Source organism: Rhodnius prolixus, unplaced genomic scaffold (assembly GCF_049639745.1).
Source record: "Rhodnius prolixus isolate KJV_2025 unplaced genomic scaffold, Rpr scaffold_9, whole genome shotgun sequence".
In the NCBI taxonomy this organism is placed as follows: domain Eukaryota; kingdom Metazoa; phylum Arthropoda; class Insecta; order Hemiptera; family Reduviidae; genus Rhodnius; species Rhodnius prolixus.
This window is the reverse complement of record NW_027411604.1, coordinates 8,910,589-9,198,946: the sequence shown is the minus strand read 5'-3', so window position 1 is coordinate 9,198,946 and position 288,358 is coordinate 8,910,589. Positions and strand designations below refer to the sequence as shown.

The following is a 288,358-nucleotide window of genomic DNA, read 5'->3' as shown; positions in this document are numbered from 1 at the left end:
ATAGATCGATCCAACATGTACAATGTAGCATTAGCTTTATTATTAACTGCCACTTACAGCATTCCACTGAAATTAGAAGAAACGTTTTTTCTAATTTGTAGTTTTTTAAAATGGATACACCAAACATGTACTCCTAATTTCTGTAAAAGGTTGATGTTTCTGTATTTGACGGTTAATAACATCGTACATGGCAGGTTGATCTATTTTGGAAAACAAGAAGCAAAAACTAAGCATTTTCCAATGATTTCTGTTTCTTATTCTTCAAAATAAATCGACCCGACTTGTACAATCTAGCTCTGGCTTTATTATTGAGTATCAAATACAGAAATAGCTGCATTCTTGACAAATTAAGAGACTATTTCCATATTTTCCAAAGGCTTTTACCTCTTGTTTTCCAAAATAGATTGACCCACATGTACAATCTAGTGACTTGTTTCTGTTATTTTTTTTGTTTTTTCCATATTTCTTTATTTCTCTATTTTGAATTTCCTTATCATTTTTTTAAGCTACCATACGTTTAACAAGCTCCATACTTCAGAATTTAGGAGACTATTTCCTCTTTTTCCAATTGTTTGTACTTCTTGTTTTTCAAAATAGATCAACCCCACATTTACAATCTAGGATTGGCCTTTATATTGCCTAGCAAATATAGAAGCAGCATCATTCCAGAAAAAATTTAAAAAAGTTCCACATTTTTGAAAGGTTTTTACTTTTTGTTTTTCAAAATAGATCCACCCATCGTGTACAATTTACCATTGGCCTTATTATTAACTGTGAAGTACAGAAACCGCAGTCTTCCTGAGAAATTAGGAGTAAATTTCTACTTTTATCAATAGTTTTTACTAATGGTTTATCAAAACAGCGGACCTAAGAGGCGCAATTAAGCATTCGCTTTAATATTAACTATCAAATAAAGAAATGGAAGTATTCCTGTGTATTTTAAGGAAAAGTACCCTTTCTTCCAATAGTTTGTATTTTTAACAATGGAGCCTCCCAACAAGTACAATATAGCACTACTCTTTTAATTAATTAATAAAGGCTAAAATTGAAGTATTGAAGGAAAATTTGGAGACTATTTCCTCATTTCCCAACGGCTTTTATTTCTTGTTTTTCAAAATAGATCGACCACTCGAGTACAATGTAGCATTACCCTCATTATTAACCAACAAATACAAAATCACCAGCATTCCTGACAAATTAAGAGACAATTTCCAAACGCTTTTACTTCTTGACTTCAAATTAGATCGACCCACATTCTCCAATGTAGCATTGGCCTTAATATTAACTATCAAATACGAAATCAGCAGTATTCCAGTGAAACTACGAGTAATGTTCTACTTCATCCAATAGTTTTTACTTCTTTTTTTTTTAAATATATCGACGCAAGATGCACAATTACGCATTAGTCATAATATTAAATATCTCATATGTTACAGAAATAACTGCTCTCTATGTAAGTTAGGAAACTATTTCCGCTTTTTCTAATAGTTTTTACTTCTTGTTTTTCAAAATAGATAGACCCAACAAGTACAATCTTGCATTAACCTAAATATTAATACAGAAAGAGCAGCATTCCTGACAAATTAAGAGACTATTTCCACATTTTTCAAAGGTTTTTATGGTTTACCAATTAGATGGACCCAAGAGGCGCAATTAGGCATTGGCCTTAATGTAAACTATCAACTGAAGAAATAGAAGCATTTCTGTTAATTTTAGAGAAAAATTCCATTTTTTCCAATAGTTTTTACTTCTTGTTTTTCAAAATGGATCGACCCAAGATGTACAATTTAGCTTTAGCCTTAATATTAACTAACTAATGCAGAAACAGCAGCAATAGAGTGAAATTAAGAGGAGATTTCCACTTTTTCCACTAGTTTTTACTTCTTGTTCTTCAAAATAGATCGACCCAAGATGTACAATCTAGCTTTGGCCTTAATATTAACTAACTAATGCATAAACAGCAGCAATAGAGTGAAATTAGGAGGAGATTTCCACTTTTTCCACTAGTTTTTACTACTTGATTTTCAAAATAGATCGACCCAAGATGTACAATCTAGCTTTGGCCTAAATATTAACTAACTAATGCAGAAACAGCAGCAATAGAGTGAAATTAGGAGGAGATTTCCACTTTTTCCACTAGTTTTTACTTCTTGTTTTTTAAAATTGATCGACCCAAGATGTACAATCTAGCTTTGGCCTAAATATTAACTAACTAATGCATAAACAGCAGCAATAGAGTGAAATTAGGAGGAGATTTCCACTTTTTCCACTAGTTTTTACTTCTTGTTCTTCAAAATAGATCGACCCAAGATGTACAATCTAGCTTTGGCATTAATATTAACTAACTAATGCATAAACAGCAGCAATAGAGTGAAATTAGGAGGAGATTTCCACTTTCTCCACTAGTTTTTACTTCTTGTTCTTCAAAATAGATCGACCCAAGATGTACAATCTAGCTTTGGCATTAATATTAACTAACTAATGCATAAACAGCAGCAATAGAGTGAAATTAGGAGGAGATTTCCACTTTTTCCACTAGTTTTTACTTCTTGTTCTTCAAAATAGATCGACCCAAGATGTACAATCTAGCTTTGGCATTAATATTAACTAACTAATGCAGAAACAGCAGCAATTGAGTGAAATTAGGAGGAGATTTCCACTTTTTCCACTAGTTTTTACTTCTTGTTCTTCAAAATAGATCGACCCAAGATGTACAATCTAGCTCTGGCCTTAATATTAACTAACTAATGCATAAACAGCAGCAATTGAGTGAAATTAGGAGGAGATTTCCACTTTTTCCACTAGTTTTTACTTCTTGTTCTTCAAAATAGATCGACCCAAGATGTACAATCTAGCTCTGGCCTTAATATTAACTAACTAATGCATAAACAGCAGCAATAGAGTGAAATTAGGAGGAGATTTCCACTTTTTCCACTAGTTTTTACTTCTTGTTCTTCAAAATAGATCGACCCAAGATGTACAATCTAGCTCTGGCCTTAATATTAACTAACTAATGCATAAACAGCAGCAATTGAGTGAAATTAGGAGGAGATTTCCACTTTTTCCACTAGTTTTTACTTCTTGTTCTTCAAAATAGATCGACCCAAGATGTACAATCTAGCTTTGGCATTAATATTAACTAACTAATGCATAAACAGCAGCAATAGAGTGAAATTAGGAGGAGATTTCCACTTTCTCCACTAGTTTTTACTTCTTGTTCTTCAAAATAGATCGACCCAAGATGTACAATCTAGCTCTGGCCTTAATATTAACTAACTAATGCATAAACAGCAGCAATAGAGTAAAATTAGGAGGAGATTTCCACTTTTTCCACTAGTTTTTACTTCTTGTTCTTCAAAATAGATCGACCCAAGATGTACAATCTAGCTCTGGCCTTAATATTAACTAACTAATGCATAAACAGCAGCAATTGAGTGAAATTAGGAGGAGATTTCCACTTTTTCCACTAGTTTTTACTTCTTGTTCTTCAAAATAGATCGACCCAAGATGTACAATCTAGCTTTGGCATTAATATTAACTAACTAATGCATAAACAGCAGCAATAGAGTGAAATTAGGAGGAGATTTCCACTTTCTCCACTAGTTTTTACTTCTTGTTCTTCAAAATAGATCGACCCAAGATGTACAATCTAGCTCTGGCCTTAATATTAACTAACTAATGCATAAACAGCAGCAATTGAGTGAAATTAGGAGGAGATTTCCACTTTTTCCACTAGTTTTTACTTCTTGTTCTTCAAAATAGATCGACCCAAGATGTACAATCTAGCTCTGGCCTTAATATTAACTAACTAATGCATAAACAGCAGCAATTGAGTGAAATTAGGAGGAGATTTCCACTTTTTCCACTAGTTTTTACTTCTTGTTCTTCAAAATAGATCGACCCAAGATGTACAATCTAGCTCTGGCCTTAATATTAACTAACTAATGCATAAACAGCAGCAATTGAGTGAAATTAGGAGGAGATTTCCACTTTTTCCACTAGTTTTTACTTCTTGTTCTTCAAAATAGATCGACCCAAGATGTACAATCTAGCTTTGGCATTAATATTAACTAACTAATGCATAAACAGCAGCAATAGAGTGAAATTAGGAGGAGATTTCCACTTTTTCCACTAGTTTTTACTTCTTGTTCTTCAAAATAGATCGACCCAAGATGTACAATCTAGCTTTGGCCTTAATATTAACTAACTAATGCAGAAACAGCAGCAATAGAGTGAAATTAGGAGGAGATTTCCACATTCTCCACTAGTTTTTACTTCTTGTTTTTCAAAATAGATAGACCCAACAAGTACAATCTTGCATTAACCTAAATATTAATACAGAAAGGGCAGCATTCCTGACAAATTAAGAGACTATTTCCACATTTTTCAAAGGTTTTTATGGTTTACCAATTAGATGGACCCAAGAGGCGCAATTAGGCATTGGCCTTAATGTAAACTATCAACTAAAGAAATTTAAGCATTTTTGTTAATTTTAGAGAAAAATTCCGTTTTTTCCAATGGTTTTAACTTCTTGTTCTTCATAATAGATCGACCCAAGATGTACAATCTAGCTTTGGCCTTAATATTAACTAACTAATGCAGAAACAGCAGCAATTGAGTGAAATTAGGGGGAGATTTCCACATTCTCCACTAGTTATTACTTCTTGTTTTTCAAAATAGATCGACCCAAAATGTACAATCTAGCTTTGGCCTTAATATTAACTTACTAATGCAGAAACAGCAGCAATAGAGTGAAATTAGGAGGAGATTTCAACTTTTTCTACTAGTTTTTACTACTTGGTCTTCGAAATAGATAGACCCAACAAGTACAATCTTGCATTAACCTTAATATTAAATATCAAATACAGAAAGAGCAGCATTCCTGACAAATTAAGAGACTATTTCCACATTTTTCAAAGGTTTTTATGGTTTTCCTAATTAGACGGGCCCAAGAGGCGTAATTAGGCATTGGCCTTAATGTAAACTATCAACTAAAGAAATTTAAGCATTTTTGTTAATTTTAGAGAAAAATTCCGTTTTTTCCAATGGTTTTAATTGCTTGTTCTTCATAATAGATCGACTCAAGATGTACAATCTAGCTCTGGCCTTAATATTAACTAACAAAGGCAGACACAGCAGCAATAGAGTGAAATTAGGAGGAGATTTCCACTTTTTCCACTAGTTTTTATTTCTTGATTTTCAAAATAGATCCACCCAAGATGTACAATGTAGCTTTGGCCTTAATATTAACTTACTAATGCAGAAACAGCAGCAATAGAGTGAAATTAGGAGGAGATTTCAACTTTTTCTACTAGTTTTTACTACTTGGTCTTCGAAATAGATAGACCTAACAAGTACAATCTTGCATTAACCTTAATATTAAATATCAAATACAGAATGAGCAGCATTCCTGACAAATTAAGAGACTATTTCCACATTTTTCAAAGGTTTTTATGGTTTTCCTATTTAGACGGTCCCAAGAGGCGTAATTAGGCATTGACCTTAATGTAAACTATCAACTAAAGAAATTTAAGCATTTTTGTTAATTTTAGAGAAAAATTCCGTTTTTTCCAATGGTTTTAACTTCTTGTTCTTCATAATAGATCGACCCAAGATGTACAATCTAGCTCTGGCCTTAATATTAACTAACTAATGCAGAAACAGTTGCAACAGAGTGAAATTAGGAGGAGATTTCCGTTTTTTCCAATGGTTTTAATTGCTTGTTCTTCATAATAGATCGACTCAAGATGTACAATCTAGCTTTGGCCTTAATTTTAACAAACTAATGCAGAAACAGGAGCAATAAAGTGAAATTAGGAGGTGATTTCCACTTTTTCCACTAGTTTTTACTTATTGATTTTCAAAATAGATTGACCCAAGATGTACAATCTAGCTTTGGCCTTAATATTAACTAACTAATGCAGATACAGCAGCAATTGAGTGAAATTAGGAGAAGATTTCCACTTTCTCCACTAGTTTTTACTTCTTGTTTTTCAAAATAGATCGACCCAAGATGTACAATGTAGCTTTGGCCTTAAAAATTAACTAACTAATGCAGAAACAGCAGCAAGAGAGTGAAATTAGGAGGAGATTTCCACTTTCTCCACTAGTTTTTACTTCTTCTTCATCAAAATAGATCGACGCAAGATGCACAATTACGCATTAGTCATAATATTAAATATCTCATATGTTACAGAAATAACTGCTCTCTATGTAAGTTAGGAAACTATTTCCGCTTTTTCTAATAGTTTTTACTTCTTGTTTTTCAAAATAGATAGACCCAACAAGTACAATCTTGCATTAACCTAAATATTAATACAGAAAGAGCAGCATTCCTGACAAATTAAGAGACTATTTCCACATTTTTCAAAGGTTTTTATGGTTTACCAATTAGATGGACCCAAGAGGCGCAATTAGGCATTGGCCTTAATGTAAACTATCAACTGAAGAAATAGAAGCATTTCTGTTAATTTTAGAGAAAAATTCCATTTTTTCCAATAGTTTTTACTTTTTGTTTTTCAAAATGGATCGACCCAAGATGTACAATTTAGCTTTAGCCTTAATATTAACTAACTAATGCAGAAACAGCAGCAATAGAGTGAAATTAGGAGGAGATTTCCACTTTTTCCACTAGTTTTTACTTCTTGTTCTTCAAAATAGATCGACCCAAGATGTACAATCTAGCTTTGGCCTTAATATTAACTAACTAATGCATAAACAGCAGCAATAGAGTGAAATTAGGAGGAGATTTCCACTTTTTCCACTAGTTTTTACTACTTGATTTTCAAAATAGATCGACCCAAGATGTACAATCTAGCTTTGGCCTAAATATTAACTAACTAATGCAGAAACAGCAGCAATAGAGTGAAATTAGGAGGAGATTTCCACTTTTTCCACTAGTTTTTACTTCTTGTTTTTTAAAATTGATCGACCCAAGATGTACAATCTAGCTTTGGCCTAAATATTAACTAACTAATGCATAAACAGCAGCAATAGAGTGAAATTAGGAGGAGATTTCCACTTTTTCCACTAGTTTTTACTTCTTGTTCTTCAAAATAGATCGACCCAAGATGTACAATCTAGCTTTGGCATTAATATTAACTAACTAATGCATAAACAGCAGCAATAGAGTGAAATTAGGAGGAGATTTCCACTTTCTCCACTAGTTTTTACTTCTTGTTCTTCAAAATAGATCGACCCAAGATGTACAATCTAGCTTTGGCATTAATATTAACTAACTAATGCATAAACAGCAGCAATAGAGTGAAATTAGGAGGAGATTTCCACTTTTTCCACTAGTTTTTACTTCTTGTTCTTCAAAATAGATCGACCCAAGATGTACAATCTAGCTTTGGCATTAATATTAACTAACTAATGCAGAAACAGCAGCAATTGAGTGAAATTAGGAGGAGATTTCCACTTTTTCCACTAGTTTTTACTTCTTGTTCTTCAAAATAGATCGACCCAAGATGTACAATCTAGCTCTGGCCTTAATATTAACTAACTAATGCATAAACAGCAGCAATTGAGTGAAATTAGGAGGAGATTTCCACTTTTTCCACTAGTTTTTACTTCTTGTTCTTCAAAATAGATCGACCCAAGATGTACAATCTAGCTCTGGCCTTAATATTAACTAACTAATGCATAAACAGCAGCAATAGAGTGAAATTAGGAGGAGATTTCCACTTTTTCCACTAGTTTTTACTTCTTGTTCTTCAAAATAGATCGACCCAAGATGTACAATCTAGCTCTGGCCTTAATATTAACTAACTAATGCATAAACAGCAGCAATTGAGTGAAATTAGGAGGAGATTTCCACTTTTTCCACTAGTTTTTACTTCTTGTTCTTCAAAATAGATCGACCCAAGATGTACAATCTAGCTTTGGCATTAATATTAACTAACTAATGCATAAACAGCAGCAATAGAGTGAAATTAGGAGGAGATTTCCACTTTCTCCACTAGTTTTTACTTCTTGTTCTTCAAAATAGATCGACCCAAGATGTACAATCTAGCTCTGGCCTTAATATTAACTAACTAATGCATAAACAGCAGCAATAGAGTAAAATTAGGAGGAGATTTCCACTTTTTCCACTAGTTTTTACTTCTTGTTCTTCAAAATAGATCGACCCAAGATGTACAATCTAGCTCTGGCCTTAATATTAACTAACTAATGCATAAACAGCAGCAATAGAGTGAAATTAGGAGGAGATTTCAACTTTTTCTACTAGTTTTTACTACTTGGTCTTCGAAATAGATAGACCCAACAAGTACAATCTTGCATTAACCTTAATATTAAATATCAAATACAGAAAGAGCAGCATTCCTGACAAATTAAGAGACTATTTCCACATTTTTCAAAGGTTTTTATGGTTTTCCTAATTAGACGGGCCCAAGAGGCGTAATTAGGCATTGGCCTTAATGTAAACTATCAACTAAAGAAATTTAAGCATTTTTGTTAATTTTAGAGAAAAATTCCGTTTTTTCCAATGGTTTTAATTGCTTGTTCTTCATAATAGATCGACTCAAGATGTACAATCTAGCTCTGGCCTTAATATTAACTAACAAAGGCAGACACAGCAGCAATAGAGTGAAATTAGGAGGAGATTTCCACTTTTTCCACTAGTTTTTATTTCTTGATTTTCAAAATAGATCCACCCAAGATGTACAATGTAGCTTTGGCCTTAATATTAACTTACTAATGCAGAAACAGCAGCAATAGAGTGAAATTAGGAGGAGATTTCAACTTTTTCTACTAGTTTTTACTACTTGGTCTTCGAAATAGATAGACCTAACAAGTACAATCTTGCATTAACCTTAATATTAAATATCAAATACAGAATGAGCAGCATTCCTGACAAATTAAGAGACTATTTCCACATTTTTCAAAGGTTTTTATGGTTTTCCTATTTAGACGGTCCCAAGAGGCGTAATTAGGCATTGGCCTTAATGTAAACTATCAACTAAAGAAATTTAAGCATTTTTGTTAATTTTAGAGAAAAATTCCGTTTTTTCCAATGGTTTTAACTTCTTGTTCTTCATAATAGATCGACCCAAGATGTACAATCTAGCTCTGGCCTTAATATTAACTAACTAATGCAGAAACAGTTGCAACAGAGTGAAATTAGGAGGAGATTTCCGTTTTTTCCAATGGTTTTAATTGCTTGTTCTTCATAATAGATCGACTCAAGATGTACAATCTAGCTTTGGCCTTAATTTTAACAAACTAATGCAGAAACAGGAGCAATAAAGTGAAATTAGGAGGTGATTTCCACTTTTTCCACTAGTTTTTACTTATTGATTTTCAAAATAGATTGACCCAAGATGTACAATCTAGCTTTGGCCTTAATATTAACTAACTAATGCAGATACAGCAGCAATTGAGTGAAATTAGGAGAAGATTTCCACTTTCTCCACTAGTTTTTACTTCTTGTTTTTCAAAATAGATCGACCCAAGATGTACAATGTAGCTTTGGCCTTAAAAATTAACTAACTAATGCAGAAACAGCAGCAAGAGAGTGAAATTAGGAGGAGATTTCCACTTTCTCCACTAGTTTTTACTTCTTCTTCATCAAAATAGATCGACGCAAGATGCACAATTACGCATTAGTCATAATATTAAATATCTCATATGTTACAGAAATAACTGCTCTCTATGTAAGTTAGGAAACTATTTCCGCTTTTTCTAATAGTTTTTACTTCTTGTTTTTCAAAATAGATAGACCCAACAAGTACAATCTTGCATTAACCTAAATATTAATACAGAAAGAGCAGCATTCCTGACAAATTAAGAGACTATTTCCACATTTTTCAAAGGTTTTTATGGTTTACCAATTAGATGGACCCAAGAGGCGCAATTAGGCATTGGCCTTAATGTAAACTATCAACTGAAGAAATAGAAGCATTTCTGTTAATTTTAGAGAAAAATTCCATTTTTTCAATAGTTTTTACTTTTTGTTTTTCAAAATGGATCGACCCAAGATGTACAATTTAGCTTTAGCCTTAATATTAACTAACTAATGCAGAAACAGCAGCAATAGAGTGAAATTAAGAGGAGATTTCCACTTTTTCCACTAGTTTTTACTTCTTGTTCTTCAAAATAGATCGACCCAAGATGTACAATCTAGCTTTGGCCTTAATATTAACTAACTAATGCATAAACAGCAGCAATAGAGTGAAATTAGGAGGAGATTTCCACTTTTTCCACTAGTTTTTACTACTTGATTTTCAAAATAGATCGACCCAAGATGTACAATCTAGCTTTGGCCTAAATATTAACTAACTAATGCAGAAACAGCAGCAATAGAGTGAAATTAGGAGGAGATTTCCACTTTTTCCACTAGTTTTTACTTCTTGTTTTTTAAAATTGATCGACCCAAGATGTACAATCTAGCTTTGGCCTAAATATTAACTAACTAATGCATAAACAGCAGCAATAGAGTGAAATTAGGAGGAGATTTCCACTTTTTCCACTAGTTTTTACTTCTTGTTCTTCAAAATAGATCGACCCAAGATGTACAATCTAGCTTTGGCATTAATATTAACTAACTAATGCATAAACAGCAGCAATAGAGTGAAATTAGGAGGAGATTTCCACTTTCTCCACTAGTTTTTACTTCTTGTTCTTCAAAATAGATCGACCCAAGATGTACAATCTAGCTTTGGCATTAATATTAACTAACTAATGCATAAACAGCAGCAATAGAGTGAAATTAGGAGGAGATTTCCACTTTTTCCACTAGTTTTTACTTCTTGTTCTTCAAAATAGATCGACCCAAGATGTACAATCTAGCTTTGGCATTAATATTAACTAACTAATGCAGAAACAGCAGCAATTGAGTGAAATTAGGAGGAGATTTCCACTTTTTCCACTAGTTTTTACTTCTTGTTCTTCAAAATAGATCGACCCAAGATGTACAATCTAGCTCTGGCCTTAATATTAACTAACTAATGCATAAACAGCAGCAATTGAGTGAAATTAGGAGGAGATTTCCACTTTTTCCACTAGTTTTTACTTCTTGTTCTTCAAAATAGATCGACCCAAGATGTACAATCTAGCTCTGGCCTTAATATTAACTAACTAATGCATAAACAGCAGCAATAGAGTGAAATTAGGAGGAGATTTCCACTTTTTCCACTAGTTTTTACTTCTTGTTCTTCAAAATAGATCGACCCAAGATGTACAATCTAGCTCTGGCCTTAATATTAACTAACTAATGCATAAACAGCAGCAATTGAGTGAAATTAGGAGGAGATTTCCACTTTTTCCACTAGTTTTTACTTCTTGTTCTTCAAAATAGATCGACCCAAGATGTACAATCTAGCTTTGGCATTAATATTAACTAACTAATGCATAAACAGCAGCAATAGAGTGAAATTAGGAGGAGATTTCCACTTTCTCCACTAGTTTTTACTTCTTGTTCTTCAAAATAGATCGACCCAAGATGTACAATCTAGCTCTGGCCTTAATATTAACTAACTAATGCATAAACAGCAGCAATAGAGTAAAATTAGGAGGAGATTTCCACTTTTTCCACTAGTTTTTACTTCTTGTTCTTCAAAATAGATCGACCCAAGATGTACAATCTAGCTCTGGCCTTAATATTAACTAACTAATGCATAAACAGCAGCAATTGAGTGAAATTAGGAGGAGATTTCCACTTTTTCCACTAGTTTTTACTTCTTGTTCTTCAAAATAGATCGACCCAAGATGTACAATCTAGCTTTGGCATTAATATTAACTAACTAATGCATAAACAGCAGCAATAGAGTGAAATTAGGAGGAGATTTCCACTTTCTCCACTAGTTTTTACTTCTTGTTCTTCAAAATAGATCGACCCAAGATGTACAATCTAGCTCTGGCCTTAATATTAACTAACTAATGCATAAACAGCAGCAATAGAGTGAAATTAGGAGGAGATTTCCACTTTTTCCACTAGTTTTTACTTCTTGTTCTTCAAAATAGATCGACCCAAGATGTACAATCTAGCTTTGGCCTAAATATTAACTAACTAATGCAGAAACAGCAGCAATAGAGTGAAATTAGGAGGAGATTTCCACTTTTTCCACTAGTTTTTACTTCTTGTTTTTTAAAATTGATCGACCCAAGATGTACAATCTAGCTTTGGCCTAAATATTAACTAACTAATGCATAAACAGCAGCAATAGAGTGAAATTAGGAGGAGATTTCCACTTTTTCCACTAGTTTTTACTTCTTGTTCTTCAAAATAGATCGACCCAAGATGTACAATCTAGCTTTGGCATTAATATTAACTAACTAATGCATAAACAGCAGCAATAGAGTGAAATTAGGAGGAGATTTCCACTTTCTCCACTAGTTTTTACTTCTTGTTCTTCAAAATAGATCGACCCAAGATGTACAATCTAGCTCTGGCCTTAATATTAACTAACTAATGCATAAACAGCAGCAATTGAGTGAAATTAGGAGGAGATTTCCACTTTTTCCACTAGTTTTTACTTCTTGTTCTTCAAAATAGATCGACCCAAGATGTACAATCTAGCTCTGGCCTTAATATTAACTAACTAATGCATAAACAGCAGCAATTGAGTGAAATTAGGAGGAGATTTCCACTTTTTCCACTAGTTTTTACTTCTTGTTCTTCAAAATAGATCGACCCAAGATGTACAATCTAGCTCTGGCCTTAATATTAACTAACTAATGCATAAACAGCAGCAATTGAGTGAAATTAGGAGGAGATTTCCACTTTTTCCACTAGTTTTTACTTCTTGTTCTTCAAAATAGATCGACCCAAGATGTACAATCTAGCTTTGGCATTAATATTAACTAACTAATGCATAAACAGCAGCAATAGAGTGAAATTAGGAGGAGATTTCCACTTTTTCCACTAGTTTTTACTTCTTGTTCTTCAAAATAGATCGACCCAAGATGTACAATCTAGCTTTGGCCTTAATATTAACTAACCAATGCAGAAACAGCAGCAATAGAGTGAAATTAGGAGGAGATTTCCACTTTCTCCACTAGTTTTTACTTCTTGTTTTTCAAAATAGATCGACCCAAGATGTACAATCTAGCTTTGGCCTTAATATTAACTAACTAATGCAGAAACAGCAGCAATAGAGTGAAATTAGGAGGAGATTTCCACATTCTCCACTAGTTTTTACTTCTTGTTTTTCAAAATAGATAGACCCAACAAGTACAATCTTGCATTAACCTAAATATTAATACAGAAAGGGCAGCATTCCTGACAAATTAAGAGACTATTTCCACATTTTTCAAAGGTTTTTATGGTTTACCAATTAGATGGACCCAAGAGGCGCAATTAGGCATTGGCCTTAATGTAAACTATCAACTAAAGAAATTTAAGCATTTTTGTTAATTTTAGAGAAAAATTCCGTTTTTTCCAATGGTTTTAACTTCTTGTTCTTCATAATAGATCGACCCAAGATGTACAATCTATTTTTGGCCTTAATATTAACTAACTAATGCAGAAACAGCAGCAATTGAGTGAAATTAGGGGGAGATTTCCACATTCTCCACTAGTTTTTACTTCTTGTTTTTCAAAATAGATCGACCCAAAATGTACAATCTAGCTTTGGCCTTAATATTAACTTACTAATGCAGAAACAGCAGCAATAGAGTGAAATTAGGAGGAGATTTCAACTTTTTCTACTAGTTTTTACTACTTGGTCTTCGAAATAGATAGACCCAACAAGTACAATCTTGCATTAACCTTAATATTAAATATCAAATACAGAAAGAGCAGCATTCCTGACAAATTAAGAGACTATTTCCACATTTTTCAAAGGTTTTTATGGTTTTCCTAATTAGACGGGCCCAAGAGGCGTAATTAGGCATTGGCCTTAATGTAAACTATCAACTAAAGAAATTTAAGCATTTTTGTTAATTTTAGAGAAAAATTCCGTTTTTTCCAATGGTTTTAATTGCTTGTTCTTCATAATAGATCGACTCAAGATGTACAATCTAGCTCTGGCCTTAATATTAACAAACTAATGCAGATACAGCAGCAATTGAGTGAAATTAGGAGAAGATTTCCACTTTCTCCACTAGTTTTTACTTCTTGTTTTTCAAAATAGATCGACCCAAGATGTACAATGTAGCTTTGGCCTTAAAAATTAACTAACTAATGCAGAAACAGCAGCAAGAGAGTGAAATTAGGAGGAGATTTCCACTTTCTCCACTAGTTTTTACTTCTTCTTCATCAAAATAGATCGACCCATGATGTACAATCTAGCTCAGACCTTAATATTAACTAACTAATGCAGAAACAGCATTAATAGAGTGAAATTAGGAGGAGATTTCCACTTTTTCCACTAGTTTTTACTACTTGGTCTTCGAAATAGATAGACCCAACAAGTACAATCTTGCATTAACCTTAATATTAAATATCAAATACAGAATGAGCAGCATTCCTGACAAATTAAGAGACTATTTCCATATTTTTCAAAGGTTTGTATGGTTTTCCTATTTAGACGGTCCCAAGAGGCGTAATTAGGCATTGGCCTTAATGTAAACTATCAACTAAAGAAATTTAAGCATTTTTGTTAATTTTAGAGAAAAATTCCGTTTTTTCCAATGGTTTTAACTTCTTGTTCTTCATAATAGATCGACCCAAGATGTACAATCTAGCTCTGGCCTTAATATTAACTAACTAATGCAGAAACAGTTGCAACAGAGTGAAATTAGGAGGAGATTTCCACTTTTTCCACTAGTTTTTACTTCTTGATTTTCAAAATAGATCGACCCAAGATGTACAATCTAGCTTTGGCCTTAATTTTAACAAACTAATGCAGAAACAGCAGCAATAAAGTGAAATTAGGAGGTGATTTCCACTTTTTCCACTAGTTTTTACTTCTTGTTCTTCATAATAGATCGACCCAAGATGTACAATCTAGCTTTGGCCTTAATATTAACTAACTAATGCAGAAACAGCAGCAATTGAGTGAAATTAGGGGGAGATTTCCACATTCTCCACTAGTTTTTACTTCTTGTTTTTCAAAATAGATCGACCCAAAATGTACAATCTAGCTTTGGCCTTAATATTAACTTACTAATGCAGAAACAGCAGCAATAGAGTGAAATTAGGAGGAGATTTCAACTTTTTCTACTAGTTTTTACTACTTGGTCTTCGAAATAGATAGACCCAACAAGTACAATCTTGCATTAACCTTAATATTAAATATCAAATACAGAAAGAGCAGCATTCCTGACAAATTAAGAGACTATTTCCACATTTTTCAAAGGTTTTTATGGTTTTCCTAATTAGACGGGCCCAAGAGGCGTAATTAGGCATTGGCCTTAATGTAAACTATCAACTAAAGAAATTTAAGCATTTTTGTTAATTTTAGAGAAAAATTCCGTTTTTTCCAATGGTTTTAATTGCTTGTTCTTCATAATAGATCGACTCAAGATGTACAATCTAGCTCTGGCCTTAATATTAACTAACAAAGGCAGACACAGCAGCAATAGAGTGAAATTAGGAGGAGATTTCCACTTTTTCCACTAGTTTTTATTTCTTGATTTTCAAAATAGATCCACCCAAGATGTACAATGTAGCTTTGGCCTTAATATTAACTAACTAATGCAGAAACAGCAGCAATTGAGTGAAATTAGGGGGAGATTTCCACATTCTCCACTAGTTTTTACTTCTTGTTCTTCAAAATAGATCGACCCAAGATGTACAATCTAGCTCTGGCCTTAATATTAACTAACTAATGCATAAACAGCAGCAATAGAGTAAAATTAGGAGGAGATTTCCACTTTTTCCACTAGTTTTTACTTCTTGTTCTTCAAAATAGATCGACCCAAGATGTACAATCTAGCTCTGGCCTTAATATTAACTAACTAATGCATAAACAGCAGCAATTGAGTGAAATTAGGAGGAGATTTCCACTTTTTCCACTAGTTTTTACTTCTTGTTCTTCAAAATAGATCGACCCAAGATGTACAATCTAGCTTTGGCATTAATATTAACTAACTAATGCATAAACAGCAGCAATAGAGTGAAATTAGGAGGAGATTTCCACTTTCTCCACTAGTTTTTACTTCTTGTTCTTCAAAATAGATCGACCCAAGATGTACAATCTAGCTCTGGCCTTAATATTAACTAACTAATGCATAAACAGCAGCAATTGAGTGAAATTAGGAGGAGATTTCCACTTTTTCCACTAGTTTTTACTTCTTGTTCTTCAAAATAGATCGACCCAAGATGTACAATCTAGCTCTGGCCTTAATATTAACTAACTAATGCATAAACAGCAGCAATTGAGTGAAATTAGGAGGAGATTTCCACTTTTTCCACTAGTTTTTACTTCTTGTTCTTCAAAATAGATCGACCCAAGATGTACAATCTAGCTCTGGCCTTAATATTAACTAACTAATGCATAAACAGCAGCAATTGAGTGAAATTAGGAGGAGATTTCCACTTTTTCCACTAGTTTTTACTTCTTGTTCTTCAAAATAGATCGACCCAAGATGTACAATCTAGCTTTGGCATTAATATTAACTAACTAATGCATAAACAGCAGCAATAGAGTGAAATTAGGAGGAGATTTCCACTTTTTCCACTAGTTTTTACTTCTTGTTCTTCAAAATAGATCGACCCAAGATGTACAATCTAGCTTTGGCCTTAATATTAACTAACTAATGCAGAAACAGCAGCAATAGAGTGAAATTAGGAGGAGATTTCCACTTTCTCCACTAGTTTTTACTTCTTGTTTTTCAAAATAGATCGACCCAAGATGTACAATCTAGCTTTGGCCTTAATATTAACTAACTAATGCAGAAACAGCAGCAATAGAGTGAAATTAGGAGGAGATTTCCACATTCTCCACTAGTTTTTACTTCTTGTTTTTCAAAATAGATAGACCCAACAAGTACAATCTTGCATTAACCTAAATATTAATACAGAAAGGGCAGCATTCCTGACAAATTAAGAGACTATTTCCACATTTTTCAAAGGTTTTTATGGTTTACCAATTAGATGGACCCAAGAGGCGCAATTAGGCATTGGCCTTAATGTAAACTATCAACTAAAGAAATTTAAGCATTTTTGTTAATTTTAGAGAAAAATTCCGTTTTTTCCAATGGTTTTAACTTCTTGTTCTTCATAATAGATCGACCCAAGATGTACAATCTAGCTTTGGCCTTAATATTAACTAACTAATGCAGAAACAGCAGCAATTGAGTGAAATTAGGGGGAGATTTCCACATTCTCCACTAGTTTTTACTTCTTGTTTTTCAAAATAGATCGACCCAAAATGTACAATCTAGCTTTGGCCTTAATATTAACTTACTAATGCAGAAACAGCAGCAATAGAGTGAAATTAGGAGGAGATTTCAACTTTTTCTACTAGTTTTTACTACTTGGTCTTCGAAATAGATAGACCCAACAAGTACAATCTTGCATTAACCTTAATATTAAATATCAAATACAGAAAGAGCAGCATTCCTGACAAATTAAGAGACTATTTCCACATTTTTCAAAGGTTTTTATGGTTTTCCTAATTAGACGGGCCCAAGAGGCGTAATTAGGCATTGGCCTTAATGTAAACTATCAACTAAAGAAATTTAAGCATTTTTGTTAATTTTAGAGAAAAATTCCGTTTTTTCCAATGGTTTTAACTTCTTGTTCTTCATAATACATCGACCCAAGATGTACAATCTAGCTCTGGCCTTAATATTAACTAACTAATGCAGAAACAGTTGCAACAGAGTGAAATTAGGAGGAGATTTCCGTTTTTTCCAATGGTTTTAATTGCTTGTTCTTCATAATAGATCGACTCAAGATGTACAATCTAGCTTTGGCCTTAATTTTAACAAACTAATGCAGAAACAGGAGCAATAAAGTGAAATTAGGAGGTGATTTCCACTTTTTCCACTAGTTTTTACTTATTGATTTTCAAAATAGATTGACCCAAGATGTACAATCTAGCTTTGGCCTTAATATTAACAAACTAATGCAGATACAGCAGCAATTGAGTGAAATTAGGAGAAGATTTCCACTTTCTCCACTAGTTTTTACTTCTTGTTTTTCAAAATAGATCGACCCAAGATGTACAATGTAGCTTTGGCCTTAAAAATTAACTAACTAATGCAGAAACAGCAGCAAGAGAGTGAAATTAGGAGGAGATTTCCACTTTCTCCACTAGTTTTTACTTCTTCTTCATCAAAATAGATCGACCCATGATGTACAATCTAGCTCAGGCCTTAATATTAACTAACTAATGCAGAAACAGCAGCAATAGAGTGAAATTAGGAGGAGATTTCCACTTTTTCCACTAGTTTTTACTACTTGGTCTTCGAAATAGATAGACCCAACAAGTACAATCTTGCATTAACCTTAATATTAAATATCAAATACAGAATGAGCAGCATTCCTGACAAATTAAGAGACTATTTCCACATTTTTCAAAGGTTTTTATGGTTTTCCTATTTAGACGGTCCCAAGAGGCGTAATTAGGCATTGGCCTTAATGTAAACTATCAACTAAAGAAATTTAAGCATTTTTGTTAATTTTAGAGAAAAATTCCGTTTTTTCCAATGGTTTTAACTTCTTGTTCTTCATAATAGATCGACCCAAGATGTACAATCTAGCTCTGGCCTTAATATTAACTAACTAATGCAGAAACAGTTGCAACAGAGTGAAATTAGGAGGAGATTTCCACTTTTTCCACTAGTTTTTACTTTTTGATTTTCAAAATAGATCGACCCAAGATGTACAATCTAGCTTTGGCCTTAATTTTAACAAACTAATGCAGAAACAGGAGCAATAAAGTGAAATTAGGAGGTGATTTCCACTTTTTCCACTAGTTTTTACTTCTTGTTCTTCATAATAGATCGACCCAAGATGTACAATCTAGCTTTGGCCTTAATATTAACTAACTAATGCAGAAACAGCAGCAATTGAGTGAAATTAGGGGGAGATTTCCACATTCTCCACTAGTTTTTACTTCTTGTTTTTCAAAATAGATCGACCCAAAATGTACAATCTAGCTTTGGCCTTAATATTAACTTACTAATGCAGAAACAGCAGCAATAGAGTGAAATTAGGAGGAGATTTCAACTTTTTCTACTAGTTTTTACTACTTGGTCTTCGAAATAGATAGACCCAACAAGTACAATCTTGCATTAACCTTAATATTAAATATCAAATACAGAAAGAGCAGCATTCCTGACAAATTAAGAGACTATTTCCACATTTTTCAAAGGTTTTTATGGTTTTCCTTATTAGACGGGCCCAATAGGCGTAATTAGGCATTGGCCTTAATGTAAACTATCAACTAAAGAAATTTAAGCATTTTTGTTAATTTTAGAGAAAAATTCCGTTTTTTCCAATGGTTTTAATTGCTTGTTCTTCATAATAGATCGACTCAAGATGTACAATCTAGCTCTGGCCTTAATATTAACTAACAAAGGCAGACACAGCAGCAATAGAGTGAAATTAGGAGGAGATTTCCACTTTTTCCACTAGTTTTTATTTCTTGATTTTCAAAATAGATCCACCCAAGATGTACAATGTAGCTTTGGCCTTAATATTAACTAACTAATGCAGAAACAGCAGCAATTGAGTGAAATTAGGGGGAGATTTCCACATTCTCCACTAGTTTTTACTTCTTGTTTTTCAAAATAGATCGACCCAAGATGTACAATCTAGCTCTGGCCTTAATATTACCTATCAAATGCAGAAACAGCAGCAAGAGAGTGAAATTAGGAGGAGATTTCCACTTTCTCCACTAGTTTTTACTTCTTCTTCATCAAAATAGATTGACCCAAGATGTACAATCTAGCTCTTGCCTTAATATTAACTAACTAATGCAGAAACAGCAGCAATTGAGTGAAATTAGGGGGAGATTTCCACATTCTCCACTAGTTTTTACTTCTTGTTTTTCAAAATAGATCGACCCAAGATGTACAATCTAGCTCTGGCCTTAATATTACCTATCAAATGCAGAAACAGCAGCAATAGAGTGAAATTAGGAGGAGATTTCAACTTTTTCTACTAGTTTTTACTACTTGGTCTTCGAAATAGATAGACCCAACAAGTACAATCTTGCATTAACCTTAATATTAAATATCAAATACAGAATGAGCAGCATTCCTGACAAATTAAGAGACTATTTCCACATTTTTCAAAGGTTTTTATGGTTTTCCTATTTAGACGGTCCCAAGAGGCGTAATTAGGCATTGGCCTTAATGTAAACTATCAACTAAAGAAATTTAAGCATTTTTGTTAATTTTAGAGAAAAATTCCGTTTTTTCCAATGGTTTTAACTTCTTGTTCTTCATAATAGATCGACCCAAGATGTACAATCTAGCTCTGGCCTTAATATTAACTAACTAATGCAGAAACAGTTGCAACAGAGTGAAATTAGGAGGAGATTTCCACTTTTTCCACTAGTTATTACTTCTTGATTTTCATAATAGATCGACCCAAGATGTACAATCTAGCTTTGGCCTTAATTTTAACAAACTAATGCAGAAACAGGAGCAATAAAGTGAAATTAGGAGGTGATTTCCACTTTTTCCACTAGTTTTTACTTATTGATTTTCAAAATAGATTGACCCAAGATGTACAATCTAGCTTTGGCCTTAATATTAACAAACTAATGCAGATACAGCAGCAATTGAGTGAAATTAGGAGAAGATTTCCACTTTCTCCACTAGTTTTTACTTCTTGTTCTTCAAAATAGATCGACCCAAGATGTACAATGTAGCTTTGGCCTTAAAAATTAACTAACTAATGCAGAAACAGCAGCAATAGAGTTAAATTAGGAGGAGATTTCCACTTTTTCCACTAGTTTTTACTTATTGATTTTCAAAATAGATCGACCCAAGATGTACAATCTAGCTCTGGCCCTAATATTAACAAACCAATGCAAAAATAGCAGCAATAGAGTGAAATTAGGAGGAGATTTCCACTTTTTCCACTAGTTTTTACTTCTTGTTCATCAAAATAGATTGACCCAAGATGTACAATCTCGCTCTGGCCTTAATATTAAGGAAATAATGCAGAAACATTAGCAATAGAGTGAAATTAGGAGGAGATTTCCACTTTTACCACTAGTTTATACTACTTGGTTTTCGAAATAGATAGACCCAACAAGTACAATCTTGCATTAACCTTAATATTAAATATCATATACAGAATGAGCAGCATTCCTGACAAATTAAGAGACTATTTCCACATTTTTCAAAGGTTTTTATGGTTTACCAATTAGATGGACCGAAGAGGCGCAATTAGGCATTGGCCTTAATGTAAACTATCAACTAAAGAAATTTAAGCATTTTTGTTAATTTTAGAGAAAAATTCCGTTTTTTCCAATGGTTTTAACTTCTTGTTCTTCATAATAGATCGACCCAAGATGTACAATCTAGCTCTGGCCTTAATATTAACTAACTAATGCAGAAACAGTTGCAACAGAGTGAAATTAGGAGGAGATTTCCACTTTTTCCACTAGTTTTTACTTCTTGATTTTCAAAATAGATCGACCCAAGATGTACAATCTAGCTTTGGCCTTAATTTTAACAAACTAATGCAGAAACAGCAGCAATAAAGTGAAATTAGGAGGTGATTTCCACTTTTTCCACTAGTTTTTACTTATTGATTTTCAAAATAGATTGACCCAAGATGTACAATCTAGCTTTGGCATTAATATTAACTAACTAATGCATAAACAGCAGCAATAGAGTGAAATTAGGAGGAGATTTCCACTTTCTCCACTAGTTTTTACTTCTTGTTCTTCAAAATAGATCGACCCAAGATGTACAATCTAGCTCTGGCCTTAATATTAACTAACTAATGCATAAACAGCAGCAATTGAGTGAAATTAGGAGGAGATTTCCACTTTTTCCACTAGTTTTTACTTCTTGTTCTTCAAAATAGATCGACCCAAGATGTACAATCTAGCTCTGGCCTTAATATTAACTAACTAATGCATAAACAGCAGCAATTGAGTGAAATTAGGAGGAGATTTCCACTTTTTCCACTAGTTTTTACTTCTTGTTCTTCAAAATAGATCGACCCAAGATGTACAATCTAGCTCTGGCCTTAATATTAACTAACTAATGCATAAACAGCAGCAATAGAGTTAAATTAGGAGGAGATTTCCACTTTTTCCACTAGTTTTTACTTATTGATTTTCAAAATAGATCGACCCAAGATGTACAATCTAGCTCTGGCCCTAATATTAACAAACCAATGCAAAAATAGCAGCAATAGAGTGAAATTAGGAGGAGATTTCCACTTTTTCCACTAGTTTTTACTTCTTGTTCATCAAAATAGATTGACCCAAGATGTACAATCTCGCTCTGGCCTTAATATTAAGGAAATAATGCAGAAACATTAGCAATAGAGTGAAATTAGGAGGAGATTTCCACTTTTACCACTAGTTTATACTACTTGGTTTTCGAAATAGATAGACCCAACAAGTACAATCTTGCATTAACCTTAATATTAAATATCATATACAGAATGAGCAGCATTCCTGACAAATTAAGAGACTATTTCCACATTTTTCAAAGGTTTTTATGGTTTACCAATTAGATGGACCGAAGAGGCGCAATTAGGCATTGGCCTTAATGTAAACTATCAACTAAAGAAATTTAAGCATTTTTGTTAATTTTAGAGAAAAATTCCGTTTTTTCCAATGGTTTTAACTTCTTGTTCTTCATAATAGATCGACCCAAGATGTACAATCTAGCTCTGGCCTTAATATTAACTAACTAATGCAGAAACAGTTGCAACAGAGTGAAATTAGGAGGAGATTTCCACTTTTTCCACTAGTTTTTACTTCTTGATTTTCAAAATAGATCGACCCAAGATGTACAATCTAGCTTTGGCCTTAATTTTAACAAACTAATGCAGAAACAGCAGCAATAAAGTGAAATTAGGAGGTGATTTCCACTTTTTCCACTAGTTTTTACTTATTGATTTTCAAAATAGATTGACCCAAGATGTACAATCTAGCTTTGGCATTAATATTAACTAACTAATGCATAAACAGCAGCAATAGAGTGAAATTAGGAGGAGATTTCCACTTTCTCCACTAGTTTTTACTTCTTGTTCTTCAAAATAGATCGACCCAAGATGTACAATCTAGCTCTGGCCTTAATATTAACTAACTAATGCATAAACAGCAGCAATTGAGTGAAATTAGGAGGAGATTTCCACTTTTTCCACTAGTTTTTACTTCTTGTTCTTCAAAATAGATCGACCCAAGATGTACAATCTAGCTCTGGCCTTAATATTAACTAACTAATGCATAAACAGCAGCAATTGAGTGAAATTAGGAGGAGATTTCCACTTTTTCCACTAGTTTTTACTTCTTGTTCTTCAAAATAGATCGACCCAAGATGTACAATCTAGCTCTGGCCTTAATATTAACTAACTAATGCATAAACAGCAGCAATTGAGTGAAATTAGGAGGAGATTTCCACTTTTTCCACTAGTTTTTACTTCTTGTTCTTCAAAATAGATCGACCCAAGATGTACAATCTAGCTTTGGCATTAATATTAACTAACTAATGCATAAACAGCAGCAATAGAGTGAAATTAGGAGGAGATTTCCACTTTTTCCACTAGTTTTTACTTCTTGTTCTTCAAAATAGATCGACCCAAGATGTACAATCTAGCTTTGGCCTTAATATTAACTAACTAATGCAGAAACAGCAGCAATAGAGTGAAATTAGGAGGAGATTTCCACTTTCTCCACTAGTTTTTACTTCTTGTTTTTCAAAATAGATCGACCCAAGATGTACAATCTAGCTTTGGCCTTAATATTAACTAACTAATGCAGAAACAGCAGCAATAGAGTGAAATTAGGAGGAGATTTCCACATTCTCCACTAGTTTTTACTTCTTGTTTTTCAAAATAGATAGACCCAACAAGTACAATCTTGCATTAACCTAAATATTAATACAGAAAGGGCAGCATTCCTGACAAATTAAGAGACTATTTCCACATTTTTCAAAGGTTTTTATGGTTTACCAATTAGATGGACCCAAGAGGCGCAATTAGGCATTGGCCTTAATGTAAACTATCAACTAAAGAAATTTAAGCATTTTTGTTAATTTTAGAGAAAAATTCCGTTTTTTCCAATGGTTTTAACTTCTTGTTCTTCATAATAGATCGACCCAAGATGTACAATCTAGCTTTGGCCTTAATTTTAACTAACTAATGCAGAAACAGCAGCAATTGAGTGAAATTAGGGGGAGATTTCCACATTCTCCACTAGTTTTTACTTCTTGTTTTTCAAAATAGATCGACCCAAAATGTACAATCTAGCTTTGGCCTTAATATTAACTTACTAATGCAGAAACAGCAGCAATAGAGTGAAATTAGGAGGAGATTTCAACTTTTTCTACTAGTTTTTACTACTTGGTCTTCGAAATAGATAGACCCAACAAGTACAATCTTGCATTAACCTTAATATTAAATATCAAATACAGAAAGAGCAGCATTCCTGACAAATTAAGAGACTATTTCCACATTTTTCAAAGGTTTTTATGGTTTTCCTAATTAGACGGGCCCAAGAGGCGTAATTAGGCATTGGCCTTAATGTAAACTATCAACTAAAGAAATTTAAGCATTTTTGTTAATTTTAGAGAAAAATTCCGTTTTTTCCAATGGTTTTAACTTCTTGTTCTTCATAATAGATCGACCCAAGATGTACAATCTAGCTCTGGCCTTAATATTAACTAACTAATGCAGAAACAGTTGCAACAGAGTGAAATTAGGAGGAGATTTCCGTTTTTTCCAATGGTTTTAATTGCTTGTTCTTCATAATAGATCGACTCAAGATGTACAATCTAGCTTTGGCCTTAATTTTAACAAACTAATGCAGAAACAGGAGCAATAAAGTGAAATTAGGAGGTGATTTCCACTTTTTCCACTAGTTTTTACTTATTGATTTTCAAAATAGATTGACCCAAGATGTACAATCTAGCTTTGGCCTTAATATTAACAAACTAATGCAGATACAGCAGCAATTGAGTGAAATTAGGAGAAGATTTCCACTTTCTCCACTAGTTTTTACTTCTTGTTTTTCAAAATAGATCGACCCAAGATGTACAATGTAGCTTTGGCCTTAAAAATTAACTAACTAATGCAGAAACAGCAGCAAGAGAGTGAAATTAGGAGGAGATTTCCACTTTCTCCACTAGTTTTTACTTCTTCTTCATCAAAATAGATCGACCCATGATGTACAATCTAGCTCAGGCCTTAATATTAACTAACTAATGCAGAAACAGCAGCAATAGAGTGAAATTAGGAGGAGATTTCCACTTTTTCCACTAGTTTTTACTACTTGGTCTTCGAAATAGATAGACCCAACAAGTACAATCTTGCATTAACCTTAATATTAAATATCAAATACAGAATGAGCAGCATTCCTGACAAATTAAGAGACTATTTCCACATTTTTCAAAGGTTTTTATGGTTTTCCTATTTAGACGGTCCCAAGAGGCGTAATTAGGCATTGGCCTTAATGTAAACTATCAACTAAAGAAATTTAAGCATTTTTGTTAATTTTAGAGAAAAATTCCGTTTTTTCCAATGGTTTTAACTTCTTGTTCTTCATAATAGATCGACCCAAGATGTACAATCTAGCTCTGGCCTTAATATTAACTAACTAATGCAGAAACAGTTGCAACAGAGTGAAATTAGGAGGAGATTTCCACTTTTTCCACTAGTTTTTACTTTTTGATTTTCAAAATAGATCGACCCAAGATGTACAATCTAGCTTTGGCCTTAATTTTAACAAACTAATGCAGAAACAGGAGCAATAAAGTGAAATTAGGAGGTGATTTCCACTTTTTCCACTAGTTTTTACTTCTTGTTCTTCATAATAGATCGACCCAAGATGTACAATCTAGCTTTGGCCTTAATATTAACTAACTAATGCAGAAACAGCAGCAATTGAGTGAAATTAGGGGGAGATTTCCACATTCTCCACTAGTTTTTACTTCTTGTTTTTCAAAATAGATCGACCCAAAATGTACAATCTAGCTTTGGCCTTAATATTAACTTACTAATGCAGAAACAGCAGCAATAGAGTGAAATTAGGAGGAGATTTCAACTTTTTCTACTAGTTTTTACTACTTGGTCTTCGAAATAGATAGACCCAACAAGTACAATCTTGCATTAACCTTAATATTAAATATCAAATACAGAAAGAGCAGCATTCCTGACAAATTAAGAGACTATTTCCACATTTTTCAAAGGTTTTTATGGTTTTCCTTATTAGACGGGCCCAAGAGGCGTAATTAGGCATTGGCCTTAATGTAAACTATCAACTAAAGAAATTTAAGCATTTTTGTTAATTTTAGAGAAAAATTCCGTTTTTTCCAATGGTTTTAATTGCTTGTTCTTCATAATAGATCGACTCAAGATGTACAATCTAGCTCTGGCCTTAATATTAACTAACAAAGGCAGACACAGCAGCAATAGAGTGAAATTAGGAGGAGATTTCCACTTTTTCCACTAGTTTTTATTTCTTGATTTTCAAAATAGATCCACCCAAGATGTACAATGTAGCTTTGGCCTTAATATTAACTAACTAATGCAGAAACAGCAGCAATTGAGTGAAATTAGGGGGAGATTTCCACATTCTCCACTAGTTTTTACTTCTTGTTTTTCAAAATAGATCGACCCAAGATGTACAATCTAGCTCTGGCCTTAATATTACCTATCAAATGCAGAAACAGCAGCAAGAGAGTGAAATTAGGAGGAGATTTCCACTTTCTCCACTAGTTTTTACTTCTTCTTCATCAAAATAGATTGACCCAAGATGTACAATCTAGCTCTTGCCTTAATATTAACTAACTAATGCAGAAACAGCAGCAATTGAGTGAAATTAGGGGGAGATTTCCACATTCTCCACTAGTTTTTACTTCTTGTTTTTCAAAATAGATCGACCCAAGATGTACAATCTAGCTCTGGCCTTAATATTACCTATCAAATGCAGAAACAGCAGCAATAGAGTGAAATTAGGAGGAGATTTCAACTTTTTCTACTAGTTTTTACTACTTGGTCTTCGAAATAGATAGACCCAACAAGTACAATCTTGCATTAACCTTAATATTAAATATCAAATACAGAATGAGCAGCATTCCTGACAAATTAAGAGACTATTTCCACATTTTTCAAAGGTTTTTATGGTTTTCCTATTTAGACGGTCCCAAGAGGCGTAATTAGGCATTGGCCTTAATGTAAACTATCAACTAAAGAAATTTAAGCATTTTTGTTAATTTTAGAGAAAAATTCCGTTTTTTCCAATGGTTTTAACTTCTTGTTCTTCATAATAGATCGACCCAAGATGTACAATCTAGCTCTGGCCTTAATATTAACTAACTAATGCAGAAACAGTTGCAACAGAGTGAAATTAGGAGGAGATTTCCACTTTTTCCACTAGTTATTACTTCTTGATTTTCATAATAGATCGACCCAAGATGTACAATCTAGCTTTGGCCTTAATTTTAACAAACTAATGCAGAAACAGGAGCAATAAAGTGAAATTAGGAGGTGATTTCCACTTTTTCCACTAGTTTTTACTTATTGATTTTCAAAATAGATTGACCCAAGATGTACAATCTAGCTTTGGCCTTAATATTAACAAACTAATGCAGATACAGCAGCAATTGAGTGAAATTAGGAGAAGATTTCCACTTTCTCCACTAGTTTTTACTTCTTGTTCTTCAAAATAGATCGACCCAAGATGTACAATGTAGCTTTGGCCTTAAAAATTAACTAACTAATGCAGAAACAGCAGCAATAGAGTTAAATTAGGAGGAGATTTCCACTTTTTCCACTAGTTTTTACTTATTGATTTTCAAAATAGATCGACCCAAGATGTACAATCTAGCTCTGGCCCTAATATTAACAAACCAATGCAAAAATAGCAGCAATAGAGTGAAATTAGGAGGAGATTTCCACTTTTTCCACTAGTTTTTACTTCTTGTTCATCAAAATAGATTGACCCAATATGTACAATCTCGCTCTGGCCTTAATATTAAGGAAATAATGCAGAAACATTAGCAATAGAGTGAAATTAGGAGGAGATTTCCACTTTTACCACTAGTTTATACTACTTGGTTTTCGAAATAGATAGACCCAACAAGTACAATCTTGCATTAACCTTAATATTAAATATCATATACAGAATGAGCAGCATTCCTGACAAATTAAGAGACTATTTCCACATTTTTCAAAGGTTTTTATGGTTTACCAATTAGATGGACCGAAGAGGCGCAATTAGGCATTGGCCTTAATGTAAACTATCAACTAAAGAAATTTAAGCATTTTTGTTAATTTTAGAGAAAAATTCCGTTTTTTCCAATGGTTTTAACTTCTTGTTCTTCATAATAGATCGACCCAAGATGTACAATCTAGCTCTGGCCTTAATATTAACTAACTAATGCAGAAACAGTTGCAACAGAGTGAAATTAGGAGGAGATTTCCACTTTTTCCACTAGTTTTTACTTCTTGATTTTCAAAATAGATCGACCCAAGATGTACAATCTAGCTTTGGCCTTAATTTTAACAAACTAATGCAGAAACAGCAGCAATAAAGTGAAATTAGGAGGTGATTTCCACTTTTTCCACTAGTTTTTACTTATTGATTTTCAAAATAGATTGACCCAAGATGTACAATCTAGCTTTGGCCTTAATATTAACAAACTAATGCAGATACAGCAGCAATTGAGTGAAATTAGGAGAAGATTTCCACTTTCTCCACTAGTTTTTACTTCTTGTTCTTCAAAATAGATCGATCCAAGATGTACAATCTAGCTTTGGCCTTAATATTAACTAACTAATGCAGAAACAGCAGCAATAGAGTTAAATTAGGAGGAGATTTCCACTTTTTCCACTAGTTTTTACTTCTTGTTCATCAAAATAGATTGACCCAAGATGTACAATCTAGCTCTTGCCTTAATATTAACTAACTAATGCAGAAACAGCAGCAATAGAGTGAAATTAGGAGGAGATTTCAACTTTTTCTACTAGTTTTTACTACTTGGTCTTCGAAATAGATAGACCCAACAAGTACAATCTTGCATTAACCTTAATATTAAATATCAAATACAGAATGAGCAGCATTTCTGACAAATTAAGAGACTATTTCCACATTTTTCAAAGGTTTTTTTGGTTTTCCAAATTAGACGGGCCCAAGAGGCGCAATTAGGCATTGGCCTTAATGTAAACTATCAACTAAAGAAATAGAAGCATTTCTGTTAATTTTAGAGAAAAATTCCATTTTTTCCAATGGTTTCAACTTCTTGTTCTTCATAATAGATCGGCCTAAGATGTACAATCTAGCTCTGGTCTTAATATTAAGTAAATAATGCAGAAACAGCAGCAATACAGTGAAATTAGGAGGAGATTTCCACTTTTTCCACAGGTTTTTACTTCTTGTTTTTCAAAATAGATCGACCCTGGATGTATAATCCAGCTTTTGCCTTTGGCATCATCTAGTATTGGCCTTAATATTCTCCATGTCATTAGTTGTTTTTTATAGATTTCCAGCAGTTAATTTTTAATTTTATTTTAAGGGGGGTTCATCGACCCTTTTCTAATTATTAGAAAAATTGTAAAACTCTGTAATAATTACGAGACGTTATAGCTGCTGCTTGCGGAGCAATCTGTACTTATGACAGAAATCATGGGGTACCACTGCTCTAATTGTCAGTGAATAGTCACCCTAATAAAAAAAATCTCTGCGCTTCGCATTGATCTTACCATTCATAATGACATCTATATCCCTTTTATCCATTATCTAGCGAAATCCCTTTTTCCCGATTTTATGGTTTCATATCATTTTATAACACTTGACATGTATAATATCGAAGAATTACTTCAGATTATATTTTAGTAAAAAGAGTTTCTTTTGTATAAGAAAATAAGAGAAATTTTTTGAATGTTCCCACTAGAATTCGACGGTGTATACGTATTAGAAGGAATTCTTCTTTGCTTACTTTAATTACAGCTGGTTTTGATTGAATATTGGACACATTTAAAAAATAAATGTAAAACGCTACATTGAATAATCTAAAAGATAGGTTGAGACGCTTTGTTCTAGAAGGGATTGCGAATTCTTCCTGCTGTAATGGTAAGACAAAATTAATAGTAAAAGTTAAATTTTCTGTATCGAGCTGAGTGAAGTTTTTAGTAAGTAGTATGTGATATTGTCATCCGATAAAAGTTTGACAGCAGTGCATTTATTACGAAGTCACCTTTGAGCCAATCTATTATCACCTTCAATGTATTTTCATATTAGCATAAAGTGATTGTAGAACATTGAAGTCTCACTGTTGATTGTTGGATACAATAGATTGGCATGGCTGAGGAACAACGTTTGATTTGTTGACAAGGTTGTGAAGGAAAAGGTTGTGGAGTAAAAACTCCACATCTTGAATTTCTTATAAACATCGTTAGTTTTTATTGATTTACTTATGGAAATTTAATCGACAAGTACAATCTTGCATTAACCTTAATATTAAATATCAAATACAGAAAGAGCAGCATTCCTGACAAATTAAGAGACTATTTCCACATTTTTCAAAGGTTTTTATGGTTTTCCTAATTAGACGGGCCCAAGAGGCGTAATTAGGCATTGGCCTTAATGTAAACTATCAACTAAAGAAATTTAAGCATTTTTGTTAATTTTAGAGAAAAATTCCGTTTTTTCCAATGGTTTTAATTGCTTGTTCTTCATAATAGATCGACTCAAGATGTACAATCTAGCTCTGGCCTTAATATTAACTAACAAAGGCAGACACAGCAGCAATAGAGTGAAATTAGGAGGAGATTTCCACTTTTTCCACTAGTTTTTATTTCTTGATTTTCAAAATAGATCCACCCAAGATGTACAATGTAGCTTTGGCCTTAATATTAACTTACTAATGCAGAAACAGCAGCAATAGAGTGAAATTAGGAGGAGATTTCAACTTTTTCTACTAGTTTTTACTACTTGGTCTTCGAAATAGATAGACCTAACAAGTACAATCTTGCATTAACCTTAATATTAAATATCAAATACAGAATGAGCAGCATTCCTGACAAATTAAGAGACTATTTCCACATTTTTCAAAGGTTTTTATGGTTTTCCTATTTAGACGGTCCCAAGAGGCGTAATTAGGCATTGGCCTTAATGTAAACTATCAACTAAAGAAATTTAAGCATTTTTGTTAATTTTAGAGAAAAATTCCGTTTTTTCCAATGGTTTTAACTTCTTGTTCTTCATAATAGATCGACCCAAGATGTACAATCTAGCTCTGGCCTTAATATTAACTAACTAATGCAGAAACAGTTGCAACAGAGTGAAATTAGGAGGAGATTTCCGTTTTTTCCAATGGTTTTAATTGCTTGTTCTTCATAATAGATCGACTCAAGATGTACAATCTAGCTTTGGCCTTAATTTTAACAAACTAATGCAGAAACAGGAGCAATAAAGTGAAATTAGGAGGTGATTTCCACTTTTTCCACTAGTTTTTACTTATTGATTTTCAAAATAGATTGACCCAAGATGTACAATCTAGCTTTGGCCTTAATATTAACAAACTAATGCAGATACAGCAGCAATTGAGTGAAATTAGGAGAAGATTTCCACTTTCTCCACTAGTTTTTACTTCTTGTTTTTCAAAATAGATCGACCCAAGATGTACAATGTAGCTTTGGCCTTAAAAATTAACTAACTAATGCAGAAACAGCAGCAAGAGAGTGAAATTAGGAAGAGATTTCCACTTTCTCCACTAGTTTTTACTTCTTCTTCATCAAAATAGATCGACCCATGATGTACAATCTAGCTCAGGCCTTAATATTAACTAACTAATGCAGAAACAGCAGCAATAGAGTGAAATTAGGAGGAGATTTCCACTTTTTCCACTAGTTTTTACTACTTGGTCTTCGAAATAGATAGACCCAACAAGTACAATCTTGCATTAACCTTAATATTAAATATCAAATACAGAATGAGCAGCATTCCTGACAAATTAAGAGACTATTTCCACATTTTTCAAAGGTTTTTATGGTTTTCCTATTTAGACGGTCCCAAGAGGCGTAATTAGGCATTGGCCTTAATGTGAACTATCAACTAAAGAAATTTAAGCATTTTTGTTAATTTTAGAGAAAAATTCCGTTTTTTCCAATGGTTTTAACTTCTTGTTCTTCATAATAGATCGACCCAAGATGTACAATCTAGCTCTGGCCTTAATATTAACTAACTAATGCAGAAACAGTTGCAACAGAGTGAAATTAGGAGGAGATTTCCGTTTTTTCCAATGGTTTTAATTGCTTGTTCTTCATAATAGATCGACCCAAGATGTACAATCTAGCTCTGGCCTTAATATTAACTAACTAATGCAGAAACAGTTGCAACAGAGTGAAATTAGGAGGAGATTTCCACTTTTTCCACTAGTTTTTACTTTTTGATTTTCAAAATAGATCGACCCAAGATGTACAATCTAGCTTTGGCCTTAATTTTAACAAACTAATGCAGAAACAGCAGCAATAAAGTGAAATTAGGAGGTGATTTCCACTTTTTCCACTAGTTTTTACTTCTTGTTCTTCATAATAGATCGACCCAAGATGTACAATCTAGCTTTGGCCTTAATATTAACTAACTAATGCAGAAACAGCAGCAATTGAGTGAAATTAGGGGGAGATTTCCACATTCTCCACTAGTTTTTACTTCTTGTTTTTCAAAATAGATCGACCCAAAATGTACAATCTAGCTTTGGCCTTAATATTAACTTACTAATGCAGAAACAGCAGCAATAGAGTGAAATTAGGAGGAGATTTCAACTTTTTCTACTAGTTTTTACTACTTGGTCTTCGAAATAGATAGACCCAACAAGTACAATCTTGCATTAACCTTAATATTAAATATCAAATACAGAAAGAGCAGCATTCCTGACAAATTAAGAGACTATTTCCACATTTTTCAAAGGTTTTTATGGTTTTCCTAATTAGACGGGCCCAAGAGGCGTAATTAGGCATTGGCCTTAATGTAAACTATCAACTAAAGAAATTTAAGCATTTTTGTTAATTTTAGAGAAAAATTCCGTTTTTTCCAATGGTTTTAATTGCTTGTTCTTCATAATAGATCGACTCAAGATGTACAATCTAGCTCTGGCCTTAATATTAACTAACAAAGGCTGACACAGCAGCAATAGAGTGAAATTAGGAGGAGATTTCCACTTTTTCCACTAGTTTTTATTTCTTGATTTTCAAAATAGATCCACCCAAGATGTACAATGTAGCTTTGGCCTTAATATTAACTAACTAATGCAGAAACAGCAGCAATTGAGTGAAATTAGGGGGAGATTTCCACATTCTCCACTAGTTTTTACTTCTTGTTTTTCAAAATAGATCGACCCAAGATGTACAATCTAGCTCTGGCCTTAATATTACCTATCAAATGCAGAAACAGCAGCAAGAGAGTGAAATTAGGAGGAGATTTCCACTTTCTCCACTAGTTTTTACTTCTTCTTCATCAAAATAGATTGACCCAAGATGTACAATCTAGCTCTTGCCTTAATATTAACTAACTAATGCAAAAACAGCAGCAATTGAGTGAAATTAGGGGGAGATTTCCACATTCTCCACTAGTTTTTACTTCTTGTTTTTCAAAATAGATCGACCCAAGATGTACAATCTAGCTCTGGCCTTAATATTACCTATCAAATGCAGAAACAGCAGCAAGAGAGTGAAATTAGGAGGAGATTTCCACTTTCTCCACTAGTTTTTACTTCTTCTTCATCAAAATAGATTGACCCAAGATGTACAATCTAGCTCTTGCCTTAATATTAACTAACTAATGCAGAAACAGCAGCAATAGAGTGAAATTAGGAGGAGATTTCAACTTTTTCTACTAGTTTTTACTACTTGGTCTTCGAAATAGATAGACCCAACAAGTACAATCTTGCATTAACCTTAATATTAAATATCAAATACAGAATGAGCAGCATTCCTGACAAATTAAGAGACTATTTCCACATTTTTCAAAGGTTTTTATGGTTTTCCTATTTAGACGGTCCCAAGAGGCGTAATTAGGCATTGGCCTTAATGTAAACTATCAACTAAAGAAATTTAAGCATTTTTGTTAATTTTAGAGAAAAATTCCGTTTTTTCCAATGGTTTTAACTTCTTGTTCTTCATAATAGATCGACCCAAGATGTACAATCTAGCTCTGGCCTTAATATTAACTAACTAATGCAGAAACAGTTGCAACAGAGTGAAATTAGGAGGAGATTTCCACTTTTTCCACTAGTTATTACTTCTTGATTTTCATAATAGATCGACCCAAGATGTACAATCTAGCTTTGGCCTTAATTTTAACAAACTAATGCAGAAACAGGAGCAATAAAGTGAAATTAGGAGGTGATTTCCACTTTTTCCACTAGTTTTTACTTATTGATTTTCAAAATAGATTGACCCAAGATGTACAATCTAGCTTTGGCCTTAATATTAACAAACTAATGCAGATACAGCAGCAATTGAGTGAAATTAGGAGAAGATTTCCACTTTCTCCACTAGTTTTTACTTCTTGTTCTTCAAAATAGATCGACCCAAGATGTACAATGTAGCTTTGGCCTTAAAAATTAACTAACTAATGCAGAAACAGCAGCAATAGAGTTAAATTAGGAGGAGATTTCCACTTTTTCCACTAGTTTTTACTTATTGATTTTCAAAATAGATCGACCCAAGATGTACAATCTAGCTCTGGCCCTAATATTAACAAACCAATGCAAAAATAGCAGCAATAGAGTGAAATTAGGAGGAGATTTCCACTTTTTCCACTAGTTTTTACTTCTTGTTCATCAAAATAGATTGACCCAAGATGTAGAATCTCGCTCTGGCCTTAATATTAAGGAAATAATGCAGAAACATTAGCAATAGAGTGAAATTAGGAGGAGATTTCCACTTTTACCACTAGTTTATACTACTTGGTTTTCGAAATAGATAGACCCAACAAGTACAATCTTGCATTAACCTTAATATTAAATATCATATACAGAATGAGCAGCATTCCTGACAAATTAAGAGACTATTTCCACATTTTTCAAAGGTTTTTATGGTTTTCCTATTTAGACGGTCCCAAGAGGCGTAATTAGGCATTGGCCTTAATGTAAACTATCAACTAAAGAAATTTAAGCATTTTTGTTAATTTTAGAGAAAAATTCCGTTTTTTCCAATGGTTTTAACTTCTTGTTCTTCATAATAGATCGACCCAAGATGTACAATCTAGCTCTGGCCTTAATATTAACTAACTAATGCAGAAACAGTTGCAACAGAGTGAAATTAGGAGGAGATTTCCACTTTTTCCACTAGTTTTTACTTCTTGATTTTCAAAATAGATCGACCCAAGATGTACAATCTAGCTTTGGCCTTAATTTTAACAAACTAATGCAGAAACAGCAGCAATAAAGTGAAATTAGGAGGTGATTTCCACTTTTTCCACTAGTTTTTACTTATTGATTTTCAAAATAGATTGACCCAAGATGTACAATCTAGCTTTGGCCTTAATATTAACAAACTAATGCAGATACAGCAGCAATTGAGTGAAATTAGGAGAAGATTTCCACTTTCTCCACTAGTTTTTACTTCTTGTTCTTCAAAATAGATCGATCCAAGATGTACAATCTAGCTTTGGCCTTAATATTAACTAACTAATGCAGAAACAGCAGCAATAGAGTTAAATTAGGAGGAGATTTCCACTTTTTCCACTAGTTTTTACTTCTTGTTCATCAAAATAGATTGACCCAAGATGTACAATCTAGCTCTTGCCTTAATATTAACTAACTAATGCAGAAACAGCAGCAATAGAGTGAAATTAGGAGGAGATTTCAACTTTTTCTACTAGTTTTTACTACTTGGTCTTCGAAATAGATAGACCCAACAAGTACAATCTTGCATTAACCTTAATATTAAATATCAAATACAGAATGAGCAGCATTTCTGACAAATTAAGAGACTATTTCCACATTTTTCAAAGGTTTTTTTGGTTTTCCAAATTAGACGGGCCCAAGAGGCGCAATTAGGCATTGGCCTTAATGTAAACTATCAACTAAAGAAATAGAAGCATTTCTGTTAATTTTAGAGAAAAATTCCATTTTTTCCAATGGTTTTAACTTCTTGTTCTTCATAATAGATCGACCCAAGATGTACAATCTAGCTCTGGCCTTAATATTAACTAACTAATGCAGAAACAGTTGCAACAGAGTGAAATTAGGAGGAGATTTCCACTTTTTCCACAGGTTTTTACTTCTTGATTTTCAAAATAGATCGACCCAAGATGTACAATCTAGCTTTGGCCTTAATTTTAACAAACTAATGCAGAAACAGCAGCAATAAAGTGAAATTAGGAGGTGATTTCCACTTTTTCCACTAGTTTTTACTTATTGATTTTCAAAATAGATTGACCCAAGATGTACAATCTAGCTTTGGCCTTAATATTAACAAACTAATGCAGATACAGCAGCAATTGAGTGAAATTAGGAGAAGATTTCCACTTTCTCCACTAGTTTTTACTTCTTGTTCTTCAAAATAGATCGATCCAAGATGTACAATCTAGCTTTGGCCTTAATATTAACTAACTAATGCAGAAACAGCAGCAATAGAGTTAAATTAGGAGGAGATTTCCACTTTTTCCACTAGTTTTTACTTCTTGTTCATCAAAATAGATTGACCCAAGATGTACAATCTAGCTCTTGCCTTAATATTAACTAACTAATGCAGAAACAGCAGCAATAGAGTGAAATTAGGAGGAGATTTCAACTTTTTCTACTAGTTTTTACTACTTGGTCTTCGAAATAGATAGACCCAACAAGTACAATCTTGCATTAACCTTAATATTAAATATCAAATACAGAATGAGCAGCATTTCTGACAAATTAAGAGACTATTTCCACATTTTTCAAAGGTTTTTTTGGTTTTCCAAATTAGACGGGCCCAAGAGGCGCAATTAGGCATTGGCCTTAATGTAAACTATCAACTAAAGAAATAGAAGCATTTCTGTTAATTTTAGAGAAAAATTCCATTTTTTCCAATGGTTTCAACTTCTTGTTCTTCATAATAGATCGGCCTAAGATGTACAATCTAGCTCTGGTCTTAATATTAAGTAAATAATGCAGAAATAGCAGCAATACAGTGAAATTAGGAGGAGATTTCCACTTTTTCCACAGGTTTTTACTTCTTGTTTTTCAAAATAGATCGACCCTGGATGTATAATCCAGCTTTTGCCTTTGGCATCATCTAGTATTGGCCTTAATATTCTCCATGTCATTAGTTGTTTTTTATAGATTTCCAGCAGTTAATTTTTAATTTTATTTTAAGGGGGGTTCATCGACCCTTTTCTAATTATTAGAAAAATTGTAAAACTCTGTAATAATTACGAGACGTTATAGCTGCTGCTTGCGGAGCAATCTGTACTTATGACAGAATTCATGGGGTACCACTGCTCTAATTGTCAGTGAATAGTCACCCTAATAAAAAAAATCTCTGCGCTTCGCATTGATCTTACCATTCATAATGACATCTATATCCCTTTTATCCATTATCTAGCGAAATCCCTTTTTCCCGATTTTATGGTTTCATATCATTTTATAACACTTGACATGTATAATATCGAAGAATTACTTCAGATTATATTTTAGTAAAAAGAGTTTCTTTTGTATAAGAAAATAAGAGAAATTTTTTGAATGTTCCCACTAGAATTCGACGGTGTATACGTATTAGAAGGAATTCTTCTTTGCTTACTTTAATTACAGCTGGTTTTGATTGAATATTGGACACATTTAAAAAATAAATGTAAAACGCTACATTGAATAATCTAAAAGATAGGTTGAGACGCTTTGTTCTAGAAGGGATTGCGAATTCTTCCTGCTGTAATGGTAAGACAAAATTAATAGTAAAAGTTAAATTTTCTGTATCGAGCTGAGTGAAGTTTTTAGTAAGTAGTATGTGATATTGTCATCCGATAAAAGTTTGACAGCAGTGCATTTATTACGAAGTCACCTTTGAGCCAATCTATTATCACCTTCAATGTATTTTCATATTAGCATAAAGTGATTGTAGAACATTGAAGTCTCACTGTTGATTGTTGGATACAATAGATTGGCATGGCTGAGGAACAACGTTTGATTTGTTGACAAGGTTGTGAAGGAAAAGGTTGTGGAGTAAAAACTCCACATCTTGAATTTCTTATAAACATCGTTAGTTTTTATTGATTTACTTATGGAAATTTTAGTTGCGTTACTTATAAATCGTGAAATATCAATACATCTTATGGAGATTTATTAAGAATTTTCCTCGCTTGTTGTACCAATATTATTGTCCCATAATTATTAAAATAGATTCATAAAATTGGTTGGTTCTAATAGACATAGCTTGTGAAGTGCGTGGAATTTATAAATATATTATTTTTGTGTCTGCTCAATATAAATCAAAGAATAAATCAGAAATTCAAGTCCTTATTTTTAACTTAAAGAAATTCTATAAATTCTGTTCTTACTTTAAAATTAGGAATGGAAAAAAAGTTATTAAAAGAATGCCAGTTCTATCTAGCGGCGATTGCTTAAACTAGAAAGATATAATTTTATAGGCAGTAGTTCCAGTGATTACCGCTAGGTAGCACGAACATGTACTTTGACACTATTAAAATAAACACTAAGTAACCTCCTAACAAAACAACTGTTCCTTAGGTAAAAAGATTATTCGGTTTTTCCAAATGTTGTGTTTATCTTGTAGCAAAGTAATAATTTGCTTTATTTATTAAATGTTCTTTACCCACGTTGATAAACATTTTATATCGTCAGTATTTTAAAAAGAAGTTTTCCTCTAAAAAATTTTCCATGCTTAAAATCACTTAACTAAAAATTTATTTCCATGTTTACCTCATAATTTGTTGTTTTTTATTTATGATTGATAGTTTTAAGTTGATGCAGCTGTAACTAACTCAGTGAGAACTTTACATACCTTAGAAAACTTTTGGTATTATCTATTTGCGTTAAGCGATAACTTCCTAGGAAATAAAAAAACTTGTTTTTGCAACATTACTGCGTTAAGGACTTTTTGCAGGTAAGCAACATTTTTTGTGTATACTTTTATTTTTAATTACGAGTTTATGTGATTAGAGGTGTTTATGAAATTGACATGTTTCCAAGACAGTTGATACAAGATGCATTTTAAGTGTACGCATGTAAGTTTAAAAACTTTTTAAACATAAGTCTGAAATGTATACATAACGTCAATTACGTCTAAAAAATGGAGGGATAAATAAGAAATTCTCCTCTAGTTCTTTGAACAATAGAATAAGATAGGTAACAAAATAATGAAGAAAAACATTTTTCCATAATTTCTGCAATCGTAATTTCCTTAGTTATCAATAGTATAAACCAGAAATCTCAATCGTACCAGTCAAACAAGATGAATACTCCTTATTTTTCCTTTTATTTTGCAATCGTAACTTCAAATTCTGGGCTACCCAGTATTTACATTCCACCTCTGTCGTAGTTATTAATACACTAAAGCAAAACTTTTATTCTTTTGCACAAAACTAGAGGAGATATCCTCTATTTTCTATTAATTTTGCAATGGTAATTTGGAATGTACGCTACTAGGTGTGAATGAACAATATTCCTCCGTCTTAGTTATTAAAAGTATGAAGAAGAACATCGCAGACATATTTCAGATTACTTATCAAAACAATTTCTATATCAACCGAATAAATAAAATGTAGTATAAGACCAAGAAAGCCCCTTTCAACCGACCACCAACCTTCAACCATCCAACCTGGCCCACTTATATGTCCTATAATGCATTGATTATTTTAACGTACAAATCGCTGATTTCAATAAACCAATTCCATAAAGTTTCTGTTTTATAAAAACTGGAGTGTTACTGCTACGAATAGAAATGTGCTAACAGAAAGCCATTCACAAAGTTCTAATAGACATATTACATGTTCTATGCTGATTAAAAGTTTTCCTTTAAAGATTTTACTAACTTACGCATTTTTTAAATGATTAGAATCGCATATTCATTCATATTTTATTTAACAATAATTATTTGCAGTGAAAATGCAACAATGTCTGAGTGTTAAACTTAAATTCTCGCGCCTTCGTCGTATAAAATACATTTCCTATTCTCAGTTCTAAAATATTACTAGCACAGAATTTTTTTAAAAAAAATTCCTTTTAACATGTACTAAATTTCAATTATTTTAATTCATAATTTTTACAATATTTGATAATTCGTTAATATTTTGGATAACACCACACGTAACCTCCCTTACTCAGTCTGCTCAGTCAATAAGTGTACTGCGGTCTTGGGAATTCGGTGAAGTCGAAGACATTTCCCTAAATTGGTTATACTACCTCAGAGATTGTTGAAAGACCGAAACCGATAAGGGTATATTAAAAATACGTCCTACTACTGACAAAATTACAAATATTATTACGCACTGCAGATGTAACCTCATTTTCATAAGACTAATAAACTCTTAAGCCTTTACGAAGACCTATAAAAAGTAAGTTTCGAGGAGAGTTAGTTCTATATCGAAGTGAAGTAAGGAAAACCACAAGTCAAGATTCTAAGACGAGGAAGATGAGTACGATAAGCTTAATTCGCTTGTAGAACGATTAGACCTGTACATGAAATTGACTACTTATATTACATTAACAGTATAACTGATGAGTCTTTAAATCAACAGATATAGATTTAATAAAAAGGAACCTTGTTTAATGACATGATATGGAACCTACGTATTACGTACAATTGTTTGTTATTTGGGAGAATCATTTCATGTTTTTGTTATTGTACTTCGTATGATATAGCCAGTGTTAGAAAAAATAACAAGATGACAATATGTATACATCATAAATTTTAGGACTTGAAAAAAAAAGTAGTTAAATAACATCGAAACTTTGGTATGGTTGGTGATTTCGGCAATTCAGATGAAATATTAAATGGCTTCGTAGATAGGACTGATATGAAGTTACTAGCTCGGTATTTCGCTGGTAATGGTTTTTGACTATTTCATAACGAGAATGATGAGGGTAGTAGTGCCGCCTACAAGCAGGAGTAGAATGAGAGATACATGCTGGAGCAAGTGGTGTGAACAAGACCTTTCCTTTTGTATCGGCTTCATAAGGTATGTTGCTTATCTTTGTCACTTAGCCCCTTAATTTTTCACTTTTACTTTAATGTCTACCAAGCACTCGTTACAATTCATTTACTTTTTCTTACCCATAATAATTACAAGGTGTTACGATCAAGTAGAATGTTATTCAGTTTTAAACGGAAATATTTGTTTACGATAAATGTTTTTACGAATCGTCAAGTTTCGTGTGTGATGAAAATCAAGAATGGAAAATTCAAATTTTGATATTTAGTTTAATGGCTCCTTTTGGCGAAATTCTGTCAATCTGACTGCAAATTTACTGAATCTGATTTTTCGTATTTTCTCTTGTACAGCATTTACAATTTCCTGTAAATAACGTACTTTCATTATACTATTATGATCTAGAGCATGTATTGAAACATTGATAAAAACTAAAAACTCTCTGTAATAAATAAAAGACTGCTATTGCAGCTGATATGGAGCAATCTGTACTTTGACAGAAATCGTGGGGTACTACCTTTCCAATTGTCAACGAATTCAGTCTCCCCAATCAAAAATATTTAGTAATATAGTATATGCTCTTCGGTTCATAATAACCTCAAAATCGTTTGTCCTCCATCTAGCGAAATCCTTTTTCCCTTATTGTTTCGAGGAAGCTTTTACAGTTGTCTTACATTCTATAATACTTAGCACGTATAATTTTGAAGAATTTCTTTATTATTATGTTTGAGGAAGAGTTTTAGAGTTAAACAAAATTTCAATAGGTATGTAGTGGCGAGAGAAATTCGCGAATGTTCTCAATAGAAATAGTTAGTGTACAACTTATTCCTTGCAGCGTACCCTTAGTGCCAAATTTCTACCTATTTTTACCATTTCATTTCTATACTCATTGAACGTATACATTTTGGGACAACAATGTTTTTTAATATTTTTAGCTGGTGTGTTTAAGTTTGATTTCTATAAGAACTTTCTGTCGGTAATGTAAAGTTCAGAATTTGGTAAAACGTAATCGCGATTCACGACTAAATTAGTCACAAGTAGATGAACGTCTAATAAAAAGATTTAGGTTTTTAAAAAAAGATAAATTCTTTAGTTTAATCATAGTCTTATATTTAATTTTTATTATATACATAAATGGTTATATAAGTATATGTTTTTCTCGGGCTTCTTACAATGCTAGGTAAAACTCCTTAAAATAATTATTTGAATTACAATAAATAATGCTGATTTTCAGAATTAATACTGTTGATACCAGAGTACTGGCTGCAAAATTGTTCATCAATGGAAGCCCAAGTGAAAAAGACGTAAAACATCAATCCAATGTGAATACATCAACAAACATTGGTTTGGGATAAAAGAAAGGTATGTAATAATTATTATAATTAAAACTGTCCGGTAGGACAGTTGTATAAGGGTTGATCATCAAAAACTGCACGAAAAAGTGTAACGTTGAAAAACACCCAACTTTGACAATTTTTTTCTCTTTTTCTACTAAAGATAAATTCCCAAATTTTCTTTAAAATATAGGGCAAACCCTCCTTTATAACTGTAATTTTTTTGCAACAATCCAGATCTAATAGGTTTCGAGAAAAAAGTTGCCGAAAATGAGCAAAAACGGCTTTTTCAAAAAATGTTCTTGTTCTTCTTCTTGTTGTTGTTGTTACCTTTTTTGTAAACAACGTAGCGCCTAAACGCGTGAACCGATTTTCATGAATGAGGTGTCATTCGATTCGGAATTTTATGTAGATGTGCCTTTTGGGGGTCTCAACGCTGTACATCGAATGGGAGAGGAGTTAGCCCCCTTTATGTAAAGACCCCTCCAAAATTATTATTACTAATTACTCTGTAAATCTTGGCACGATTTTGATAAAATTTGGTAGGATGATAGGGTTAGGGCTCCCCTACGTAACATTAAAGCGGCGATCTGCTCTTACACTTATTAAGGGAAAGTATAGCAATCGTTTCAAATTATCGACACGTAAACCAGTTTTCATGAACGAAGTGTCATTCGAATCGAAATTTTGTACAGATTTGCATTTTAAAAGTCTCGACGCTGTGCCTCGTAAGGAGGGGAGTTCGCCCCACCCAAGTAAGGCCCTTTCTAAAACTATTATTACCAATATTTCCATAACGCTTAGTCCGATTTTGATAAAATTCAGCTCGAATAAGTGGTTAAAGCTCCTCTACATGGCTGTGAAGTGATATCATGCTCTTGCACCTACCAAGAGGAAGTACTGCAATCGTTAAAATTATCAATGAGTGAACCTACTTAAATCAATGAATTGTCGTTCGATTAAAAAATCTTTGCCTCTTTGCCTTTTAGGGAGAAGTACTTCAATCGCAGTTTATTTTTCTTACTCCTCTTAAAAGGAAGTACTGAAATCGCAGTTTAATTTTTCTATTTACGTGCAAATACCTTCCAATGTTATTCAAAACGCTTTTTCAAAAAATTGTTATTGAGGATGGATTGGGGACCGCAACTATAATCATTCTTTAAAAAGATCTCTCCAGTGGTAGTTACGGTTCCGACTTAACACCTTATCAAGTTATAATGATAGAATTGCATATTCCAAATTTGAAAAAAATCAAATCTGTAAAGCAGATATGTAACTTTGCAAAATAGACAAAAAGGAAAATCTATCCAAAAGGTACAAAAATCTCCTTAACAAAAACTTACAGTTTAAAAAGTTAAGTATAAGGGTTGATTAAACGCCAAAAGGTACACAAATCAGCAAGTACCCAACATTTCATTAATACTTCATTAATATTTAATTAATTTTACTGCATTAATTTTCATTAATATTTTTTAGAATTTATTAGATGTCACAGACCCTTATGCTGGCCAGTTCATTCATAATATTTTTTTATGAGTTATGAATTATTCTGAGTAGTCACTTACACATGCATGTTAAAGTAGAAAAAAACAAAGTTAGAGTCGGCCACTTTTTAAATTTGAATCACGGAGGATTTAAAACAATATTTCAGACTTGAATTCGTCTTACCGAAATATTCGTGAGCACAAATAACACAGTTAATAACAAGTAGATTATTCAACAATAATTATTCATTTCTCAATTGTAATTTCATTTAGTCTCCCTAATTTTACTTATAGTAAAATGCTGGTATAATTAGCTGTCCTAAAAATATGCTTATCTTATTTATTTTATATTGTATATATACAACATTGTGGGAAGAACACCTAGATGGAGAATGTAATTGAACAAAACTATATTATTTACGATAAAGCCAGATTGACTACTACATAAAGTAACAATTGCTTTAATCGAAGAATGAACTTAAACCGACGATTTTTATTTAAAAATAAATAAATAAAATAAAATAATTAATGTATGTTGGTGTGAACATTTTTTTTTGTAAAGTTTTTGAATTTTTTAGCCTCATATTTTTTTTCTTTTTAACCAGTAATTAATAGTTTGATTATTATAAATAACTAGATATTACAGTCAATCTACAGTGCTACTTGAACATATATTTTGTAGATGAAACTGGCCAGCATAAGGGTCTGTGACATCTAATAAATTCTAAAAAATATTAATGAAAATTAATGCAGTAAAATTAATTAAATATTAATGAAGTATTAATGAAATGTTGGGTACTTGCTGATTTGTGTACCTTTTGGCGTTTAATCAACCCTTATACTTAACTTTTTAAACTGTAAGTTTTTGTTAAGGAGTACGTAATATGTATGTTTTTATCAAAATTAAAAATTGCATGTTAAAAAAAGTAATAATTTTGTTGCTGAATAAAAAAGCCTTTACAAAAATGATTTAATTTATTTTTGCATTTAATGTGTGAATCGAAATAATTAATGTTTCCACTTTATTGGAAGAAAGGATGTCATTTAATTTAAATAAATAAAGTTAATAATCAAAGTGAATGCTGTAAAATATTTAATCAAATGAAACTCTTATTCAGCCAGTTTAAAGTTCTTTATAATAATTATAATTCTTTCTTTATTGATTTCTAACTAGCATCTTCTGATACGAGTAATAGATAAACATTTTGATTGTTATTAAATTTTATTTTAAGAAGATAAAGAGCAAAATTTCAAAAGTTTTTTAAAAAAAGGTTTAGTTAAACTGATAAATTCTTCGTTTTGAATGAAGTATTATTGTAGTGTGAATCAAATTCGTATTACTCCTACCTATGTTTAATGTAATATGTTTTTCAGTTCATGCAGTGCTAACATCAATGGGCTTTTTGTCAACTTGCAGCCCTGTTAAGCTCAGCTTTTATCCGAAATGAATTTTTGAAGGTCCTTCTATACTTACAGCAGCACGACCATAAATATGAAGCGATTCGCATCTAGGTATAGGTCTATTATTATTCTTTATGTTCAGAGTGATACAACTTTTTTTCATATAAATTAATTTTTTTTTTTACAAATGAAAAAAGTTGTAATTTTTGTTGATTGTGGGTAAAGTTTTAATTGAAAACTTGAACGTCAAACATGCATGTGAATTCTCCATTATTATCCAATCACATAGAACTATTTTTAGTCGAGCTTATAATTTTTTTATTCATTTTCTTAAAAATAATTCAGTAATAATGCTAGTAGATAATGTGTGTTATATTGTTGCATTAAAATGAATTTTATTCCTCAGGAATAAGTGTGTTATTTTGGAAATATCTTTCATCATCATTGAATGAAAAGATTTAAGGTTTTTTAAAAAATCAATTCTTTTGTTTACTTACTGTCTTTTTTATTTAATTTTTATAATACACATAAATTGTAATACATGTTTTTCTCTAGCTTCTTAATGCTAGAGTTGAAACCAGAGTACTGGCTGCAAAACTACCCATCAATGGAAGCCCAAGTAAAAAGGACGTAAAACATCAATCCAATGTGAATACATCAACAAACATTGGCTAGGAATAAAAAAAAGGTAAATTTCTTATCTTTGTCACTTTTCCCTTTAATTTTTCACTTTTACTTTAATATCCACCAAGCTCTCGTTACAATTCAATTACTTTTTCTTACCCATAATAATTACAAGGTGTTACGATCAAGTGGAATGTTATTCAGAGAGCATGTATTGAAACATTTCTCTAGAAAAGTAGACAAAAACTAAACTCTCTGTAATAAATAAAAGACTGCTATAGCAGCTGGTATGGAGCAATCTGTAGTTTGACAGAAATCGTGGGGTACTACCTTTCCAATTGTCAACGAATCCAGTCTCCCTCATTATTTAGTGCTGTCTTTACTCATTATTTTTGGTTATTATTTTATTATTTACTTTTAAACAATATTTTGTTTTTTAAATCGTGCTTACATTTATTTTCATGTGTATTTATTTGTTGTTTTTTTTTCAATCAAATCATTACTTACCTAAGAGTAATCACTAGTTTTTCTTCTATGGTTATAGGATTTCCATGACAATTTTTCCAAAGTTTTCTTAATTTTGACCTTATTTTTTCTAAAATATAGTCGAATGTGGGTGGACCCATCCTCACATATTAAAAAAAACGATCCGGATAATTTCTAAGTTCCTTATATAAATGGTGAAATTCGCCCAAAGTACTTCGTTTTTTATTTATGGGATGTACATGATATTTTCTAAAGCGTTTTTTCTTTAAAATGTACCATTTTGTTGCTGCTGAACATAAAAACTCTTCTTCACTTCTCGGACATGTTGCATGTATCACAGCTCTGTTGTGCACACTAATCAGCGATTATATTTTACTCTATCAGCTATCATCTATACTCACAGCTCCGTTGTAAACGTACCCTTACATTTTATAATACTTAACATGTATATTATTATTATTATTATGAGGAAAACTCTTATATTTAAAGAAAATTTCAATACGTAAGTTATAAAATGCTTAGGTTATGCCGTGAGAAATTCGTGGTTAATAATTTGCTGCTATTTCTTTTTAATATTTTTGAGATTTAAAATAAAGTTTCTATTCAGTTTAGTGTATCAAGAACTTCCTAATGTTTATTTGCTGAATTCTATTCTGAATAAGTAGTTGGTATCTCAATAATTTCCAGGAAATTTAACACATATTTCTTTTCCTAGTGGAAATCTGCCATAAAACCTAATCCAACGACCCAATATTCTGTGGCTGCACAATATTCATGTGCAATTAGTGACCAGTCGCAAATAAGCATCAGGAGTGTTTAGAGGTAAGTCAATGCGTAGTGTTTTTATAGCTTATAACAGGAATATTTGTTTTATTCCTGACCGGTTACAGAACCAGTCAGTAAGATTTTATCGTTTGATAGAACCACTAAAACTTAAAAATTCTTGACATATAATTGATGAATTAAGTTTTTATTATTTTTAGCTGTAAAAACGTAATCGCGATTCGCAACTAAATTAGTCACAAGCTGATTAACGTCTAATGAAAATATTAAGGTTTTTTGTAAAGAAAAAATCATTTCTTTAGTTTAAACATAGTCTTCTTTATTTAATCTTTATAATATACATAAATTGTCACAGATGTTTTTCTTAATGCTAGGTAAAAATTCTTACATTTTAATTATTACAATAATTAATGTTGATTTTCAGAATTAATACTGGTGATACCAAGAGTACTGCCTGCAAATTATCCATCAATGGAGGGCCAAGCGAAAAAGTCGTAAAGCATCAATCCAATGTGAAAGTGTCAACAAACATTGGTTAGGAATCTATAAAAAAAGGTAAGTATTATTATACGTAATATGCATGATTTTAACACAATTAAAAATTGCATGTTTAAAAAAAATATGTTTGTTTCTGGATAAAAAAGTCTTAAAAATTTATTTTATTTATTTTTGTATTTATTCTTGTAAATAATATAAAAAAAAGTAAAAAAAAAAACGAAAAATTAATAATCTTTTATTAATACAGTTCAAAATGATGAAAAAATAGGTAAAAATAGAAAAGATAACCTAAAAGGAAGGTTACAGAGTCTAGGGAGTGGTAGAAGTAAAAGAGGGAACCTAGAGGGAAGGTTAAACAATGGCCGGCAGTGTCGTGAGAGTGTGGAAGAGCAACAGACCAGCTGAAGCTATCTAGGAGGCTACCGATCAGGTGAGTTGACTGCCGCCATCTTGCTCTGGGAGGCTATATAACTAAGTTCGTTGGAAGGGGGGGGCAGGGTGGGGAGAACCGTCGAAGCGACAACATCTCCCCACCATGATTCTTTGAGAGAGAGGTGATGGATGTTAGACTAGACTAGACAAGAGATATGTTTGGATCGACGAGCGATCTACCCCCCTGCATCACTCAAGTCGTACTGACGAGAATTTGTGCTGTTGCCGTATATATAGGGAAGGTTACACCACTGCTACCTGGTCACTTCTAGAACTATTTTCTCACCTGTCTGATAAGTGGCGCCCTCTGACGGATTTTTTTGGAACTAATTTTTTTTTTTTTTACCTAAATTCATTATTTTACATTTTTACGTTAGGTTTAAACGTTTTTAGGCAATTCTTGTGTATTTTATTGATTTATATGTATATTTTTTTTGTATAATATATTGTAAAATAAAAAATCTATGTATAAACAAAATAGATATGCAAATAAATCACTTTTTTTTTTCAAATTAAAGATTTTTATTTATTCTCCTACTAAATAATACTTTTTATTTTCACTTAAACTCAAAATGGGTGAATTCTACCCACATGCTATTCATGTATTTACCTATTATCATCTTGTATTATTGCAGAAAGATACTGCAGTTGTGAAAATAAATAAAGTAAAAACAAGAAAAAATCATTTAATAAGATTGCGATACAAACATGCAAATTACATATCCTTAATAATACATTTTTTAGTAATTGATTAATACAAAAGTTTGTACATACTCATTGATCGATGTTTCCTCAACCTCTTTTCCATTTACACTTCAGTTGTTGGACAGTTTTGCAGTTATTGGCTCACAGTATTGCCTGTTTCCAATCTGAAAATCATTATTCGATGAAATTATTGATGAATTATTATTTATAAAATTAAATAAATGTGATTGTAATTAAACTAAAACAATGCTGTGCACATAACAATAATTTTGCAATAACAAGAATTCCGCTAGATGGAGGATAAAAGATTTTAAGGTCATTATGAATGGTAAGATCAATGCAAATCGAAGAGCATGCACTATATTCCTAAAGATTTTTGATTGGGGAGACTGAATTCGTTAACAATTGGAATGGTACTACTCCACGATTTCTGACAAAGTACAGATTGCTCCATACCAGCTGCTACAGCAGTCTTTTATTTATTACAGAGAGTTTTTAATTTTTATCAGTTTTTCAAAAGAAACATGTTCTAGATCATAGTAATATGACATAAGCTGTTAAAGAGAAAATACGAAAAATCAGACTCAGTAAATTTGCAGTTAGATTGGCAGATATTCGCCAAAAAGAGCCATTAAACTAAATATCAAAATTTGAATTTCCCATTATTGATTTTCATCACACACGAAACTTGACGATTCGTAAAAACATTTATCGTAAACAAATATTTCCGTTGAAAACTGAATAACATTCTACTTGATCGTAACACCTAGTAATTATTATGGGTAAGAAAAATTAATTGAATTGTAACGAGTAATTGAATAATAATTATGTTAGCAAAATCATTTCAAAAATGCGAAATGAGTAGTTTCTTTAATTTTTGTCCTAATTACACTGGAATGTTCCGGTTTCTGTATTTGATAGTAACTATTAAGTCCAGGGTTAGATTGTGTAAGCTAGGTCGATCTATTTTAAAAACTTATAGTAATTGTAATTGAATTGCTTGGTGGATATATTAAGGTAAAGGTGAAAAATTAAAGAGACAAGTGACAAAGATACAAAAGCAACATACCTTATGAAGCCGATACAAAAGGAAAGGCCTTGTTCACACAATACTTGCTCCAGCGAGTACTTCTCAATCTACTCCTGCTTGTAGGCACTACTACCCTCTTCAGTCTTGTTACGAAATAGTCAAAAAACCATTACCAGCGAAATACAGAGATAGTAACTTCTTATCAGTACTCTCCATGAAGCCTTTTCGTATTGCCGAAATCACCATCATGTATAAATTCCAAAGTTTCGATATATTTCACACCTTTCCCAAGCCCTAAAATTTATGATATATACACATTTTGTTATTTTTTCTTACTCTGGCAATATTATACGAAGTACAACAACAACAAAAACCTGAGGCGATTCTCCCAAAATACTTAAACAATTGTATGGAATACGTACATAGGTTACTTAATATCATTAAACAAGGTTCCTTTTTAATAAATCTATATCTGTTGATTTAATGACTCTTCAGTTACACTGTTAATGTAATATAAGTAGTCCATTTCATGCACAGGTCTAACTCGTTCTACATGCGAACCTAAGCTAATCGTACTCATCTTCCTCGTCTTAGAATCTTGACTTGTGGTTTTCGTAACTTCACCTCTATTTTTTTTTATTTTTTAGGGGCGGTCCCCGAGCATGTACCTCATGGATAGTTTGAATTTAGGCAATTCATTGCACTTTCTAGCTATCTAATCTATTACTGTATACTTTATAATTAATCTTTAGATAATACGACATAATATCTTAACTGAGAAACAACATGCTGTGAGCTGAAAACATGTACTTACTGATGCTGTAGGAGTTAAAATGTGTTACACTGGATAAAATGTCTTCAATGTCATCAACATTGAACTATTTGTATTCAACAATTTGTATTCATCAACTATTTGTTTGAATTGAACTAGTTCAGAATTACTATCAGAATTTCGAAAGAACGCTGTGAACAATAAGAATTACCTTTTTACCCCACTGTCTTACCGGACAGTCGTTAGTTTATTTAATGTTTATTTTAATAGTGTATAAAGTACATGTTCATGCTACCTAGCGGTAATCACTAGAACTAGTTCTTATGTAATTCTAATTACTCTTGTTAGTTAATTTTGTTGCCGCTAGATAGCATTGGCATGATCTTAATACGTCTACTTTTTTCTATTCCTAATTTTAAAGTTAAGAACAGAATGTATAGAATTTCTAATAAGGTTGCCCAATTTCTTTAGTTTATATATAAGGACTTCAATTTCTGTTTTTGTCTTTGATTTAAATAGAGCAAATACCAAAATAATATATTTTTAAATTCCACTCTCTTCACAAACTATGTGTAATAGAACCAACTAATCTTATGAAATCATTTTAATAATTATGGGAGAATAATATTGGTAAAACAAGCGAGGAAAATTCTTAATAAATCTCCATAAGATGTATTGATATTTCACTAATAACAAGTAACTTAACTAAAATTTCCATAAGTAAATCAATAAAAACTAACGATTTTTATAAGAAGTTGAAGATGTGGAATAAAAGGTTGTCACAAATCTCACATTGTTCCTCAGCCATGGTAATCCATTGTATCCATCAATCAACAGTAAGACTTCAATCTTCTGCAATTACTCTAAGCTAATATGAAAATACATTGATGTGGATAATAATTACAAAAATATCATTTTAAATATCTTGTTTTGTTTTAGCATTACATTTTATCATTTAGCCAAAATACCACTTTAAATTTGATGAAGAATTTAACATTTTGTATCACATCGTATATTGTAATTAATCTAGTTAGATGTGTACTTACTGAATAAATTAAGTTTCAGTTTGAAGCTAGAGTTTAGTGACTTTAAATACATAAATATCAATTTTAGGGACCTAACACTAGATGCCTCCATACTTTAATTCTTGTCCTTTTTATAATGAAATGAAAGCAATACGAAAGTAATGAAAGTAAACAAAGTTCAAAGATTCATCAAATGATGAACTATTTAACGTATTGAGTTATAACAAAAATTTTGGATGAGATATGTTTGCATAAAAATTGCCTCTAAAGGGATGGTTTCATGAGAGAAGTATCAGTAGTTCTTCTTATCTTTATTGCTCGTGATCGTGAGGGATTCAAATTCAATTATTTACTCACAACTTTGAAGTTTGAATATTAGCCACTCGTCGCTTCAGCTATTGATATTTTCTTTGAAAGAAAAACATTCAAAACATTAAAAGTACAACAGATGCCTTACTAGTTGCAACTTTTTCATTTGTTTAAAATGTAACAGTAACTGCTTAAAATTAATACAATAAAACATTACATTAGAAATTGTATAAGCAATTTCTACGTCGAAATGTAAATCAAGAATAGGTAGGTTATAGATGCCACATTTGATTCTATAGGTTATTGCAAAAGTGTATTTATAGTTTCATTACTTGTTATATTTCAAGAAATAAGTCGGATAATGACTTCTAAAGAAAAGCCTGAAATGCAGCAAATAGAATTAAACAAGCTTAATCTTCAAAATTTGACTCAGATAAAGAAACAACTAGATCAGGTATTTATTTTTAACTTGCTATTATTGTTTAGGACATTTTTTTCAGATGATTACATAAATTTCACTTCCTTTTTATTGTAGGAATTAGGTGTATTTCAAGATTCTTTACAAGCTTTAAAAATAGCGCAGACGAAATATAAAGATACAGTAGAATGTTTAGATAAAATAAAGCCAGATGCTAAAGGTTCAGACATCATGGTTCCTCTAACTGGATCTGTATCCTTTAACTTTATAACATGATAATTACTATAATGCTGCGTTAAAACTTTTTTGAATGTTGTTTTAATGACTATTTTTGTGTGAACTATATCATAATTTGTTGCTACAGGTAAGGAACTAACTGATTGACCTTATTATTTATAATTCATTACTATTTTCTTAGCATTAGTGTAGTTCGTTTGCAATTGCATTTACTTAACAATATATAATTTAGATGTTTGTTCCTGGTAAGGTAGATAGTGCGGATAAAGTTTTAGTTGATGTTGGCACAGGATACTACCTCAATATGGTCAGTAAAATGATTAGAAAATATTACCTTTATGTTTTTTAAGTGGTTTCCAATATTTAAGAATTCGTAGAAAGATAAAAAAAAATTCTATAGAGATAATCTTATATTTCTAACAATAGACTGCATTCTGTGTCCTGTTCAATCAATAATCAACAACATTCTGTGTATTAACGGCACTTCTAGTAGCGTATTGGGAGTGTCAAGAAGCCAAAGCAATCGGAAAGCATTGTTGCCCATGTTAATGAGAAGGCTTTCGTTTTGCTTTTAAAAATTTTCTATATTACAATAAACATACTTAGTCTGTTAATATTCTTTGGTTGCAATATATTTATTTAAATGCGCAACAAAGAATATTGTGAGAATGTTTATTTAGCAGTCATTGTAACTACCTACAAATGAATTGATTCCACTATTAAGTAAAAATGAAAATTAAAAATGAAACCTAAATCTAAATGTTTGTTTTAGAACATTGATAGTGCCAGAGACTATTTTAAACGAAAAGTTACTTTCGTAACTGAACAGATGGGAAAGATTCAAGCGATAGGTTTAGAAAAAAGTAAAATTAGAGAAGGTAAAAAAAGCTTTCTTGTCATTTAAAATCTTTTATAAGTTGCATGTTAAGCTTCCCTCTAATAAATTCTTCATTTTCAGCAATAATGGATGTAATGCAATCCAAAATTCAAGCTCAAATGACAAATCAAAGAGCAGTGAAAACAATGGCCGGTGCATCAAATTAAACATCACGCTGTTTTTGTTTTGTTTTTAATCGCGTCAAATTAACTATTTACTTTGCAAAAACTTTAAATTAATTTATGTTCATGTATGCAGTTTTTCTTTTGTTATACGAAACTGTACAATATACTTATTTTCGTTAAAGAAGTGATTATTACTTACCTTATTTCCTTTTCAGTAAATTGTTTTGATATAGTAATGATACTGATTTTCGTTAGAAAGGGTTCTATTCCTATCAGTTTTTATTCCGTACTTTTAAAGTAAAGTAATTACCTAAAAAAGGTGTAATGGCCATCAGTTCCCATTAGGAAAAATCAGATTTAACAGAAAAGTTAACATTCCTTGAGTTTGAGTGTCTCCCACTGACATCAGTCTCATGCCCGACTTCTAATAAATAATACTAGGGTAACAATTTGAACATCTGGTCTATTGAGCGAATTAAACACTAGTAGGTCTCAATAAATTGCTCTAAACATTCTTCTATAACCTAACAAAAAAATCCTCTATATTCTATCGATTGCTCATTGATTTCTTATAGATGTTTTACTTACCTTTACAACAAAATAGTGAAACGTGCCTGTGCGCTTATACTTCGAAAGGTAATGTCATTGATCAATCGGCCAAGATACGTTCGCGTTTTTCTTGATGCTAATTACTAAATGCTAGTAACTTTTATTTAAATTAATTTTACTGAAAACGTTGACTGATTTAGAAGAATCTGAAAACAAACCTCGTAATAACTGATTTTTTAAATCTTCATTTTAAACACTTGTTGATTCAGCAATAAAAGCAAGTGTTAAAATATGAAAATAGTTCAAATGCTAAGTCTCTTATTTCAAATCAGAACTTACTCCTAAGATCACTGATTCCCATCGACATCCAATATTAATTCTCTAGTTGCCGTTTCAGTATATTTATAAGTACGAAATGCCGAATTAGAAGAAAATCAATCAGAAGAAACGATTTTAATTTTCCTGGCATTTTCTAGAAAGTGTGTTTTCAAGACTGTTAGGCCTATCACGTTAGTTTGTATCTTTTTCTCAGAAAATATTGATTTTATTGGCTATTGGAAAAGCTTCCTTCAACATTATCGGTTTATTATAGTGAATTATTTTGAAGTAGAGTCAATTGCCTTTTTTTTGAGTAAATTTTGAATTTATATAAAATTTAATTCGTAAATTGAATTGGGAGTCGAGTCAGAGATAATACAGTTTTTATTGTAATGAAGTCATCTTTGCTACTTTATTTTGAATAATAAATCTCCCTTTTTAATACGAAATTTCTTACCCGTATAGTGGAATTTCGAATGTCCTAAAAGCTTATATTACAAAGGTACTAATTTAAAACCCTGCTGTACTAATATGAATCCTAAAAAACAAAAATCAAGATTAAAATTTGAAGATATGGACCATGAACAAGGAAAGCCCTTAATGGAACTGTTTCTGTAAGACCTAGACCTAGACATGAGGAATTTTCTATAATGAAAGCACGAATTTGAAATAAGATTATTCATTCTAAAATGTCTTTAAATATTCTTATATAGTTGGACAACTTTGTTAAACAACATTAAAATTATTTTGAACTAGAATTTAATGCTACCTTTATATTTTCAAAATGGTGATAAAAAGTAAACTCTAGAAGAAATGTTTGCTATAATCAGCAGGCAGAATTTATTTTTAAACATATATAGCATTTATATATATATATATTTATATATTTACATTCTTTGGCTAAATTTTATTCAGTATACATAAAATATGCACAAATTTATTCATTTATCTATTTATAAATATCATTTGATTTTTGAATATGTATGTTATAATCAAATAATGATAAATAACATTTATATAAATAGATAAATTCACCAGACAACCTACACATTATTAAAAAAGCAACTGTCTTTACAAAATGAGGCCTGAATATATAATTCTTTGTTTACCAAAATTAAATACAAAGTTTTGTTTTAGTAATTTCCAAGGTAATTGAAGGAGGATTTTAAAAAGATTTTAAATCTTTTTTTTTTTTTGTAATTAGTCAAGTTATTTTTTTGGAAACAAATAGATAAATCAAAATTAAGATTAGGTAATATCTTGTTGGTAAAAAGTTTAAATAGTGCATTATTTTTTGTAATAATTTAAATTATATGTATTATAATTTTACATATATTATTTATAATATTTACACAGAATAATTAGGCTTATTATATATTATATTAGATATGTAACGTAGTCCATTTACAAATTTACAGTGCCATTTTTGTGTTTTTATTTTTTTGTAAAGGGTGCAACAATTTCATATTTGTTTAAGCTATTATATAATATAAATCTCAATTTACTGTTCTAATTAAATATATATTACAAGAAAATAACATTCCCAAATAATTTTTAATTGTATACTTACCTCTTCATCTATTATAATATTAACAAATATAAAACTCGTTTCACAATAATACTATATAATTTATTAAAAATATATATTACTTAATACCACCAATAAACTATAAGCTTAAGGTAACTTAAAATTGTTTTAAGGATTTTTAAATAATCACGATTGTTCATATTGAAAATTCAGTTGTTTTCTAACTTAATTTATTAATTCATTTTCACTTGTTTTAATGCTAATTTATCATTATCAATTACCTTGGTCTGTAAGCCGTTGAGGGAATCTTTCCACATTGAAACTTGAGTGAAAATTACTATGAAGTATTTTAAATATGGTTAAAAAAAATATTGCTAGAATCATGTTAATTATCTTCTTCAAAATCTGTAAATTAAGTGCTCAATGCGTAAATAACTAGTATCTTGAGAATACTAGTCATGCGGTTATCTACAAGAGCTACCATTATCACCTATTGATTTGTAAATAACATGGTCAAGAGGGTCCTTGAACTCATCACCTGAAAGTTGAAGTCATTTTTAGAAGAGGAGTGAGTGAAGAGTAGAGAAGCGTTGGGGCAATCTAACTGAAGATTTGAATATAAGGGTCGAAAAAAGAATGCCTTGAATAGGAAAAGTTCGCTGAAACGCGTACCCATATAAACGAGGTGTTGAAGTCAAGAGAAAGGACTATCGACATTTCTTTTAAAACCACGCGCGGTAGTTATCTATGAGACTCTGAAATGAAAGAACCTTTACGAAAGCTGAAGGTACAGTCTGTCTGATGAATGCATGATTAATAGATTAGGGAAAGGGGTAATCTTGCGAAACGCAGTACAAAACGATAAAGAATGTTTAGATTAATGATTCTAAAATAATTACCTTTAAATGGATTTCTGAGAGAAGCACCAAGTAAACAATTCTAATGAGGTTCCTCTTATGTTCCACCAAGCCAAGGGTACAACATGTCCGGGCTTTTTACCAAAACCTTTTTTATAATATACATACATGTACATAATTTTTATATGTATATAAAACTCTTATTTCCTCTTTGATGACTAACAGTAAGTTATTGTATTTGAAATATACTGAATTACTAGAATAAAGAAACTTCGGAATTCCAAAATCGATTTTAATCAAAAGATAAATAATTCATCAAGTTGTAAATTAGTAAAACTGGGACAAAAACGTATTTTAATTTATTCATGGGTAATCGAGCATTTAATCTTGTCTCTAGGTAAATGAACTACTGTTTAACTGAATACGAGGGTCGACATAATAATATTTAGTAATAAATGAAATACAAAATATCCGCAGTTATCAAAAGTATCAAGAATAATTATAAATTCTTTGCGATCAGACCAAATAAGAAAACTTTTTTGTTCAAAATTTTTACAAAACAGTGAAATTATCAAAAATCTAAAAAGTGTTCGTTTTTGTTTGGGTTCAATTAATCATGAAAGATTTACAATATATAAAAAATAACTTACTTATTTACAGCAAAATAATTGACACTGAAGTGTGTTTTATACATAATTCCTATATATAAAGTGTTCAGAAACATAGCAGTGTAAGTCAACTAAACTTGATTAAAAGAACAAATTATTCTTTCACTGGAAGGAATAAAGTCATAACAAATAATAAGTTTAATTTTTTTTTACTCATAAGTTGACATAAGTATAAATTTTTATTTGGAAAAATACTACCGTTCAAAATATCAAAATTTAAAATATTCCCAAGTGTTATTGTAAGTCCTTATAATTCAAGATTTTTATTAGCTGCATACAGTTTATCATGAATCAAAACTTAAGCAGAAAGCAGATTTTTAAACTACTTATAAGTATTACTTTATTTCTTCAAAAACGTGCCTAAATTATTACTTGTAACAATAATAATAAGGACCTATTCATCTAAAAAGCAAAATGGCAAAGCTCGACAAATCTGAAAACCCAACTTAAGACAAATTTGACTTACACAACTACGATTCTGAACGCCCAATAACTTTTTTCTACAAAATAATAAAATTTTAAATCTTTTGTTTGTAACCTTAGTTATCACAATTAAATATTATAATTATATAATCACAATAGAATGTAAAAAAAAAGAATTTATGTAAATTAATTAATAAAATAATACATTAAAAGGATGAATGTGGATAATTATCAAACCCTGTATAAATAGTAGTTGCTAATTTTTGAGCAGTACATAAGAAAAATTTCTTTTGAGATTACTACTATTAGACAATTAACCGATTCATATATTTAATTTACTTATATTTATATTTTTAAAACAGTAATTATATTATCTATTTGTAAAGCAGGTATTTTTGTAAACACGCAGAATTTGTTGTTTGATTACATACATACATAAATAGCTCACAAAGAATAACATTTAACACTGATCCAGTCTGAATGCAACTTTAAATAACCTTAAAAAAATATATTATAATTAAATCTAGAAAATAATTAAGAATTTTTGTCCCAAAAATAAAAATTTGGAAAACCACGATTACCTTTATAAAATAACTTTGTTCATAGTTACACCATTGTAAATTATAAAGAACAGTCTTCAAATTAATTGAACTATACTCCACTTTCATTTTTTTGGAACGTTAAATTATGAGTAAAGAAAATTGTAATGCTAGTAGCTCTTATAAATTTAAATATTATGAGGCAGAGGCCACTAATGAGCAATTTTGAGAAAATGATGGATCCCTTGTAAAGTGAACAGAAAATGTATTAATAAAAAGAGGGCTGCAATGCATATTTTATAAGGAGGCAGTGATTATTTGAATATATTATTACTGATTGGCTATATTAATGTTGATGGAAGTCTATCTAACGGGCAGACTCTGGCAACGACACTAGATGGCGTACCCGCTGTATCCTGGCAGCCCATGCTCAAGAGGAGTTCCACCAGGTTGGCGGCCGCATTGTTCTCTGGCTGTATCCTAGCCGCGTGACGTGCCACATACAAACAACTGCGACCGTCGCTGTCCACACACTTTACGTTGGCATTGTGCTGAAATGTTTATAAAACTTAGGTAGATCAAAATTAAAATAATATTCCTCTTCAGAACATTTTTATAAGTATTTCTTAGTATCACAAAGAGTGGCCTGCTGAAAATGCCAAGTAAAAAGGAACAAAAATGAAAAAAATCATTTTTCATTCATTAATTACCCTTATACTATTGTCCTGCTGAACAGTTTTAATTATACGCATGATTTTTTTTTTTTTTTTTTTTTATAGGCGGCTCATAAAAAAGCCGAAACGTTTCAAATAAAATATTAATGAAATAAAAGATGAAACATAATTATGACTAATTAATTCACAAAAATAAGGGGATTACTAACCATCAAAAAATAACCTTAAAAGAAATTAGTCTATACCAATAAGAAAGCATATAAAGTTAAATATAAACCGTACAGGGCATTTTCGTGAATATGTTAAAGAACAAGAACATTCTGGCAGACCAAAATCCTTTTGTCAAGTCCCACTGAGTTTTCTAAACGAACCATAAGATTTGAACTTACGGCGATTTTTCTTACAAACACATACTACTTTTGACCAAAGAGTCAAAACCACTTAGAACTCAAAATCAACAATTAGCACGATCGAATAAGAGCTTAATACTCGAAATTGTGAGCGCTCAAAGCTGGCGGTTTCAGTTTGTATTACACACATCTAATATTTATCTTTAAATTCAACTAATGACTAATTATGAAACATTTATTTTTTAATAGATACTAGGCTTCCTTTAAGTTTTAATGTAGACGTCGAAGATGAAGAACAATTGCTTTTTCCTTCTGTGAGAGAATTATTTGACAAAGAAGAGGCTGTTTATGTAGTGGACATTAAGACTGCCGACTTAGAACTGTCAGTTCATAACATTTATATATTATTGTATTACATAGACCTTTTGTTTTACCCTAGTATAAGCCAAAACAACGAGGTAACACACTTACCCAAAGTAAGAGTTGGGCCACAGCTAGATTTCCCAAAGCGCAAGCAATATGAAGAGGTGTCCTCAGATCTACTGCACTCACCGTACAGTTCACTATGTCCGAATCACCATGCACTAGTGCTTCTACAACTCCTTTCATGTCGCCTCTGAAATAGTATTTCGATTAAATTTAATCTCATAAGGAATAGTACATTTTGAAGGATAAGATGGATATTTTTTCAAGCCACCTGAATTTACATGATGGACTTAAAAATTGATTTTCGAAGATTTTAATGCTGGAATAAACAATTTTTCTTGAATTCGTAATGTCTTAAAGTTTACCAGTTATTTTTGGATTGTTTTCATGGTACACCCACACTATTTTATGAATTGTATTTCTGATTATGAACTTATACAATACGTAACCTGACTATATGGGACAAATTTTTCCCTAAAGTTTTATAAGCTGCTCGAATTTGCTAATAAACTTGCTGGTTAACGTTATTTGAAGTGTTGACTGGATATTAAAACTTTCCATTACATAAATTTTACTTGTATAATTACCAATATAAACTATTAAATATTATATATCTGCAATTAACTTTAATTACTGAGCAGGAAATACTTGATTTGAAAATTTGTCCTTAGTTTACAAGGCTCAGACAATGGCCAGGCCAGACTGATACTTCTCATAATTCTAAACCCAAACAAACTAGATAACCATTATGTAACATCTACGTACCTAGAAACAGATTCAATAAGGTGATGCTGAAAGTTGATGGGAGAATCAAATACTGAAATAAACTCTTTGGTCACATATTTAGATAAAGCCCATCGTTCTTTTTCTTCCCGGCTAGAACCTGGAGTTGGTTTTCTACGTCCGCCTGTATCACTTTCCCAAATACAATTTGCCAAATGATTGCCAACAGATAACATCACGCTAAGATGTCCTGCCCTGTAATTAACATAGATAGTCTTAAAAATCTTAAGAAAAAAAAGCATACAAGTAGCAAGTTAAATTTGAAACACATTATTTAAAAAAAACATAAGACAATATTCTAAATTAACAATAACATAGCGATGTCCCAAAGGATATAAGAAATTGACATAATGGAAACCCCCTAAAGTTATACTTTTTTCATTTGTTTAAGATATTTTTAGATTCTATATGATCTATAATTCACGAAAGAACTGAATATCTGAAAGAAAAGTACCTTGAAAATAAGATATAACATAAAAACCTCTTCTCTATTTAACACGTATTTTTTTAAATGACGAATCCTGAATTCATACATAATGGGGTCATTCGGGCAAGAATTCAAGTAACCCAAGTTTTGTAATTCAGATTTAGACCTTCTGATCGTACTTCAATTAATTTAAAAAAAATGATCTGTTCCCTTGTAATTTAAGTATGGATGAATATAAAATAATACGAACATTTGAGTTCTTGAAATTTAGGTGGAAATTTGTGTGTTTCACTAAATATTTTGTGTACATATATTTTATAATTTAAGACAAAATTAAGGGCGCTATAATTAGGAAACTGATTTTTGAATTAAATGTTGAGTTTTTTTATTAGATGCTAAACCACTAAAATCGTTCAAATTACAACTATACTCACGGCCATTCATCGAGATGTAGGGATCGAACTTTTGAAATGTGTGAGCCTAAATTTCTGTGTATCCCTGAACACTCTATACACAGCAGAACACCAAGGTTGAGACTAGCCCAATCTGGATCTAATAAACAAAAAAATAATCAATAAATAAATATAATCATTACATAAAGGTTCAGTGAGAAATATTACGCCGTCACATAAATAAATAAAAATAAAAACTTACTAGGTGCATCACAATCAGCACAGAATCCATTCCCAGGTACCCTACTTCTAATAGACTGAATTGAAGCAGCCTCTACTGAAGAATTTAACCTTAATTTGCCCTTACTGCTCTCAACACTCTGCACCAAAAAAAATTTATGCGTCACAGGTTTTTTTCCATTATAAAAGAATTAACAAAATAAATTAAAACACAAATCATAAATAACTTTACCTGTAATGTATTTAATATTTGATTTTCAATGGCCGTAACCCATTCATCTCGTTCTTCACTGCTGCTCGCTTCAAAATGCCATTGTTTGTTATCTAATGACACTATTAGGAACTCATAACCGTCAGTATCTAAATATTAACAACAATATACTTATTTTTTTGAATTATACTCGCAATTTCATGTAATTAATAATGTATGATTAATTACCTTCACAATCATGATTCTTAACGCTACTACTTTTAATACGTCGATGTCTTTTCTTTACATTTGGTGTCTCAGCTTTAATGTCAGAACCGTTTGTTGTGAGCACATTTGTTGGTATAATTAATGATTCATCATGGCTAAAAAATAAATAAGTCACAGAATATATATTCGTTCATATTCTTGTACTAGGAGTGAATTTTTCCCTATCATAATTAAGTACATATCTTCGTGGGCGGAAGCTTTGGACGCTTTAGCATAATATGATTGAGATTCACTTTATGTTCTCTCATTTATAATTATAGTACATAAATATTATAATGTTAAGCCAAGTTCTTAAAAATACTAATTTATTACAATATCTCTACGTTTAAAAAATTTAACAGCATTGCTTTCCCAAATTTTACTGGAATGTTGGCTTAATTGCATTAAACACTCTAATTTCTTACACTATATTCTTAAATTTCAACCAATAGTATTTTCGAACAGTATATTCTTTTTTTAAATTTCTGATTCTCATTATTGATTCTCGTATGAATACGTAGGAGCGACTTAGCACTTACTCATTTTAACCATTTATTTAGAGTTTGACGATTATGTCGGAGGTACCACAATACGCACATTTGAAAGAAAAAAGAACACAGAGCACACAATTGTAGGTGGTCCAAGGAAAGCAGATACAAAGAAAGAATAATTCTCGAAAACATTTTCTACTCTCTCTCATCTATGAGTAACTATAAATTAAAACTAGATTTATCTGAACTGAGAAAGGTAAACGATTTTTTTAAAGTCCTTTATATGAGAGTTGGGAGTTAAATTTCGAATTCAGTGAGGTAGCCTTTTGTCCTGAGACTGCTACTGATGGTCAGTTTATAATGGATTAATGAAAACAAAGACATTTATAACAAAGTATTCAGAGATTTGCAAAATATATGACACTGGTAGAAGCAGAAATGTCAGTTGTGAAAACCTGTATTGTAAGCAAAGCTGATAAATAATCACTTTGAATCAATCGAAAAATCCCAATGAAGAAAAGACTTCTTACAAAGTTGCATAAAAATCTTAACGTATAATCGAAGTTCATCTACTTGTAGACAAAGTTTTTTAGCAACAAAGAGGGTGAATTCAAGGACGAGAACATTAATGAGTCAAAAGAGATTCAGTAACTTACTACAGGGACTTGACCTACAGAGTATTGCCTAGTATGGTACTCCAATTCTTTCAGAAATCTGTGAAGTTAAACCAAGGCTTCATTAAGAAAGCTATTCATTAAATTATTCAGGAAAGTTGGTAATATAAGGGTTATTTCTAATGTGGACCTATATAAGTCCCATGATTGTTATAATTTTAATCTATTCTACTTAACGACTAATATCATATTCTGTCTTTATATACCAACTGCAAAAAAATAAATTGTTGGCTGTATCGGCTAATGAATACTTATGAAAGTATTTTACTATGCATGCCATACGAATTAATGAACTAAGTATATAACCATCGAAACAAAAGATCTAGTTATTAAAGGTTACTCAATGCAATTTTAAGCCATTCCAATTCACCCTAGCCATTCTAAATAAGGTTTTTACGACCAGCCCCACTGCTCTAGTTATATTCATAAGTTTAAGTGCCTTACCAATATCAATATAGTTCAAATTGTTATAGTTTCAAAAATGATTTTAACCTTTTGTTTGTTTGATTAATGTTATTATACAAATTAATATATATACACCTTACGATCTCCACACACAATAACGGGATAGAATATAAGTACCTACAAATGAATACGCTAGAGCGAAAGATAACCATAAGTGGATTCATAAATATCTTACTTTGGCACTCGTCCAGGTTCTTTTAATATTTCAAAAGCTGTCAATAACACTTTTTCCTGTATCCTTTTTTCCTTGTGATTAAAATCTGAAAAAGTAAGTTTTCATTTACGATTTCATATTAATTCCCAGAAATGAATTGTTACACTTATTTTAGAAAACACAACTGAAATCTAAGTAAGTTAAGCAAGTATAAATATCGAAAATTTGTGTTAGACATGCATTCTTAAGTACAACTCACTGGTAATGGAAGAGAGTGCATCATTACTGCCGTTCGATTGGGAAACAGTCTTAGAACCTCTGGGTTTCTGACCAGGTACCTTCACTGTTACATATTGCAATGGTATTTCCTTGCCATGCACATCTTCCATGTAATCCTTTTGAATAAAATTAACATTTGTTAATATTACAATCTCTAATTTTTTCCACTGCATTAAATATTAGTTTAATGGAGTAAATAAAAAGATTTTCTTAATCAAATTAACTTTTTCCACTGCTACAGACCAATTTTAGTTTTGATGGTATTGTTATATTTTCTCAAGCAAAAAAAGCGAGCAATGCACTAAAAAAAGTCGTAGAGTGTTTGAGGTAACTCTAGACCAGACCTTATCAACCGCTGGTCCAGCTGATCCGCCCCGGTCCTAGGAGATTTTTAACTGAATGCTTAACAAAATTTTCTTATTCAAAAAATAATTTAAAAAAAATTGTACATTTTTTAAGCTAATGCCATAATTTTAGAATCCATAATTTTGTTTTTGAAGGGTTTGTGATTTTTTTCAAAGGATTATTTACTTATATGTAATAATTAGCATAATTACTCAGTTCATATATTTTTGTAATTAAATGATAATAAAAATTATTAACTATTAAATTGTGTCGTATTCTTTAATACCTATTAAAGGTTTTTGTTGAAAAAGAAAAAACACCAGTCCGCGAATTTTTTGCACAAAATTTTATTGGTGGGATGGCCAAAAAAGGTTGAGAAACGCTGCTCTAAACGATAGCGTGGGCATAAAAGAATCTATCTACTCCTTAAGTTTTTTTTCTTTAGACTAAAGGAATGTGCTCCACCAGATTTGTAAGTTCATGTAAGAAAGTCTAAAGAGATTTAACTTTATGCGCCATTTTACTAATTTTTCCAAAGTAAGTGCTCTTTAAACACTGCCAGTTTTGCAGAAAATATTTAATATAGCTTTCCACGAGGCCTCATGCTTCCGTTTCTTCCGAAGAACTTATCACCCTTATTACATTTTCGAAAACATGATGGCCGAGATCTTCACTATTGATTTCACGTAAAACAACGACCAGAATGCAGATTAAGCGGCTATGTACTGTTATTTCTTTCTGTACAACGGATAATTATAAGAATATCTTAGGATAACCACACTTTCCTAGAATAAAAGCCTGCAAATAGCACAAACTATTAAAAGGGGACATTATATTTCTAAGAGAGATTGTACGGATATAATATAATGTTTGCATAAACATGAGACATATGTAGATTTTATTTTTTCTGTAGTTAAGAGCCTTTTTTTTATTTACATAACAGATTAATGTATGCAATGAAGTGCTATCTTTTCGAGACTACTAACATGTAAGGAAGGATGGTAGGTGAGTCTGCCGTCGTCACATAAAGTCACGTATTTTTTCTTCCATTCCTTGTTCAAAGCTTTACTACTCCTTTTATAAAGAGTTCCTTGTTTTAATGGTATCGCTCTACCACTGCCAACTTCACCGCCATTTTTTATTTTATCCTCACCTTTCTTAGATGGTGTAAATAGATTCGATCTACGCCGATTTTTCCTATAAATTTAATTCCATCTTAGCAATTAAATTTAAATAGATAATTGATATTAATAAAAATCATTATATTTACCTCGTAGCTGTTGGCGTTGAGCTAGGTGTAGGTAGATCTTTGCAAGACATTGCTGGATTTAAGGAGAGGTTGTCTAAGGTGGGCACTTTAGCCACGTTATTGTTCTCAGTAGCCAGCTCTTTGTGTAATGCTTGTGAACTGGCTGACAAACATTGAGTCAACTGACGACCCTCCTGTGCAATTTTATAATGAAATTATTTTTGTGAAAATTGTTTGAGTGTAAAAACAGAACTTAGTGGCTCTTAAGAAAATTTTACTTGTGCCATTTTTTTGAAACAGTTATAATGACTAATTACCTTGTGATGATTACTTGATGAATGAATATGGGTTGGTGATGAAGGCAGCAAAATCTGCGGCGGCGGAGGCGGCATAGGGGTGATGGGTGTGCTGGGTCGACTGTTACTGCTTGCCAGGCACGACGTTGATTGGCTCAAACGCTGTTGTACAATCTTCTGGCAGGCTAAATTGATAAAATAGATTCATTTTTTTAAAAATTGTTATCTTTAACCATACTACTAAGTTTATAGTTCAGAACATTAAAAGTGGTATGATACGAAAGCTACCACCTGAGCTTTGTGATGAATATATTTATAATAAAAATACAGCGAAATCCCCATTGTTTAAACGTTTTTTAATAAACTGCTACTGCTTCAATTAAGTTGAATTAAACAATTACTTCATTCATTTATTATGAGACATAATATACTGAATTCCACTGTCTATAAGTTTTGACATTGTGATTTATTGGATATTTCATATGAGAACTTAAACGGAGAGGGGCGTAAAAAGCATAGAAAAGTAATATCATGTCTTTTAATTTTCATAAAATATTTGATCATTTAGTAATATTTTGGGAGATATTAGGCGATAAATAATAATAATAATCTGATTTTCTATCATCTAAATGTAAGACGTTCTCTACCGCACCCCAGAGAATACTAAGATATCTTGCTATGGATCTAATAAGGCTCATAATATTCATTTTTACTTCTTTTTTTTGTAATATTTTGAGAAAAGACATAAAATGAATTACCAGTTCCATACTTCTATCGCATTATTTTCTTACCCATACATTATAAAGTTCATTTTCCAAACGCCTTATCAATTTCCGACCTTACCTGGAACTCTACATGTAGGGAATTGCTACCAAAAAAGAACTAACCACAATCCTCTGTTCAATTCAACTAATAAATGCCTAGGATTACCATCTCCAAAGTATAGATTTGGATTAAAGAGAGAGAATGGCTTAATAAAAACTAAATCCACAGTGACTAATAAGATCTATCTATCATATGTTCAAGAGTTTTTGCACACAATATGGACGCTAGTGAAGTGAGTTAAATACGTTAAATGTGAATGAATGAGTGATGATGAACTGGAGTTGGCTAAATACAAGTAATTGAGCATAAATTACTGACCATGTGTCGTGGTAGTAACTGAAAAATCCGCTAGGTGGCATAAGCTGTACCATTTGTGTACAATTTGCCTATTTTTAATTAGAAGAATCTCTGAATGTAATTAAAAGAGTACAAATAATAATAAAAAGGTTTTCCTATTTCTATTTTCTTTCCGAGGTCTTTTTTGTTTCTAACGTGTGCTTAATATTTTCCTTTAATTAAAAGTTTTATTTATTTTATAGCTAATTTTTTTTTTTTTTTTTTTAATGATTTAAGGCGCGTCAACATCTAAGGTTATTGGCGCCCGGAGCTTTTTTCAGTGCACTGCCGGCCTCCGGACAGTGTTCTCTCGTTACAGACAACACTGTCCATCACCGGACAGTGAGCTGTAAGAAGCTCCTAGGAAGAGAAAATCTAAGGGTCATCAGCTGGATTCGAACCCGGGACCTCCGCGTGGGAGTCCAGTATGCTAACCTCATAGCTAATCCCTTCCCTTATATATTAATCCCTTTTATAGCTAATATGAGGGCTTTCATTTTAGCTCAATTTATAGCTTAATCAACCTCATACCTGCCCAAGTATTTTAATATACAGGAACCCTCTCTTTTCACCACTGCGTGATCCTCCTTGAGGCACATCCTCAAGGATAATTTGCTACCTTTTCCTCTGATAGCTTGGGGTACTTGGCGCTCAGAACCTGTTTTCTTTTTCCTCGGAGCAAAGCAATAATGGTGTCCTCTTGCTGTACGGGAATTCTACAGTTAATGTTCCAAATTGTTGGGACACAAGTAGAAATTTAAGAACAAAAATCAGTTTAAAATGAAGAAAATAAAATTTTATGCGCCTTATTATAATACCTGTATCTACTACAAACCTTCAACAAAGTGCTCTTCTAGGACAAACTTTCCAACCCAACTTGAATCGAGAAATTTGGATGATGTGAATGTGCAATGTTGCAGAGTTAATAAAACAGTCGTGATTATAATAATAATGAAATCAATCTGTGGAGATGCAAAGCGATGCAAAAAAAAAAAGAAGTAGATTTTTCAATAAATAATAAAGCATAATACTATTAAATAAAATGCTTTTGTTTGAATGCTATCCAGGAAATAGTGCTGAATAACTTAAACCAAAATAAGATTGCGGGCTAATTAAAAACCGAATTATGTAGCAGCCAAGAGAATGTATGCCTAAATATTTAGACCATCAAAATACCTGGTACAGAACTGTAGCCGACTAACAATATTAGCAATTATACGTATTACTCGTCTTAAAAATTAATGACCATGCCCCAAAATTTTACATACGTTCTTAGAATATCACAAAACCTACAAAAGGTATATTTTAAATATCTATATTTTTTCAGCTATTAATAAAAGAATTATACGTTTTTAATTATACTAACCATCTTGGAAAACTCGTTCAACATTTAATCCATAGGTAGCGCATGTTTCGTAGTATGAACACCGCTTCAGATCGTTGGCCAGTTTTCTTGCTCTGGCGTCGTCAATCACACGAGGATTACTCTCGCTTATCGCATCTTAAAACAAAGAGTAAACAGTAATTAACTATCTTAGAATTAGTTTACCTTCTACTGAATTATTTAGGCTGTCGACAAACAAAATTAAGTGGACTTGACTGATGCCTAACAATCTAAAAGGATAAGATTACCAAAAAGAGGAGACAAGAGATTTTTATCGCGTAAAAACAGAGGTATTTAAATATTTTTCGCCCTCATTAGGTAAAACTATTTTTTGCATAAAACTGAATACAAACAAAAATATGGCTTGTTTAATAAAATAAACAGATACAACTAATGATGAAATTAGAATAAGTGTAAAAACAAAAATGTTACTATAAATTTCAAACAATTTGATTGGATGATATAGAGTTGAAGAGACAGATCCATATACACACTAAGAACGACAATAATTAATTATAGAGAAGTGAGAATGTAACCAGGGGTGAGTGAGTGGTTCCTGGAGAAGGATTGGATGGTAGCCATGGTGACCAGCAACAGAGGCTGAGAGCTCAGGGCCTGCTGGCCGGACAAGAAACGGTGATATCTAATCAAGTGAAAAGGGGGAGTTGTCGTCGTCGCCGCCGTCTCTGTTGATGTTGACAGAAGAAAGAAAAATCTACTCTCAACAATCATTTTCCAACGGCTGCAATCAACTTCAACATTGTTATGGGAGGTGAAGGGCATTGTGCTTCAAGTATCCATGCCAAGCTTCATTCCACAATACTTTCTATTTAATCGTCCTATACAAACAAGGGAACATGGGCTTCACCGCGGAATAATATGTTTATTGATACATATAATATCATTTATTCCTTCTTTCTCTTTATTTCTATAAATTTTTATAATCAGAACAAAAGACAGTAAATGAAGAAACAATTACCTTGTGTTCCGACTAGAATTAATGGTATCTCAGCACTGTTTCTGTAATGTGCCATCTGAGTATAGTAAGTATAGATGGCGTTAAAACTGGCCTCGTTTTCAAGTGAAAATACAAATATCACAGCGTCCACCCATGCAGTAAACTGTAAGCAAAAACAGATTTGGAAATTATATTAAATTAATCTAATGGATAACAATTTTGTTTTTAAATAATATATTTTTTAGCATTTTTTGAACAATGTACAGGTATGCCAGGTTACAATGAGTTAGTGAGGTTAAAAATATCTCTTATTCTAAAAAAAAATAAAAAAGCCCAACATTCCGCAACTAATGGATTCATCTTCTTCCCTATTTCTGGTTCAAAACCTTATCCAAACATCTTGAAACAGCAAAGAGTTGCAAGAAGTGATGCAATCTTAAGGTAGAGATTACACTATAAATAAGAACGTTGCGCATACAATATCGTATTAACTATTGGCCTGCAAACATTAAATAGTAATGCAAACTGTTTTGGTACTACCCTGGGTAAAAAGTACTAAAACCCTTATTGGTTATCTAAATCAATGTAAATAGGAAAGAGATTAGAATAAAGTGTTCTAGGTTTAGGCACATAAACTTCGACTGAATTGACGAGAGTTTAAGGTAAGTGTTTGCCTATTGCCAGTCACACCACAAAGCCATCGATCTAAACCACTTCAATCTTGCTGCTGTTCCACTTTGCCATTAAATTAGTCCACTGTATTTTATTGAATTGGTTAAAGCATTCACAATAAATACTTTAATACTATCAAATGCTTGTTAATTTAGAGTAACCACATTCACACCACAAACCCACTTCTAACAGTTCAAATAATTATTTTTTAAAACAAAAATACTGATATAGATAACAAACACCATTTGTTTTATTGCAATTGAGTGGAGTCATGATATAAGCTTTAGCTTAAATACAAATATTTATAAATAAAACTTAAACTGTTGTCACTTTAATGAATAAGTTTTTCAATTTTTGGAGATTTTATCATTAATGTTTCTATGATTCTCATTCAACTTAGTTCATTCATTACAACACATACTGCTCTACAACTTACATTAGCGTCATTTTTCTAGAATAGTTATGTAGGAAAGATTGTAGAAAATTTTCAGCTTTACAAACTGCATAATGCAAAAGAGGAACTATTGCCACTTTCAGTATTAATTATTGATTTACCTTGGCCAAGCTTCTTGATCTAATACTAAGTCATCTTCACTGCTTATACTTAATTAATTGTTACGCATTTTTTTTTTGTTTCAAGGTAGCCAGAATAATATGCATGTCAACTTGTCAACTAAAAATGATTCACAACAAAAGTAACATCAAAGATAACCTTCCAAGTTGTAACCGAAATATCCGCTAGATGGCATAGGCTGTTAGTTGGCTACATAACATTTTATTACAACTTTAAACTGACCGTTGGACAAGGAATACCGCCAAATATAAAACATGATTCTGATAACTGTCTCTCTGTCTGACAAGTACAACATCCGTAGCATTTCTATCGTCTACCATTCTTTTGAGTAACGAAATTTACTTAGCGCACCAGCTTAACAATTATTTCTAATTGGGTTTATATTATATTGTGTACATATGTAGTTTTAATTTAATTTTTAGCAGTAATTTTAGTATAAGATTCTCAATTTTTAAATTCCGATTGTTTTGTTCGTTCAATAAAAGTGTTTCAGTTCATTTTAAGAGTGTTATTTCAACTTCCTTTGGCCTACGTTTGTCTATTACAGGACTCACTCTCTTCACCGCTGAGTTTTAACCCATCTGAGGTCCCCTTTAGGGTTGTTTTCTTTGGTTTTTTGGATAGATTCGTCCCGAAACCGGTTTCCTTCCTCAAAACCTGAGCCAAAAGTTTCCTTTCGCAGCAAGTCGGGACAAAAAGTTTTTTGCAAACCTATCACATAAAAAAAATTGGCCTATTGTTAATTTTGATCGAATCAAGGATTAAATCGACTACAATTTCTCTTCCTTTTGGATGTATCATTCATTAAAAAAGTTGACTATTATTCTACAAAGTAGATGTAAGTTAAAATTTAAATATATTTCTAAAATTCAGAATATGAAGAAAATTTAAGGGCTAGTACTACCTTAGTAGTACAGCAAAAAATACAGTAGCAAAAAATAATCGCGTAATCAGATTTTTTAAGAATAAGGGCAGTTACAAAACGCCAACAAGTTAGGATAATGGTACAGTCACTTAATAAAGACTGTACAATGAAGCAATCTTACAGGGCAAGATTTAGGGAGATCGTGTGTAAACGCGTTGTTGAGATTAAAGAGTAATTCACAGTGAAAAGGCAATGTAGTAATAAAAATATGATTAAAGAATAATTAAATCATAACATAAACGAGAAGGCGTCACCAGTAGGGGAGTTTTGACGTAAAAAGTGTTTATGATTCTTAGAATGGTATTAGAGGGAGGAACAGGCACCAAAATTATACAGACTGTGTATAGCAGTGGTAAAGTTGTACTAGGGGTGGTGCCTGTATTGGTCGATATGTATTACCTCCAAGGATGGAACATACAGAAAATGCATTGCGTGCAACTTGTATTATCGCGACCTAACGCTGTTCAAAACAGACGATCAACTTATCCCGGGGAATCTCCACCGCCCCCAGCCAGTAAAAGTGGCGGCAGTCATCCAGGCGCCGGTCTCCCTTCTTTTTCCCGCCCAGACACACCTTCATCGGGCAAAACACTTTTATTACCCCTCGAGTCTTTCCTTCTTAACAAATTAAGAGTTAAGTGTGGAGCACCCATTCTAAACGCATAAAAATCTGTTGACAAACAAACTAACTCTAAATGAGAGGGGGAAACCAACTCAAAACAAACTTATTACTTTAATTGTAACAGCGAGACACAAATTGACAAACATCTACTTACATGTTCCTTGCCTACTTGTTGAATCTTTTTCTTTTACAAACGAGCAGAATTTTTTAAGTTTGAGTCTTTAAATGAAATAAACGTTATTTTAAGCTACTGAGTACAAAAAAAGGTAGCTTTTACTTAAGAATAGAATAGTTATGTTTGATTCAATAAAAATATAAACAAAAAATAAATAAATGAAGTGTAATGGACAAAACATTGTAACCTTCATTACAGTGCTATTAGAAAGGTTAAGATGAAGTAGGATACAGAATGCAGGGAAAAAGGAAGGAATAACCTGCTGCAGATAGTGTAGAAAGTTAGAGAAGTATCTGTTTTATTCTTTTGTGTCTGTAGGGTGCAGAAGGATCTGTAGGAGGCTATGTCGTGGGCTTTTACACGGATTTAAAATACAAAAACTTTAGGCTGAAAAGATGTGAAAGCAATATCATACCGGGAAACTAGAAAGTAAAGTTCTAGAGAGACACCGTAGATAAGACAAAAATCCAGGGAGTGATATGACCTAGATAAAACTAGGCCAAACTATAACCGTACCATCTTCTTCTTCTTCCCTTATACAATCCCACCTCCTACGATAATAACCAAACTATTACCAATAATTGTTAACGATTATTCGTACTCTGATTAACAAACATATTCCCACTATTGTTATCTCACTGCTTCAATGGAAACAACATTAGCAATATAGTTCTGTTACGGCTGATTCAATCTTCAAGATAGTGTCTGTTATATGTTTTTATCTTATAACTGACAGTTTATAGGTATATCTACTCTTCTATTTGGAAATATCATAATGTTTAATCTATATTTAAATTTATGTACCTTCATATAAGACTAGCAAAGGGCTAAATTTCAAAAAATCTGGTACAAGTAATGGCGAGAAATGAATGAAAGAAAAATGCCCTGTTTTGCGCATTATGTGATTAAGCGAAATTGGAATACCTCTTCACCCCTCTCCATAGAGCCCCACCTGAATGAATGTCAGCAGAAAATTGTCCTAATTTAAAAAAAAAAATAATAATAATACCGTTTTTGATGAAATTACAAAATTGACAATAAAGAGGATTAAAAGATTCATTAAATTTACATCTAGTTTCCTTTTTCTTAACATTGTGTTCAGAGTTATACTATGCCTGCATAACATGTACGTATTGATATCAAGGGTGTCACGGCAACTCCCTGCCTTACTCTAGAATTCTCCAGGTGTTATTAGAACTACAAACTTTACTAGTATTTTTAGTTGGTTTCAATGTAGTTACAGTATCTCTTTAACAAAAACTTACAGTTTAAAATGTTAAGTATAAGGGTTGATTAAACGCCAAAAGGTACACAAATCAGCGAGTACCCAACATTTCATTAATACTTCATTAATAGTCAAGTAATTCTACTGCATTAATTTTCATTAATAAGTTATTTTTTAGAATTTATTAGATGTCACAGACCCTTATGCTGGCCATTTTCGTCTATATGTTCAAGTAGCACTGTAGATTGACTGTAATATCTAGTTATTTATAATAATCAAACTATTAATTACAGGTTAAAAAGAAAAACCTTATAAAAAATAAAAAAGAATTATGAGGCTAAAAAATTTAAAACTTTTTTTTATAAAAAACTTACACCAATGATTTTGTTTATTTTATTTATTTATTTTTATTTTTAAATAAAAATCGTCGGTTTAAGTTCATTCTTCGATTAAAGCAATTGTTATTTTATGAAGTAGTCAAACGTTTATTACAATAGGTAATAATTATCTGGCTTTATCGCAAATAATATAGTTTTCTTCAATTACATTCTCAATCTAGGTATTTATCCCACAATGTTGTATATATGTAATATAAAGTAAATAAGATATGCATATTTTTAGGACAGCTAATTATTCCAGCATTTTACTATAAGTAAAATTAGGGGGACTAAATTAAATTACAATTGAGAAATGAATAATTGTTGTTGAATAATCTACTTGTTATTAACTGTGTGTTATTTGTGCTCACGAATATTTCGGTAAGACGAATTCAAGACAGTAGCCTACTCTAACTTTGTCTTTTTGTGATTTATCATAATTATAACAAAAAATATTATAAATGAAGTGGCCAGCATAAGGGTCTGTGACATCTAATAAATTCTAAAAAATAACTTATTAATGAAAATTAATGCAGTAGAATTACTTGACTATTAATGAAGTATTAATGAAATGTTGGGTACTCGCTGATTTGTGTACCTTTTGGCGTTTAATCAACCCTTATACTTAACATTTTAAACTGTAAGTTTTTGTTAAAGAGATTTTTGTACCTTTTGGATAGATTTTCCTTTTTGTCTATTTTACAAAGTTACATATCTTCTTTACAGATTTTTTTTAAAATTTGGAATAAGCAATTCTATCATTATAATCTGATAAGGTGTTAAGTCGGAACCGTAACTACCACTGGAGAGATCTTTTTAAAGAATGATTATAGTTGCGTTCCCCCAAACCATCCTCAATAACAATTTTTTTGAAAAAGCGTTTTGAATAACATAGGAAGGTATTTGTACGTAAATAGCAAAATTAAACTGCGATTTCAGGACTTCCTTTTAAGAGGAGTAAGAAAAATAAACTGCGATTGCAGTACTTCTCCCTAAAAGGCAAAGAGGCAAAGATTTTTTAATCGAACGACAATTCATTGATTTAAACCGGTTCACTCTTTGATAATTTAAACGATTGCAGTACTTCCTCTTAGTAGGTGCAAGAGCATCAGCAACGTAGAGGAGCTTTAACCACTTATTCGAGCTGAATTTTATCAAAATCGGACTAAGCGTTATAGAAATATTGGTAATAATAGTTTTAGAAAGGGCCTTATTTGGGTGGCGCAAACTCCCCTCCTTATGAGGCACGGCGTCGAGACTTTTAAAGTGCAAATATGTACAAAATTTCGATTCGAATGACACTTCATTCATGAAAATCGGTTCACGTGTCGATAATTTGCAACGATTGCTATACTTCCCCTTAACAAGTGTAAGAGCTGATCGCCGCTTTAATGTTACGTAGGGGAGCCCTAACCCTATCATCCTACCAAATTTTAACAAAATCGGGCCAAGATTTACAGAGTAATTAGTAATAATAATTTTGGAGGGGGCCTTACATAAAGGGGGCTAACTCCTCTCCCATTCGATGTACAGGATCGAGACCCCCAAAAGGCACATCTACATAAAATTCCGAATCGAATGACACCTCATTCATGAAAATCGGTTCGCGCGTTTAGGCGCTACGTTGTTTACAAGAAAGGTAACAAGAAGAAGAACAACAAGAACAAGAACATTTTTTGAAAAAGCCGTTTTTGCTCATTTTCAGCAACTTTTTTCTCGAAATCTATTAGATCTGGGTTGTTGCAAAAAAATTACAGCTATAAAGGAGGGTTTGCCCTATATTTTAAAGAAAATTTGAGAATTTTATCTTTTGTAGAAAAAGAGAAAAAAATTGTCAAAGTTGGGTGTTTTTCAACGTTACGCTTTTTCGTGCAGTTTTTGACGATCAACCCTTATACAACTGTCCTACCGGACAGTTTTAATAATAAAAGCATTTTTATGGGCTAAACGACCTTCCACAAACGCCTCTATAATCATTAAAACAAAATTTCAAATAAAAGTTAGCTCAGAACTTTGAACGGAATACGAATTCTGGTAAAAAAAATATGAAGTCGATGAAAACATACTCACTTCCGGTTAATTATCTTCAAATTTGGAGTTTGAATTCTGTTAAATGTTAAATAACTGTTAGTGCACCTTTGGTTAAACTAAATAGCACGTTAGAGTGAAGCGTAACGCCTTCCGCATTTTTCTAAACTAATTTTTCTTGTAATATTTACATACACGCTATCTCTATCTCTTTCGCGATAAATAGCATAGTTACCGATTATTATGAATAATTTCCAGGCTGCTTAAACTTGATGCAAGATTACTTACAAGATCGTGGTACGGATTTGATCCTTACATACCCAAAAAATGTAAACATCAATTTCAAAACTGGATGGCCGCCTTTGTCATTTAAGATGTACTTTTACTAATAAAACAGCAAAATAAAACATAGACCCAATAGGATGCAAAAATAACTGGCAGTTTCCGACCTAGGGACTAGGTCATCTTCTAGGCTGATTGACAATGTAATATTTTACATCATTAAAGGGTTGATATGTCTTCTACCTTGTCTGCTCATGGACTGAGTGTGATCGGTCTGTTACAGAATACCTAGTCCCTAGGTCGAAAGCTCGGTATAATAAGAATATATCATGACTGAAACTGGCAGTTATTTTTCCATCCTATTGGAACTATAGATCAGTCACCAAAAATAATGAACAGTAAAACCAAGACCATTATATGAGAGAAATAAAAGAACTGGAGGCTATTTAAGTCTTTTATTAACTCGAAAGGATTCGAGTTAGAATAGAATCGAATGTGTGCACATATTTATCAATTATATACTCATCATCAAAGAACCACCTGTCTGAAAGCTGAAGACAAGATGACAGTAAGAATAATATTGGCAGCTGAAGAGGAAGGCACGGGTTACCCTTCAGGGGGAGATTGTGCCAAACACTTCCTCACGGAAAGACAAAGAAATTTTCATTTTCAATTTAAATGGAATTTGCAAATTTAGAGACTTGATTTCCACAGGTTTTCGAATCTTAAATAAAAGAGATCCCAAATATTAAAACCAAAAAAACCCTTCACTCCCAAAGTATACATTTTTATTTAAAGAATTAAGATGATATTTTTTAAAAAAGAAACAATTTAAAAAATCCTCAACTACTTAACAGTGTGCAGAGAAGCGAACTTGGGACGAAGTCTAGAAAGACTGAACTAAGAAATATCGTGTATTAAACCAGTTAGAACTGGCAATGTCGTGAGGCGACACTGGGCTACTCTCATTACGATTATAGACCTTGGTACTTAGGTACCCAAATGATTGTACCAATTGGCCAGGTGAATTTGTAATGGAGAGCACATTCAAAACAAAATTACTTATTAAAACAATTACACATCGATTACCATGGTGAAGACAGTTGGGCGCCACATAGGTTCGATTTTATAACCAACCACCTTATACTACAGTATAGGAAAGGGTCTATCGGCGACTACAATCTGACCCCACTCAGTATATTACTGCGCACAATTATAAATTTACCTTTTTACAGAAAAATTGATTTATAATTAATTATAGGGTGATCCATTTAAAACGCTCCAATCGCTAATAACTTTTTAGGAAAGCGGAAATCCGGAAAAACCCATTAAATAAACTATATGTATAATAAAGGATTAGTTTTATAACTGTTACATTAAATTAAATTTTCTTTAAAACAGAAAGCATATTCTATATTTTACTGTGATTTTATTGCAACAACGTAGATTAAGTAGATTTCGATATTACATATAATAAAATAATTGCAACAACGCAGATTAAGTAGATTTCGATATTACGTACAATAAAATAATTGCAACAACGTAGTTTAAGTAGATTTCGATATTACGTATAATAAAATAATTGCAACAACGTAGATTAAGTAGATTTCGATATTACGTATAATAAAATAATTGCAACAACGTAGATTAAGTAGATTTCGATATTACGTATAATAAAATAATTGCAACAAAATTGCAAGTAAAATTATTGTTCTTTATACGATTAAAAAAAAGTTACTCAAATTATTTTTTTTTTTAGAATAAATTTTTAAAAAATGATGAGCTACGTAAAAGAGAGAGCTGAAAATTACAAGTGAAAGAAGTGGAAATAGAGGAAATATAGGAACAAAAGGGAATTAGAAGTGTCAACGTGTTTCAGAAGGTATAATGATGTCGGGAGTGGCAGGAGGAGAGACAAAAGAGTGCGGCATTGAGTAGAGAGTACTTCAACTGGATGGATGATGAGCTGGTACGTACAGGATAACCGGGCACATAAGGACGAAATGAGCATTCTCGATGGTGGCTGCCATTCACCGCAGTTGTATTCTGCGAACTCGATTGAAGTGTAGTCATCTCTCTTTCTAAACAATACACTCTTCAACACCTCTCTCTCCACACTTCCCAAGACCGTGAAGGGAGTGGATTCCATGCTCTCTGGATTTTTTTATTTTATTTTATTTTAAATTTCCAAAGAGTTTTCTATTTGAAAATCAAATAGGGAGCTTAGTAGGAAGAAGTGCCTTCCATTTTGGAGGTGAGGAGTTCCGAGAGTACAACTGGCCTGGAAATGGCCACTGTTTTCTATAATGCGAGAACATTGTCCGTAACAGAGGGCGCTCAGAATATTCAGAAATTGTCTTTTTATATTGGTCTGAATTCAAGCGATTTACTTACTGCCAAGGATCCTTTACATCTAACTCTTCTCCTTGTGGTCGTAATGGAAGGACATTCCAGGACAAAGAGCTCCTACAAAGGAGACAATTGGATATCACAGGCGGGTGGAGAGAGGACTATAAGTGGGAGATGCCCAAAACCCCAAAAAAATATTCACAGTAAAGTATGGCTACCGATTCCATCCGCGATATCTTATTGGTAGTTGGACTGCCTTTTTATTTTTTGCTTCAACTAAAAGAAAATTATTGCCAAAACCTTGGAAGAAGTTGAACAGCTACCAAGAAGTGGCTGGACATTTATGGAGTTAGGAAATTCTACAGCACCGTTCCACAAGTGGAATTACCGGTAAAAACAGTTTGTAACAGATCTAGGAAGGCTGCTCTGTTGAAGCATGCTTCTAGAGATTCAAACAATCATCATCTTTAATTAAATTTCCCATCTATTCAATGATGAGAGGTTATTGTCAAATAAGACCGTCAAGCGGGCCAATGAATGCTCTTGTTTTATTGAATTCTCTTCTGGCTATAAAACTTGAATGGTGAACGAAATTACCTCAGCAGTCAATGACCTATTCTAAGCATTGGATTGGCGAATTACTGTTTCTTCAAGGCTCCTTCGTAACTAGCGAAATAGTGAAATATTTCAAAGAAAAGATAGTATTTATAAAAAGGTGGCTACAAATTTAGTAACATTTCGTAAGAAAAATATTTTGGAAAAATTGGGAAATCGGAAAAATTTTGCCGTAACTCGTACAGCTCTTCAGTACAATATTAGTAATTATTAATGAGAGGAGAAACTAGACCTATGATAGCACTCCGCTTAAGAGATTTGATAGCTTTAACTAGTTACACTCACTGGAGCAAATCAGGAGGCGTTTAAGACGTCTAGTAGGATCGTCAGGAATTGTTCGCGAAGAGAGCTAACCGACTAAAGGATTCGGATGTAGTAAAAGTGTTGTGGAATAGCGAATTATTTAAGAACACGATTTTTACCTCATTAATTTAACTTAAGCAAAACAAATTTTGCATTTATTTAAACAATTACATTAAATTATTCGAACGTTTGGCCTAGAGTAAAAATAAGGCTCAGGCTAAAAAACTAATTTTTGTTAAACCAGAAAATTCTATTGATTCGACATTTCCGACACTGTTTTCGGTGTCCTTCTTCAAGAACTGGTCCGAAACCAGATAGCTTCTTCAAAAGAAAATTCTTTAGAAATTAAATTGATTGCGAATATAAAGATCAATTTATTGAAGTAGTGTTGAGGGCCCAGAGAACATACTGGATGTGGACTGAAGCTCCCCTCAACACATATAGGGCTTTTATATACTCGTATTATATTGTGCTGCACCCTGTACTCGTATAGTCGATATTGATTAAAGTTGCATACACAGGTGAATTGTTATTAAAAGAAAAATACGAAGAAACTGTATAAATAATCTAATGAAATTTATTGAAAATTATTAATCTAATTTAAGACGGTAAACTTCTTGACGATATCCACTTTGAGCGTCAGTCATTTTTGTAATTATGAGATAGTTTATGTAATTGGTTTTTTCATTAACATTTACGAGAAAGTAAAAAGCGGCTCCGAATACGGAGAGATCCGCAACGAGAGCTGTGGAGCGAACATGTTTAACAACGAATTTTACCATGTCTAGTTACACTTGTGGCGAGAAAGGAGGCAGCCTGGAGAAGAAGTGAACATATCTACTATACGATTGGTTAACGCTTGTCTGGGAATTGTTTATACTTAGAAACTTTCTAATAATAATATGTAAATATATATTACATTAAAATGTAAAGATAGACGCAGTTTTCTGACATAGTATCTGGTTTTCTGTCTAGGGGGTAGGCAAGTATCTGTCCAATCTCGGGGCTGATTGATGACACCAATAGTCAATCATATATTATCACGACGATGCAGGCAACATGTCTGACATCGGATGAAAATATTATGATTACAGAATCACATCAATAATGTTAATAATAATCAATAAATAATATTTAAGTAAATTTCAACAAAACTGATGGAGAATTTCTCCTGTCAATGGATATAACAATGGAAAATTCTTATAAGGGCAATTAGGGCGCCACGGTGGCCGAGCGGTTAGAGGTGAGACCTGTAAAGCTATGATTTATTGTGGTACTGGGTTCGATTCCCGGTCTTGGGCCTTGAATTTTATTTAATGGTATAAGAAAATTTACAGTAAAGTATGTTTGCTAGTCGCCTCCGTCTATTGCACCTAATTTGGTTGTTGGAGGTAAAGCCTGGCTGGAAAAATAGGCGATTACTTTATTTTACTCTACTTACTTTATATGGTCAGTTTTTAGAGAGGAATTAGAGAGGCTTACCACTAACGTGCCACTCTGGTGTAATGTAAGATCATACTACTAATAAAATAAGTGAAAAGTAACATAACAGGAGTTTAAACTGGTCGAATAACAAAACAGTTTGCGACTGTCCTTCGGTATCTTGAAGAAGATGGTCTTCTATGGACATTTAGAGCCATGAGGCTGCCGGCAAACAAAGATAGATTTACAAAAAATCACCAGCTGACAGAATTTCAAAAGGAAAAAAACGTGATGACATTTTAAAAATTCTTGTTTCCAAAAAAAGGATCTTATTAAAAATCTGATCATAACTTATCATGAAAAATGATAAGCGATGCCAGCCACAGATACGATCGGTTAGAACCACAATGATGGCGATACTTCGCAACCTCGCGCAAATTCCCAATCAAAAACCCACACAATTGCTCTCCAAAATTTATTTAATTATTAATTATTACGCGGAGCGGACAATGGCCTACAGTGAAAGTTGCTCAGCAACTTCCTAACCGGAAATCGTCCCGAGTTATCAGTGATTTCTAAAAAACCAAATTTAACACAAATTTTTAGAACTGAATTTCGAAAAAATAACTAAATTCAGTAAACTCTCCTTAAAGTCCCCCCTCTTCCGATATCTAAGTAGTAAAGTAATCGCCTATTTTTTCAGGCGGGGCTTAACGTCCATCTACCAATTAGGTGTCATGGACGGAGGCGACTAGAAAACATACTTTACTGTAAATTTCTTTTATTAACCATTAAATAAAATCCAAGGCCTAAGACCGGGAATCGAACCCAGTACCACAATACATATTAGCTTCGCAGGTCTCGCCTCTAACTGCTCGGCTACCGTGGCGCCCTACCGATATCTATATCTACTGGTATTTCCGGTGAAACTGCTCATGAACACAATACCTACTTCCTCTTTATAAGAGTTAAAAACAAAGAATGATTATATCGAATGTAAAAAAATACAGATACACAAAAGTAAGGTGAATATTTGCGTGACCTCGGATAATTGCAGCAAAAAAAATTTTCATTTCTACGAGCCAATTGCAGCTGTCCTAAAACTATAAAAGCATAATGTAACGAACTAACTGATTTATTATTACGATTATATTCAATTAGAAGTTGATTTACTTCAAAATGTCACACTGCTTACTTTAAAGAAAAGGCTTTAGTCTAAAATTACGTTTTTGTTCTAATTTTTTAAAAAACATTCATAATTTTCTTCTTCAATTTTTTTGAAGAAGCTGAAGGATAATTTTTTTTTGCAATTTGTAATAATTTATTGCCAATTCTTTTCGTTGATTAAGATTTCTTTTGAGCAAGAAGTCAACCAAAATGACGTTACAACCAATGAAATATTAATTTGAAACTCCTGGATTAAATTTAAATTTACAAAGGAATCAGTTTATAAAAATTTGTCTAAAACTAAATTTTATGTTAAACAGAAGAACTGACCGAGTAAACAACTAAAGGACATGCAATTATTTGGAATGAACGGCACACAGATTACATTCATTGAGCACTTGAAAGAGCAGTCCAATGCTAAGTAATAAAATTTTTAAAAAAAATAAAAAAAGTCAGTGATAGAAATGTGCAGAAAAAGTAAGTGCAAATTGCAGGTGTGCAGTAGATAGGTAATGCTTGGCTATTGACTGACCTTGTTGTGAAAGCACCGAGAGAGAATGAGTCAGAGGTCAAATGATTTGCTTATTCTACTCTAAGACTATGGTCTTAAATATTTGAGTATAAAACAAATCTTTTTTTTTCTTTTTTTTGGAAACGTCAAAATTTTACAGGTGCAAACAAAAAGAAATTGTCCGTAGAGTTAGGTAGCAATTTAAAGCTTAAGATAGGTTGGTATAGGCAGCTTGTAGGTGGTGCTAGGTTGCCCGGCTGGCGGTGACTGAAGGTCCAAACCTGCACTCTATCACTGTAGGGCGGCAAAACCCCAAGGTTGGCGGCACAGCACAAGCGCGCCCTCTGGCCGCCTCACACTAACTACGATCATATATATATACCCTAGTCTTACATCCTATTCTCCGTAACACAAACACCAGTACCTCTTATTATGGTAACCAGTCGTCACTAAACCCTTATTTCGAACTAATTATACCATCAAAGAGTACTGTAGAGCAACAACTACACTACAATATGCTAACCACCAACAGAAATTCCCCGTAGACAACCAGAGGTAGAACTGGCGAATTATTGCTAGCAACAAAATTAGATTCATTAAAACCAGATTTACTGAGAAAATATAGATGAAACGCACCTGTAAATTCGACAAGGATGAAGGTATACTTAAGATTGTAATCCTCTAAAGAACGGAAAATAGTATGGGTTAAGACGTTGAACGGAAAGGAGAGTTCCAGGCAGACGAAATAGTAAGGAACATCTATAATACAGGCAGCACCAGAACCCTCAAAGTCGAAGGAAATGTAGTATGATTTAAATATATTTAAAAATAATATGATTCTGTTGAAAATATATAAAGTTGTATTTACAAGAGTTAAATAAATGCAAAGAACGATACACTGCATTTACTTTTGCCTTTACTTCATAAACTTCATCCTAATAAAGTAATGCTGAACTTTATATGCACATATATTTAAAATTGATGCTTAATTTGCGCGGCTTACTGAAGTTCTGAAGCTAAGTGGGGCACTGCCGAATAAAAACGTTTTAAGTAGAATTTAGAAGGTTAATTATTTTTCCCACCGCCATTAATTTAAAAAAATAAAAATCAAACGAGTATATCTCTTCCGTTAGGTGTGATTTTTAGTCACCACTGCTTCAGCAATTTCACGTTGGTTCCAAAAACTGATTAAAAAGCAAACTTCCGAAATAAAGCCTAGGAAGCGGTTTGAGTATCAAAGCCAACTCTCGAGCCAAGAGGCAGTTTTTTTTAATAAAAATTTAAATATTAGCCACTAATTGAAAGTTTTGTATTAAAATATAAAAAATTAATTTTATTGTTCATATGTATTATTTTGTACATATTTACATCCTAAATTTTTAAATTTTTAGTCCCACCTCATGACCTTTTGCCAATCAGAATGACAATCAGCAGTCGCAATGAGTTCTGATTATCTACAGTCTAGAGTTTACCGTAATTGACGTTCGCGTTCGATTAATAACTTTATTTAAAAAAAGAAGATTAGAATCCCTTGATGCGAAATGTGTGAATTGGCAGGCAATCTGCAAGACATTTAAATATGTGTCAATTAACGTGAGGTGACGTTCGATGGGGGGACATTTAAACGAGAAAAGGTCAAATCTTAATATTAATTTGGTAATAAATAATGGAGGAAAGGTCATTTTAAGGCCCTGCCGAAATTTATTGCGCTAGTTAATTAGTAAATTATCTTTAGCAATACTTGGGTAAACAACTCGATATAAATCGATTTTACTCATAATCGAAGATAATTCTTTGAGATAGAGTGGCAATCATAACAGTTTTGATTAAATATTGAGTGACGCTAACAAGTAAACAAGTGGTAAACGGTTTTTCTTATTATTTCTTTTTAATTAACCAATTAATTTGTAACAACGTCGTTACAGTATTCTGTCTGTTCCTCAAGAATAAACAACTGAATATTCGAAAAGGTGGAGCCTTTTTTTTTTTTTTTAAACAAAAATTAGTAGATCAACTATACTCGTAGCTTCACAAGACTCGTTCAGGAAGCATCACAATTATTAGATACGAAAAAGAAATCAAGAAATACGGTGATCAGTGCCAACTAGTCAAACAATGCTAACCAATACTAAACAGTCAAGATCAGCGCTAGTCAAGTAAATCTCGCGGAAACGTTGTTTCCATTCGAAATACTACCAAAGCGGTAGATTCCGTAAAATATACGTTTGTTTGTGATTTCAATAAAAATTAATGAAGAAACAAGACATTGAGTGGAAAAAGCGCGCTATACAGGAAACCTTATTGGTTATTTTGAACTCCTGTTGATCTATTATTTCTAGCGCGTTTGTCGCTACTGAAATTAGATTTGCATTATTAAATGCAAAGGAAGGGCAGATGAAAAAAACAAAATACATCATCAAACAGCAGAAGGTTATAAAATTGAATTCATGGGCACAAACTGAAACAATGCTTTTCATCGTATTGGATGTTTCAACCAATTCGATGAAAACAAGGGGAGGAAAACAGAATAGGCGGAGGGGTTAGTGAAAGAAATTGAAGCAAAATGGGAGTTTCCCATTTTGGTGGGAAGTGGATCTGGCTCTAACCAATTAGGAATTGGCAATTTTCCTTTAAAGAGGAAAACAATCAAAATTTAAAGATACTAATTAAGAGAAATAACTCCAAAATTACTGGTCTGCTAGTACACTTTTCTTAAATAAATAATTAGAGGAAAATCTCAGCCATTTTTGGGAAAAATCCTATAAATAAAAGAACTGGAAAATCCATTCAGTAAAGTGCTGTTCCCAAATGATCGATTTTAATCAATAAAAATTATTGATAATTATCCCATGATGATAGGCGGACTTCGACCAACACCGCACAGACATTAAAAGAAAAGAGATCGAATTCTAGGCTAAAAGACTAATAGAATGATCTAAAGGTGTACAACCTGGTGTCAGCAGGCAGAAGTTAATATATTCAGCAAACAACTTTTTCACTTATAATAATAATTATTAAAAAAGGAAAAATAGAACATAAATATTGAAAGAGCTTAGTTTAATATTGACTATATTCACTGCAGCAGGAGTCGCCAAATAATAATGATGCACTGGCAGGGTAACGTTAGGTGAAGATGACAAGTAGAGGCAGCCAACTGTATTCTTAATGAGAACTAGGTGATTGTTACTGGTTGAGCAGAATGTGTAGGAACAATTTGCAGCCAGCAAGAGTGTGGTGTAATGCAGTCGACAGTCTCCGAGTTTATTAAGAGTTTTGCAAGAGTTCTCGATTGGTGTTGAGTTGATCACTATATTTATATATATATCTACTAAAGTTCTCCAATTCGCGGCTGGCTCTGCAGATGAAAGGTGTTTCACACAAATTACATTACAAACCATACAAAATCCATTCAATACACCCACCTTACAAGGAGAATATCTTTCTGCCATCTTTAATATAACCTGCTATTGAAATTCCTTCTTATTTCATCTATTTTCTGCCATTCTTCAAAGAAATGAATAAATATACAACTTCATTATAATTTTTTTTTTAAATATCAATCTTTCTTTATTTGCCGATGATTCAAATGATTTGAAATCATCATTCCTTTCATTTCTTTGGTTTTATTTATTGAGAATTTAAACAAACATCTTGGGGTTTTTAAAATCTTTTTTAAACTTTTCCACCTTAAAATTCTTTGGTTCCCTATTCTTGATAACTTCATCAATTTTACAGAAGACGAAATTTCGACACCAAACTAATTACTCTACCTCTGATAATGGATGAACCTCTAAAACCGTACAATAAATGTTCGCGCTACAATATTATCCAGAATTGCGGCGGACATAATCACATTTACAACCCTACAAACACGGAAGTGCAATTAAGTTCAATTTACACTATGGAGCGTTTGGCTATTCTTTTTCATTTCAAGCAGAATTTCCTCTCGGACAATCAAGCTGCTGATGTCCACCAAAGTTGGTGAAAGAATGAAGAAGAAGAAGAAAGCAGTTAGCTTCTTTTTGGGGGTTCCAGAACATCGAAGAATCCAGAGTAACGAAAAAGTTGACGTATTGACAAAGATGAATTCTTCTCAAAACTCTTTGTAGGCACATACAGTGTTGACCATCAATGGGTCACAGAATCAAAGAGTAGGGAATAAGAGTGGACAATAGATTGCGCCAAATTGAAGACATTTAACAGAAGGTTAAGCCTAAAGACTCCTTTTTTGGGCGACAAGAAATGATCCACGAAGCTTAGTGGCGTTGATTTTTGAACATACTTGGGGAATACTCGCGCATTGTGCAGAGAACAGATTAACGATTTCTGAAATGAGTGAAATTCGATAGGACAATTTTATAAACTAATCTCTGAGGGACTTGAAAATTTACTTGTAACCAAGTTTAAGAGTAACCATGCGTTAAAGCACCCCTCTTGCATTAAGTTCAATTAGTGAAACTCGTTACTTTTCCCACCTTAAAACTGTCCGAGGATCCGCCAATTAGAATTCGGCAAAATAACACAATACGTTGTAAAGTATAAGGCTCAGGTCTGCTGGAAGAAGGATAATCAGTGTGGAGAAATATGTGGCAGGTTAATTGGAACAAGATTCGTGAAGCAGTGCAAATGGTCGGGGGGCGAACTCCCCTAAATACTCGCCCTGGGGGAAGAAATACTACGTCAACAGCATTCAGAATTACTCCCCTCCATTTAATGTAGATTACAACCTTCGGCCTGCCCAATAACATCATCCTGTCCAATTAGCCAAGATCGTAACATACTAAAACTCATTACCCAACGAGGATTTACCATCCTTCGCAATCATTAAAATAGAAGGAAAAAAGATTGTAAACAAAATAATAATACTAATTTGGCTCATTTTGGTCTCATACTAGAAAGAAAACCACAATATTGCAAATCAATACAATAACAACTCATCTTATTAAATATATTATATAATATAAACCCAAGTATTATAAACAGGCCAGAGACCCAGCACAATGCGACCCACGCATAGCTAGTTAGATATAGGTATCTGTAATCCATAAATACGAGAGAAATAACATTACAGTCCTTGATGCAACCCACGCATGCAAATCACCTCCATTCTGATCGTCCTATCTTTATGAACAACAGGTTATTTCCTTAATAAGTTTACTCTAAGTTTATTGAATTGTTACCCTTTTCTAGTGATCATAATGGAAGAATGTATCTATTGCAGAAGTAAGAATACAGTCCTAAAGAGAATTGATTTGATTAGCAAAGCAAAAATGGAGTGGAAAACTCATAAGGTATTTTCTTGACATACAAGACTTTTTCCTCAAAATGGAATTGCGATTTGCTTATATAAGCTAACCAGTCAATAAAAGAAGGTTACGCTAAAACGGAAAAATAGGCAAGGAGACCGGAAAGGCGCTTCCTAAATACACAGAATAGAGCAGTCAAAGAGACACGTCATACTGACTAGACAAACATTATTATTGGTAACCTTGATTATTGAAAAGCCTTACTCAAATAAACGATCAATTCAATAAAAGAGAGATAGAAAAAAAAAAAGACTATGAAATTAGGCGCAGTCTCTAAAATGGTTCCGCCGAGAGAGAAACGAAGTTAACTCTAACCGACAGGTAGGGGAAAATCAAATTATCAGTAACTGCTAACGCAATATTAAAATAAGAAAAAAACAGAATTATGAAGTGGAAAAACCTGTTCAAAGCTTCAGTATAGAAAAAAACTCTTTGTTTCATATCCTGGATTAGCCCCTTCTTCAGAAATCTTGGACGTTACTTAGAGGTAGACCTAGTATAACTCAAAATTCCTCAAGGTTTAGAGTACCCAAAACACTGGCTCAGTAACGGAACATACAGTCCCACTATAGGTATAGGTTTAACACTTTTGGGTTGTCTACATCTTGTGAACCAAACAGTGACCATTTATGGGGCTACATTAAATGTTTTGGAGCACAATGGATATCGCTAATAAACTGTTATAACAATCTACTACAGAAAGGGAACAAGGGCAAATTTTCTTAATAATAATCCTTTATTTTTATAATAAAATAATAATAATACCAAATTTTAATTAAGAAATTGCATGGCTTATAGCCGTCTGTAGGATTTAGTTTTGAGATAAACCAAGAAAAAAAAAATAAAATTATAAAAAAGAACACGAGCCAGAAGAAGATGATGGTTGAAGTACAATGGAGAGTCTAAGAAGAACAGCAAACCAAATTCTAAAGCTTTTACAAAATAACAAAATAAATCAAACTTCTTGAAAATAAAAAAATATAAAAGATATTTAAATTGTAGGCTTTCTAATTATAATTTTATATCTTACATTCCAGGCACTCCTGGTAAAAGTAAACAATGGAAGATAATCCGAGGTAGACAGCAAATTAACAATATAATGTCCAGAAAGACTAGAACAACCCATTATTCGGAGTCGGAGCTCAGCTAGAATCGGACATACAGATAGGAAGTGAAAGAGATCCTCCTGTACCCTTAGGAGCACAGAGAGTACGTAGCATCATCAACCAAGGGACACTATTGAACCTGAGTAGCTCAGCTCGATGCAAATACTTATGATTGGATTAATTTCGTTTACAAAATCTGGATAATTCAAGTAAATGTGAAAAGAGACTATAGAATAAGAAATAAATGACTTACCTGCAATTCAGGTGGTCCTCCTTCGTCTCGAATCAACAGCAAGTGCGAATGTCCATCCATTAGTACTTCTTTCTTAAAACGACCACCCTCTGGGGATTCTTCTTGCATATAACTGCCGGTAAGGTAACGATGCACTAGGGCAGATTTACCAGAACTCAACGAGCCGACAATGCCTAATCGTAGATCAGGCACTGACCTAGAGACTGTCCATTCTTGACTGTTGACGAAGGAATCTGGAAAAAAACCCAAAAATTATTGACAATGTTGTAGATGATAGTTCACTAATCGCATTTCATTGATCTGAAGGAACTAGATGCATACTTTTTTGTGCAAATATAACAAGCAATAATATTGTGGTAATAATGCACAATGTATAGATGTTATAACTGTGCGAAGTAACCAGTTGCAAGTAATTAAACATCTCGTTTACATTCAGTAAAATAGATTTTATTGTACAAGTGAAGGAAATATACTTTTCACACACGAAGATCGAGAATTAAGTACTGAACTTAGGCGAAAGGTTGCCTCTTACTGAAGATAACTTTTGAATTTATAATACTGGATAAACTTGAGCTTTAGCAGTGTGCAAATAATGAAACAATTTTTTTTTTTTAATTAATGTTAATTGTACTTACAATAAATTGTTTCCATTAATGACAGTCTATTGATGGTTGCAACCACTTTACTAGTACGTTGTCATTAAGTTTTATGCAATTGGTCAAGACAAAGATTCATCACAGTCACGTGAAATTAATCACAACATCGTGATGTTAGACTAGTATGCAGGAGGTTTCTCTTAGGTTACAGACAGTGCTGTCTAAAATATCGTATAATATGAAAAAATTACTTCGTTTTTTTTTCTTATTACTGCCAACTTTTAATTTAAAATTATATTTATTAAAATTGAATTTAACCACATATAAAATGTATGTTACAATATTTTGTTTTGTATGATTAATGTAAAAATAAAAAATTATTACTTTAGCACAACAAGTACGGTGGGTAAATGGTGCACAAAACGGTACTTACTTCAAATTTGTGCTTCCTTTGCTAAATTTAAAATAATTGTAAGGGACTAATGATTAAACGAAAATATAATTGCAGCAAAGGGAAATTAACAATTTCTCTTTCTAGATTTCCAAGTCTTATGGTTGGAGAATTAAGACTTAAAAAATCGTTTGTCTTTTTCTTATGGCAACGGTCAAAAATCTTGGGACAATTGTGTGCGCCTTCTTCGGAGTCGATACGAAGGTATACTATGAGTGAAGGTTACTTTCTGCTGAGGTTAAAATTAGGTTAACTGTAACAATGGTGTCATAAACTCCATTGCTATCTAGATTGTGTTTGCCTGATATATACAGATATTTATTCAAAGTCAAAAAATACCAACAAGAAAAAGATCAATAATTGCAATTAAATAACACCTACTTATAACAAAAATTGTACTTCCGCATTAATTACGTATTATAAACTTTAAAATTGAAAATAAAATTTCTGTCACAAATATCTCCAGAAATAACTCCGTTAATTTGTTATTTTTGGAGATTTCCAAAGGTATGGCTATTTCGAGTTCAATTAATTTTGTCTTTAATCTTCAACTAATATTTAGGAAATTATTTGAAACGCGCACTTCCCCTAGTGTAAAGAGATGGTACAGGTGATGTACGATACACGATAATCGATAGTCGGTTTGTTGAGAGCTAGGGCCAAACAAACACGTAAGGGATCAAAGGAAAAGCGGAAGTGGATATTCTGACATAAGATAGTGTTCAATCGGGCGGAAACATTCTCGCTTCTTGTCTAGAAGATTTAGGTTGTCCCTTTTATCAAAGAGGGCTGGGATTGAATGTGTACTTACCCAGTAGGAGTTGAAACTCATTTTAGCCCTTCAACCACTAAATTAACTGTTCAAAGTAGTTACTTCAACAGCAGAACAACATATCAACATAATTTGTGAACATTTACCTTGTATATTCTTACACAGATTTACGTAACTAAAAATGGAATAATTAGGCCTACAAGCACCAATATCTGCTGCCCTTAAATTTTCGTTTTTACGCTCAGGGCTGCTTCTCTCTAAAACTCAATTTCTGGGCAAGTACTGAGCTTGCTGAATATTCTACAGATATTTATCTTCAATAAAGTTCAACAATTAAATAAAGTATAGAGCCCTTTGATAAAATTATGTCACTGTACAAAAGCGGCGAGAGCATCGAATTAAGTGGAAAACAAGTTAATAGCGATGACTTTCATAATAATAACATACAAGGTTGGCATGTCACTACCTTCTAGATATTAAATTAATGCAAAAGCAATCTTCCTTTCACGAGGATAATTAATATCAAGAGGGCATTGGACCTTTGTCATTATCTTCAAATAACATGTTCACTTTTATCTTAAATGAACTGTTTTTTTATTTTGCTATTAACTTTTTCCATATATTTGGTTAAATTTGGATAAGTCGTTAAAGAATATCATAGTCCAGAATGCTTTTCGTGAAAATGGTAACATGATTAAGTGGCAAATTGAACAGAGTATCATGTAAACACTTTTGGACAGAGCCTAGAAACAAGTAGATTAATTTTAATAAGTAAATGCTCATTAAGAGTAAAAAATTTAATTTCCAGAAAAAAAGGATTTTAAAAGGTATGACAGGGAGTGAGGACAAAGATCAGCCCTAGATGAAACTCTAAAAAAATGATTGGGCATTCTATATGGCCATAAAAAATGATTTTGAGGAATATTGAGGTGCGGTCAATAAATTCACAATTTCTTTCTTCACACCAACGTTTCTTCAGAGTATTGTAAAATTTGTGAAGGGTAACTGTAAGCTACATCATCATAACTGTTGAGGATTCATGGAAAAGCGGGTTTATATAGAGGTAAGGGAGGGGTGAAAACAATAGGGCTGGAAAAACCTAAGGTATGTGGTGAGTACTTAGTTAAGTTACGGCTTTGAAGAATATTGTTGTAGAAATTTGAAAGGTTGTTCGTGTCTGTCCTAAAGTTGATGGATTTTTGTTGTTGTTTAATGTGCCTCAATTTCTAATATGTTGCGTTTATTTCTGTTAGTGTTCGTTGCAAGTATGGGAAATGTTGTCAAAGTCTAATTCGTGTTGCAGATTCTAGATGGTGTTTAGTGATACCAACAATATTCCTCAAAATCATCAATTAACAACGGTCGAAAACCAAAACTATACAAAATATAAGATATTTTGGGTAAAGCTCCAAGGGCAGCTGTCTGAAGAGTTCTAAGTAAATACAGGTTTAAGGCAATCCTTACTCACCAAATTTTGGGTAACACATCCTTGTAACTATGATGAAGAGCGATATGCCAAACCAAAATGATATCATCAATATCATTATCATTAACGCATCACTCAGCTTTATGATGTACCACCTGATAATGTGATAATGAAGGCAAGCATGTTGAACGCCTTCGATTTAAATCTTTTTAGCGAGTTCAAGTAAGCGTCGATAAGACTTCAGGATCATAGATTAATGACCAGATTAGATTTAAGAACCTGGCAGAGTAAAGGCAATCAACCGAGATGGTAATACCATAAATTTGGAAGGATTATTTAAATATTTAGAGAACCATGATTCAATCAGCTGGGTGCTAAAATAGTGAATATACGCGAATATTTTTGCTCCTCGTTAAATACTTATTTAAAGTAATTTTGATTGGATTTTAGTATATATTTTGTGTTCTAAAACATTTGTTAACTATAGTTTTTTACTTCTGTGTATATATATTTAGTTTATTAGTGTTATTGCCAGTTTACTTATTCCATTAACTTTACATGACTTTTCTTTTCTTTCCTCTGACTTCTCTTCTCTTTCCTTCTTTTCAATAAACTTAAAAAGATACTTTATTCTTCGTTATAATTATCTTTCGCCTAGATCTTTGCAAACAATTTGCTCAGTGAAGAGAGAAGTGATTCTTTAGAAAGGTTAGGTAATTATACAGTTTTTTACAAAATAATATAAACAATAAAATAAAGTGTAGAAATCCCATATTCGGCCAGCTTAGACAATGGCTCTAAGTGACACCGATATGGGGGGAGTTTTTACCTCAGGGGACGAATCTACTACCTCCTCAGTGAACAAACCAAAACGGTCTTCAGAGATGGCCAAGCTCTCACCTGGGAAAGGTAAACTAAAGAAGCAAAGTAAGAAGACTGTTCCGGTCCCCTCGCCGCCACTAACTCGTCAGAGAGGCGTATTGTCTCAGTCAACCTCCCTACAACAAATTTCATTTCCTCAACAGCAGCAGCAACAAAATGTACAGTATGTATCCGATTTTGCCACCCACAATAAATTTAGCGTCTTGCCAGAGGTTAGCGATCCATCCACCAGTGATAATAAGCCACCCCCTATACACGTGTACAAAATCAATAATTTTGTGATGTTGAATGACCATCTGAAGAACTTCATAGGAGCCAATAATTATTCGTGCAAGTCTCGTTTGGACAATATACTGGTAACTACCCAAAATATTGAGGCCTACAGGAAAGTTGTCCACTATCTGAATGATCAAAAAATTGAGTATCACACTTATCAGCTCAAGAAAGATAAAGCATTCCGAGTGGTTCTGCGACACCTGCACTACACAGTTCCTCCAGAGATGATTAAAGAAGAACTTCAACAAATAGGGTTCAACGTAAGAAACGTAACAAACATCCGACACCCTGTCCACAAAAATCCGCTGCCTCTATTTTATGTTGACTTAGAGCCAGATACCCACAATAAAAATATATTCAACGTCACTGGGCTACTCAATACAATAATCAAGGTAGAAGAACCCTACAAAACTAAAGAAATAGCGCAGTGCAAGAGATGTCAGCAATACGGACACACGCGGGCTTACTGTCACGTAGCCCCGAGATGCGTTAAATGCGCTGGTCCTCATCTATGGGAAAACTGCAGCAAATCTCCTGATACACCTCCCACATGCGCCCTATGCTCTGGAGCTCACTCATCTGCCTTCCGAGGCTGTGAAGTTCACAAAGAACTTCAAAGAGTTCGTCGGGAAAGAGAGATTGCCCGAGGTCACCTACCTTCTAGAGGCCATCACCCTCAGCCTCCTCAAACGTCTGCTTTCAAGGATTTCCCAGCTCTCCCGAAAACAGCGCGCCAACGACCTCAGCAACCACAGAATCGGCCTCAATTGCAACAGCAGTCACACCTTCAGCAGCAATCACAACCACAGCAGCAGCCCTTCAACCAACCAGCTACCAGAGGACTCTCTTATTCGGAGATCACGAGGTCTTATTCTCCGTACTCACCTCTTCCTCCTCAACCTCCATCTACACAACCCGACATAACGACAGTTCTCAACTCATTTTTCCAAAGGTTCGAATCCCTCCTTACTCCACTCGTTAATCTTCTAAACACTTTAGTTAGTCAACTACTTCCTCGTCTCAACCCTTGACTTCTCCAACTCAACAATCCTTAACCATCCTACTTTGGAACGCCAATGGGTTGAACTCCCACAGAGACGAACTTGACGCATTCTTACACGACAAACGTATTGACATAGCTTTACTTACTGAAACCCACTTTACTAGTAGATCAAACTTTTACATCACTGACTACAAAACATACAGGACTGACCATCCCGATGACACGGCCCACGGTGGTGCGGCAATCCTAATTCGCAATACTCTCTCACATCATAACCTTCCTCCATCATCTACTGACTATCTCCAATCATGCAGTATCTCCTTATCCGCTCATCCTCATAACTTTAATCTCGCAGCTGTCTATTGCCCTCCAAACAAATCCATATCTCAACAACAGTTTGTTTCATTTTTCAAAACACTTGGTCCCAGATTCCTGTCCGGTGGAGACTACAACGCCAAGCACCAACAATGGGGATGCCGCACAACAAATCCACGTGGCCATACTCTACTAAATGTTCTTCACGCCCGAAATTACAGCGTAATATCACCGGATCATCCTACGTACTGGCCTACATCTCTATCTAAGCTCCCTGATATCCTAGATATTTTTGTCACTTATCGGATTTCTCAATACTATGAAATCTCCACTCTAACTGAACCTTCCTCAGATCATAGCCCCGTACTGATTACTCTCAACATAAATCCTTTTCTTAGTACTCCTAAACCATCTCTGATATGTGGCCCGGTCGACTGGAAGAAATTTCAATCTAAATTAGAGGACTCATTAAATCTACAAACTGTACTTAAAACAAGTGAAGACATAGACAACGCTGTACAACACTTCACAACATCAATACAAAATTCCATTTATCAATCTGCATCACATACCAGAAAACAACATAATCACACTACCAATTTACCACTATACATAAGACAACTCATCACAGATAAGAGACGAACACGAGCCGTATGGCAGCGCTCCCGCTATCCCTCAGACAAGCAAATCTTTAACAAACTTACTCATCTACTCAGGACTGAACTACAGCTCTTAAAAAATGAACGTTTTGAAAACTATACACTATCACTGACTACCGAAGACAAATCTCTCTGGACCGCTTCAAAAAGAATCCTCCGCTACAAACCAGTACCCTCCTCACTTCGACGTAGCGATGGATCATGGGCTACTTCCGATGGTGATAAAGCTGCTCTCTTTTCTTCTCATTTTTTAAATGCATTCACTCCACATTCTGACATTATCGACTCACAATTCCAAAAATCTCTCCTACAAGATCTGGACACACCTCTTCCTCTCTCACTCCCACCCAAACCATTTTCACCTTCTGAGGTTCAGTACGTCATAAATCACCTTTCACGTAAGAAAGCGCCTGGATTTGATCTCATTACTCCAACCATTCTCTGCAATCTTCCCAAAAAAGCCATGATATTTCTGACTTCCATATACAACGCAATTCTCCGAACAACCTACTTCCCCGTCTTGTGGAAGTATTCCGTAATCCGTCCTATCCCAAAACCTAAAAAACCTCATCAACATCCTTCGTCTTACCGTCCAATTAGTTTATTACCTGTACTAGGAAAAATTTTCGAAAAACTTCTTCTCAAACAAATCCTTCCTATCCTCGAAAACTCACATGTGATCCCAGATCACCAGTTTGGATTTAGACGTAACCACTCTACTATTCAGCAATGTCATCGAGTAGTGGACATAATAGCATCCTCTCTTGAAAAGAAAGAATGTTGTTCAGGGGCTTTCCTTGATGTGCAGCAGGCCTTCGATAGAGTATGGCACACTGGCCTCTTGTGGAAGCTTAAAAATATTTTACCTGCCACGTTTTATTTAATCATAAAATCTTACTTGTCCGACAGGTACTTCAGAGTGCAAATAGGATCTTCTTTCTCCCCACTTAAGCATATCGACGCTGGAGTTCCACAGGGCAGCATTCTGGGTCCTATTCTCTACTCCATTTACACTTCAGACATACCAACAGATACTAACACTACACTTCTCACATACGCAGATGACACCGCCTTACTGTCCACTAATCATGATCCTGTACTTGCTCACAGAAATCTGCAGTCACATCTCTCCTCCTTAGAACAGTGGTTCAAGAGATGGGCTATTAAACTTAATGAAACCAAGTCTCAAAATATCACCTTTACTCTTCGTCGCATTACTCTTCCTCCAGTCATCTATAACCTAACACCTCTACCAGTAGTAAACGTTGCCCGCTACCTTGGGCTTTACTTAGACCGAAGACTCTCTTGGAACCCCCACACTAGACTTAAAAGAACAGAACTGAACAGACGCTATCGACTACTTAAAAGACTCTTAGACAACAGATCAAAACTCTCTCTGGACAACAAAAGACTAATTTTATACAGCTATTTTAAAACCCATCTGGGCGTATGGAATAGAGCTGTGGGGTTCAACCAAACGCTCCAATCTTCAAAGGATTCAATCTCTACAATCTAAAATTCTTCGAACTATTGTAAACGCTCCTTTTTATGTCTCCAACTTGACTATACACACTGACCTTAACATTCCTTTTGTCACACAAGTCGCTAAAACAAGATACCGAAAACTCCACTTCAGCCTGCAATCTCATATAAATCCTCTAGCTAAAAATCTTTCTTCTAGAACTCTTCCTGACAACCCGACAAGACGCCTTAAGAGACAGTGGCCTCGTGATCTCCTCTCAAGTGAAGAGAGCGACTAATAGCCTGTTTTGGTGTGTTACCACTGGGTAACTTCTCCACTCGTATTCTTCTGTTATTTGTTGTTACCCTGTTATCACTGTTACTTATAGCGCTAACGCGCTGATTGTAGCAAAAATAAACGCAAAAAAAAAAAAAAAAAAAAATATTTAGAAAGGTTGTCATGAAAATTATTATTTAAGGGAGTAACTGCTTGTTCAGTTCATTGCCGGTATCCGGACATTAATCTCTCGTCACAGACAACTCTGACCATCACCGCACTTTCTTAACTATTAAAACATCGAGAAAAAGAAACAATAGTAGAATATTACATGGTACTTGATGTACACGCTGGAGGTAGAGGAAGTTTAAGCGATAGGATATCCGGTCATTGAGACTGAAGAGCTCAGTGTTTCCTGTCTGTGTGACAAACATCAAACCAAAAAGAGGATGTACGCACGTTTACAGAATAGCCTCCTAGATAATTCCTCTCGTATTAACTTCATCTTGGTCAATTTTTTTTCAAAACTCACGTATTATCATAGTCCAATAATAGCGGCAATAAATCTGTTAGCGTTTCTCTAGAGGAGCATTCTAATAAAATAACTTTACCAAGATATTACTTTCATAATTCCATAATTCAGAGTAATGAATAAGGAAAACAATCACCTATCTTTAAAGGAACATTCCCACGAAGGAGTTAGTAATTATGGATCATACACACATGGAAACCTAATAAAACTAACAAGAAGTAATAACCACAAATAGCAACATCACTTCCATAACCTTTCTCTGGGGGTATAGATTTATTTACTTCACTTTCTAAATGAGTTCTTCAACTGGCCAGAGTACTTTCTCCTTGTTGTAAAGGTAACCAATTTTGGAGCTTGAACCTGAGAACCTAAACGTGTTACACATAAAATCACCATCTTGAAACGTACAAGAGCTTTTACTGTAATGTATTTTTTGTGGACAAGATGTTGGGTCTACAATTGGCAAAAATGGTGATAAATTAGCAAGCAGATTCTTTTAGATAAATAGATATTTTTTGGTGAAATGAGAACAGCCTCAGTTAATCTACTCCCTCTCTCCTCTTACACAAACACGCACACAGATTTACGTGCATTTACGTGAGTGGAAGATAAACCATCTTAAATTTACCCTTTACTTCATGATTTTGTTCTTAAATTCATCTTTTTAATACTTTTTATTAGAAATTTATTTCAGTATAATAAAGATCCATAACGAATAGGCTAATTACTGACTGATAACTCTCCGAAATAACAAATATTCACTGACATCTCGAGTTATGGATCTGCTATAGCCCGGGCGCCGCTTAAGGCTCGAATATCGGCTTCAGCGCTGATGAAATAATGGGATAGAATGGCCCTATAGTGCAGGGTGAAATTGTTTTTCAGCTAGATGAAAAGAAGTCCTTGATACACAGAATGTTAAGATCATTATGAATGATATAGTTAAAGACGTAATATGAGGCGCAAATTGAAATGCAATGATTGGAAGCGGTAGATATTGAAATGTTTTGGATGATCTCTATACTTCAAGACCCATTTGGTTTCAGTCGTGAGTTGTAAATTTATAATCTTATTGATTAGTAATTGATTTGATCGTCTGTTAAGTAAACAAGCTATCAAAGTAGAAGCATATCATTTGTTCTGGTAGTCTTTTTGAGGATTCCACGTTAATATAGTTTGGCAATGTATAGTCCTAGGTATTGGACTATGTCGATGAAAGGAAATGTAGTCTTATTTAGATAAACAAAAAGTGTAGTCCAAGAATGAAGTTAAATTCTGACATTTTTTGTTATATTCACTTTGAGTTTACATTTTCCAGCGAGTTGAGGTGTTGCTGCTAGATGCAAGAGGAGAGTATCTCGTCAGTATGCGGAGAGAGAGAATAACTATGTCGTCTTATGGTGTATTTAGATGTGATGAAGATGGAGTGTATGACGAAGAGAATAGGTCTGCAGGACTGGACTTCCTTCAGGACTACTGCTACTCCTGGCGCTACAGCCCTTTACTGGGCCTTCGTCTCCTAAATCCGCTTCCACCAGTTCTCCCTATCCATCGCAGCAACCTTCCAATTCCTCACTCTTAGCAGGTTTCTAGCATCCACGCTCTACCCCATCATTCCATCTTAATTTAGGCTTGCTTCCTTCAGTACTAGGTCACTAAAACCCCACCAATTTCAAGCACTTTCCGTGGTACCAGTATTGCTGCAGAGTTCATACTAAGGACTCCCCTCCTCATAGACTAGTTTGCCTAGCTGTGGTCCCAGTCAGTACAGTTTCGACAGGAAACCATTGCATAATATCCAGTTCAACCAACTTAACTCAACATCAAGCTCTGATCCCAACAAACTGCAGAAAACAAGACAGGGTCAGCCTTAACGCCCGTACCCATGCCCTCTCAAAATACAGCATTCGACTTCTCAGTAAAGACGTCTTTAACTAACCTCACAGTTCATGCCATGAATACTGCCATCGTTTACAAAAATGTTTTTATCTTTTTTCCTTGAAGCTTATTGTTTTCCTGATAACGCCACCCTGCTGTACAGTGACTTTCATATCCTAGCCAGAACATTACATCAAGACTACTGCAATAGACTGCTGGATGTTGGACATACAGCTGTATCTCTAAAGAAATTCTTCCGATTTCAAATTGTTTCACTTTAAACCCTGTCCAATGAGAACAACCTCTAAATGTAGGACAAACACTATTATATTTCCAAACTTATCTTTTCTCTAGAAAATTGATTTAAGAGTCACTAGAGTGTAACGTTTCGCTTTAATATGCAGTTTCAATTTCTTAAGTCGCTGGCAATTAAATTGTGTTGTGAAAATTCTTAGGTTTTTCTCTTCCAGAAACATGACCATCTGGAGCGTACGAATTGAATTAGGAGAAAAGTTGAATTAGATTTCACTTTTGGACAGTTTGTACATCGTTAGTGTTTAATCTGGAGGCAGTTATTGCTGAAGGGTTACATACCTTTCGCTCGTTCACTTCTTATTTGTAGCAGAGGGAAGTTCTAAGAATATGGATCAACAATACAAGGTTATAACTGCATCTGCTCACAACGATATACTGAATTTAATTACGCGAAGTATTAATAACAACATTACTGTTAAATAAATGGAATATTCAAATAAAAGCAAACATTCCCATTTCTATTTTCTCTTACCCCTGCTTAGAGGAAGAAAGGCATTTGTGCTGAAAGTCAATTATTAGACATCACTGGAAATATCCGGTTTGGGTACGTATCTACCGTAACTCTAAAATGAAAAATTGCAAGTTCTGATGGTACATCGTCTGTAGGAAACCAAGGAAATTTATCGTATGTATGAGAAATTCGAAAATAGAAATGATCGAAAACGAAACATTTTTTTTGTAACCTGTAGAGTTCAAAATTCCTATTTCTGATTTGATACCCAAAAATAAAATCATCAGCTCTGACAGGTAAAGAGGTAGTAACAAAGATATCTGTCGGAAGAGAATGACACTATAATGACGACATCGGAAGACATGAAGATATGTTATACATACGAGGTCTGTAAATTAAGTAATGAGACTGATTTTTTATTTTTTTTTTATTCAAAAAGAATCACAATTCTACATTGTCACCTTCAAAATAACTTCCTTCTGAAGCCACACTGCGCTGGAGACATTTCTTCCACTCCTCGTAGCAGTGCTCGAACTCCGATACTGGAATAGCCTTCAGCTGGTCGGTTACAGCCGTTTGAATGTTTTCAACTGTCCCAAAATGAATTCCCTCGAGGTGATTTTTCCAACTTCGGGAAGAGAAAAAAGTCACAAGGACTCAAGTCCGGCGAATAAGGAGGCTGAGGAGCCACAGGAATGTTTTTACTGGCTAAAAACTCAGTTTATTGAAATTGCTGTGTGACAAGGAGCATTATCTTGATGCAACACCCACTTGTTCTTGATGTTTGAGACAGTCGAAAACATTCAAACGTCTGTAACCGACCAGCTGAAAACTATTCCAGTATCGGAGTTCGAGCACTGCTTCGAGGAGTGGAAGAAATGTCTCCAGCGCAGTGTGGCTTCAGAAGGAAGTTATTTGGAAGGTGACAATATAGAATTGTAATTCTTTTTGAATAAAAAAAAATTAAAAAATCAGTCTCATTACTTAATTTACAGACCTCGTTTTAAACTCTAAAATCAGATTAGAGAGCTGGTGGAGGGTGCTAAAAAACATATGTTCCAATCTGCAGCATGCTTACGTACACCCAGTGGTGCACAATAATTCAACGAATCATAGCTCACACACTTGAAAATATATTTCCAAATAGTAGAACTTTAATAAGATTTAATTATGTAGACGAAAACTGAAGTTCAAAGTAAATGTGTATCTTGAAAAGCTCAAGAAATAGCAGCAGGTGAAAGGCGAGGGTTCATATCAGGTTATCTCTAGCTCCCCAGGAAGTACTACCAAGCGCTCAAGTACGAATAGTGCTCGGATACGAAATATATCCCCATCATCCACTACATTTTTAGAGTACAAATAGATTTATGTTTTCTGTTGAGTGAATACATGCCCCCCTCGGTATGGCACAGTACAAACAGAATACATTATACTGCTAGAGCCGTTGGTGGACTGCCCTACAAGATTTATGCCGATATCTAAGGCCGTGTATTTTCAGTATAACGTTCACCCCCCCTTTGTAGCGTTTAGTTTGGCACTGGTCGCCCAGATTAATTATATCTATTTACTCTAAACTATGAAACTAGCCAAAACATTCTGACTCACTACTAGGGGCTCTTCTTTATTTACACTAGTTCAAAATAATGTATATATAGTGTTCATTCAATATAATCTTGAGCTATGTTAAGGTAGAAAAGTGAATCTGAATCGTGATACGTTTATCAAAACACTAGTCAACGAATGAAGAGCTAGTAATAAAAACAATAAAATAAGATAGTAAGAAATTACAGGTTAAAACATCAAGTTATAGTAATACGAGTAATATCGTATATCAACGGATATTAATGGTGAAAGCGAACCGTATTAAAGCTAAATTAAATATTAATAAAAAATGATAAACAACTGATGGGAAAATAGAAATATAACCCCACACAACCTTCCAATCTGCTAGTAATATCTGGCAACAGTAGTCATGTATTTCAGCTGACCTAATTTTATTTTTAAAATTTTTTTTTCTAAATTCTTTTCCATAAAAAACAACAAAAATAATACAGTTTTTGGTAATATTAGGAATTATTGTAATATTTTCCCTTGCGCTATTGTTTTGAAATATATTATTTATATGTAATAATATAACCTTCATCTTATAATAATATTAAGTAAAAAAATTAAATGAACTAATTCTCCACTTTTTACTTATTATTAACATTGTTTATATTAAAAAAGTAAAGAATAACCTAAGTTCAGCTAACTTCGCACGGTGATCGGTAATTAATAGCACAGGTTAAAAATTTAACTTATAGCTAATCAAAAAAAGTTAGTGGCCAGTAAAAAAAATAAATAAAATGATGATGATGATGGTATACTTGGAAAATTCGAAAAATCACCGGACTGTCTCTTACCAACCTTCACATTATGGATGTTTTTTTTAAATATAAGGGTTCCCATTTTGCCAATTTTGGAATTTAACTTAAATTAAAATAAAGTCTATTTTTTCAGGCGAGCTTTATGTGTAACTGCCAAATTAAGTTCCATAGACGGAGGTGAGTAGCAAACGTATTAGATTATAAATTTCTCATATTAAAAATTAAATAAAATCCAAGGCCTAAGGAATCGAATCCAGTATCACAATACATCTAACCGCTCGGCTTCAGTGGCGCCTATTTATCTTAAATATTTCCTCTATTAATTATACAATCTCATCCAAATAATGCTCAGATTTTTTTCCCCTTTGATCTGTGACATTTTCCTTGAATTCATCGCGCAGTAACATCGAAGCTAAGCACTAATCGGCACTTCTGGTACAGTCAGGTCCGCAAGGTGAGGCCAAAATCTGAATATAAAGTTTCATCTTTCTGATATTTTTGTAAACACAAAACACTGAGCTATTATATTATTGAGTTAAAATAACTGCTTACGAGGGTCGTTTGAAAAGTCCGTGCAAAAATAAAAACTACTTAATTTTTTGGGGCAAACCTTTTTTATTTTTCAACATAGTCTCCTTTTAGGCTTATACACTTCGTCCAACGCTGCTCTAGTTTGTTGATCCCTTCCGAATAATAGGATTTGTCCAAGTCTGAAAAATAGCCATTCGTTTCTGCAATCACCTCCTCGTTTGAATAAAATCTTTTTCCCGCCAGCCATTTCTTCATATTGGGGAACAAATAGTAGTCCGAGGGAGCCAAGTCTGGAGAATAGGGAGGATATGAAACGAGTTGGAACCCTATTTCCATTAATTTTGCGACCACAACTGCTGAGGTATGAGCTGGTGCGTTGTCGTGATGGAAAAGGACTTTTTGTGGGCCAATCGTGGGCGTTTTTCTTGCAGCTCGGCTTTCAAACGGTCCAATAACGATGAATAATATGCACCTGTAATAGTTTTATCCTTTTCCAGATAGTCGATGAGGATTATTCCTTGTGAATCCCAAAAGACTGTCGCCATAATCTTTCCGGCCGAAGGAACGGTCTTCGCCTTTTTTGGCGCAGATTCCCCCTTGGTAACCCATTGTTTAGATTGTTCTTTGGACTCAGGAGTGTAGTGATGTATCCTTGTTTCATCCACAGTGACGAAACGACGCTTAAAGTCCTGCGGATTCTTCTGGAACAGCTGCAAACCGTCCTTGCAACACTTCACACGATTTCGTTTTTGGTCAAGCGTGAGCAATCGCGGCACCCATCTTGCGGATAGCTTTGTCTTGTCCAAATGTTGATGCAAAATATTATGTACCCGTTCATTCGAGATGCCCACAGCACTAGCAATCTCACGCACCTTCACTCTTCTGTCATCCATCACCATATCATGGATTTTATCAATGATTTCTGGAGTAGTAACCTCAACAGGGCGTCCAGAACGATCAGCGTCACTTGTGCCCATATGGCCACTCAGAAAATTTTGAAACCACTTATAAACTGTTCTAATCGAAGGTGCAGAGTCACCATAATGTTTATCAAGCTTCTCTTTAGTCTCCTGAGGCGTTTTGCCTTTCATAAAGTAGTGTTTAATCAACAAACGAAATTCTTTTTCGTCCATTTTTTGAAAATCACTCGACTTCCTCGATTCAAACGAATGCCAAACACAAAGAAATAGACCGATCTGGCTGACACTTGGTGTGGGTTCTTCCAAGGGATCCTACTAACTAAACATAACCTCGATACGCGCCAGTAGTGCTATCTCTCTGACTTTGCACGGACTTTTCAAACGACCCTCGTACATCTTTATCTTCTTCTTGCTGTTAAATGCACGAATTACTGTTTCTATGCATTTCCATTAAAATATCTTGAGAATCAGTACGAATGAAACAGGCTCCAATGCCATTTAAACTGTACGACATTTTCTCCAAAGATAAGCCAGTAAATTCTTGAATACAATTAATATAGAATAAGCAGAACGTTCCACCAAAACTTGGGCCCCTCTCTTCTCCATAGAAATAAATAATGGCGTAGCCATAGATCACAAGCTAGACTTTTAATGCCTTATTAATATAAGAGAACATTTATGGGTACTATATAGGAGGCAAGCAAGTAGAGACAAACCGTGCACAGTTGGCAGCGTATCCATTGTTAGTTATGTAAAGGAGTCACTAGCTATTCTATTGTTATCTTGGGAACCTGAACAGGTCACCATCGTGAAATATGTTTGTATAAAAGGGGCCTTCAGAAGGTTGTTTATTCTGCAAAGAGTTCAGGCCCATGACCGCATATATTTATCTTCAAATAATTTGTTCTATGCGGTCAAGTTTTTTTACTTTCATATAAATTCAATTAATAAATAATAATTTTGAATAATAACTGGTTTGAATGTTAATGAATAATAGAAAGAAACGTAGACTGGTTTGAACGAGAGGCGATGAACATGGACGAGAAGAAACCCTCTTGTTTGAGGCCCGGGAAAATTGATTTTCAATAGAAAAACAGTAATACCATAAGACAAGGAAAGTGCCAGCACCTAGGTCTGATAATGGTCACGTAAGGGCCTAATGAGTTTTCTTAAAAATTTCGATTACTTCTATTTTTCCAGCATTCGGAGGAAGATTGAGGCTGTTTGGAGAATAATTTATGCTTCGAAATGGTATCAATTTTTAGAAAATTTAACTGTCTTTCTAACCGTGTCATCAGAATCGAATTCGGACTAAAATTTTCTGAGTAATAACATTTTTATTGCAAAAAAGTAATGTTTTTAGTAAAAAAAAATTAAAGTGACGTCACTCAAGAACAGTGGAAAATATGAAGTTGGCTAAATACGTCATTGAACTCCACTTTAGATGCACTACACACAGTAGGCCTATGGACATACTGATTCACCCTGTATATGTATATAATTTTGTCCCATACAATAATTGTGAATGTTTAGTAAAATGTCTACTCGTAACAGTTGATAATTTACTTAGCTTAAATTTTATTTTATTAATTATAAAAACTATTTCTGATTTTATGTATTAAATTTATCTTAACAAATAATTAACTGGTACTTCTTAAGGATGGGTAGAATAAAGGAACCGTTAGGTGGTTGTCAAATACACTGGACTTCCGTTAGGCAGAACGGGTAGTTCTATTGTCCCTTAGGATAAGGGCTAAGTTTTTCAAAGAGAAAAAAAGACAAAAGTTTTAAATATTACAGAGGTAATTTGCTGTCAATGATAAGTCAAAATTACTTGCGGTAATTCTGCCCAAAAATTAATTAATGTTAGTTACTCCTACAATCGTGAAAATCGTAAAAAAAAATCGAACTTGAAATTTCGATTGGCGGATTTTGACCAATGTCTTACTGGCAATCGAATCAAAATGGAGTTCTAAGTTATAGCACTTAATTTTATTTTTGGGATACTCTTTTATCGAATTGACTTATATCTGCAGAAAACATAATATCATCAAGGCCCCAGTAATTACTCTTACGTATTGATTATCTTGATCCTCTGCTTTAACTTGATTTATAAGTAGCTGAAAGTTAAATGTCTATGGAACAAGAACATTCCAATACATTATTCTGATGGTGCAATGGAATGATCAAGTAGCGTGCAGTAAGCCAATAAAAATGTAAGGAATATACAATCTATTGTGAACAATATTAATTTAAAACACGTAGACAGTAACTTCTACCACCCATACGAAACACCACATCCGTCCCATCAGTAATATCAATGTAAACAAAATTATCAAACAAATACCAGCTGGGGTCAAAGCTGACGAATTTATTGGTAGCAACACACGTTCTCAATGCGACATTGTAGCACCAGTCGTATCAATGAGTTTTTAAATGTTCATCTACAATCTGCAAAGAGGGCGTTTCTGTTTCCGATAATTTGTTAACCATAAAGAGTTTGTTACATTTTTGTAAAATTTAAAGATATTTCTACGGTTTAAACCTTGAAAATACGGGAAATTAATTATATTACATGTAGTATGAAACTAAATATTGCAGTACAGTATATGGTTACTCTTAAATGCTGAAATATCATTTACAACTAGTTCTTTAATGCGCTCAAAAACTAAAAAACAAAATACATAAAATTTTCCCTTCAACTTTAATTTTACTGAAAAAATAAAACTAAATAAATAAATAATTTGGATTACAAATGGATTGTTTAGATGTCCGTAACTAGCAGCAAGGTGAGACTCTATCTGATGCTCTAAAACTTTTACACAATTCCATGTAATCTTAAACAAGCATTGAGTTTGGGATCAAAGACTGTTCTATTAAAATTATATCGCACCGTTTCGTCTAATTTGTATCTTGTCTTTTCTTCATCATAGAATAAGAACATGCGCTTCAATTTCATCCCTCTTTTTTCACGTACTGGATGCAGAAAAACTGATGCAATTAAAAGAAAATTAAACCAAGTTAACATAAAATAATAATAATAAATGCGCTTCAATATCTGAGGCGCCCGGAAGTTTTGAATTGGCTACCTCCGGACAGTGTTCTCTCGTAAACGGCTATCAGTGAGCTGTAAGAAGCTCTAAGAAGAGATAAAGAATCTAAGAGGCTAGCAGAAGAGCAAGAACTCAAATAAAACAGATTGCTATTAGTATAATAAAGCTAACTGTTCAATCTTAGCTTAGAACAAGTCAAGTTCATAAATTATAGTGTAAAACAAGTATTGTGATTAAAATGAACGACACGACGCAAACAGGAAGTGGCTGGTCAGGTAGCCTTAGTTCCAACCACATCCGCTCTCATCTTGGCGACACTACACTGCTCACATACAACTAAACGGAAGTAAACTTTCTTTTTTTTTTTTTTGTAAACCATGCACAAAGAAAACACATCACAAACACTGTTCTAGTTCAATGGATAATATTCATTTAAAAAAAGTTACAAAATGTTACAGGGAAAGAATTAGCCTACTATTAGTCATTCCCCTGAAATTAGAATTCTGAATTAAAGATTAGGCTTACTTAGAAATGTTCGCTTAGGCAATGACTGATTGATGATCAGCAGAAAGGTGCCAGCATACAGGAAATGACTAGAATTTCTAAACAATTAAAACTGGTTGGATATCCATCACTTCGCGAAAACGTTTGCCAGATTTAACCACATCTCTTTGTTGGTACAAATTATTTACACAAGAAATATTTGGAATAAATATTTACCAAAATTACTAATACATATATATTTTTTTACTAGATTTGTTAATACTCCACTCAACTGTAACACTACAGTCCGTGCAGGTTCTTGGCCTCCGCCATTACCCGACCCGAAGCCTCTCTAACTACAACTTTTCTTCTCCGCTGCCTTACGTTCAGTTACGGAAGATCCTCCTCCATATCGGACATCCAACGCTGCCTAGATCTCTCCCAATGATCTATCCTCCAGGGTGATAGCGTTTTTCGTGGTGCTTTTACACTCTCCCATCCAACGCAACCTTCCCTGCTTGACGACAGGCACTACTAAATCCTTTTCCCTCTCTTACGACTCTCTTAACTCCGAGTTTTTTTGGTACCTCTAGATTCTAACTTGGCACACAGGTCCAAAGACCGCCCTCGATACCTTTCTTTCCCAGAGATCTAATTTCGATTTATTAGTACAATCGTCTGAATTCTTCAATTAGGAATTAGTTTTTACCAATAAAAGTTGAGAAATATTAATTCCGAAGTAAATTTAAAACATCTGTTTCCGCAAACGTTAATTAAATTGTCACGAATTTGTTTTCTCAATTTCCCTACTCCTCCATTTCAGTCACATCCGTCGCAGAACTTCAACTCGGCTGACAGATATTAAGCGGCAATACTACGTGTATTTTTTACAACCAATCTTTGGGATAAATAGAAGACTTCTCATTTTAGCATTTTGTTTTTCTATTTTAAACCAGAAGAGAATTAAAATACCTTTCAATTTCTGCTATATATACGTATTTTTAGTTAGGATCATCTATCTAGCATTAAACAGTTGACGTCTACATTAAAATATACTTTAAAAAGAGAACAAATATCTCATTTCTATAAAAAAAAAAGCAGTTGTAGCCACAATTTCTAAAATAGGTCAATTAAATTTAAAAGTTAATTCAAAATTGAAGGACATCAAGACGTGCCACAATCGTGGTCACGCACATCGCCTGATTTTAATCTTTTATTACCAATTTATAACTAAATATAGTAAAGTAGTAAAGTTAAGTAATCGCCTATTTTTTCAGGCGGGGCTTAACGTCCAACTACCAATTAGGTGTCGTGGGCAGAGGCTTACTTTACTGTATATTTCTTTTATTAACTACTAAATAAAATCCAAGGCCTAAGACCGGGAATCGAACCCAGTACCACAATGCATATTAGCTTCACAGGTCTCACCTCTAACCGCTCGGCTACCGTGGCGATAACTAAATATACGTTGAACCAATTTTGATTGTACCAAAATTTGGCACACATTTGTCAAGCACAAAATTAAAATTTAATACAGGGTTTAAGTGAAGAACAAAACAAAAACAATGGGAGACAGTAGGTTACATTTCATGAAGGAGAAGGTTATTGTTTTGAGCATGATTTGGTCAGTTTTCTCAACAGAAAACACTTATTAGAAACTTTAGCGAAGAGTTTCGAAATGATGGTTACTACAAAAAAAAAACATTTTTAATAGAAAAGAATTTGGAAATATTAAGATGAAATTCAAAATCAATTGCTTCTTTATAAAATAGAAACCAACGTAAGTCTTTTGGCTTTTCGCATACGAGGGTCGTTTGAAAAGTCCGTGCAAAAATAAAAACTACTTAATTTTTTGAGGTAAACCTTTTTTATTTTTCAACATAGTCTCCTTTTAGGCTTATACACTTCGTCCAACGCTGCTCTAGTTTGTTGATCCCTTCCGAATAATAGGATTTGTCCAAGTCTGAAAAATAGCCATTCGTTTCTGCAATCACCTCCTCGTTTGAATAAAATCTTTTTCCCGCCAACCATTTCTTCATATTGGGGAACAAATAGTAGTCCGAGGGAGCCAAGTCTGGAGAATAGGGGGGATGTGAAACGAGTTGGAACCCTATTTCCATTAATTTTGCGACCACAACTGCTGAGGTGTGAGCTGGTGCGTTGTCGTGATGGAAAAGGACTTTTTGTGGGCCAATCGTGGGCGTTTTTCTTGCAGCTCGGTTTTCAAACGGTCCAATAACGATGAATAATATGCACCTGTAATAGTTTTACCCTTTTCCAGATAGTCGATGAGGATTATTCCTTGCGAATCCCAAAAGACAGTCGCCATAATCTTTCCGGCCGAAGGAACGGTCTTCGCCTTTTTTGGCGCAGATTCCCCCTTGGTAACCCATTGTTTAGATTGTTCTTTGGTCTCAGGAGTGTAGTGATGTATCCATGTTTCATCTACAGTGACGAAACGACGCTTAAAGTCCTGCGGATTCTTCTGGAACAGCTGCAAACCGTCCTTGCAACACTTCATACGATTTCGTTTTTGGTCAAGCGTGAGCAATCGCGGCACCCATCTTGCGGATAGCTTTGTCATGTCCAAATGTTGATGCAAAATATTATGTACCCGTTCATTCGAGATGCCCACAGCACTAGCAATCTCACGCACCTTCACTCTTCTGTCATCCATCACCATATCATGGATTTTATCAATGATTTCTAGAGTAGTAACCTCAACAGGGCGTCCAGAACGTTCAGCGTCACTTGTGCCCATATGGCCACTCCGAAAATTTTGAAACCACTTATAAACTGTTCTAATCGAAGGTGCAGAGTCACCATAATGTTTATCAAGCTTCTCTTTAGTCTCCTGAGGCGTTTTGCCTTTCATAAAGTAGTGTTTAATCAACACACGAAATTCTTTTTCGTCCATTTTTTGAAAATCACTCGACTTCCTCGATTCAAACGAATGCCAAACAGAAAGAAATAGACCGATCTGGCTGAAACTTGGTGTGTGTTCTTCCAAGAGATGCTACTTACTAAACATAACCTCGATAGGCGCCAGTGGTGCTATCTCTCTGACTTTGCACGGACTTTTCAAACGACCCTCGTAAAAGTTCCTTCCCAAACTGTACTACTAACAGCCAATCAACTGCTGTAGATCAACTAGTAATTGTTGAATGCAAATAACCAGGGTAGCCAACTATTATAAGCATCATTTTCCCCAGGAAGTTGTTAAATAAGGGGTGTTATGTCAGCTGTCAATCTTTTGCTCACACAATGATGTTATAGTCCATACATGTACTTCTATGTAATCTTTTTTTTTTGTCAGCCAATCATAATGAAGATGTCAAGTCATTCTTAATTTTTACCCTTTGTTAATTTTTTTTTTTTTCAGGCCCCTCACCCCAAAGATACAATAATATTCAAAACAAGAACTAGCTGAACCTGTCTTTAACAGCTTAAATCGAAGGATTGAATTTCGTGTAAGCAAAAATTAAAAAAAATAAAGCAAAAATTTTGTAGCTATCAAAAGATCCAAACTAGTCAGACAGGAAACTCACTCAGATGCAAAGAAAGAGAGAAGAATATTTTTTAAAACCAATCACTGGTAGCTTAAAATCTACACCTCCGGTAAAAAGTAAACTCGAAAATCTTGTAATATAATATCTTGGATAAGCGAAAAATTAAAAATTAATTTAACCAGAGGCTCTGGCCTCTCTAGGGTGAACAGGATGCGAACTAATTTTGGAAGGAAACAACTGAATATTGTTAGGCTAGTTTGCTTTATAGGGTTTGGTCTAGTTAGAACCATCTGGGAAGTTAGGGCAAAGTAAATTGATTCACCGTTCTGCGCAGTGTACTCTCCAGAGTAAAATGAGCAGGCAACGACTCTAGCTCACCGCAACGTTTAACTATCTAACAAGGAAGCGAGTGCCACAAAATAGAGCTTACTAGAGCAACTGAGTGAAATGTGGTTTGGTTACCGCTAACCTCTTTTACAAACATACACAACCTCTCTTCACGGATTTCCTGCCGTATAAACACAGCTAGCTTAATTTCGGAGTTAGAGCGATTACTTACGATACTATCAAAATATTTCGCAAAAGTAATACCTATTTTTTTTTTCAGGCAGACTTTACGTTCAAACTACCAAATTAGGTATCATGGACGTAGGCGTCTAGCAAACATACTTTACTCTACAAAAGTTCTCATATTAAAGATTATATAAAATCCAAGCTCTAAGACCGAGGGAATCGAACCTACTAAACCAACAATACATCTTAGCATTGCGGGTCTAGTCTTTTAACCACTCGGCTACCGTGGCGCCTAACATTTCACAATTATTTAATGTTAAAGCGGAAACAAGAGAATGGAGGCGCCCGCATTGTAAGAATAATTGCGATAGCATTTTTTTTAAAAATAGATGACCTATATCTAAAAAAAAATTAGAGAAAATATTAAAAAAGGTTAACTTTTTAAGAACTTCTACGAGTAATTGGCGGCATCAAGCACCAGAAATATGCCTGTCTGTATTTATTTACTCCCACTAGAGTCAAATTAGATTTCTTTTTTGTATCTAAAGATTGTACAACTGTTATTGTTACATCACTTGGTAGGCACGCAATATCCCACGGCGTGCTGCTCACTTATGTAAATAGTACTAATTAAAGTAGATAGATGTAACGAATAGCAGTAATTAAAAATGCAGGGGACAAGTTAATCCGTTGTTTTTTTTCTAAAATGCGATCTAATAATACCAAACTGCATATTACATAATCACTGTTTACACATGACATGCATTTTCTATTCTTCATTTCTATAATAAAACGTGGTAACATTGTTCAACATGTGTTACTATTATGTCAGGCCAAACCAATTTTTACCTAAATGGTGTAATCTTTTATTTAAACTGAACATTAAGTTACCATTTTGGGGGATAATTTGAAAGTTATGTTAATTCCATACCAAGGGAATGGCTAACAATTAAATAATTATTGGAACTGTAATGACGAGGTTTCTCCTTTTCCAGATTCAGATTTACATCCATCTTCAGCGAAAGGAACAAAGATATAAATTACAAATCCTATAAATTAAAGAACTCACCACTAAATGTAGGCCTTAGAGAATGGATTTCACTTACCTGCAAAAAAAAACAAATGTGCATATTTAGTATAATTCAATGATCAAAAATTTATTAATAATTTTGAATAACATTTTGAATAGTGGTAGTTCGATTGAATCTTAGGCCGGAAGTTTCTGGGTTCAAGTCTCAGGTTGGGCAATACTTATTTCTAAACAAATTTTTGCATTAACAATATATAGCAAGACCGGAAATCAAATCCAGTAGCATAATATAACTTCTCTAACAGACCGTTGGATTAGTACGAACGTCTGTACTCTGAGATAATTCACACAAGTCATTGTACGAGTACAATGTTGCACAAGTTATATGTTGTACGAGTACAATGTTGGTTTTTTCCAGCCCTCATATAAAGTAATGGTTAATGTGCAAACAAGACCACTATAACAATAAATAAATAAATAAATAAATAAGGAAGAAAAAGGTTGAATTGGTTAAAACTAAATTATGCAAATCTACAAAAAATGTTTTGTGGATGATTTTAAAAGCTTTACATTGGCTTTTCCCTTTTTCCGCCTGAAACGTTGCTAAATATAACAACAGAGCCAAGTGAATTCGACGACAGACAGACAGACAGACTCTAGTTAATTTCATTCCCGCAATATTGCAGAAAAGACCCGCGGTCATCCTGCATGAGACATGAGATGAGTCTGAGCAAGTCAGGGCACGTCCATTTCCCAAGAGAAATACTCAACACCTGACTTCTTTTCGTTACTTGAGATTTTATTTTTTTTAACACAGAAAATAAATAATTATTGTTTTCTTTATTTTTAATGGTTTCTTACATTATTTAGTCAATTTTATTTTTATTAATAAATTTCTCGAACTAGAAATACGCAATCGACAGACCAACCACTACTCTAAAGCGTCAACATTTTATCTAATTCTAGCTAGATGCATGCTTCTTTCTAATTGTTAGGTCAGTCTTCGAAAGTATAGAAAAGGTGCCCAAATCTGACAGGTATCAAAACTAAAAAGTTTTCAAGAACAAGAACGTTTCAAGATGAAGTTAGAACGGAAGGTATCCGTGCAAGGATCTAAGACTGTCCAGAATAGCTTCCGTAAATGTTAATTTCGTACAATGATCGGTAATAGATGTTCAAAGTTAAAATTTGGGATAACCAATAATAATAATAATAATAATAATAATAATAATAATAAAAAGGGAAGGGATTAGCTATGAGGTTAGCATACTGGACTCCCACGCGGAGGTCCCGGGTTCGAATCCAGCAGCTGACCCTTAGATTTTCTCTTCCTAGGAGCTTCTTACAGCTCACTGTCCGGTGATGGACAGTGTTGTCTGTAACGAGAGAACATTGTCCGGAGGCCGGCAGTGCACTGGAAAAAGCTCCGGGCGCTAATAACCTCGGCTGTTGATGCGCCAAAAAAAAAAAATAGCAATATCAATAATTTTGGCCTTTTGACAATTATGGTATCCTTGGAAAATTAGAAAAATCACGGACTGTCTCTTACCAACCTTCACAGAATGGAAGTTTCTTTAAATTTGGGCGCTTCCATTTTGGCAATTTTGGAATTTAGCTTAAATTAAGTAAAATAAAGCCCATTTTTTTAAGGACTTTAAGCTGAGCTTTACGTCCAACTACTAAATTAGATGTCGTGGACGGAGGCGACTAACAAACAAACTTTTCCTGAAAATTTCTTTTATTAACTATTGAGAATATAGCCTAGTACCGCAACACATCTTAGCTTTGCTGGCCTCGCCTATAACTGCTCGGCTACCGTGGCGCGTATTAATCTTAAATATTTGATCTCGATTATAAAGAAATCAATCCAAAAAATCCAAAAAAAAAAGATTATACTGTACTTTCATTCTGTGACATTTTCCCCAGTTAATACCTTAAATCTCCAGATATCCTCCAAGTACGCTACGTACGATTTGCGGGAGTATAGTTAGTGATAACGTACTGGTTAACCCTATATAGGATTCAATCAGCTAGCTATTATCTGAACCGGATTTTTTTTTTTTTAAGCAAATATTTTTTTTCTAAAAATATTTCTTACTTTATTTTTAAGAAGCCATTGGAGTGAAAGCTCTTCTTTGTGGGAGAGAGAGAGAGGATCCTAACAATAGACCAAAAACTGCACAATTTTATTAAAGGTCACCCTTAAATAGATTACCATTTAAATTAACTCTAAAAATACCACCACATCTTTGAAGAGTTCGTTTTTTCAATAATGAACAATATGGGTTTCTTTCAGTAATAATCTTTTTTACTTTTAACTCAGATACTTATTAGTGGTGCAAACATCAAAGCAGCAATATGGTATAGTAATAAAAACAAGCTGTTATTATATCGTTGCTGTTATTGCTGTTCTATATTACCGGAAGTACAGCGGGAGTTCATGCGGATGGGAGCAGAACACATCTGTTTACCATATGGATTCATATTATATTTTGCTAAATTTGCGCAGCAGTAATTTAAACATGTGTGCCGACATTTCTGATTCTATGTTCACAAAATCTGTGGCTCGATTTTCTTTATTTGTAATTTACTTAGAAGACTATCAAATTTGGAATTTTATCCACATCTATTTATTGATAGAAATGTTATCTTAAATACAGATAATGAGACCGCGAATAACAATTTTTAAAAAACCCTTTGGACGCTATCCTTCAAAATCTGTCTTCAGATGCTTTTATCATATTAATTGAAGTGATATTTGTTGTGAACTAAAGTTGACCAATTTTAAAAGACGGAAATCAAATTTTTGAACTAACATTTTGTGTTAAGCTAACGCAAACGAAGTCAAAGTAGTAAAAAAATACAAAACTTTTAGCACACTACAAGAGAATTAGAACTGTAAAAACTCGCAATCAGATAACTAGCACGATCAAATACTTCCCTTTAAAAGGAGTAAGGAAAAGTAACAATTTGTTTTGATAAGAGAGCTCCCCGCAAAAGGATTCCATTGGCGGATGACCCGTTTTCACTATGCAAATTCAGATATCCTAGAGTAGTTTAGAAATAATGCAAAACAGCTATCATGAATAATGAACAGCATTAGCTTGAATGTAGACCATTTGGCTGTAGAGCGCCTTAGGGAACTGGACCTACCCTCCGGTAATAGTTATAATAGATTCTACAATTCTCTGGATTACTCATGCGCGCTTTAAAATAGAGATGAAGGAAGCTGGGCGTCACTGAATTAATCCATGACAAACATGTCTAAATATCACTGATTCATTTGAACATTCTGACATCATGCTAGAGGTAAGTTTTAGTAACTGACTGAACACACATCATGTCTCTATTTAATAATAGCAGTAGCCAAGGGAAAATATTTAGTCTGAACACTTACACGACGTTCTGAGTCCAAAATTTTTTAAGGATAATGTTCTAAATAAAATTTGAAGGACTCATAAGTGGGCAGGAAGTGAAAGAAGTTTAACCAGTTCAGCGTGGAATTTAGTTTTAAAAAAAAAACCCACAGTGTGCGGAATTAAAATCAGACAATGAGGTGTATACACGTCGTAAACAACTAAAAGTTTACAACGTCGAAATAGTCACTGCAAGCACTGTGGCTTGAGATTACAGAGCATTCTGAGCATTTCAAAATCTTGCACCGCTTCACGTATATGCATTGCGTAGTTAACTAGGGAGGCAAGAGCTTTTACAAGGAAGAAAAGAGCTGTGAATTCTGTGCAAATCATGCTCGAACTAAGGTCTGAAGCTCTATCTAAGGTATAAGACGGCATTGCACAAGGGTTGAGAGCTTCTATTTGTGGGCCTAATTCCCAATCTCTAATGCGGTGACCAAGCTTGTACCAACCACTTATCATTTGGATGACTCCCACCACCCACTCCGTATAAAATACTTGGCAGTTCTATTTGCATTTTATTAAAATTTCGAGTTTTATGTTTAATGGCAATTTTATATTTTCCACGAGTACTTTGTGTGTTAGCATCACATGTGAAACATATGTGTCCAAATAACTATAAAACCGGCAAGGGGTCAGAACAAAAGGGGAAAAAAGTAAATTCTTGTATACACGTCAAACACTCTTAAAAGGTTAAAGGAAACTGACTTCGAGAACAAAGGGAAATATTGAAAAATTGAACTGCAACTGGAAAGCCACTTCCTGTTTTATAATTTGGACCAAAAATATTTTTTCTCTTTCACAAGTCAGCGGCATCTAGATAACAAATTTGCGTTTTTCTCCCCGCGTTATTTTTAGCAAATCAATCATTTTTAAACCATACTTTTTTTGCGCTCAAAACAAATGATTTCTCGTGATTCCCTAAAATAATTGCAATTGCAATACTTCCACTTAACACAGAATAAGGGAAAGAAATAAGAATGGGATAAAAGTTTGCGAGAACATATTGGAACAAAGTTCCAAGTTACAGTTAGCGATATTATAGTTTCTTTGTTGCAAAGCACAAAAGAAATTTACTTTTTTCCCCTTTTGTTCTGACCCCTTGCCGGTTTTATAGTTACTTGGTCACATATGTTTCACATGTGATGCTAACCACTGAGGAAGTGCTTACGTGTGCCGTCTTCCAAGTCAATATAGAGTACAAGAACAAACCCAACCATTAAACAATGTTAATATCAAAAATATATAGTTTTATGAACAATTTCAACATGATCTAGTTCAGTAAAAATGAGATGTGTTTGTCTTTTAGATGCTGTGGAGATGGAAGAAGCCAAATCGATTGCTAATTCACGACAACGATTGGTCTAATTATGGCTATGTGGTATCTTGGTCTTTACTGAACAAATAAATCATTTGAATAAATATAAAATAATTTTTTTTGAACCCAGAATGGAGTCATTGTGGTAACCCAGCCTAAATACACGAACAACCTCTTACAATGTAAATCCAAATCCTAACGTAACACATTTGAAACCAAAATGAGCCAGTACTTAGGCAGAACTTATCGCTATTTACGTTTACTATTTAAGTATAGAGCACGCACGGGTAATCCTTAGCTTATTATCTCTTTTTTTTGGGGAGCCATTTCTTTCTATCTCTTGAACGAATTCTAAAAATTTCAACCTGACAAGCTGCAGTGCAGCTGTCTATCAAAAGCTAAGATGGGCTCGACACATAATGCTGAGATCGTAGCACTGGGAATTAGAAGGAACAGCAGCATTTGAAAGCCAATCTCCAGTCTTAAGAGTGCCGAACTTATGGTATACTCTAGAAGCACCCAATCGTAAGGTCAAACCAATTTTCTCGTTTATGATTTACTTTGTTTTCTCAATCTCACAGAGACAAAGAAAAATCAATGAACCCGTTATTTTATTTTTACGTATTTGGGAAACTTCACTCTTTTCACAATCATTTTATTAACTCCAGCCGAAAAACCAATATTCAGAACTTTGTCACGATCCCTTTCAGCAAGACAGGACTTACTGAATGATCTCTCCATGCTCGAGAGCTTACTATCTCGAGCACAATAATCAACGATACTCAAATAATACAATAAACTTGTAAAAAAAAATACAGAAAATTCTTGAATTAATTCTAAAAATTTCCGTTTTTTGTTTTTGTTTATATTTTTAACGTCAATTTGATAACAAATATGTGGACCTAGAATAAATAAACCCAGCCATCTTGATCTAAAAAAGAAAAGACACAGCACTGAGATAACTAAGATATATTTAACGAAGTCATCATATAATTATTACATAACACGGCCTCATAAATACACAGTATGTAAATTACTAAAAATAAATTACCGGTAGAGACCAGAGTGAAATTACATTGCATCAATGTGATATTTATTTATGGATATCTACATAAAACCAGTATTTTGAAAGTATGGCTATGTGACAGACAGATCAACTGGGACTGGTTAGCATATATTATTACAGGGCGCTATTTCCAAATAACGTAATAACAAAACGGAGCCGTCGTATGAAATTTGTAATTCAAAAACTTACTAAAAAGTTGAATTTGAATATAATGTACCGCTCATTTTAAGAAGGCACAGAATACAATGAAACCTTCAAAGATATAGAAGGTTTGAGGCTCTGAAAAAATTATTGCTCCGAGATGTGTCGAAGGTTTTAGGAAATGAAGAAGAATTAATTAGGTTATACGCTGAATATATTTCAAATACAGGCGCCACGGTAGCCAAGCGGCAAAGAGACAAGTCCTGCAAAGCTAATGTGCATTGTGGTTCTGGGTTCGACTCCCCGGTCTTAGGCCTTGGATTTTATTTATTGGTTAATAAAAGAAATTTACAGTAAAGTACGTTTGCTTGTCGCCTACGTCCACGACACCTAATTTGGTAGTTGGACGTGAAGCCCGCCTGAAAAAATAGGCAATTACTTTACTATTTCAAATACTTTTTGCATTTTTTTAAAAATAACTTTTTGGCCTATTCAATCACCCAGAAGAAAAACTCTGAAAATGTGAATTTAAGAAGAAAGGATTCATCAATCATCAGGATCCGATTGTAAGACTCTAGCGCGATAAGCCTCGCTAAACCCTCCCTCATGTCTCCTCTTACACTGGATAATCTCATCAAGAACTTATAACTTGCAAACAATTGTCCTATTACAGGGCTAAAGATGGGTGTTTGGAGTGACTAAAATGACAGGATACGCCTAAGAAAATGGGGACGAACATTTCATTCGTTTGCATTGCGGAAGTTACGGTCATTCGACAGTCTTTTGCCCAACGCTAAGTTGGCAACCCTACTAATTTTTTTGCTACTATCCTCAAATTTCTCTTTCAAATTCTGCCCTTAATAACTACGAATATAACCTTGTTGTACGTTTATTCCGCTACTTTAATTTCATTTCATGTTAATTTCGGGCAATTCTACTTAACTAAAACCGGATAAATTGTAAAGGATCTGTTAGTCACATCTCTAGAAGTCAAAAGGAGCGTCTACTAGAACTTTATCCAAAAAATTAGTCCTTTTTTCTTTGTAACTATTTCCTTAAATCTTGATTATAATTAAAACAACTCGCTAGATTGTCCTGAATAAGAAATAAACCAGTTCCTACAAAGGAGCTAATAATGTTTGTAAGATAAAAATAAAATTCCTAATTTGATGAAGCGAATATTACAGAGTAGATGTTCCATGATATTCCAACTGCGGGAGTACTGAAAACTAACAACCTCAATGCAGCAGAGAGAACGGTTGGACGGTGTGACCCCGTTACTAGATGAAAGATACTTGAAATTGCTGTAGGGACATAAAGAGGAAGAAGAAGAAGAGATGGTAAATTACGAGAGGAATTTGAAATAAGAGGTCCTTTCTTAGTGAGAATGTAGCAGACAGAGGATGGACTGTGATTCGCTAATTTAGATTACACGAGCAATGACTTCATAAACAAGTTAAATCAACAAATAATTTGTATATAATAAAAGATTCAAGGCCCATCATTACGTTTTAAACGTTAATATAGGGTAGGTGGAGAACTGACGAGTCCCAAACACTGGAGCTGCAAGATGGAACAAAAAAAACTGTAAAAAATAGAAAAATAATGAAAGATCATTAATCTATTGGCGATTCTAAGTAAAACCTTGGAACAGAACTTCTTCAGGGATCAACATGAATTTTCGGAGCCCTTTTCAAAGCACTTGCCGACCTCAAAGACCTTCGCTGCTAACTTCATTTCCCACCTGCTTGAGACTCTTAAGAGGAGAACTATCAATAGACCCAATTGCAGTTTGCTGGGATCTCCAGATATTAACTCGAGTGTACTTTAATTGTTATCATTACTATTTTTGTATTAACTTTTTGTTTTTGTTTCAAAGGGGGAAGCAACTTCAGAGGTCCCTAGCACCTGGAATATTAGCAGTGTATTGCCAACAACTAGATAATGTTCTCTCGTAACTGATATCCATCAGTTAATGTGAACCATCAAGCAATGTGAACTGAAAGATGCTCATAAGAAGAATTTAAGGTCCGGAAAATAATTGCAATAAATAATGATTGCAATTCACGTAGAAAAAAATCAAATTATTGTCAGAAAATGGCGATTAAATAGAGAAAATGAACATACAGCTACAGTCGCCTGGCCAGACCAAACCAAGAGCTGTTTTCCCTGAAATAACCAGGCTGTCTCTGGTATATTTAATAATCTGTGTAGATACAAATAAATGATTCGGGAGATTTGTAAGTACATACACAATAATTTGCATCTAATCCTTACAAAAAAAACCCTACAACAGGGTTCCTCTTACAGGAAACCCTGCTTGTTCACCTGGAAGTGTTCTAACCTCAAATTGACCCAAATAGTTAGAAAATGAATCAATGAATGGATTAAAATTGCATCACTGTTTGAAATTACTCCTTAGATATTTCTATCAAATTAATAACGCCCACATTACATACAAATCAGTACCATATTGTTAGTCTTTAAAATAAATACTGTTTGTCTTTCAGTAACAATTACAAACACTAATTAAGATATTATTTGTCAAAGAAAGTTAGAAAATGTTTACAAACAATTACTGTCGACTAGAGTTGACAGTAATTCTCACTAATTGCTATCATAAATATGAAATAATTGTAATAAATTTACATAATAGAAAACAAGCTGCATATTTCTCTCGGTAACTATTGCAATATTGTAACACCAATTTCATGCGGGGACTATTTGTTGAAAACAATTTCGAATATGCATTAAAATTATTTTTTTTACAATAAATGTACAATATTGTTGAAATTCAGAACGATAAAATCTCGAATGAACGGGTACATAATATTTTGCATCAACATTTGGACATGACAAAGCTATCCGCAAGATGGGTGCCGCGATTGCTCACGCTTGACCAAAAACGAAATCGTGTGAAGTGTTGCAAGGACGGTTTGCAGCTGTACCAGAAGAATCCGCAGGACTTTAAGCGTCGTTTCGTCACTGTGGATGAAACAAGGATACATCACTACACTCCTGAGTCCAAAGAACAATCTAAACAATGGGTTACCAAGGGGGAATCTGCGCCAAAAAAGGCGAAGACCGTTCCTTCGGCCGGAAAGATTATGGCGACTGTCTTTTGGGATTCGTAAGGAATAATCCTCATCGACTATCTGGAAAAGGGTAAAACTATTACAGGTGCATATTATTCATCGTTATTGGACCGTTTGAAAACCGAGCTGCAAGAAAAACGCCCACGATTGGCCCACAAAAAAGTCCTTTTCCATCACGACAACGCACCAGCTCACACCTCACCAGTTGTGGTCGCAAAATTAATGGAAATAGGATTCCAACTCGTTTCACATCCCCCCTATTCTCCAGACTTGGCTCCCTCGGACTACTATTTGTTCCCCAATATGAAGAAATGGCTGGTGAGAAAAAGATTTTATTCAAACGAGGAGGTGATTGCAGAAACGAATGACTATTTTTCAGACTTGGACAAATCCTATTATTCGGAAGGGATCAACAAACTAGAGCAGCGTTGGACGAAGTGTATAAGCCTAAAAGGAGACTATGTTGAAAAATAAAAAAGGTTTACCCCAAAAAATTAAGTAGTTTTTATTTTTGCACGGACTTTTCAAACGACCCTCGTATAGATATACGAGGTGTGTTCAAAAAGTAACGGGAATTTTCGTTTTTTGAAAAAAATATTTATTTATTGTATTTATTTGAAAAAAATATTCTACATTAATATTGTCGCCTTCAAAGTAGTCCCCTTCGCATACAATACACTTGTGCCAGCGCTTTTTCCAATCCTCGAAACACTTCTGAAACTCGATCTTTGTGATAGCTTTCAGCTCTTTCAGCGATTCGCTTTTAATGTCATCTATGCTTGTAAAACGACGGCCTTTTAATGTTCTCTTTATGTTTGGAAATAGAAAAAAGTCACATGGAGCCATGTCTGGCGAATATGGAGGCTGGGGCATCGTTAAAGTTTTGTTTTTGGCCAAAAATTCACGAACAAGCAATGAAGTGTGAGCAGGTGCATTATCGTGGTGCAAAATCCATGAATTGTTTTGCCACAAATCCGGGCGTTTTTTTCGGATTGCTTCACGCAAACGGCGTTGAACTTGTAGGTAGTACTCCTTATTGATTGTTTGACCTTGTGGCAAGAATTCATGATGCACTATGCCATTAAAATCGAAGAACACAGTGAGCATAACCTTCACATTCGACCGCACTTGTCGAGCCTTTTTCGGTCTTGGCGATCCAGAATGCCTCCACTGGGACGATTGAGCCTTAGTTTCGACATCATATCCGTAAACCCATGTTTCGTCACCTGTTATAACACGTTTCAGTAGATCCGCATCGTTGTCGACTTCATTGAGTGACTCTTGAGCAACTTCCATTCTCCGCTGTTTTTGTTCGAAATTCAACAATTTTGGAACAAATTTTGCTGCCACACGTTTCATACCCAAAACATCCGAAAAAATTTCATGGCATGAGCGAATTGATATGGCAACATCATCAGCGACTTCTCTGATTGTGATTCGGCGATCGTTCATAACCATTTCTTTCACTTTTTTCACGTTTTCATCGGTTGTTGATGTGCTTGGACGTCCAGGTCGTTCGTCATCTTCAACGTTTTCGCGGCCATCTTGGAAACGCTTATACCACTCGTAAATCCTTGTTTTACTCATAGCAGACTCACCATATGCCTTTATTAACATTTCACACACTTTATTTCATTTTTTACGCCAAATTTAATACAAATTCTTTGATCCATTTTTTTTAACAAACAAAAATCGCCAAGCTCGAAAAACACGTCTAACCTTAACGGCTGCCACTTAAGAAGTAAACAATGAATATTACTGAAAATTTTATCGTACTTCAGGGGCATGTGTACCAACATAATAAAAAAAAAAATTTACAATCAGACTCTCCAAACCCGCGAAATTTAAAAATTCCCGTTACTTTTTGAACACACCTCGTATGTGTAAATTTGGCGATAAATACACTTCATTATTATTTCATTAATTACTCAAACTTGATTTATTTTTTTAACTTAAAGTACCTATTGTGTTAAAGGTAAACGGTTCACCCTTAATTTCTCCAAAATCTAAAAATAAAAGTGTTTAATGTTTCGATTCGTTTTTGGTAAGAAAACTTTAAAGAAAATCATTGGCGTCATTGGAAACGAAAGCTAACAGAAAATCAGCTACGAGATTTCCACCAATAATATGAGTTTCCTTTAATTTGTTCGCATATATATCCGGTTATTCGCTGAGGGAAAAAAGTAGTAATAGTTTTGCATTCAGGGAAACTAAACAGAGTCATTTTCTAGTAAAAACTTAATTTAAAACTTGGCCAAGATCCATTATCTTCTCAGATAACAAGGAAGTAAATGGCTGTATATGTACCAAAAAAAACAAACATTTCATGTACATAAGTAACGTTAAAGACAGAAAATTAGTTGGTGCATTGCAAGTACTGAGAAATTAAGAAACAAGAAGATATACTCGTAGTGTCGCAAGTAGAGGAACAAATTACTTGGTAAGTTCACTGAATTTGGCAGATATCCCAGTATTTTAGATTGGATGCCAATTCCCACCAGAGAGTGAATTAACAAGTGGAAAAATAACAGGGCATCTCTGGAATTTCAACTACAATCTAATTCTTTGAACTAGGCTATTAAAAAATCTCAATTTATCTGCAGCACTGTAAATTTTATTTCAGTAAATATAATGATAAAAACACCCATTTTAAAGAGAGAACAACAAATCTGGCATCATTTGATTCAGTAAACTTGTTAAAAGAACAAGAAAAATGGAAACCATTGAAGCACAAAGGTTCCTATAAATGTAATTTTGAGGTGAATGACATTTCAGAGGTGGAAATTGTGAATAACGCCCCCAAAAAAATAGATATATCCCGTATTCATCCTGAAAGGCGACAATATTTCTTTTTACTTCCGGGTTCATTCTATTCTAGTTAGAGGTATTGATTGGTATTGATATCTTGGACAACTATCTTATTCATCTATTTTTTACGCACTATATTCTTTCTGTTCTGAAGTTTCATTACTCCTTCGGGAAAATTGTAAAACATAAAATTAGAAAATGAAAATACGAGGTATTCAATAAATTAAATAATCATCTGAAGTACTAATTAAATTTTTTGTATCACTAGTACACATTAAAAAAATGTGCTAAGAGGCCCTCAAAGGGATTTTTTTGTAGTAACAGCCCTCAAAGAGAATTCCTGTAATAAAATTCTATTCCAGACTGAGTTCGTCAAAACATGCTTTAAATAGTACGTTTAAAATATGACAGAAGAAAAATGGAGCAAAAGTAAACAAATCAGACAAAGCAGTAAACTCCTTTGCGGAGATCTCAGGTGTTTCGAATCCTCTCCACCCTTTGATTTTTGATTTCGTAGGAGCCTGTTACAGTCCGGTAGTGAAAACCGTGTGGAACCTGATATTGGACTTAATATAAGCGCCTTGTTAGTCAAAGTGGCGGATTTTTGTATACTTATATTTGCAATTACTGTATTCGAATACATAATTTATCAAATACATTGATATTAGGCATAATATGGAGTAAATAGATCAAATATGGAGTAGATAGAATAGATAGATCAATAGTAGCAAGCAAAAAACTGTACTCTGAAGATGCCTTTAACTCTTAATGGCTGGGAAATGAATGTAGAGCTCTAGAGCTGAGGAGATCTTCCTTAATTACATGAATAGCATGTTCCATTTGGAAAAGATGGCATCTTTTTTGGGGGGGACAGTTTTAAAAAAGAATTCAGTTGATTTTGTGTGCCGTTTAGTTAGTTGAGGATGAGAAAACAGGTTCATCACTACCTATTAGAAGGGAAACAGCAATCAACGCGATAAGGGGAGGAAACGCTGTATAAGATCTATCGTAGACGCAAAGGGACACTGTTTTATTCGTAGTAAAAGTGATTTTTCAATTGATTAACTAGCAAGGAGTAACGCAATAACTGGCTAATCTCTGGATCAGAAAATGCAAGGCACCTGGATTGTGGAAACCAAAAGAAGGTAAGTTTAAATCCACACAAATAAATAAAAGTTTCTTCAAATCAAAAATTAGGGAGAACTTAATTTTACGGCTGAACATGGTAAAATTTTGGTAAGATGGTGAAGATTACAATTTAGTAATGTGTTAAATTGTACACGGCTACAAAAAAAAAAAAAAGCGTTACGAACCGCAGAAATAATAGTAACAGTTACGAACGAAGTCCCCATATAATTACAGAGCCAACATGGGGGTACCTGGTGGTCATACACACCTGGCTAAATCATTTACATACAACTGGAAATGAAAATAAATAAATTAAAACTAAAAAAAAGAGAAAAATTGCCACGTGTTTCCTATATTAGTAATTAATAGAGTATGTGAGTATTGGGCTGCTTGGAGTGCAACATATGTTGATTGCAGCATAATTGACAACGAACAACTGTATTACGGCACGTGCTACGTAAGTGCAGGCGTTATGGCGCTAGTTTTATTAATTTTTTGGCGGTAAGTTTTTAGCGTTCTTATCAGTAAGTGATGATTACTGTATTTGTTTTTTTCAAGGTATACCAACAACAAGTGTCTCAAAATTTAATTTTCAAATAAAGGATTCAACACCAATAAAAAGGCTAACCTCAGAAAGTGATGTTCTTTCTCTAAAAACCTCGAACCAGTCATGCGTCACCCACCAAGCTACAGATACCCTTAAGACTTCTTGCACTATATGGTAATGGGTTCTGCAAAGTTACACTATTGGAGTTCAGTGCACTTATTGACCAACTTTAAACTTATCCACCATCTTATACAGTCCACTGGCTACAGAACAAAGACCACAAACAAAGACATGCACGAAAGAGCAACACCAGAATTTCTACGTCATGATTTTGCTGGCATGATTAATAACTCTACAACCACAGTCAAAATAGTTTGTTCTAATCTATACTTTAATTTTGACTTTTATTTCAAGTTTGGTTAATATCCCATTAACCAATTCACTCAAAAATATCTGGAAAACAAACCTGCTCAACTAAATCAACCTAATTAGACGACCAAAGTGGAAATGTTCTTAATTGTGAGAAGTAATCCGCTTTCTTACCAAAACACTTCTACCAAACATTTTCCTATGAACAGATTTCATTTTTAAATTGCTATTCTGAAACTTACGTCTAAGTAAGTTAGGGTTTCGAATCAGAAGAATAGGGTGGATGTTCCAGCAATTTGTATTTCAAATCCCACATTGTTCTTAATTCCAAAGCAACTAACTAGGGCAGGTGACTCTCCTGATGAAAAAAACGAATTTTGTAATCAGTTAGTCCAAAAACCCTTTGTAGTTTTGAACAGTTATTGGTTTCCCATTTGCCCAATAATCAATCAATAAAACTATTCCCTTTTTAAATCCCAGAAAACGCTACCCATACATAACAATTTCACTTCTCCTTTGATGTAAAATTCATTTTCAAATGTATTTTAGATCAGAATTTAACAAATGTGAATACTATCCTATACTCAGTCCATGAACAGACAAGGCAGAAGACACACCAACCCTGTAATGTAAAATATTACTTTGTAAACTAGCCCTGAAGATGACCTATAGTCCCTAGGTCGAAAACTCGGCAGAATAAATGTATCACGACTGAAATGGTAATTATTTTTTCATCCTATTGAAACTATGAATCAGTCACCAAAAATAATGAACAGCTATCCTATACTTAGCTTTTACCTTAAGTGCATACATATTTGCAACACACATGAAGACCCCAGTGCTACTGAATTTTTGCACCAAAATGAAGTGAATCACATTGGGGAAGCGCAATGGATTCTGAAGAAGAAAGAAGTAGACTAATGGCGTAACAATCTACATCTTCTGGGGCAAATTGCTTAAGAAGGTAACTTACACGGTTACTTCTGAAAGCATCTGTACAGAATTAGTGACGAAGAAAGCAATATATACGCCCTTTAGCTGCAGATATGCCAAAATTTTGAGGTCAATGACCAGGCAGCGTAGGTAAAAAAATATTTATCGACGAAATACACAGTAATGAATACAAATTATTTAAACTAATGTTTTTTTAATTATTTAACTTAATTCTAAAAAAATAAATGAATATATATTATAAATAAAAAAGAACCAACTTAAATGGTAAATTGAATAGAAGCGGAAACTTACAACACGGACTCGCTCACCTAGGATACGACATAATGTAAGCACATACATACATGCATCCTCTTGACATTGAAATGTAAAATTGAAAACAAACATATCATGTGACAAAAACATTTATGAATGAAGTCACGATAGAGTGTCGGCGAGATATAACAAAACTCTTTTGATTTGTGCCAACTGTGCCACGCCACTGGGTACGCCATGTTGACATACAAACAGACTAGCTAGCTGTTAGTGATGCCCATGTATTTTAATTTTACATTATCACCCTATACTATTTTTTGCGTACATACATTTCAACAGACATGGCAATTCGTCTGACATTTATTTTATTTTCATGTCTGAATCTCAATGCGTTGGCATCTTAAAATAAAACTGTGATTTATTTTTTATTAAATGATAAGGCAATAACATGAAATTTAACAAAGAAAACACATTTTTTCCTGTTCAAATTATTCATTAAGCTTTTCTTTTTAATTCTACAAGACACAGATCAAGGAAAAACCGGATTCTGATGAAAATAAATTAGAAAAATAATTAGTTAGCAAATATATTTGTATCGCGCATAACTTTATCAGCAAGCACCTCGATTACAATGTTCAAGTCCTAACTGTACTTGCTCGTAAAATGTAAAAATCGTGGTTCTACTAAACAAGAAAAGTGGAATTGCTACTTCTTCAGCTAAATTGGGTATTTAAAATTAGAACCAGCGTTTCCCAACCTGTGGTACGCGAGCAGCTGGTTGGTGGTACACGAAAAATAATCAATAATGGCGGACATAAACAATTAAAGCATAAAAATATTATAGAAACGTTTTCTCCTATAATGCATACAAATGATTTTAATTAATAATATTATACAGTAAAGTTGTTAACATGTACAGTAATAAGGTTAGTCTGTCTCAAGATATACGAGAAAATATAATAGCACATTTAACAGGATTAAAATTGTCTTTCATGGAGTATTTTCCCAAAACCCGAAAACACAAATGATAATTGGCTTTCAAACCCTTTCTATATAGAAAATTTAGGAAAAGCTACATCATTATCAATAAAAGATAAAGAAAACTTAATAGAATTATCATGTGACAGAACTTAACTTATATCTGTGTAAAAATCTGCTTAAAGAGACTGATTGTAATGAGTAAGCTCTATCCAAGCAACATTAAATTTCATTGGCACTTACAGGTAGTTGAATGCTTACAAGAAATTAATTTAGAAGATTTGGGCACAAATATAATAATCCTAAAGAAGAACTTTGTGAATTAAATAAATAATTTTGAAGAGAAAAATTTTTAATTATTTAAAAAAAGTTTTAAAACTAAGATCTTACACTTTACTAAGTTTATAAAGTGAACATGAACTTGAACTCTTAAAATGTAACAGATACATTTTTATCTCTATACAAATAAAGATGATAATAATAAAATAACACAATCAGAATAACAAATTTCACGAAATACAATCATTTTTACGAAGTGGTACAATTTAGCATGATGTACTACCAACTGGTACGCGAGCCAAAAAAGGTTGGGAAAAGCTATCTTAGACTATCAACAATCTTAAGAAACTTACAGTGGTTCGGAAAGGCCTTTGATGGGTGTACTTATTTGGGTTTCGCGTAACCACAGTCAAACTCTTTCTCATCATCACTAACCCACCATTGCCATGGCTTGGAAGTCCGAGAAAGGCGACAGAGCTTTTCAGTTGTTCCTTCTAAGTAGTCCTTTTCTAGTTTAACACGTCATGTCCAACGTCTGTCCATCGTAATTGATCAGATCCCATCCCTTAAGTGCGATTTTAGGCGGTGTGTAATCGCGGCTATTGTTGCCTCTTCATTTGGCATTTCCAGCCTAAATTCCTCTTGTTTTGATAGATAGAGGGTGGCGGAATCTGTTCAGTAAAGGTATGCTTCAATCGTACTCCGTATCCCATAGTTTCCGCTCTGCTACATCATCTTAGTACATGTTTAACGTTCTATCAAGAAAAAGAATCCCTTTAGCATCGATGTTCCCTTATCTATAGCCACCCATTCCTACAATCCTCCAAGTTGCAGGAAACGACGTTGGCAACGCGATCTTCTACTTCCCTAGATCTCTATCCCTATTCCTATTCCTATCCGAGGGCTCACCACCGCTGACTTCACTAAACACGCCTCTCCAGTACCAATTTGTGAATTGCGTATCACTTCCATAGTACGAACGTGTACAACGCAATTATTTTTTCTTTTAACTAAATAAAATCTACGCTAAAAATATTATGTTCATTTCTTGTCTAGCATCAAAACGAAATTCTTTAGCACAACTTTACTAGACGTAGTACTTCTACGCATAACGGATTCTATATATTCTAATCAAGCACTTTAAAGTTCAACATCGATCGTATAGCTAGATAAAAAAAACGCACAATAATTTTGAACAAACTTAAATTATACGTACTACTTTGCAGACTAAAAAGTAACAAATTTAGCTTACAGCTAAGGAAATCTTTACAACTCAGCGGCAGAGAGAGATTAATGTCCAGCGGAACTGCACAGCTCTCCAAGTATCTCTTAGTTGATCTGACGAGAAGTAACACCCACAAGGGACCCAATACTTTTTATTTTTATGTAAATCATTTTTTTTTTCTTTCTGAAGAATAGTCACTGGTAATTATTTTTAAACCTCTTTTGCTCCTAAGAAGCAACACTACATCTGAGTAACAAATAATTAATCAACATGTGAAACAAAAATGAAATCACAATAAATAGAAGCAACCATGCTAAATTTGAGACTTAGATCTCCCCTTGATCCGCAAATAAAGAAAAAAAAACATTCATAAATAAATCAAAATATCTCCAAGGCCTTCTTAATAATGTACTCCTAATAATCGATTCTTTAATATATCAATATTTATTCAATATTACGTGAGAAAATATTAAAACATGTTTAAGAATTTATCCTAATAAATTAGTACTAATAACAAAATCAAGATATTGGAGACATTAAGATAATGGAAATACAGAGTAGCAAAAAAATTTAAAATGTATTATAAATGCCGATTTTTGAATCTGAAAAAAGTAACTATGTTTTGAAACTTGTAATAACAAATAGAAAAGACAGCACGGTCTACAATATTTGTTTTAATAGAAGGGAGAACGTTGTTTTTAATCTACATCCCAGGGAATATAGGAAATCAAAACACAATATTCAAGGTTTTGTGGGTTTTTGTTGGTTAAACCAAAAATTTTGTATCTTTAAATGGTTTTATACCATTAAAAACAAATATAATATAATCCCAAATTACGAGGGTCGTTTGAAAAGTCCGTGCAAAGTCAGAGAGATAGCACTACTGGCGCGTATCGAGGTTATGTTTAGTTAGTAGCATCTCTTGGAAGAACACACACCAAGTTTCAGCCAGATCGGTCTATTTCTTTGTGTTTGGCATTCGTTTGAATCGAGGAAGTCGAGTGATTTTCAAAAAATGGACGAAAAAGAATTTCGTGTGTTGATTAAACACTACTTTATGAAAGGCAAAACGCCTCAGGAGACTAAAGTGAAGCTTGATAAACATTATGGTGACTCTGCACCTTCGATTAGAACAGTTTATAAGTGGTTTCAAAATTTTCGGAGTGGCCATATGGGCACAAGTGGCGCTGAACGTTCTGGACGCCCTGTTAAGGTTACTACTCCAGAAATCATTGATATGGTGATGGATGACAGAAGAGTGAAGGTGCGTGAGATTGCTAGTGCTGTGGGCATCTCGAATGAACGGGTACATAATATTTTGCATCAACATTTGGACATGACAAAGCTATCCGCAAGATGGGTGCCGCGATTGCTCACGCTTGACCAAAAACGAAATCGTGTGAAGTGTTGCAAGGACGGTTTGCAGCTGTTCCAGAAGAATCCGCAGGACTTTAAGCGTCGTTTCGTCACTGTGGATGAAACATGGATACATCACTACACTCCTGAGACCAAAGAACAATCTAAACAATGGGTTACTAAGGGGGAACCTGCGCCAAAAAAGGCGAAGACCGTTCCTTCGGCCGGAAAGATTATGGCGACTGTCTTTTGGGATTCGCAAGGAATAATCCTCATCGACTATCTGGAAAAGGGTAAAACTATTACAGGTGCATATTATTCATCGTTATTGGACCGTTTGAAAACCGAGCTGCAAGAAAAACGTCCACGATTGGCCCACAAAAAAGTCCTTTTCCATCACGACAACGCACCAGCTCACACCTCAGCAGTTGTGGTCGCAAAATTAATGGAAATAGGGTTCCAACTCGTTTCACATCCCCCCTATTCTCCAGACTTGGCTCCCTCGGACTACTATTTGTTCCCCAATATGAAGAAATGGCTGGCGGGAAAAAGATTTTATTCAAACGAGGAGGTGATTGCAGAAACGAATGGCTATTTTTCAGACTTGGACAAATCCTATTATTCGGAAGGGATCAACAAACTAGAGCAGCGTTGGACGAAGTGTATAAGCCTAAAAGGAGACTATGTTGAAAAATAAAAAAGGTTTACCCCAAAAAATTAAGTAGTTTTTATTTTTGCACGGACTTTTCAAACGACCCTCGTAACATGATCTTCTTTTACTAAAATTTTTGAGGTTCCCAGAGACGATTGTTTAAAGTTTGATTTGGTCTTTATTTAGAAGAAAGGATTGGAATCGATTTGAGTAAATTTTCTGTTGTGTGCCTATCTCCTTAGCAGAAAACTTGTAGAATTAATACCTCGTCTGGGAATCGACTAAGGTTTACTATGTCAGAAAAGCAGAAATAAAATTATTTTTATAGCATCAAAGGAAGTAAAATTGCTCCAGTCTGTTATTAATGAAGCCATCCATTAAAGAGTCCGCATAATGAAACTGCAGTTTCAAGAGATAAACTGTAATTCAACCCATTTTTAGCGGCTAAAGATGAATTGACGCGGGTAGAAATATAATTTGAATAAAATATCACCGCGAAAAGTGGCATACAAAAAATGAATAACACATAATATAATGATGTAAATATAAAAACCATCTCTCAAATTAAAATAGAAGAAATGTGTCTACATCATTAGGTATAAATACTCGTATATTGCAAACAAAATGAAATTATGGTCCATCCAAAGAGAGTGAAGAGTGAGCCTGTTTTTACTATGATCTCTCGACGATCTTAAACAGAGATCAAGGTCACTAGGAGAAAGAAGTTTAAACATTGTCTGTTGGATGCTGTTATTTCTGACATAAATGACGGCATCATTATTATTCTCTGTAAAGTGTAAATAGTTTTTGCGTATACCATGATCTAATAATAAACGCAATCTAAAAAGTTGCAAATATTTAGACATTTCAGGGCCATAAAAACTGCGTCATTAATATAATATATTTAAAACTAACAAGTAACCATGTTAGCTCAATATTTCGAGACCCGAAATTAGAATCTCAGGCGATTTGTTGCAATAAAAAGAAGACAATTTTTAAATTTCTTACGAGAAAATCTGGTGCGATAGACACTAACTTTTCTCTAACCGCCGCGATTTAGGTATTTCTTCATGAAACAATTTGATGACAAAAAAATTAATTCAGAATGTGGGACAAATGAATTGTGAGTCTTATCTAAATACTTTTTTTTTTTGTACAATGAAGCAGTACAATTGCACTCAAATGAAACTTTAGAGGAATGCTGGTCCCATTTCTGCCTCCAGAACTGCGTTAAATAGCATTGTTTTGGGAACCATGCTTGAAATAGAAGTTGTCGTTCTACCTGAGTGCATCAAAAGAAACATACGAAGTTTTTGAAACGAATCTCAGGAGCCATTTCCAAGATAATCTCCAAAATTCAGAAAAAAAATCGACCAAGTACATCATCAATTCCGATTGGGTGCTTCTTATTATATTCAGGGGAACTGGAAAAATCGATATTTCAGGTAAAACTCAAAATTTGGAAATCTGGACAGTCATAATACCATCTCTTAGTCTTAAAACGAGTAATTAAAAATGTAACAGCTAATGGAAATAATGATCAATTTTCTCTACACCATAGATAATCCAAAATAGATTGACCAAAGGAAATTGCACTATAATTTGAAGTCAATCTACTGTCCGGAAGTAATAATCGATTGAAGGAAATTAACCTTTCTCTTTTTTAATTTAAAAAAAGCTACTCTTTTATTTCGATCTTTAATTATTATTATAAATATATTTCTGTTAAATAAAATAAAATGAGTTTTTTTATAGCCAATAATTATATTCTAATTAAACTTGAGTATAATACTATCAAGGTTGTTCATCAACTTAAGTATCAATAAACCAGTAATAACAACTAATTATCTAGATGACATTGATTTTAAATTATGTACATAATAAATTAAATCCTAATTATTTAAATTCAGAAATAAATTATTAATATAAGATAAAACGCATAAAGATAATCAAATTGTATATTTTATTTAAATAGCATTAATTTCGTAATTAGCAATCATATTTTTTTTTAAAAATTGCAATTAAAAGTACTCTTGGAGAAGTGATTTTATCGAGTACAGGCTTACGAAATTATTGATTGGTAAGACGTAATATTGTTTAAATTGTAACGTCCTCTGTAGTCAATAGACGGAAGCGGAGAGGGTAAAACTATGACGTTACATGGAAAAACAAAAATTTTAATGGCAATATAGAATCTCAGATATGGTGAATCATACGTAGTATTAACTGAGCCGTTCTTTGCACAAATAGATTAACTTCAATTTTTGAAATGACTTAAAGTTTAAGCGGTTAAAGCACTTATGGCTCAGTCGTAGCTTTTAACACCATAGATTAGACACCATTAAAGGGCAAAAAAGTGTTGGTCATTGGATAAAAAATAATTTATTTCAGAAGCCATTTTGATTAACTCCGTGCCCTAAATGTAAATCGTTGCAATGATTCAACTCAAATTCATGTAGTAGGGCTGAATGAAAATAACAGTAAATTCATTTGAATTTATATTATAAACAGGAATTTTAAAAAAATAATGCACATTATTACATCGCATTTCTCCCACTTTTTTGGTTTTATGGAGTCAATCAAGTTGTGCACTGAATGACTCAATTAAGATTTAATTGTAATACTGAGGAACAGAATGACTCCTTAGAAGAATCAGACTTGCATCCTTAATAGAACTCCTTGAGGAAACCAAATTGATTTTGCTCATAACAGTTAATAAATACATGATCACAGTCTGAGAAGAAAATTCAATTACAGATTTCGGATAAGCTTCAGAAATATGACAGACAACTTATTTGTTTAGAAAACTGATTTTCAAGTTAGCAATTCTCTAGAACAGTGGTTCCCAAACTTTTTTGACTCATGGACCCCTTTTTATAGTCAAAACTTGCCCAAGGACCCCCAAGTGAAAAAGCTACATAAATGCATAGTATAAAAATTACAAATTTAAAAAAACATTTTGTTGAAAAAGTAGGTATTTATTGAAATTATAACTTTTGTTTAAGATAAAATTAAAAAAATTAATAATTTGGATGAACGTGATGAGATGTTATGAGTGTATTTATATCCGGCTCAATGTGTGTGAGTAGCTACCGCAAATCCCCACGAGTAATCTTTGGTTCAGGTCTGCATGAAGAGCCGTTAAGTGTTCGACAGTGAGCAAGCAAATCTTCATCTCTATTTTGCCATTTCGAAAGATTTGGAAACTAAGAACGTTCTCCTCTACCCAAGTTTGGTTTTTACAGAAAAAGTTTTGCAACAAACGCAGATATTACGCTTTCAGTTTTGATTAAATTTAATTGGTCACCTTGTTAGTTTCTAATTTCCATAATAATAAAAATGGATCACAGTTTTATTATTTTATATTGAACCATGCGCGGACCCCCTGACGTTGTTCAGGGACCCCCAAATCAATTTTAATTTTCCACGAACCCCCTGAATGATACCGGGGGACCCCTGGGGGTCCGTAGGGACCACTTTGGGAACCAATGCTCTAGAAGTATATTTTTTTTTTATTATTTTCTAGCAAATCAACTATCAATAAACTATAGACTATTGATTTAATTAGGGTACTGATAATAATGATACCTCTAGGGTTTTGATCTGTCAATTAATGAACACGCATCATGTAGGTTAAATTAGGGTTGTTCATGTATGGGACATTTTGACATATTTCAAAGGAAGGATTTAGGCCAATGATAAATATTGAACGAGTTTATTATTTAGTGAACATCCATTTAATGCAATTAATTCGGAGATGACATTCCCGACCTATTACCTTTATTTCTGTTTTAATTTAACAATTTTGTAAAATCATTTTATTGGTGCTTTTTATTTTGTAAATACTAAATATAAATTATGAATTATACAGCAGTATTTGTAAAATATTCTTGCGAAAATACTAGATGGCCGACATAAAAAAAAAAGATGTTAGCTCGATACGTTAAATTCATCATGTGCAACAGATAACACATGTTTTGACTATAAATATTTAATTAACCTACAGCAGGATGTGCAGCTTTGATGAATTTATAAATTGAGAAATATAATATTGTTTAATCGATATATACATAAATTTTGGGTGCACGATAATAAGGGGAGTGCGCTCCCGAATCAACAACTGTTTATAAAATAATCGTTATATAAATTTACTAATACATAAAATATTTTTAAACAAAACAAAGGCTCTCATTAATTATATAATTTTATTAAAATTAATTATTCATGAAATTGAGATAATAAAAATGGAAATACAAAACAAATATGCGACTATTTAATACAAACATGGTGACTAGCGAACCGACATCGGCGCAATAGAACGTGTAATGAATTAGCTCAAAACTAGAAGTGTGTGGAACAGTTTGGATAATTGTCAGAAGTGTTGTGGATTAAAAACAAAATAAAATATTGAAATGTACAACATAAATTTAAATAAAACGTGCAGAAATCTTGGCAAAAAAAGACTAAAAAATCCCACCAGTCCGTGGAGTTGTAAAATGTAACGTTACACAAGTACAAACAGACCGTACATACAAAAGTTAACCTCATAACTCAAGTCAGTACAGGTCGAGTTCTTACGATGAAACTGTAGATATAACGAACTAGTTTTTTTATTTTATTCTTTTTCTTTTTTAAAGTTCATTTTGTTAAGTTATGATGAGAATTTGGTGAATAAAACGAACACAGTAAGAAATATGTGCATTCGTAGGAGAACTAAAAACAAATAGAAAATATGGTAGAAAAGAAACAGTGAAAATCGAAAGATGCGATTAATCGACCAAAAAAAGCAATTATGCGCTTTCAATTTATACGCGCAAAAATTCCATTACAAATTCCGAAATTTAGAAACATTTAAGAGTAATCCTTACGTTGTCATTGTTTTAAACACAGAATTACAAATTTTCTCAACTGTAAATGAATTACACAAACTTTCTAAACAATTACTTATATTTTTCTTAAACAAATTCAAGAGACTTTCTAGAAAATGATGACTGTGAAGTTGACTAAAAATGATGACGCTAAACAGCATGATTAGACAACTACTAATGCTAAAAGCAAAGACACAAAATAATCTATAAGCACTCAACACTTGTAACTATTTTAAGAACTTGTCTTCGAATTCCCTGTTACTATTGTTGCATAAAAAAACTTAAGAGACAGGAAGTTGACCAACTAACATTAAAAAGTTCTGTTTCCGCTATTTGGAGGACACATTTTTTGATTTTTCTAAGCAAACCCTTTTTCACGTTTATTATCTTTAAAAAAGACAGCCGAACAAATCTTAGATGACAGATGTTTCCTTTTTTACATTATCATTATGTGTAGAATATATCGTTTTACGTCACACTATAATGAACCTAAATTACCTAAATAGGAAACGTTCCAGGTGTACCAACTCATGACGTTGGCGTTCAACCCAAGTGATTGGTTTAATAACAGATATACTGTGAAAGTACGAGAGAGATAGTTAATTGAAAAATATAGTTATTCATCATTGACCAGACCAGTTGACTTTAATAAAAACCAACATGATAAATGAGGAAGAATCTGACCAAGCAAACATCCCCTAGAAGTCTTCTTTACCAAGGAAGTTGACTTTACTAAGGGGGACATAGATACACTCTGGTTAAATCAAGGCAAGAAATCATCTGCTAGAAATCTCCTACAAGAAACAAACTTTACTTTGACTCCTATTTGACAGGACACTGAAGTAAAACTAGCCATCGATCTTCCAAACAACTACACAACTACACACTGAACTGACGAAATACAAAGCCAGTGCCAATGCCTTTAGCATTTAATTGACAGTAATTAGGAAAAATTACAAAATCATTGATGGATTAATGTTGTTTAACTTATCATTCACTTATGATTGCACTTACTTAAGTACATAATGCACACAAAACAATATGAGAGTACGACTACATAGTCAAATTAAGCTGATTTATTGTGATACTTTAATCTTTGTTAATCAAAACGTAAATGCAGATTACAGTTAATTGTAAACGACATAAATTCACATTAATGAATCTTTGGAGAGAGCATGATTATCGTTCTTAACTGACTCGTAAGTGAAGCTTGAAAAGAATTCTAAAGGAGCCAATTAAAAGACAAGAAATCTTACCACTTACTAGCACGGCTACTTGACTGTAGTTAGAAAATAACACTGACCAACAAAAAGCAAATATATATATAACATACTACAGAAACCAAGATGGAAAGAGTCATTGAAGAGCATCTAAAGTCCTCAAACAAAGTTAATTCATCATGATCTTAACATTCTTTTTGACAAAGACTTAATTACATTTCGCTACAAAACAAAAAACAAAAACAAAAATCATTTCCATCTTAAAACTGTCATCCTAACCACCAAATGCATTAGCTCTTAACATTGACAACTTCCTGGCAACCCATTTCAACTTTTGAGGCGACGTATCTTCACGAATTTCTGGGCGAAGGAAGTCAATAAAGTAATATTACATTAGGAGTGTGGGCCACTAGGTGTTGACTTCTCTCATGTTAGTATTTCCGGACTATTCACTTATTGCAGGAGCTTTACTCTGCTCTGCAGATGCACATTTTAACAATAATATTGATTACATAGGCTACCTTTAAAGCTGTCAAATGTGCGAGATCAACAATCAACAGTTTATTGAACTGAGAAATAAAGAATAAAACACAACGACTTCTTCTAGAAGGAATGTTCTTTTAGATGAAGAGAAAATTAATTAAACAAATAAGCGCAAAAAAAAATCCTTAACTACAGATGTGGCTTACAGAAAGGGGCCAGGGTATAAAACAAAGAGCTATAAAGCTATGAAGCAATGGGCATGTATATATAAAAGAGCTAGGAGCTCTAAGAGAGAGAATAGGTGGAATGTTAAAAGAGGGTAGTGACTTTAATGAACAAACTGTTGACTAAGAAGTGAGTGCTGTATACTACACAGTTAATGAAGGAGGAGCCGGACTAATAAGGGCTCCAGACCAATTAATAAAACACTTAGCAGAGAGTTCGTGTTTAGGTGAAATTATGAGGCCAGTTAAAGGTTTTGGGAAGAAGCTTTAAGCAGAAATATTCAGAGAATTTCGTGATTTTCTTCAATATATTTCGCAGTTCTCCTAATAAATTAAGGAAACCAATTGGTAAGATTTCATTAAAGCTTGTTCAGTTCCCATGAAATTGGTCAATAAATCCGCTTCCTTAAAATAAAAATCGCAACTGTCCAAGATTCTGGTCCAAAGATCGTGAATATAATATCAGATTTAAAACTAAAAGCTCTTATTAAAAACTAATATTTTCCCTAAAAATAATGACGTCAAACAAACCAGAATAAGAAACAATCACCGAAACTTTAAACCGAAAACTAGACTATTTGAGATACTAGCCTGAGATAATAGAGTTTTTCTTAAATTTTCATTAAATCTCATCTGTCAAATCCGTTAAACAAGAATTGAGTCTTACTAGACACGTCTTTATTTAAGGTCAAAATTTGCTGGAACAAAAGCACCTTAAACACAACTAAATAGAATGAGAAAACTACAGCAGAATCACGGAAACGATTTGGTATTTAATCTTAAATTTGTTTATAATTAAAATGGATATCAAATCATACAGCTGAGATAATGTTTGCGTTTACGGCGTTTTTTATTATTAGGATGCAATCCTATTTTTTGAATTTATATTTTTGAGTTAAGCAAAATCCTAAGGATGATCCTTATTTTGAAGCATTACAAAAGTAACAAGGCTGGCAGTTCAACATCCTTACAAAAAAAAAAAAAAAAAAAAAAAAAAAAATGCGTGTGAAGCGAACCTCTAAATTATAAACACGTTCCCTTTTAACACGCTGAATAATCTAAAATAATCTTTACAAAATATAAGTATACAAGAAGACAAAGTACATCTTGCTTCTTTATTTTATTTTTTTGATGATAAAATGAAGATAAACCACGTTCTTCATGTTTTAATGAGAATAAATCATTTTTTTTTCTTTTTTTTTGTAAAAAAAGAAGAACAAAAAACAAAAATTTGGCCTACCAGATTTACGTTTCTCCTGAAGATTTGGTGGCTTAGGTCTTTTCAAACGTAACGAACGTCTCTTAAGCGATCTTAACAAAGATTCCGGAGGCGCTTGGGAGCCAGTCTTATTCTTGTCAGGAGTAAACCACTTCATCGCTTGTGCAACGCTAACCATATCACACTTGTAAATACGATTTAAATTATTATTTTTTGTTTATTCAACACATATTTTTAATAACTTTTTAAAATTAATTTGTTTAAAAACACACAGAAAAACACTAGAAAAATTTTAAACTGATAAAAAAATTTTTTGGTTGATAAAATTCGAGAACGCAACAGGCGAAGTTCTAGAGCACAATAAATAGTGGTAGCACACGCTGGCCAATACCGGCACACTAAAAACACTACTACTACACGAAAAGAAGTAGAGATTGTGTTTGAGGTAAGTGGGTATAGTATAGTGTGGCTGGCGCATGCGTACTAGCCTACAGTTCTTGTTTTACATTCTATTATAAAAATGTGCCTCCAAGAATGTTGTAGCGTACATCCTCCTGGGGTTTTGTGTTGAGTGCGGGTTTTTTAAATTTTTTTTAAATTCTTGGTCATCGCTGTGACCTCTTCACAATATTTACTGAAGTGAATCTTGCTTTGTAACAATCACAAATCACGTCTTCTTTGTCTTAGCTGTTATGCCTTTCAGCGTCTAGCTTTAGATAGCTTTTAGGCCTTCAACCATTAGATTGTACTCTTCTCTATTACTTGCCAATCTACGGATAGATGACCTTGTCTGAGCTCACTATTATGCCAATCGTTTTATGTAGTCCAAATAGCCTAATCTTGGTCTGCGGCCTTCAGATTTTGGCCTCCATCAAGCACTTAATCTTCTTCTCTCCACTTCTCCTGCAGACGTCGCCAGACCATCCTAGCTGCCGATTCTCCAACTTGGTTACGAAGGGTTGAATCTCTAAGTTGTTCCTTATTGATTCATTTCTAATTTTATCAAGCTAAGTTTTTCCTTCAACACAGCGGAGAAATCTCCAATTTCGGCCACCGTAACCCGGATCACAAATCACACTCAGCATGTTGTTTCCAAATCAAACACTTCAGGAATGCGCTACAGCAGTGTACATACTTCTCCCTAACATCTCCCACCTTCACCAACCAAAATATACATCAGTACTTCAATATTAACTAGCAACTGAATTTGAGAACTTGATAGCACTTCTTTTGACGCTCCATTTTGGCAATCTTCTATTTAATAATTACTTTTCATTAACGATGATCTAGTGCGGCTCCCTCAACTGTCAATTTTTAACAGTAGGATAGCCACTTTTTAAAAAAAAATCAAGGGTGCAATGAAAATTTATTACAGGATTTTGGGCGCCAAGATTTAGTAATGAATTTTGAGTTTTAGAGCTACAGATGGAGAAGAGTAATAAGTTTTGGGTGCCATATTTGGATAGAACGTTTCAGAGGAAATGGTGGAGGTCTTTTTTTTCAGGAACTTCCAGTGGTTGATCCAATGGCGAAGTTGGACCGGCCCTTGGAGCTTTGAACTGTAGAGTTTTGTTACTTCAGGGCCAATAAGGGATAAGGCACACCTCAGAGTGGTTCTTTTTTACTAAGCGAGGGTTTTATCCTGGACCAGGTAGAGTATCCTTGCCCCACTTTGGTTCTATACTGAGCTGGGGTTAATTAACTTTAGCCGGATGGTGATTGGAGAAGAGGAAAAGGCCTCTTATAACTCAAGAAGTGCAAGAAGTTGGATCGTGATAAGAAAACCTTGAGCAGTTTGAGTCCAGAAGAGCTGTTAGCGTAAGATCGATTGGTGGGAGAATTCTGGACCTTAAAGGTTTCTCTTATAGACATAAAAGGGTAGGCCCTATACGCCTCTACTGGCTGCAGTGACTACAGAGCAAGAAGCACCCCTAGTTCTTATCTAATCTAATCTTTTACGAATTTATAAAGGCCACCTTGTAAAATTAAAAAAAGAAAAACACGAATATAGGAGCTCATAACTCTGCGCGAAAAAGCCATCTTACTCTTACGAGAAGAAGAAAAACTAAAAGAAAAAAAAACAATTTAAAAGAAAATCCCTAGATGCAGCAATGCAGTGCAGCAGTGTAGTATACAATTTGTGCCAATTGAGAACAAGTAGCTCGAGGTCGGTGTAGAATCCCCCTAAAGTTGGGATTGTGCCATCCCAAGTGTACAAGTGATAAAGCCAGTTCTGAAGAATCAATAACAGTGTATTTGTAACCGGGTTACGTTTAGAGGGAGAGACAGACTGTGAAAGGAGAAGATAAAGAAATTTCTATAAATAACGTTAGTTCTTATCAATTATTTTGCTTCAAAATTACATTTAAAAAAGTTACGTGCTTCTAATAAAAATAAATATTCTCAATAAGCAATTCTCATTTTGCTAATTTTATAAAAAACCTAATTTTTAACCGAAATGTTAGTTGCCTTCATCATTTTGTAATGCACTAAACAAGTAAATCTTTATAAGAGCAGTATTTCCAGTTCACACTCTTAAAATGCCAAAATTTAACGAGTTATCATATGTATTATGGACAAAATTCAAGACTGGTTGAGTTACTTTCAAAATAAAATCATCAAAAATCGAACAATATTAATAATAAATATACGTATTATAAAAGTCAAGCTACCAAACAATATTTAAGACAAATAATATTTAATCAAATTCAAAATTTTGACCAGAAATTTGAATTTTCAAACTTATTATTTGAGTATCAGAACTTCGCAGAATCTAATCTAATTGTAAAATAAACAGTTATGGGAGCATTTATTTTTGACACAGAGTCTGGCCAAAATGTCGTCAATATTTTGGGTAAATCAATAAGAAATTAACAAATTATTTTAGTAAATAAGTTTTTTGTGTATTAATAAATGGGGAGCCGAGCTTCAACTCTCTTTCCCAGCCGTCTACTGGAGTCGATGATCAAAAGGTTGAAGAGAGAAGATGTGCTCCAGTATCCCATGGCTCCATACTACTACCCAGTGGAAGCAGTAAAGGATGTAACCAGGGAGGAGGAGATGCCAACCGAATACGAGGGGATTTGAAGTGACAAGACGGCGCTAATGACCAAGCTGTCGGTGCGCCGAAAAAAAAAATTAAATAAAATATGGGAGCTACTTAAATGCTTCTGTTAATAACTTTTGATATTACGTTCAAAAATCACATAAATTTGGAAAGCAGTTATAATAATGTTTATTTCACATTTCTTTTTAAGAGATATAAACCGAATTTCCATTTATAATTTTATGTTCCTCATTATAATATTAATGTTATTTGCCAGAAAGCTCCGGAAATTAAGTTTAAACCAAAAATTTACGAAAAAAGTACGTAATTCTCATTTTTTCTACAATTTTGCATAAATCAAACGAATTGAATCGTAACAACCCAAGATAGGGTGTTATATAAAAGCAAGATCAGCTGCCACTAACTAGGTTCCGGTCGCGGAGAGGTTACATCGCAAAGATGTGCTGACAGGTGCTAAAAATTTTCCCAAAAACTGCAGCTGGCTGATTCTACATTTACATATGTAATATTACAACAAAAATTATTTACAATAAAATGATATTTTGTCGTCTAAAAATATTTATGCAAAAAGAAAAAGCTTTACGTTCAGAATTCTGCTCAACACAAGAAGTAAAATTAATCATCTCAAGCATACGTAAAACGTCCACTTAAAAAAGGGGGAAAAAAATAAATAAATGGGATTCTGGTTTATCCGTGACCTAATAAATAAGCAAAAGAAAGAATAAAAGCATTTGAAAACAATGAATAAGGGAACTGTATGGAGTTGGGATAAATAAATGAATGAGTGAATCTGTTATCGACAGTGTGCGTAGAGCTGTATCATTGCAGTACGTGGGCTCTCTTCACTGGCTCTGTGCGGAAGGAAGAAACGTCAATGTTGTCCTTACTGGTGTAGGCGTTTACAGTGATAACTTGATAGAAATGGATGGCATGCAAAAAAAAAATCTGGAATACGCCAACGTTCAGAATTAATACTTAATTACTGAAATATTTCTTTGTCTTTTTCTTCTTTTTTTTAAATATATTTTGGATTTGAATGAATTTCAATTAATACGATATCACAAACTGATAAATCGATATAAAACTCACAGTTGATTACAATTTGCATATTGTTATTTATTTACTTTAAATATTTTGATAAATATGTTAATTTCTCACAAGAGAAAAGTGAAAAAAACTGGTGGGTGTTCGAGATCAATTCTCCGAGACCGGAAATAAGAATTTCTTTTGATCGATATTTCCCCCCCCCGTTTCCGTAATTTTCTCAAAAATGTCATTAACAAGTGTTTGTTTGTTTCAGCTTAGTCAATCAAAGAACATGCTCCATTACCCAACTAACTGGTTTTGAAACTTCACCATATAAAAAATAAGGAATAATGGACATTGGACTTTCGACAAAATCGAGGAGTGTTTTTTAAGTTTTGAGCATGTTTGTCTGCAATTGTTAGAAATGGTTTCGATTTCAAGAAAAGTAAAAACTAACTTAAGACTGGATAGTTTGGTACTGTCACAAACTTGACAAGTCAAACGGTAAAGCTGAGATTCTCCAAGGAACAAACCAGTTGAGAATTCTTTTAAACGAATTATTTTCTAAATCTAAATGCTTTCAAATAACGGTAGGGTCATTCCATGTCAAATCAACACGGGGTCTGAACCTCACCATCTCGGATTTTCTTGAAATTTGGCACATGTGTACTATTGGTATAGACTTGGAAAAATATGAAATTTTACTGTGATATGTCAACTGGTTTATGAGTTACAGGGCTGTAAAGTTGCCAAAAATGGGCCGAAAAACAGGGAACCCCGTGTTTTTGAATTACTGTAGAAGCTTTCCTAAATGAGCTACAGACTTGGGATTGGTGTCATTTTATAGCATATATAATGCCCTTTCCTGTGATATGCGACACCATATGGGTTAGGATTAATAAAGTTTGTTAAATTTAAATTTAAAATTTAAATTTTAAATTTTTTAAAAAGTACATATTTTAAAATTTTAAAATTAATTCTATGAATAGCTAATAGTGTTATGAATCACTGGGCAAAATATTAATTTGGGACGACAATGGCTTCATTGTTAAAAAAAAATAAGTCTAAAGCTCCAATCCGATTAATTCAACTCTGAATTCATGTTAATATAATAATGCTAATAATAATTCCACTAATAAGTCCAAAGTAAAACATACTGTTAAGTAATAGGATCTCTTTATTATTTTAAGCTTGAAAAGGCTTCATTTGTTTGACATGCATCACTTTCTAGAAGGACATATGTAAGTTCTTCCAGTCAGAGCCACAGGATCAATTTTTATCAAAACATCCATTACTGAGACCCAAAGAATATCGGCATTTCTTGGATACGAGATGATTTAGAGGGTCCAGCTGGATGAAGAAAAGTTACTTTTACTTCATCAAGTTCTTCATTTTTCTCTAAAACATATCCAAGCCACCAGTTTCTTTATAGACTACACTGATATAACCTGATTTGTCGGCTAATTTTAGTTTATCAGGGAATTTTGAAACTTCGCAAGCTTCTGATTTCATAGAAACGTTTTTAACCAATATTTTGGATTGACTTCTGGGAATGAAAGCATGGTATTGCTGTGTTCCTTTAATAGCCAATGCTTGAGCAAACCGATTTTTTAAAAAACACTCAGATTCAACATAGTCTTCCTGGGTTGAATATGCAAAGTCTATGTTGGTGATGTTTTCTACTGCCCACTCAAAAAGTTGTAGTGAAGTTTGGATTTGATTTCCATTGGGTCGTTGCAAACTGGCACGAGCTGCCAGTCTCTTTACCGAACCCCCTACGCCATCACAAGGCCCTTTGCCGACTTAAACCAACTTAAAGAGGCTGTTATCTCAGCCAAAGAAGACTGTTCTTAAACAAAGATATTGAATTGAATTATTTTTGTATAATTTGATTAACTGCATAATTTCATTAAAATAATATATTATAATTAATATGAATAATTACTGTAATCATAATTATTAATTCTAAAAATGATTTCAAAATCAATATTTTAAATCTTAATAATTATTAATTTTGATTCATTATTACTATTTTCAATTTATTTATTACTTTAATTTTATTAAAATATATTTTCCATGAAAAGGAGCTTTAGTCTTAAATTTTTTTAACAATGAAGCCATTGTCGTCCCAAATTAATATTTTGCCCAGTGATTCATAACACTATTAGCTATTCATAGAATTAATTTTAAAATTTTAAAATATGTACTTTTTAAAAAATTTAAAATTTAAATTTTAAATTTAAATTTAACAAACTTTATTAATCCTAACCCATATGGTGTTGCATATCACAGGAAAGGGCATTATATATGCTATAAAATGACACCAATCCCAAGTCTGTAGCTCACTTAGGAAAGCTTCTACAGCAATTCAAAAACACGGGGTTCCCTGTTTTTCGGCCCATTTTTGGCAACTTTACAGCCCTGTAACTCATAAACCAGTTGACATATCACAGTAAAATTTCATATTTTTCCAAGTCTATACCAATAGTACACATGTGCCAAATTTCAAGAAAATCCGAGATGGTGAGGTCAAAAATGGTCTTTTTTTGTGTTGATTTGACATGGAATGACCCGGTAGTAAGTTTCATGTTAATTTATGGGCTTTTCCTGTAAAATTCTATATTATACCGGTTATTGGAATGTTAGGAAAGCCTCTCTTTCAAAGATACTAACAGTATCTTATATTATTATTATTGTCTTTGTATCTTATATATATAAAAAAAAGATAATAGACAATACAGTTGGCCATGGAAACGGAACAATAAACGGAAACAAATACCTATACCTGGTGAAGGGAAAAGTCCGAGATTATCGCCTCTTTATTATCTGCTCTATATCCGTTGTTATATTGGACATTCACCCGGTTATTTTAGCGTGGATGCAGGTATAAACTGGTACTTAGTGTGTTGCCTTTAGTTCTTTATTTAAAGAAAAACTAGGTAAAACTATTCATTACGCTGAAATCTAACTAACCAGGTAAATGTAATACTCTCTAATGATGGCGCTAAAAGTAAAAATCAACAAGTAATGTTACGTTTTTATATTAGCTTTTAGTGACCATAAACAATTTTATTATTAAGGGTTCAAACTGAAAAGAAAAACAAGTTTTCTGTAACTGAACCAACCCGTATAAGCCTACGTCCTGAAGGAGGCAATAAAATTGGTCGAAATGTTGGCAAAAAGACGGAGTTATTTTTCCGGGACCGATTCCTCGCTAAATTGAATCCTTTAATATAGTATATTTAATGTATACAGGAAGTTTACACAAATCCTAGGAGCCATTTTTGAGAAAATCTCAAAAAACTTGAGCAACCCGGTTGTAGAATATTTTTTTCAACCTTCATTTTAGCAACACTTTTAATCTTACTTAAAAGTGTTTAAAAGAGATAGAAGCGCACCACATTAAACAAATATGGCACTCTAGAGGGAAATCCAAATTGACCTCCCCCACTCAAATTTGCCCTTATTTCCTTCCGGTTGATCGATTTGGTCCTAAATACTATTAAGGCGCTGGATCAAAATATAAAATTTGAACTTACAAGCAGTGTTCCCTCTAAGCTGTCATCACATCATTTTAAACATAGCGCACATGAAAAATATTTGCGCGCACAAAAATTTTTGGATTAAAACGAAACAAAGAAACCGATTGCAGGAACATATGGATATATGGATATAAATGACGGAAACAATGTAAATTTAAGTTAGGTTTATGCAGAATGGTTAAAACCAAAAGAGAGGAGAGAGAAGTTATAAAATAAATGCTATTAATAAAAAATGTTATCCTTAAATCTAAAATTGTTCAATAATAAGTAATTGTGAATTGTTCTTGTCTGTTTGTTTTGACAAATGTGTTAATTTAAAAAATTAGAAGCAGACAACGTTATTACATGGTAAGTATTTAAATTTTCTTATTTTCCATTTGAATGGAAAAGGAAAGCCACAGTAATCAGCTAAATTCTGTCTCCACGAACTAATGATTTGACTTGATTTTAGGGTAGTTTTTTCATTGTGTTCCGTTGAAATGTGTGGTATGCTGTAAGTTCGAGTCAATGCGTATAAGTAGGAACAAAATTTGGCTGAATATTAATACTACTATTGTATTGTCTTTTTTGCACTTTTTTAAATTGTCGCACAAAATTGTTTATTTTAGAAAAAACTGCACACACTTAAAAAAAACTGTGCACACAGGTCACAAAAAATTAGAGGGAACACTGCTTACTAGCGTTTTTTCCGTTTTTTATGGGTGAGGTGGTTGCCCTACATACAGACAGACAAAGTCAGGAGAGAGAGAACTTTGTGAAAACCGCTTTTTCCACTCAGGCGGCCTCAAAAGTCAAAAATAAATTTTGTTTTTTTGTATGGGAAGGAGAGAGACGAAACTTGAGGTGGAATTACACTGGAGATAAAAATATCTCTCCGTAGTATAAATTACAAGGAAATACAATCCCAAATCCACTTTCTAAAACCAGAAAAAAGATAAATTATATAACAATTATATTCTTAATTTATGTTTAATACAAAAAAAAACAATACATAGATTTATGTACACTATCCATAAAAACGATTGGTGAAAGCCATTTTTGGTTTTACGAGAATTTCACGATTCAAACAGAAAGTATGCTTGCAAGCAGTTGCAGCACGTGCAGTATTTTACTTGTTTTTATAAGTTGTGGTGTCTATTTCATTTAGGCTTCACTTTCAACCGTGTAGATGGAGTACACCGAGCTAACAACTACAAATTTAAACTCATTAAACTCTGGGCGTTTAAACAACCAAACATCTATGCCTTAAACAGCTTTAGTTATCATGGTATCATTATAAAATACGTACGGGTATATTACTTAGAAAACACGACCTAGAAGATGTTACTGCACTCCATATCGCCATTTTTATAAATACAATCTTAGTTTGAAATTTACCTCCAAAATTCTTAACTTCAAGGGTAAATCAATAGTAAAAAGTTACAGCAAGATATACTCTTAAACTATAAAATTGCATTTTAATATTTCAACTTTTTTGTAAATTACGTCAACAATTTGAGGCAATGATTCCTGCTTAAATTCTTATACATACATTATAATCCACATACATTTACAATTTTTATCAAATCATTTACAATCATTTTTCAAAGAAAATTCGATTTAGGCAGCTATACAGGAAAATTAGTCAGGTTTTTCCGTAGAAGGCTATAGAATTGGTTATGATTAAGGAAATCATTTATAATATACGGCATATCCTCCTTTATATCTCTAATTTTTTTGCAACAACCCAGATCTGATAAATTTCGAGAAAAAAGTTACTAAAAATGAGCAAAAACGGCATTTTCAAAAGTTGTTCTTGTTGTTGTTACCTTTTTTTTTTTGTAAACAACGTAGCGCCTAAACGCGCGAACCGATTTTCATGAATGAGGTGTCATTCTATTCGGAATTTTTATGTAGATGTGTCTTTTGGGGGTCTCGACGCTGTACATCGAACGGGAGAGGAGTTAGCCTCCTTTATGTAAGGCCCCCTCCAAAATTATTATTACTAAGGAAATCGAATTTAGTAGAAGATGGCAAGAGTCAGATCTTTGAAAATTAGAGTGAATGATCTTAGCAGAGTTTTATTCACGATTGATTGGTCAATCAATAGTTAAACCGGCTAATGGGTGTTCATCAAGAATGGTAAATTCAATCAATGCAATTTTTGGTTTATTTTTCTCCTCAGTGATCCGCAACAACTGCTATTCACTTGTCCCATCTCCTTATCTCCTCAGCAAAGAATTGTTTACCTTGATCTCAAAGCCAGTACTGTACCTTTTCCTTTTACCACTTATATTTTCCACCCTCGAGTGAAAACTTGCCCTGGTTTATTCAATTACTGCCGTATTGTTTGTTCATCCGAGAGAATATTTCTGACAGTTCTACAGTTTTCAAAAGTATTAATCGGATCATAGAACGTTGTTCTTCAAAAGTACCCTCTTCGAGCGGACATGCCATCAGTAACTAAGCCCTTAAAGGTTATGTTTTTCGCAAGATTGCCAACTAACACTTACAAAAAGTTTTGAATTCCCTGCAATAAGCATCGCCTTCACCTAAATACGAGAGTATATTTGTCTTTTTATTAAATGAGCCATCATTTTTTCAGTTGTAATCCCCAAAACAGAGAATACCACTGGGTTGGCAGTAGAACAAATCAATAAGCTATTAATAAAAAGCAATCAGCAAATAACTGATAATGAGAAAACTGTATCGTTCAATTATCTAAAGCACCTTATTGTTTGTAGATAACTTTTTGAAAGTAATCTATACTTAAAATGACCTGAATCAAAAGTTCATGTTCAATGACTCGGGTTATATTGTTAGAAATTTTTGGTCGTAGGATATAATAAAGAGAGTGGTGGTTTTTAGATAAGCTTTAAACAAAAATAAGAATTGAGATTGTTAACCGTTCAGGCTGGATAATACTTACTAAAAGTGACGTTCTTAATGAATATTTCTGACGTCATGAAAAGATAATGATGATATCAGTTTACAAGGCAGAGATTAAGATATTCCTTTGTAATTTGACTAGTTTACAATAAGTGGTATGTCAATTTAAAGGATCTGTTGGTGACAGCTGATAATAGTTAATTATTAGATGGACTAAATCCGAGAGAGCAATATCCTATCTATAATAACAAAGAAGAATTATTAGAACATTTTTCTAAACGTTATTCATTACACAGGATCAAATCCAAAGGAAGTTGCTCAAAATGTAGAAAAAGAATTCTCTGTCCATTCTGTCTTTTGTTGAGCATAAAAATGGTGAAATATTGGATGTTTAAGCTCAGTCTAGGTGCTATTCTGTGGGCAGTGGGAACAGGAATAAATGTCAAATTTCAGGACAATGATTATTTATTTCTGACCAAGAGACTAGGTCATCTTCAGGGTTGTAGAGAACATATTTACTGAGACATAATATCTAAACTGTCCGGTAGGACAGTTGTATAAGGGTTGATCGTCAAAAACTGCATGAAAAAGCGTAACGCTGAAAAGCACCCAACTTTGATAATTTTTTTTTTTTTCCTATAAAAGATAAAACTCCCAAATTTTCTTTAAAATATAGGGCAAACCCACCTTTATAACTGTAATTTTTTTGCAACTACCCAGATCTGATAGACTTTAAGAAAAAAGTTGCTGAAAATGAGCAAAAACGGCATTTTCAAAAATTGTTCTTGTTACCTCTTTTGTAAACAAAGTAGCGCCTAAACGCGCGAACCGGTTTTCATGAATGAAATGTCGTTTGATTCGGAATTTATTGTAGATGTGTCTTTTGGGGGTCTCGAGGGTACACATCGAGTGGGAGAGGAGTTAGCCCCATGTATGTGAGGCCCTCTCCAAAATTATTATTACTAATAACTCTGTAAATCTTGGCTCGATTGTAATTTTTTGTATATAACGCTAAATTAATGTAAATTATCATCTGTTTCTGTAAATATGCTTCATAGCACTGAGAGCTAGTCTCTCCTAGATCGAGAATTTGGCATTAATACAAACGGCAATAATCTTTCTTCTCATTGGTTTAATGAATTAGTCCCCAATAAAAGATGAACAGTCCTTATTGAGTTTGTAATTACTAGACAAGGGCTGAGCAAGTATGATTCTCCTCATACTGTGCGATCAGAATACATCTCTATTTGAACAACAGATGCTGTTACGGCTGTAGGAAGTTAGCAGATAATTGCGACAATATATCAGGAAGTGAATCATTAAATCAGAATAGCAAAAAGAAAAAAAGATAAAGGAAATGACGATTGTCTGTAGCCTGGGATGTTGGGAGGAGGAGGGGATTCGAATAATTAGATTTAGAATGTGTTTGAGTATTTATTAGAGTGGGTGCATATTTTAGAGTTTGTGCGTATGTTTTATATGTATGATAGTGAGTCATTCTGTCCAGAGATTAGAAGGAGACTCACTGCTGCACAACATGTTGCAGTTACACTTGAAATTTTTGGTACCACTGACTCATCTCAAAACAATACGTGTGCAGCTTACATACAAGACGACCTCATCTCCGCCTACGCTCTAACGGGGTCATCTAGTTATAGCCAACAAACACTTTCCAAACCCAGAACAACACAATGCCTTTATCACCACAAAAAGAAAATACACAGTCCGCCTACCTGTTTGCTCATTACTTAGAATCTGTTTCTAGATCTAGATAACAAAAGTGTTTGATTAATTAAGAATTTATTTAAGAGAAATATATAGTAATGATAATGAAGGAAGATTCTATAAAAACAGTTACCTAGACAACCATGGTTTAAGGGAACTGTCACTAATCAATGGGTTGTTACGACAATAAGCAGGCTGTGAGCGAACCACGCGGTTTGTGGATCGTATCTTCACAGGATCAACAAAAGGTCCTCTCCTCTTTGCGTAGATTACAAGAGGAGGAAGATTTCAAACATATAATAACGATATGTCCACGTTATGTACAGTAGGAAGGAAACGAATGTTTGACGACATATACAGGTATTTAGGTGCACCATTTCGCTACGAAGATACCATTTCTCCACCAACATCTGTTTGCTTAAATCTGTAGCAGAGCTAGCAAAGAAATATGAACGTATTTATAAGTTATAGCCGATTAGAATGAATGCAAGAAAATGATTAGAGAAGATTACGGTGATTTTAATTTCGGTTAAGTTATAAGGATGGCAGGAATTTAGAGTACTGATCCATCCATTAGTTGTAAGTTTGTATGTAAATAGTTGTATATAGTAGAGTGATGAATGTGTGAAGCGAATGTGTTTATAAGTAAGAATGGAGAGTGAGTGATATTCTAGTGATAAGCACCTAGACGATGATGCTGGCTGTATGGCGAAAGCCAATGCCAAAAAAAAAGGCAAAAAAAAATATATTTAGCGCAGAATTAGTTTCCTTATCTGGTAAACTAAAATAAATGTGGCGAGTACATTGAGAAACTAAACTAGCGATTATTTATTGCAAAATCTAAAAAAAAAATTAGTTACAACACTATCATAACCACTATTTCTCATTGCAAATGTGGTTATAATTGCATTATATCAAATGTTCCACTCACTACTGTTAACAAGGGAGCTTTCGTGATATGGTCAATTTTTCCATGAAGACGAAAACTTTTTTCTAAATAACGTCCGTCTCCCTAACTATCTCTAAGTGTGACCCAATATATCTAAAACTAAATTACTGAATTACATACTCGTATCTAGTCACAAGAGATTTATAAATATGTCCAAAACTAGTCTGAGCAACTTCACATGATGAGAATATATTAAAGTCGAAACAGATTTGTATCATTTATTAGAGTAAATTATAGATTTTCGATTTACTTGATGAGTATCTGAAGTATGAGTTCAACTAGTGAAGGGGAAATTTTGTAATTTTTTTTACGTGAAATAAATTTTGTATGGTGCGTACTGTCACGTAATATAAATGTTTTTTTTTCTCTATTTTATTTAGACGCAAAATGTTAAGCACAGAGAGGCAATAGGATCAACTAATAATCCGTTACAGCAGCAACAGAAGCACAAATTGGAAAAATTGGTGGCAGTGGAATGAAAAACCTCACGTTTCCAACATAACATTTTGCGCAAATAAATGGAAAAACCTGTATAAATGAAACAAAAATAAAAAAATTTAATATAAAATTGTTCCAAACAAGAAAAAATCCTAGTAGATAGTATTAATTCAGCACGTACAATCGACTGAATCATTCTTTCAGCCAATAACAATCAACGATATTCGCAGAAACATAGTACCAAAAAAAAATTAGCTATATTATGCCTTAAATCACTTCTAAGAAGCTTATCAAAAACAATAATATGGTGAAAGTAGTTTTTAGAGCCTTAAAATGAATTAGAGCAATTGGCCCGGACCAATTTTTTAGAGGTCACACATTATACATTGACAGCGTTGGTTACTGTATACGCAGTACTTTGTCATGTAACTATTCTAAATTAGATTTATTGATAAAATGTAGCGCGGGCGATACCGTTAATGAATTCTTGGAGAAAGAATATTTCAGTGAGTTTTCTGTGTGAAAGAATCGTTCATTAAGAGAGTCTTTTGGAACGACTCAAAGAGAAGAAGGGTAATCAAATCACTATGCAAGAATATTCACAACGGGACTAACGTGGGATTTATCTGTTCTCATTACAAAAACGTTTCCTGTATCTCTTTCTTTTTAAAAGGTTCTAAATTAAGAGATAATTACCAAAAATTAAGTACAGGAAAAGTTTTATCAATTAGCAACAGCGAGATTCTCAAAATGGTGGTACTATGTGAGGACTTACGGCAAGACTCAAGAAATAGAGTTTATGAGATTAAGAAAGGATGCTAAAATATTGAGGTAACAGACTAAATAAATTGGCTGCTAATGTAAATCAGGAAACCTCCTTGGAAAGACCATAACAACAATTTGGTTGGAAGAAGCAAGTGTCTGCTCTCAACATGAACAGATGTACCTCAAAGTTTGGGGATAAAAACCTCAACAGCTATAATAAGTAATAATCCTTGTCTTGGGATAGACCTCGGACACTGAGATATATCCCGGAAGCAACTTATTCTTCTATGTCAAATTTGAAGATTAGAACCCAATGAATTTTCCTCTGTGGAACAGGCACCAGAGGTCGCAAGATTCAAGACCTGCAGGATAGGTTTGTTCTGGCATTACTGATCGTAATCGTCCTTGAACTCGGTAAAGAGTTCACTCATACTCTGCAAGAGACGACCAGTCGTTTTAGAATGTTTCCTGCTAACACTCAATGCGTATGTTTTAGCAGCCTTGAAGTATATTTACTTGTTTTCTCCAGATTCGGGGATCACGTTGTCATGGATCCTCCCTGCATCAAAAAGAATGATTTCATATAGTCAATCTTGCTAGAAAAATTAATTCTCAAGAAAAAAAAAAAATCCTGGTCCAAAAGAGAAAATTAGAACGTGACAAACAAAACGTCTTTACACCAATTGGAAACAAGCAATAAACATGCATCGACATGTTATAAAATATTTTCTGACCAATCTAAAACATGGCTATAAACTTAATGGAAGAAGTAAAAGCAAAGAAATCAGACTTGTGTTAAGTGTGCAGCGGCGAACAATTACGTGACAAAGTGAAGGGGACAAAATTGAAGTGATGGTTAAAGCTAATCAGCCGAAGTGACCCAAGCACAGGAAAGTCTACCAAGTTCCGTTTCCTCTCTGTGATAGTAGGGTCAATGACGTCTTGGCTCTTGGTGACGGAGAAAGAGAGAGAGATAAGGGTATGAGGGAACCTTTCTACTTCACAGACGTCAGAACTAAGATAAAGAAAAAGCATAACACTGTGGACACCCATCTACTTCCTATAAATAGAAAATTGGATTCTAAGTAGCAATGAAGAAAAATCAATGAAGCTATGTCTTTAGAAATCCATTTCAAAGAAAATTCTAACGAAGCACAACCCTGTAAAATCGTGAAAAAATCAAAAATCTATTCAGAAATATCGCATTTCCGGTTCGCAAGTTTTATTTAAATGTTCGATTAATACACACACATTCAGAAGTAGGCGCTAGGTTCATGATGAATCTGTATATTTCCGGCGTGAACTCAATTTAGAAAATTTTAAAGCGATTAACAGAGAATAAAAAGAGTGCTTAAAAGGTAACCATGACAGTAAACCTTAACGAACTTTTGGAGTGTACCCAACAAAATTTTTACGCAATTTGAGCATCATAATAGTTACAATGTTTCAATTAAAAATGTAAAAATTTAGCACTCAAAAGAAATGTTTCGATGTGAATTGTGATCCAAGGGGAATCCAGGGATTCTTTCCAAATTTTCGAAATTTGACTAAATTAGTCAGGTAGTTTCAATGTGGCCCCAAAACCACACGGAAATGACCTAACCTGGTTAAAATGTTTTAAATAAAAATATTGTAAGCCGGAATAAAAGTGGTCATTTCCTGTAATCAAAAAAAACTTCTTACTGTCCAATAAAATGGCACCTTCCATCAACAGAAATTTGCTCTACAAGCTGGCAATATTTACCACAAATTTTTCAAATTATTTTTCTCAAAAGAAAAATGAAAAATAAATAAATGCGCTTATACGAAGTTTAATGGAAAATTGTTGGGGGAAAAAAAAAAATGGCGGCAATAAATAAGCGCTCTATAATAGCGGCAATAATAGTAGCGCCGAATAATATAATATAAAACAAAAACTATCTGTAATTTTGAGTTATGTTTAAACCATTAAAGTAGTTAGGTTACCAACAGATAGACAAATACATCTATCATTTTGTAAAACCTCTTTTTCGTGTTAAGGGAGCAAAATTAAAACATCCAAGTTGTACGTCCAGATCCACTAAACCCACCATAAAAAGTACACGATTAGTTAACTTTAATCGTAACCATAAACCACTTATTAGTTATATTCAAAAAAAATGTCACGTTGACATTAGTACAAGTCTGAACATGCCAAATTGCTTACATTTGTAAAAAAAAAAAAAAAAAAAAAAAAAGACTCGTGCAGTAAATTTACGGCTGGTCAGGTCAACCACTGAAGTAAGCTGTCAATATCTACACTACAGTGAACAGTTCTCCAACAGCAAGCAGCTGGTTACAGCACCTTGTGTGTGAAAGAGGACGGCGTCAGCTGATCTCAAGACAATGTGCTACAGCTGAAGAAAGGTGCTCAAGAAAAAAGCGCTCTTGTTTGGAGATTGCTGTACTTTTATGTTTTTGAAAGAGAAAGCTATTCTATTATATTTCTGGATTAGCGTTACTAGTGGATTACGTCTCGCAATTCCCATAGCTGTTAAGTTATTGGTTAAGTCTTACTGTTCTAATTGAATTAAATAACAGGAGGAAAGTCGGTTTTTTTTTTTTTTTTTAAGGTTCTGCCAGGATGAAGAGGAAACGGCGCTGCCAATGTCCGTGAATGCGAGGAACCTAGGCTCAATGTTTAGCTCTTCACAGAAGGAAAATTACTCAGAAGCCTTTTGCCTGAATCTTATGTCTAATTAAACTGGACCAAAAAAGGGTGCTCCAACTAGTGAGTACCACCACAGGATCTCTGGGGGTCGAAGTGGTGTCAACTTTCTGGGTCCAAAAAATCAAGTTTATCAAGTCCCATAATTGGGGTTCCCTTTTAAAGGGTTGGTGGTAATTCCGTTAGATTTCCTTAAATTGGGTACGGTACATATGTTTTTACAAATAGTAGGGTGAAGGGACCAGTAATTGACTGCTTAAGAAAAAATTCGAGTTTAAGATAGAATAACTTCCGTTATTTTGGCTCCAGGTGTAGGTTATAAAATTGTACCGCTCCAGTAGGATGTATTCTATTTTATTAATATTTTAAAAGCAGTAAATTCGATCTTTATGTCAACCAAAAATGATTTTATTTGTAAGTATGCCAATGACCCAGTAATTGACATACCGAATTTTCGGTGGAACCAGTGTTTGACATGGGGTGGGACCAGTAATTGACATACAAATATATTCATGAAACGACATAAGGTATGCATTCAAAATCACTTTTAAATCTAAATAAATCACTTGAATCACCTAAATCATTTTTTCAATTGGATTTATAACAAAAATCGGTCTTATTCATAATTAATTACAATCAGTTTTTAAATAGGCAAACCTAAATAATCTAATATTTTTTCAACCTTACCCTTTTTTATGCAGCTTTTGACGATCAACCCTTACACAACTGTACTACCGGTAACATCACAAACATCACAAAGTCACCAACTCTCCACGTATGTTTGATTTCGCACCTGGTACTTCTCTTGAGGGAGCTTCATTTTTCCTCTGGCCGTTTTCTTTGATGGAATTCTATGGTTCAGCCATTTCCTCCCTTTCTTCTTTGTCATGTGGCTAGGACCCAAAACTGAGGGAGAATGAGAGATTTTCCAACTCCGTTACGTGGGCGTCGTTTTTATTAGTCACGTAGGCCTCGGAAGCTGTTCGGCGATCACGACTATTCCAGTTTGTTGTTCATACATTGTTGTTCTCTACAGAATAATCATTCTGCATGCCCTCTTGAAATAAGGCGTACATTTGCTAATTCATTAATTTAAACATATTTTGTTGGAAGTTTTACTATTTATTTTATGTTGCCGATATTTTTTATCAATGATTTTATTTTACAATGTATTGAATTTTTAATTATAATAAAATTTACCAACCTATCTTATCATTTTCCCAGGAAGTCAATTACTAGTCTCAAACAAAAAAGCTGTAGGACTAGTAATTGCCATACATGTCAATTACTGGGCAGATTGCCGTTTCAAGGACCAGTGATTGACAGCCCCATTTTAATCCTCAATGCTTCTTATAATTAAAAAAAAAACTACATAAATGAAATCTACAAGTAATACTAATTATAACAGAACATTGATAACCACACGAATATATGAACAAATAAACGAAAAATAAGAAAAAAGAAAAATTATTTTCTTATCAATCCTCCTTAGCAACGGCTTGTTTTTCCCTTGATTTTGAACTTTTAACACAAATAACCTTCCACTGATACCAAGGAACCTTCCAATAATTAATATTTTTCTGGAACTGCTGCCCAAAGGCTTCTCAATAACGAAATTGAAAGAATCACCACTAAAAACGGCTCATATCCCTTATAATACCAGTTTATTTCTGGTATGTCAATTACTGGTGCCCAGTCAATTACTGGTCCCTTCACCCTAAGTTATTAAAAGCAAAATAAAACCTGTTTTTTTATTTGAGAAAAATGTAAATCAACCAAAAAATGTTAATTATTTTCTTCTAATTATAGAATAATTTTAGATAATTAGTTTAAACTCTTCCTTTTAAAAGAACTAGACTCAATTGACAATCCAAAATAAAGGATAATACACCAGCCATAAAATTTATAAAATAATTGCATCAACACTAACATGGATGTTTATGGAAACTAGAATAACCTTTTGGGGGGGGGTATTTTGAGGCGGAAACAGTATATGAAGGTTTCAGACTTTTATTTAAACCAGGGGTGAGCAACCTTTTTAATCAATGGGCCAATTTAAATTTTTATTTTTATTGGCGAGCCGCACATAGATTAACTCTTATTAATAATTTACGAAACTTCGTACGAAACGCATCGCGTCCGTATTGCATGTTTGAACAAGTCACTGACAAGTGTGTATCTCGTCACAAAAAAATCGCGCAGACGCGGCGCGTTCGTATTGAATGTTTAAATACGTCGTCGACAAGTAACTCGCCATAAAAAAATATTTCGGTCTAGTATTTACTACCATTTTATTATAATTAATTTTATAACAATATATTGATGGGAGAAAGTCGATAAAATAAATTCAATTTTAGAAATGCTTGGCGGGCCGCGTGTTGCTCATCCTTGATTTAAACCATTTTCCCCAGGAAAATTCAATTAGGGCCACCTCAGTGAGAAGGTGGTTAGGATTTCCTCTCTAAAGTGCTATTAGTGTACATTGCATAGTCTTGCACATAGTTTAATATTAATGCAATATGAAACTAAATTTTCATACACGAAGGAGATTGGCTGTCCAGAATAGCTTCTTTAGGATAATGATTTTTCAGGTTTTATATCGCTAAAAGCTTTGCAATAAAGTAGACGCCCAAAGAAGATTGTTTTGAAACAGTTACGTTTTAGTGAACGTGGTAGTTAAAATTATCGAATAAGCACAGAGTGCGCGTAAATTGAGATATTCGGGAAGATAAATTTGCTTGTTACAAACAGTACTATTTTTAATGATACTGGTTGAAAAATTACAAACTTGGGGCTTGTTAGAAGGGGAAGAAAAATACAAAAAAGGAATATATATATAGATGAAGCAGTATAGGATAAAAACTAGATCATGAATGGGATGTTAGAAATCAGAATAGGGTGTGCAAAGATAAGCAAGAGGATGGAGGGGAAAAAGAATTTTTTGAAGGGTGTAGGAAACAGAAGAAAGGGTGTTCTTGTTAGGGGTGACGCAATAAGGAAATGAACAGAGAAGATGGAGTAAAAGGACGGCTCTTGTATTTCGTGAGGGGAGACACAGGAAGGGGGATTCTGGGGCACAAACATGTTGCCCCTTTTTTTTTTTGTTGTTGTTGTACCTGCGGCCTACAGTTAAAAACTTTCAAAAAGCCATTGCAAGTACAACCCCTGGGCAGATAGACCACCGTCTTAATAGTCTATCTTCCACTTCTACTTACAGGCGACCTGTAATCTAAAATATTATAAAGACTAAATTATATAATACGGACACTTTACTGAGAATAAATGCCTAACCTACCTTATAGAGGAAGGAGGGGGATACCTGTCATAGAAGTCACACCATACCACCATAATTATGACTGTCATAAGATTAATTTTACAGGTGGATTAGGTGATTACAGGGTATCAGGTTCAATGGTTTTGTAGTTCCCACTTTCAGAACTGGAATAGCCAGAAATTTGCACACTGTAGCTACTCCAACTGCTGACTCTTAATAAGTCAAAATTTTGCACGTCTTGACTAACTTTTAAATAAATCGAAATTTTTAGGAGCAAAATTGTTTTCAAAATTGTCTGAACATTTCTGACATTTCTAGACATTGTTCTCTCCATAGCTGAAACTGTCTTTCATCGGACAATGAGGTTCCTAGAAATAGGAAATCAATGGATGGGTTCAGCACTGTTCAGTGCACTAATTAATGAGATAGTGCTTTTCCGGACCGTTTTTCGTATTCAATTAAAATGGTAACAGTTTTTTAATTTTGATTTAGAACAGAAATTCTCAAGAACTTCAAGAAGTGGGCAAACGTAGCCCTCTGGGGATATCAGGAAGTGATATGATGTGAAAATATCACATTTTTAAAGTTTTTGGTTCTCTAGTGAGAGCAAGTAAGAAGATTATTATTTTTAAAGTATGTTTGTCGTTCTAGAATCATTCTTTAAAATCAAATTTAACAGAAAGCACTTCCAACTAAAGCAGTCATTATCTGAATAGGCGATTTAACTATTAATTTTACTAAGATTCGAATAACTACTAAATATTGTTCTATCAACGTTAATCAAGATAATAATTAAGTATAAACTTACTTTCTGAACGTGATAATGGAATCATCTCTTACCTGAAACAAATTATATTAATAATTAATAAATAATTAAGAAAATTAATATTAATTTTGGTTTATGTTAGAAGTTTTTTCAAGCACCAGTTAATTATCGTATAGAATCAGCATCAAGTGAAAGAAGTCTGAAACACACTTGCAAGAGTTCATTTTGGGAAGTAACGAGCGTAGCAGCGAGCGAGCACCCATACTGGAAGGAATAAACAGTTCTTTAAATCATTCAATTACAGTAGTCTCTCAGAAATCCGGATCGGCTTAGTCCGGACTCTCGGTAGTCCGGATCGATGATCTTGAATTTAAAGAAATAAAATTTCTTGGAAATAAAAATGACAAAACGTTGATTTGATATAAGGTAACTTATATGCATGGCACGCAAATAACCCACATTATATAAATGTTATGTACAGTAGTTTGCATCGTCGGGCACTCTGTGTTTCAGTAAAATTGACGAGGCAGTTCAATGAAATCGATGGAGGGGAGTTTAAAAACGAAGAATAAAGTGGAAAAATAAAATGTTCTTTCACTGTTAATTACAGTACAACTGTACAATATAATACAGAACAGCAGCTTACTGTTAATAAACGTTGACACATACAGTATTGTCATAATTGTTCGCCATAAAGACGGAACTCATCAGTCATACTAACCTCGGGAAATCCGGATTTCGAAAAATCCGCCACAAAAGTCCGAATTTCTGAGAGTCTACTGTATCGTGAATACTTGATTAGTAAAGCAAAGTAATGTAATTGCCTATTTTTTCAGGCAGGCTTTACGTCCAACTACCAAATTAGGTGGTCATGGACGGAGGCGACTTAGCAAACATACTATACTGTAAATTTCTCATATTAACCATTAAATAAAATCCAAGGCCTAAGACCGGGGAATCGAACCCAGTACCACACAATACATATTAGTTTTGCAGGTCTCGCCTCTAACCGCTCGGTCTTAAATATATGCCCCGGATATCGATACTTTGTCCGCGTACGGATCCCCTCTTTTGAGACTTCCTTCACAAATGGGTGTATTATTTAAAGAATGCCGGAAAAATTATTATACATCGATATATCATAACATGAATGTAAATATTAGAGTCAATCATTTTCTGTGCTCTCAGATAAAAGAAAAAATTATATCCCTATTTATCATAATCAAAACATAAACAAGCGGGAAAGATGATGGATTGGTTTGGGCGGGAAGTTTCACTTTCTGCCCCCTAGGACAAAGGTAAGTATAATAGAATTATGATTGACAGGCGGCCACTGCTTCTAAAAATACATAATTTGATATTAAGGGTGAACATGGTACTATATATATGGTTGGGGCCATGTAGCATGGTTCGGTGAACAGTAAAGTCCAAACTGATCTTGATTAACATGAAATGTCGCTTTCTGCGTTAGGGACCTTTTTTGCTCTCTTCTTTTATTCTTTTTGCTCGCATTATTCTCGTGAGAATGTTTGTTAATTATATATAGGTTAGGACCTGTAAAGCTAACTAGTTGTGTTTCAATAGAATTCTAAGATGCAATGTTTATAAAAATAAAAAAAAATACTAGGTCTTGAAAGAGAGTTGTACGGAGGATTTTTGCAAGCAAGGGTAGCTGTTTAATGTGAACTATATTAACTAAACCAGCGTTTCCCAACCTGTAGTACGCGTACCACCAGTGGAGTTGCTGGTTGGTGTAAAATAAATAATCAGTAATGGTGGACATAAAAAATTAAATCATAAAAATATCCTAGAAACGTTTATTCCTGTCCCAAGATATACGAGAAAATATAATAGCACATTTAAAAGGATTTAAATTGTCTTTCATGGAGTATTTTCCAAAACCCGAAAACACAAATGATAATTGGCTTTCGAACCCCTTCTAGTATTAGAATTGTTCATTAGAATGCTTATATAACAAACCTAATATTTCTATAATAAAATAGGGAACATTTGTACTTAACTGATTTAAATAAAGTAAATAACATTATGTTTAATATATTTTGGAATTCTCAAAATTTATTACAAAATGTTGGTCAATATTTTAGATAAATTCATTTTTCTTTTTCAAGTTATAAGAATTTTTTCTGAAATAAAATTGGGGTGGCCCTTATGTTATTAAAATAAAATTAAAATCAGTATAGTATAGTAAAGTAATCGCCTATTTTTTCAGGCGGGTCTTAACGTCCAACTACCAAATAGGTGTCGTAGAAGGAGGCGACTAGCAAACATACGAGGGTCGTTTGAAAAGTCCGTGCAAAGTATGAGAGATAGCACTACTGGCGCGTATCGAGGTTATGTTTAGTTAGTAGCATCTCTTGGAAGAACACATACCAAGTTTCAGCCAGATCGGTCTATTTCTTTGTGTTTGGCATTCGTTTGAATCGAGGAAGTCGAGTGATTTTCAAAAAATGGACGAAAAAGAATTTGTGTGTTGATTAAACACTACTTTATGAAAAGCAAAACGCCTCAGGAGACTAAAGAGAAGCTTGATAAACATTATGGTGACTCTGCACCTTCGATTAGAACAGTTTATAAGTGGTTTCAAAATTTTCGGAGTGGCCATATGGGCACAAGTGACGCTGAACGTTCTGGACGCCTAGTTGAGGTTACTACTCCAGAAATCATTGATAAAATCCATGATATGGTGATGGATGACAGAAGAGTGAAGGTGCGTGAGATTGCTAGTGCTGTGGGCATCTCGAATGAACGGGTACATAATATTTTGCATCAACATTTGGACATGACAAAGCTATCCGCAAGATGGGTGCCGCGATTGCTCACGCTTGACCAAAAACGAAATCGTGTGAAGTGTTGCAAGGACGGTTTGCAGCTGTTCCAGAAGAATCCGCAGGACTTTAAGCGTCGTTTCGTCACTGTGTATGAAACATGGATACATCACTACACTCCTGAGACCAAAGAACAATCTAAACAATGGGTTACCAAGGGGGAATCTGCGCCAAAAAAGGCGAAGACCGTTCCTTCGGCCGGAAAGATTATGGCGACTGTCTTTTGGGATTCGCAAGGAATAATCCTCATCGACTATCTGGAAAAGGGTAAAACTATTACAGGTGCATATTATTCATCGTTATTGGACCGTTTGAAAACCGAGCTGCAAGAAAAACGCCCACGATTGGCCCACAAAAAAGTCCTTTTCCATCACGACAACGCACCAGCTCACACCTCAGCAGTTGTGGTCGCAAAATTAATGGAAATAGGGTCCCAACTCGTTTCACATCCCCCCTATTCTCCAGACTTGGCTCCCTCGGACTACTATTTGTTCCCCAATATGAAGAAATGGCTGGCGGGAAAAAGATTTTATTCAAACGAGGAGGTGATTGCAGAAACGAATGGCTATTTTTCAGACTTGGACAAATCCTATTATTCGGAAGGGATCAACAAACTAGAGCAGTGTTGGACGAAGTTTATAAGCCTAAAAGGAGACTATGTTGAAAAATAAAAAAGGTTTACCCCAAAAAATTAAGTAGTTTTTATTTTTGCACGGACTTTTCAAACGACCCTCGTACTTTACTGTAAATTTCTTTTATTAACCATTAAATAAAATCCAAGGCCTATGACCGGGGAATTGAACCCAGTACCACAATACATATTAGCTTCGCAGTTCTCACTTAAAATCAGTAATGTAATTTTGTACAATCAAACCCAAAGATCATTGTTTAATCTGAAATATGAACGAGCCGGAAACATGAATTGTTTATCAGCTGCCCAGTCTATAAAAATTTTAGAATCCCACTCCATATAAACAAATATAATAATCCTAGAGAAGAACTTTGTAAATTAATTAATAATTTTGAAGAGAAAAATATGTACGCAATTTTTAATTGTTTAAAAATAGGTTTAAAACTAAGATCTTACACTTTACTTTAAAAAAAGGTTTAAAACTAAGATCTTACACTTTACAAAGTTTATAAAGTGTACATGAACTCCTTTGTAACAGGTAATAATAACACAATACCCTCGGAATAACAAAGTTCACGAAATACAATCATTTTTACGAAGTGGCACAATTTAGCATGATTGTACTACCAAGTGGTACACAAGCCAAAAAAGGTTGGGAAACGCTGCTATAAACTATATTTTGGAAAAAAAAAAACCACTTATGTTTTAATTACATAATTTAAAATTAGTACTTCATTTGAAAAGACAAGTTTTGGGGTCCTTAAAGACCAAAAAACATGTGAAAATTCATCCTTTTGTTTTAATCCACGGTAAAAAATATTATTAACAATCATTTTATTATTATCTTAAGTATGTACTTCTTAACAGAATAAATGTTGGTGGTATCATAAATTAGTTCAGGGATGTGATTGGTGAAGCTGCCACAGCGGAGCCAATAGCATTCTCCGGGAAATATGGTTTAATTCTAAGAGTGTAGTAATTCTAGAATTCATGCTTTCCCACAGAATAATAAAATAATTGAACCAATTATTCCCCCCAAAAAATGATTTAAATAAATGACATAACGTAGGAGCCATTTTATGCAAAAATAAAACTCAGATTTCTGTACTGTTAAAGTTTTTAATTCTTGCTGATTGTTTTTTCTCAATTATTTGAAATACATCCAATGATATTTTAGAGACTTTTTAAATATATTAGCAATTTCTGGATACTGGAATTGGTTGGACTTGCCACTAGAGTGTAATTTTCAGTGTAATTTATGGACTTAACACGTACTACAATTACAAATAGACAAACTGGCATTCCGGAAGTACACGTTTGCTGAATAAACTGATCTAGTTTAAAGCTTCCTTCTCCCATCCTTTTGAAAATCACTAAACTATTCGTGCGAATTCGGACCATATTTTCAATTTTAATTCACGTCCAAGATTACTGATACCAATTTTTTTTATTTTATTTATCCTTTTAATGAAATTTACACCTGTACCTACAGGGTACAATAAGTAAATGTGAGAAGTGTATAAATAAATAGCGTGGCAGACGTGAATGACGGTCATCCAGTGATGGCCGCCATTAGTCACCCAGTTGGTCATGGGACCGTCTTCGAGGATTGGAGAGAGACAAGTTTGCAGCTAAAGGGTTGGGATGAAGTGAGAGTTTTTGATGAAAATTGTTATATCGAATTTTGGCAAGTTCTCGGAGATGAGTGGAATTTGGAGATCTGTATGGATTGTGTGGTTGCTAACATAGAATGGAGCGGCGGAGTATTTTGGATTGGAGTGTTTGCACAGTCTATTGATGTAGGATTTTTTAGCTGTTCCTTAGAGTTCGAGTCCGTAAGTCCATATTAGTGTGAGAAGAGCTGTATAGAGTCGTCGTTTGTTCTGTAGTGAGAGATTTGAGCGTTTGTCGAGTAGTCTGGCTAGAAGTTTGTATCGTTTGTTTAGTTCGGTACGTTTAAGTCTCGTATGGGGGTTCCAGGTAAGTCTCTTGTCTAGATACATTCCAAGATACCAATATAGAAACTAAAATTGTAGATAGTTAAACTAGTTAATTGTTTCTGTGAGAGGATTAATTTTTAAATACTAAAATCAACTAAAAATTTAATAATAATGAAATACTAGAATGTTGTAGCCCGTCCTCGTTGCGATAAATATTGGTAAGTAATAACAATAAAGGTAATGAATATAAATTCTTCGCAAAAATGAATAAGACATAAAAGATATTACTTCTTTCATCGTCATGTATGAAGGTAATGTAATGAAACAGATGAAGCGATGAAATAATACGTAATTCATAGATTTAATATATAATTGTTTTGACATAATACAGTATAAAATCATTGGGCGTATCCAGCAGTAATAGTAAGCAATACGACCAGTCTTAGAACTGAAGTACTGCAGGCTGAACAATGCTATCACCTGGAGTAAAAGAGATACCCCTCCAATAAGATAGTCAGCAGTCTGACAAACGACCTAGCACCACAATACAAGGTACTATCTTTTTCGTACTGTAGTAAGAAGGGCACTAGAAATTATTGCCTCTTTTCTTGGGTCCCTAGAAATCAAATCTTCTAATTCCCACTATAAATTGTAGTAATGGTACAACTGTGAAATTGTCATCTAAAAATGATTTCTTATCTTAAACAACAACAGGTAAAAGCAACAATAGATATTGGAGAAAGAGAGAAGAGAGATATGGACCATCCCTATCTTAAAAGAAGATGCATGGCAATGGGGAGATACTCGTAGATAGTAAATAAGGGTCTCTATGAGATCAAGTTAAGTGTGAAGCCGCAAACACAGAATATACAGGGTGACCAGAGTTATATGCTCCACCCACTTTTTTTTTAAACGGCGGGAAATTTCGAAAAAATAAAAAACACGTAGGTATTTAATAATTTTTAGTCTAGTTTATTTTCAGTGATTGACCCATTTTTTTAAACCCTTGTATCTCGAGATACAGCATCCAACTTTTGTTTTTCAAATGGAACGTTATAATTTTTGTTGCATATTTTTGTAGTATTCTAACTCCTAAAAACAACAAAAAATTTTTTTTTGAAATCGGTTAGGTTTTTCAAAAGTTATGGTAATTTAAAATATGAAAAACAAATTTCAGTTTTTTGTTAAAATTACGTTATTTTTTTTTTAAGAATCTGTTCAAACTGGGCACAATCAACGGATAGGCAAGCCAAAACTCTGGGACTCCCACGCTTTGCTTGTAGCAGCACTTATCGTGGCGAAGTTAAGATCTAGGCAGGCTAGATTCGACGTTCAGGTTGTTTTTTCTACAAACGTTTGGTGTGGAGTTTTAGGAAATCAACTAATCGGCCCATACTTCTACAGAGAGAACTTAACTGGTGCAAGGTATCCAACTTTTTTTTAAGAGACATTTTTCCAGTTCTGCTTGAAGATGTTCATCTACAATGACGGCTAGATATGTATTTTCAACCATGATGGTTGCCCGGCACATAATGCGAGAGTGGTTCGAGGATACCTGGGACAGAAATTTCTATGAAAAGTGCCTAGGGACTCATTGTCCCATCCAATGGCCACCTCGATCTCCGGACTTAACCCAAATGGACTATTTTTTGTGGGGATACCTAAAAAAAAATGAAGTGTAAAGTATCCTTAATCCCGTGGCTTCAGTCGATGATCTGAAACGTCGAATAACTCTAGCCTGCCTAGATCTTGACTTCGCCACCGGAAGTGCTGCTACAAGCAAAGCGTGGGAGTCCAGAGCCTGTCCGTTAATAGTGCCCAGTTTGAACAGATTATTTTTAAAAAAAATAACATAATTTTGACAATAAACGGAAATTTGTTTTTCATATTTTAAATTACCATAACTTTTGAAAAACCTAACCGATTTCAAAAAAATTTTTTTTGTAGTTTTTAGAAGCTCAAATACTACAAAAATATGCAACAAAAAATATAACGTTCCATTTGAAAAACAAAAGTTGGATACTGTATCTCGAGATACAAGGGTTTAAAAAATGGGTCAATCACTGAAAATAAACTAGACTAAAAATGATTAAATACGTGTTTTTTATTTTTTTGAAATTTCCCGCCGTTAAAAAAAAAGTGGGTGGAGCATATAACTCTGGTCACCCTGTATATTCTTTTTTTTTAAAAAAAAAAGATTCTTAAACGCTGTCATCAAATGTGCTTAATGTTTTCCAGTAACCACAATATAACTTTCCTTGTCTAGAAAATAAATGAACCTGCAATTAACCACAAAATAACCAAATTTTCTTTATAACCTCTCCAAAATTTAGCTCTTTCACACAACAATTTCCTTTTAACAGTACAGTCAAAACAAAAATCAGACTAGAATGAAACCGAAACAGTAATTACAGTAATTTTTTAATTAAAGTGATTAATTGTAAGTTCTTTTTGTGAATTATTTCCGTTATGTATATTCTTTTTTCATAGCACATTATGTAAGCCTTACAAATAAATAAATAAAATCAACACTATAACTAGGACAGCGGCCATTTTATGCAAATTCAATGCGCCCCAATTGTTTAGACTCCGGAAAATTACTGTCCATTATAATATGGCGAGGTTCTAAATTATACTGCTTTAGTTTACAATATAATTTATTTAGGGACTAGACCTGTTGATTAATATTATCAATAATATAAATACTATTAATCTCTTCTCTATAATATACTAAAACATAATAATAACTTTTAATGACGTAATTTAATAATGACTTTTTTTCAAATTTTATAAAAACCTGGCGGATTCGAGAGACCCATTGTGTGTCCAATGGGAACTTAATCAGCGATCGTTCTCCAATCAGAATTAAAAGGAGGTAATAATAAATGGAATGGTTATTCAAAATAATATAAAGTAGTTATATTTTCGTAAATATCGGATTTTCCTCTATTTATTTTAGTGAATATATTTTAGCAGCAACAAGGAATTTAAAGTAGATGAAGTATTAGTTAGTTAATTTCTAGAACAAAATGGAACATGCAATACATACAAATTTCTAACCAATTATTTGTTGATTTAGATGTTATTCTATTAGGAGCTAATTTGAACTGTTACTAACAGACAACAAACAATAGTGCAGACGATATACAAGGGAGTGGAATGTATGGAAGGAGTTAATTGATCTGCGAGAACTTACTTCATCACAGTTTGCACTTCTGCCGCAACTTGATGAATGTGTTCTCACACAAGATCCTAATTCTCATAGCTTTTGCATTCCACTGGTATGTATATATTGTTCCTCGGTTTGCGTGATGTTTCCTTAATAACATGCTTAACTTATGCAACAAATATACAACACTATTTGCCCATTTAAACGCGCATATATTTCCTTTCCCCGCCAAAAGTAACCTCATTATTGGAAATTTTTAAACTAATACTTCCCTTAAACATAACACTAAACGTCAGTCGAGTTACATTTAAATTTACTTCAACATAGAAATGTATACAGCAATAATTGCTTAACTCTAAATCAGAATTAGGAATCGTATTTTAAATTTTGTTCAAGATAACTGTTTTTACTTTACTAATTTGTAGAAGTATAATATTCTTTGCATTGCGATTGTGAATCGCAGAGAGCCAATCTATTAGCTTGGACTGAACTTCCTCACTCAGAAGGATATCATACCATTTTTAATCAGATCAAGTTTTTCTCACGTTAGAATGAGGTTACTTTTCGTGTTAAATTGCCTTACGCTCTCTTGCCAAAATTGTCCGATTTTGGCAATTACCAAAAATGCCAAATCTTACATAGTACCTAGATCGTACCAAGACGCTGAACACGGCACAATTCCCCACCTCAAGTAGTGCTAGCATATACCAATGACGAGAAAAGCACTGTTCAGACACCAGAAATTCACTGAGAAGGCGCTTATTTCCTCAGATGTTGACGCGCCATTAAAAAAAATTTAAGATAATTATAGCTGAATTTCTTTTTGACCCTTTTTTTGCTTTTATTTGAAAATATATTTCTTTGGGTCACTTTCAGGAGGGAGTTATGGCGGTTAGAATCTCTCCTAATCTGCCATTTCAGCTTGGCTGCTCTCATTAAATAAGGATTACTATCCTGCTGAAGTACGGCGAGCGGTTTGCTCTTACAAAACTCCTGAGATTTAAATTGGCCAGGGTATGTTGGCGAGTAACCCTTACTCACCACCCAAAAAAGGAGTTCTTATGATAACTAGCTTCATTTCTTAGAAGTTTCTATAAATAAGCAACTATTATATCGTATAGATTAACGGTTGGGCGCACAAATAAACATATAGGGTCAGAAATATAGACAGGCTTACCCTTTAGGTACTACCAAACAGAACCGGATTGTATCAACCCTCGTACACTAAAACGACCAGACAAAAAAAACGAATATATCTACCCTTTACATAGGACGAATGGTTATTATAGTTTTTATTAGGCTATAAAACACTCGAAAACCATGACAAATTGATGTAACCACCTCCTTCCTATAGCGTAATGGAACACAATGCGCAATCGCCATGTTAATCCATCTAATTTATGTACAGCAAATAAAATATTGCCTCAGGTTGAAAAAAAAAAATATATAAAAAATATGATTGTATTTGGAATAATGATTCCTAAATAAAAGGAGTGAATTTGTAAAGTGCACTACCAGATGTCACTAGCCATTTATTGAGGGCTATTTTACAATATGCGGACTTACAAGACGATATTTATTGTGTTTTGTATGTTCGGTGTGTTGACAAACAATATATTTTCAAATAGATATATGTAGTAAATGCACTGTCCACCCTCCCATTACAAATGTACCTTCCCCGCTGCTTTAGGGTTTGTCTGGCCATGTTTGGTCCATTCAATAATGGTCCCAGCCATTACGTATTATGTTCTGCATATCAATATTCCAATGCAGTAATTTACATTTACACGTATGATTTTTAAACAAAAATACCCCACAAGTTGGTCATTTACTGCAGTTCTTAGGGGTTCGTAATCACCAAACTGCCTGCAGCAAAACCAAAAAAATTAATCAAAATTGGGTCCTATGCTGCCCAAAAGCCTAAATCAAGTTCACGCAGTTTCCAAAAATTGAGTGTGACAGTTGTTGAGAATTGTTTCGCTAAATACATCAAGTTTCTCTCATCAACTTCTTCTGTAGGTGTAACTTTGAATGTTGGAACTGTCGGTGAATGTATTGGGCTAGGACACCCGCCGCAGGAACGTCCGATTGTTTTAATCAAGGGAAACGACCACCTTTGGTCTTGTAAAGTTAGAATTTTGGCAGCAAATTTGATACTATGAAAACCATAGGTGGCTCCGTAAAAGAAACGTTTAACTGGTTCCCCAGGTATCTACTTTGGTAAAATTGCCCTAGAATAATGTTTGATATGAAAGGTACAGACCTAATAAGCGGTTATATAAGCAAAGCAAAGATGTCGGTCTTCAGTTTAGTAATGAAGAATCGCTCCTAATAAAGTGGCCTTTTTTGGAAGATAAATTTTTGTCCCAAAATACTGGAGACAGACTTGACAACAGACCAATTCGTCAATCAACAAGGACACAATACTTCTCCTTAAAAGAGTCGGTATTAACTAACCCAGAATCGCACTAGCTGTCCATTCTTAACAAGTCTTTTGTTCGCTGTTACGTTTGCGGGGAGAAAATTGAAATAAACATCTGTTTAGCAAGAAAACAACTTCCCGTGCTAAAATTTAAATTTATGATGTCACTAAGGTTTTAATACAGTCCCCAAAAATTTACGTTTTTTAATAGAAATGGTTAAAGGTTAAAATAATGCACCTGCTTTACAAACTCAACAAGTACACTAACTAACAAGGACAAAACATAATTCAATTTTAGAAACAAAACTGACTACTGCAGATAATGTTAATTAACTTTTAATTACTGTTTCCTTAATTAGGATGATATACATTATGTTACTGGGATAAATAGGTCTGAGTGAAATCACAGCTGTTACTAATTAAAATGAATTTTTCATATTAAGTATTTATATCCAGTGCCTCCGCAAGTTTAGAACTTTAATTTCGAAACATTTTGCCAGGAATATGGTACTCAAGGCAGTTCTGGGGGATAATTGGGGTTACGCTTCCCTCTATAAAGAGTAATGTGAGGCCTCAATTAAAGGGAATAAATTCAATAATTAAACGAACTACCAAAACTTTGAAAATAAGTTTAACGGAGAGTCAAATAAAGTTTAGCATAAAATGAGCTTAACGGAAATGGTACTTCTAGTGAATCGATTTTTCAATTGGTTTTTGTAAATATATGTAAATCTATAACATTTGGGGGGGGGGGGGAATTGTAAGGGAATTTTTAAGAAAAAAGAAGTGGAGAGGAGAGAGTCGTCTCTAAAGAGCTATTTTTTGGTTATTGTACGGTTCTACCTCTAGGATAAAAATACAAAATGGCGAACTTTCCAAGAAGAAAGCTTTCATCTTATCTTTAAAAAAAAGTAAAAGTAAAGTATTGCCTGTTTTTTCAGGCGAGCTTTACGTCCAACTACCAAATTAGGTGATGTGGACGGTGGTGACTAGCAAACATACGAACATCGTCCTTTACTGTAAATTTCTTTTATTAAACATTAAATAAAATCCAAGGCATAGAGACCGGGAATCGAACCCAGTATCATAATACATATTAGCTGGCAAGAAAAGTAAGTAAAAACGTGTGCTCTTTATATACGAGTATGTATACATTCAATAAAATAGGAGTTTGCCTGTAGTGTTAATTTCAGGTATTCAAACACTTCTAGTTTATTTTATCAGAGTAAGCTGTATGTAAGTAGTTGTTCTTTTTACTTTGAATTTTATGTATCTGTTCTTTATATATCATTATTCTATATATTAATTATTTTCGAGTAATTCAGGATGTAATGGTTTTAATTTTATATTACTTAATTTAACAAGTAAATTGTTGTACGAGTGCAGGGCTGTCTCCTAACTAGAAGATGTATATTTCTTTAGGTAAATAAAATATATTATTATTTTTTTTATATATATGATTTAAGGCGCGTCAACATCTAAGGTTATTGGCGCCCAGAGCTTTTTTTCAGTACACTGCCGGCCTCCGGACAGTGTTCTCTCGTTACAGATAACACTGTCCATCACCGGACAGTGAGCTGTAAGAAGCTCCTAGGAAGAGAAAATCTAAGGGTCAGCTGCTGGATTCGAACCCGGGACCTCCGCGTGGGAGTCCAGTATGCTAACCTCATAGCTAATCCCTTCCCTATATTATTACTATTATTATTATTATTGTACATATCAGCTTTGCGGGCCTCGCATCTAACCGCTCGGCTACAGTGGCGCCATTCTAACAACTGTATAATATTTAATTATGAAATGTCTAACATAAATTCCCAGCAGAAAATACTGTATGGGAAATGCGACTTTCGGAAAGAAAGTTTTCTGTAATGATATAAATGTGTAGTTGGCAAAGGAATTCACTTTAAAGGATCCACTAAATATATGACACGTCCTTCAAGTTCGTTTAGAATCCTTTTTTTTTTTAGAGAATATACTATGATTGTAGGGGAGCTATGATGTCACCTTACAATCACCAGAAATTATTTAAAATGTTTGCGTAAAATATTAAACTAAATTTAATTTTTTGATTAATTCCTAATACTAAGAAAATTTGATCATGTGAATTTTCGCTTGAACGAGAATTTATGAGAATACAATATTTTAAAAAATAAATAAAATAAAATTGAGAAAGCATGAGAAAGTGGAGTGAGTGATCATCACACCAGATTAAGATGGCAAGTTAAGATTAGAAACTGTCTAAAAGAGAAGTTAGCAAATTATTCTCACGCTTTAAAAAAAAGCCGTGCATTTAAAATGAATGTTGCAGCACTTTAAAAAAGCTAAAAAAAGGTACATATTGGGGGCAGTTTGATCAATATGTGAAGTAGGAAAAGAATAAATAGAAAAGTCCCGGGCACTTTGTAATAAAAATGTCGTAATACAAATACGTTAGTTGTTAAACAAGTATATGTGGTCAGTTGGAAGGAAGTGTGGCCCGAGGCTTTTGCTCTTCAGCTCCTCCATTACGGAATGTAAAGCAGGTTTACCAACACAATCAACTTTCAATCTCACTCCTAGCCTCTTTTTTTTTGTCTCCTCCTCAGCTAACGTCAAGTGCAAGTCATGTCATGTATGCTCACAGTTTCAGTACCAAGGGCTTCATCTTCCAATGTCTGCTAAAATTTCTCAGGTTTCCCTCAGAATTCTGTTTTTTATAACCACGCATTTAATGTTTTTTTTTTTTACCTAATTCCATTGGCTCCTTGAAAAATTGATATTATTTAAGTTTAAACTGAATTATAAATCGTCAAGCTTAAAACTATAGTAGATATCCAAACATATTCAGTTACAGACAGTTGACTCATTTCAGTTATTTGCAGTTGTCTTTTTTTAACTAATAGCTTATTGATTTGTTCTTCCGCCAACCCAGTGGTATTCTCTGTTTTGGGGGTTACAATTGTTACAAATGATGGTATTCAATAAAAAGACAAATATACTCGTATTTAGTGAGGGCGATGCATATTGCAGGGAATTAAAATCTTTGTAAGCGTTAGTTGGCAATCTTGCGAAAAGTGTCATTCAGCTGTTCGATTAATATTTTCGCAAATATTATATATATTTTAAGGGCTTAGTTTCTGATGGCGTGTCCGCTCGAAGAAAGTACTTTTGGAGGACAACATTTTGTGATCCGATTATTACATGCGGAAAGCGTAAAACTGTCAGAAATATTCTCTCGGATGTATAAAACAATATAGCAGTAGTTGCATGGAAATGCGTAGGTGAAATTGGTTAAAGTGACCTCAAAAATTGTGAGCGACGAGCACCATCATCTTTTAAAGTTCCTAAGATACGATTTTCTGTCAAATTTTGTTAGAGGAGCAACACACTATCAACAGTCTATACTGTCTAGACTGGATTGAGAATCAAATTAAGCTCGCGATCATGAGGAACTGTCCGGGGTGGTTAAAGGGAAAGGGCTTGCTTTTTCTTCGAGACAACACTCATCCGGCACAACGGACAATGAAAAAACTATTAGCAATGTGGGCTGAAGGCTCCTACCTCATCGTCCTTACAGCCCTTATTAGATCTTACTCTTCGGAATTTTATCTGTTTGACCCGATAAAAGAAGCTATCCATGTCAACCAAGTGGTAAAGGAAGAAGTAAAAAACAGGCTTAGAGATCAAGGTAAAGAATTCTTCGCAAAGAAGATAAGAGATGGGTAAAGTGCATAGAAGTTTTGTTGGGGTTTTCGGGGTTGAGGAGGGAAATAAACAAAAAAATTTGTATTGATTTAATAAAACATTTTTGAAGATCAGCTGTTTGTCCGATTAATCATTGAATAACCCCCTGTAAAGACAAAAATTCTTCTATATTCCCAGTACAGATGCCGTTCTTTAAAGATGGCCGAGGTGTATGTACTGATTCAATCCAAAAAATAAAAAGTAAAAAGTATTTCGATACTTATTTCTGAACTAAACTAATAAATACTTAACGACCATCAAGCCTAGGATGAAAATTCAAAATGGCGAACTTTCCAAGACGGAAGCTTTCATCTTAACTTAAATATTACATCTGCTAAGAGTGATTACTCCATTATTGATAACGCACAGACACTGGAGGCACATGTTTTCTTAATGACTACAGACTTCAGTTATCTTTTAACCCTTCGCTGATCCATTAAGGAAAAGGTCTACGCCAATGATAGCGACCAACCTACTGAACTTGGTGTGCAGAAAATTCGAAGAAAACCTTTCAATGCTGTGGAAAATATAGAAATATCCATAATTTTTTAACAGGGATACTTTTAAAAACTTACTTCATTTAAAAAGCTCGCTATTGCCTCTTTTTTTAATTGAAGAATTACGTCTTATAAATATTCAATTGTAGATTGGTATTTCGAGCCAACATTAGCGCTACTTCTTTCAGTAGCTTTCTATTAACGGTTTTATTATCAACGCCAAGAATAAGGTCTCACCTTACTTAAAGGAAAAAATTGTGAATAAAATCAGGGCTAGACATTTAGAGTGTCCGATAAGTTGGTATCAAACTCGTATACCAATACTTAATACCTAGTTTTCTGTTCGTTGGGGCACTTCTTCCCCTCTCATTTTGGCCTCAATTTGGGGGGGGGGGAAAACGAACCCAGATGCTGTCCTACAAATTTAACAAGTTGTACCACAAAATTTGCATCTATTTCAAGAATTTAATGCTTCCAAAACTGCAAAAACTACAACATAAAGTCGTCAGAATTACAGAGCGAAAGCTTGAAGCGAACCGGAGCGGGATTGAAGTAAGCACGTTGGTAGTTATTAGGCGGAAAAAAAATCCATTAACGATGGATTCCCTCAAAATGTCTTGACCAGTCAAAAACTACGTTTTTAGTAGAGTAAGTGGTTCAATAAAAATAGTTTTAAGTTTCAAAATAAGACAAGCAATGACAAAACGTGCGAAACTACTTTACAGACTTCTTGGACGATGCTCCAAATTACCCATTGAACTCCAACGATTAATTTACAGTACTATCCTCAAACCTATGTGGACTTACAGGACTAGAGCAGTGGGGTTCAGCCAAACCTACAAACATACGGACTGTACAGACATTTCAATCAAAACTACTGCCGACAAATAGCTGACGCACCTTTCTACGTGACTAACCTCACTCTTTACACCGACCTCAACATTCCCTTCATAGACCAACTCGCCAAGATGAAATATCAAAAATTCCATACTGCTCTCTTTACTAACTCAAATCCTCTTGTACAGTCTCTTGCCTCCTCTGACTTCCCTAATATTCCTCGCCGACTGAATCGCCAGTGGCCCCGCGACTTCCTTACAGTCTGAAGAACTAAATCTCTACTCTCTCCTACTTATATTCTCCTCCTCACATTCCCTTATCTCGTCTAGAGAGATTTGTAAATGAAAAAATATCAAATTTGAATTATTTGTTGTACCTACAGAAGTGCCAGCAAGAACTATTGGCAAGTTATTTTTCGTGAGTAAGTTAAAGTAAACCAAGGCGATATTAAATTGTAGAAACCGCTTTTTCAAGTACAGGAACATCAGAAGTTTATCGATTAATCATTAAATAGATAAATCGAAGTTAATGCGAAGTCAGTATTTCTTCTTAAGAGGAGTGAGAGAAGAAAGTTCACCCTAAAAGATCAGCAAATAAATTTGGAATACCACACTTATGAGTGTATTTTTTGAAATTGGCTTCCCCAATTGCTGGACAAGGTAATATAAACTGGACGGACAGAAATCTAGATTTTTAGATAATGTTAGAAATGACTAAACACAAAGGGCCAGTATCCTGTGAAAGACCGACTTGTTAGTTACTGACAGGGTAATGTCAGGAAGTAGATCGTAAAGTATAATCCGTACAATGGATGGGAAGGAGGTACGCAGGAGGTTGTGTGCTATAAGTGAGTATATAAGGGATGTGTTCTTCGCACATTGTGTTCACCGATATACCTGCAGATCTTGGTAACAAATAGCTACCACCAAAATCTCACCCCCAGTCCTCTTTTCGTCCTACCCTCTACAACCTCCCGAAAGAGAAAAGTGCACATCTGCTCCAGATGTCCTTCTTCCTTGCTGACACTGACTTTATTCCTGCATCCAGGTATATATATATCTTATTCTATATTAGATCTGACCCATCCGTGGGGGCCTCCCTTCTTTTTGGTTTATTAAAAAGGGCGGAACCGTAACACTTCACTTAACGTTTTCTTGCCGTTCTCCTTACTCCAAACTAAAGAAAACCATCCACAGATCACCATACTAACCCTCTTAAGAGAGAGAAAGCCAAAAAAAGTAAATGTAGTTAATAAATTTTTATTATAGCTATAAAAGTGGTTGAAGTACACGTGTTACCGCCGCTGCTTTTACGAATTCCAGCGAGCCCTCTCTTCTCAGTTAGCCTCACTAAATTCAGCGTTCCCCTCCAGTTTGAACACATCTTTAATTATGTTACACACTATTACTGGGTTCGCCTGTAAATCACCAAAACTGCCCGCTCTGCCTGTGCCATTAAACAGATTGATGTTGAGTTTGGACGCTGGCTACCAACAGCAACAGTGATTACACAGAAATTTGATCATAACTTTCCAAGCTATCGATCTACGGCACGGCTCGCCCGATCCTCAAGTTAGCTGATGGTTAAAGTACTAAGATGGGTCTACTTCACAACTAGTCGCCATTATTACTGCTGAGATAAAAACTTATTATGGCCTTCTATGACAAAGTTATTCCGGCTTTTCTAAGTTTTTCTACACAATATAATCAATATAAACAAAATAGACACACTGGTTATACTACTAATAAAAAAGGAAGATGGTTTAACGCCACAAATTACTAAATGATGAGGTCTTACGCCGGATTCGAAATGGGTGATTTCAAACTCTCAAGTCCATGGCTCAAATCACCTACTGCCTCCAAGTTCTTTGAAATGAAAAAAGTAGTTTTGATAAAATGGTCAGTGCATATATAATTTGTTATTAAAACTAGTACGTGGATGTGTGGTTTGTGGACAGTATATGTTTGCAAACCGTTTAGAATACAATATTCAGTTTTGTACGTCAATAGAATTCACTCGCTACAATCTAAAACATTTCGATCCATAGTAAACGCTCCATTTACGTTTCTAACCTGACTATATATACAGATCTTAACATTCCTTTTATCACCCAAGTCGCTAAAACACGATACAGGAAACTTCACTTCAGCCTGCAATCTCATATAAATCCCTCTAGCTCAAAATCTTTCTTCTAGAACTCTTCCTGATAACCCGGACAAGACGCCTTAAAAGACACTAGTGAAGAGAGTGACTAATAGTTCAAAAGTTTTGGAGTGTTACCACTGGGTAACTTCTCCATTCGTTTGTATCTACCATTAACTTCTATCATTGGTACGCAGAGATAATAAAGCTGGGTAACGAAAACGTTTCCTCAGTACAAGATTGATAGAAATTCACGAATTGCCAAAAAAAAAAAATCAATTTCCCCCCAAAATGTACTTTTAGGAGCTGGATGATTGGCGAAGTGCAAGACGAAAGTTATTATCCAGTATTGTAGCACTAACCTACAAAGTTATGCATAATTGCATCTTGTTATTACTGAGAAAAACTGTTCGTGATGGTTGAACAACTTTTTTGTGACACGTTTTAGCGGAGATTCAGATTCGAAAATCTCTGTCCGAAAGAGGAAACCACAGCGGGAAAGAAGGAGAAGCGAAAGAGAGAGATAGAGTGAGCGACAAATTTTTGTTTTCCCCGAACTCAGATCTCAAAAAAATGAAAAAATTCAACTTGGAATTTTTATGGCAAATTTAATTATATTTGTTGCAATGAATCTGGTTTGCTTATTTATTTTTATTTTTTTAAAAAAAGGTATTATTAATTAAATATTAAGAATAAAACTAATAGTAATACAATAAATAGTTTGAATAGAATTTGTGGATAAAGAATGGTGGACTATTGTTTAAGTCATGTAGTTTCACTTAGCAATGATTCCCCCAGGGGCAGATAGTGAGTCTGTTGGGAGGCGAGCAGTACATTGTTGGGGGCGGCAAGCTCCACATTTCTCAACCAGATCTACACCCAAACTAGAGAGGTTCTACCACTGAATCTCTCACAGAAGAAATGTTCTCTTTGTATCCAAACACAAGTTTCACACCTAAATCTCTTTTACAACAAATACATGTCCAAATCTGCCTTAACAATGGTAGTAACGTACTGTTCTACTCTGTTCACCATGTTCGCACTGTATTCGTGCTCCGAGCGAACATTCTTTGCTGGCAACCATTACCTGTATTGGCATGTCTTTGCTTGTTTAATTACGACAGAGAAATCTGAAATGTTACGCTCATGTATGCACTTTTCTTGCTGCAACTCTAATTACCTAAATACAAAATTTATTTATTTATTGTTTAAGTTTATTTAAACGATTATTTATTACAAAGGCACTGATCGTTCCAATAAATCGACCACTTTCCTGATGACATCACGTGACCTGCGTAACCCCATTTCATCGCAAACAGTATGCAAACTTTTCCGGATATTTCTTAAGCAGATTGTGGACCTTAAGTTTTTAAAGGAGCACGTTCAACCACAATAGAAGATTATCTTATTTTAACTGAGAAAATCGCTTACAATTCATTATGAGGTATACTGCACTTCGTCTAAAAAAAAGATCTATTGATGCTAGGCGATGAAGCTTTTCCGATTCTTCAGGGCAAGTTCAGATTTAAGTGCGAATGTGCCGATAATAAGAAATCACCGCTAGCTACCTCTCCAATGGCCTCCACCAAGGTATACTGAAGAAAATAACCCCAAATTTAAATAAACTGGAAGAATGTCAGATAAGATACATACTTTTCCAACCACTGGTAACCAAACCAGTGCTCTTCCAGGTAACTAGGGAAGAAGCCAGCAATTTGGAATGACCACTACCAATGCCAACATACCCTTGACCCTAATGTCTACATATAGGATATGTTACACCACATATTATAAAGTCAGATAATGGTGGCCATCTCGAAAAGAAGACAAGCAATGGAAATCAAGACGATGTCTTCTATTTTCCCACCTTGGAAATGTAGAATACTGCCGTGGCGACCAGTTACAGAACTCTGCACTGTTATACACCCCTATTATTGGGTACAGAATCTTCAGGCAGAACGTTAACCGCCAATGAAAGCCAACATTAGTTTACCCTCTAATATTTGTTATCTAATGAAATGTTACTTTATATGAAAATGTCTATTTTTGAAGTGTGCATGTTTAGACCTGCCACATTACAGTTTTAATGAGCAGGTGATTGTTTTTATTAAAAATTACGTATAACTGAATATATACATTGTTTATAAATAAGTAGTTAGCCTTGAACTGGAAGAGCTCGCCAACTATACTAAACACCTGTTATTACAACTGAATTAGATTAGAATTGGAGCTGATGAGATGATGAAATTAGTTTTGGTGGTTGTTTTGTGGTGGGCTGAAATTGAAGCTGATATATGGCTCCATTGGAACGGATGTTATTCTCAAGAGTCTTAAAATATGCCAAAGAATTGTAACAGTCTTGAAGGTTAGAATTACTGATGTTGCCAGCGGTAATTGGCAGTTTATTTCATCAAGTCTCATGATGTTATTCACCGGCCTAAGTTACAAATTAAATTCCAAATATTTCAACTCACGCTTTTTACCTTTTAGTGGGTCTCTCAAAAAACAAAAAATCTAACATGAAAGTAAATTAAATATGAAAGCATAAAATTTGAACGCGCACCATTTCTTTCTTGCTGCAAATATTATGGCGAGTAAATGTTATTTCTTAAGTTTATTTTTTTTAAAAAATGCATCAATGATACAGTTTGAAATAAAATTATTTATACCATCATAAAAATATTCTCACAAAAAGTTTTAGTCTTTATTTTCGCAGCCATAAAAATAAATGATTAGCTCGGAATTTCTAGAAAAGTGTTATTAAACCTTTGAATAATTTTATTGCTGCCATAAGGTAAAAATTAAAATTTTAATTAAACGACAAAAAGAAAATAAAAGAAATAAAATAATTAAATAATATTTTCATAAACTAGCTTATTTTTAATGCATTTCTGAGAAACGTTGCAGCGGTTTTGGGAGCTAAGACCTCCTGAGGCCACTTACCTCAAAGACAGTTTAATCTATCAGCATATTTACTCATTGCATTAGTTAGCAGATTGTAAATAAGAAAATGCTTGGATAACCACTTGCTTTGGGCCTTGGGAATAGGGTACAATCAACCCAAATTTAAGGAGCTAAAAAACCAAATCATGAATAAAAGGTTACACCTCAAGTAGAATCCTATTAGATAAAAAAAAAAGGACACCATATCAGGATTTCAGCTTTTACTGGATATAATCTAAGTGAGAAATAAATGCACAGAGCTCCAAGATCAAAGAGCTTTTTTATTTCGTGTTACCGCTCGTAGAAGTACAGTAATCGTATAGGTTTTCCAATTAGAGTGTTGATCGAAAATACGCATATGTGGCATGAAATGCGTCACGAAATGAACACACACACACAAATTTTGCCCAAAACAAAAATGCAAGTAGTGCAAAACTGCATTCACGGTAAATAAAACCATTCCTGCTAACAAGAGTAAAAATAAAAATGTTCACGTTGCACTCTCCTTTGACATTCATTCTGGCGGGAAAATTTAATAACTTTCCGCAAAGGTGATGATGCAACTGACGGAGAGGAGTTTTCTGTTTAGTAAACCAAGGGATGGCAGCAGCGAGGAATTGAACAGCTCGCAGAAAGGTGCCTTATAAAAGACGCACATAGGGATCATTAAGTTTTGATCAATAATAACACAATTTATGGTCATTTTGTTTAATAATCGCCATTAAGAAAGATATTTTATTTAAAGTTATACGAAATTTAAAAAAAAATAGATAAGAAAGCAATTACTAAAACAACAGGGAGCCTTCCATTGTTTGTAATATACGAGAAGAGGTGGATGAACTGTTGTCCAGATGGGGTCCTTAAGATCTATGCGAAAGGAATTGAGAAGCAAAACAGCACAGCAAGATATTTGAACGTTATAATAGTCGGAGAACTTTATTTCAAAAACTATTCTTATAATATTATAGCCTTGCATTATTTTAACAGGTGACAATATGTTTAAACAATACAAGACAATTAAACGGACAAAGAGAATGCAATGGGGTTGACTCACCCAGGGGGTATGCCCCCGGCCCCCTTGAGGAGGGGGTTCATAAATAGAATAGTTTGCACTTCTTGAGTTCGATCTTTGTGATAGGAAAGCAAAGCTTTTGTGGACTCAATGCAGCTCAATTACTCGCTCTCAAGAAGGCACTGCTACTCCGAAATTTGATTTTTGGATTTATTGTCGGAAAATTCATTTTTTTGGAGGTTACCTTGAGAGTTGTTAGGCTGTGTTTGTATTTAAAGAGAAAATATAAAAAGAAAAAGTCGCAAGAAGTTTGAAGTTATGGCCGAAAATGTAATTTTATTCTAAGTGAATCCATCCTAAAGATTGTCTCTACACTTTGTAAGCTCATCGTACGGAAGCTGAAGAAAAATTAGACAACAATATTCTGAAACAATGGTCTAACCACGTCAAGTACCTCGTCTTAACATTGGACAACAAGCTGACCTTCTCTATTCACGTTTAGGACAAAGTGAACTCCGGTAAACTGGACTACAAGACTAGTTTCCTTTACTGTTCTGAGACTCGAAGATGACAGTACAGAACAGACACCTCTTCTACAAAGTGGTTATAAGGCAGACATTACTCTACATCTGCTCCGCCTGGAGCCTAACCTATAGCAGCTACTTCAAGATAACCCAGAACCAGATACTCAGACAGTCTAAGAAACAACAGATTTATTAACATAAAACCGGAATTCAGACATACCAACTCATCCTGAGACTACTCTTCTCACCTATGCTGACGATACTGCCATCTTATCGACTAACAAAGATCCATTAATATGCTTAGAGAAACCTTCAGTCTCACCTCACCTCCTTAGAAAATTGGTTCAAAAAATGGACTATCACAAACTGAACTAGACAAAATCTCAAAACATTACCTTCACTCTTCGACGCATCACTCTTCCTCCTGTCTTTTACAATTTAATTCCTTTACCAGTAGTCAACGTAGTCCACTACCTTGGGTTTTACCTTGTCAAAAGACTTACACGGAATCCACATACACAGCTTAAGAGAACAGAACTCAAAAGACGCTTTAGACAACTGAAAAGACTACTAGACAACAGAACAAAACTCACTCAGGACAACAAAAGACTTGAGTAAGTATTATAAATCCAGCATGGGCTTATGGCATCGAACTGTAGAGGCTCAACCAAACGCTCAAACCTCCCAAAGGATCCAATCTTTAATTATTCGCTCTATAGTTTGGCGCTCCTTTCTACGTCACCAATCAAACCATTAACACAGACTTGAACAAATCCTTCGTCGCACAAGTTGCTAAAACACGATACAGAAAATTCCATCTTAACCTTCAATCTCATCACAATCTACTTGTACAACAACTATCTTCAAGAACATTTCCAGACAACACTTCTAGGACAGTCTTAAAAGACAGTGGCCTCGGGATCTCCTCTCTGATGACGAGAGACTATAGATAGTGAAATGTTATTGGAGTGTTACCGCTGGGTAACTTCTCCACTATGAGAGTTATATGTTGTTTATTGTTAACATTGTTGCTTGTAACGCAATAAAATGCGTTGATTGTAACTAAATAAATGATTAAAAAAATACATATATATAAAATCACTGGCACATTAGCTAATAAACTTGATAGAATTTGATAGCCACTGTTACAAACAGAATGTAAGTTCTCAATGAGCCGTAATTCCACCTTTATATTTTATTTCCTGTTTAATATTGTTTTTTAATGGCGCGGCGACACTTCCAACCGGAAATATTACATTTGTCAGACGAGATTATTGATCTACAATGAAACTGTTTACTGACCCTGCACTATCTTTGGAGCCGTATATCCCGTCGATTTTTTTCATTCTAATTATCTGAATTTTTTATTATTATTATTATTAATTAATAGTCTTTTAATTTAAACTATAAACATTCAGCGTCAAAAATTTAGAGCTCTGAAAATAAACCTAATTAAGAAAAAGTCAAGACTCAAATAAAAGATTGCAGGAAGTTTTGATTAGATATGTTTGTTCAAATCTTGTACAGAAACTTAAAAGAGTTTTGTTTTGTGTTTTGGTAAAAAAAACAGCATCAAATTTTATACATGATCAATTTAAAGGTACCATTTTCAAAAAATTAAAATACTATTATACGGCATTTCCGGCAATTCTGATAAAAAGTTATAACAGTTTATTAAGCGTAAAGAAAATCTTAGTAGCTGTTAAAAAAAAGGAAATTTTTAAAAAAATTGAAAAATCGACAATTAAAATCGACACATTAAAATGGCAATTGCGATTGATTGATTTTGACCATAAGTTGAATCTCGAGGCTGGTGGTGGTACCTTAACTAATATAAAATTTGAATTTTCCTTGATTTTTCGCCCACCCACTCCGCTGGCCTGAACACTAACAGAAAATAATATATTTTAAAAACCTATTTTTTGAAGATAATGAAAATTATCCAGTGAAATATTGAATTGATAACGCTTAACCTTAATAAAATGGCCGCAAACAAAGTATACAAAAAAATTTAAAACGCACATTGTAAATATCAATACACCTGTACAGCAGTAGGAGTTGACAAAGTATAATCAACTAGTTCAAAGTTTTTTTAAATAAGGCCACATAAAAACAATAAACGACACAAATCTAACCAATCGTAGTGCTTCTAGAAACAGAAAAACTTTGTTAATCGAAGTTGTGCGTGATTAATTAGTAGGAAACAAAATGCACGCAAAGTTACAAAGGGGTGGGTATGCAAAGATCCGGTCAGGGAAAGAATAAAAAAATCATTCCAATAAAATTATTTATATTATCGTTGATGGATTTTCATCCATCATTAGAGGTGATGATTAGCATCAACAGTTTGGGTTAGAGAATTTGATTTACATCATGTTTCTGGCAGAGCGTGGGTGGTTACATGATGTATAGCTTGTTCTACATCTCAGCGAGAGTGTAAAAGTATACTAACACAATACTATTTACAATGATATTATGAACGACCCCAATTAGCTATAACAGGGACACCCTATTTAAAGCCATTCCCTACCAAACACATAACAATGGCTGAACAAACCTCACCGAAATGCTCTGTAATAATAGATATAATAATGCATAATTATATTGCAGCCTGTTGCATAGAACCTACTAATTAAAGTGCAGAGATTGGAGTAATAAAAAAAAAAACCTTCCTCGGCCGAGCTATTAGGGGAGCAAACTTATCTAAAATGTTGCCAGATAGATGAAGTGGTAATAATATAAATTTAAAACAATTCCGATAATGCTATTAGATGCTAGACTGTACACTGAGGAGAGAGTGAATAATAAAGCCAAATCAATGTCCGCTTAAAATGTCAATTATGACTCTTTTAAGTGCCGATGGGTAAATCATTTAATGTGTGGCGATGTAACGAAGTTCCAACAAAACCCAAGAGTTACTACCTCCACAACAATCTCTGCAGACCATGAGACACCTGAATGAGTGCAGGAGATGTCAGTGAAGAAGTAAAAAAATGTACTTCAAGCTCTCAGTTAAAACTACTACTGCAACTATGCACTTTGTTTTCTAGCTCTATTGGAGATACTATTTAGGTATTATCAGAAAAAACAAATGCATTAAAGAAATAATAAAGTGAAAAAATCGTGGAAAAGATTAATAAAACATGAAACAAAAAGCAAAATAAATAATAAATCATAATTGCAAATTTATATTACTACAAATTGTAGGCTTACAATAAATGAATAGATCACATTTAAGCTAACATCGAATTGTAGAAGTACCGTAGATGTTGCAACGATAACTCACAGTAAATAACCATTCGAAACTATCTATTCGAGCGTTAGGAATTAGTGTAAATTGATGAGAAATTAATGTAGAAGAGTTGAAAAACACTTGTAAGTTCAAGCTAAGTTGGACAAGAGATTTGATACAATGTTTTTACTGTATTAAGAGTAAACTGATAACCTTCTCAAACATTCTGGTAGTTTAAAATTGGGCTAAACTTATTTAAAACCAAATAACATTCAAGATAGATCCTATAAGCCTACAAGTTTTCTTGAATAAAATTTAGAATCTTTTGTTTTCATAGTCATTCAACCTTGGTAACATCACAAAATAAAAATGAAAACGAATCCGCAACTAGAATCTTTCCAATTTGAATGAAACTTTCAAATTAAAACTCTTTTTAAACAAAGAACTATAATGATATAATCAATTAGTAGTATCATTCAATGATAAAAGACTTTATTAACTTCCATTAAGCTGATGTTAAGAAAATGTTTAACTCACAAGATAACAGCAATCTCTAAATGTTAAATGAATTACTTTTATTGTCAGACACTCTGGAAGTCTGTAGCAATTAAACCCGTAATTAAATAACAAAAATAATTTGAAAATGACAAGTTAATATTGTTTAAATTAATTAATTAAGAAGTGAATTAACCTTTTGCTCCAAACTGAATTAATGTTCAACAAAAATAAGCCTATCCCAGACCATATTATTTCAGCTTGTTTAAAATAAATTGATATTAAGATTGATAACACTTATTATGCAGAAAATGTTAAATGTTTATGAAATACGTTTCATTTCTAAAATAACTATGTACTTAATTTAAAACTTCAGACTGAATAGCAACCAAATTTAAATATTTTCCTTACCTTTATTTCATACTGCATACAACCTTTCTTTAATTTTATTTTCACTATTTCTTTTCAATAATAACATATCCATTAATATTAATACACTTCAACATATCATGTTGCACACTTTTAAATGAATTCAAAACCAAATTATGAGTAAAAAACAATCACTTTAAATAAATAAATACAGATTAAATCACAACAGAGCTATCACACGAACGGCCATTACAACTAAATAACACTACCATGCTATCTAGCGGTCGTTTCTATAAACCTCACCAGTCTGTCGCTTACTGCTACCTAGCGTAATAATTTGAAACTATTGGAAAGATTTCACCTTTGGTAATTTTTTTAATTATTTATTTTTCTAATGGTTTATTTTTTTTAAATTAGACAATAATTATTTTTATTGTTTAAAAATACCAGGGACGATTGGTAAATCATAGTTTTATTATTAAAATTATTAGTATTAGCGTATTATTATTATTATTGTTATTTATTTTCGTAACTGATCACACACGTTTATAATACTTTAATTTTCACTTTACTATATTACTGTACTATATTTTTAATTTTTAATTTCATTTTTACAAAATGAAGAAGAAAATAACATAACTTTGTCAATCTTAAAGCATATTACTTACTGCTAAAAAACAAAAAAGAACCAAATATGACTAAATATAGTACAAACCTTGCTATTTTATTATCTCACTATTTTATGATTTTTCAGAGGCTTTCAGTTAGTATTTTGACTACTAAAATTGTAGGCAATAAAAATCAAATAACATATAATAAAATAATAAGAGATGCAATGAATGAGTGCATGCATTATTGTTTGAGAATTTAGTTGAAAAATAAAGAATTTAAGAGGTTGAAATGTTGTATTCCAGGACTGTAATCGCTTTCAGGATGTTGGCCAGCTACACTATAAATTTCCTTTTCTCTGCACTATTGTTGTATTCATTTCTTTAATAAAATTTTAATTATATGTAGGAATATTTGTAAAGGTACGTCCAAATCATATGTCGCGGGCAAAATTGATGCAAGTGTACTCGATGCCAGATCACTCTTATTGATCAGGAACCTTCTGTTTCACAACCTGATTCTTCACTAGAAACCCTGCTGCGGATTCTTAATTATTAAGTCAGTCATGGACCTTAAGTTACAAGTTTCAGTTTCAGCTGGATTGTGATTTGGTTTATTTTTAACCTCAGACATGGTGAACTTTCACTTTTGTTAGCAGAACAGCAATTAAAACAATAAAACCACCAAGAAATTAGTTTTCTAGGGTATTAAAGGCAAGTAATTGTTGTAAGGTGTTTTAGAAAACATTGAGAGATGGCCTTAAAAGGGAGCTCAACTTTTAGCGAACCCAGACTGCAACTAAAAACATTGGCAGCTCATAAATACCATCCCCTTGAATACGAGAAATGTTGGCATCAATGGAAATGAAGTTGTCATCGAACTGAATGGTAATAGGAAGGATATTCCATTCACTCACCTAAAGGAAGTTATAAATAAAAATATGGACTTTGTGCAGACGATCCTTAAGGTTAGCAAAGAAACCCTGAAAAAATCAATTAGGGAATCAAACATGGTATGAGATTATTGTAAAAAAACTCTGCCGATGAGCTCTTAAAAACTAGGTAGGAGAGGAAGAACCAGTCTGATGATTGGTGCTTTAGGAAACATTTCAAGGGGATGAGGATATTCAACCTACAGCCCTTGGCAGTAACAGACTACGTCAGCAGAAGGAAGGATTTTGGTTACGATATAAAATTTTGGGTACTGTAGAAGATCACAGCACGACTGAAGGGCAAGATGCTCATCTATCTTCAAAACTCACTTGTAACTGACAATAAGCCATTTTTGAGCACCTTCTAGACCTAAGAGAGGCTAGGATATGCGTTCTCCAAAAGCTCCATTGAGGTACCCTGAATGTATTGTCGAAGAATGTAAGTTCTGGTGAGCTGTGGGTTCTGTAAACTAACCCAGCAAGTTCCAATTATTTCTGTAGGATCTTCAATGTGTAGTGTAAAGTTTGGAGGTATCAGTTTTGTGGGTAACTAATCATGTTGGACAGGGATAGCCACAGAGACTTTGAGTTCCTCACATCCAGTGATGTAATCCTAAATTTTTCGGGAAACGGTACCATAAAGCCAAGTTTTGTTAAGAGTGAAAACAAATCACTTACCTAGCCTAACTTTGCATTAAAAATACCATTTTTTCACACACACACACACACCCACAAACAAAACAGATTATGGCGCGGTTACAATTTTGTACGGCTCCCGAATTAGTCTACAGTTGCAACGCTGCAGAACATGGCGGCACGATTCAAAACTGAAGTCGAGAGTAATTCTTTTATTTTTAATAACCAGTCCCTAAGGTTTCATATTTTTAAAAAACGGTTCGCGCGAACCAGTAGGATGCCATCACTGGTTACTTCTCCAATTGGGAAACCTACCCAATGTTTTAAAATACAATAAATTTAATATTTATCTTTTAGATAGACCAATTGGATAGTACCACTTTAAAAAAAAAAAATTAATAAAATATTTAATCATTTACTTACTCATTAATGTTTGAAATTAAACAACTCTTTTAAGGCTTACCTGAAACAGAAAAGTAAAAAATTGTTTTAAATAGAATCATTAATTTTAATACAAATATTTGGACAAAAGATCCTGCATGGCCAACCATCAATTACGTTGGAAAAGATACTCTCTCTTAGATATCAGAATTGTTTAAATACAATATTAACTAGTGTTCAGCGGTACAGGGAGCTGGAGTTGCCAGGGAGAACTGTCAAGACCAATTACACCTCAAGTATCAGCGCCACATTTATGAGCTTTTGGAGAGAGTCGAAGAGTGGATATCCTGGAATATCCGACGGAAAGACATGGTCCCTACACGGATATTCATATATTGAGCACCAGTTAGCGAACGTTCCATTTTCATCTGTTTCTTTAAAGTACGAGGGTCGTTTGAAAAGTCCGTGCAAATTCAGAGAGATAGCACTACTGGCGCGTATCGAGGTTATGTTTAGTTAGTAGCATCTCTTGGAAGAACACACACCAAGTTTCAGCCAGATCGGTCTATTTCTTTGTGTTTGGCATTCGTTTGAATCGAGGAAGTCGAGTGATTTTTCAAAAAATGGACGAAAAAGAATTTCGTGTGTTGATTAAACACTACTTTATGAAAGGCAAAACGCCTCAGGAGACTAAAGAGAAGCTTGATAAACATTATGGTGACGACTCTGCACCTTCGATTAAAACAGTTTATAAGTGGTTTCAAAATTTTCGGAGTGGCCATATGGGCACAAGTGACGCTGAACGTTCTGGACGCCCTGTTGAGGTTACTACTCCAGAAATCACTGATAAAATCCATGATATGGTGATGGATGACAGAAGAGTGAAGGTGCGTGAGATTGCTAGTGCTGTGGGCATCTCGAATGAACGGGTACATAATATTTTGCATCAACATTTGGACATGACAAAGCTATCCGCAAGATGGGTGCCGCGATTGCTCACGCTTGACCAAAAACGAAATCGTGTGAAGTGTTGCAAGGACGGTTTGCAGCTGTTTCAGAAGAATCCGCAGGACTTTAAGCGTCGTTTCGTCACCGTGGATGAAACATGGATACATCACTACACTCCTGAGACCAAAGAACAATCTAAACAATGGGTTACCAAGGGGGAATCTGCGCCAAAAAAAGGCGAAGACCGTTCCTTCGGCCGGAAAGATTATGGCGACTGTCTTTTGGGATTCGCAAGGAATAATCCTCATCGACTATCTGGAAAAGGGTAAAACTATTACAGGTGCATATTATTCATCGTTATTGGACCGTTTGAAAAGCGAGTTGCAAGAAAAACGCCCACGATTGGCCCACAAAAAAGTCCTTTTCCATCACGGCAACGCACCAGCTCTCACCTCAGCAGTTGTGGTCGCAAAATTAATGGAAATAGGGTTCCAACTCGTTTCACATCCCCCCTATTCTCCAGACTTGGCTCCCTCGGACTACTATTTGTTCCCCAATATGAAGAAATGGCTGGCGGGAAAAAGATTTTATTCAAACGAGGAGGTGATAGCAGAAACGAATGGCTATTTTTCAGACTTGGACAAATCCTATTATTCGGAAGGGATCAACAAACTGGAGCAGCGTTGGACGAAGTGTATAAGCCTAAAAGGAGACTATGTTGAAAAATAAAAAAGGTTTACCCCAAAAAATTAAGTAGTTTTTATTTTTGCACGGACTTTTCAAACGACCCTCGTAGTTACAAAAATTTAAACAAGTGTATAAGCCTAGAAGCACTACAGTTGCCACAATATGAAGTAGATCACCTAGTTAGCGGGAAATGTAATTTAAACAACTTTATTAGGGAATTGCAGCTAAGTGAAAGAGCACACTTAGAATCAAGAGCGAGGGAGAGGCAGTTTCATAGGATTTATCCCAGACTGAAATACAATGTAGATTATACTCTGATTCACAATTGATTATTCAGGCCAGATCAGAATCATTTTATCTAAATTATAAACCTCCACACTGAGATAACTGAGCAGTGAGCACATGTGCAGTCTGAATTTTGGCGTGGATTGTCTCCTTTCGTTTTCCGAATTAGTTGGTCTTTTTCTTTAAATTCGTGCTTCCTTTAATTTTTTTTTATGGCAAATGAAGTTGCACCAGTAACGAAGGAACCTATTAAACAAAAAGAACTACCTTGAAAACGAAACCCTAAAAGAAAATCTTGAAAAAACAGACAATCCTTCAATGTGAAATTAAATTGAATGGTACGGTGCCAGAGAGTGACAATACCACGACAAAACTGGACCAGAAATCCTCAAATAATAAGGATGAAGATGAAAGCATTGTTGAGAAAGGAGAAATGAAAACTAGTGAGAAAAACTGCAGCGATAAGAAAGAAGAGGCTGAAGTTGTTTTCATTCAAGAAATGGGATTCATGGTGAAAATAGTTAGTCCAGGCACCGAGGCATTTGATATTCAGGTATCTAGTATGGAACTAGTACAAGTGATACATCAGTTGTTAATAGATAGAGAAGAAACATGCCATAGGACCTGTTTTTCTTTGCAATTAGATGGCAATACATTGGACAACTTTGTTGAGCTCAAAAATATTGAAGGGCTGAAAGAAGGATCTGTTATTAAAGTCGTAGAAGAACCATATACCATGAGAGAAGCTCGTATACATGTGAGACATGTTAGAGATTTACTCAAGTCGTTGGATCCTGCAGATTCATATAATGGAGTGAATTGTTCATCACTTTCTTTTTTGAATATAATTACCCAAGGAGATATAATGGAAAAGAAGAAAAATCGAGCAGATAGTGTAGATTGCACACCGCCAGATTACATTATGCCTAATAGCAAAGAAAGACCTCCACTGCTTCCTTTACAATCTATGGCTAAGGAACAAAAAAGGGCCTCAATGTCTCAAAGTGTAAACCTCCACACTCTAGATGCATGTCAATTGTGTGTACCCTTTGCAATTTACAAGAAACAGAGAAGATATTTTGCACTTTGTCGGAATATGCCCGATACTAGCCCCCCTTACAGGCGGCAATATTTAGGAAAAAATGTACTCTCAATAGATGAAATTTGCAAATATCTCGATGGCAAGGACTGGTCTTTACTCTGTAAATATCTAAAAGATGCCCTACTTTATAGCAAATTGTTGCTGGAAGATTTTGTTTAATTAACTTCCGTGTTCATTTGTTTTTATTCTATCTCTTTTTTCTTTAATTTTTTTGTTAATTATGAAAGTAAAAAGTTGTTTGTAATCATACATAGATTAGCAACTCGGCAGACGGATTCTGTCCATGCTGATAAGTGCTACTGATTTATGTTGATCTACGAGTATTTTGTAGAATGTATATACCTTTATCTTAATAAATGCACTATTATTATTATTATTATTATTATAAGCCTAGAAGCAATTTGAGCCAAGGATCGCCTCAAAGATAACGATGCGGTTCTCATTCCGATTCCCGGCATTAATCCATTACACAATTAATTTGAGGCCTACTATGTTTGTCTCCCCTTCCGATACTATTACTTCGATAGCTGGAATGCAAATAAGCATTACTGCAAATAAATCCAACTAATTTAAACATAAAAATGTTTACAAGCCGGCAGAAATGTTCTTTAAATGGCAAAAATAACATCGAATCTGTTAAAAGAAGAAGAAAAAAAAGAGGTCACACAGAACAAGATGCTGGGCGTACTGCCAAAGAATATTTCTAAGGAGCCAAAGGGTTTTGCCTCCCGTCCCCCCCTCACAATTTGGTATCAACATTGCCGGCAATATTTTTCCTTTTTCTGCTCATAAACATTAAATTTTCTGTCTTAGCCATTTGGATTTTGTGCAATTATTTATTTATTTTAACTCAATAAATTTCTAAGTCAACTTGTTTTGTTCTGAAAATGGAAAATAAATTCAGTTCAGCTTATTTTTGGATCAATTAAGTCTATTTCAAGCAAATAATGAATCACTTATTTTCCTTTTACTCGGTAATTTAAAAACTTGTATTTTCTGAACGTGTGATGGCAAGAAAAATTGGTCTCAAATAGAGAGAACATTGTCCGGAGGCTGGCAGTGCCCTGAAAAAGCACGGGGACTTCATATGCTCGCCTTAAATTAAAATAATCGTAACGTATATTTCAATTTAAGGAAATCGTTTTAGAGTAAAAACTACGGATGGATAAAATTTTTTTGAATCAAATCATCGATCGACAACTAAATTAACCCAATCATTTTCAATCAAATTTCAATAAAAAGAGATTAATATGCTCCTCAATACAGAAGAAGAATTTGTATAGAATTTTAATTCACTCCATTCTCAAACTACGTATAACAAGAACGCTACAAACATTTAATTTAAACAAAGTAAGTAGCCAAATATGACAGACAGACGCAAACAGACGTTGCTTTCAAAACAGATAAAAGCACATTTTAGACTTTCCCCGTCGTGTAATGGCATCCCACTTCTTGCTTTATTAGAGACACGTCTAACAATAACAATGTTGAAATGATAACCGGATTCAAAGTTGTATATACAGTTTTGCCACTACAAAACTGGCGCACCTTATCAAACCATTGCTGATAACATCCGCTTCCTTTATTTATCTAACGAAATTTAACAACTGATATTTAAATGTGCCAAAAGAAGCACGATTAAGCCAAAAATAATTATTATGGTAAATGTAAAATAAAAAGAATAGTCAAACCACTTTTTCAAACCAATGCTTCGAAATGACGTAGCTTTAAGGAAAAATTATTTTACTTAATATTAAATAAAAATAATAATAAGTCGTTTTTATTCCGAAATATGCAAAAAAAAGAAAAAATAATATTGTTGTTGGAAGGAAGGTGCAGGAAGCTATTATAGCTGGCCTTGTACTGATCCTGCCGTGATTTGCTGCAATAATATTTCTACCGTACTCCTTTTATTACATAAATACATAATTGGATAATTGTTGTAGAGGATAGGTGTTACAGCTAAATGGTATATTTGATAATTCACGATTTAGAAGTGATAATTCAGAAAAATGTGTAAGTCTTTTCACGGGAAAATACAAATTTAAAGTTTAAGGATTCCTTTTTTTTTAAAAAAAAATTAATCGAGTGAAAATGGTGTCCTAAATATTCCCTTCGAACTAGAACTAAAATCAAACACAGATAATATATCTGTGTAAATATAAGGGTGTACGAGGGTCGTTTGAAAAGTCCATGCAAAGTCAGAGAGATAGCACTACTGACGCGTATCGAGGTTATGTTTAGTTAGTAGCATCTCTTGGAAGAACACACACCAAGTTTCAGCCAGATCGGTCTATTTCTTTGTGTTTGGCATTCGTTTGAATCGAGGAAGTCGAGTGATTTTCAAAAAATGGACGAAAAAGAATTTCGTGTGTTGATTAAACACTACTTTATGAAAGGCAAAACGCCTGAGGAGACTATAGAGAAGCTTGATAAACATTATGGTGACTCTGCACCTTCGATTAGAACAGTTTATAAGTGGTTTCAAAATTTTCGGAGTGGCCATATGGGCACAAGTGGCGCTGAACGTTCTGGACGCCCTGTTGAGGTGACTACTCCAGAAATCATTGATAAAATCCATGATATGGTGATGGATGACAGAAGAGTGAAGGTGCGTGAGATTGCTAGTGCTGTGGGCATCTCGAATGAGCGGGTACATAATATTTTGCATCAACATTTGGACATGACAAAGCTATCCGCAAGATGGGTGCCGCGATTGCTCACGCTTGACCAAAAACGAAATCGTGTGAAGTGTGGCAAGGACGGTTTGCAGCAGTTCCAGAAGAATTCGCAGGACTTTAAGCGTCGTTTCGTCACTGTGGATGAAACATGGATACATCACTACACTCCTGAGACCAAAGAACAATCTAAACAATGGGTTACCAAGGGGGAATCTGCGCCAAAAAAGGCGAAGACCGTTCCTTCGGCCGGAAATATTATGGCGACTGTCTTTTGGGATTCGCAAGGAATAATCCTCATCGACTATCTGGAAAAGGGTAAAACTATTACAGGTGCATATTATTCATCGTTATTGGACAGTTTGAAAACCGAGCTGCAAGAAAAACGCCCACGATTGGCCCACAAAAAAGTCCTTTTCCATCACGACAACGCACCAGCTCACACCTCAGCAGTTGTGGTCGCAAAATTAATGGAAATAGGGTTCAAACTCGTTTCACATCCCCCCTATTCTCCAGACTTGGCTCCCTCGGACTACTATTTGTTCCCCAATATGAAGAAATGGCTGGCGGGAAAAAGATTTTATTCAAACGAGGAGGTGATTACAGAAACGAATGGCTATTTTTCAGACTTGGACAAATCCTATTATTCGGAAGGGATCAACAAACTAGAGCAGCGTTGGACGAAGTGTATAAGCCTAAAAGGAGACTATGTTGAAAAATAAAAAAGGTTTACCCCAAAAAATTAAGTAGTTTTTATTTTTGCACGGACTTTTCAAACGACCCTCGTATATCTTATGAATTTCAAATAAAATACAAAAATTTAAAAATTTTAATACAGCAAATAGAAATTGCAATAAAAATATTAGAACTAATTCATTATACAGCTGTTAATCTTTTGTTAATTGTGCCCAGACCCCTTCATGAACTCAGGAGAGATCCTGTTTCAAAGAGATCAATGTAAGATGCATTTCCGGTTTAAAAGAACTGTTCGAAGTTCTCTTTCTATTTTCTACTGAGACAGTATCATCCTATTTCTTCTAAGCAGCTTGGAATCTCAGGCTAACAAATCCTGCCTTACTTACGTCATAGTTGATAGAGAAACTAAGTTAGTGACGTATAATATTTTTTTCTTTCACTACTTTATGATAGCAACAGATGTTCAGAAACTTTTCGATTTATTGTTTTATTTTTTGTACAAACAATTTACTTCCATGTGTTAGCGTACAATTTATTAAATATAACTTGTAAGGGTTACAAGCTGCCTTGCTCTTCTCATTGTCCGGTCATAGAAAGTGTTGTCTGTAACGAGAGAACACAGTACGATGGTAGGCAGCGCATTAAAAAAAAAAAAAAAAAACTACGGGCGCCAATGACCTCATATGTTAACGCGCCATAAATTTAAAAAATATATACATATATACTTATATCAAAACCAATGTTATTTTCAGGCTATAGTTACTTTAGGGTTCGTATAGTGGTGGTTTAAGACAGTGTTTTTCCTTTATTTGTTGCTTAGTTACCAGAGTTGGGCAAAAATTTGATCAATTAAATTCTAATTGAAATAAATAAAAATTTAATTTTAATCTTGATTAAAATTAAACAATTTAATCAACCAAAATTAGTTGACTGAATTAAATCCACTTTTATTTAATTGCAATTTCATAAATTAACATTTTTAATCATAAAAAAATCAATAATATCAATAAAAATTAAGTAATCAGAATATTAATTGATTGAATTAAATTCCAAATTTAATTTTGATCACTTTCGAGGGTTAAATTTTGTAATTTAATTAAAAATTAAGCGATTAAATATTTATAACCACAACTTTACCATGGTTGAACAAAGTTCAGGCTAATGCACCTTCATTCTGCCTAGTTGGTACCTCATCACTTTCAATATTATCACTTTTCTCAAACTCTACACCTTCACTCTAAACCAACCTGGTGAAAGAGTGGTTGAGTTGAGAATTGAAAGAGTTGAATCCCATAAAACGGAAGAATTGATTCAGTGAAGAGGGCCCTTCCGTGGTTGGTTCCATTTTAACCCAAATTAAGAAGAAAATGGTTACGATATTTGTTTATGTCTAGTAAATATCCAAATCAGTGCGATCTTTTGGTTCATGACAACTCTGGGGCGATATAAGTGTCCTCTATCACCAGCTTGTAGTCTTAGACTGAGGAATCCGTCGGTGTCGATAACTAAGGACCGAAGTAACATCATATCTATTTTGTTCAACAACTTTTGATTCTCTAAAAAGGATATTGTGGTAATAATTCTTGCCTTTTGTGCCCAGAATTCAATATCAAAGGCCTTTCAAAATATGTTTCATTATGACACAATAGGCACTGGGAGTGAAATTTGACATTGCTAAATATTCACTCCCTTTTGCAATACTCTGTCACAGAACTATACTGAGAATTGTATTGGCTTAAAATGAATAAGAGAATCGCAATATGAAGAAGCAGAAGAATGTTAATGGTTCTTTTGTTGTTTTTTTTAAACTTGAAAGTTTATGGGTCCAAAGACCCATGGAATAAATGAAAGAAATTGGAAATAACAGAGACAATAAAGTCGAACCCAAGTACTCTTTAGGATTCGTATAAAGAGGAAGATGTGCCCGAAACAAAAAAAAAATATAATGATAATGACATCCTTAACTATCAGTAAATCATGGTGCAGTGAAAATGCACTATGTACATACAGAAGTACATCGTCTATTTTCTTTATTTCGACCCTCCACATCTCTCCAGGAGGAATGGAAGACTTCCGCCAGCTCGTTCTCTTTGGCCATTATTCCCCATCCTTACTTGGCTGCAACTTGTCTTCTTGACGTACCCCTGTGCTTGGCCATTCGACTAGCAAAACTTTTGCAGCTTTTGCTGTGATTTATTTATTTATTTTTTAAAAAAATGCATGTCTTGCTTTAAAATTTCACTTATATAATCTAAGTATTAGTAGTATGACCTACTTGGCAAACAGATTAATAATTTTGATAACTTTTTATTGATTTTATAGTAAACTTGAAAGATCAATTGCAATAAGCGTCATAACTAGGGAACGGATTCGTATGTATTTACATATTTTTTTCTAGGCAATTTACAGACGTTTTTCAACTAGAAGTATTCATACTGACACTTTTTAAGCCGTTTGAGTCTACTTTTATTTCACATATTTCCACATATTTGGATGTTATCGCATATTTATACATATTTGATTAAAATAAAGAAATATTTCTACATATTTTTTCATATTTTTCATTTTGGGCATATTTTCATAATTGGGAGGTGGTTGACAGGAACTGTGAACCACAGACTGTAGGGCTGTGAATCACAGTGGGTACAATGGTTATTGTAATTTATACAGAATGCTGCTAAACAGTGACGGGCACTTGTTAGTTCTTTGAAGTTGTCTGACGTTGTCTGTTCTTTCAGTTCGTTCGTTGAAGTGTCCAATTCATTTCGTTCGGTCACTTAGTGTATTCTTTTTTGGGTGAAATGCCACGAACATCGGCCTCAAACGAACAACTGGTTGCTAAATATCTTCGCGAGTTTCCAGTAGAACTTTTTCGAAGTGATGGAGACATTTTGTACTGCACAGCTTGTGACAAGCGCGTTTCTTGCTCTCAACGTTCCCAAGTCACCCAACATATTGCCACCGGATCGCACATAGAGAATAAAAACAGAAAGAAAGAGAGGACGTCCTATCAAGCCTTCCTTACATCTCCATCAAGTAAGTCTACTCTGAGTCGGGCTTTGGTTAGAGCAGATATCCCTTTCCACAAACTTAAAAATCCTCATTTCAAAGGATTCTTAGAGACCTATATTGGGAAAAAAATGCCTGACGAGAGCGCTCTGAGGAAAAACTACCTGGAAGATATCTATAAAGATACACTAACCAAAATTCGAGAACATATCAAAGATGGACCGATTTGGGTGTCAATTGATGAAACCACTGACGTTGAGGGCAGGTATATTGCCAATGCAGTTATTGGAAAACTTGACAGTGATGCTGATGTGGATTCAAAGCCATTCCTTTTGAACTGCGAGGTTCTCGAAAAATGCAATCATTCCACCATTTCACGATTTTCATAAAAAAAAATGTCCATTTTACTTAAATATTCCAGAAAATATTTTAAGAAAATCACATATTTTCCACATAATTGACGAAAATAAATGCATATTTTAATTAAATATTTGGCATTTTTAAATACATAAAAATCCGTTCCTTAGTCATAACTATTGCCGATATTAAATCAGCTGCCCAATGAAGACGTCCTTTCTTAAATTAACGAGTCGCAAATATTTTTTTTTTTAATTTTAGGTTTGAGCAAAAGAACTACTCTCAAAGAACAAATTGGTGAGAGTAATCAAACTAATGGATCTCATAAAAAAAAACAAGAGCTCCTTGTTGATGAGTCTGGAAATCTGACTGATGTTTGTCTGTCATCAAAGAGACAATAAAGTCGAACAGTAATCCGTTTCTATGGTTACGCTGCGCCCACATATCTGGACTAAAAGCCAAAGTAAAGACAAAACGCCAACCCTAATAGCACTCTAATTTTCATAATGAGACAAACTCTAAAAATAGGCTAAAATATTTCAAAATAAATAAAAATAACTAAAGAAAACTCTATTTGTAATAAATTAGTAGAGGAAATAAAGTTGGTTTGGTACAATTTTGTTTTTAAAAAAGAAGCAATAAAAGTCTAAAAGGAATTAGCGGTCTTCTTGTATTACACCATTATTCCACAAGATAAATGGTCCATGAAGGGAAACGCAATTTCACGTTTTCCTAACTTCTAACAGCATTTAAGTTTGTAGCGCTTTATTAGCAGTTAAAAAAAAATTATTAATTCTACCACAGTAAAGGGTTTTATAGTTCCATTGCTTTCAGTACTAAATAGAAAATTTGGCACAATTAGAGCTGTTCTGTTTTTTAGCCTTTTTTAGTCCAGCAGCATAATTAGAATCTCAAGATAAATGATATTAAGTGCTAACTAGAAGACGTAAATTAGACGAACAATAAATTTTATTATCATTATAATCACACGTACAACCCTTCCACAATTTATCCCTTTGCCAAGTGCGAGCCAAATGCTTACTAGAAACAATAGAAAACTTTCAAACTTTCCATTATGGAAACTATTAACTTCCGCTAAGTTACTATCGCTAAGGCACTGACATTTAATACTAAAGTTAATTATAGGTTTCTCACAGAATTAAGGCCTTAGACAAAGCGTTTAACTTCAATACCTTGTTTTAAGCCCTACAGGAAATTGCTGTGAGATTGTTAGCAGTTACTAGCCTAAAAAGTTGTAATACAAAATTTAGTTTTATCGTTTAATAATGTAAAAAAAAAAAATTATTGTGAATTCACAGAATGATTTTCTTTTACCGCAGTCTACGTAAATAGATTTACTTGTAATTCAAAGTACGTATTAAAAAAAGATAGTTGATTTCAATAGAAATTAAATTTAAAGGAAAACCTCTTGAAAAAATAGATAATCTATTCAGCAAAATGTCACTTTAAACCAGTGATTTTCAAAATTACATTTTTGCAAAAAATTACAGATATAAAGGGGGGTTTGCCCTATATGTTAAAGAAAATTTGGGAATTTTATCTTTTGTAGGAAAAGAGAAAAAAATTGTCAAAGTTGGATCTACGTATTTCAAAATTACGCTTTTTCGTGCAGTTTTTTTATCGATTAATCCTTGTAAAATTACTATTTTAAAATACAAATCCTATTCTTGTTTTAATTTAAGTCAGTACAAAGGGGCACTAATGCTTAATAGGTTTGTGTAAGTCCATACATTGCAGTTAAATGGTACCTTAGAGAGAAGCCCAACACTATTACTAGGCCAGATATCCCTTGGAATCTAATTTTTGCCAGAAAACTTTTATTATCAAACTAATAAAGGATTAGTACGACTTGAACGCAAGAAATAGGCCAAGTTTAAAGAGAATAACGGAAGTCAATTTGGAGTAAATTTCAAAAACTGAAAATACAAGCACCTAGATTAATTTTGTAGTAAATAAATCTTTTACTACTATTAATTTTTTTGAAACATCACCCTTTGATGATTGTGGAGGATTTAAGAATCCCTCTCTGTTTTCTGTAATGGTTCTCAAATGAAAATAAAGTACCAAAAAATAAAAATAAATAAATATTGTATTAACAAGAGTGGTTAGTGCGAACATTATTATTGATTGTGAAGAATTTTCAGTGTTCGAAAACACATTATTATAATTTCCTTCAGATGAAATTGAATCTGTTTAATATTTTTTTTAGATTTCCTTATCAATTACATATGTTTTAATCGGAAAATTTAGTAATTTGTGAGAGATCTGTATCAATTTTGGACTCAGGAGGCATTGAGAAGGGAAGGGTGGAAATTCCAGGTTAAAAGAAATGGATTTTCGTCTTAGTGCAGAAAAGAATGATTGTCATGTGAGCAAATCACACTATTTTTTCTTTTTATAAATCTTCAGTGAGGAAGAAATCCAAGTGAAGGGCAAGAGGTACAGAGACAGAGAGAGAAAATAAACTGTCCAAGATTTAGCACGCTCTACAGGGTGTCAATAGCACTGATCTGTCCCGAAGGGTGGCCACGTTAGGGCGTGGTGGCAAGGAGAGGGGGAAAAGCAAGGCAAAGAATGTACGGCAGGATGTGGCAGTAAACGTACTGAAACTAATGGGTACGTGTAAAGAAGAAGATGGACTTTATTTTGGTGACAAGTTGTTTTCACCATTGTTTTTGTAAAAAGATGGATAAGGATGGGGTATTTCTTGCAGAGTTTCTAAGGATATCAGGAACTATCCCCTTTATAATTGCATTAAATAGCTGGCTCTGCGTTCCATGGCAGCCAGCTTTCGGAAAAAAGAGAATCGCTGCACTTTCTAGCAAGTTGCAATGAATAGCAGAACGGTAACTCCATTCTCAAATTAACGCCTAAAAACACGCTATTCACACAAAAAATCCATACGTTTCTCATTTCAACACCTAATCCCTTGAAAAAATGTACCAAAATTCAGGACATTAAACTGTAAACGACCCAAGCGAGGGGCAATCAGTAGTCTGATTAATTTACTTTAATGAGATTAATTACAATTAATGATCACCATGAATTATGAATAACTTAGGCTATTAAGCTAGTTCTGATTTATGGTCGACTTCTCGCAATAAATTTGCCAATGTTGAACAAGTAATAAAGTGATTTCAATACAACGGTGAAAACGTAAACGAGACAGAAACTGGGATATTATTATTCAGGCTAATAGAACACGGAAATGGAGATGTGGGATGCTGTTTTTTGCTCTCCCGAAATGTTAAAGCCAGGACAAGTATGACAATCACCTGGAGCTCCTCGCCTTAAAGTTGTTTCATTTAATTAAAGAAAATATTATTTATTAAATTATATAGTAAGTAAAGTAATGTCTACATTTTTCAGACGGGGCTTAACGTCTAACTACCAATTAGAGCGGAAGCTCATACTTTACTGTAAACAATTTTTCTAACAAATAAAAAGTAGTTATACGCGGGATTCGAATTGGAGATCTCGCACTTACAAAGACACGCTCTTGACCACTAGACCAACGCCCGCCCATAAATTATTTAGTATTTAGTATATTTTTATTCTAATAACCAGGCATTGCCACTAATGGAAGAGGCTGAAGTTAGGCTAACATTGTTTGCATTCGAATCTGGCGATGTAAATTAGGCAAACCAAGAACATTGCTGAAGTCAATGCCTCAAGATAAGACGTACTTAAAACTATATTCTTACTTTTAAAAAAATCTTAAAGAAAAATCTATCTAATATTACACGATTTCAATGACAATATAATGGCCATAAAGGTTTGCAAGCTCAGGAAATGTTGCACGTTCCAGGATGTTCAGCAATTACTGGTAATTATTGGTTTGTATCTCTTAGAGAGCCAGGACTAACCTCTTCCAAGCTCAGATATTCATGCCTAAACTAGCTTTCTGCCCGTTTACCCAGCAAGGTTTTAGAAAACAGAAGCGACTAAGCCATAATGGAGTATACTGCACCAATATGGAGTGCGGCAGTCACTCAGATACGAGGGGGTACCCAAAAAAAACCGGAATTATTTTTTAAAAGCTATTTATTTACAAACTTTTTACAGAACAACCTTATCCCCTTCAAAATACTCTCCATTACAACTAATACATTTGTCCCACCGGTGCTTCCACTGTTCGAAACATTTTTTGTAGTCATCTTTAGAAATGGCTGACAGCTCCTTCTTCGTTTTTTTCTTGACCTCTTCAATGTTGTCAAATCGGTGACCTTTCATGCCCTTTTTCATGCGTGGAAATAAGAAAAAGTCGCACGGAGCCAGGTCAGGCGAGTAAGGTGCGTGGGGCAGCGGAACCATGCCATTTTTAGCCAAAAACTGTGTAACAGAGATGGCTGTGTGTGCAGGTGCATTGTCGTGGTGGAAGAACCAGTCTCCTGTTTGCCACAAATCGGGTCTTTTTTGGCGAACACTATTGCGCAATCTTTTCAAAACTTCCAAATACAAGGTTTGATTGACGGTCTGACCTGGGGGGACAAACTCTGAATGGACCACGCCTTTGGCATCAAAAAAGCAAATCAGCATTGTTTTGATGTTTGACTTGACTTGACGACATTTTTTTGGTCGGGGTGAAGATGACGTCTTCCATTGGCTCGACTGTTGCTTTGTTTCTGGGTCATAACCATAGCACCATGACTCATCACCAGTAATGACCTTTGACAGAAAGTCTGGATCAGTTTCAAGCTGTTGTTACAAAGCACGACATGTTTCAACTCGATGTTCTTTTTGATTGTCAGTCAGAACTCGAGGAACAAACTTGGCAGCAACCCTTTTCATCCCCAAATCTTCCGTTAAAATTCGCTGAACCAAGCTCCAAGGTAACCCACTACTCTCTGACAGTTGATCAATTGTCTGTCGACGGTCTGTGAACACCAGCTCTCGAATTTTTTCAACATTTTCGTCGATTCGGGCAGTTGATGGACGTCCAGAACGAGGTTTGTCATCAATCGACATGTCGCCATTTTTAAACCGAGTAAACCACTCGTATACTTGAGTTTTTCCCATAGCGTCATCTTTGTAAGCTGTTTTCAACATTAAAACACTTTCAGCAGCATTTTTGCCGAGTAGAAAACAAAATTTCAGAGCTGCACGTTGTTCACTTAAACTTGCCATCATAAAAAACGAAAAAAGAACAAAACAGCGCTGGTAAAAACAATCACTGCAGATGAACAGAACAAGCCAGGCAGACAACACAGGCAGGACTGAACTGGCAAGGAATTGCGCTATACACGTCTAGCGGCAGAAATGCGTACTACATAAGCTCCATGCGCGGCAACGCAATTCCGGTTATTTTTGGGTACCCCCTCGTATTGTCAGATTACGGGGTTGCAATAATAATTAGTTTGCTTTGATATAAGAACTGTGGCCCTTCTAATCCAATCTAAAGTAGGAACCTCCAAAAGGAATTGATGCACTTTGATCCACAAGTGGGTTCCATTCGAGTAGCCGTAGAATACAGCGCAATGCATTCAAAAATGTTAGGAGGACGAGCACATATCTACAGGATGTTCAGCTGGCGACAAGTTGAAACTTGCAAAAGGATGTTCTAATAACGCCGTGAAGCTGAACATCTCTATTTCATCTTGACCATTTGGGACAATATCTGCTCCTTTACAGTCACGAGAAAGAGAGAGTAGAGAAATGAAAAGAAGTAAAGAACAGTAAGTTGAAACACTGATAATGTGATGATGGTATTTGATACAAAAATATTATTATGGAGAAGGATATTTGATATGTGGTGCGAAATTCAATATGTAAAACTTTACACTGCCATATATATATTATAATGTTAATACCGTTCGTCAGCGAGAAATTGATAAGTTCAGTCACGAACGATAAGCTTGCTGAATGCAATACTAATTTTTACTTCTCCCGTAAATATTTAACAACACCGTAGAAAGTTTCAGTGCGTCATTATTTTGTACTATTCAACCCTAAGCGAATGTTGATGTACGCATATCTCAACTGAAATCTTTCTATCAATTAGATTTCTTCACAAAATCACTGATATTTTGATTTAAGGTGCATCGGGTTATCTAGTCTTCGAACCAACCGGGTCATAGCATCTGTCGTTGCTATATCTTCTATTTGTTTTTGCTAATTTTAATTTTATAGCATAAGCAGAACAATTGTAAACAACATCTATCTCACAAATTGCACGTATATTAATGTCTAACGTGCCTGAAATGCAAACAAATTGATAAAATATTATTTCCTATTTTTTTGATGCAGTACCATCAATAAAATATATATATCGAGCAAAATCCATATGTCTTTCCGCGAATAAACTGTTTCTAGGAACTAATCTTGCAATCATATTCAGGATAACTGGATCACTTAACCAAGGAATTTCATTTTTCAGGATTCACATGCTCCCATAATGGATTCAAGTTTTTACGTAAGATTTAATGACGCTTTATTGATGGGAATAGATTGTTAGAAACATTGTGAAGGAGATCGCAAGAGATGGTCAGAGCAATTGAGAGCAATGTCTATTATTAAAGATGATGTCCTGGGTGGAGCCAGTAAATTTTCAAAAATTATTTTCCTATCACTTGTTAAATAAAATCTAAGGATAAAACTTATCTAGTCATCCTAAACTTAACCCACGTTAAGTTAATCCATTCCTTATCTAGTCCTTTATCCGCCTCCAGAACTAAAATATCTTGCTTTATACTCAGATAAGGAATCCAGGAAACCTTCCACCTCCTGCGACGTCGACTGCTCATTTTTCTAATGGTGGACAATGTGGATCTATCCATAAGTTCTAGAGGAGATCTTCAGGTTTAATGCCATGACATTGCACGATAGAATGAAAAACTGACAGCATGTCTGTATTATGTGAAAAAGTGTACGCGTCAAAGGAAGTTAGATCGATTTCAAACCAATCGAACCGAACCACAGAATGTGGTTCACATTTAATGCGTCACATATATAAATAAAAGCAAAAAAAAAAATGCAAAGATTCAGGAGTAAATAAAATGAGAAGAGGGAACAAAATATACACCAATATTTCAGAAATCTGAGATATTACTGTCAACTCTGGATTACCAGCATTTTCCACCCAATCTGAATGCAAACATTCCGACAGCAATATCGGCTGAGCACATTCGCCGTTTACAAGACACACAGCTAACCCACAAATATCAGCGTCTACCTTGTGCAAACATTATTCTCTTGCAAACCATAAATGGTCTCCAATATTCTCTTTAAAGAGAGAGAGAACAAGAGATTCACCCTTTCTCTTATTGAACCCACCAAAAGTGTTTCAAAATTTCCTGGTACACAAAAATCTTGTGGTCCAATAAAGAAACACAGACTTGTTTCATTGCAGTTAATGCAGTTTACAGTGTGAGGCAGTCTGTTTTGTAACAGATTTTTACCAACTAAATAATTTTTTTTTATAAATAATTTGGGTTCGTTTTAGAAAGATTATTCAGATGGTCACTGTTCTTCATGGTAAATGTAAACAGGGCTTTTGGTTGAAAGCAATGAAGACAGTCAGCACCATGGCCTAGGTCAGTGATGGCGAACCTATGACACACGTGTCAGTGCTGACACGCGAGCTCATTTTTGGTGACACGCATCTTCAAAGATAAAAAATTTAATAATTCAAATATTTGTGTCTCTCAAAGCGGCCAGAGTTGGTTATTAATAATAATATTATTACTTACATTAATAACTTAATTCTGAAATGTTCAATTATATACATATATATGCTTGATTTTCTATGTTAAGTGTCAACGTTCATTAAAACAAGTCTCTAAATGTAAATCATTGGTTTCATCATTTTGGTTTTTAAATTTGAAATGTAGCGCTACCTTGGGCTCTACATAGACAAACGACTCACGTGGAACTCACACACTAGACTTAAAAGACAAGCAATGACAAAAATTGCTTTACAGACTTCTTGGACGACGCTCCAAATTACCCATTGAACTCAAGCGATTAATATACAATACTAAAACCTATGTGGACTTACGGTCTAGAGCTGTGGGGTTCAGCCAAACCAACAAACGTATGGACAGTACAAACATTTCAATCAAAACATCTCCGACAGATAGCTGACGCACCTTTCTACGTGACTAACCTCACCCTTCACACCGACCTCAACATTCCCTTTATAGACCAACTCGCCAAGACTAAATATCAAAATTTCCATACTGCTCTCTCTACTTGCTCCAATCCTCTTGTACTGTCTCTCGCCTCCTCTGACATACCTAACAACACTCCTCGACGACTGAATCGCCAGTGGCCCCGCGACTTCCTTACAGTCTGAAGAACTAAACGCCATTACTCTCCTATCTCTCCTCTCTCCCACTCATATTCTCCTCCTCACGTTTCTCCTCTCTCCTATAGAGAATGCTACCGCTGGGTAGCTTCTCTCCTCCTGCTCTTCCAGCTCCAGTTCATCTCATTCACCTCCTATTTAGTTATTGTATACGAGAGTCGTTTGAAAAGTCCGTGCAAAGTCAGAGAGATAGCACCACTGGCGCGTATCGAGGTTACGTTTAGTTAGTAGCATCTCTTGGAAGAACACACATCAAGTTTCAGCCAGATCGGTCTATTCCTTTGTGTTTGGCATTCGTTTGAATCGAGGAAGTCGAGTGATTTTCAAAAAATGGACGAAAAAGAATTTCGTGTGTTGATTAAACACTACTTTATGAAAGGCAAAACGCCTCAGGAGACTAAAGAGAAGCTTGATAAACATTATGGTGACTCTGCACCTTCGATTAGAACAGTTTATAAGTGGTTTCAAAATTTTCGGAGTGGCCATATGGGCACAAGTGACGCTGAACGTTCTGTTCTGGACGCCCTGTTGAGGTGACTACTCCAGAAATCATTGATAAAATCCATGATATGGTGATGGATGACAGAAGAGTGAAGGTACGTGTGATTGCTAGTGCTGTGGGCATCTCGAATGAGCGGGTACATAATATTTTGCATCAACATTTGGACATGACAAAGCTATCCGCAAGATGGGTGCCGCGATTGCTCACGCTTGACCAAAAACGAAATCGTGTGAAGTGTTGCAAGGACGGTTTGCAGCTGTTCCAGAAGAATCCGCAGGACTTTAAGCGTCGTTTCGTCACTGTGGATGAAACATGGATACATCACTACACTCCTGAGACCAAAGAACAATCTAAACAATGGGTTACCAAGGGGGAATCTGCGCCAAAAAAGGCGAAGACCGTTCCTTCGGCCGGAAAGATTATGGCGACTGTCTTTTGGGATTCGCAAGGAATAATCCTCATCGACTATCTGGAAAAGGGTAAAACTATTACAGGTGCATATTATTCATCGTTATTGGACCGTTTGAAAACCGAGCTGCAAGAAAAACGCCCACGATTGGCCCACAAAAAAGTCCTTTTCCATCACGACAACGCACCAGCTCACACCTCAGCAGTTGTGGTCGCAAAATTAATGGAAATAGGGTTCCAACTCGTTTCACATCCCCCCTATTCTCCAGACTTGGCTCCCTCGGACTACTATTTGTTCCCCAATATGAAGAAATGGCTGGCGGGAAAAAGATTTTATTCAAACGAGGAGGTGATTGCAGAAACGAATGGCTATTTTTCAGACTTGGACAAATCCTATTATTCGAAAGGGATCAACAAACTAGAGCAGCGTTGGACGAAGTGTATAAGCCTAAAAGGAGACTATGTTGTAAAATAAAAAAGGTTTACCCCAAAAAATTAAGTAGTTTTTATTTTTGCACGGACTTTTCAAACGACCCTCGTATTGCATATTGCATCACTGACTGGCCTAGGTCCTTCTTCCAATTTGGGGAAACCTCACAGATTTATGCAAAGCAAATATCGCACTTGAAATTGATCAATTTTCTTTAAAATTTGAAATCCTATGAATATCCAAATTCTAAGTGGAATGGCAAATATGTAAAATCATGCTCTTTCACATCTCTCATCTCTTTTTTACCTTGAAGTTATTCTGAAAAACTAGGTACCACTTTAAAATAATTTAGTAAGGAAACAAAAATACCGGAAATAAATTTATTTCAAATCAAAATAGAAAAGTTTTATTAATCTATCTGGTCATTTAATGTAAAAATTTTTTGTTCAATTCAACTGGAATTTAATGGATTAAAATTGTTGCCCATCTTTGGGTGTGAACAAGAAGAAAAGATGTCCCTCAAATAACAATATATCAAACGAAATTCAAACTGTAAGGACCCATGCCACTTCCGCTGTACACTATCCCCAGTTTCTTCTCCTTCTGTAAACCAAACTTTCAGCTCGCTTTTTGTAGTACCGGGGTAAAAGAAAAGACGGGCAGAATGAAAGCCTTAAGGAAGTGTACAAAAGGAACATTTTTATGGGTACAGAGTGGTAAGTAAACAAGAGATTTTACTGAGCGGGGAGAATGAAAACCCAACCCAGAGCAAAGGAACAACCAGGAGGGTTTGTTTTCATCCCGAGCGACATTCCGCCGCTCTATATTAATCGATATTGCGATCCAGATCTGTTTATAGGCTGCCACTGCTGGATGATTCAATAACTGCCCCGACTCTTATATCCTCTTAACTTAGATTTAACTAATTTCTATGATGGTAAAACTAGTCAGTACCATCACGAAATGTAAGAAAATTTTGTAATTCTTAATTAATATTCAAAATTGAGCTTTTCCCTAAAATAGATTTACCCTTTGACCCAATTATTTTTACCTTTTCTAACCTCGTGTCAATTTTCGATTTTGAGTTATCAATTTAACAAGGAATACCGCTATAATCAATGGATTTTTCAATTTTCTAAATTTTTCTAGCTGTAATAGTAATAGTAATGATCGTCTTAATATTCTGTTGCCACTTTTCACGTCCGGATGCCGCGCCTCGGACCTGACAATAAGCTTTCAGGACAAAATCAGCCCGGAAGTGCCACTTTTCTGAGCTTTTTAAATGTTTTGTTTCCAAAGATATTATTAAAGAAATTATTAACAACTATTGATCATAGTAATTTAACAATAATTATTTTTCGCTTTTTTCCCGCAATTTTGATGACACTCCGCAAAGTGTTATTTATAATTGAAGTTAAGGAGGGACAAAACGTACGTTAGGCCTATCACTTTTGGTTCGAAACTAGTCCTCGAGGAATGTTCGTAGAATTCTAAAGGTGCTGTGACGTCTTTACTACCTGATATGAAACATTAACCGTGGAAAATGTGGAGGAGGAATTCAGGCTTCCTTTTAAAGTGCATTATCAGTGCACTTAATGCACATATGGACACTCCTCAATAAAAACTTACAGTTTAAAATGTTAAGTATAAAAGTTGATTAAACGCTAAGAAGTACCCAAATCAGCAAGTACCTTAGACACCTCATTACTTCGTTGATATCATTTGAGTAATTTTACCGCATTAACTTTTCATTAATATTTTTTAGAATTTATTAGATGTCACAGACCCTTATGCTGGCCATTTTCATCTACAAAATATTTGTTCAATTAGCACACCATTTAACTTAGAATGTCTATAAGATAATATCTATTAATCTATAATAATCAAATTATTAATTACACGTTAAAAAAAAAAAAAGTTATAAAAAAAAATCAAAAAAAGTTATGAGGCTAAGAAATTCAAAAACCCTTTTTTTTTAAAAAAAATTAACTATTGGATATTAATAAGAACTAAATATGAAACTTGAATTCCAAATCTGAGGAAACTTGGCTAAACGGAGATACAATTCACAAAACTAATTTTAGAGAATTTTCAAAAATAGTTTGTATAATTGGTTGGTAGCGTAATATTAAAGTCAACTAATTTTTAGTAGAAACTGTCTTCAATAAAATTTAGTTACTTGTACAGTAATTAAGAGAAAACCAAAATTTGGGTTACTTTGTAATGGTCAATTTGGTGTAAATTAAAGCTTTAATCAGGGTAATGGTTAGTGAGAATTAAATAATTAAAACTGTGTAATTTGAAAAAAATATACTTATATACATATTTAAGGTAGAGAACATGGGAAATTGTTTTTGTTAGTAAAATAGAAAGCTAAAGTAGATTTTGCAAACGATTTTTCCGTTTCCTAAATTAAATCTGCCATCCCCACATTTAGCTAGTATTCTACTCAATTAGCGCACTAGACCAAAACAATCACATTGGCACAACGTTAAAACATCCAAGGCCGTTCAGTATTTGCAGAAACTGTAAACCAGGAGTATTGGGCAGAACTCATCACGATGGATGTGTGTTTTTAAGTTATCATTTGCTATTTCACCCTAACTATTATACACCACAAACATCCTTAATTTATTTTACAACTATAATTGCAGAATAGAGGGATAATTTTAGTATAAAAACTATAAAAAACCTAAAAAAAACTATATCAACAATTAAATGTAGTAATGGCTGAAAGAAAGTGGCAAAACTTTCTTATATTTCACTATGGTAAGTTGCAGGTCAAGTCCAATTAAACGTTAAATAAAGTTCGAAAATACTTTATTTTGTATTTTAAGTGATAATAAAATTCAAGGCTTTTAGTGATAGCTTGCAAAAAAAAAAAAAATGAATTACGTCACAAAAATAATCTATATAAATTTAAAAAATAAAAATTATCAACTATGACGTAGGCTAATGGTTTCTCGATTAGTAGTACCATTTACTGGATGGCCAACCTTTCGCCTAAAGCTAAGGGAAGTACCCCTTCCTCGACCTGTATCCAGAACTGCCCTAAAACTAATTTGGTTAGAAAAGTTTTTGGGAAAATTCAATTCATCGTGAGGGCGACTAAAGAACGCTTTTTTCCCGCAATTTTGATGGCAATCCGCAAAGTGTTATTATTGAAGTTGGAGGGGGGAGACAAAACGTACGTTAGGCCTATCACTTTTGGTTGGAAGCTAATTCTAGTAGATTCTAAGGGTGCTGTGACGTCTTCACTTCCTGTTTCTGGTTAAGTTTTTGAGAAAATCGTCTCTGTTCGCACTAGATAGTCATTTATACAATTGTGACATCACCCACGAAAATAGTTTTGTTCTTAAAAAATAAAATAAAAAAAGAAAATACGAATTAAAAACTATTTTAGAAGAACTTTCATTATTTTAACGAATCTGTTTTCAATTATAATGTGGAGAGCAAAATTGGCCGCCGATTTTAGCAGTAATCATTAACATTGGCTCAGACTATTGAATTATTTTATGTAAAAGGAGGTCATGAGATATCTGTCGTGAAAAAAAACTACGTAATTATGAAACTAAACAACGATGACACAAATTACTTATCTTAGATTATTTTCACATGATTAAATAGTTATTTACTTAACAAGTGTGGAAAGTAGTACTTTTCCTCACACGAGGCACGCACGAGCGAGCGAAGCGAGGCGAGTGCAAGTGCAAATTGCCGAGTGTGAGGAAAATACTTTACACTCTAGTTAAATATTATATTTTTTCTGCAACCATTAGGGTTATTAACTATAAAAAAAAAAAAACTAAACAGGAATCACTAGAATCCATTTTAAATTTCTATAAGGTAACACTATAACCTTTTTAACTGTTATAATTAAAAATATCTAATTATTTATTAAAGTATTATTTTTATTTCTATATTCCTTTCAATTTTTATTTTATTTTTTTAATATTCGTTTTTTAATTATTTAGTTACGTTAAATAAGCTTATTAAAGTTTTACAGAAAATATTTAATAACAAAACTACTTATATCAAGGAAGCACATCAAAGTTTTTTCACTCACTAGTGAGGAAAGTGACACTAACGGGAATTTTTCCCCACTAGTGTGGGAAGTTGGGCATTACACAGCTGATTTTAATTGAGTAATGAGAACATTCCTACATGGTTGCAGAAAATAGCTATTTTCCAATTGGAAATTTTTACATTTCTAATTTACCATACCAAAAAATAGAAACTGAAATGAACACAAGCACTCGAAGGTCCTCTGACAACAAATTTCAAAGTTCTAACCTAAAGAACTGACTTAAAAGTGGATCACTGCAAAACCAGCTATATCCAGGGGGAATTTGATGCCCTTCCATTGGGGAAAAAATCTCTAAAATCCATTTAGATAAAAAAAAATTCAAATCAAGGCAAAAAAATTCTTTGTAGTCTGGAGTTGCTTAATATTTACTACGACAGACTCCACGCGGAGTAAACGTAGAGTAAACATAGGCCTGGATGACCCTTTGTAAACCAACATGTTTGTTCTAGTCATCTTCGGCGAACATCTGTTTGTTCATTTGTTCACTCACATGTAATTAAGTTAAAAAAAAAGATGTTGTCTACGTATAAAGAGAACATGACGTTCATAAATTACAATAATATGAAGCTGATTACTGGGTAGGTTTTTAAATGGTGTACTTTTATTCATAAAAATGTATGAAAGAGTAGAAAAGACACAGGCAGACACGTGTCTAGCCAGGATACTTTACACGGTGGTTAGGGTAGAGTTCCTTTTACAAAAGGGAGAAAGGAAGTACTCGTAGAAGAAGAAGAAGAGGACTTACTTCTGTAAGAAGGTATTGTTACAGGATAGAGGGAGTGAATCTGTGGTAAGTAGGTGTAGAGTGGGATGTAGTCCTGTAAAACTTATCGACAGCCCACGTGTACTGATGCTGCTGCTGCTGCTGTTGTTGGCTGACTCAGAGCAACTTGTGAGTTGTACATCACCGGCACACATCGTCTCATCCATTACTTTTTAAAACTAAAGTTTGCACAAAACCAGGTAGATTGGGTACTCGAACGCAACTTTTTTGAGGGCGTAAAAAAAAAAAAAAGCTCTACTGTGACTTTGTCATGGACACGGCCGTGTGTTGTACGTGAACACGTTTACGTAACGGGTTATATATTTTATATAAAATATTTTTATTTATGTATTTAGGATGAAATCAAGGAAACAAATAATTACTGTGTTACAATATAACTTTATTAATTATAGGTCTGTGATACGAAAAGTACGACATAAATGGCATACAAGATACATTGAGATTTCTGGTAAACGTTAAATCAATATAGGTATTACCTAACGTTGTTGGAGACGTTTCAATATAAGACAAATTGAACTCGCTGAGCATGAAGTCGGGCAATGAGCGGTTTTGTGAGACATCAACATTAAAGTCTCCAACTATCATAATCGGTGTAGTAAGATCAAGCTCGTAATTGGGTATAATTTTAGAGATGTTTTTGGAATATTTTAACAACGATCGTAACATAAAGAGTTTAATTTCTGCTAACGCTGTGCCCGGATGGACATACACACACCCGAGTACGAATTTGAAGATGCCATTGACCTTTTTCGTTTACTAGACAGACATCACCAGCTTTTGCGTCTTTCATTTCCAACTAAATTTCCGAAATGTCAATGTTAACTCTATTACAATCAGTGAAGCTATTGATGTTACGATATATGGTGACTCCACCGGCTTTGCGACTTTTACCATTCGATTGTTCTTGAGAAGCCCTTTCCAACCGTATACGATCTCTGTGGTTTTGACTTTTCGATGCGTATAGGCCGACATTATATACTTTTGATAATATTTTTTTATTCTAACACCTTATTATATTAACTGTCACTATTTTACACTAATGTTTTATACGCAATCGATAGATTGTGCGACAGCTGACGATTAAAACTTAAACGAACATCGTAGCTTCTCCGAGTCAAAAGTTATACAAATTGCAAATCTCGATACGCAGCAAAATGATCTCAAAATGGCGGCGCTTCCCCCTGCACCGCGCGCGATGCGTCACAGTCCTCGCTTATCGTAATGAATTCTTTGATCCTTTAGCTATCCAGTGGTCTAATTTAATTTTGGATGTAGACGATAGATTCGAAACTATAATGCCAAACTGTATCCCCCGATTTTGTTATCATTAGGTTTTTTGGATTGCCACCATATGATTCAAATTTAAATACGTATTCACGTCAAAAGGATATACTAGGAGTGGGACGACCGCTATAGTTGCGGTAATGTAGGTTATTGGGATTAAACGGTACTTTTATTGGAGATCTCCCCTTAAATTTAATGTCCATAAAAAGTAGGTCAAACGAAAACAAAGATCTTCATTTGAAAAGAGGTACCATTTTAAAATAATAATTAATGCACAAAACTCTTAAGAACAATATATCCAAACTGTCGTATTGCTCCTAAATAAATCTTTAGAGGGAAACATAGCCCCATCCACCCTCAAAATAGCCTCAAAAAAAATTTACTAGAAAATAAAATCGAATAAAAATGATTTATTTACAAGAAATTTATAGGAGCCATTAACAAATTCATGCTTTCTAAACATAAAAATGCATCCAACAAATTCAGTAAAAATACGTATGTACTTCCGGCAGTGGAATTTTAACTTGTAGACTCTAGTGAGAGACGGAAATATAAATGAAGTCCGAAATCTCTTCACCAAACTGATAAATCTACCTATGATAAAGGATGAGAAATTTGAAACTGGTCAGAGGGATGCTGTAATCATGACGGATAAAGGCAAAGGCCGGACCTAACCAACCAATTTACCAACTTATATTAACTTTGAAAAACCTTTAATTGTAACATTCGTTTTTCTTTTTCAACAATAAGAGATAACTAAAACGTTTTCCCAAATAGAAATAAAGTCAAAGATTTCTCTCGGAACGAAATGATTCGTTTTTTATACAGGGTGTTCACGGAGGAGTGGTCGAAACTTCCGGGAGGTGATTCAGCAGCTTAAATGCAACAAAAAAAATATTCTATTCACTTTGGCCCGATTCTCAATAGTGTCCAAGATATTTGCATTTTTTTAACTTTTCCGCCGATATTAGCGTTTTTCATCATGAAAATGGCCGTAATGTTTCTATCCTTTATCCTACAACAAATCTGCTTATTCCAAACGAGAGAGCATTAAATTTCCTATAACTGTGCTTAACCCAGAGCCTCAAAACGTTTCTTACTAACCATGTAATTCTTACTTCAATGTCTAAAAAATTCGTTCTCGATTATTTTTGTTAAAATTTGCAAACTATTTATATTTTGTCAATGATTAATGAATCAAGGCGTCACCGAATTACAGAAAAAAGTTGCGCATTTATTGAGCTTCAAGACCATATGGATGTTTTTGTTTTTAACTAAACCCTACCCCGAACAGAGGGGTGTAAATGCAGAAAACTGGGAAGTCGCGTAATCGACTTTTCACTGATTATCAAATTATTAATTTCTTCGTATGTCAAATTTTGGAGGAGGAACAAGAAGAAATGTAACCATTTTGGTTTTGAACAATTATTATTTAATAAAACGGAAGTAAAAAAATATAGTAGCAATAAAAATCGGTAGTTAAAAAATGCAATAAGGTAGATGCCTACCTAAAATCGCTACAATAAATTGTTCGAATTGCTCCCGAAATTCGCGATGCCTAATTTATGATGAATCTACACGTCTAATATTATTGACAATCTTATCTTCAACTTGTCTTAATGACATAATGGAGGTTTTTTTCATTAAAGTTAATTAATAATAATTCAATACCAATAAATTTTTGGAAAAGGAAGAGAAAGCAAATAACCATTAACTTTTGATGAAAAAAAAACCTCCATTATGCCATTATTGATCAGTTGCACAAACAATTGTAGTCAAGAAACTAAAAATTTGCCACAATTCTTTCCCACTTCCTTGTTTGAATAATATAGTGATTTCGATCACTCATCCGTGTACACTCTATATAGTAAAAGCGGATGTGAATTAGTTTGTTATAGAAGAGGTTGCTCAGGTAGCTTGTGGGTACTGTAGAGTGGACTCTGTGTAGGAGCCATACATAACAGATGAGAGACATTTAAATAGTAAATAGTGGAACTTTAAAGTTACAAGGCCAATGTGGGATGTACATTTGGTTAAATGTGACTTAGCAATCATCACACAGAGAATCATCACTAGCGCACAATACAATATCCACAAAATCATCCACTGTCGCAATAGACCATCAAGTCATCCACTAATAGACAACCGTTTTTTAAGAGAAAATTATGTAAAGAATTTCTATTTCTTGTATTGTGTCATCTAACTGAACCATAATCACTATCATTTCCTTAACTTCAATTGAAGAAAACCAATAGAAATGTTCATTCTTATATAAAGCTAATTATTCAACAATTCAAGTAATAGAACTTATATAAGTCTGCGACGAAACCAGTGATCAGTGACTTCAATTACGAAAGCCAGCAAGATCGTGGGGACCAATGAGCAAAAAACAAACAAATCTGACGTATAACTGTTGTTTTTTCAATTGTAATTCTATGCAGTCGATTGTTCTACACACTAAAATAAAAGAAAAATTAAGATCTGTGCACATAGGTTCTCTTGATTTCGACTTTGTAGTTTCCATTAATGTGGAAAAAAAAAAAAATTCTAAATGACTGTTAACGTTGCCCATTGCCTAAATTTAGATTCAGTCTTGACCATTACATTTATATAGATATCTCCTTAACAAAAAGCTTTTGTCTAAGAATTGATTAAACGCCAAAAAAAGGTACAACAATCAGCAAATTCCCATCATTTCATTCATAAAACAGCTCGTAATTTCAGCCATATTCAGATACGTTTGACAAAGCAGGTGTTTTAATTAAAATTTTATGACAATTGATAACATTTAATAGTTCATTGATATTAATTTAAAGGTTATAATAACTATAAAATATTACAGTTAAATTTGGCTTATAGATGCAGTATTTACAGTATTTGGCATTTAGATAAGTCGAGTTTTAAGTAACTACATACAACAAACTAAATTTCAAAGGATTAAATTTGTGGAAGGACAATAGCCCTAAGGACAACAAAACTGTTAAAACTGTTATTATTATTAAGAATATTTTTAAAATTAGCTATAAAGCACAACGTTACAGGGTAATCTGGCTCACAATACAACTTCTATTGTATATGTAATCTCATAAATTAATTATTTAAAACCACAAAGGAACTGTGGACAGTCCGTAAGAAATCAAAGATTTGAAGCAATTAGCTGACAATTTCATTATTTGACCCAGATGAAAAAAAGAGCATAGGTTGCTTAAAACATTATTGTGTAAATAACCAAGAGTTCTGGCAGTACCATTGTTTTATGCTTTGTCAAAAATAACCACAAACCACCAAAACCAATCATGGTCTATTAATCTCGTTTCTGTTTATAAAAAAAAAAGTTTGCTAACTTAGGCCATAAAAAAAAAATCCAATTTAGTAATAGCAGTTAAATCTTTGCCAAACGCAACAAACAGTCCTAAACCATAAATTGTTTTTACGCTGATATTTAACAGATGTTCCCGAAAGTGTCCAGATGGGTCGTGTTTAAAAATAAATAAATAAGACAGAAAGATATTAAACAAAGTTTTGTTTGATAGATAAAGATATCGGATAATTTACGAACTAAATGGAAATAATAAATGAGAAAAGAAAAAAAAAGAAAAGATTACCCTGGAGATGGACTAGAGACAACTACGAGAAACAGAAGGTAATAGAAGGAGTTGTAGAAGAACGGGGCCAACATTCTTGTAACATGTGTCATCCAAGGACGTCTCGTATGCAAGCACACTCACACCAAGAAAAACTTGTTTCTCCAGATCTTGTTTTGATTTACACTAACTTCTTTATACATAAAGACTGACGGACTGGCTAAGAGAACATGCCAGCAAGTGCAACATTGCATTATTTAAAGCAATATATTTGGAAAGCTCCTTTAAAAATAGACTGGGAAATTCTTTTATCAAGTCTTCTTGAATTTCAAGGCACCAGACAACTTCAAACGTGGATACATACAAATTATTCAGGTGTTCTCCCCTGGTGTAGATCTGTGTGGATGCTGAAGTGCCACTATAGAGGAAAGCCTAAGTTTCGCAGCTATTAGCCTTAAATTCAATAACTTTTGGAAAACAAAAACCAAAAAAATTTGGTACCAATATTGTTTAGATTCACTTTTAGATCCGTTGCTGATAAAAGTTCTAGATAATAAGTGAAGGCCTAGATGCATTTTGCGGGAGGAACAACCCAAAGTTAGCACCCTTAAACACTGAAACTGTCCCTTTTGCAAGCAAAAATAGCGAGGCCACTAACGCCAAACGGTTTCCAGGATTCGAGAAGAGAGATTTCTTGCTAATAGTTAAAAGTTAGAAGAAGGTTTTAGAGACTTTACAAATAAGGAAGCTCTATTGGCTAAAACTAGAATGTGGGTAGTAAGTTTAGAGACATTGAATAAAGCTTTAGAATTTCATTTGGAGGATGAAATACTTGATAGAACCCAACGTTCTATTCAGTGGCCTAAGATGGGTTTTAATTCTACTTTGTGAACCCATTGCTCTGTAATGAGAGACTGAATATTTTTACAAGAACTTTTTGAACAGTCTAACAATCTTTAGAGTTCTTGTCGTTCAGACAGAACATTTGTGGATAAAGGTGCAGCTCAAGAGGTACCGAAGAACTTCTAAACAAAGAGAGTAAATTTGAGCACAACAAATTTTCCAGGCAGTACAAATAACTTTTCTTTTTACATTTCTGCTCATTTAGTTTGAATCTCCACGCTACTAGCAAAGCCATAAGAATTGAGGCAACTATCTTGCCTCAAATGGACAAAGTTGCAGTATTATCTGGGTAGATTGTTAGGATAGTTTGAATTTGTCAAATTTTGGACTTGTTTGAAGTTTACGAGAGATCGTATACTCATGTTGGCACATATCCACGTCGGCACGTTTGACACAAAAGATAAGACGAGTTTTCTGTATCAACATCCAAAAAAACTAGACTTCAATAGATTAAATTTTGAGCTAGGACGATATCGCTAAGGACAAAAAAATAAAAGTAACATTTTAAAAATTTACTACAAAAAAAACTCTACTAGCCTGGACACGAGCAAAACCAAATTAACCTATTCATTAACCTCCTGACGCCCTTGGCCACGAATGTGGACATTTATCTTTTATAATTGTATAGTAATTGCTATAATTATTACAAGAAAAAACAACAAAAATTTGAAGATAAATTATTCACAGAATCTCTCACACAAGAAAAATAGGAAATGCAAATAATGCAACGAAACCGTTTCTTTGAATGGCTGGCATTAAGTAATTCTACAATTTACTTTTTTAATGGAACTATAGTTAATTTATGGATTAAACAATGGACGCTAAAAGTTCCATAATAAAGAGGATTGAAGCCAGAAATTAATTTCTGTAGATCACCTGTTCTGCACTAAGCAAGTTCAAATTTGAATTATAACTAATAGAAGATTGGTTACAAGAAAACTAACCACTTTTACTCAAACTTTAATAAATATAAATATTTTGGTATTGTTTTCATGTGAACTATGTAAGGTGATTAGAGAAGGATTACGTGATTTTAATTTCGGTTAAGCTATAAGGATGGCAGGAATATAGGAGTACTGATCCATCAATTAGCTGTAAGTTTGTATGTAAATAGTTGTTTATAGTAGAGGGATGAATGAATGAAGCGAATGTATTTGTAAGTAAGAATGGTGAGTGAGTGATATTCTAGTGATAAGCACCTAGACGATGCTGGCTGTGTACATAGACGATGCTGGCTGTATGGTGAAAACCAATGCCAAAAAAAAAAAAACATTCAAGCAGTAGATAATGTTAATTCTTCTTAGAGAACAACATGTGCATCTCATAATGAGTTGTCTTGGTCTACATGAACAAAGTCTTCATGAATTCGTGGTTTTATGCAGCTGCAAAACTCGTAGATTTCAATTTTCCGTTAGTTCTTTTAGATACTGGTCTAAAGTAGACGTTCGCTATTATCCAAGAGCGTGTAGTGAGAGTTAGCAACAATCTTGTAGGGAGGGCTTTTGTTTGGAGAACTTGAACCTTTGTCATGGACACCTTAGTTTCGAAGAGCATCTCTCTTTCTAGACCATAGCCCAGAACTAACGCAGTATACGTTTTATCCCGGAAAGAACCAGCTTTGAAGAGTCATGGGATTCTTTTGTTTCATTTTAGGCGTGCCACCATGAGGTGGGTAGAGTTCTTCTTTTTCTTTTTTTAAGTCAATCCAAAGAGGCTCCTTCTCGAAACCAGGAACTTAAGCACTGAGGTAATTCCTTCCCAACTCCATTAAATTCCACCCTATTTATTCAGAAAAACGCTTTAAAAAAAAGTACCCAAAACACACAATCATTTCTATTTCAACCTAGCCAAACTTTTAGTAATATTAGTCCATTTTAAAATAGAAATGATGACCTACTTCTTGGTTACAGAATCGCTTCCGGCCACATAAATTTACACTGAAAGTAGGAAGTAGTTTCTAGTAAGTTTGAACTAAGTATGGTCGGCCTTTTTAGCATAGTGCCTGGTTCCAATTAAGCTTAAACTTTGATCGTTTATTAATGCTCATCTAAACTAAGCTTTAACAGTTTAGTTCAGTTTCTCATAATTAAATTTAAATTAACATTACTCCCGTTTTGGGATTCTTAAAATCCACTTTTTAAACCCGTAACTGCAAAATGAAAAGCTGGTTTACTAGAAGTAACCATTTTTTATAAAATATTTAGTCTCAATTATAAAACTTCCCTAATTAATATTATTTTTTCAATTATTAAATATAATTAAAGGTACTATTCTACAGTAAATGGGTACATGCTGCCACAAAAGGGCTCTGCAGCTTCTCTAACTGGAATTCTAAAGTTATTCCTATATTTCGTAAAAAAGAGATTTCTAAATTCTATTGCTGATTTTGTTTTTTGATTATTATTATTAAGCAAAGGTGAATCTAGTATCCGATTAGAAAGAATGGAAGAAAATGATTGCAGAAGGATTACGTGATTTTAATTTCGGTTAAGCTATAAGGATGGCAGGAATATAGGAATACTGATCCATCAATTAGCTGTAAGTTTGTATGTAAATAGTTGTATATAGTAGAATGATGAATGTGTTTGTAAGTAAGAATGGAGAGTGAGTAATATTCTAGTGATAAGCACCTAGACGATGCTGGCTGTATGGCGAAAGCCAATGTCAAAAAAAAATCTAGTATCGGAATGCAGCATATAATTCGAGCCTAAAAAATGTTTAACCTGTTCAGAGGGTTTCAAAAAAATGTATTCCGGAAGTTCATCACTTTTTGAATCCCTTCCTATACATGGGACTTTAATTAAAAGGAATTACAACTGGCCCTATTAGACATACTATTGCTTTCAATTAGGGAAATTTTCAAATCTTCAAAACACGGATCTAAAATGTAGGAAGGAGAAAGTTAAATATTGTCTACGTCATTTCTACAAAGCAAAATTAAGTTTTTATTATTACAATTGTTTATTCTGGGGGGGGGGGAAGCAGGAATATTGTGTGTTAGTGGTTGAAAAACTGAGTACAAAGAGAGAAGCAAGACGATGATGATTCTGCAATATGGACGAACAAAATAATAACAAACAACAAGGTATAGGACGGCTATTAAAGTAACATTATAAAATGTCGGCGGTGCGACATTACATACACAAACTGTACATTACCTCCTTCTTGTTCATGCACAATTCGCCGCAATAATGCCACTGCAATTACCGCTAGTGTTCATGTGACAATTTCACTCTCCCCTCTCCTTACTCGATTATCGATCATCACTGGCTGGTACACTCATACATGCACACTGATTCACCAATACATTAACAGGAGCTTTTTAGAGAAATGGTAATCCAATCTCTTTGGAAATGCAAAAAAAAAAAAGAAGAGAGAGAGAATTTAAATACCCTTGAGGGAATTTTAAAAAGGTCAGAAGACCCGTTGAGCTAAATAAATTTTTAAAAAATATAAAATTTGAGTCACCAGCAATTTAAAGTTTTTAGCTACTGGGTTCAGGAACACCCCACATCATTTTAAAGGAACCCTTTATTTCGAATTCTTGCGGGGGCCACAAAAGTGTATCACCTATATTAAACACCATAGAAATATAAACCCTAACCAAGTAAAGATAGAAACGAGGAAGTTTAAAAACAAAACAAAAAAAAATGGGTTTTAAAAAGAGAAAAAGGTTTTGAATCGTTGGAGAACGTTTGCCAGAAAGTAAATACTAGGTTAATATCCGGTAGAGGAACTTGGATGTAACGTTTAGCGTTTCTCTTTTACTCTCTACAAAAAAAAGTAATTTTTTCTCAAAAAAACAAAAAGTTACAAATAACAGCGAAATAGAAAATAAATAAATATTCGGATTCTTTGCTGAAGCCAATAAGTATAAATTTATTTTTTTTTGGAATTTAACCATTCTTTAGATCACAAATTTCCGCCCAAAAAAAACCCTGAAAACCTGCCCATCTCAGTACTTCCTCTTAGGAGGTAAGCGGAAACAATAGATTCAAACTAACAATAGAAATACAATATTATGGAGAATAAAGTATTACATCATAACCAGGGAAACCTTACAAATAGTAAAAGTGTAAGTGGTTGCAAAAGAATAAGCCCTAAGGATTTGGTTACAGAATATGCTAACGTCCAAAACCGCAGAAATAGATCAATTCTAAATAGCTAAGTTTTGTGTTAAAAATAGAAGGAAGTTTACAAATAATATGGCGCAAACAAATACTTACAAAATACTTCTCTAGCCGCTTATTATGCAATTAAATTTTATTTAAATTTTTAATTTTTTACTTAAAGGATAGCTACAATATTATAATTTTTCCACTATAATAAAACTAATTCTGTCCGAAGAAAGCTGTAGACACAAAATTTAGGATTATTCTAAGAAAAATGGTTTTAAACCGGAAACAGTCAGCCCCAACGGAAGTTATGCCCAAGTCCAAATTAATAATTTTCTTTTTTTCATGCTGAGCTGCATCGGTTTCCGCTAGCCTGAATCTATTCTATTGTGCAGTTTCTTTGGTATCCACTATAGTTACCGTGTCCCTTATTTAAGAGGGCAGTCCTTTATTTCACTGCTCTGTCCCGCTAACTTTATTTATTTTCTAAAATAGGCCTATTCTCCTTTATTTTGTAAAGTCGAAGTAAAGTTTAAGTGAGCACAAGCGAACAATGTTTAGAATTAATTAATGGTACTAACTGGTCTGCGTTCGCATCCTTTATAAAGTACGCTTATAGATTTAGACAAGGGAAGATCAGTGAAATTACGCTCTAGAAAGAATTGTATTGCCCGCTATTAATTCTATGATGCATCCAACAATAGTTGTCTGAAGGAATTACACTAAAATTATTAGTTTACAAATTTATTTACGCATGTTTGTTTATAAGATAACAGTTCTTCTGATTGTTTTGTGGCTTTTAAAAAGCCAGTGTTGACATAATATAATTACCAAATGATCAATAAAGTTGTAAGAATCCATATTTTTATGGAAATAATTGTATAATTTGAATAATAAAAGTGCGGAAATCGCCGGACGATCAAGGCGCTAAATGTAAGAAAACCAAAAGAAATGGAACAAATTATATTCCAATAAAACATTTATAATAATAATAGTGAAGTTTAAAATAATTCTAATATTTTCATTGGTGAATAATATGGTGACGAATGAAAAATACCAAGTAAGCACATTAGAAGCATGTATTTCCCTCAAATACAACTTTCAAATGAACTGTTTGGAATTTTATGACGTTTCAAAGCGTGCACTGGCGCTATTAAGAGAAATTAATCGAACAGAAATGAATCAAAATTAATGTTTAAAATTTTTAATGTATGCATCGTTGTATTGCACTATTATAATCAATGTTATAAACTATAAATTTTATAAGGTCTTTCTTTTATTTTCTTTGAAATGTCCTTTATTCCCCCCCTCCAAAAAAATATGGTCACCCTAACTGCAGTACAACAATCTTGCCGCCCTTGCAAGGAGATCAAGCTTATGCATTAGAGGGAGCTCTAATGAATAGTATTAAAGTAATTATTAGTAATTAAAGTAATAACTATTTTTTTTTTTTTGGTGGGCTTTACATCCAACTACTAAATAACGTGTCGTGGTCGAAGTCGACTAGCAAACATACGAGGTGTGTTCAAAAAGTAACGGGAATTTTCGTTTTTTGAAAAAAATATTTATTTATTCATCTACATTAATATTGTCGCCTTCAAAGTAGTCCCCTTCGCATACAATACACTTGTGCCAGCGCTTTTTCCAATCCTCGAAACACTTCTGAAACTCGATCTTTGTGATAGCTTTCAGCTCTTTCAGCGATTCGCTTTTAATGTCATCTATGCTTGTAAAACGACGGCCTTTTAATGTTCTCTTTATGTTTGGAAATAGAAAAAAGTCACATGGAGCCATGTCTGGCGAATATGGAGGCTGGGGCATCGTTAAAGTTTTGTTTTTGGCCAAAAATTCACGAACAAGCAATGAAGTGTGAGCAGGTGCATTATCGTGGTGCAAAATCCATGAATTGTTTTGCCACAAATCCGGGCGTTTTTTTCGGATTGCTTCACGCAAACGGCGTTGAACTTGTAGGTGAAACTCCTTATTGATTGTTTGACCTTGTGGCAAGAATTCATGATGCACTATGCCATTAAAATCGAAGAACACAGTGAGCATAACCTTCACATTCAACCGCACTTGTCGAGCCTTTTTCGGTCTTGGCGATCCAGAATGCCTCCACTGGGACGATTGACCCTTAGTTTCGACATCATATCCGTAAACCCATGTTTCGTCACCTGTTATAACACGTTTCAGTAGATCCGCATCGTTGTCGACTTCATTGAGTGACTCTTGAGCAACTTCCATTCTCCGCTGTTTTTGTTCGAAATTCAACAATTTTGGAACAAATTTTGCTGCCACACGTTTCATACCCAAAACATCCGAAAAAATTTCATGGCATGAGTCAATTGATATGGCAACATCATCAGCGACTTCTCTGATTGTGATTCGGCGATCGTTCATAACCATTTCTTTCACTTTTTTCACGTTTTCATCGGTTGTTGATGTGCTTGGACGTCCAGGTCGTTCGTCATCTTCAACGTTGTCGCGGCCATCTTAGAAACGCTTATACCACTCGTAAATCCTTGTTTTACTCATAGCAGACTCACCATATGCCTTTATTAACATTTCACACACTTTATTTCATTTTTTACGCAAAATTTAATACAAATTCTTTGATCCATTTTTTTTAACAAACAAAAATCGCCAAGCTCGAAAAACACGTCACCTTAACGGCTGCCACTTAAGAAGTAAACAATGAATATTACTGAAAATTTTATCGTACTTCAGGGGCATGTGTACCAACATAATAAAAAAAAAAATTTACAATCAGACTCTCCAAACCCGCGAAATTTAAAAATTCCCGTTACTTTTTGAACACACCTCGTACTTTACTGATAAATTTCTCATATTAACTACTAAAGATAAACTCGTAGATAGGGGAATATAGACTAGTACCGCAATACACCTTAGCTTTGCTGGCTTTGCCTATAATCGCTTAGTTATCGCGGCGCCTTAACAGTTTAATTTATGTACATTTTCTTAAATTGTGACGCGAAATCAAGGAATAAGTTGCTGTCAATAAGAACAGGATGCGAATTTCTGGTCTCCAGCAAGAATTTATAATCAGTGGCTCACAAAAAATTAGCATAAAGGAAAAATTCCAAATAAAAAACACAAATAATAACTATTATGGAAATAAAAGCAAAAGTAGTACCAGTTTTTTTAGTTAATAAATTATTTGAAGGTTAAATGTTTATTTTTTACCGTTTATAAAAATGTTCAAATCTATTTTTAACTTAAAATAAATGCTGAATCTAAATACGTATTAGACTGCTTTGGCGGCTAACGCTATTTGCAAACATTTTGTATTTTTATAGTTTCACTGTGGTTTATAGTTTTTTACGTACAGGTGTATTTATTTGGCTGAAAATACATAAAATCACACTGTTGCGTAATGTTACTACAAAACAAAAACATGTATATACATACATTAGTTTTATTTAATGTTGGATGTTATCCCAAAATCACATTTGAAGGTTTAAAAATACAGCCGCATTTTTTTAAAAAGAATAATCAAGAATTTAGTTGGCAATGATCATGAATTTTTCGCCTTCACTATATTTAAATAAAATAATTTAGATACAAGTAGTTCATTAACAAGTTAATTAAGGGGTTACAGGCAGTAAGTAAGGTTACAGGAAGTTTTTATATTAAAGTATAGTATCTCAGGAATGTTGTCCTAAAATTTCAGGTCGATCCGAGCAAAATTGTAAGAGTGAAAGTGTTTACAAGCCCCGATCGAATTACCATCGCTGAGCACAGAGCGCAACTTGCTACGCGGAAGGCAAGAATCCTACGCAGACAGCAGAAATCAGAAAACTTGGACATTTTGGTAGACAAGGAGGACTTATTTTATGGGCCTGGAATCGATGACACTGTGTAAGTTGAAAAAAAAGATTATCCAGGTTTTATGCGCAAACCTTTAACCGTTGAAAACTTTAAACGTGTTTTTCTCAAAACTACGTTTTCAAAGTCGGTGGACACGATATCTCAAAATCTACTGCACCGATCTTTTTGAAATTTTACGTATTTCTTTTACACATATTAAAATGGTACTTGGACGAAGGATTTTTTTTTTTTTTTCAATGAATAGAACTTGTTTTACAAACATAAAATGGTCAATTTTTTTAGTGAAAATCGTGAATCAAACTTTAAAGTTGTCCCAAAAATTAAAAATTCAATTTTTTTCTAAATCCTTAGATAAAGTCATCTACTAACGAAATCTTTTCGAAATTTTGATTTCAGATGACCCAGTCTCAAGATATCATGTCCACGAGAGGGTTGCATTTTTTTGACGTGTTGCATTAAAATATTCGCCATTAGTACAATTATTATTAATTTGTAACGAAAAAATTACAATAAGTTCTTTAAACATGGACTGATATGACGCAAAAGTTCCCGAATAAAAAAGTAAACACGTTTTTCCCCCAAAAAAATTTGAATAAATGACTTTTTTGGCGCCTCTAACTGCCTATAACCCCTTAAGGCAGCCTTGCTTACAATTGTAACTCGTGTTATGGCAAACAGTTAGGTTATATAATTGTAAACTAATTTCTAATTATTTCCCTAAGTTTGTGGCATTAATTCAGTCTCAAATTTCCTTATTTTCACTAAAGTAAAGGTAACGTTTTTTAAAAAATAGGTTTATCAAATAAAGAAAATCCTAGATCTCACTAAACTTGGATTTTTATGTTATTCAAGATTCCTCTTCAAAAGTTGATTTTTGATTATTTCCGGTAAATAAGCAATACATTATTACTAACTATGTGGGGGGTAACTCCTCTCCTAATGGATTTACAGCGTCGTACGAACAAAAAGGCACATCTATAACAAATTTTGGAATCGAAGGACACTTAATTCATTAAAATTGGTAATCGTGACATTAATTTTAAACGATCGCAATATAAGTATGAACAAACAAAATATGTGCAATTAAACGCACTCAAGATTACTCTTTTTTTAAGGCAGCCGCTATTATACAGAGTGAACCAGTAAGTATTGTCCATAGGCCTACTGTGTGTCAGTGCATCTAAAGTGGAGTTCAATGACGTATTGGCCAACTTCATATTTTCCACTGTTCTTGAGTGATGTCACTTTTAATTTTTTTTTTTCTAAAATCATTACTTTTTTCCTAGGTCTGATAATGATCACGTAAGGGCCTAATGAGTTTTCTTAAAAATTTCGATTACTTTTTCGATTCCAGCATTCGGTGGAAGATTGAGGCTGTTTGGAGAATAACTTATGCTTCGAAAAGGTATCAGTTTTTTAGAAAATTTATCTGCCTTTCTAACCGTGTCATCAGAATCGAATTCGGTCTAAAACTTTCTGAGCAATAACATTTTTATTGGAAAAAAAGTAATGATTTTAGAAAAAAAAATTTAAAGTGTCGTCACTCCAGAACAGTGGAAAATATGAAGTTGGCCAATACGTCATTGAACTCCACTTTAGATGCCCTGACACACAGTAGGCCTATGGGCAATACTTACTGGTTCACCCTGTATATACGCTAGCACTTAAACTTTTCCAAAAAATATGTCTTTTCAAAAAATGTCGAGCTATAAAGTATGATATCACTGTTTGTTACCTGAGCAGGTTGAAATCGAGAATGGATTAAAGCCACACAGGGAAATAATTAGAAATTAGGTTTACAATTATATAACCTACCTGTTTGCCATAACAGGAGTTACAATTGTAAGCAAGGCTGCCTTAATTAACCTGTTAATGAACTGCAATATCTAAATTATTTTATTTAAAAATACCCCTTTATCCTGACAATTTTATTAAAATCAGGGCTAAGATTTATAGAGTTATTAGTAATAATAATTTTTAGAGCGGGCCTTACATATACTCGTATTTATTTGGGTAAGAGGGCATGGCGGTGTTAAAGGGAATGAAGTAGTGGATACACTCGCTAAAGATGCCCCTGAAAATGGAGGATTTGAAGAGTACAAAGTTCCAATGTCGGATTTAAGAGGAAGAATAACCAAAACGGCATTACAAATGTGGCAAACAGAGTACAGTAATAGTACGAAGGGTCAATTTTACAAGCGTATGGTGAACCAATTGCCTAAAAGACCTTGGTTTAAAGGTACAGGCATGAACAAAAGATTGTTTACTACAATTAGCTGATTGAGAGCGAACCATGCAGTCTGCAGGTCGTACCTACATCGAATCGGCAAATGAGCTACTCCGTTGTGCGAAAAGTGTAAGGAGGAAGAAGATTTTAAACATGACGTCATGGAGTGCCCACTGTATAAGAAAGAAAGAGATGAGCTGTTCATCTCGCTGTACAAAAATTTGAGGGCGCCATTTAGATACGAAGTCATCATCTTTTCTGATAATGTCTATGCCCTGAAACCTGTTGAAGATTTGATTAACAAATATACTTGTGGATAGGAAGTTACATAGTTAACATCAAATATCCTGGGAAGGAATGAGCTTTGAAGTTGGCTGTATGGTGAAAAGCCAATGCCAGGAAAAAAAAAAAAAAATAGAAATGCCGTTTTGCCCATTTTTGGCCACTTTTATCTCAAAACTACTTAATTTACGTTGTTGAAAACAAAAACAAAAAACACTTAAAAGAGTTCATAAAACAAAGGCCATAAAAAATAAACGAGAAAGAATCGAGAAGACACAGAGGAAGTGTTGGAATATAATTTAACATAAAAGGAGGTTGGATCCGGTATGGCCAGAAAATTGTAGAAGATGATGTGGTATTAAAAAGTAGGACAAACTGGGAGGCAAGCGAGTACCTGGTAGTTGTTATGGCCCACTTAACATTGCAGGAACTCCCCAAAATATAAAATTCATTGCCGGTTTAAATTAGTTCCCCAAAAAATAGTTCTTAGTGAATTTCAGAAAAGGAAGTTGTTGACTTTGACAACCATTGACGTACACACCGGAAATATGAAGCATGAAACAATCGTTCAACTTTTACTTTTACAACTTAAATTGACGCAATTTTACAAAGTCTCAAATAATTGAACACTCCCAACTATCTCTTAGATAATTTTCTAAAGTTCTAACTTATACAGGGTGTCCCAAGCTATATGGATAACGACTTTTTCTCGGAAACTAAGATAGCTAGAAAAAAAACTAAAAAATACGTGTTCCCTTAGTTTTTTGTTAGAAATCCAAATTTAATTTGTAAATTTTTTTCGGTGCCTCCAGAAGCGAGATACGGGCACCAACTTCATTTTTTCAAATAGGGAGGTGTGGTTTTTATTTAAGAAATAGATTCCTCTATTTTTTTTGAAGAAAAATTTACTTGGGCGGTTTTTTTCTTTTACAAGTTATGAATGAAAACATGATTCTTGTAAGAAATTTCAAAATGATAATATTATAACGGTTTTTTGATTGATATTCTATTTTATTATAAATTTTACTCCTCATTAATATTACAGATCTTGCTCGAAATGGCCTCCACCATTAGAGGTGCATAGACATGCTCTTTCCTGCCGATTGTCCCTTACTGCCTAAGAAATAGATTCGACTTTAACCGAGTTACTGGCATCTATTATACTCTGCTTTAGTTCCATCTACAGATGCAATTCCGGCTTGATTCTGATACCCCTAGATTTAGAAATGCTTTTAGGTAAGCAGAAATAAGAAAAGAAAGAAAAAAGTTATGAATAATCACCTTGTTTTTCAGGTATCTCCACAGGAAATAGTCCATAGGTGTCAAATCCGGTGATATCGACACGGGGAGGCGATTCAGTGGCCACCTCGTTCACCGGATTTGACACCTACGGACTTGACCTGTGGACATGCAGGAAAGAGCATGTCTATGCATCTCTAATGGTGGAGGAATCTATTACTGAAATAAAAACCGCACCTTCCCATTTGAAAAAATGAAGTTGGTGCCTGCATCTCGCTTCTGGAAGCACCGACAAAAATTTACAAATTAAATTTGGATTTCTAACAAAAAACTAAGGGAACACGTATTTTTTAGTTTTTTTCTAGCTATCTTAATTTCCGAGAAAAAGTCGTTATACATATAGCTTGGGACACCCTGTACATGTACTTCAAACACCAAACACAAATTTTAAATACACATTTAATTTTGACCCAAAATTATACAGTTAATACTGCGCACCCATCCAGATATTTTGACAATAAAATTTACCAAATTGTGGCCTAAAGATAAATCCATTGCTAAAAAAGAAGGAGATAACGTTAAAATAAAGCTGATAAATTACCCGCATTTTTTTTTTGTTTTACGTGAATTACCCAGGCACTCATTTAGCGTAATTAATTACTAAGTGGATTACAAAACGAGCATTAATATTAATGGTTTTACAAACGATCATCATTAATTGAGATAAAAATTAAAATAGGTGATAAAAAAAAACACAAGTGATAACAAGTGATAAAAGGAATATTTGCTGATGACGAGCAGTAGGAAATAGCCAATTAGATTGTTTCCTTTTACGTAGAGAGTCAAACGACGTCATCACCTAGAAAAACAAGAACTTTCTTCTATACAGACTATTTATTGCGTTGCTTTATTTTTTTTCCTTTATATTTTTCTAAATATATATCATACATAATAAAGGCTCTTCCTAAAAATAGTGAACTATGATAATAAATTTTAAATAAGACAATTATCTTATATTAAAAATAAAAATAACATCCAATCCCCCTACATTGTCCTTTACTCGCAAATATATCAAATTATATATTTCGATAAATTTTAAGCAAGGGCTGTTGGCAAGAAAGTAACTGCCTACAGTAGATTTTTAGCATGAATGCTTGACGAAATTTCCCTTTTTTAATTAAAAAAAAATAAGAAGAAACAAAAAAGTTCAAAGCATCTTTTATTTTTTATTAATGAATTCTTTCCACCTTAAAAGATCGTATGAAATATAAATATAGAATTTGTGGCTTGCTATATTTTATAAAAATATGACGCATATCGAGTATTTTATAGTATTGAGCCAAGCAGGACAAGATGGCGGCAATAAATATCAAGAAAAATTGTTTATTAGTTGGTTGGAGAAAAAGTAAGCAAAAAGTCTTAGGTGTGGGCACTAGTCGACTTCTGGACAGCCGGACAATTATTACTCTTTTTTTTGGTACTAATTTCCAAAATTAGATATGCGGTGGAGTTTCTTTTTTCTTTGAAATGGATTAAAACAAAAATATGTTGCCATTACCAAATTCTTCGTTTTGGATGGTTAATTACAAATGGAAATTCTGCCAAGTTAGTGAAAGTCATTTAAGAAGTTTTCAACAGTGGAGAAATGGCTGCAAAGAATTTGTACTTGATCGTAGTTTTCTTAAAAGATAACGAAATAAAGAAGTAGCGGTCTAAGTACGAAGAACATCGAACAGAAGCAAGTACGATCAGGGTTTTATAATGTGTACGTGATAACTGAGGCGATATCAAAGGAAAACTGTACGGTAGATTTTTATATCATGAATTAAATACACGAATCCTTGGAGCCAAGACGGTTGGATGAAAATCAAGTTCCTCTAAAAACAGGAAAGAGTCAGTTAAGTCTGGTTTTGACAACTTCCCTACTCATACTGTTAATTATTACAATGCGAATTTACAAATTTGGGAGAGGAAAACCTGCGGATGGAACCTAGAAATAGGGAAATTCGTAACTTTTCGGACAGCCAGGCTGTACTGAAGGCTCTTGTATCCTTTAGAATGACCTCTTCCCTGGTTTGGGAAAGCAGGAAGGCCCTAGAACTAGTGGCGTGGCACAACAAAGTTCGGCTGGAATGGGTGCCGGGTCATGTAGGGATTGAAGGGAATGAGAAAGCTGATCGATCATCTGGCCAGGAATGGAGCTAATACTCCTTTCATCAGCCTGAAGCCTGTCCTGCTCTCAGAGATTGGATCTGAAGGGAGCACGAAAAGAAGTGGGTGATGTGTCCTGGGGTTAAACACAGAAACACTATGATACCTTGGCTGTGTAAGCAAAGAACCAAAGAGACCCTGTGCTTGGGTAGAAATCAGATAACTCTGATAACAGGCCTATTCACGGGGGCACGGTAGGTTCAAGAAGCATCTGCGCAAGGTGGAGCTAATTACCTCGGAACCATTGTGCAGATTATGTCAGGAAGAGGAGGAAACGGCCTTCTCACCTGCTGTTCGATTGCGTTGCAATCGAGCGTTTGCGCTTTGAACCCTTTGGAACGCTGAGGCCGAAGGAGATAGTAGCGCAATAAGAACTAGTAGGGAAAGTCCTCAACCTCTTTAGGAGGAAAGGGTTCGCTAACTAGAACTAAGAAGGGGCTGGCACAATAAGTCTCTTGTGGCCGCGGTGCCGTGGGGCATAGGTCCCGTCACATCTATTATCTTATCTTACAAATTTGGGTAAAGCTTCGAATTTTTGGGAGGCAGAATTACACATTTATTGCAGTTTTTCGTTTTTTCTCTCAGCCAGTCTCAAGACCATGAGAAAGCTACTCACCATAAAAATAAGATATTTTTGTTTAATTTATAAAAATTTGAAAAATATTTATTTTTTAATACGTTTCCTTTATAGAAAGGTAAATTTAATAAAAGATAAATTATTATTATAAGTTTTATTTAAATTTTGAGTTTTGCTATAAGGATTTTGAAAGTCCAGTAAAGTTTAAAGAGGACATAAATATTGGAACAGCGACTAACCAAATTGGTTTATTTCTTTTGTTGACAAACTGTTTTTAGCCCAAATAATCTCCTCGATAATTCTACTATAATTATTAAAGCTTCAAGCTTTCACAAGTTAAAAAAATTTAAAACTTGCGTATTTTATTTATAAATATTTCTAATTTCCTTTCAGAGATAAAATTGGGTAGTGATTACAATCTCAGATGTTTTTGACAGTCACTTAATTCTGTCAACAACAGTCAACCAAAAAATAATTTGACAATAAAACCAGTATTCTAATTCAATCGGTAACTTTGCTACCCTAAGGTGGATCTCTAAAAACACATTTCAGCTGGCTCACATATCGTTTTTACGTCAACCTTTCATAAAAACTTTTAATTAAAAAAGAAATAAAAAAAAATTCAAGAGGTAAACTCACAAATACAAGACTTTGTGTTAATTACAATGCTCAAGATTGGGTGACACATGTTCAACACACACACGTGTAGATTAACGTTTAAAAAGAAATTGTTCAGAGCCGTTTTTGTGAAAATTATCTCTTTGTCAATCACTAAGTTTAACGTGAGCTTCCGGAATTTCTAAACTTTGTACTTCCTCAAAGTGAAGATGATAACTAAATCTAACTCTACACCTATTTTCACATCTCTCCCTGTTTTTCCTTGAAATTCATTAAAAGTAAATAGAAAGCCAACATGAAAGACCACCACCAGTGCGCTCTATTGAACATAGTATATAGAAATATAGTAACGTACTACCTTGGAGATGTGGAGTAAGGAGAGTAGAGAGGTGAATGACTCTTACCTTAAACAAAATTAGTAACATCTTTAATTAATGTTCTATTGTTAGACCTCGGAGCGGCTCTATGAAAGAATTTATTAATAAAAAAAGCCACTTCCCTTTCGTTCGGCAAACAAATTAACAAACCTATTAATAGTTGTTAATTCGCTTTTATAAATAGTTTGTTTGAAAAATTAGCTTGTATTTCCGGAAGCAGAATATTTATTTCGAGATTCATGCGAGATAATATAGTAATAAAATCCTTAAGTTGAAGCGGAAGTATGTTAAATTTATTTCCGATTTTTGAAATCATTATTAAGTATGCTTCTATATGTGTTATGCCTTGCCGAGATCCATAATCGAAGTCGGTCACAAAAGAAAAACCCCTGAATTGATTCACTCACACGAGATGCTCTTACTCTCCCAATAAGTGACAGATTTTCTGCAATCGCTTAGTTTTCTTAGACATAAATGCGGTGCAGATATAGATAGATAATTCTTGGCAATAAATCTCCTACAGATCTCTGAACTAGTTCCAACTCTGTCTAGTCCACATCAACAATTGAAAACATGAAAACCAACTAAAAATCACATTTATTTGCCAAACAAAAAATGCAAAAAAAGAAGTAGGAAAAAAATCCCCCCGCCCAAAATGAAACATATCCTGCTTCCGCTCCTTGATTGGCCAACACTCCCAACAAATACAATTTTTTTTTTTCAAAATCAAAGCCATCAATGCTGTCCTAATATGCTCGCAAGCGGAAACACCTTTTTTCCAATTAAGACCCGGTAATTCCTAGTTCCCTCTCTTGTTTTCTCCCATTTCGACTATAGATTGCTTAGTGTATGGTGGTCTTTCTGGTGATGGCGCCTTATGATCTTCTTCATACGATTTATTCCTAGCATTTCCAGAGACTCTCGCATTTCGCACTACTAAGATGAGTTGAAGTGACTTTTTCCCTGTCTACCACCGCCAGTAGTTTTTGACTTCATTCATTTTCCAAGTTATCCAATCTCAAAGAGACCATCTTGTATTTTCCAACTCTTCAAGTTCAAATCTGCGACCCATTCTCGCAATACTAGATCTCGTCCCTCTGATATCTATATTTCCTCACAGCGTACTTAAAACACAGAATTGATCCTGGAGAAGACAAGATTATGAGACGGAACTCTCCTTTCTCCTTTCTCATCCAGCTGTTCATCCTTCGACAAATCTTTCCTAATTCGCGCTACCTCACTCTGGAACTCCTTACCATCAACTGTCCACCATACTCCTACCCTTTCCATATTTAAATCCCTTCTGTTCAATTATCTCCTTTCTATCCAGCTTCCACCAAAATAATAATTGAATGCATTTATTTCGTTAATTTTAATTCTTATTTTTGTAAATACTTGTTGATTTTGTATATAAATATCTAAAATACAGGCCAAACCATTAGGGACTCCAAAATGTACATGTATTTATTTTCTAAGGAAACAATTCATTCATTCAAATAACAACAACGAAATGCTGAGGAACACTTACGTCTTTGCAATAACGTAGAGGGCAAAATTTCTTTGAATTTGTGGGAGGCTGTATACTTATATAAATAGAAGAACTGAACTGAGGGTTGCACACCAATCAAATCAAGATCAAATCTAACCTACCTCGTTTTTATTTTAGTTTCTATTTCATATTTATGTTGCATTATACGTTCGCCATATTTGCTTGTTGCGTCAATGTTGCGAATTGATCAATAAAGGAAATAATAACATCTACCAGGATGAAAAAAAGGAAAACTGATCTCAGAATGTTTATTTTCTGAAATTATTAATATTTAAAAAAGGACTGAAAATATGGAAAACACAGAATTGATCCTGGGGAAGACAAGATTGTGAGACGGAACTCTCCTTTCTCCTCCAGCTGTTAGAGATAAAGGACAAAGTTTTCCCTAAATACTTTAAGCCCGAATTAAAACTTTTACTTTATCGATAGATTTTCTTTGCCTGTTTATCTGTCTTTAAATTAAAAAAGAAAAAATGCAAAACTCTCGGCGAGTAATCAGCTGAGAATTTCATATTCAGAAGTTTGGGAAAATTCCCAGTTAAGAAGGAGATAGGTTGCTATGGAGTTGCTAAGAGTTGTTGCTAAGATTAGACAAAACGGAAAAACCACTTTAAATAAAAGTTTTCTCAAAAACTTTCCCAACACTTTCTCAAATGTTTGTAAGAATAATTTCCCTTGAACTTATTAATTTTCTAATCTATGAATTATAAAACGGCTTTAACTTGAAAAAAACAAATAAATTTTGTTTTTGCTAACTACGTATATATTGTAATGTACTATTATACAGGGTGTTCATTTTAAGACGGCTCAAATGTATTTCATGCTTAAACGGTTATCTGAGCAAAACATGGTAGAGGAAAAATTTGTTGCCCGTCACCTCTAGTTTCAGAATGTGTGACTTGATTTTAGATTCCTGCCCGCATACGCGGTTGACGCGCGACCAAAAGTGACGGTTCGCAGTTGCCCCCCATTTTCATATACACAGTTTTAAAGAGTATAAAAAGTTATGATAGAAACCGGAAACCGCAGTTCGATATCTTCAAAATTAAAGGTGCTAGGACATTTCAAAATCTGGTATTTATTAATCATATTTCAATTTTTTAACTTGTAATCAAAGAGAAAGAAGAGCACGCGAAATGTCATTTTTATGTATTTTTCATCCCCTTTCTACTGAAAATATTGTCAACGCAGTAAAGCTAGTATTTTTCTTAATATCGGGAAATAAGTAGTTTTCCGAGTGATTTTCTAAGAAAAAAATCAAATGTTAAGAGCTTTAGATGTTCTCAAGCATACACAAAATAGCTAAAAATTAATTTTACATCTCTTACAAAAAGAAGGTTTAATAATTATTTGGTAATTTTGGGAGAGTTGCGTTTAATTACCCCCCCAAAAAAAAATTGGAAACCTCCTGCCACATATTTAAGTGATCAATATCTTTCATGTAAAGGATCAAACTTATTCCATAATTCATCAAATAATGCACTTTACACAGCTTGTGCAGCATGTTCTGTGCCTTCAAAGGTGCCTCCTGCTCGCAAGCCAGGTTAGCCAGGAGGTTATCAACTGCTCTCTGTATCTGTGGATGCACCTTTGAAGGCACAGTACATTTGAGCCGTCTTAAAATTGAACACCCTGTATATTTTGCAACAATGAGGATGCTTCCACCAAAATATATACTCAGATCAGATAAATTTTTAATTGAAAATGACATCTTTTATTCACCTAGATGTATCATCCGTTTTAAGGTCACGTAAGTCCCAATATTTTTTATTTTTTTACAAATTGGACTGCATACATGAAACAGTTATTTATATATAAATGTATGGGACGAATTTTTTTTTAAAATTTGCCCCCAAAAAATTGTGATAAATATCTAATTTACTATTTAAATATTCCTTTTTACACAAGAGCAGATCGAAAGATGAAACCCGCCTGCAAACCAATGGAATAAAGCGCAAAAACAAATTTAATTAAAAAAAAAAGAAAGCAGAGAGGAGCCACAATCTTTTTGTCTTTATTTATTTTTAATTATTTTCTCTTTTAATTCTCTCTTTCTCAAAGAAAAATTTGCAAAGAATAAAAAGCAAAAAATGAAAACCTTCAAAAGAGTCGTACAATGAGAATTACACAAAGAAGGGTTGTCGGGGGGCGCGGAGAGGGATGTTGGAGATAAAAAGAGATAAACCAGTGGAAAATACTACGTGCTACGAACACCTGACGCAATTTCCTTTTTATAAATGGCGCTGCCTTAAAGCAAAATAATATATTATATTATATTACATAAATTAAATATAAAATTTATATTTCAATACTTTATTAAATGATGACAGGTAAAATTCCTGCGGGATGTTTTACGAATTCTAATATTGCTAGCAACAATTTCCTACCTAACTAACGCAGCATTTTTACAATTTTTGTTCTCTAACATTATCTCTACATTTACACAGAGTTTTATGGTCTGTGTGTAGGTAAGCATAGCGGAGGCAATGGGAGAATCGCGAAGAGGCTTCTAACGCTATGTTGTTGAAAGGAGAATATATTTTTGAGCTGAAACACTTTCTATTTACGAGAAAAGCAAGTAGATTCTCTCGAATTTGGATTGATTTAATAAGATTGAATTTAATTTTAAATGTACACCTAACAACACTAGATTATCTGCTCAGAATAGCATCATCTTCGCTGAACTGGTCTTAGGCTAATCCTAAAGTATTTCAGGGCAGGGTTTAAAGTCTGATACTACCGTTTAGGTGTCGTGGACGGAAGCGACTAGCAAACATACTTTACTATAAATTTCTTCCTGGGCAAAGAAGTGGCGCATTAAAATGAACCCACAGAAATGCCAGCATGCCACGTTTACTCTCCGGCGGGGCTCCTGTCCACCTGTCCTCTTCAACAGCAATCCTCTTCCTTGTACCAATCTGGTGCGCTACCTTGGGCTCTACATAGACAAACGACTCACGTGGAACCCACACACTAGACTTAAAAGACAAGTAATGACAAAACGTACGAAACTTCTTTACAGATTACTTGGACGACGCTCCAAATTGCCATTAAAACTCAAACGTTTAATATACAACACTATCCTCAAACCTATGTGGACTTACGGACTAGAGCTGTGGGGTTCAGCCAAACCTACAAACGTACGGACTGTGCAGGACATTTCATTCAAAACTACTACGACAGATAGCTGACGCTCCTTTCTACGTGACTAACCTTACTCTTCACAATGACCTCAACATCCCCTTCATAGACCAACTCGCCAAGACTAAATACGAAAAATTCCACACTACTCTCTCGACCAGCTCTAATCCTCTTGTACTGTCTCTCGCTTCCTCTGACATCCCTAATACTCCTCGACGACTGAATCGCCAGTGGCCCCGCGACTTGCTTGTAGTCTGAAGACCTAAATTATTACTCTCCTCTCTCCTCCTCACATTCTCCTCTCTCCTATAGAGAGTGCTACCACTGGGTAGCTTCTCTCCTTCTGCTCTTCTCCCGCACCAGTTCATCATAGTCGTCATATTTACTTATTCTATACTGTATACAGATTGTAAATAACAAAATAAATTTAAAAAAAAAAAAAAACTATAAATTTCTCATATTAACTATTAAAGGGATAGACCAGTAATAACAAAACGGAGCCGTCGTATGAAATTTTTAATTCAAAAACTTACTAAAAAGTTGAATTTGAATTTAATGTACCACTCATTTTAAGAAGGCACAGAATACAATGAAACCTTCAAAGATATAGAAGGTTTGAGGCTCGGAAAAAATGATTGCTCCGAGATGTGTAGAAGGATTTAGGAAATGGAAGTAGAATTAATTAGGTTCTACGCTGATTATATTTCAAATACAGGCGCCACGGTAGCCGAGCGGTTAGAGGCGAGACCTGCGAAGCTAATATGTATTGTGGTAATGGGTTCGATTCCCGGTCTTAGGCCTTGGATTTTATTTAATGGTTAATATGAGAAATTTACAGTAAAGTATGTTTGCTAGTCGCCTCCGTCCACGACACCTAATTGGTAGTTGGACGTTAAGCCCCGCCTGAAAAAATACGCGATTACTTTACTTTTTTTTATAGACCAGGGAATATAGCCTAGTACCGCAATACATCTTAGCTTTGCGGGTCTAGCCTCTAACCGCTCGGCTACCTTGCTGCCTTAGTCCCAAAATAACAAAATGTTTAACATCGCAAATCAAGGAAGAAAAAAGAGTTACGCTTCGGGAAACCATAACAAACGTTTATAACTAATTAATAAGTAATAAAAAGAAAACATTAAATGAAAACGTTGAAAGCAATGAAAGTGAAACAGCTAGTAACGTTTCATTGAACAATGAAAGTTGAAAGAATGCTCCTCCTTATTAACATTAATATTATAGAGATCGTAAATACCCATTCAAACCGGAAATAGTATTAACAGTTTTAATGGCTTTACCTAATTTACCTTACGTTTTATTATTCTATGCTAATGAAGTTGCGATTAAGTATGGTTTTTGGAAAACAAGTAAGATTATGAAAATTATTTCCTGTAGCCGGCAGTTGAATTTAATTTGTATAGGGAGGCAAGAGAAGAACGCTTATCTGACTTCAGGGAAAGCTTGTACTTTACTGGTAGTATTCCCCTCAGAAATAGCAGTTACTAAACAAAGGATCTTACAGTGTGCTAAGATACCAGTATCTGGTTACCAACAGAAATAACTGAGTCGTAGATAGTGGCCCAGAGAATGAGCTACTAGCATAATTATGCTGATTTTATAGTTCGATTTGCTCTACCCGGTGGTAGCCTTGACAGCAGCTTAGCTATGAAAAGCTCTCCAACTTTACTAATTTGAATTGCCTCATATTTTGTTTGTTAAATTAAACAGATTACTGATCTGACATTTCTGACAATTATCGTGTAGTATTTGCAGAAATTTCAAAGAATATTTGAGGGATTAGAGAAAGTCCGTCTATGTCCCAGCAGATTTTGAACTATTAGGAAAGAAATCTGCATTAATTATCTAATTCTAATTTATCTTTTTCCCAGTTTAAATTAATTAATGTCCAATCTATAAGAATTAAAATTTCAATTTATTTTTGTGTAGACAACGTAAAATAGTTATTACAGGTTGCTGTAATAATAATAATTATGTGCGAAAGGGTGTTGAGCAGGTTATATAATTACTGGTTGCTATTAAGTCCTCTAGGAACGTTAAGCACCATACTTCACAGTATACTATATAAAGTTAAGATCCTAAGATCCTAGCGCATTATCTAAAGTGCTATTTAAATTTTCTAATAAAATTTTCCTTAAGTGATGAAAATAAATCTTTCCTAAATCAACTTCCTACTGGAAAATGGTGAACTTAATAAATCAGATTTTGTAAACTAGGTTTGAAAATCTTTAAATAGATTAAATTAAATGACTTTAGGTAAAGTTCGCTTAGCGCTTTGGGTCTCTTTCTTCTATAATTTAAGTGAGTTTCATTTTCTATTTTATTTCTTGTCATTCTAAAAGCATGAACTGGTTAGTAGTAAGATTTAAATTGACAGGTTCTGAACTAATTAACAAACAAAATTGGGATAATTTTCAGTTAAGCGAAATAACAATAATTTCAGTTAAGCGAAATCACAATGTAAAGTAAATCCACAATATACAAGCTGAATATTGGAAATTAATAGGAAATGTGATTATAACTAAATGGACACTTTTTTGGCTTATAAAAGTTTACCCCTATATGCTACAAAATACTAAATTTCAGCTGATCCACATTTCGATAATAAAAGCCGCCATTATCATTAAACCACCCCAAGTGGTAACCGCCTTCACATTCAAGCACTGCTTTAATTAAGTCCCATTTAATCTCCAATCCTCCTCAGCCAACTGTATATGTGTATATATACCACTGTTATCCTAATGATTACCTCATAAATATAATCTCGCTAAAAAGGACAAAAAAGAGCACAAGAATCTGTTGCCCAGTCCCTTTATAAAAATTTATACCAAACTCCCTTAATTTACTTTCATTAAGGCTTATTTTAATTAATGGCGGAAAGGCACACACATTGTTCACTGCCACCCCCAAATCGTCTTTTACATTCACTCTGTAAGATAATCTGGATAAGATATTCCTTTAAATAAGGCCATTTTATTGTGTGACTAAGTTAATTTAGGTACTGAAAAATTATGTGTTCTAAATGGTCGAAATTTAGATTTCAGCTAATTTGAAGTTCTGTTGAAGTAAACATTTAGAGCGCTACAATAGCCGAGGCCCGCAAAGCTAAGCTGTATTGCTTGTAATAGTTGTAATTAAAACTGTCCGGTAGGACAGTTGTATAAGGGTTGACCATCAAAAACTGCACGAAAAAGCGTAACGTTGAAAAACACCCAACTTTGACAATTTTTTTCTCTTTTTCTATAAAAGATAAAATTCCCAAATTTTCTTTAAATCTTACTCCAAACCCTCCTTCATAACTGTAATTTTTTTGCAACCACCCAGATCTAATAGGTAAATGAGCAAAAACCGCTTTTTCAAAAAATGTTCTTGTTCTTGTTCTTCTTCTTGTTCTTGTTGTTCTTGTTGTTACCTTTTTTGTAAACAACGTAGCGCCTAAACGCGTGAACCGATTTTCATGAATGAGGTGTCATTCGATTCGGAATTTTATGTAGATGTGCCTTTTGGGGGTCTCGACCCTGTACATCGTATGGGAGAGGAGTTAGCCCCCTTTATGTAAGGCCCCCTCCAAAATTATTATTACTAATTACTCTGTAAATCTTGGCCCGATTTTGATAAAATTTGGTAGGATGATAGGGTTAGGGCTCCCCTACGTAACATTAAAGCGGCGATCAGCTCTTACACTTGTTAAGGGGAAGTATAGGAATCGTTTCAAATTATCGACACGTGAACCGATTTTCATGAATGAAATGTCATTCGAATTGAAATTTTGTACAGATTTGCACTTTAAAAGTCTCGACGCCGTGCCTCATAAGGAGGGGAGTTTGCCCCACCCAAATAAGGCCCTTTCTAAAACTATTATTACCAATATTTCTATAACGCTTAGTCCGATTTTGATAAAATTCAGCTCGAATAAGTGGTTAAAGCTCCTCTACATTGCTGATGCTCTTGCACCTACTAAGAGGAAGTACTGCAATCGTTTAAATTATCAATGAGTGAACCGATTTAAATCAATGAATTGTCGTTCGATTAAAAAATCTTTGCCTCTTTGCCTAGAAGTTCTGCAATCGCAGTTTATTTTTCTTACTCCTCTTAAAAGGAAGTAATGAAATCGCAGTTTAATTTTGCTATTCACGCACAAATACCTTCCTATGTTATTCAAAACGCTTTTTCAAGAAAAGTTGTTACTGAGGATGGTTTGGGGGACCTTAACGATAATCATTCTTTAAAAAGATCTCTCTAGTGGTAGTTACGGTTCCGACTTACCATCTTATCAGGTTATAATGATAGAATTGCTTATTCCAAATTTAAAAAATCTGTAAAGCAGATATGTAACTTTGTAAAATAGACAAAAAGGAAAATCTATCCAAAAGGTACAAAAATCTCTTTAACAAAAACTTACAGTTTAAAATGTTAAGTATAAGGGTTGATTAAACGCCAAAAGGTACACAAATCAGCAAGCACTCAAAATTTCATTAATTCTTCATTAATATTTAAGTAATTTTACTGCATTAATATTCATTAATATTTTTTAGAATTTATTAGATGTCACAGACCCTTATGCTGGCCACTTCATTTATAATATTTTTTTGTTATAATTATGATAAATCACACATATGTACATGCATGTTAAAGTAGAAAAAGACAAAGTTAGAGTAGGCTACTGTCTTGAATTCGTCTTACCGAAATATTCGAGAGCACAAATAACACACAGTTAATAACAAGTAGATTATTCAACAACAATTATTGATTTCTCTATTGTAATTTAATTTTACTTATAGTAAAATACTGGAATAATTAGCTGTCCTAAAAATATACATATCTTATTTACTTTATTTTACATATTACATTTTTTTTATAAAAAAAAGTTTTGAATTTTTTAGCCTCATAATTTTTTTTTATTTTTTATAACGTTTTTCTTTTTAACCTGTATTTAATAGTTTGATTATTATAAATAACTAGATATTACAGTCAATCTACAGTGCTACTTGAACAAATATTTTGTAGACGAAAATGGCCAGCATAAGGGTCTGTGACATCTAATAAATTCTAAAAAATATTAATGAATATTAATGCAGTAAAATTACTTAAATATTAATGAAGAATTAATGAAATTTTGAGTGCTTGCTGATTTGTGTACCTTTTGGCGTTTAATCAACCCTTATACTTAACATTTTAAACTGTAAGTTTTTGTTAAAGATATTGTAATAGTTGGCTCCGCCTAAGATATCTAATTTAGTAGTTGTCTTAAAACTATTTTATCTTTCTCTCTCTTTCTAGAAAAACTATTACCACAAAATTTCATTATCTAATTTATTATTAATCATTTTTGATGACTAGATCCATTAATCTAAAATGGGAGAAAGATTATTGCCAATTTCTGTCATAATTTGTTACTTATTTTTTGGCCAAACTTCCGTCCTAGAAATCGGGCCTCCATCGGAGCTACGGAACAATATTTTTTGCACTTTGGTCCTTTGGCTCTTAATTTATATTATAATGCATCGTTTTTTGGGTGAAGTTTTATTGCTTAGATTTTTCCAAATACATAGTAGTTAGCCAACAAGCTATTTTATTTATAAGTTTATTATTTATTATGACAGAAGAAAGGTCCCTTCCTCTCGAATCAATATCTCAGCTTTAATCACTGTCTATGTCAGATTAGTGGACCAAAAAGTTGGCCGAGTAAGTCAAAATTGACTTCTAGGAAGTTTACTCTTTTATACAATAACTGCAACTAGTTGACTAGTTTGATTGAAATTCACTAAGCTAGAATATAGTTGGCAATTAAACTTTCTGAACAAGTCACTAAATTGCCCAATCCACTACAGCAATCATAGTTCTTGGTCTAAGTTTCTCATCGAATAATATATAAAAGATTTTCATTTTTGAAAGAAAATAGTTGATTTTCTAATAATTTTCCTAATATTTATTGCCTTTTCAATTTTATTACCTCATTTATTGGCTAGTCTTATTTTATTAGGACGCAAGTCAAGAAATATTGTTTGGTTTGACCACTCGCACCACTTTTTCAAAATAAAATGTTCTAAGTTTTAATTTTCAGTCAATTTCGAACTCTAGAAACATGTTACTTCTTATTAACATAAATACAATGTAATTTTCATTGCTTGAAATGATTCAAATACGTCTTATAGACGTGTTACGTCTTTACAGAAAACTTATTAAAAACAAAATCTACGGTTTATTCTAAAGCTCTTGGTAGATGAAGTAAATTAAAAAAAAAAAATTAGGGCGTAAATTTCCACTTGGGGTGGGTCCAGTCTGATGATATCTGAATTATTACTAAAATTATAAAAGGAAAAAACTGCTAGAGCATTAATCTTTATTGATACTTTTCTTGGGGAACTAAGTTATATGTGAATCTTACAAAATATTAACCAAAAAAGAAAATAATGTGTATCCCGCAGGATAACGGCACTTTGTCTACAGTGACCCTTGCGGAAATTTGGATTTTTGATCTATAATTATTTCCGTTCAACTCAATTAATTTAGTTCAAATTAATCCTTGTTAATATTACTTATGCAATAGGATCAAAAATGGGGCTTTGGAGAGATGACTTTTACCATTCATCACTCTCAGAAATAACCTAAAATGATTTTTGGGGGGAGAGATCAATTTGGAGAAAAAGGGTTTTTTCGAATTCAGAGAAAGAACCTAGACGCTTAGTATCCAGGGAAATACTAAGTATAAAAAGTAATGCAGTACGTGACTGAAATAGTGTTCCACAATTTGCAGTAATAATTTCAGAGAGAGGTACTTTCAAAAAAAAAAAAAAGGAAAAATATTGTTTACTAAATTGATTTTTTCCTCCCTAAAACCTTATTATCCAATCCTAGATCCAAACCTTACTATCCAATCCTAAATCCAAACCTTATTATCCAATCCTAAATCCAAACCTTACTGTCCAATCCTAAATCCAAACCTTATTATTCAATCCTAAATCCAAACCTTACTATCCAATCCTAAATCCAAACCTTATTATCCAATCCTAAATCCAAACCTTACTATCCAATCCTAAATCCAAACCTTATTATCCAATCCTAAATCCAAACCTTATTATCCAATCCTAAATCCAAACCTTACTATCCAATCCTAAATCCAAACCTTACTGTCCAATCCTAAATCCAAACCTTATTATCCAATCCTAAATCCAAACCTTACTATCCAATCCTAAATCCAAACCTTACTATCCAATCCTAAATCCAAACCTTACTATCCAATCCTAAATCCAAACCTTATTATCCAATCCTAAATCCAAACCTTACTGTCCAATCCTAAATCCAAACCTTATTATCCAATCCTAAATCCAAACCTTACTGTCCAATCCTAAATCCAAACCTTATTATTCAATCCTAAATCCAAACCTTACTATCCAATCCTAAATCCAAACCTTATTATCCAATCCTAAATCCAAACCTTACTATCCAATCCTAAATCCAAACCTTATTATCCAATCCTAAATCCAAACCTTACTATCCAATCCTAAATCCAAACCTTATTATCCAATCCTAAATCCAAACCTTACTATCCAATCCTAAATCCAAACCTTATTATTCCAAAACACTTAGACGGCTAGAGAGGAGAGATCAAATTCAGAGAACAATCCTAAACGCTAACGTATCCTGCGAATACTAAAAGTGGCAAAACCTACACGATTGCAATACTTCCGCTTGACACAGGTTACACAAAGCAAACAAAAAAAAAAAATCCTCCATTTAATTCAATAATTAGATAAAGCAATGGTTTAGCAAATTACTGGCTCTACTGAACTTAAAATAGAGCTGTTAATCAATTTCCCAGTTGAAGGCTTTAATAAAGGAGGAAGATGAGTCTGTCATGTGCCTGTGCGTGCGTGTTTATCTGCGGTGCGTGCGTAAGTGCGGTGTGATTAAGTTAAAATGGGGTTTAGCCACATTTTAGCTCGGCCATCCGCCACAGGATTCGCTCTACTGACATTTTACCAGCTGGGAGAATCTGGTTGATGATTACGACTGGAATAACTACTAATCGACAGATATACGACCTGGGGAAACCTAATTTGGGACAGCCGGCTTAAATGCCATTTTCCTGGACCGAGAATATCGTTACCAAATAGCACATTTGTGGTAGATTTGACATGATTCTACCTAGCAAGGTACAGTAATTAGAAAAAACTACTTAGTAATTAGGTTTAATTAAAGATGAACTACCTTCAATTCATTTACCATAAATATGCCCATCATTAAACGATTACGGAGAAAAATTTGCATACAGGGTGTACACAGTGGAGAGTTCACTAAGATAAGATTGTCAATAACATTAGACGTGTAGATTCATAATAAATTAGGCGTCGCGAATTTCGGGAGCAATTCGAACAATTTTTGTAGCGATTTTAGGTATGCATCTACCGATTGTATTTTATAACTACCGATTTTTATTGCTACTATATTTTTTTACTTCCGTTTTATTAAATAATAATTGTTCAAAACTAAAATGGTCACATTTCTTCTTGTTCCTCCTCCAAAATTTGACATACTTTGAATAATTTGATATCAGTGAAAAGTCTGTTACGCGACTTCCCAGTTTTCTGCATTTACACCCCTCTGTTCGGGGTATGGTTTTATTAAAAACCAAAAAAATCCATATGGTCTTGAAGCTCAATAAATGTGCAACTTTTTCTGAAATTATGTGATTCCTTGATTCATTAATCATTGAAAAAATACAGTTGAAAATTTTAACAAAAATCATCGAGAACGAATTTTTTAGACATTAAAATAAAGATTTCATTATTTATAAGGAACGTTTTGATGCTCTGGGTTAAGTAGATTTATAGAAAATTTAATGCTCTTTCGTTTGGAATAAGCAGATTTGTTGTAGGATAAAGTTTAGAAACGTTACTGCAGTTTTTATGGTGAAAAAAACGCGAATATCGACGGAAAAGTTAAAAATGCAAATATCTTGGACACTATTGAGAATCGGGCCAAATTGAATAGAAGATTTTTTGTTGCATTTAAGCTGCTGAATCACCTCCCGGAAGTTTCGACCTCTCCTCCGTGTACATCCTGTGTATAAATGAAGGATTCTGAATCGATATTACATAGAATTAATTATATATAGACTTTTTTCAAAATAGCTTCTACACTTTTCTAGAGTAAATTTGCTAGCTTCTCTTTGATAAGGAAAGACAGTGCTGCAAGTAACTATCTGGGGATACGCAGAATCGTAAGAAAAAAATAAATGCAACGTCACTGCGGCGAACAGGGGAAGCGAACATATATTTCACGAACTACAGTGTGCTGACCATCATCACCGTCCGCTACTTCATGCATTCTAGCGCCAAAAGTGCATTCACCAGTTAGTAGTTACAGGTGAATATGCATAATTGATTCCATTAAGTAGAAAATCTGGACAGACCAGAGTGTACAGCGTTAGCGCATGAATTAGTGAATGAATACACACACAAGGTCACAACATTCTCACCAGACAAACGTAAGTAGAAAGCCGATGATTGTGCATACGTCTAAAATAACAATAATTCAAGGATAAAGACAGTTATTATTATCTTTTTTTTAGGTAATTCCAATTTCAACACTTGCTGATAAAAAAGAAATATATTTAACGAGCAAAAAAATCTATTTTTCTAAAAGTTAATTAACTTAGTGATTATGCAATGGTGCCCCCATGGTATGGAAATATCCAGTCCAAATGGAGACATTTCAGCCGCGAATTACCACAGTATTTGTGGTGCATTCTTTCTTGTCATTGCAGCCCCCTAGCCTCCTCAATTTTTCAATTGAGGGTTTCTAGTGGTATTGAGGATTTACAGGATAGGGTTATAGACCTTACTTAGGGTACCCTACCCCAGAAACAATGGAGGAACTTGGAATTAAAAGGGTTTACTCACTGTGTCAAAGATATCTTCGAAGAAAGATAGCCTTGTATATACTATAAGTGTACTGTGTTCCTATTTTATATTGAAAATGCATTGAATACTGTACTAGAAACCTGTGGGATTGCATCATAAAGGAAGCTGGATGCACAAGTGTCACCCTACGGGAATTTATGGGCTGTGCACTTAATTTTTACATTATAAAGTGAATGAATAAAAAATTTGCCATAGTTACTTCATTATAGTACCATTAAAATTAATAAGATGCTATCTGTAAGATCTGGGTTGTTACAAAAAAAAATTACAGTTATAAAGTAGGATTTGCCCTATGATTTAAAGAAGATTTGGGAATTTTATCTTTTATAGAAAAAGAGAAAAAAATTGTCAAAGTTGGGTGTTTTTCAACGTTACACTTTTTCGTGCAGCTTTTTGACGATCAACCCTTATACAACTTGTCCTACCGGATAGTTTTAATACTTAAGGCTTTAAAGAGGGAAGAGATTAGCTCAGCGATTAGCATTTCGGGATTCCCGCGAGGAAATGTGTAGTAAATACGAAGTTTATATAGTAAATTGTCAAAACAATTTTTAAACAATAAAATTTCTTCAACTTGGAATTCAGTAAGTAGGTGATTAGGCCGGAGGGAATTATACTGACGTTACTTAAAGGTAAGTCCAACCACTTATGTTCACGAAGTTTCATTTAGTAAAATATTTAATAGAATTGTGTAATTAATATGATAGTACAAAGAAAATCGAAGAAACATCAAATCTCCAGTAAAAGTGAAAAAAAAATCTGTTTTTTCTCGTTTCGAGATTTAGATCGAAGCCTTATTATCAAGAGCCACCGACTCCGGCACCTAAAGGAATTATCAAATTTGCCGTTTCCGCATTTTCTTTATATTTTTTTAGTTTTTTTTTTTTTTCGAATAACAACGCACTAAAACACACTAATATGTTGAGTAATTCGTTAAAATCACTTTTCCCTTAAAGAGGAGATCACAAAATCGAAATTTCCGGTGAAAACCTATTACAACAATTCGTTCTAAATAATAAAGACAAGATTTTGACGGTTAAGTAAAAAAAAATATATATATATATTTGTATTCAATTTTCAAAATATTTACTTAGATGTGTTAACGATATTTGCATATTTCACACCAAAAATTACTAAGAAAAAACTATTTCTGCTTTGAGGAAAACACAGAACTGTAACAAGCTCACAATTCTACATCTCCCACTCTGTTGGTAAAGAGAAAGTGAAAAATAAAGACACAAACAAAAAAGGCAACGGAAGTGAGGTAAAGAAGTAAACTGATTTCGTCAGCTCATTGTGGTCCCATGTCAAGGTCTCCTAGAAGGGAGAGCTGAGGAGAAGATCAAAATAATGGGTTCATGGCGTGATTCATAAAAACAAGAGCGAAGAGAGATTAATGAATGGCCACCTCTATTTTTCATTCCTTAAGAATGAATTTTTTTTTGTGAGGTAACAGAATTGGGAGAGGGGAGACAATCTTGTGTGAGAAGATTGTTTAAAGAAGAACTACAAGAGCGACAAAGATTTATAAATATCTCTGTAATATAATACAGCAATATTATTCCTGAACGAAATTTACAAAACCCACAATTTTTAGAATATTCTGAAAAAGTGAATGTACTTCCGCAAATTGAAATTACAATAAAATATAGAGGAGAACAGTTTGTAGCAGCCTGTATAAGAAATGTAACCTAAATTGCAACTTTCTTTCACGCAATCTTCAAACCAAACGTTGTATTATACAGACTAACAAACGAAAAATACTAAAAGTAGGACCTCTATATACAACACTATTCCTTAAAATTTTATCTTGGGTAGAATATTCTGTCAAGAAATCAATGGAAATCACAACTATTGGTCCTAGACAAGGCTGGCAGCCACTAAGTCCATCTACTGATTTATTTAAATTAAAAATAAATGAATAAGCACGTGGCAATAATATTATAGTAACTTCACAGAAGCCTGTATCTACGACTAATAATGTATGATTAGCTCAATTTGGGGTGGGTCCCACTTCCTTGACGTAGCATCCAAAAGCGGTTGATTACGTGGATCTTTAGCCCTATTCGAAAAACCTATTTATATTTGCAAAAATCCAGCGTTTTCTCACCCTAGGGTTTTTAAAGTATTATCTTCTGGTCTCTAAGTGCCCGAAGATGAACCCACAACAGAAATGCCAGCATGCCACGTTTACGTATACTTGTTCTCTTTAACAGCAATCCTCTTTCTTGGCACAGATCTGGTGCGCTACCTTGGGCTCTTTATAGGCCAACGACTCGCATGGAACCCACAAAAAAGACTTAAAAGACAAGCTATGACAAAACGTAGCGGAATTTCTTAACAGACTACTTGGACGACGCTCCAAATTGCCCATAGAACTCAAACGCTTAATATACAACACTATCCTCAAACCTATGTGGACTTACGGACAAGAGCAGTGGGGTTCAGCCAAACCTACAAAAATACGGACAGTACAAACATTTCAGTCAAAACTCCTGAGACAAATAGCTGACGCTCCTTTCTATGGTGACTAACCTCACTCTTCACAACGGCCTCAACATTCCCTTCATAGACCAACTCGCCAAGACTAAATATCGAAAATTCCATACTACTCTCTCGACTAGCTCTAATCCTCTTGTACTGTCTCTCGCTACCTCTGACATTCCTAACAATCCAACTCGCCGACTGAATCGCCAGTGGCCCCGCGACTTCTGAATACCTAAAGATCATTATATCCTGCAGAGAGTGCTACCGCTGGGTAGTTTCTCTCCTCCTGCCTTTCACGCATTCATTTATCGTATATATTGCTATTTACTTATTGTATATAATATGTATATACAGTGTGAAAAGTACTAAATAATTTTTTTTTAAAAAGTGCCAAAGATCTTGTCTAGTGAGCTAAGCGATTCAATTACAATCAGACAGGATGTAATAGAGAACGTTTCCTTTTATTTTGTTCACAGGATTGCACCGGGCGCTGGGACCATCCACTGTGGGGCAACCCGCAGTGATATTTGGCCGTTAACGTTGACGTAACGTTAGATTAATAGCATAAGTTCAGATTAATCTGATATGGGCAATCGTTTTATTCGATTTCCGGAAACCACCAACCATACAAAAGGAAAAGTGCAAAATTTTCCTGAGATTATATTGGATACAGCCACTATCTTAAATACCTAAATCTAATGTGTCAATAAGAGAATTTGCAATAAATTATGTTTGCTACCTGTTTTCGTCTACAACTGATTGAAAGTGACTTTAAAGCAATAAAATAAATGAATTAATTAAATAATAATATATTAAATAATTCGAAAAAAACTCTAGACCATGTTCCAGAGTCCGAAATTACTTTGTAAGCTAGTGTATAAATAGCAATTCCTCTAAAAGCGTTATTTATTAGAAAAAAGTGATATTGATCGAGCTAAAATGTAGTATTCATGGCAAATATTTCGGACTTAGATTAAATTCCATAGCTTTTAGAGGTTAATTATTAAATTTATATATTTTAAATTAAATTCCCTCTTTATTATGGCCGACATGTTGGCCAAGAGTATCGGAAATTCGCCAAAAAAGAGAAAGAGAGAGAGAGCCAATTCATTTATTATCTACTAACAAAGTGTTAAATAACTTTTAATGATTCTAAAATTAATTTAACAGAGTATGTAAATATCTACCAAAGGAGAGGAAATAAGATAATGAAGGAAACTATAAAAGGAAGTGGTGGTAGATAGCATGAATGAATTATAAGGAGAGATAAAATTAAAAACTTACAAGAACAGTAGTATAGTTCATTCATTCAGACTTAAGATAACTATAATTTCCGCAGTATCCGCACTTGCTTGTAGATTATTAATAATTAATATTCCATAACTTCGCTAGATAAGTAAATAATATTTTTAGAGAACTGAGTAAATAGAAATTTTCTCCTTTCATCGTTACATGAATACTTCCGGCTAATATAACATTAAAGGAAACTGCAATAAGGAAGAAGTCTTTTAAAGAAAATTTTGAACGCTCTCTCAAAAAAAAAAGACGTGCGACTCCAAGATTCTGCAATCGATGCTACATATTGAATCCAATCTAAGTTGGCTGCTGATGACCACAAGCTATCTAAATTACCCAGCACAACGGATTCGCAACCTCCCAATCCTGTTCATTTCCAGGAAATCCCTGCTCCCAGTTGTCGCCATCACGGCCTAATGTATTGCAACTTTTATCAAGCTTAAACCTTCTCTAAATCCTCTCTGACCATAAGCAGTCCAAAGTAAATCCTCTTTCTAGATCTTCGTTAGCCGTTCACCAAAATATTATACTCCTATACTCCACTCATGGCATGTACATCTCCTCTACGCTCCTACTTTAGAACAACTTAGAACAACCCTATCTTTCTAACACAGATCCTAAATTAATTATCACTTTCGCGGTTAAACAACGCAACTCTTAAGCATAAATAATATTTAAGTATTTAAATTCTTTAGATTGAGATTCTCGTATTCCTTTTAATGTAAAATAAACGTAAATAGGCTGCACTTACAACAGTTAATGGCCTCAAAAATTTAGACGAAATTTAGCGACTTACCTGTAACAGAAAATAGAAGTTGAAGTAAAGAATTTAGTTAGGACAATTATTAAAAAAATAACTTGTTAAGATCTTTTGCATATTTTTTTTTCCTTTATTGTTTAATTCGCAACTCCGTAATACATAGACGCAACAAGCAAATATGGTAACATACTATAAGTACAACATAAATGTGAAATAGAAAAAAATAAAATTAAGTTATATGTAAAAGTAAAGTAATCGCCTATTTTTTCCAGGCGGGGCTTAACGTCCAACTACCAATTAGGTGTCTTGGACGGACATACTTTACTGTAAATTTCTCATATTAACCATTAAATAAAATCCAAGGCCTACAGACCGGGAATCGAACCCAGTACCACAATGCATGTTAGCTTTGCAGGTCTCGCCTCTAACCGCTCAGCTACTGTGGCGCCAAGTTATACGTTTAAATAGGATGAAAAAATAACTACCATTTTCAGTCATGATATATTTTTATTATGCCGAGCTTTCGACCTAGGGACTAGTCCATGAGTGACTAGTCAGAAGACACACCAACCCTTTAATTATGTAAAATATTACATTGTAAATTAGCCCTGAAGATGACCTAGTCCCTACGTCGAAAGCTCGGTATAATAAGAAAATATAACATGACTGTAACTGGCAGTTATTTCTTCATCCTATTGAAACTATGAATCAGTCACCAAAAATAATGAACAGTTATATGTATAGTAAAAACAAAGTAAAATAATAAATAAATAAGTAAATAAAATAAAATCACTGGAATTGCGTGAATGAAGGCAATCCAACGATGACGATCATAAGTCGGTTAAATGTAAAAATACCGAATGGATTGAATACGAAGGATGGCCTTGTTTATCTCTCGATCATGTGATCGTTATGCCATCGGCACCTCAGTCTGCGAGGAGGATTGGACGGGAGGTTAATGCAGGACAGGTTGCTGATTAAAGGATTATGGGGTAGGTAAAGTTTGGAGTGAAATGTGGATATTCACCTCCATAATTGGGAACCAAAACATAATTCAGATCTTGTTTTATTCGCAAATATTCCAAAAGAGAAGAAATATAAGCATTCTACTCGCATATAGGCGGTACTATTCTCAACCAGCAACGGAGGATAAATAATACTTCCATAAATAAATCACATCTAAGGATACAGACTGACAGAATAGTAAGTCTACAGATATGTAATAATATGTACGAATTCATATTGTTGCAGGTAGAAGAGGGAAAACAGGCAGAAATTTTACAATACTCTCTACTGGGGGAAGATAGAATAAGATCAGCACGGTGAATGCCCTGGAGCGGGCAGAGGGAGGCATTGCGGCTTTAAAGGTCTCTCTGCGGCTGAAGAATAGGCATAGGCGCGCTATGGTTTTCTCATTCTATCTTATATAGCACGGCTACCAGAAACACTCTGCTATAGAATAAAGCAACCAGGTTACTTCTCTTCGGCAGCTAGACCGGCTCTCTGTTCTCCTCTCTCTCTCTCTCTCTTTCTGGAAGCCGATTACAGTACTGTTACAATAATTCCTTATTACCAGCACGAATACACTTCAATCTCATCAATACTACGTTATAAATCCCACAGTAATTCTCCACTCTAATTTTATCTTATCTTGAAATCGCCATTTAATTTTGTAATATTTCAACATGAATAAATGTCTTTTGTTATCACAGTGATTTTTGAAAACAAGGTACAGCAATATACGTGTTAGTAACCAAATCAATAAATATAATTTGAATTCAAACTATTGATATGATATTAAGGATTCAAAATTGGCGAGGAATCGGTCCAAATAAAAAAAAAAAACTCGTCTTTTTGCTAACGTTTCCGCAAAGATATTGTCTTCTTCAGGGCGTGGCTATGCATTGAAACGTTGGCAAAAAGACGGAGTTGTTGTTATTTTATTTGGACCGATTCCTCACCTTTTTGAATCCTTAATATAATATTTTCACTAAAACCAATATTGTATACAGACGAACCTCTCAATAACGGGCACTGGCGGGGGAAAGCAAAGTGGCCGCTATTTGGAGGTGGCCGTTAGAAGGAGGTAGGCAAGTTTCATAATGGAAAAATATGGGTTTTTTCCCAAACATCTATTTAAAAATTGTTTATTATTAACAGATTTAATAACGTACATAATTGCATAATTATTTAGCTATATGATATGCATCAAATTTTTAGTAATTATCCAAAAACTACATATTATTGACTTATTTAATAATTTTTATAACAATTTTTATAATAATCATCACATTTATTCATAACAATAATAATTTATGGTAAAATTATCATCATACTATCATCTATTATTAGTAAAATAGAACAACCCTTTCGGCAAGATAACGATGGCTCGATTTGGTTTTTGCAAAATCTTCTAACTCATTCATTTTCTCTTCTAGAGTTAACCGCTATCATTTGAGAGAAATATCGGAAAAAATAATATTGTTCGTCCAAAGTTATATTGAAAAATGATTAAAATGGTACAAGATGTATGGAGCTTATATAGGAAACTTTAGGAAAAACTTATTGAGAGGGGGTAATTCTTTTTATTACCGTGTCAAACGAACTTTTAATAATAAGGTGGTCGAACATTTAATCCGTTCCCCAAAATCAAAATGTCCGCGGCCGCTATGTAGAGTGTCCGTTAGACGGAGGTTCTTTTATATAGAAAGTGTATAGTGGTAAAACGGGGAAATCCAAAAACTGTCCTTAAATGGAGGTAGTCGCTAGTGAGAGTGTCCTTTATGGGAGGCTCGACTGTATTCACTATTGATATGGATTCATTTGTTCTATCTAAGGGATCCCCTCACAATCATTAGGTTTCTCGCCATGACCGGATGGTGGTTATTCGCACCGCTGGTAATGGCGCTTACGTAATGGCCAAATACAATTCTTACCACCAAAGGATGACGTAATAAGGTTTCGGGCAACTGGAAGTACCACTTATTCTGAATCTATTTTAAAGTTTTTTTTAAATTTTGTCACATATGGCCCTTGCCCCACTAAGAATTATTCAAACTTTGTATAGCGATTATAGTAACATAAATTTGGCGACTGCTAATTAAAAAATAATAAAATAATAACCCAAAACTTCTATTAAAGATAGTTCTGGGAGAGGGATCGACCGGTAGATCTCTTCTTCGGTGATTTAAATTAAATATAACTCGAAACATTCGGAATTTGAAGCAAATTTGGAAGCACAAGCAATATAAGAGGGTTCGAACCAAATGTTCAAATTCAATTTAATAAATTTTTTATCTAATATTTACAAAATAAATGCAATACAGTCCTGTGAAAAAGTATAAACTCAAGATGAAAAAATCTTTTCTAACTGTTTTTAAGCTTCTATTCTGAATGTATTTAACAAAATATAATACTTTGAAATATAGTTTGCATGATTTATTGTTAGTCAGAATACATTGCCTAGATTAGCTAGAAAATGTAACAAAATAGTAAAAGCAGATGTGAAAAATTATAAACTCAAAATGTTTTAAGTGAGAATACCTTTTAATAATTAGATCTTTCCCCACGTTTTTTAATTACCTCCAACATCCTTCTAGGAACACTTATTACTAACTTTATCAAAATGTCCTAGGGGAAGTTTTCCCAAGCTTTTGTGATCCTTTCTTTGAGTTCTTTGACATTTTGGATCTCTGGCTTCTGAAAGTCATAGACCTCGCTTGCCATGAGCCCTCACATCTGGAATAACAGCCGACCACTTCAAAATATTGGGCCCGAAATCCTCAAACCACTGTTTTGTGGTCCTTGCTTTGTGAATCGGTGCATTATCTTGTTGGAAAATGATCTCTTCCTCTGCAGTTATGTAATAAAAGGTAAAAGGAATTCTTCCAACACTTTTTGATAACTAACTGCATTCATTTTGCCTGTGATGAATGCAATTTGAGACTTGCCCTTTTCATTGAAAGCAGCCCAAACCATCACTCCACCAACCCAATGTGACCTTCGAGAGAATTTTTTTCCCCCTTTCTTATGTCGTGCCAGTAACAGTTGAAACCGTCGTGGCCATCAAGATTAAACATTTTTTCGTCACTGAAAATCACCCTAGACCAAATTTCGCTTTCCTGGATCTGTTTTTCAGCAAAGTGCAAGCGCCGTTTTAAATTATATTTTTTGAGCGGCAGTTTTCTTGTAATTTTACGATATTTTAAATACTTGGTTTAAGCTATCCACTTCCTTAATAAGCTAGCATCGCACCCTAGGTTGAATCGCTTTACAATTGGAGCAGAAGAAGCACCAGTTTTTGAAATTTCTCTTAAAACGGCGCGTTTCACATAACTGGAAAATCTTGGAGGCCTTCCAGTTCTTTTATTTTTTCCACAATTTTCTTGGCCTAACTTTAAATAGTTTTTAATCACACATTGGTGGAGCGGTTTGGATCACTAGCGATTTGCCTTTGTCATGCCGACTCTTTTTAAGACGATTATTCTTTGTGGCTCAGTTTCACATAATTGAATCCCGCCCGGCATATTTTAAATTAAGAAAATCAACACGAATACTTACTTTTTTGTATAAAAAGGTGAACTGAATTGATATTCTTTCAAAAACATAAAATTAAGTTAAAAATAAACCTTGATCAAAACATTGAGTTTATATTTATTCACAGCTTCAGCGTACATAAAATATGTTTACATGATACGGTTTTCTTATTGTTAGATTATCAACTAGAATAATGACCTTTGAGTGCTTTCTGACGTAGTATTAAAATGCAATACAGTTTAAATAATAGTATTGTTGTACAGATTTAAAAATATTTCAATTTTATCTAGTGAGTTTATACTTTTTCACAGGACTGTAGTTCTGGATGTGATTGTGGCAGCAGCATGGTACTAATCCTCTCTCAAGTTATATAAATTGCGTTTACGCCGGAAATAATAGTTTTTTGGGGGGCTCGTAAACACGAAAACAATTGTAGAAGCCAACAATTCAATCAAATACGAGTAAATAAAACAACAAAGACAATACTAACAGAATTACAATATCTGGGCTGAAGTACACAAGTTATTAATAAATTACTAAAGATACGTATTTATGGTTCATACAAATTGTGATGTACTATACATAGGCCTATTTTTGTTATTACTATCATTAAAAATAAGACAATAAATTTAAACGCCGTCATTTAACTTCAAAGATGTTGCAATTATGATAAAAAAAAGGAAAGCTGAATAAGATAAGATTAAATCTGAAGTTATTTATCAAATACCTCTTCATTTAGCTGATATATTTATAACTTCAGTAAATTTAAAATCTTATTTGAACACTCTCATGATTTCCTGTTTTACCACAATATATTTAATTATACTTCCTTTGTATTTTGGTATGTTTGTAACTACGTCATTCGTAAGTAATATTCAGTGCACAACCCGATTAACTCCATAAAACACCAAAATGTGGAGAAATGCGATGAAATAATGTACATTGTTTTTCAAAAATTCCTGTTTATAATATAAATTCAAATGAATTTACTGTTATCATTCAGCGCCTACTACATGAATTTGAGTTGAATTATTGCAACGATTTACATTGGAGCAACGGAGTTAATCAAAATGACTTCTGAAATATGTTATTTATTATTTAATGGCCAATTTTGGTCCTTTAATGGTGTTAATCTTTATTATTTAGGAAATTTATTATAAATTTAAAAAGTAATGTCTGGAACCAAGTGCTTTGACACTTAAAATTTAAGATATTTCAAAAAGATGAACTTAATCGATTTGCGCTGTGAACGGTTCATTTAAAAAGTGATCAATCCAAATGGTAATTTAGAATTTAGAAGGAAATGACAATTTCCTTCGCTGGGTAGAATATTTTTAAAAATTTAATGTGGTAGAATTGTTGAGAGCGCAATAAGAATGCCAAGTTTTTTTTAAAAAAAAACATAGAAGCCATTTTCGAGAAAAAGTTTACAAAACTGATAAATCTATGCAATAGAATATCCTTCCTAATTTGACTGATATTGTCCAAAAAACGTCGCGGAATCTAAGCTAGGTATCCTTTTTGAGCTAAGCTGAACCGCACTCCATTCCACTCACACGGACAGACATATGCACATACAAATCTATAAAAACAGCTTTTTTTGCGGGAAACAATAATTCCCCCCCCCCTAAAAAAAACAGGAAATTACCGGGTAAAACTTAATTTTTTTAAAGTTTAACTCAATCGTAGAGCTTCCTCTTATACTAGGTAGAGCAACTTATAAACAAAATAACCGAAATTTAATAATTATTTTCTATACACAAATAACTAACAATTCAGCATGAATTCAGTCCATGATAAAGGCACCGCATGAAACACTCCTAATAATAGAACTATTATTAACTGACGAAATGATTGATTGATTGATTTTGCAAAAGCAAAACACCACATTCTGCTCAATTCATACCACAAATGGGTTGGATGGGATATTTGAGTACTGGAAACTGTGTCAATCAATCAATCAATCAATTAAATAGAAAATGCAATAATAGCATGACTGATAGGGATAACTATCCAACTGTTTCCAAATCAATACCATAACAAATATTTTCTCAATATCACAAATGTCAAATTTAAATTGCCAAATGGTGATCTAATTTTGTTTCGGTTATGGTCAAATGCCATGTCCATTAAAAGTTCACGTTAATTCGAAATTCATAAACTTATCTAAACTGCTATAATCGGCAGTTTAGTTGAAGGGAAACAAAATTAAAATTCAAAAATATATCAGCAATTAGAACAATTATTATAAAACAAACACAAAGACAATTAATTGTAAAGTGGTTGTTCTCAAAGTAAGCCACTAAAAAGTTAAGTTCCCAATACGAATCGCTCTTTTGAAGCTTGATGACATTCAAAGGAACTGTACAGCGAACTGGAAATATTTTTCATTACACACGAAAAAAGCAACAAATTTGAATCACTTTAAGCAATTAAAAAAAAAATGAAACTATATAACAGGGTGTTCATTTTAAGACGGCTCAAATGCATTTCATGCTTAAACGGTTGATCTGAGCAAAAAAAATGGTGGAGGAAAAATTTGTTGCCCGTCACCTTTAGTTTCAGAATATGTGACTTGATTTTAGATTCCTGATCGCGTAGGCGGCAGTAGCGCGTCCAAAAGTAAGCGTTTGCTGTTGACCCCCATTTTCATGTACACAGTTTTAAAGAGTATAAAAAGTTATGATAGAAACCGGAAACCGCAGTTCGATATCTTTAAAATTAAAGGTGCTAGGCCATTTCAAAATCTGGTATTTATTAATCATATTTCAATTTTTTAACTTGTTATCAAAGAGAAAGAACAGCATGTGATAGGTCATTTTTATGTATTTTTTTCATCCCCTTTCTACTAGAGTTGCGTTTAATTACCAAAAAAATTGGAAACCTCCTGCCACATATTTAAGTGATCAATATCTTTCATTTAAAGGATGAAACTTATTCCTTAATTTATCAAATAATGCACTTTACGCAACTTGTGCAGCATGTACTGTGCCTTCAAAGGTGCCTCCTCTGACTCGCAAGCCAGGTTAGCCAGGAGGTTAACTCTTTATCTGAGGACGTTAATTAAATGCAACTCTCCCAAAATTACCAAATAATTATTAAACCTTCTTGTTTGTAACAGATGTAAAATTAATTTTTAGCCATTTTGTGTATGCTTGAGAACATCTAAAGCTCTTAACATTTGATTTTTCTTAGAAAAAATCACTCAGAAAACTACTTATTTCCCCGATATTAACCCTCAAACCACAAGATGAATTTTCTTGACACGAACACTAAGGTAGGGTCAGATCCGACCCGATACTATATTTTCTTGCTTACAGTGAAAAACTCAAATATAACTCAAAATAACACATTTATTTCTATATAAAATGTATAAATTTTTTAATAAATTGTATAATTTTATGGCATTAGTCTATTTAGAATGGACTAATAAGTGAAGAAATGAACTTGAAAAAGGAACTTTGTTTCAATAAAAACCAAACAGTTTACAAAAAGCTCGAATGAAAATTAAAGTAAAATAGTGGTATGGTAACAAAATTATCACATTGTTAAGGAAAAAAATCATTTGATTGTTCGCCATTATCAGTGGGAACAAGTAGGACATATTTTCCAAATGTAAGGAGTAAATCCTTTGGAAAACGCTCGTTTTTCAGACTTTTTTCTTCTAGAGGAAGCGTCAAGGCAAACGCAAGATTCTTGAGAAACGTCGAACGTGCATCTTCAGAGTAACTTTCTTCATTTTTGTTCCACTTGTGCAGGACAAAACGTATAACGTTAATACCAAGGTCGGGTCGGATCCGACCCAGAATCTGACTTACTGAAAGAAATACAAACCTAGAGAGCGGAGAGACCCTTACCGAATCGGCGGAAACAGTGTGGCCTCTTCCTAAGGACTCACAGAAAGGGTATACCGAGTCTAATCGCTAAGAGTTAATTGTGGGGAGAACAATGGAAATTTGTTTTCGCCTCGGGTCGGATCCGACCCGTATCTTGTGGTTTGAGGGTTAAGAAAAATACTAGCTTTACTGCCTTGGCAATATTTTCAGAAGAAAGGGGATGAAAAAATACATAAAAATGACCTATCGCGTGCTCTTCTTTCTCTTTGATAACAAGTTAAAAAATTGAAATATGATTAATAAATACCAGATTTTTGAAATAGCCTAACACCTTTAATTTTGAAGATATCGAATTGTGGTTTCCGGTTTCTTTCATTACATTTTATACTCTTTAAAAGTGTGTACATGAAAATGGGAGTCAACTGCGAACCCTCACTTTTGGACTCGCTACTGCCGCCTACGCGATCAGGAATCTAAAATCATGTCACATATTCTGAAACTAGAGATGACGGGCAACAAATTTTTCCTCCACCATTTTTTTTGCTCAGATCAACCGTTTAAGCATGAAATGCATTTGAGCCATCTTAAAATGAACACCCTGTATACTGTTGATAATTTTGATTAGATCAATAATGTTCATGCCCAATCAATAATAGACAATATCGCTACAAGGAAGTACTACATCAATTATCAATTCATTTGAAAAAAAAACTGAAGCTTTTAAAACAAAGGTATAACTTTGATGCCAGAATTTAAAAGCAAATAAACTATTTTAAAAAATTATTGTTTTTCAATTCTTCAGCCTGAATGGGGAATGAGCGAATAAAGTTTGGGAACCATTATTACTGATTATTTAATTCAAATTTAAATGTAGGGAAGGTACAAAATAATTATTGCTTATAATAATTTAAAAATATTAACAATTAAAACCGTTTTTCCTTGCACTTTAAAAAAAACACGCCTATAATTCAATTTTCTGGTTATTAATTTAGAACTGGTGCGGCGGTAGTGGGCAGGAATTAGATGATTAACTCCCGTTGGGGCTACGTCATCTCGTTTCCTTCCTCTAAACGTGAATTCTATCTTAATATCATGGTCAACATGCGCTAATGTTCTTAAAATAATTTATTATTTACTAAATCTTGTTCACATTTCAACGTTACTGTAAAATAATATTCGTTAAAAAATATTGAAATAATCTGCCTGATTCGTTTAACATTATCTTAAATTCTAATTTCCACTTTACAGTAAACCCTGGTTCCCTATTTAGGCCAAAACACCTTCACGTTCGTTCGTTAGGGAAGTTCTAGAAAGAGCAAGAGGAGCAGGAATTCTGGCATAACCACTTTCTGGAGCCAAAGTAGCAACCTTCCCCCAAAATCCTAAACATTCTAAAGAAAACTCCTCCAAATTAAAGAACAGATTCTTGAGAGTTTGTATGTTCCTCTCCAACATATGTTAACAATCCAAGGGGAAAGCACCAGAAAAAATAAAATAAAAAAATGGGAAGCCAACATAGAAGTATAACCATTCCCTGGTATAAGCAACCTCACTCCCCAAAACGGCATCCAGATGTTCTGAGAGCAGGCTTTGACCAATCAACAGAGTACTAGGCTCCTCTCTGTGGAAATACGTAGTAGGACGAGATGGGGAGCGACTGATTTACTAGAATGTACTCCAAAAAGAAAAAAAGTCGTAACAATTTACGAAAGAAAACACCAGCGGAACTCGGCTTACCGCCAAGTAGTTCTAGAACAATGCAGCAAAATAAAACAACCAAATATAAATCAACATCTCCCTCACCCGCGTATTTGTCCCGCCATTCTAAACGCCTTCCTGCACACTACTTCCTCAATAATAAATCTGTTCCACTACAGTCTTACAAATCTTTAAATAAACGCCATAACAAGTATTTTAAGAAGTATTTTTAACTGCTTTCAGATAAACTCAGCCTTTTTAAAGATTTCAGTTTTAGATTCAGAGTTTAGAACTCGAAAACATAGAAAACTCCAAAAATTACCAAGCCAAAAAAACAGCTAAAAGTAAAATACAAAACAGGACAACTATCTCAGCAACTTTGTCCAAAAAGCTTCAAGAAATTTTGGGCTCAATTCAACTTATTTTTATTATAAATTATGCTCAGGACCGTTCGAGATAAGATTAGATTAGACTAGGGCGGCCTCAAGGCCTACGCCACTGCGACCCCTTTAGATCTATTGTGGCTCCCCTCACTCTAAAGCTAACCCTCCAGGCCTGTCCTTTTAAACAGACTCTTAATGCTGGAGAGGACCGTTCAAGTATGCTAAAATTTAAAATTTACAGAAAAGCCCACCTTCAAAGCCCTAGAGGCTGTCTCTTATTCGAAAATTACTTGAAATGTTTCAAATAAATGTAGGTTGGCTTCATGAGTAAATTATTAACCGCTTCAATTTGAGAGAAATTTTTTTAAAAAAAAAAGAGAAAAGAAATTTTTGTAAAAGAGGTATTTCCGGCGAAGCGATTTTGATCTTCCGAGTTACAGTCGGTTATCCTTACTTCCTGGAGAAACTCAATAAGAATATAAAGTTCCAGCTTCTTCAAATTTTCCATCTTTGTGGTACTTTGTTCAAAACACACGCACACAGACCTTTTTCTACTAAAAACCCTCAGAGAACCTCCATTCGAAAATTAGGCATTAAAATAATGTAAAATTTCTTATTGCACAGTTAACAAATTTTATTAATAACCATAGATTTCCCTAAATCCAAAATGCGAAGGCAATTCCACAAAATACACAATCACCTCGCACTGAAAACGTTCTCTCATCCAGGTAACCTCAAAAACATGCCATTCCCACAAAAAGTAAATTTCGATTATTAGAAACTACGATAAATATTGAGAAAATATCGATTTTCAAGACCTTCGTCAACCAATTTAATTTAACACGAAGAAGAAATCAACTTAAAAGTACAATTTGGGAACTGTAAAATATTTTTTTTAAATAAATCAGTCTTTAACTGAATCTACGTTCTGAATTCTAAGTTGGAGATCAAAGATGTGATTTCTTTTTTCATCAAACAAAAGTAACAACTTTCCTATATTGTGTTGAAAGGAGTTTTAATCCTGAGTTTCATTTAAGGAGGCACGTAAGTGGGACTCACTAACTGGGAACGTGAGAGGTATTCAATCTTATTGATTCGATTCTAGCACAACTAAACATTATTTTATTATTACTCTTTTTAATTAAACAAGTTTTTCTTACAGTTAGAAAATTCTGATAAGTTATAAGAAAGAAATACCTTTACTTGTAACTCGTATTAAGACTAAGTAAATCGATTGTGTAAAATATTTTATATATGGTTTATAATATGGTTTTTACATTATTTAATTTACAGCTGCCTATTGGCAACAAGTAAATCAGATTGCTTACAATACATAAATAAGAATAGCTTGAAAGATTTGAATGAGGGCCATCCAACGATAACCATCATGAGTCGACTAACACAGGATGCCGTTGAAGTGAATTCGAAGGATGCCCCTTGTCTATCATGCTATACAGGTGATCACGAGGCCATCGATGCTTCCAGTCTTCGGGGAGGATTTGAGCGAAGAGTGGACTGGGATAGGTTGAGCGGATTGAAGTGTTGGGTATAGTTTGGAATGAAATTTGGTGCGAATGGGATTTGGCTCGGTGAAGGACAAAAGGGTTGATTGCTTACGTAGAAAGAAGCGTTAATGATGGTGAGTAGGAATTTCGATTGAAGGGATTGGATGCGGTTGATATTGGAACGCTTTGCAGTACCGTACAGTTCAAGTTCGTATGTCCCCAGATTGGGGCTAGTAGAGCTGTGTTGAGTTTCTTTCTGTTCGTAAGAGACAATTTGGAGCGTTTGTCGAGGAGTCTTCCGGTGACGTAAGTAAAGTTCCCGACGCTTTCCCGAAGTCGAGTATGGGGGTTCCACGTAAGAATCAAAATAATTAATAATTAAAATCATAATTTCCGGATTTGGAACAGTATATATTGTAGACGGAAGTGGCTTCCTTGGTTGTTTCGAGTAAAATGCAGGTGCATGTAAAGAGAATGAGATGTAGAGAGGGTTCATCGTTTGCTGGCCTCTTGAATGTCGAGCGAATGCAAAAGGTTGTCAGTGTAAATGTTGTTCGTATAGGTTAGAATAAGATACCCGCAAACACGCCAAAGGTTTCTGTAAAAATGGCTAGTCAACTTCTTCCTATGGGGAAAAAGAAGTTTGTAGCTCTAGCATGGCAAGTTAGTCATGTAACTAATAGACGCCCGCAGTATGTAGCGCAGTGTAGGATGGGAGAGAATTAGCTCAATGGATAGCGCACTTGATTCCAACACTTGATCCCGGATTCAGCTGGCCCATAGATTTTCTCTTCCTAGGAGCTTCTTACAGCTCATTATCAGTTGATGGACAACATAGTGCTAAAAGAAAGACCCAGTCATGGTGCTAAGATTTCTCTGTTCTAATAATACTGTGACTTTTTCCCTGGCTTTCCAAAGAACGCAGATCTATCAATAAAACTGCTGTGTTCTGCCAATACCTATCTCTTTTTCAAGCTCAAAGACAGTAAAACAGTTTAATACCATTGAATACTTGCGGGTAAAAAATTGAATCAAAGAATAAGATTATTGTACCAAAATAAAAAAGATTGTTTTTCGTCTCAAATAAATGAATTTCTAGACACAGTTTTCCTTTTATAACCACTCTAATGCCCTATTTCCTGTAATAAAGATCCACCAAAACAGGAAGTGAAATAAGTGTAGCAGATAAAACAACAAAACCAAAGTAAATATCATGAAACAGGAAAACGCAGTAAAACAGAAGAATGCCATTATTATTACACAGATTTGTGTCTTACTAAAAAAAAAAAATCCAAATGGGTTGGATTTCCTGTGGAAACCGGAAATGCAGACAACTTCCCTGTCCGGTTATATAATTGAAACTAATCCCATAACAAAAAGACACTCCTTCCTTTTTTTTCCCATTCATAAAAGAAAGCAACACCCTCACATATAAAGGTGTCATGTTCACTGACAGGAACAAGTAGGGCTGATGTTTCACATTTCTGAGAGTACGCTGGGACACAAAGTTATATTAACATGGGGATAATGCAACCTACATTCTGCATTTAACGCGCCCACTAGTTCTTTCACACAACTTTTGAAACCTCCTTTCATTTTGTGCATCTTTAAAATTAAAAGGATATTTTAATGAAATCCTTTTGTTAACTTAATTCTGTTTGTTACTACAAGTACTCTGGATTATACCTTTTTCATCCAATCAGGGTACTTCAAATCCTGAAATTTGCCTGACTGCCATACTAACGAGACGTTAAAGAAAGGAAAAATTATTCTGATAAAAAAAAAAAAATTTCTAATTTACTCAGCCAAGTTCTTCGACTTTAAACATTTTAGAAGAAAGTCATATTTAAAATTCAAAACTAACATGACATAAGAAGGATAAAAATGCTTCACTAATTGCTTAATAGAATCATAAAATCTTTAATTATTCTAATATTAAGATGATTACTAAAATTTCAATAGTAATTTTTCTATAAAAATAACAAAAATTAAATCAAAACCACCCAACATACAAAATTAAAAGGGTAAAATAAGTTATTTTGCCCTTTTAGCAAGACCCTAGGGACAAGGAAACAAGTTACCAAAAAGTACTGTAGAATGCGCCAGGTGATAGGGTCCCAAATATAAATTAATTTAAATAAACTATATTTTATAGTTCATGGCTGAATTCATATAATAATAATAATTCATAAAAAAATTTAAATTGGATGATGGATGCAAAAAAATGTTTATTAAAGGCCAAAAAATTAAAATATAATTGTCGTCTAAAATTTTATCACAGCAAGTAATAAGACGAATCAAAACCACTAAACATTCTTATAGTTCGAATACAATAAGATTTTAACATAAATTTGAAATTCAATAATCAAGTATACTTTCTAATAAATGAATGCATAAAATGCTTTTTAATGAACTTACCTTCATTCAAATGAAGAGAATTAATAAAGTATATCAGGAAACAGGACAGATCTTTTCACTTCAAACTAAAGTTTATGAGCAAACAAAAGTATTTTACCACTTTAAAAGACAAACACTTTATAATCACTATTTAATATTTACTTCTATAAAAATAAACTTGATAATATTTAGCAATCAATCAATAAAAGAAACACTTTAACAAGATTGAATCAAAATTACCGAGCAAAAACTTTCAATAATGGCCGACAGAGTTCTAGAACTAGCAAATCCCACGGCTATACCAATCAAATATTATTTCCATGATTAGCAGGAAGAGCAGGATATAAATGAAGTTATTATTTATTTTAAAATAAAATGAATTTCTTATCAATAAATTAATTTATAATTATAAAAAACATGAATTGATGGTAAACTCTCGTTTTTTAAACAAAAAATCAACTTTGGTCATTTTTATTACTAATTTCGGCCAACAGTTGAAAACGTAACAAATGGCGCACATCGTAAGGTATAGTCAGGTTATGAATTTCCAAATAGTGAATGAAGTAGTTTTGTAATTTAATTGTTTGGCGTTTGAAAGATAGTAAATATATAATTTAAATTTATTATAATAATTATTATATGTGCAACAAGGACAAATTAAACGACATTAATACATTTGAATGACAACAGAAACAAAATCGAGTAAGTTTAAATTAGAATGAAAGATCAGTGTAAAGAATAGGAATATAATGTAACATCAGGCAATAAAACAGGTGTGTAATTTATAGTTATTCACGATTTATGATCAACCTATAACTAATTAATTAATCTGTGTTTATGTTAAATTACTTCGCACATAAATAAAGAAAATTAGTTCACTAATTACTATTAAGTAACATCAGAGAGGCTCCTTTGTTTTAGATTAAAAACAAGCGTTAAAATATCACAAAACCTAATAAAATCAGATGCACAGGTTATCACAGCAGTGCCTCAGCCATAATTTAGGTCATAACAAATTAAAAAGAAATGAAGTTCCTTTACGACTTACCACGTTTCTAAAATAAGACAAGAAAAAGATCACGTACTTAACAAAGTGTCTTTCGTGATTTCAGCATGAAAATGTTGATGCTCTATATTTATAGATTAGTCCCAGTAGTGAGGTTATTTTGATTCGTTTTGAAACTTTTCAATTCATGCACATGTACGATCTTCTATTCTTTGAGTAGCTGGTGAGGTTTTATAAAGAGATCTCACAATATTAAAGCAAGCAAATATTCCTGTAAAGTCGGTCTAGGATTAGGGAACATTGCTGGCAACAAGTTGCTACATTTCAAAAATTATGTTGCTCTTTAATTTACAGATTATTCTTTTCTTATAGATGGATTATTATCAGTAAATTTACAGCGTTTTACATTTTATGATTTGCCGGAGGAGATTAATAAAAATGCCTTCTCTCTCTCTCAGTTCATGACAAAATGTCATCTCGATTCCCAAATTCCCAGGAAACTTGATGTCAATTTGTGATATTTTTCAAACATAATTTACATCAATTTAATTATCCATTAAACAAATTTCACCTTATCATTTTTATCATTATTAAATTTGACATTTCCTACCTTTAGCTTGAATGATCATAGAATTTATTGTTGTTAAAAGTGCGCTTATTGTTTAAATTGTCATCAACCAATTTCCTTGCTCCAATCATTGTTGTTTCATGTCAAAAATAAATTAGATAAAGACCGACTGTTGGTAATGGCTGAGTTTTCAAGTGGGCTGTACGTCTCGTCCACTTCAAAAGGCAGGAGGAATGTTACACTTTAATATGATGTAAATTAAATATCTTAGATTATTAAGCTTAAAACTTTCATTAATCACAATCCACTAAACAAAGTTTGACGGATTAGTTGACATTACTTTCAACTAAATGTCAGGAAAAGATCTGACGCCCTGCAGTCTGAGTAAAGATGAATTTCGCAAGCTAACGCAAGGCTTCCTCATGGGTCAATGTTGACACAGAGGGTACTTGAAGAAGTTGTAGTCTGGGAATACGTTGTTGCTCATGTAGATTCTGTGGAGATGTGGAGGAAACGCCAATTTACGGTGCCATTATCGGTGGAAAATTCAGACTAGTATTGAAGAAGAAGAAGTTACCATGCTAGTGGAGGACACTGAAAACCTCTAGATATGAGGGACCGGAGAGGGTGCTCTAGGAACTACTTTGGCTATCAGAAGAAAGTTCTAACTGTTTCCTCTTAGTTCTTTTAGTTTCCACCTCCAGAACAGTTAAGGATATGCTCCTATTTTTTTAATTTATCCCCAAATTGATGCATTCATCATTTTTCTACAAAATTCTTTACAAATACATTATTATACTTGTCCCATTTCGCTGCTAGTATTTCTTTTAGTCCACTCTTTAAACAAAACTCTCGGTATTAGAAGTGTGTCAACCAGTTTTACGATTTGGTTTTAACTTCTTTACTGTGGCGCACTCTGGACGACACCTACTGTACCTTGATGATACCAAACAAATAGAAATCTGGCGATACAAAAACTGACCAGTGTAGAGCATCTAACAGAACTACCCAATCAGATGTTTCTCTTTGAAGTGGAGTATTTATCAGTTATCAACAGAGGAGAAATGGGTTCCAACTGATTAGAATAGAATTTGAATGTGATCAGACGATAGCTAGGAATCTGTTAAAGAAGAATGATGGCCTTCCAGGTCCACTCTAGCGCATCGTCACTTTTGGTTGGCCAAATCAAATCCTTTTGAGGGGACCGCAAAAAAATCCAAAATGACAAAATAAATCCATTTTCCGTCATAAGTAAACAAGTAATATAATGCCTATTTTTTCAGGCAGGCTTTACGTCCAACTACCAAATTAGGTATACCGGACGGAGGCGACTAGCGAACGTACTCTTCAATGAATTCTTTTATTAACCATTATATAAAAACCCTGTGCCTCTAACGTCTCGATTATCGTGGCGCCTACCACCTTAAATAATAATTTCTTTAAACAAAAATCGATAAGGTTTTCACATTTTAAGATCTGGCGTTTGGCTAGATAAGAAGTTGTAGACTGCTCCGTTAGGTTCTGGAAACTATGCTGTCCTCTAGCCTCTTCTAGAGGTGGTTTAAGGGTGAGTGGATACACAACATAATTCACCTAAAAGTTGTCGCTTTTACTGTTGAACCGTTCAAAAATTCTGTGAATGTTTTGAACTTAGCTTTCTTTCCAGTCTCTCACATCACTCCACTCAAAACTATTTTGAACCAGACTTGAACATGCGTGTAGAAGAGTCATGACGCATAATCCTCGAAGATTTTTAAGTGTAACTTTCGTCATTTTTTAATTGCTTAGTGCTGTTTTTATAAATATGACTGGTGAATAGAGCAAACTGTGGATGAGGTTAAAAGTAAAGCACAACTGCTGCTGAACTTAAGCAACAAAGGTAGCAACAACAACTTTTATTAAATCATCAAATCGGTATTCAATAACTTCTTGGCTAAATCACTATTTCCTCTTCAACAAGGAGGACAAAGTAAAAGAAAAAAAAAGAAAGACGAATCAACAGCTAGCCTACTTGGTGTACGTGTGAGTGTTCTAATTATAGATGCAGGAGAATATGAACTAGGCAAGGCATGTGACCCACATTCAGGTCAGAACCAAAAACCAGCTGTTAACCTGTCATTAACCAGCCTGTAGTACAAATTGTAAAGTATTTTGGTGGGAGGAGGAGGAGAGTCAAAGCGATCGACTAATCTTAATAATAGAAAGAGAAAGAGGATAATGTTCTACACAATGTTTTGGCTATTTTTATGAATTTCAGCTCTGGGCTGAACAGGTTAACTTACGCTTGAAAGCAATGTAGCAAAGTAGCTGAATGACACTTATTTGTAAAAGTATGTTACAAACACAATAAAAAGATGTTAAGTGCATATTACAATGTCATCGAACCATTATCTTTACGCTTCACTGTGCAGGAAATGACTCAACAACCTCTAAAATTACCCTATTAAAGAGAGTAGGTTTTTACATTTAAAAAAATATCCGGTGTAAACACCCACACGAGTTTAATACAAAATTTATAAATTTTTATTTACAACAGTTCGACTACGGGCTCTATGGTAAGGTTGAGCTATGCCCATCATCAGTCTTAGCTGGTAAAAGAAGTGAATTTACTGTATGAGCAGAAATGTTATTTTAAACTGATAGGTTCTGGGTAATGTTCAACCATTAGTACCAGATGTTCTGGATTACTGGAGAATTCTGTTTCAACCAAAGAATTACAGCGATTTTAAAAGTCTATTTGTAAAAAGTTATTGTGAAACAATAAGTATAAAATTAGATAAGTGAAAGGATATGATGATGAAGGGTTGCTTGCTGGCACAAAGAAACAGAAAGAAAAAAAAATGGCAGGTCGAAAGAAGAAGGGTCTAGAAAATCAATCAACAGTAAAGGAACCATCTTGCCCAACATAATACATCTTCAAGAAAGTAAATGTCTTTTAGAGAGAAATAGCTTCAAAATAAATAAAACTCTTCTTTGGGGGAAAATATTCTTCGCTTAGAAAAGGGAAGAAAAATAAAATCCATCATTCATCAATTGAATTTATGAAAATGAAAGATCTTTCTAAGGCGAAAAATATATTACTTTTCAGCTTTTAATTTATCGTTTTAGCTTCATTTAAGGATTTCTTTAAATTTACTATTTTCTTAATCTATAACATAAGTCAAAAGTTTATCTCCGATTAATAGGCGTTATTTAAGACTACACAATAATATGTACACTTTAGTGACGTTTTTATACACTATAGAATAACTAATCCTCAAAAGAGATGGACAAGCACGGAAACTGTACAGAAATACTTACAATGAAGAGGCACGCAATCAAATCATACGAGAATTATTTTTCTTCAAACCAACAACTACGTTATACGAGGGTCGTTTGAAAAGTCCGTGCAAAAATAAAAACTACTTAATTTTTTGGGGTAAACCTTTTTTATTTTTCAACATAGTCTCCTTTTAGGCTTATACACTTCGTCCAACGCTGCCCTAGTTTGTTGATCCCTTCCGAATAATAGGATTTGTCCAAGTCTGAAAAATAGCCATTCGTTTCTGAAATCACCTCCTCGTTTGAATAAAATCTTTTTCCCGCCAGCCATTTCTTCATATTGGGGAACAAATAGTAGTCCGAGGGAGCCAAGTCTGGAGAATAGGGGGGGATGTGAAACGAGTTGGAACCCTATTTCCATTAATTTTGCGACCAAAACTGCTGAGGTGTGAGCTGTTGCGTTGTCGTGATGGAAAAGGACTTTTTTGTGGGCCAATCGTGGGCGTTTTTCTTGCAGCTCGGTTTTCAAAAGGTCCAATAACGATGAATAATATGCACCTGTAATAGTTTTACCCTTTTCCAGATAGTCGATGAGGATTATTCCTTGCGAATCCCAAAAGACAGTCGCCATAATCTTTCCGGCCGAAGGAACGGTCTTCGCCTTTTTTGGCGCAGATTCCCCCTTGGTAACCCATTGTTTAGATTGTTCTTTGGTCTCAGGAGTGTAGTGATGTATCCATGTTTCATCCACAGTGACGAAACGACGCTTGAAGTCCTGCGGATTCTTCTGGAACAGCTGCAAACCCTCCTTGCAACACTTCACACGATTTCGTTTTTGGTCAAGCGTGAGCAATCGCGGCACCCATCTTGCGGATAGCTTTGTCATGTCCAAATGTTGATGCAAAATATTATGTACCCGTTCATTCGAGATGCCCACAGCACTAACAATCTCACGCACCTTCACTCTTCTGTCATCCATCACCATATCATGGATTTTATCAATGATTTCTGGAGTAGTAACCTCAACAGGGCGTCCAGAACGTTCAGCGTCACTTGTGCCCATATGGCCACTCCGAAAATTTTGAAACCACTTATAAACTGTTCTAATCGAAGGTGCAGAGTCACCATAATGTTTATCAAGCTTCTCTTTAGTCTCCTGAGGCGTTTTGCCTTTCATAAAGTAGTGTTTAATCAACACACGAAATTCTTTTTCGTCCATTTTTTGAAAATCACTCGACTTTCTCGATTCAAACGAATGCCAAACACAAAGAAATAGACCGATCTGGCTGAAACTTGGTGTGTGTTCTTCCAAGAGATGCTACTAACTAAACATAACCTCGATAAGCGCCAGTGGTGCTATCTCTCTGACTTTGCACGGACTTTTCAAACGACCCTCGTAAGTTTACTAATGGATTTCATGTTTTAAGTATCATCTTTATCGATTTAAAGCAGAATAATTTCTAGAAATTGTTTAAAGGGTAAAGGAGCCCACCATAAAGAGACCTAGCCCTAAATAAAGACACCAAGTTTGTACTAACCTAGAGTCAATTTTCCTGAATAATAAAAAAAGATCCAAAATATAAACTGTTAGGCCTTTGTTATGTATATTGTTAGATGGACAATGAAGGCACCGCCACCGCAATAGCCTGTTCAGGTAGAAGCGTGAAAAATTGATTTAATCATTTTGTGAAATGGTTCTCCCCGTTATTCGGAATTGTTACACTGAGCTCAGTAACACTTCGTGCATTTCTACTACCTCAAATTTTTTTTCTGTATATGTAGAGTCTGGAAGTCTTTCGTGAATCATCTAGATGATAACCGAAATAAATAAAAACTTAACGTAGATATGGCACATATATTCAATGACAAAACTTGGCCCATATCCTCTATAATGATTAGCACAGTGTGGCAAGTGTAAAGAATTAAACTGGTTTTAAATTTTAATTCAAGGCACATTTGATGTTCTCAAGACAATACTGAAAGCGTTTGTAGAGGAAAAAACTGATTGCAAACTAGAGTGTGGTTGAACAACTACTGCTGCGCACACAGCATCCAGATCAAGTCATACAGATTCAATTAAATATGTAAATAAGCATTCTATAATCAGTTTTAGCTACCGTGATTCAATAATATAAGACTTAACGAAGATAATGTAATTCATTTTTTCTAAAAACCAAGAATGTTCTATTAATTTGCTCCAGAACTGGGGATAATTTAAGCAACATATCAAATTACTGATTTGTACGGTATGTGCTGCATCTTAAAATATTTGGGCAACAACATCACTCTGGTTTGCAAAGTGATAATAAAATCTCTCTCTCTCTCTCTCTCTCTGATTTATCATTTTAATGTCTTATATTAATAAAATCATCATTTAATTTGCCACCCGCACTAGTTTTATATCTGTCTCAGATAATTTCTTCTGTTGCTCTCGCAGAATGCTCATCTTAATTAATTGATATTGTGGATGCAACCATAAATTCGAGTTAAGTAGTATTTTTATGTTATATTATGTAATCTATACAAAAAAAAAAGAAAATAACTTAATAGATATGTGCAAGTAGCTAAAATGTTTACCGTAAAAAATTCGAAATCGAATATAAAAGTGTCACGTGAATTCGGGTGATAGATTTACCAACACAAAATAAAATGTATCCACAAAAGTACTCTCTATATAAGGCACAAAATTACTGGATAATTAATGAGAAAAGAACCGAAATCATCTGCAACTGTGCAAGCGGTGCATTTTTCAAGTCAGGTTGATGTCCTCGACCTCCATTCTCATTATTTTCTATTCCCATTTAATGATACTACAATTTAAATTATTCTATATTTCTATCAGAAATATAAAATTAAAATTGTGACTATCCTGTCTTTTGACTTCCTTCACTATAAATGATGTCTATAAAAATGTTAGTTACAGCAAGAAAAGCTATATTTACGAACGACTGTTACAATTGAGTTATCGAAAATTGACTATAATAAACTTCCAGATACGTAAAATATTCCAAAGAGTACAAAATAAAACTTCTTATTACTAATTTAAAATTCAAAACTCAATGTTATCCATAACTTTATTATGAATATTAGTAGGGTACAGTTTGCACCGAAAACTTGAATTTAATGTCTTCTACAAACGACAAAAACGAAAACCTTTCCCATCAACTAAATGTGTGTCGCACAGTTTTTTTTCTTAAAAAAAAATAAACATTCACAAATGTAATTTTTTACAAACCGAGAAAAAAATTACAGAAAATAATAAAAACTAGCATTGGATTTCAACACTTCTATTTTTTCCTTCACAATTTAATGAGAAATCTGGAATTTATCACTTAAGAACTACAAATACTATAAAACCTTCAGTTACTCTGTAAGGACATTGAAAATATCTCAAATCAGGAAAAGCAAATATGAGCTAAATATAATTATGGAGTAGGTAATTTCAATCAGTACTCGGAGCAAATAAAACAATGAATTTATCCAAATCCAAAATTTCAAATGAATCAAAGACAGATGATTTTCTTTAAAATACAGCATAAAACTTACGTCAACCTAATATGATTTATTTAACTTGAAGTTACGCACACATAAATAGAAAGACAGAGTACATACCTTCAATGCAGACGACATGATCTCGAATTTGCTGTGAAATAATCGCATCAGGTATCAGTTCGATGAGATCATAAATTGCATATATAGATGGATGGACACTTTCAAATCTCCTAATTTCTTCACGGATTGCCAAAGAATTGTTCACGTAAGATTGAAAATTTGGCCGAGAATTCATTTTTTTTTTTTTTTTGGCAGTAAATATAAGTCAACCCATAATCACTACCTTCCTCAAATTATTTCCATGTCTTTTGAAATCATTTCATTGTTTACACTTTTCATTTTACTTTTGAAGTTTCACACAAACAAGGATCCTGTGATTACACTACGAACAATTTTTTATTTTAAAATTGAATTAACATTGTTTAAAAAAAAACAAAACATTACAACCATTTTCACGAATGAACTAAACTAATAACTAAATAAAAAGTAAACTCTACTTTTCTGTGGCGACATACGTTTGATGAACACACTTTAATTTGAAAATAAACAAAAACTTATTTCGAAAAATGTTTGTAAACAAATGTGACAACCATCACACCACACTTGATAACTGCTTTCCACAGATCGGTTTTTAACCTACTGCCAATAATATGGTTGAGGTTACAATAGCCCACTAGGAGCTACTAAATATAATTTCCCTTTTTTTTTAATTTCTCTTTATTAAGTAAATTTTAAATTATTGGATATATTTAATTTAATATTATTAATCTTAATTTTATCACCTATTATTCTTAATTTTATTCTTTTCTTGTCTTGAGTTGAAACTTTTTATTGCATAGTGCTGCTATCTACAAAGACAGCTTTCTAAAGGAATTGGGTTGTAGTTTGATTTGAAAATTAAAGCAGCAGTTGATTTATTAACTTTTATTACAAACGGTCTTTTATATAAATTACTTGATAAACCTTTTAATATTAAAAACTAAACTTATTTACAATTTATTTTCATTCTTCGGTTATAGTTTCAGTGTAAGTGATATTTCCAAAATAACTTTGAATAGTACTAAAAGTACCAGAAGAGAAACCAAACAATTGTGCAACCATTTCTATTAGTGTAAGTGCTAAATTTGAAAAAAAACTTGTAGCCTGATTTAAACTGCTTGCGTTGATAAATGTTTTATCGTAGTCATTTGAAATATGTTGTGTCACTTCTTTTGGCCTTTCATTTGGTAAGGTTAGGTATTGTCCAAACTAAAAATTAAAATAGTAAATATTAGTATCAAACCAAAGGACTTTTTAACTAGGTTTTTAAAAGAGTATTAATGTAAGATCAATAAAAGTTAATTAATTCTATCTCGTGGATTCCTAAACTTTTTTAAAATTATAAACGTTTCCCGAGTAATTAGACACTTATAAGTATTTTATAGTATTAAATTAAAAGTAACTTACCTGCAAAAGGAAAGATATTACTAGAATAATATTCATGATTATTCCCATAGTTGTAAAACAAACTTGACAACACTAATAAGAGTAGAACATAAATGAAAATAATTATTCTTTCTCCAAACTTAAATACCTTTTTGTATTGCATAAATGTTTATAGGCATAATAATTTAAAAAATTAACATGATGGTATTATCGCTGATATTTGAATAGCGATTGCTCATTAACTTGGAAAATATAAAACTGTTAATTACTTTTTGCCAAATTATGTGGGTGCATCAAGAAAAATAAATCTTTTTATTTAAAAAAAAAAAAAGGCATTACTTAATATGATATTACATCATTTTTATTGCAATCTAGCGAAAAAATAGATTTAGGTTTTGTTTGTTAAAATAAAAAGAATCTCCTGTTAGATATAGTTTGAATTGTGAATTTATTGTTTTATTTTAAAGTTATTATATTTCTCTTTTCAGATTTTCAATTGTATTTTACTTTTTACTGACATCATTTCTTGTTTCGGGATGAACATCATTCAGGAGGAACACAATTCAGGAAAATTCCAGAATAACCAGAAATATAGTAAGAATAAACACAATTTTTCTTATAGTTGCAAACATTTCAGTAAAGAATTTACTTTATTGATTTAAAACAAATTACATAAATCTGCAATAAGTAATTATCTTAGTATTCAAATTTTTGAAAACGTCTGCTAACATGAAATTTACTTTTTTATAAATCTATGTTAATCTTCAAAAAATATTAATTTCTGAGGATATCAAAATTCATTTAACTATTTCTTCTTGCTCAAGAACTAATATTGATTCAAACCTTTAAAATATTTTAAACCAACCTTTGGTAGAAACCTTAATTATTGTATGTATTTATGTTTTTGGCTTTGTTCCCTTAAACAATTATTTTTCTTTCTCATGCCTGGAAGTAGCTAACATATTGACTACTGTAGATTTCTAATGCCTGCAATTTTTATGGAAAAAAGATTATGTTACAATTTGTTCATCTACAACTTGTTGTACTTCTCTCGTCTTTAATCTGAAGTTAAGTTATTCTTGAGTGTTTACTTGTTCGGCTTTTCCTGGCCATTTTAATTAATTTCTCTGACACTTTGTTTCAGTCAAATGTAATGTAATCTAACTTGTGTGTGTGAATTTACGTTGCCCATTTCTGTTGCACTCTGTGAAAATTTTTCCATATTTATGTATCGTATTTGCACTAAAGAACCATTTTATTTTATTCTATTCCAGTCGTCCCATTTTATTTTAAAGCATTTCTTTAAAATAGTTTTAACTTTAGTATAGTTTTTAAGAGAACCTACTTAGATTTTTCTGTATTGAAAGAAGAGGAAAGCAAACGATTTGATGTCAACATCCTCGTTGTTACCTCAATCACATTGAGAATTGTTCGTAATATTAATTTGGCATAATCATAGGTAGAATTAACTTTTTCCCTTTAGCGCAAAAAAAAATATCAGCGATTCCAGAATTCTACTTCAATCCTACTGTATCCTTTCTCCCAGATACTCCAGACGAATTACAATATCCTTAATAGTAAGTCAGTTATATTTTTCTTTATTTTATTTATTTTTTTTGCGTAAATTTCAAATCACTAATAATTACGATGTTATTGTTGATTACAATACTATCAAATTCTACACATTTTTATGAACTTATTGCTTCAATGTCCACCATTAAGAATTTTTATTCATTCCTGGCCAGTCCTCTAGAACAAAACACCAACTGTTAGATGCCTTTATTTTCTTAAAATAATTTGTTCAACTAAAGGTATTTCTCAATTTAGATGAGATACGATCCGATACCATTAATGCAATTAGTTTATTCAAAAGAATATCCAAAATATTTATATTTATATTTTATTCACAATTATGCGGGTGGCTACAAAGTTTGCAATAGCTTGGATTGCAATAACCAATTCATTAAGTTTTATTTTGCAAATTTGGAAATTTTAAAGCGAGAATTTCATTGTATGTTCTTAGTAGCAAGAATCGAACAAAGTTCATTACAACATTAATTTTCGAAACTCAAATTTTAGAAACAAAATGGCTTTTTCATTTTTATTCACTCATCATTTCAGTGACTTACGTTTGTTTTCCATAAATAAAACTTCCTACTTCTGGTTACGAAGATTAGAGAACTCTTTATTTTGTCAACATGGACAAAAATATTGTGCTGTAAAACGTTTTATCTCAATTAGTTGCAGCTTAATTCTTTGGGAAAAACGAAAAGATGTCCTTCTGCTCATAACTCCTACACACATATTTATCTAATTCAATTACACTAATTAAAATTCTTAAAACTATAAAAACAAAAATGAAACAAATTTGGTGATCTAAAGAGAATAATATTGAAAATAGTTGGATGAATACTAGCTGAGTTTTTAATTAATCGTTAGAAATATTTTGTAAAATTAATAAAAAGAAGTTGTTATTAGAAAGAAATTATATATTATATCCTTCAAGCTGGTTCATTCAACATGAACTTTGCTTTCCTGAAATTAGTTTTTTAAAATTCCAGTTCACTTAATTCTCTGCTAATTTTCCATCAGAAAACTTCAGATCCTTCATGAATCCCACCAATTCATGGTGTGTGAGAATTACATCCAACTTGTTATGGTGAAAAGACAAATTTACGTTGTCTGTTTTATAGCACTCTGTGAAAATTTTTCCTTATTTCTATATTTAGATTGACTTAATATTGCTAAAACAGTAAAATAAGTAGTGAATAAATAACAGTCCACCATTCGTTAAAACATTATTAATGGCCAATAAAATTAAGGAACTTTTGTTTCTTTTAATGAGGAAAATGGGCATTTTTGAGATTGACAATATATACTTTTAACGAAAAACGAAGAAAGATTATTTTCAATTTCATTTATAATTTTTTATTTATCTTTTTGGCCAAGCTTTTGACCTAGTGACTACATCATCTTCACGGCTTATACTTTTTAACAATTATAATATTTTATTTTACATTATTGTCACGAAAAGATGGTGTGTCTATTGTACTGACTGCTTAGCTTCTAGTTGTTTAGGTCGTTTTTGTAGTAGACTCAGTATTTTCTCAGTACCTATGACAGAAGTAGACAGGACAGAAGGCACACCAATATTTGATGTTAACCAAGTAAAACTATGTAAAACTAATTATAATTGTTAATAAATATGAGCCCTGAAGACGACCCAGTCCTAGCTCAAAAGCTTGGCAAAAAATAAATGAAAAATTGTGATTGAAACTTGCAATAATCTTTCCTTTTGGATTAATGAATCAGTCGCCAAAAAAGGCAGATACTCTGCAATATTTGTAGCATTCAACAAATTACTGTTATTCCAATGCAATAACAGATTTTAAAATTTCCTAATTGAAAAATATAATTTCCAGATCGTAAGTTACTTCTTATACTTACTTCTTTTTGATCTAGTTGTTTTACTCAATCAAAGTAATTGGACTTTGTTAGAATTTTTATATTATTTTGGATTAAGAGGTACATCTAAAATATTCATCGTTTGCTTAAAATATCAGAGATATATTAAAATGTTTGTTTGTTTCAAGTATTTATAATTTATTTACTTCCAATACATCTACATACAACTCAATAAAAGGATCATAAGTCAAAATAATCAGGGAGTAAATAAGATTCAAAAATGGTTATAGTAACTTTTTATTGTTTTATATGTTAAAAAGATTGTGCTATAATAATATATAGTAAATAAATAGAGCAGGATTGAAGTTAAAAGTAATTTCATATGTAGTGTTTAATATATTTGTAAAACGTAGCTTGCTTGGTTTGAATTCAGTAGTTTCATAAATTAGTTAGATGTTTAGATCATAGATAGCGCGCGATGTTTGAATTACAGTTCTACTGGACCTTTACTTTCAACACAATTATAACCACAAAAAGGTTTATTCGCTGTACTGCATTTGGTGTCTTCATTTCGAAAATTTTTAAATTTAATTCTAAAACATCGCGGTTTTATAATAATTACAGTTTACATTCTGAACCAGTGTCTACTATTAATAAAAAATAAATAAATGGTAAATATAATAGTCCTTATAATTTAAAATTACTTTGGTAACCATCAAATTAGTCCAAGTTTTTAGGAAATTGAAAGATGATTGGCCACAACGCCAAAAATAAATAGAAAAGTTGCACAGATTTGATAGTTTTAATATTGCTTCTCGGCCTTTTATTTCTTAAGGATAGAGTCCAAAATAAAATGAGAGATCTAGTTAGTATTTTAAATAGTAGTTAAATTTATATGTGTTGAAATAGTCAGATACGTAGTATATGTTTCTGCCTAAAATTAAAGAAAATATGCTCTGGTAGTTGTAACTAATTTTGATTCATTCATATAATCAGAAAAAATATATTTTTCTCTCTCTAACTGTTAGAGAATACAGTTACAATATTTCTGTTCTAACTGTTATTGAGAATAAGTATTATTATAAGGGTAAAATTTAAAATAAAAAGTAATATACGTTCGTCTAAGTCTTAGACGAACGTATATTACTTTTTATTCTAAATTTTACCCTTATAATAGTACTTATTCTCAATAATTAGGCTTCACTAGTAGTACTGATAAGAGCCGTCAAATTTTGTCAATTCATTGTGATTTGAATAATATTGTCAGTATAAAAAGGTGGTTCTGAATCCGGCATTAGCTACAAGATTGTTATAGTACAAATAAGATCTCTCAGTACTTTAAAGCAGCTCCAAAAATTTCGTAACTACATAATAAAAAAAAGCAATAAAAATAATTGATTCAAAGGCAGTCTCTCTAGCAGACCGAAATAAACTACGTACCTAAAATACTAACCATAAATAAATGCATTTCAAAGCTGTAGAGTGATTATAAGTTATTCTTTTTATCATCTGTTATGAAATTATTCTAACGTCTACAAGTTTTTGAGTTTATTTTTGCAACATTTTGGAATTTTCCTGGTGGAATAGATTTTTACATAGTTTGTATTTCATTTTGGATGGTGGATGATATTCAAAGTAAACGATCAATTACAAAGTCATCTTTGTTAATTGGATCTTTTTACATCTTCAGAAGCTGCTAACAGAAAACGTTACCATCATATAGTTATTTCTATAATTTTAAAAACAAAGCAAACAACTAGTGTGAATATTCTTGCTACACACAACTTTCTAAAATAGTTTTTACTATATCTACTTTATAACAAATCAATCCTTTAGCAAAGATTTTTATATTAAGAGTAGTTTGGTTATCACGTTTCGTAATCCAATTTGTAGAAAACTTCTAAAACTTTAATTGTTACTAAAAATTATAAAATCCCTAGCGTTCATTAATGGTTATGTATACACAGTCCTGACATGCAATAATTTTATTTCAACTAAATAACGCCGATAATTATGAACAAAGGGACGATCAAAACTCCATTTCTTCAGACTGCAAGACTCTTGGAAAAAAAAGATCTTCTCAGCTGCATAAACCAATTCTCGCAGAAGTAATGATTTAGGAAATTACCTAAGTTTTATCGTTCAGAATTCATTATGGTAAGTAATAAGTGTAGGAGATACTAACTTCATTTTACACAATTACCCTGAAGCCACACTCAGTCGAAGGCTTCGGCCATTTGATTCTTGAAAAGGAATTTAAATGGATTTCTCTTAATTATGTCAGTATAAGAGAATTATAACAGAAGAAGAACAAGAAGAAACAAATAAAACTTACAAGACATAATTCTTCTAGAGAGTCTAATTAGTAATGTATTTTCAATCTAAAATAAATCCATCACTTAACATACTTATGTAATGCTATAAAATCAATGCATTGGAAGTCTGGATTTCTTATAATAGTCAGACAGAATACAATCTTGAGCGTTCGTCTGCGGTTATGATTTTTTTCTGATCTGTATATTTTTTTGACTATTTAACTTCTGAGATGTTATATTTCGACAGTTATGGCCGTGATACTTCACTTCAGTTTTAACTATTATTTTATTCATCGATTATAAACTTTATGTATTTATCTTATTGTTACAGAAGATAATTATTATGTTCTATTAAGCTGATACAATTAGGTAATGTTGTGCTACCGCTATAGCACTTCCAGTTTTTGTTAAGTATGTTAATTAGGTTTACCTATTGTTTCAGTGCTAACTACGTAAGGTACTGTTACAATCTGCAGACATAGTGAATAAATAATTTATATCTATGAAGTTTATAGCAAATGTACAATAATTAGGTGTCTGTGCCTTTCATCGAACGCATCATTACTGTGAAATATATTGCATAATATTTACTGTTTTTAGGGAATAGGGATTTCTCTGTGTGTTTTACTTAATGCAAACTTCCAAGAACATTTGTAATATTATCCGATAGTTAAGTAAATATATCTAGGAGTAAATTTGGACCAATGTGTATATCTTTTGCAATTGAAAGATATTAAAATGAATCGAGAATATGAGAAATTAGAACAGATACGCAAAATAGAAATGTAAACCAAAAATATTATGATAAATTTGAAGAGCAAACATTCAATTTGGTGCCCATTTGCACTTTATATTTATCAAAATGTATTAACATTATCATTAATTTATAAATCAACAAATCTGTCCGCTGGAAGTATAACTTAACTGAAACAAATTTTTTTTCTTTTTAAGACACGAAAACGGACTCTTAATGAACTTGGAACGAAAACTACTGAAGATTTCTTTCTGTAACTTTTCTTTGTGACATTATCCTTGCAAAAATTTGTTTTAGGGCAATTTTAGTTTCCCTCTAATGCGCTAATCCTGAGTAATATAAGGATAAAAATGTAGCCCAAATTTTAATCGGGTTGAAACGGTGATACTTCTCTGAGTAGATTATCTATTTATTAAAGATTTTTCTTTTTTTTTTTTAAAAAAAAAAAAATGGTTTTATTAAAGTGCGCATGCTTAATTTTAAGTTAACTTCTATTTGGATACATGTGGTAAAAGCTTATAATAAAATGAGATAATTTTTTCTTTTTAAATTCCACATAGACATCTTGTACAAAATTTTCGACATAGAAAATTATAACCTTTCTTCTCTGCTGCTTATAACAGTACTCTAAAGACATTACCAGTTCGGTCGGCAGATCGAGTTCGTTAGTTTCGATTTCGGTAACTTTATTTAAAAAGAATAATGATGAGTTAAGTTGTACAGTAGTGAACTTAAATCAATGAATACATTTTCTTTTCGGATTCAGTGAAAACAAGTGTTAGAATCGGTTAGTTATTCAATGAATAATAGTGTAGATATTCAGTGTTATTGAGTGAGGTGTAGTTTGAAATTACTTTGAGTCATTGAGCACTTTTATTTCTAACTAAAGTGAATAACTTCTATTACATTTTTATTACATACGTGATTTTAAAAAATACAATCAGTAGACATAATTACATAGTTCAAATAATCTTTTACTTGAATTGGCATCTTCATTTGTAAAACAAATAGTGGGTGCCGCGCACAGATGTTCACTTTTTACTACCGGTGAGTGCCCTTACATTGTTAACATTTATTATAAATATTCTAATTATTGATTATATCTATATACTTTAAATGTTCATACACTTTGAGTGAATCTACTAAACTGCACGAAGTGAACAACATTGGAATTACTTATTACTTTTCACCTAATCTTAGATCTGATCTACTTTTTTAACGTTTTCGACACTTTCCTTTAACAATAATGTTAAGGAAAGTAATTATTCTGGTGTTTAACTTCATTTAAAGAGAAGTTTGCCTAAACATTGGATTGATTTAGTTTCTAGTAATGATTTATCTTACAAATCTGATCATTAACTTATAAATTCTTATGTGTATAAAAATTAGCAATGTAAATATAATCAAATTTTCCTTAATTTTTTTTTTTTATTAACTCACAACCAAAAAAGCCAAAAAAACCACCAGCTTCTGTATACTTTTTAAACCAGTGAAAGCGCAATTTTGGAATATGGCTCAAAATGAATTGTTGAATTAATCTTTTCATTGAAGATACTTTTTCTTTTCAAAAAAATAATGTT

The 288,358-nt window shown here is 33.5% G+C and overlaps 3 protein-coding genes and 1 long non-coding RNA gene across 9 annotated transcripts; 1 reads left to right on the top strand and 3 right to left on the bottom strand.

Moving 5' to 3' along the window:
- Positions 1–47,564: 47,564 nt before the first annotated feature.
- Positions 47,565–50,550, bottom strand: LOC141454480 (uncharacterized). Its single transcript, XR_012458739.1, has 3 exons — positions 49,934–50,550; positions 48,934–49,028; positions 47,565–47,772 (listed from the first exon to the last, which is right to left on the bottom strand). It is a non-coding gene; the product is annotated as an uncharacterized lncRNA (long non-coding RNA).
- A 1,712-nt stretch (positions 50,551–52,262) lies between these two features.
- Positions 52,263–53,841, top strand: Pfdn5 (prefoldin 5). Its single transcript, XM_074128737.1, has 5 exons — positions 52,263–52,454; positions 52,536–52,670; positions 52,888–52,962; positions 53,428–53,533; positions 53,614–53,841. The coding sequence occupies exons 1-5, from the start codon at positions 52,362–52,364 to the stop codon at positions 53,697–53,699; spliced, it is 495 nt and encodes a 164-aa protein (XP_073984838.1). The 5' UTR covers positions 52,263–52,361; the 3' UTR covers positions 53,700–53,841.
- A 1,497-nt stretch (positions 53,842–55,338) lies between these two features.
- On the bottom strand, positions 55,339–270,694 carry LOC141454476 (centaurin-gamma-1A-like). Of its 5 annotated transcripts, none has more exons than XM_074128723.1 (16): positions 270,514–270,694; positions 89,657–89,889; positions 69,766–69,907; positions 68,769–68,903; positions 66,263–66,426; positions 65,967–66,139; positions 65,683–65,893; positions 64,332–64,467; positions 64,094–64,178; positions 62,271–62,404; positions 62,064–62,191; positions 61,854–61,971; positions 61,634–61,751; positions 60,755–60,967; positions 60,035–60,179; positions 55,339–59,090 (listed from the first exon to the last, which is right to left on the bottom strand). In XM_074128723.1, exons 2-16 carry the CDS (start codon positions 89,762–89,764, stop codon positions 58,881–58,883), a joined length of 2,220 nt encoding a protein of 739 aa, XP_073984824.1. In that variant the 5' UTR covers positions 89,765–89,889; positions 270,514–270,694; the 3' UTR covers positions 55,339–58,880. The 5 variants fall into 5 exon arrangements, with proteins under 5 accessions (XP_073984824.1, XP_073984823.1, XP_073984822.1 ...); XM_074128722.1 differs by lacking the exon at positions 270,514–270,694 and adding an exon at positions 188,884–189,081; XM_074128721.1 differs by lacking the exon at positions 270,514–270,694 and adding an exon at positions 140,975–141,353.
- LOC141454479 (centaurin-gamma-1A-like) lies at positions 159,300–279,547 on the bottom strand. Of its 2 annotated transcripts, none has more exons than XM_074128740.1 (2): positions 278,940–279,547; positions 159,300–162,133 (listed from the first exon to the last, which is right to left on the bottom strand). In XM_074128740.1, exons 1-2 carry the CDS (start codon positions 279,112–279,114, stop codon positions 162,123–162,125), a joined length of 186 nt encoding a protein of 61 aa, XP_073984841.1. In that variant the 5' UTR covers positions 279,115–279,547; the 3' UTR covers positions 159,300–162,122. The 2 variants fall into 2 exon arrangements, with proteins under 2 accessions (XP_073984841.1, XP_073984840.1); XM_074128739.1 differs by lacking the exon at positions 159,300–162,133 and adding an exon at positions 255,952–256,173.
- Between the last annotated feature and the right edge of the window lie 8,811 nt (positions 279,548–288,358).

Excerpts from the sequence above, each read along its gene's own strand:
- LOC141454479 (XM_074128739.1), bottom strand. The coding sequence starts at position 279,114 with ATGAATTCTCGGCCAAATTTTCAATCTTACGTGAACAATTCTTTGGCA. Across the intron at positions 256,174-278,939 it reads TCATGTCGTCTGCATTGAAG|GTAAGTCGCTAAATTTCGTC; the intron begins GTATGTACTCTG and ends TTTCTGTTACAG.
- Pfdn5 (XM_074128737.1), top strand. The coding sequence starts at position 52,362 with ATGACTTCTAAAGAAAAGCCTGAAATGCAGCAAATAGAATTAAACAAG. Across the intron at positions 52,963-53,427 it reads CAGGATACTACCTCAATATG|AACATTGATAGTGCCAGAGA; the intron begins GTCAGTAAAATG and ends TGTTTGTTTTAG. Across the intron at positions 53,534-53,613 it reads AAAAAGTAAAATTAGAGAAG|CAATAATGGATGTAATGCAA; the intron begins GTAAAAAAAGCT and ends CTTCATTTTCAG.
- LOC141454476 (XM_074128721.1), bottom strand. The coding sequence starts at position 141,131 with ATGGTTAGCGTTGCACAAGCGATGAAGTGGTTTACTCCTGACAAGAAT. Across the intron at positions 68,904-69,765 it reads AATTCTAGTCGGAACACAAG|ATGCGATAAGCGAGAGTAAT; the intron begins GTAATTGTTTCT and ends CTTTGTTTTAAG. Across the intron at positions 64,179-64,331 it reads TGCACTCTCTTCCATTACCA|ATTTTAATCACAAGGAAAAA; the intron begins GTGAGTTGTACT and ends TTACTTTTTCAG.